The sequence below is a fragment of the Rissa tridactyla genome, chromosome 9 (assembly GCF_028500815.1).
Source record: "Rissa tridactyla isolate bRisTri1 chromosome 9, bRisTri1.patW.cur.20221130, whole genome shotgun sequence".
In the NCBI taxonomy this organism is placed as follows: Eukaryota; Metazoa; Chordata; class Aves; order Charadriiformes; family Laridae; genus Rissa; species Rissa tridactyla.
In genome coordinates this window covers 15,794,659-16,034,249 of record NC_071474.1, presented here as the reverse complement: position 1 = coordinate 16,034,249, position 239,591 = coordinate 15,794,659, and the positions used below count along the sequence as shown (strand labels likewise).

Here is a 239,591-nt window from a genome sequence, read left to right as displayed (position 1 = left end):
TGGCTATAAGCGTCTCACAGGAACTGGGCCTCAGTTAATTTCTTCCACCCTCAGAAATTTGTTCTCAAGATTCGAACCACCTAGAACAAGCAGCATTGGCAGGAAAAAAAAGGTTATAGTGAATATACAGGGGAAAAAAACACAACAAAATACGATAGTTGCACGTCTAGAATAAAGAAATGCAGGGCAGTGAACACACAAAGGAAAAAAATAGTATACAAGCCATGTAAGCCAGTTACAGAGCTGTTTTACAGGAGGACTATGGATAGGCACACAACCTCTTTTCAAATCCAGCTGTGCTGGAGGTCACGGCTCCTCAAATTCCTGTGAGAGCTGCTCTGCTACCTGTTACACATCTGTCAAAACAAGCCTAGTTAGCAAACACTGTTGTATGGAGTTGTATTGTGTTTAACTCTACAGATTTTCTGTAGAGAATGCCGCCGTCTTAATTAGGATGCATAAACAGAAGAGGTTCAACCAGAAAACTAACTGTTCCCAATACAACATCAATATTGACACTTCTGGGGCACTGTATCCAGTTTTAGGTTCCCTGTTGGGGAAAAAAACCCAAGTTAACATTCACACGAATCTACTGTACGTCAGAAAATTAAGCACATTCTTAGAATTTTAAAAAGTATGTATTTCTGTAGTATTCTAAGTCAGTATTCCATCATAAGGATCTATTGACAGCTGCAGGAAACAGTCAAAAGCAAAACAAGGAGACAGAAGTAGTGACTGACAGCAGTAGCTTGTGATAAAATACTATACTGATGGTTAATCAGTAGAAAGAATTGTAAACTGCAGAAACTGGACAAATTATAAGCAGTTCTGTAAAGCCAGATAGTGAGGTGTTTTCAGACATCTAACAATGTTTTCCTTTGCTGAAAGGATGGAAGTGTTAGGTGTGACAGGGGCTATAAAGTCTTCTGTTGTGGACAAATGCACCTCTACATAATGTACTAAATTCATTCTCCCTCAAAATGGTTGTTGAGAGGAAAGTCATACATGCATAGATTTTTCTGCTCTTGGTATTAAATTGACTTGTCAGAAAAATGGTCATGAGACAGAACAGCTCGAAATTGTGTTGCCATCTTGATCTTTTACATATTTTGCCATTTAACATTTGGTTTTCATATACTTTTTTTTTTTTCACATAACCAGAGGCCATGACTAATCTTGGAGCTGTTTAACTAAAAGATTTATATAGTTTGCTTAGCTCCTTTCACTGTAGTTTTCAGAAAGCACATGAAATTTACTCCCCACCCCCTCTAACTGGTAAAACTGAGAAACAAGGATTGGAAAAGAAACAAAGTAATTGAACTATTATTCTCTCAGAGTTACATGTGCTACGTGGCAAAGTTTTCAGTTGAACTCACAGACATGCATATATGTGGCTGTATTTTATTGCAATTAAAGTGTGAAGAAATATGCTGATAGTTTGTTCAGCCTCATACTGCAGTTTTGTAATGTGAAGGAATTGAACTTAATAGGAAACAAAATGCTTCATTAAAGAGGTGTATACACCTATAATTTTCAGGTTATTGTTAGAAGTTAATTAAGACAGGTGTTAATCAATGATGTTATACAATAATACATTTCCATTGCATTTAGAAGCAAACCAGAAAAAAACCATGAGAGATTCATTTCTTGCTAAAACAACCAGCCTATGATGACTAGTAGTCATTATTATATAGTCTATAATGAAGTTTTTTCATGATGTGTTACCTATCAGGTAACAGCTCAGGAGACAATTCAATTGATATCTGGCATGCTCAGCATTAAACTTCTTAGAAAACTATTCACTTGTTCTTTATTGAGTTTCAGAAAAATTGTTTCATATGATAATTAGGACAAGGCATTTTTCTTTCTTTTTTTTTCTTTTATTTTTTTTGTATTAAAGAAAAAAAAAGAAAGCCAGGTGAGAAAAAGGTGGGACCAGCACAATTGCTAAAACTCTTGTATTGGCTGTGAGCATCCCAGACTGAAAAGGAGAGCTTTGACTAGATTTTGACTCAAAGTTCTATCCTACACTTCATGATCCTTTGAGGAAAGTTTAATTTGAGCCTTTAAATTTTCATGAAAACTGTAGTTTAAATCAAACATTTTGTCAAACAGTTTCTTACAGATCTTTGGCATATTCTGAACATGAGTTTTAGAAGTACTTGGTATAATAATGCTACGAACATCAAGACTTTGTTCACTAAGACCCATAGTCCGGCTGGAATACTGCAAAAATACAAAGCTGACCAGTGAGGTAAGAATTTTTTGAAGGAATGCATACAAACACAGCAATAAGCTAAAATTGCACTGAGGGCAGAATTAGGTCATACACAGAATATCATCTCAGTGCAGGCTACCATTTCCTTTCCCACCCCATATCCACCTACTTTTCTCTTCCTCTCCTTTAAATGAAGGCTTTGGTCCTTGTTTACAAAACTGGCTCGACACTATGATTAATGTCTCTCTGTCCAGGCAAGGTATTATAAGGCAGTTGTGAAATACAATACAAAATGGAGTATGCAGCTAATGCAAAAGCAAACAGTAATGCCCTAGCAGTTTGTGCTGTAGATTAATTCCAGCTGCTAGCTACTCCAGCACACCTCGGGTACTGAATAGCACTCTCTAAATTCCTCTCTCCTTTTGCATTGAGTCAGACTGTATTGAAAGTTTGGTTTATTAGTGCTATGCTTGGCTCCTAGCAAGATTCATCTCTATCTATTCAACTGCACATTGAACTGAATTTTGACACTTTATTATAGTCTTCTGATTTCCTTACAGGAAAGGATGTGATCCAATAATCAGTGGGGAAAAAAAAAATCTTTCTCACAGTATAAAATTACTTTGAAACACTGTTTCTGACTCCTCTTTTACAATATATATTGCAAATTTTCTCAAATTATTATAAAGACTAGATGATTTACTTAAGATATAACAAAATTATCCCTGTTATTACTGTATTCAGTAAGGTATTGAATGGACATTTTTATCTATTTCTTACTTCAAGAAACATAATCTTCAAAATTCAGGTCTTCTTTCTAATCTCTACTGTTATTTTCACTGACTTGTTTTCTCAAAACATTTTATCTTAAGCAGAATGTTTACAGATTTGATTCTAAAATTGTATCTGTATCTCAACCATTTTAAGAAACTTAACAAGGCACTTTTGATTTATATTAGCATGAGAAAGTACCCTTTTATTAAAATCGGGCCATTTTGGTTATCATAGAACACCAAGGAATAGTTCTTTTATAAATATTACCTTTACTGTGGTGTAAATTTTCTCTTTGAGGAGGATGTGGGTTATTTGTTGAAATTTAATTTTACACTCTTACCAGATTTACCAGATGCTTTTTTAGGTAGGACCTCTGTTTTTTCCTCAAAAGACAGCTAACCAGAAAGGGAGACCCTTCATTTTCCACCTTTCTTATTTTTTCCCCCTCTTTTCGCAGTGGCCTTTCTGCCTTTCTTCCTTTCTTCCTTTTCCTCTCTCTCTCTCCTTTTTTCTTTTTGGGGGTAGCCCCTGTCTTTTACATTTGTCATCTCTTCTTCTCCCCTTTCTCTCTTCTCCCATATACAGCTGTCAAACACACAGGGTACTGCTGATAGAACCCAGAGCACTGGGTTCCCTCTATCTCTAACTCAGGCATGCAATGTAGAGCGGTGTGTAACAGTATTCTAAAAAAGCCTGAATAATCCCAGCCATTAGGGTGGCTATTCAAGAACATATTTATATTGCAGGAGAATAAGATGTGGTAAATGAAAAGTATAAAATGACAGACAAAATTGTAGAACAAGAGATTAATGTTTTCAGATGTCTTCAACAGGGGAGAATACCTGTTTTTGCTCTATGTTAGCTAATCCATGGTAAGGAAAAAGTTAGGTGGTGAAGATTTAAAATGTAGCTTTTCTTCTATAGAATTTAATTTTAGTTAGCTCAAGTTTACAAATACTCTTTCTACTGAATGTAAGACCGTACAATTATTAATCTAACTTACGTACATAGAAATCAAGAGTGAGATACAATATTCAGAGGTGCAAGGTGAGATGAAGAGTAGATACCATTGACTTTAAAAGCTGTTAAGGGGAAAATACACACAACACAAAGTTTGATCACACACAATATGATAGCTTCAATATTAATTTAACAAATAATGTATAGTCTAGTAATTAAGTGAATAATCAGTACTGATATTAACTTAGTTGAAGATTTTGGACACTGTTCTATATCTAGCCACCATAAGACTTTCTGACCTCCCATTCTTCTCCTTGGACAACTTTTGGCTATATCCACATTTCTTGCTTCACCTTTACAACACAGTCTTGGCTCCTACTAGCCTTATTCAAGTAATCCTAGCAATGACAAAAGAAGTTTTTCCAAGAGCCTACAGAAATCCGAGGTACTATGAAGTGCATCTACATTGAAGTGCCAGAAACCATTGTAACTATTATCTGCTCTGCTGTGGTCTGTGTAGCTTCTCATGGTCAAGGCCGGTCTGCTGGGATTCAGCAGTGCCCATGCTGCAGGAAAAAACTGTTTTTTTGGGAGTAACATAGACTGAGTCTCTATTTTGCACAAGTATGTAAAGTTAGTAATTTGTTGGCGTTGTCAATATATTTACTTGAAGAAACCTTAAAGGGTCCATTGTTTCAGTCACTGTGAATGTAAACATTGATGAATTTATCACAGAAATGGTAAGGAAGTTAAATGGCTCCTGTGCTTTTTAAGCATGTAACTTAAGAACTATTGCTCTTATCTATTTTCCAATAACACCCTCAGTATTAGGACATTGTACTAGGCATTGTAGAGCTCCATGCAGAGAGAGATCCATACCAAAAAATGCTTTACCATCTAAGCAGACAAAAGATTTAATCACAAAAAAGAATACAGAATGTGCTATGCTGAAACCAAAACATATATTTTGTCAAGATAATGCAGAAACTTTCTGAGTCACTTAACAATTCTGCCTCTCATCCTGAAATAACGTGCAGATGTGTGATGTTAAGCAAATGTAAGCATTTTTTATGTATTTAAAGTTTAGCCTAACACATAAATATTTGCATAATTAAGGTCTAAATTCTTAAAATTGGCATCCAAAGGTTACATCCTGGAGACAGAATATATTCTGTCTGCCTCAGAAATATTAATTTCAAATCGTGTTTTACCTTTATTTAAGTAGCTTTCTTTTGTTTAGAATGTATATCAAATATTATCTTGGTTTAGTGTACGCAGGCATTTTAACACATATCTAGTGTACCAAGGAAGACAGCACATAAGAACAAAATTAATATTTTCATGTTTTAAAATGTACTGTTGATCAAAAATAGAAGAAAAAGTTTTATTTAGTTTAATGTATCAATTAATCCTTCTAGTCATGTGAGGATTTGCAGACATTGCATCTTTTATTTAGTTTTCTTAAAAATATGTGTGTGTCTTATGAGAATTAAGGCCAATATCCAGTAAAGAATTTAGGCTATTAAATCCCACCAAAATAAAATTATCTCAATTCAGAGGTGAAATGTTAAATATATTCTTGGGTTTAGACCCAGGTAACTTTTGGAACACAGATAAAATCATCAGTATCCCATGTAAAAATTAACTTTTTTTTTTCTTCACATAGGCATGTATGGATATCTTAATTATTGGTTGGTCGGGGTTTTTCTTCCTGCTTTTGGACAGCGATAAGGGAACTTTTCCAAGCTTATGGAAGTTTAAAGCAGTATCTGATCCAAAACCTTTCTCCTAACTTAATGTTGGTAGCCAGTATACTTTTATGATGTTGTGCAATAGCACCACCTGGTGGCTCCACTCATTTTAACCGTTCTGATCCTTTGACAAACATACCTGAGTAGCTTGAAAATAAGACCGGGAAAAAAGGATTATGTTTAATATTCTTAGGATTGCTTTTATCTTTAGCCACTTTTCTTAATAAGGTGAGTCAATATAACTTAAATAGTTTTGTGAAGGAATATTTTAGAAGAGATACAAACATTTAAGTATTGTCCCATATAAGAAACTTTAAGGATTGACTTAAAAAGTTATTAATCCTTCCGCTTTAAAGGCAAGGCATCACTCCTGATTCACCGGCAGTATCGTATCTACTGATGCACTAAAGACTTAAGAAAATATCTATATCTTTGCAAATCTAGGCAAGACCCAGTAGGACAGGTTTTAGAGAATTGGAATTTCCAATCTTTATAGGTTTGGTTTGTCAGGACTGATGCAGAAAACTGCTTAAGCATGTGCTTAACTTAAAATGTCTTCTTCAATTCTACTCATTTCAATGTGACATAAACAGTTATTCAAAATTAAACATGGAAAAATATTCAAGGCTGAACATAACACTTGGAGACCAAAGCAGGGAAAAGGGAAGGAAAATGAAGAGTCATCTGGAAATCCTTTGCTTTATATTTTTCAAAGGCGGGGGGGGGGAAGGTAGCAGACAGACATGCAACTTTTTTTTACTCATTTGAAAGGGTGGAAACCATAGCAGAATAAAGTCAACTCTTTCCTAACTGAAAAAAATATATCCAGTATATATTTTAAAAAATAAATGACCTGTAAAAAAAGTTACACTGCAATAACAACAAATTATGCTACCATACTGTCAGATTCACCGGGTCAGGAGCGAGTAGAAGAGTCTGCATGAAACTGAGAGGTTGCTGAAAAGAAGTAGTGCATGAAGATCTCAGAGGCACCTACCCTGTCTCTCCTCACTTTGAAGCTCCAGGAAGGAATTGTCATTTGCTTTATGGGAACTGCTAACCAAAACTCAAAATCAATCAAGACATAAGCGTTTACATTGTAGAATGTACATACGTATAATAAGCATTTCATGGAGAATTAAATTTTTTAAAATTTTTCATCTCCACTTGTGAACTAAGTACTTATTTTGCACAGCTCTTACAAAAAGTATTCTGAGAACTAAAACCAAGAACAAACAAACAAAAAAAATGAACTAATGGAAACTAGTTTATCCTGGCGTTTACCGTGGTTTATTTCTTTCTTTTGAAAATAACAAACACTGTCTTGTCCTGGGTTTCCATTCAGATCCCACAACCATCCATTGTCTTAAGAGAAGTAGTTTACAGCCCAATTATGAGTCAGCCCAGAATAATTAAGATATTTTAAATCCTCAAATATGGAGGCTTCAGTGATGAAATAGGATCTGTCTTTGGCACTCACACGAAGTCTGCTCATCTTTACTGGGGCTTAAAGCACTCACAGAGATATGTTCATACAGATTTTACACTATCCTGGCAAACTAAACTGATACTCAATTTTCAGTTAATGCTGTTTTCTTTAGGTAGAAGAGTTTTTCTTGGTTAGATAGTGTTTTGTGACTGTAGAGGGTGCTCTTAAAATACTGGTGGTGGGAGTAATACATGACTGTTTCTGTAAAGCCTATCAGTGTTAGGATGTTTATATTTAGAAAAGAAAGTTGTTGTACAGCTAGTGTGTTTTATTTTGGATGTGGGCAAGAATCACTATCCACATTTGTATCGAAGTACATCACTGGAAACTTTTCTGGATCTAGTTTATTTTTGCAAGTATGTTTCTGCCAAACAGCGATAGTATCTTCTGAGAAAACTATTGATGCTGTCTAAAACAAGTTGAAAGAAATACTAAATAGAGTGTATTTTTAGTCACAAGGCCATTCAGAGTTGGATAAGAGCTTATTGTTCTAAAGAAGTCATTTGAATATTCACAAAAATTCTTTAGTTACATGAAGTTGATGCTCCCACATTGTGCTATCTGGAATTCTGTTGGGAAGGATTTAACTTTATTTTACTTTGGTTTGTCTGTAGTCTGATTGCTCTGCCATACTCCCAAACTATCTGTTTTTTTACACTTTTCTAACTGAATTAGATCCTAGATACAATAGATTAAATCAAACTTTGTCCAGCTATGGTTTTGCCTCAACCACACAATATATTTTTTTTTTTTTAATATAAAATTATGTGTTCCCCTCAGTACAGCCAAGAAGTGATTGAGTTAATTCTGTATGCTTGAGAAATATTACCTCTTTCCAGACAGGGTAGAGCCTCTAAGCCTCAAAAAGATAAGAATTTTATTTTAATAATCAGAACTGCAATAAGCCCATTTTAGAGCAGTGTGAAGAGAGTTAACATTTCTGAGGTCAGGACATTTCCTGTGAGACCACAACTAGGCTACAGGCTTCTGCCAGCACTGCTCTGTCAGTCCTGGATGTGATGAGGTGTGATCTTTGACATAACTGTGTCAAAAAAAGCCTATACCGTAGCATACACTTAAACCAGCAAAACTACACTTTCTCTTGAATAGGTTGTTATGCTGGGAGGAGATGTAAACTTTTCCTAACAATGATTACTCTGCTTCTTATACTGGGTTTGGATACTTATTATGAGAAGGTACTCTTAGACGTGAACTCAAATAATAAGAACTTTCACCAGTCATCAGTCATTTGAGATCCAGACATCATATAAAATTACCCCTATTTCAGACCAGGTCTACAAAAGGTGTTTATTATATATTAGAGCATCACAAAGGCAGTGACTCTTTGCCACACTTTTGTAACAGCTCTACTGTAGGCCCAGTTTAGAGCATAGAAGTCAGTGCAGCTTGCTTTGTCTGGGGAAGCCCTCGGAGCTTTTTTGGCTAACTTCAGCAGCACCTATTCTAAGGAGACTTTCTTCAGTCTTTAATAGTGGCCAATCTGGGTATAATCTATCAACTTTGGTCATTTCTGTGGTGGACCCTCTTTCGCCCAAGTATGGAAAGAGGCGATGTGCTTCATTCTGGGTTGAAGATTCCACTATGCAGCAAAACATCACAGTACCAAAGCCTCTAACCTGTAGCCACTAACAAAAATTCCCCAACACATTCTAAATTGAATCCACCTTTACTGGTTCACTTTTTAAAACATACTCTACAATTCTAGAAAGTCCTAAAAGCTCAGAAAAAAAATAATCTCGCATTGTACAGTACTTGCATATTTCAAGCAGTGAAAGCTGTAAATGATGCACATGTTGAAATGACAATAAGACAAATGGAAGCTTTCATTGGGAAAATGCAAACCAGGAGACAGATAGCTTGTTTTGCTTTAGGCAAAGCATGAATGCAAACATTTAAACTGGAGAAACTCCCCTTTCCTTCTGTGGCCCCTCTGAGCCATTACATTAATTACTTGGAACTATTTACCTACTTCCCTTCATTTAGGCCCCAGGTGCAGACACTCTGGAAACTGAAAATTATTTTCATTCTTTTCACTAGAGTGAAACAACAATATATGGAAACATTCATCTTTTCCTCTCTGAAATCCAGGAATGTGAGGAGAGATGGCATTCTAAAATATATTTTGGGCTTGCTTGGTTTTTAACACCCCATAATAAAACGTGAGTGTGGTAGGGGGGTCAGTGATGTTTCTTTTTCAGAATACAATGAAAATATTTGTTTAGTTTTGTTGCAATAGCAGGGGCAGCTGGCAGTGTTTGCACTTATGTGCCTTCTAACACTTCACTGAAGAGATACCCCTAATCTTTGAAGAAAGACAAATATCTCATTTTGCAAATGTGCTGACCTTTGCTTATGCAGTGGCTCTGACAGCCTTCTTTTGTGATCAGAATGTTAGCCTGTCTTTGAACTGTGTCCTTAAATTATGACCGGCCAGATCCAGGCATGCACTTTTTCATATGTGAAGCTAGAGAATTAACGGAGGTATTAAATGGTTAGAAAATAAACAATCAATCACATTAGAAAATAAAAAAATTTAAAAAAAAAATCATAGCAGAGGCTCAAAACCTGAATTTCTAAATTGGCAGCAAAGAGGATCAGTCTCTATATCTGCAATTCTTTTTGGCGAGATAACCATGTCTCAAAGCTCTTGCTTAGAGTTTCATTTCCAGTTTTCCTCTTGGGGAAAAATGAATTAAACCTTTTCTTGTGCTCTTACTGAGAGGTTCTTCTGCTCTTGATTATTTTGGAATACAAACAGTAGACTGTGGAACACTAACTGTATAGATACCTTTAAATAATGATTAACAAAATCTATGGCTATTTGCACAAAGTGCGTTCAACTTCTCCCTTCCCAATAAAGAGTATCAGGCAATCCCAGGGTAGCCCAGGTCATCAAATGGGTGGCTACTGAGTCTGGCTCCCCCTGTTACAGCTGCCTGGCAGTGGTCCCACCCTCAGGAACAGCCAGCTGGGTCTGCTGTGCATTTCAGCTTCCTCCAAGTTTGCATGTGAACCTGTGAAGCAGCTGAGTTTATTTTGCCTGATTATCTTATTTGTTGTCAATCCAGAGAGTTTTTCCATTGCCATGACTGCTGATGATGCAGTCAGTTTGCACTTGGAGTTTTCAGCATGGCCTCTCTGCTCTGTCATTTCTGCTGGTCTGCACTGGCTCTTCAAAAGATCAGATCTGTTTCACAGATTTTGTTAGTTTTCAAGTCAGTTCAGCACTTCACTGTTCTGATCCTATTGCATGTCTGGATGCACAAGTTTCTTTTTGCAGTCTGCTAGCTTGTGGCCCCTAGCAGACTCAGTCTATGAGAAAGGTGAATCCTTCCTCTACTTTCTTTTATATTCCAACTGTATACCTGTGAAACTATACAAGCTATTAGGGTGACTCTTCATTTAGAAGATCTTGTTAGGGCATAGACACCTATGTTCATCATAAATAATATATATTTACGGCACAAGTTTGATATAACTCCCTCATACTGTGACCAATAACAATGCAAACAAAAGCAACCTGTCTACGTTCATCTTCTGATGTCAAAAGAAGGGTATGAGTAGAATCTGCCATAAAAACAAACAAAAAAAGGTCTTTGAATTCTAGGGTGTAAATCCGTGCATTCAAGGATTTTCAGAGGCAATCTTAGAAGTAATTCACTGTTAAAAGTAGGAGAGAATAAAAATAAAGAATAAAAAAAAAATAAAGATAAATAAAATCAAAATAAAAAGATTATTTCCCAGAACATTTATCTGTCTTTAAATTAAAAATATGATGTATGCAGAAACTTTCTTTCTGTTCCCAACTAATAATCAAGTATTTTTCTGGGAAAAAAGTTATTAGGCCTGGTGAATATAAGAAGAAGATATTGTAATTCATTTAACTATTTAGTGATATTTTTAATTTCATTAGATTAATTAATATCCAGTTGCATTTAGTTACCTAAATGAGGGAAGGAGATATTTTGTAAACCCCTATTTTATTATCTGATCTTTTTTATTCTATGCTGTTTTCTTATTCAATAGCACAGCACTAAAACATTTGTAGTGATATTCATTGCTTTACATGAGCTCATAATCTTAGTTACTTACAGTCTCAGCTCAGTAGCACGAGTTTTCACAAATCTGTCATATGAAAGTCTCTCCAAATTGTTTTTAATCACTCTCGACTTCTGGACCTTTTCTGTGATTGCAGTATCCTTACTGAGATGTGAATTTGAATGAGGAAAAATGGTCCATTCCCAGACTTCCATATTCAGGAGAGATGAATTTAAGACCTTATCATGAGTCAGTGGGGGCCTCTCTAATCTGGGTTAGTGGTAAATGCAAGGGAGATCATTACTCCAGCTTCAACCACTCCTCTCAGATTTAAGCAATGGTACTCACAGGCATAGGAAGAGACATTCAGCTGTTTGAACAGCTATTTCTGTTCACTGCTGAAAGAATCAGGTGCAATCACTCCTACTGGCTAGGTGGTATAGCCACCACTTAGTCACACAAGCCATTGCCATCATCACATTTTTACATTGCATACTTGCTTGAAAAGCACTAGCAAATTTCATTCCAATGCTCTTCCAAACCACACTAGTTAAGAGAGTCATCTCATTCAGTATGAATTATTTTGTATTCAGCTGGACTCAAATTCATCAGCTTTAATATGTTCTTTGTGACCTTCACAAATCCTGTTGCAGCTTGTCAGGAACTTCTTCGATGAGCATAGTCCATGTCAGCAGTTAGCACACTAAAATTTGCTGGCAGGTAAATTTATTATGACTGAAGCCTAGTTGGGATGGCATCTGAGCTCATGTCCAACTTAGGTGGGAAGAATTACTCACATATTTGAAGCTGCTGATACTATTCCTGCATTAGTACCTTCTTGAAATAGGGCCTCTATCACCTGTAAGGACGAGCAGCTGCTGAGTTGAAAAAAACGTAAACAAATCTTCTGGTATGGAAATCCATTTTACATTCCCTACTCAATGTCTAATACTCAACTGATTCTACCTGTACTGCACTCACACATTCTGATTCTAATTCTTGTTAAATATGGTGTCTAAAAACTCGGTCAGAATTAGTATGGAAGTATATAAAGTAAATATCTCTGGGAAAGAGAAATAATTTTAAATTGTAATGCTGTGCTTGAGAATTATGATTACATTAAGCATGAATTCTGTGTGATTCATGATTATTCCAGCTATTTCTGATTTTTCCTTCAAATGGAATTGAGCTGATTGTGAAGTATGTTACTGAATTCTTCTGTTTGTTTAAAAAGGAAGTTGGAATTTTTGAGGGACATAGTGTTATCACTGTCATAGTATTTGAGGGCGGGGAGCTAAAGAGCCTGAGAGACGCTTTCCCATAAATACAGTATTCTTCAGGCACAAAGACTTGGGAAGGAAACAATTCCTTCTAATTAGGAAAGTAATTTTAAGCAGAAAAAGATGTAAAAGCTTAAGGACTGTTCTTGTCAGAGAGATGTTTCTGAGAAGAATTAGGGCAATAGAGGATTATTGTTTTGTTAAGCCTTTGATTGAGATCTCAGACTTTCATCAGTTCTGTAGCAATGCAAGCAAGAGATCTAAGGCTCAAACACCACTCCAGAAAAGAGATCTTGGAGAAATAAAATAAAATAAAAAAACCAACCCAGACAAGGTTTTAGCTTTTGGGTATTTATAACTCCCAGTTGAGAGCCAAGGGGAAGTTTTTCTGTCATCACCCTGTTTCTTTTAAAAACAGAGGCGAAAAAATTTTGCTTTTGATTTCTCAAAAAAATAGTGTTATTTGAAAAATTCCAGACCAGAGCATGAAAGATCCTTTAGAGGAAAACTCCAGAGTTGTTGTTTAGAGGCTGCCCCGAGTATAATCAAGATTAAAGCCTTTAATGAAGGCAAAGCTTACTTATCTGATCAGATCCTAGCATAATGGTCTAGCATGTGATATTATTCTGTGTAAGTTACATAACTTTTTGTTTAAGAGCATACTTTACCTTCAGCAGCACAAACATTTTTAACCTGTTCAGATCCTGGAGAAATGCAGATTTGACAAAATAAAAAAAAAAAAAAAGAATATTTGTTAGCAGAAGAAAATCAAACCTTTCTGTGACTTGGTTAAGATGAAAGCAAGACAGGAAACTAATAAAGAGGATCAGAGAACCTGGAAATAAATGTTGACAGGCTTGTGCACTGGCAGTTTAAAATCACATACTATTAAGCATTAGCTTTCTGCTTAAGTGTTTGCCCACAAGATTGCCTTTCCCTGGTAAAGGCTAGAGATTACCCACAACTCATTTGTGTTTGCAGGTTTTCTGTGAGCATGTGTGGGTACATTCTACCATTTATCAGCCACAATGCACTGAGGTCACAAGTCCCCTGCCTCATTAAAAGACAGTGAGCCAATTGAAAAACAACTCCCTTCTCCCTTCGCGCATCTGAACATATGGTGCAGCAGTAGTATGCTTAATTTTGGAACAGTCAGATCTGGGAAGAAGCTAAGCAGTTAGGCAAAAAGTAGTTAATAAAACTTTGGATATACAGAGTCATATAGTTTTCCTGTTTTGACAATAGAATTGGTGGACTACAGCTTCAAGCTTTTTAGGGTTTCTCACACACTGAGAAATAAATATTAAAAGTCACAATATTAAACATTTTACTGGAACAACTAAAACAGAAGCCTGAGCCTATTCCATTGTGGAAATATCTCAGAGCTTCACAAAATCATGAACTTAATATTGGGTGTTGGTGTACTTGGCGTACCATCATGTAGGAGCATTGTATCATCAGGGTGTTTGTTACTGTCAGAAAACATAATGACAAAAGAGAAGGTGGTTGCTTGACTCCTTATGTGTCTAATATAGTGTGATCTAATATGTCACAGTAAACAGTTGTTTATAAGTTTCACAATCAGGCTTTTAACATTTGCTATTCCACAGACATACTCTGAGTATGGGTGGTGCTGGTTGGTGTCATGCAATCAGTTGCATCTTTTGCACTGACACAAAAATATGGTGCTAATTCCTGCAGTTCAGACTGCTTTTTGCTAAGACAGGCTTTTTATATATATATATATTTACATATAAGAATTAAACTTCTCACTAATCTCTGTGCATCCTTTTGCACAGGGAAGCTGCTACTTTATCTTGAGCAAATTATCATTCTGTACAGCCTTTTCCAGGCTAAGGAACTTTCATTCAGCTTTAAAAAGAAAATAGTCACTAAAAATTTTATACGTGAATGAGACCTTAAGAGTTGTGTTCAAAATGGTCCTCCAGAGAACACAGTGAAAACAATCTCTTGGGGCAGCAATGGAGAAGCTTCCATCAGCATTGAGCATGGAAATATTCATTGCTTCTGTAGCCAAGTAAATGCTCACTACACCATATAGACAACCAAAATAAAATTACTTTTGGTTTTCTTTATTATCCACACACCTCCCCCCGCCAAGATGTCACATAGCCTCTGAATATTAAATTGATTCTGGTTAACCAGAATACAGTAAAGTTAGCCAACATGGAATGCAACTTCATTGCCAAAAGAAAGGACACTCTTCTACTGCGTAATGCCATGGTCTTATACTGATGTAAGTAATATAGTAGAATGGATAGCAGCACTTTTCTCTCTGCTGTGAGTTCAAACTTTTGCATGAGAAAAAGGCCAGAGGAGAACATTTAAACAGTACTCCTTGAAACTAACCTCCCTTTCTGTGTCAGATATATAAGCTAATTACTTTTTTTGTGATATTCTTAACTAACAAGCTGTAACGAGGCTTCGGAAAGCTCTTCCTATCATATTTGCACAATGAAACCATAATACCCAACAAGGAAGTGTTTCTGCAGTCAGAAGGAGGGAGGAAAAAAAAAAAAAAGACAACATTGAGGTAGAATAAAGGAAATAGATCTTTTTCTCCCTCTTTAGCAGCTGTATGGATTGCTGGTATGGAAAGAGAGTGACACATTCAGTTACTTCCTTCCACAACACAAGAAGAAGCAGAGTAAGTCGATTTTGTTGTCCAACTCCAGAAACAGATATGATTGGAACTTCTATGCACACAGGCATGAGTGCATATGCAGACATGTTGCTTATTTCCACATGCTCATACCCACCACTGCTTAAACTGTAAGCAGTTCAAGCACACCTCCAGAGCCAGGGTTATGCTTTGTCACCAGAAGGGCTGTGATAATGCATGATTAGCCCAAATCCCTGAGAAGAGGCAAGACAGCGGGGACTACTAAGTTTGGCACCACTGGATTGTAGTGATCAAGTAGTGCACTGGAATAGGGAGACACCTGGAAGCCATTTCCTGCTTGTGAACTGATCTCCCTCCCCCTTCCTCTCAAAGATAAGTATACGCAATGTGGCATAAAAAACAGAGTTTTTTCAGATTTGTAATGTCAGGAAGGTTTGCTTTAAAGGCACAAATCCAGGTCTTTCCTTACATATAAAACTTCAAAAGACCAATTTTTTCCCTCTGATGCTTTCCCCCCACCCCTCCCCCCCAATCTCTTCTAACTTCAAATTTTTCCAACTCTGAAAAAGTCTTTGCAATTTTATTTTGAAACTGGCAAATGAACTTTAACAGACTAGAGACTGCTTAGGTACTGGCCTGAGCTTTCACGCTGCCAATGCCAAAAGCCACTGATTGTTGCTTTCTAGCCACGCCTCACTAACATACAACAGGTTAAGATTTCCACACCCTCCCACTCTTAAATACTTGAAGTTTTCTTGGCTGTGCAAAGTAGGCGCATATTTTATCCATGAGAATGCCTTTTAGCAGCATCTCTTTTGTTAGTTAGGTTTCTCTTGTGCATTGTAATTCTTGCCAGGAGACATCTCCTGACTGTTTTTTGTTGTCTCTGGAAGCATTTAGTTTGTCAGAATGGTCTCTATGTTTTAAGCTATTGGGTAAGGTGTCGGTCCCCCCAAAATCAACAGGAGTCACCAAATTCTAAGATGCCAGAATTTTTCACCTCCTGTCATTAAAAACACTTAAGACTAGAAGCATACAATGCTTTGTCAATTTGAAAATGCTCCAGCCTTTCTTGATATTTTGTATGGAACTGTTGGTCTTAGAAATAGTAATAGCAGAGGTGGAACACTCTTATATTTGAATCAAGTTTACATACAACCTCCAAATAATTAATTTTCTTTTTGCTGAAAGAAATCTCAGTTATCATAACTGAGGTCTAGAATTTTTTTAAAATAAATTTTAAAAAAAAGAGATAGCCAAATGTTAGGAGGCCAATAAAAATGATTTTATGAAGTCTTACACAAGATGTCACTCATAAATAGTCTTCAAGGTTTTGAGAAAGTTCCTTTTTACCTAAAGGCATTTGTTTTAACATACAATTCATTAGCATTATGGTATCATATTGTTGAAGGAGTTGTAAGATTTTAATAACTGATTTTCATCTTTTAACCAGTGATCTATAACTGCAAAGTCTGAATGCAGGCTTAGCCTCCAAGTCTTGCTGGGGAAGGTAGGAATTTATAGAAGAGTCACACTCTCACTCTTTAGAAAATAAATGGTAACATGAAGTATAAGTGGTCAGAGTACAAAAAGAAAAGGAGGCAAACATGATACTACAACCAGCACGGCAGAGACCTCACCAGCCAGGGCCCTGTCCCACAATACCAGAGCAAGAGAGCCAGGAAGGCTCAGGGAAGGCAGCAGGGGTTAAGGAAAAGCCCAAACACCAGGCAAGTTTGCAGTGGTAAGGCAGGTCCAACATCAAGGCAGGTAGGCAGTCTGCAGGTCAGGAATCATCAGGCAGGACCATAGCACAGGCAGAGCTAAGGTGAAGCTGAGAAGTCAGCCCAGCTCAGGATCTGATCAGTAAGGTCCATAGCTAGGCAGAGACACACCTAAGGCATAGCTCAGCCAGGAGCTGAATGCCTAGGGCTGAGCTTAAATGAAGCCCCCACACCCACGGTCAGGGGTGGGGGTGGAGGTCCCAGGTGAGGCTGGTCAGGGCCATTAAATCCTGTTGGTGCACTCAGGCCTGCTAACATACACCAGTAGAACATCCAATCTTGTATTTTCATGTATAAGCAAGAAGAGAAGAGAATTATGATTGTGGTTTGACCTGTGCTGCATTTTCTGACCCCTGAGTGCCTGATTTCTCAACCACAATATTACAGTAATGCTATGTCTGCCCATAGTTTATATAAACACAGAGTATGTTAAACAACTGACTTATGATGTGATACTTTTGTTTCCACTGAATTCTAGACCATCTGTGTACTAAAACATTTTTAGACTTGGAAAGATCTGATCTATTCAGTTCCTTCACTAAGTAGTTACAGATACTCATGGAGTATTCTTATGTATGTACTTTGACATTTATATTTCATTCATTTTTTCACTGCAGTTAAGCATCTGTTGGATCCCAAGGCTTGGTTGATACTTCTGTACTTTTGAAATGTCTTCTTTGCTCACCTTAAACCTTTAAAATTCTCTATTTATGTGCTTTAATTTATGAAAATTAATGCAAGCTTTTTTCCCATGGCTTAGAGTTGCTGTAGCAGTTTCAGGTGATTTCTGAGAAACAGTTTGGTCCATGTCTGTTGATAAACAATGTTTTCTTTTTTATCTGTCCTAGCTGAGGTAATACATACTGCTATCTCATATTCTGTGACACAGAGCAGGAGGTCAGCAGCATTGCTGATACAATTGGAAGATACAATTCTAACAGGCACTTTGTACTTCTTGGAATAACTCCTGATCAGTGTGTAAAGTGTCCAGTTGGCTAACTCTATCCCTCACTTGATAATTAACAAAATGCCTGATTCTCCTGTTGGCAGAGAGAAGATTCAAAGCATACCAACTTCTACCAAGCTCTCTTTGGGGAAGTTCAGGCAGAAAGGATCCATTTCAGTGCCTCACATAAAGGGATTTGATCCCAGCAGATTGTTTCAGTAGCTACTGAAACTGCATCACAGTCATTTGCTTCTCTAGTTCTTGCTGGCCAGGACTAGAAGCAGGAGAGAAACCACAGGTTTTGTTCCAGGTGAAAAGAGTGAATATGTGAGAAGTTAAGAGCACCTGTGCTGGGTCAATCCAAAAGCCCATCTAGCTCAGTATCCTATTTTGAACAATGGTCAAGGGTGGGTGCCTTGCAAGAGGGAAATGCTTTTCAACTTTTCCTTGCAAAAATTATTTCCTCCACGCCTCTTCTTCAGAGGATCACAGTGGGCAGGGCAACTGCATAAAAGCTAGTAATTCATGTTTTATGCAAGATAAAAGGAATCCAGATCTTGCTGATAATAAACAAACAGTGGTGTCGGCTTCAGTGCCAGTTATCTTTGCTGAGGATATTACCTAAAATCTTTACACAGAAAGAATAGCCTAAATTTAGACGTTACTCCAGTAGCCATATCAGACTTCATAATCTGTCTACTTTTGATGTCTTCTAGCAGATCATAGCACTGCTCTGTTTCTAGTCTGATGCTTTGTTTTGATTTTAATAACCTAATATGAATTAAAATAGCAGGTGCACAGCAACACCTTTTTAGAATGAGGTGTGCTTGATGCTAATAAGCACGTTTAGCCAAGACTTTGCTGAGCCATGGCTTTCATCTCAGTCCATGCAATACACATATAATAAAAAACAATTAACCCCTTAGCTTCTTGCTAAAGGATTGTGAAAAACATGTATAAAATATCAACACAAAAATTATAAGTCAGTGAAGTTATGGGAGATCATTGGGAAAAGAAAAGATTCAGTGTGGTCACTTGAATAATATCACTATACTTTGTATTTTTAATAATAAAGCTAGACATGGTCTGATAATAGACTGTTGCATCAAAAAAGAACCAGACACTACAGAGAAGGATTTCTGCACAACATAAAAATGAAAGAAATATGAGAGCATGGACACAAGCAAACTGCAGTTTGCATCTAGTGGGAAATTGAGGGCTCATTGAATGAAAGGGTTAATGAAGGGATTACAGGAATGAACTCCAGGCATCCAGTGGATTCAATTCCTCTAGATTGTTGGGACAACGAGAAAAAACTGTATATCTTTGTCTCTTGTAATTGCTTTGTTCATTACCCTCCTAAATCCCCAAAACAAACAACAAACAAGCCAAGCCCTCCTGTCACACAGACATAGTCTTGCTATTACAAAGATACCACTTGTAAATAACACTCTTGTCTATTTCTCTGCTTTTTAACATTTTATCCTCTTACCAGGTTGAAGGTCAACAGAACTCACAATGAAAATATTGTAATTTGTTTCCCTAGCAAACTAATACTTCACTGGAGACACATACTGTATAAGACTGTGATAGTGCAGTCTTCATATTTAACCTGAGTCCAATTTAGAATTCTGCAAAGACAGCTCAGTTGGACCCAATGATCTTAAGGGTCTTTTCCAACCTAAATGATTCTATGATTCTGTTATAGGTTTCTGCTACAATAGGTTCAATGTATCATTTAGTTTCTCTTCTGGCTTCTGGGGCAAACACTATACACTCCAAATTTCTCTCACGCTATCAAATTGGGGAAATCTTTTTGCATTCCTCTCCAGAAGTTCACCAGTACCAGCTACCAGCCATTTCAGAGATTAGTAGCCAAGTTCCTAATTTATTCTTCAGCTTGTTCCTGTCTACAGGCCTAAGGATCCTCCCACAGAACCATTACAGTTAGACAAGCAAAGCAAGCTGATAATCAGAACATGAAGTGGAGCACAAAGAAAAAATGCTGTGTGGACCTTAGCCACTGGGACCTCTTTCTGGAAAGTGAGTCCAGCATGGGGAGTTGTGCTGTATAGATTGCGTCCAGCAATGCAGACATATTGTGTACAGTGGCAAGATTGCAACTTGTCGAACTACTGCCACAGGAGAAGTGTCCCAGGTCCTTTGTGATGGAGATGTTTTCTGGAGATTAGTCAGATGTCTGTTAATTTTCAAACATCTCAGAAAACCATCTCAACAAAGGAAGGAATGATTTAACGTCTAGGAATGGAGCAGGAAAGAGTGTTAATTATCCTTGATAAAGTATAATTCCACTACAGGAAGAATATATAGGAGTATTTTTGCTATTATCTTAAATTAGACAATACAAAATATAAATTCCCTGCATCATTGAAGTTTCCAATCTCTCCATGGCTTCAGTACTTGAACAATATTCTGAATCATCAGACTCTGCACCTTCTGATAGAAAACACCAGCAAAATGGTAGAGCTTAAAGAGAAAGCCAACCCAGATGAGAGACTGACAGGGATTTCTAGAAGATTTCTAGAAGATGCTTATTAAATTCTATTTTTTTTAAATATTGTTGATCTTGAATATGACTTAGTGTTAGCGGTATAATTGCATTCATTCCCAGCAAGGAAAAATAATTGCTTAAGTGAACACTTCCCCAAGAGTTTTCTTCTTTGGCAATAAGATGTCTTGATTTAGTTTCAGTTTGGACGAAGCTGTTAATAGGCTGCATACTACAGAAGCGTCTATGAATCTAGTAAATTCAGATGCACTGCATGCATATTTTACATGGGTAAACTCATGTATTTGAAGTCAGTGAGCTTAAACTGTGCACCATAATTAGAGGAATGAGCCTCAGGTTGCTTTGTCAAAACATTCTTTAATTGCTGGATTTTAGGATTATTGGATTAGAAGATTAGATAGGATGCCTGGACATCTTAATTTGGAGCATCTAGTAAAGTAAGGCTCCTCATGAATCAGAGTTACAATGTATCTATAAACATCACAGTTTATATAAATTGCTGTACTGTTCAAAAAAATTTTCATGCTAGTACAATAGCATACTAACTATGTTTTCTCTGATCTCCTTTTCTAAAACATTTTTTAATTTTAAGGAATTTATTAACTTTTCTCCATGAGAATCAATTGCCAATATTCATGTAGCCATGGGTGCTATAGTCACTCTGAACATGGTCTGTGAATCACTAAGCTTCCTTGCCCATATGTTACTAAAGGAATCCTGATACCGACCAGACACTGCATGGCATTCACCTTGCAGTGTATGTTTATTACTTAATTACATTATAATCAGTAAGCACAGATACAAATTTTATGTCATTCTTACATTTACAAGACATACTCTGTTGTAAAAGCATTCTGCTTTGGTTAAACAGTGTCTCTGAGTCCCAAAGAACATGATGGACTACAAGCTCTCCTTTTTTTTTCTCAGTGCAATAGCAGATTCATTAGCAAGTGCAGAGTCTTCACACGTGGCACACAGAAAGTTGTTCTGTCATTCTAGCTTATCTCACTTCCAGGGGAGACTTAGTACTTCACTACGAAAAGTTTCTGCAATGAAGATTTCACCAGCTGCTAGTGCTCTCCCTGCTTGGTCCAACATGTCGTATACTGCACATATAGCTATGAAAACGACAAGAAGGATTGTCTATATGCTGCATATGGGCGTGTGTACAAGTAGAGAAGTAATGGCACAATGATAAATAGATTATCAAATAGGGAGGGAAACTTTGGGCCCTGGTTCAAATCCCTCTTAAGAAAAATGCTATGAAGTTGGTCATGTCAATATTGAGCAGAAATGTCTGGTAACTTCTGCTGGGTGTTCTGAAGCTATAGGTTTAGAGTCCAGATTTTCAAATGGGATAGTTAATATAATAGTACTATGTTGCTCTTTGCTGAGATGGTTTCATAAGTATTAGGAAGATGACTTTTAATTCGTATATTAAAGAATTTCAAAAATTATTAATAGTACTCTGCCACCAAGTTTTGTGAAGCAAACAAAAGAGGAATTCTGTTCACAAGCAATACGGAGACAGCTGTGCTAGTCATATTCCCAAGCCGTTAACAGAATAGTTGTCAGCACTTCAAAGGATCATATTCCCATATCACTTAGTATTTGTACTGCTAAAATGACAGCATCCAAAATAAAAGCCAAAACACTGAAGTGTCCTGGTATTATGAAGATCATGACTGTCTGAACAGAAGGATCAATATGGGAAGGTGTAAATCATATTCTTATTTTCTGGAGTAAAATAAAATAAAATAAAAAAACCCAAACAAACAAACAATCCATACCCACACCCACAACACTTTGGTACAATTTTGGCATCTTTTAAAATCGACTGGTATTTTTGTCACTGATTTCCACAAGGCCAGAACCGTGCCTTTTTGGTCTGACAGTCTTGTCAGGGTTTAACATACCTGAATTAGCAGAATTACATGTAGTGATAGCTTTCATATTTTCAAATTGAAACTGTAGGAACAAAAAAGATAACAGGTTATCACTTCCTTCTTTGGTGACAGAGCTCTATCAAAAATACATTTTTTTACTAAATTCTCACTGTTTCAAAAATTTCTGTCTGAGGTAGCACAGAACTCACCATCTTCCTTTAAAATAGTGATCTGTGTTCTGTTTAACAGAGTGACCGATATAAAATTGTTACACTATCAGGTAGCATAAAATAAGGAACTAAATAGCTTAACAGATGATCAGCGGGATACATTTTTTTTCTCTGTTGTGGGTGCCTGCTCACTAGTGGAACTGAAAAGAAAGTGCCTGCAAAAGCCCCTTCCATGCCCAAAGTGAAAAGGCAGTTTGACTAACTCTCGTCTAAGAGTCAGAAGCAGGGGAGTCTCTATCAGTGACAAGAAAGGGAGCTGTAACATAGGGCAGGCCTTTTGCCAGCATGTCCTCTCAACCTGCTAGCAGGGATTGCAATCTTCAGGTTCTATTTTCCCACATTTTACACCAGTGTAACTATATTATCTTTAAAGAATATTCCCCACATGCACCAATTTAAGTTTGAGCAGAGAGTCCAGCCTTTCTTTAACTACACATCCTCCTGAAGCACTTATTTCTGTGAGATGTTGGAGCCAAAAAAGCTAGAACGCATAGCCTGTAAACAGGGAGAGAAGTGGATATGAATCACTTCCCACCCCCGTGCCCACACCGTGTCCTTAAGTATAGCTATAAACTGGAGGCCTTGAAATCAGGAGAATTCTCTGGCCTGTTCTCAATTGCTCTCACAGGTAGTATTATCCCCAAAGAGCACGATACCAACCACACTTGATTTGGGGGTCAGTAGAACCACTGCTAACTTTATGTCAAACCTTTTTGTATGCCACTGACTCTAAAAAGCCAGTTGGCTTTTTTGGCTTCTTTGTCTCTTAAAAGATATACAAGATATAGTTCTAAAGGTTTTTATTTTCTCAGAGATTTACAGAAAGAGAGAAAAGTGTAGAAGGTTACAGTAAGTGTGTGAATCCTGCCATTTAGATTATAGAAAGATTTTTGTAATCAAAAATATCCTTGCCAGAAACAGTTTCAGGTTTCTTTGGCATTTAGAAATCCTTTGCTAAACAAAGTAAAAATGAATGATAAACAAAATCAAGTTTCCTTTGAGCCTGATGTTCTTGCAGCTGCACTCCACTTTTAAGGGTAACCCATTAGCAATTAATTTAGAATGACACTGGCAAGCAGTCCCCAGACTTTAATTAATATCTTTTTGACAAGCTCATAATCTTTCTAGTTAATAAAGTTTCCCTTAAATTAGTTTAACTCTGATTTCACTTATCGTTGTAAGCAATTGGCATCAAATCTAGGATACTTTACAGTACTTTCTCATTTAAAATGCTTTTAAAAAGAGAATTTATAGTTACATTTTACAGAGTAAAAACAGCATTTGATGAAGGTCACCCTCAATCCAGTGGCAGAGCTGGAAAGAAAATCTAGGTTCCTGAATGCCCTTCTATTGTTTGATGGATTAAGCAATGGTGCTGTCTCCTGTCTCAGTATCTTGCAAGGAAAGGATTAAATTCTGATTCCAAGTTACATCATTGATTCTCTTCCTTTATGCCAGTATCAAGATCTTAGAAAGTAATAGTACAATATTGTAACTAGTGTGAATTACTGTGACAGACAGTGAATTACTGTCTGTAAAAGTTACTTAAATAATAAGTGTCAGTACAGGACAACTTAGGGGTCAACTTTCCATTTAAATTTGTGCTCTAAATATATGTGTCTACTTGTGAAAACTTTGCCCTTAAAATGCTGTGTCAGTTTTACCCATATGTCTCAAATACAGAACTAATCCACATGAGGACATTATGCAGCCACATTATTGTGTCCTGGAGACATAACAGGAGATAATACTGTGAATTGGAAAAGATGCTGAGATAAAATCTCCTTTGACCTCTTGGTAAGTCAACAAGTTTTATATGAAAGTTCTGAAATGGGCTATACATGTCCCTGTTGCGTACGTGTATTGTGAGGAAAAAAAATTCTTTACTCACCTGAACCCATTTTCTTATGTAGATGCTGTAATGAGGTAATTTTTTATATGTAAGATCACCTCAACCTTTCTTTCTACTTTGCTTAAAAAATAAACTAAGAGGTGCACAAGAGAGTGTCAGGCTTTGAGTCTGATAGGTTTTCTCAGAATTTAGAAAACTCCAACTACCAGAGTGTAAAGTCTTAAACTGATTATACCTAAAAAGAAAGGTGATCTTTTCATTTTAAAGCTAATCAATGTTTTGTATCTAACAGACAACTGTAAGAAATATGTGTCTAAGCATTGGATGACTCTACTGTGACTTACTGCCAAGGGAGATTGGAGTAGGATCATTTTTGAGGGTAATTTTTGCCAAGTAAAGACATAACAGTTTTTATTTGGTGATTCACGGGGATGGCTCCTTTTAATTTTACTTTTCTTAGTAAAAATTTCTTCTTTAATTTTTACTTATTTCATGTAAGATGAAGAATGAGGTGAAAAACGGGTATGAAAAAAACAGGATTTGCTTATTAGTCTCCTCCATCTCAAATAAATGTAAAAGTCTCATTTACAAATCTGTCTCGTTAACAAGAACTAAGATAATCAAGATGGCTGAGAAAGGTCAGTGATGCTATGCAACTTAATTGGGATACAGAGACCAGAAGACATATCACCATCTCTAGAAGTCATGAGTAGTCTGTCTGTGCACTTTGAAAGTATCTGTCTAGGACATGTAAAACTGAAAAAACCATGTCCCACACACCCTCTAGAACAGTTTTAGCAGCAATAGGCATCAGCTTGTACCATCACCTTAAAATACTAACTTTGCACAAGGGAGTTATTTTAGGTTGCTTCTTTGTTCTTTGTTTTTTCCTCTTAAGTCAACACTGGGGAAAAAAAAAGACATGAGACAGATATTAGCTAGCAAGGAAAAGTGCAAAAAATGTTTTCAGTCAGTAGGATATTCCTCATCTGAATTTCTACAATTTTTCCTTAAGCGCTTGCTGCTGATGTCAGTATCAGCGTGCTGAAGCAGAGGACTTATTGCTCTGACAATTCCTATGTCTCTGTGGCAATGATAATTCCATTCCAGGAGCCACAAATTAGAAAATGGTTTCTTACAATGAAACACCAAATGAAACACAACATGATCTTCCTCCTTTCTCATGCGTGTTAACTGTAAAAAGTCTCTTTGTCCAGAATGTGGCTCTGATTACATTTCTCTATCCAAAAATAAACATGGTGCAAAAGAAAAGGATATAGGGAGGGGGGAAGCCTGTCAATGGGCCACCCTCAGGAAAACCTCACAAGATCTACTGTCTGTCTGTGCAAGCCATGGAAGAGCTAAGGAAGTGATCCCAGCTTGGTGGTCTTATTTTTAATTAAAACAAATGAGGCTCTTTCAGCTGCTGCAGATAAATATTTGATGAAAAAAGACAGGGACAGATGTCAAAAAACTGTAGTAAATAAAGAATAAGACCAGAAGAGCAAATATTACCACAGCATTTTATATACAAAAAAAAAAAAAGGAAAAAAATCATTTTACAGATCTCTGTCAAATGCCTAGTTTTACTAAGATCATTCCAAAAGTGGGAAGATTAATTCTTCATATTCATTTTGACAAAGTAGAATGAAAATACACATGCATATAGGTAAAGAAAAGTTTTTAAGCTGACTTGTTGCACATTAGGTTCTTAAAAGGTTTAGTTCTTGGGCCATTGATGAGACAGAAAACTTCTAAGTCATTTTTATAATTCCATGAGAGTTTATGTTGCTTATAGATTGACTAATAGAGTTTTGCTCCAAAATATATGGTAAGGATGCACAGTGGGAAGGTGCCTAGCAAAACATAATAGCAATATCCCTATTGCAATAATGTGTCATAATGCTCGTAAGTCATGTCCTTTATGAATGGTTAATTTTAAAAGGTGAATGTGGTACCATTCAACCTTTCCCTGAAGTCACAGTTCTGTTTATCAGTACACTTGGATCCAACTTCAAACTTTACCTTGCTCTCAGTGGGGATTTACACAAAATGACCTCCAAAGGTCCCTTCCCACTTCAATTACTCTATGACTTGATGGTATTGGGTCCAAATTTAGTTTACCTTTTATCAAATTCATTTATACCGTTCTATGAAAAAACTGATCTAATGAAATGAACTTAGAAATAGGCCATTAAAGAAAGACGAGTCATGAAACAGAGGAAAAATCTCAGTAGTTCAAGATCAACATCTTCATTGTTAGCATTATATTGGCATTGCCTGCTGGTTTAAGGTCTGATCTTGCCTTTCTTGGGTAAAATGGATATTTCCATTGAGTCCAATATGAATTATACATCTGAGTGTGAAAGAACTGATTTTATAAGTAGGCCTTACAAAATTGTAGAGTGAGTGTAAACCACAGGAGTTTCAATGGAAATATTTAATGTGACACCAAGATTTAAAAATAGCACAGTGATTCAGGTCACTACCAGCTGGATAAATTGGTATCATCCAAATTCTGAAAATATAAACACTAGAGTTATGACTGAATGGAGTTCTGAAATATATATCTGACTCTGAAGATGGTTAAGAAAAAGTAAAAAGTTGATTGACTGCCATGCGTAAGGGTCTACATGGGGATACTATAGAGCTATAGAGTCCAACAACAGACATGGGTGAAAGCAGAGCAACAGAATCACACAGAATCACAGAATGATAGGGGTTGGAAGGGACCTCTGGAGATCATCTAGTCCAACCCCCTGCCAAAGCAGGTTCACCTGGAGCAGGTTGCACAGGAACGCGCCCAGGAGGGTGTGGAATGTCTCCAGAGACAGACTCCACTACCTCTCTGGGCAGCCTGTGCCAGGGCTCTGTCACCCTCAAAGTAAAGTTCCTCCTCGTGTTTACATCTGGTGACATAAAACAAAGTTAAACAAGTTCAGATGAGAGATGAGGAACAAATTTTAAACACTGAGGAAAAGTAACCCTAGACTGCAGTGAACTTTGCAAAATTGGAGGTAATTAACCTAGAATTCTAATGACTATGTATTGGTTAAATTGAGAGGTATGGACCTCTATAAAGACTACAGGAGGTACTTCGTAGCTTGCAGAAAGTCAAAATAAATGATCATAATTGTTTCTTCTGGCCACAGCACCTGTGAATTTGCAGTGTTCAGCATAACATTTTATCCCAAGCCTCTTGGGGTTTTCTGAAGCTGACACAAAACTCCTAATCCATGGATCATGCAAAATACCCATCCTTTCTGTTGTTGCAAGTTTCAGACAAAACCAAAGAGTGATAGTTTCAAGTGCAAAACAATTGGACACGTAAATTTTAATTTGAGGATCAAACATAAAGAACTCAATAGCAACCCTGCTTGGCACAAGTTTACTTGTGATCTGATGGAACCAATCTGAACCCAACAAGCTTCCTTGTCAATTTCCCATTTCAAAGGCAGCGTGATAATTGAAAGCTTCCAGATATGTTACATGGAAATCAAACTTGCAGCAAACAGCAAACTTTCTGATAAAGGCCTAATCCTAATTCCATTGAAGTCAATGACAGACTCCGGCAGCTTTCAATAGAAGTTGAGTGAGGCTCAAGGTGAAAAACAACTCTAAGAGCAGTTGTAATCAACTCAGTCCCCGGTTAGGACAGGAAAAATGTGAGAGGATTCCTTACGAGTGGTGCCTGGGTTGAAAATTCTTAAAGAGTGAGTTTGCAAGGATCCCTGACACTGAGCATTTTAAGGGACCCTTGCAGAAGCTGATAGCATTTGGCAAGGTCAGCACGAGCCCAGTTCGCATGGCATTACCATGCTCAGCTGAGAACTTACACGGAACCTGACAGCAGTTACCCTCTTTATTTAGCCTCAAGCTATCTAGGGGCTGTCAACACAAGCTGCAGCCAAACTGTTGTACTGGAGCGTAAACACACAGTGTGGCTGATGAAGCAATAAATGAAATGAGTAGGCAGAGGCCGGGCAACAAGTTTTCCTCTGTTTTCTAAACAAGTGTAAGGACTACAAAATGTACAATAACAAATCTATGGCATGCCCAGTGCAAGACATGAGAGAGGCAGGGAACTGATATACGTGCTGCTTCTGTATGCCTCTGAAGCAGATGCAGCTAGAATGTGATGCAGCCTCAGATGAACAAAGAATGACTACAGTGGATTCACAGGCACCCATTGCAGATACATACTCAAAATACCCATACACCAGTTCTATGCTTCTGGAGCTATGTCCAAGCAGTATTGTCATTTACACAGGCAGAAATTGAGCAACTTTTCTATTTTTTGGAGTGCAAAGGAAATGGATGGGAGACATATTTGGTGCTCCTAATCATCAGCGAGGTGTTTTATAGAGACCCACTTCTGTAAAGACTTCCGTGCTGGGTGAAATACAAGCAAAGAGGAAAAAACAAATTTTCTCCAATTCCTTGTAAAAAAAGGTAAGGAGAAGTCCCCAGAATAATAATGACTCCTTCCTCTCCTTTACAGATAATGTTAAGGGAGGCAGAAATGAAAGGACTCACCAAGGTTATGCTACACAGTCAGGATTTAAGCTCAGAACTTCTAAATCCAACACCAGTGCCTGAATGACACATTCATTTTCTTCTCTGTGTTCCCCCACAGTCTTAGGCCATGTGGCCACTATTGGTGAAATGAAAAACAGGTGCAGATCTATGAACAGATGGGAGACCAGCCCTGGCTGATCTCTGGAGGATAATACAGGGTTGTTTTCCGGCAAAGAGGATTCCAAAGAACCACAGAGGCAGCACCCCTGCCCTAAAACTGAAGCTGCTCTGCCTCACGCTAAATGTTATCTCCACCAGCCCAGCAAGTGGGATTTTTGAGGCATGGTCTGTTGTCTGTCAGCAAAGGACACTGCCTTACTGACCTCTCAGACTTGCAGTATAGACATCTCTGTTTTTCAGGCATGCCTATAAAGATCGTAGAAGACTAATTGCAATTCCATTCTTTGCAGTAACGAGAGACAATGTTTCTATGTTACTGAAACACGAGATTTCTTCCCTTGAGTAGACAACTTCGGAATTTCTAACCCTCAAAAAATGCCATTAGTCATATGCAGAATCTTTCTCTGGGAAAATCACTAGTGGGATGGGACAAGTCAGCCAGGTAAGGTGAATAATATATTTGTCCTGGATCCATAAGAACAGATCTATTTTTGATTTCCAGTTCATGGGGAGCTGATGGCTTACTCCACAATATGTGGTTAAACAAAGAACTTGGACTGCTTTCTCAGTGGGAGAGTGATAGTGGATAACTAACAGGGCAATTGCTTGCTTCTAAGCACAGGATGGAGTGCTTGGATGCAAAGCACTTCCCTGCCTTGTGTGACCCACAGTTACAGTCCCTGCATGACAAAAGACACATTTTCCCTGCATGTGTCACCTGACACATCAGCCAAAAGTTATTAGAGAAGGCACAGCAATGGCAATCCTCAGTCTCCACAGATCCACAGAGCACATACCAAACCTCAGAGGACAGCACAGGCAAGAGGACGGGGTCGGTTTCATCTTAGATACTATGGGTGTCAGCCTTCTCATAGCTTTCTCTTCCTTCTTCCAAAAGCATTTTTTTAGTGCTGTGTCTGAGAGAGATTAGTTGTCCTTGCTAAAGCTGCTTTTACAGCAAAAAAGCATGTCCACTTGTGCCAAGAAACTCAAATAAGACCTGACTGTTTCCTTAGACTCTATTTAAATTGGGGGCACAAAACCTGTTTTGCAACAGTAGGACAAAAACACACTGCTAACATACATGTATTCTGCTCATATTAAACTGTAAATCAAATTGGTTTAGAAAATCTATCTTGTCCCAGTTTTAGTCAGGTTTTGAAGGAAAACATTCTCCACAGATGACACTAATAGAATTTAACAGCAAAGACCACCCAGCACACTGGGAATCTCAACATGCTCGGCCTCAGGTTCTCTGATTTGTTCCTCTCAACTTCGTGTATGCTCTTTGAGAGGCAAAAAAGAGCATTTCCTTCATTTTCAACTTGGATTTCTCTTCCAGACGAAAATTCGCGAAAGCAGCTGGTCCCAGAGGTGGAATCTTCCAAAACCGCATTTGGAGCCAAGTATGTACATTATGGACTCAGTCATGACACCACTTTATAGAGAACAGACAATGAGTTTTGGATCTTGTAAGTACCTTTCCTCCCTGCAAATAAATTCCCTTCCCCCATTCTTTTGGAAACATCTCAGTCTGTATTGGAAACAGAGGATGTAATTTATTTTTATCGCCTTCCCTGTCAAACTGGCCAACTGCCACAGGGTTCTGCTTTCAGATGTAGCAAGAGGCAGGAGAATCACAATGAAGAACCATTCTTTCCAGTGGCTCCTCCTCTGTTTCCTTATCTTATTTTGAGGCTACCTACTGTGCTATCTTATCACTCTTTCTAATCCTGCAAAACTTCTCTGCAACTTGACCCCTCTGCAGAAAGATCTGACCTGCTTAGACCTCCCTGCTTCTCTACTCCAGCTCCCTTCCTCACAGAGTGAGTTGCTCCTTCCTTTGTTACTTTAGGATTCCTTTTTCACTGCCTATCTTACCCCTCACTCCTCCTTTTCCTAGCTCGTTACATTGCATTACATTTCCTAGCTGAATATACGTTCAGCTGTGTGGCCTCCTTGGGGTATGCTTAATTTCTCACTGTCCAGCCTGCCCTTTGATGTCTGCTGAAGAAGGATACATATTCTTTTCCATCTCTTCACATGTGCCTATTAATTACTCTCTTCAGAGAGACTGTTTACTGACTATCACTCTGTTTACAGTTGAATACAACTAAACATTTGGTCTTCACAGTTCCCCCTCTTCTACACCACCCACCCAGTTTCTTCCCAATTGTTGCAAAATAGATGTCTCCAAATCACTTTATAATGTCACAGATGCAATGTACTGACGTTCCCACACCCAGCCTCCTGCTCTCAAACACTGTTTTTGCTTCACTTACTTACAGAAAAGTAAAGACTTTATATTGGTATTTCTGTCTCCAGTTTTCCAACAAAGAAAGCAGCAGTGAGGCTTAGCAATTCGACCTTTCTGTTGCACACATTCCTACCTGGGTATTGTAGAAAACCCAGAAAGATCTGTAAGGGTCAGACTTCTGACCTGTGAAGAAATAATACGAACTCAGTATGAAGTATGCCCACGGAAATGAGAAGGGCTATCCCATGCATAAACTGTGCCTGTGACTTCACGGGATCAAGGGCCCTTGGGCAGAGGGAATTTTAGTAGGCTAGAGGGGGATAAAAGTTACTCTAGCAAATGTGTAGAAGAGAAGAATTATACGGTTATAATGCAGCACTTCAGATCTAAGATGAAAATTTCTTCAGATGTCCTTCTCATTCCATATGGAGCTTAAAATATTACAAAATAATATGAAATAAATTTAAAACAAATGTGGGCTAAATTATATTTTTTTTCAATGAACAGATTATTGTCAATCTTTTGCCTTAAAACAGTATTTGGGAAAAGGAAGGAAGCAGATACCTCAAAGCGTTTAGGAATTGATTTATTACAAGGTGTATGAAGCCCACTGAGTGTGAGCATGAGCAGGAAAGAGCGAGAGGAAGGCTGTCATGGAGGGGGTCACGCACTTGCACAGTTCAACAGTGGAACAACCCGAATACCCCAAACCGTTTCATCTGGGTTTTGGCATGGCATCCTTATCTCTACAATTAGAGATGGCTACATTTCCCATGAGTAAGGTTGCCTGCTACTTTCCACGTTCATCTCCTGTTTTCAGCGCCTATTACTTTATAGATTTTAACCGTGAGAACAAATTTTGCATCCTGAGAATTTTGACTGAAATCTTCTAAGATTTTCAGCAAAAATAATCCAGCCTTTCCAATACTTTGATTAAGAAGAACTGCATATTCCCTTTTTGTTACTATTACTGGGGAATTTTACTGCCCATAAATTTACTGCTCACGAATTAGAATGATAACAGTCTGATATGTCTTTGTAGGTCCTTGTATCAGGAATGTGCCTTTTCATTGAAAAATTACCTAAATGAGCTACTGGTTTAATAAGCATATGTTCAATGTAGGCTTATTAGGTTTGGGTTGAATGAGACTTCCCGTGTAATTACTCCTTCCAGCCCTCAAGGTGATCGCAACGCTGCATGCTGGAACTGAGAAGATGGACTCGCTCTCTGTTCTCCTGCCCCCGCTGCTCTCTTTTGCACGCTGAGGAGGAAGAGTCAGCTGGTGCTTTACCTAAACACTGGGGCTGGAAGGAACAGAAGCCAGCACGCATCAGGCTGGAAGGGAAGAGAAGGACCGGCCCTAGAGCTGAAAGCCTGAAGGGCCAAATCCTCAAGGATGGGCGAGGGCCCAGGCAAGAAGCGTCAGGGGTAAGGGAGGCTGAAGTGTCTCTGAGGCTTACTTGTGGGTGCTGGAACCAAGCATTGTTGAATCTCACCATTGCTCCCCGCGCTGGAGCACTAAACCTGCGCCACGCTCATCATTGCATTGGTTACTTAGCAGAGGCGTGTACCTGGAAATGAAACGTTTTAAGCTTGCTTATCACCGATACAATTTGGAGGCCCTATCTCATGCAATGGAAACTGGGGGCGGGGTGGGGCAGGGAGGCGGGAGGAAGGAGGCCCGGGAAGGCCCGTGGCAGCTCGTACAGACAGCTGGGTGTACACAGCCTTCCGGCTGAAAAGTCAGCAGTTACAGAAACAGTAGAATTACCCAGTGTGTGGTTGTCGTTGTTTTTCATTCGTTATCCTGGATATGCAAAACAGCCACACCAGAATAATAGACAGCAAAGTTTAACAGCCACATATCGGTTTTGGTTTCATTCACGCTCTTTTCCCTGATACTCCTGTAAATACAGAATCTGTATTTATATCCAAAAAGCTTTATAGTGAGTGCTTTATTGACCCATTTGTTATACTTCTATACAACAGGATAATGATGACCAGCTGCTACAGATAATGACAGCTGCTAATTTATATTGGGTTACTACCTTTATATTCTGTACGCTGTCCTTTTTCTTTTTTTTTTCAATTTTTAGCAATCTTGCCCTCTTGCTGTACGTACATATTATGATGCTTACATTTACTATTCTTGCTTGCTAGGAAAGGAATGAGCATTTAAAAAGCTTTATGTTTAATTACACTTTCAGCTATTAATTAGTCATGTAAACAAATTAAATGGACACTTAATTAAATGTTACCCTTTTAAAAGGGTAAACTGGAAGTAGAGTGCATCAGCTTAAAACTGATATTGCGTGCATTTATTAGTCAGGTAGTGTTAGGGATTAATGTAGTTCAGCTGTTACATTCACAATCAGATGCATTAGCATTTACGTCTTTGTAGCATGCAGAGGATCAGTTAAGATGCGAGCTCCCTTCTGCTAGGTACTGCCCAAACACAACTCGAAGTGGATCTACAAGACTGACTTCCTTTCTTTGTCACCTTTAAAAGAAAATGTTGCGATACCCTCTTCAGCTTTTGCAGGTGTGAACTGAACATTCTGATGATAATTCAAAACATGATCCAAAAATTTCCCCTACCTCATCATTTGATATTTATATATAGGAGATTTCTCTCCTATAGAGCAAGTTTTCAATATTTTGAAAAGGGGACTTTCTGTTCTAGTACATCGAGGTTCTAGTCTGAGTGAACGAGGCTGACACAGTAAATATCAAGCCCACAAACACGCCGAACTCATCAGATTTTGGAAGCAGTTATTTCAGCGGTCAGAGCAAATCATTTGTGAGTAGTCTGGAGCATCTAATCTGGCTGTGCAGCAAACAATTGGCTATTTGGTGTCTTTCCAACAAACACACAAACTAGGGCTAGTGATTAATTCTGCTGCTGTGGTAAGGTAATGCTTCTGATACTGTGCGTCTCTGATCATTTATGGGTGCTGGGGAGCAAAATGGCGAGCGATATGCTACCCCTCAGACAGCTCATTTTACACATACGTTTATAACCTTGTGTCTGGAGAGCTTATTTTTATAATGATTGCTACACGTTTGATTGTTCCTCAAATTTCTTTAGCTGTGTTTAAATATAAAAGACTTAATTTCTACAATTCCACCACAAGTATTTATTTTTTCTTTTTGCATCCTGGATAGAGAGGATGTGCATTTAATGAAACACGGTGTGTCAGAACTACCATGAGCATAAGGAAGCACTTAATTTACTTGTATATAAGTAAGTAATCTATCAAACTAGTAAATCACTCTGTTGTTCTGGCATTTCCAAGAGTCTTCATTAGCCATGAAAATACAGTGGGGGGGGGACAGAAAAAGCCTCAGCACAAAAATAAGAAAGTAGGGCCAAAAATCCATGTTACCAAGTTAGCAAGACACAGTTGTGTTCATTTTGTACAAGAGTTTAATGTCAGCTCCATTTACTTTGAATAATTTCCTCCTGGATTTTTTTTTAAAGAGCTGAATTGCTGAGTTTTTCCAAACCAAATACAACTTATTGCGTTATCCAGAGCTTTGATGGAAAGAGAGAGCTCCAGCTACAGGATCTGCATAGGTTTCTCATGCTTTTCTGAAGTCCAGGACTAGCAGGGGTCTACGTCTAATAGATTGAATTTTGTTATATTGTAAATTATTTTCTCATCTGCTCAATCACATTTGGCGGCAGTTACTGTTCTGACTGATATAGTTTATATTTAATTCCTTTTGTCTCTAAACATTTAGGTGATACATTTAGGTGTTAAAAATACATGGATGTCTCCTGAAAATGAAACAGCCTTGGTATTGTTGTTTCTCTAGTTTACCTGAAAGAACCAGAATTCCACAATACGTAGCTCAGCCACTGGCTTTCCAACAGATCTGCCTCCAGGATCAGTTATGATCAACATTTTGAGAGAGATTTTTATCTCACTTGGAATTTGGTATATTTTTTTTTAAGACCTTTTTTTTTTTGTAAACCAGTTTTTATTTAACAGATGTTGTTAATTGCATCAAAACATTTGGAAAAGTCAGGATTAGGATAGAATTGAAAGGGATTCTGTTTACAACCCAGACGATTTGCAGTTTCAGAGCCTAAGGCCTGGTCTGTGCAGTTTATGACCAATACAAACAGCCCCAGGTGACTGCAATCAAACAGCTCAACTGGCCGCAGTCAGACTGAACGGCTGCTTGCGATAGCAGTTCAACGCTGTAGTCGTGGCTTAACCGGGGAATAAACTCACAGTATTTTGCAGTGGCATCCGGCTTGTCAGTGAGATTAACTTCAGTAAAACCAACGATGTTTAAACAGTCCAAAGCAGCCCCCGCAAACGGCACCTGACTTGTCTGCTCTTTGACAGCAGAGAGCTGAAGGGAAGAGAAGAGGAGTTGTAGCCGTCTCCTATTAGCACCGTTTCCCCACTTTCTGGGCAGCTTTTCTCTTGCTGGATGGGGCAGGGGAGGTGCAGGAAGGCAGGAGCTGGGGCCGGGCCTCTCCCCAGGCTGTGACGGGCATCAACCCTCCCTCCACTGGGTAGTGATGCCCCGCGACCAGGGCAGCCGTCCGGTGGCTTTCAGCCCTGGCCATGTCTTGTCTGCAGGGAGGCAGACAAGGCTTTAAAATTGGGACAAACTACTTCCTTTTACAGGACATTTTAGTGTCCACAGGTTAGGTATATTAGAAAGCACAAGGTATTAGTGTTACGAACAAAAATCAAGGTTTACCATCCAGTATCTAGCTTGTCTTTTACAGACTGGTGCATTTTATTGTTGTTCTGCCACAATTTCCAGATGCTAACGGGGAAAACGTTCATGTTGATTAATTCTTGGAGAAATGTTAACTCTTCTATAAAGAATCTTCTTTTTAACAGCATCCACTTGGTGCCGGAGAAAAAAAAAGATAAAGTCCATTTTAATCTTTTTCCAATGTGTTAGATTTACAGGAAAGCTTTGCTACAGTATTCCAAGTGTTAATTCTTGCAGAATTGTAGTTAACAGACATATCCCAACATGCATCTCTTACACACACACACACGCGCAGCAGTGTGTAAGGGAAAGATGAAGAGGAAAATGCCGTTTCTACTCTCTCTGAAAGAAGGGACAAACTTGTAGTAGGTCTCACTCAGAAAAGCGGGGAGGGAACGATGATGGATGCTGCAAGGCTGGATGTAGAATTATTGTTGGAGGAAGTAAAAATTGAGAATGTTCCCTGCGCTGGGGAAGGTGCCAGGGCCCCTCTTCACAGCTATTCCTGCAGCCGTACCCCGCGACGCACACACAGCCCAGCGTCGCCTCCCCTGTTCGGCCAGACCGAGTTAGAGACCGGCCCCTGGTGAAGGTGCCGGCATCTTAGAAAGACCTGCCTGTATGCGCACCCCGACAAGTCTTTTACAGCGTAAACTACATCTCACCGTAATCGTTAGACTTTCTAAGGTTACAAAGGACAGTATCAAGAGTTGGGAACTCTGCAGTACCCAGGAGCCGTACCCACGCACACCACAGCCAGGTAAACATTGTAACTTACATATAGTATCTCTATTTGCTCTCGTCTTTGATGTGCGTTCCCCAGGAACATTTACCTAGGGAAGAGTTGAAAAGGCTCAAGCGTCTACCAAGTTTGCTCATTACTTGAGGTTTTTGGCTTAAACAGTTGTGGACTAGGAATCGCAGGAAGATTGCACCACTCTCTGTGTATGCCTTGGACATCGTGCACTTCCATTATGCTTTGTTTGCACTTGCAGAAAGAAAAATTGTAGAAAATATGAAAATTTTAATTTCAAGCTTAAGCTACGGACTTCCCCCCCTCCTTTTTTAGATAAAACCTATGTAGATGCATTAATCAACTCAGAATTAACTCAGCACTGAACTTCAATGCACAAAAGGGCCTCAGATCTTGGAAAACTCTGTTAGGGCCAGGCAAAGTAGAGGAACAAGAGGTGGGAGGAGGCACGTCCCTACGGGATGGGCTTGTGCCCGTGCAATCCCCTTCCTGCCCAGCAGCAGGGAGGCGAGGGGCTGTCCCTCCTCTGCCCCCGGAACCTCTGCACCGGCCTCACAGGGAGCAGCGACGGCCCCTCTTGTGCCCAACTCTTGCTGCGTGCCGTGCCTCGAGTCAGCTTTTATTCACACAGCGGCCAAAGCTGCTTTTTGCCGCTATTTTTCAAGCAACACGTTACCTACGAGGAGAGAGAAACTTAAAAAACTCACTGATTTACCATGTTAAAAAAAGATGGCACATTTATTGCTACATAAATGTTATATACATAGTGTTTTCTGTTACATTGACAGAAATTTTTTTTTTTTTTTTGAACTTCTTGCTGCTGGTTGGAAAGGTTTATCAGCAATACCTTGAAATTTGACACAGGGTACAAATCTGCAATAAACCAACAATGGAAACTGGAGAACAAGATGAGAAGCAATTCATCTCGGACAATTAGCTCTTACAATACTCCATAGGTACTACACGGTATGCTAGAACCCTACTATGGTCTTACAATGCTATTGTAAATTTCTGATATTAATGAACAGGTTATGGTAAATAACCCTACATTTTTACTACCTAATATAGTAAAATAAAGTAAGAAACTTTTTACTGAAAACTTTTTCGATTTCAAAAATCTAGAAAGAGTAATATTTAGAATTCAAGAAATTTTCTTACAAGATTATTGTATAAAAGACTAGCTACAGTGAAAAATAAGCCAAATGTTTTTTTCTTTCTATTTTATGAAGGAAAGCTTCTGGGCATACTGCAAAGTCTAATATAGCCAAAAAGACAACAAGCTTAGAAGGAAAAAGGCCAGGCAGTGGCACGTGATCACTTTCACACGTCATAAGCAACAAATTTGTTTAGCTGATAAACACTGAAATGAAGAACAAGGCCACAGATATAATCAGGTGTTACTTGATGATATATGCAAATTAAAGTAATAGAAATGAGTCCACTAATTCCACAGACTGGTTTGTGAGGAACCATCCAAAACATGAGCTTAAATTCATTAGTTTATTTTAACAATCCACCTTTTGTTCTTTCAAATTAAATGACTTGATAAAAATTCTTGGTTTGTTCCTGTTTTGCGTGTGAACCAATTGCCAGTGATGAGAGATGCACTGGATAAACAACAGCTCCGACAGCCTCCGCTTGGGGAATTTCCTCCCATGATCATTGCAGTGGAAGACAGTTTCCATGGAAGTCCAAAGGGATTTTACCATTTCAGCACATCTGGGACAAAGGAATACTTATGGACACCGTTCCGGTGGAGAAACATTTAAAGGTTTAATGCTAATATGGCTTGGGAGGGGGGCATCTGTTTGTTTGCATTTGATTCACGCTATTATTTTTTTCTCCACTGACAAGCCATACGAAAATGACAAGATAATCGATGTATACAGGAAGGAAAAACTGGTGACCGTTGCTCTTAGATTCCATTAGGTAAGGAAGCCCACCTTACTGGTGGTTCTATCATCACACTACCTGCCACGGTGAATTTAGGCTTTTACTATTCACCAAAATTACAGCCTGAAAAAAATCTCCTTTGTATTTTAATGCATTTTGTGCTTACGTACAGCTAACACTTTACATGTACTATATGTAGTACTTACTGCTCGGAAAACAAAGCAACTCTAACAAAGTAGATTCTCCCCACCCAATTTACACTTCACGTTACAAGCTTTACTATGAAGCCTAGAAGCCTAAAAAGGTTTTGTTTATAATTAGAAAAAAAAAAAAGTTTGAGGGAAGTCTGAGGGAAAATAAAAATCACTTTTTAAATCCAAGAAGTGTTATGGTCACAGCGTTGCTCCCGCCCGCAGCCTTCAGGAGGCCTCTTACCGGCGTGAAGCAGGGAGCTCAGCATGGAAGGGGAACTGTGACCATAACTGTTCAGATTACCAGAGACCAAAAATAACATAAAAAAAAGCTATACCAAGGAATAGTTTCCTATTGCATGGAAAACACTAGTCATATGGCAAAAGGAGAGGAAAGGACAACAAAAGACTTTTCCCTTCCTTTTTTAAGACACTAATAGGTATGCTGGGAATGCTACGGGTCGACGGTTGTCACTGCTTTGTTCTCTGAATGTGAACAGCTTTAGTGAATGCTGGCATCCAGCTGAAATTTCATCAGCTTTTAACATGTTAACTTTTCCCTTTATATGTAGACCTTTACAGTTCCATAACAATAAATAAAATTTGTAGTTACAATGCATTTGTCAATTCAGTTTAGGCACAAGGCAACTTCCACAATGAGTGGAGAGATCACAACAGTCTCTGATTGTGCAGAAGCGACACACTGCTTGCAACAGAATGATATGTTCAGAGTATTCCACGGGCTGAAATTCTGTCTGAAGATGTGGTATCTTCAATCCTGATGCAGGTGTTGACCAGTAGCTTTGATCATAAGATTGCATTTGGGTTTCTTGCTTCAAGTGTTTTCTCCTGTCAGGTTTGTGTCTTCGTATAATGTTAGTTGTCTGTGTCCTTGTGAAGAAAGGTCACCTTCTGTGTATCCTACCAATAATTCTGGAATTCTAGAAAGAAATGTGGGAGAAGAAAGGGCTATTAGGAAAAGAATCAATAAGCAGCACAACATCGACACTAGAGAACTAATTTAAACTGTATCTTACGGCATTTTCAGTCAGTTAAGTGCAAAAGAAAATCACATTGAGAGGCCTTGAGAGGCTTCTTCCCAGAGATACCCGTACGGAATGTGGTATGTTCAACAGGTAACTCTCAGGAACATTCTATTTGCGCTCTCGGGATTTAGGAGAAAGAATAACCCACAAATCTCAGACCTTTGATTTGTGTTTCACTTTGCTCTCTCAAATAAGCAGGAGGTAGTTCCTCATTTCATCGCTATGCTGAAGGTACGCACTGCCATGTACCCAATGAGCCTGTGCGGCCTCTTCATGTCAACATCTTATAAAAGTTATTGTTATTAAAAAGCAACGATATAGTGAACTTTAGAAAGCGGCCCACTGAATTAATATGGTAAGAACAGACTATAAATTCTGTTGTAAATCAAGGATTATCTGAAGTAGCCTATTGCTCTGGTATGAAATAAAACAAATTAAAGAAAATCAAAGCATTTTGTTTCCTAAAAAGAAAAAGCCATTTTGCTTATGAAGAAAGAAGCTGCCTGTAAGGGATGGGGAAGAGGTGCTGGCTCGAATCAGGCCTGGTTTAAATGCCATTTTGCTGCTTTCTAAGGAACACCAGGGCAAAATAAACTTCCATGGGATACATTCTGGCAAGAGGCATGCCTTTATCTTAAGCTAAAATAGAAGCAAACCATTCTATATACACAACAAAAAGCCTCACAAACCACAAAATTTAGTAAAGTTACAGATTAAAATAAGGGCACTGAACTCAAATCTTCTATTCTTTTTGAAAGCGGCAACAGTTCTGCTGTTTTAGAAGACAGAATACCCAAACCTTTTTCTTCTCAAAATCAAGTTTTTCCCAATTATTTAAAAAAATCCAACCAACCAACAACACATAATAAACCCAAAAGACAAATATCCCTGTCAGGCCTCCCCATCGGCATGTTTAAAATGAACTATCATGGGATGGACTTCACGGGGCTTTTGGAAACACTGACTTATCTTGCAAAGCTGAAAGCATTACTTTTAAAATCTTAACTATCTTCTCTAACACAGATTGGGAGTGAAGATAGTCGGTGATCTCTCTTGGGCAAATGGCAGGACTCCGAACGGCTGGCCATAAGCCAGCCAGCAAATCTCTGTGAGATGAGAAGCCTCTCTAACTCCTGGGCTGGTATCAGCACTAGGAAACAATACACGGATTTTAAAATGAACTAATGTGATATTTAGACCATTTAAAGATGTATAATTCATCTCTATTATGCTTGGCTTATCTAGCAAGCCGTTAACTATCCCTCTGATGTCATGCCAAGAAGGCCACCTGAGCCAAGAGATGTAGCCATTGGCAACAACGCATGGAAATGAAGAGACTTTAACAGCAATTTCTTGGAGTTTTGTTTAATTATAAACCTAAACAAATCTGCATGCTTTTGCTTATGCTCAGAGATACCAAAGTACTTAGCAGCAGCATAAAGTCTGGTGCTAGTGGCAGCTCAGTAATTAAAAATAAATGTATCTAGATCTCCCAAATGTCAGCCCATCAAAAGCCCCACGAGCCACCCGCTCTGGCCCCGAGACGTACCTGGCTGGTGTTCACATATGACCCATAGGGTTGGTAGTTTCACTCAGGCCAGGGTGGCTTCCTGGGTGCGGTGTTGGTGGCTCTGCCGATACGGCAGAAACTTTTTCTTCTTCCCTTCTCTTAAGGCAGGCTGCTTTAGGGTTTAGGTTTCGTTCTGCAACAGAAAAGCGATTCTTGACATGCCGTGGGCTGACAGCGATGGGAACACCGACACATTACCCCCTGCAGTGGAAATAGCTACGCAGCTGCCCTCTTCTCGCTCCTGTCCCCCGGTGAAAATGCAGTTGGTCTGAAGCTGCAGACCAGCACTACTCAAACTCCCACCAGGCATCTCCTAAACGGCTATTATTTTTTTTTAAAAACGCCAAACTTTACTAGTTGCCTACATACACCTTCAACAAACTTGTAGAAAGCGCCTCCCTTGTCACCAGAAGTTGCTAAAGTGCAAAATGAGAACTGCCTGTAATTTACAATGTAATAAAGCAGAGATTTCTGTGTTTTGTTGGTATGTTGAGGTCATACCAACCTCAGTGACATCACGCTAGTTTTAGTAAGGTTTCCGCTCCTTTCTTCCCCTCGAGTATTAGCCTGCTGGTAGAACAAGGGAGGGGGAATGTTCTGAGTCCATAGTTCTCTTCATACCCTCAAGTCTGAGAAATCACCTTGTGCCCACCTCACTTGAATCGAAGCAATATGATGACAGTCACACACAGCTGAAGGATTATTATTTTTTAAAAATGTATTTCCTCGCATATTAAAGCCAGAACTTTCTAACAGCCCATTGTGGACTAGCTATCAAGGTATTTCCAGCAGTATGTTTCCACTTCCCCAGTTAGCATCAATAGATACAAGGTTTGGATTGAGTTTTCAAATAGTGACCGTTTCTAAGAGTCAGCTGTTTCTGTTCTTCAAAACGGCTTTTCATGAATCGAAATCTAAAAGATGTAAATTGCAATGGCCAGAAAGACACACAAAAGGTACATAATATATTCTACCAGCACACGCTGAATTTAATCACCATTTTAGCTAGCTGTCAGTGAATTCTGTTTTGCTGTTTAAGATTGCAGATAATTTTAACTGCAAGGAGACCGCCAGAACTGACCAGAGAGCACAAGCCCTTCCCTTGCAGCGCGCAGGCACCCCTCCGCATTGCACTGTGCCGACCCCTGTGCATTTCACAGAATCTAGCTGGGCTGACACAGGCAATTTCAGATGGACTCGCTAATTCTGCTTTCACCCAAGTCATCATCAACAGCCTCCTACTGCACTTCCTAAGGATGAGCACTCCCAGAGAGTCTACCGGGAAAAAAAACACGCTAACTTTTCTTAATCACAGTTTTCTTTATTTAAATGTGGCTTGCCTTGAAGTTTTAAAGAAGATTTAATTATGTGGAAACTTTGAAAGGAAGTTAATTTACAGTGATTTAGGAAACGGAGATAAAAATGCTAGCCTACAGTTGGAGCTTAAAATCTGAAATGTTTCATTTTGAATAGCACCAATCACAAAATGAGCAGCTTCATTACCAGCAGAGAGAGGAAATTGTCCACACAATTATACAATGCACTGGCGACAGCTCCTCCGGGCACCGCGCACAGCCCCGGCCGCTCACTTCCAGGAGCGGGTGCAAAGGAAGACGGGCGAGAGAAAAGAGGGAACGGCCTCTGCCCCAGGAGGCCCGGTGTGCTCCTGACAGGCTTCCTCCCACGCACAGCGAGGAACGGTGACATTTAAACTCGAGGAAGGAAAAGCTCTCAATTTACACTGCCTGTAGAACAGGGCCGGTTCAACTGTAAGTGCATCTACAAAAAGATTTCCACCAGAGACATAAGGTCCGGGAGCAACCTCTGACCAAGGCAAAAGTGACTTTATTCACTTTCACACGGGGCTCTCTGTGGATTACAGAATCTGTCAGAGCAGGGAGATGGACTTGATGGGTTTTAAACATTAAAAAACATGCTTGATAATGTTATTCTGACTTCTTTATAATATTCAACCTTAGCCTCCAGACCGTGGCAAACATTTTCAGACCAAAACAATTCCAAAAATCAGAGTCTTAGAGATGGGTTTTCCCACGGCACCTGCTGGTGTCTCATCTGCACAGTAACTGCTTGCTCTATACGTCTTGGAAGACGTTGGGCTGGAGACAGTGCGTTTCTTTATTGAAAACTGGGTCATTAAAACTCTGCCTGAAAACGTAGCATCTCCTCCTTACTGCAAAGCACATAACCTTGCGTTAAGTTATTCACTCTGTCACTTCCAATAAACTTCTAACAACCGCTTTGATCTCCTGCACAAGGTGCAAGCAACAAATTAGAAAATGGAACTAAAAACAAGGTACACAAAAAATAAAACACTACCATCATTCAGTGACATCAGTGATTCCAAGATATAGTGCGTTAAGCAAATATGACCACTGACATCACCCACACCTCAAAGCCCTTTCCAGTCACTCGACGCACTCCATCAGCGAGACACCGGGGAACATGGTCATTCGCTACTCCAGGACAGCAAACCAGAGGACGCTCTCCTGTTCGAGTGCAATGACACAGGACAGACTGGACTCATTTCCGTGGGAAGGGACCTACAACCACCACCTGGTCCAGCCGCCCGACCCGCTCCTCTGAGGGAGGTGCCTCCAACTTCCACACGTCTTCGACATGAGTTTAAAGGGAGACTAAAAGTCAACTGTAACTTCACTAACACACAGGAACAGCACAGTTGTAGAACTAAACATGACTCCTAGAACTCTCTTTCCTTAAGAGAGTGAACTGCACAAAGAATGCTTCCTTCTGCACCTACCAATAGGCCTATTGAAGAAGAGAGAGAAGAAATCAGGGGAAGAAAATACATGCAAAACCAGCATGATCCAATTAAAGTAGAAGTAAGTTTCCTCTCTCCTCCCCAGTATATATTTAGTGTAAAAACCTAAGTAAACATGTTAAATTCACTGCATTTTAATATTTCAATTATGTGGCGTTCATCTTAAAATAGATCTCTTATTTTTGCTAAAGCTTCTGTACTACTAAATACGTGCTTGTTACAATTTAAAGCAAGATGTGCCAATATTTCAATTTATCAATTTACCTTGAAGACTCAGGTGAAGAGACAGCTAATTGCATAGGAAGAAAAAAGAAAGATCAAAGTATAAACCTAATCCCCCCCACTTCTCCTCCCCTCTTTTTTTTTTCTTTTTTTTTTTCTTTTTTTTTTTTAAGTAATTCTTTGCTTTTCCTAAAGAACTCCAACATTGTTACAGAACAGTAAACAAACTTTGAGTAACTCATGCATCCCGTTGTCCTGATTTCAGGAGACTGACCCTGTTCCGTGAGTAAAGCCACCCTGCAAAGTGCCACAGCACAACGACGGGCAACTGACCTCTGACTTGCTGCTCTAGACTGAGGATGACCGCCACAGCCTGGTGAAGAATCAGCAGTTTCGTCTGGGGTTTTTCGCTCTTCAGATGAAGCTGACACATACGGCCAAGTTCTTTAAATGCCTCATTAATATCTCGTACACGCAAACGTTCCCTAGCGTTATTTGCCATTCTCCTCTCCTTTTCTCTTTCTATTTTCTGCTCCGGGTTTAAATCTTCATCTTCATTAGTACTGCTGCGAGAAAGGATAAATAAGAGTATATTGAAATATCACTGGAATTTCAAACAATTGATTCTGCTGCTGGTGCAAAATTTTCAGTTGATGAAATTTAACTTCTTCCCGCTTAATTCATTTCATATTGAGGTATATTTAGATAACTAAGAAAGCATTAGATATCAATGTGTAAATATTCACGGTAATGCTTGCCGGTCCTGCCTTTTCCTAAAAATAAACGTTAAATGGTTTCTGCTTGAAGAATATCCACAGAATATTGTCTACAGATGGTAAATACCTCTAGGAAGAATAGTGGCAACACGCTGCCCCTTGAAGCAAAACATGTCCCCAAACCACCACTTCACTCAATTACTGACAAATGTTCAAATAGTGAGAGAGAGAACCCAGCCGTCTTGTCAGGTGAAGAATAAATCATTTTCAACAAATAGTTTTTACTAGTTTCCAATATGTCAGCTTATATAAAAAGGTATTCAAGTAATTTTCAATTTGATGTGCTTATTAAAAAGTTTTGGTTTTGTTAAAGACCTTCCTGGCCAATTTTAGATCTATTTTTTCTTCTAATACCCAGTGTAGAGCTGAACAGTTATATTTAGAATTCTTGTATCACTTCAAACAGTTATATTAAGTTGCAAAGGCTTTTTTTTAAATACAGGACTGTCCAACTAAGTCTAAAACTGTGCAAAACCTCTGCCCTACCAATATTAATGCTCTAAGATGCCATTAGCCACATGTGATGGTATAGACTCCGCTGCCTGCGGTTGCAAAATGCCGATTGTTTACTGCTATCTCAAATTCCAACGCTTGTGTCAGGCCTATCAGGGAGATCCAGGAGCATTCCACCCACTGTCAACTCCATGTTTTTTTGCCTGTGGCTCAGGAGGCCAAGTAGTGTTTAAGAAGGCTATTTACCCATGGCATCCGGCCCCGCGTTAGCAGGCTGCCGCTCTCCATCCCAGCTGCCTTGCATTTAGAAGCACAGCCCTGGCCCAGGTACAAAGTATCACAAATTTCTACCATTCCATCATCCTCTCTGCTGGGCAGGGCCCTCTCCGTCTTCTACTACTGATCCCTACAGGCAGGCACGAGGGCAGGCACTAATGTAAGGGAACACATACTTTTCAGGTGATTTTTCCAGAAAATGCTCTATCTTGTATTTAAATAGATACAAACACTGTAAACGATTTATCTATTTCAGCTGCCTATAACATATGTACTGACATAATGCAAAAACCTTGAAATCAATTTATCAAACTTAAGGACAACACACTACAGAGCTTTAACGAAGCACAAATTCTCTAGCTCATGTCAGCAACCCACCTTGTTCTGCCTCTAGATGAGACCTTGATGTCCTTCTGGGAGGACTCATCATCCGATTTCATGTCATCCGATGAGGGGGGTTCATGTATATTTTCATCCTTCTCCTTATGTTCGGACTTGATTTCTGTTGGACCGATAGCCACAGACTGGCTCTGTAAGCCACCCGACAACGCTGCAAGCAACCAGAGATCAGTGTGAGCATCACAGCAGTGAAACGTTGAGGGGACTCTCAAGCAGACATTGTCGATGGGAGGCCAGAGCTGAGCAGAAGCCCAGGGAGACAACAGGAGGGAATACGCTCTGGCAGCAGAAACAAGAGCAATCCTGGTAACGCTGCTGTGCTTGGACGCGGGTCACGGGTTGTACAGGGATCATGATTCATACAGCAGCTCCATCAGTAACAGCTTAATCTAAGAAATACACTGCTAGAGACAAGAGGACGCTGAGCGAAGTGAGGAAATTTGCACCTCACGTCTGTGCTGCAAACCTGAGGGCAGAGCCACACGGACATTGAGGCTTGGGCCAAATGTGCAACACACACATCCCTAAATGGTGCAAGCATGCTAGCGAGTAAGCTGAATTCCGTTTTCTATAGCTTACTACTTTAGGCTAAAAATTGAGGGAACTGTAAACAGTTGCGTGGAACAACTTCCTTTTATCGGCCAGGCTGAAATCCAGCCGGAGGTCGCTCTGCAGCCCCCTGGCCAGCTGGGAAACGGCTGTGGCACTGCAAATGGTGTTGTGGCTACTAACGCCAAAGAATGTGGCTGTAACGCAGAGTCTTCTGCTGAAACTATACTGGGACAGATCTGACACAGGGACACCCTCAAAATTGTTGCAGGAATCCCTAACAGTGGTGGTTTATAGGATTTATAATTCATTTTTATTTCTCAACATTATCTACGTCCCTGTCCCGTGTTGATTCAAGTTTATCAAGATCTACAGCCCCGTTGGCTCTGGATCATTGCAGACCCTGCTCAGCGTTTAACACAGCTGGGAAGTTACCTCTGTAGCTTTCTTGTGTTTTATGATTTAGTTCTGTGCTCTGAGCAGAAACCGTACTGGGAAGAACTGAATGGTTGCTGTTGAGGCTGACACTTTCTTCCCGGTGAGTCCCAACCTAAAGCAAAGCAAAGCAAAGATTTCTATTAAAGATGTGATTCAGAGAAATAGTCCAAAAATAGAAATTTAAAAGACTTAAAGTATTTGCTGGATTAGAGACCCGAGTTAAAGTTCTAGCTCAGTAAAGGAAAGATTTAGCTGAAAGATGCTGTTACACTAAACCACTTGATCACACCATCCTGGATTAAGCTGCGTTTCAAGCAGTGACCAACACCTGTTTGGAATAACGTACCAGCCTAGCAACATTCCTCTGCCATACTCTCCCCACAGAACACCACAGGATTTTCTCCTGAGGAGTGTAAGATTTGATTAACCTTTGATTGCTTTGAACTAATACAATTATCATCTCTAGTACTTATAACATTTTGATTCTTAAAAGATAATCATGGGGAAATAATGGTCTTCCCCACATGTGAAAGGTGTGTATACCGCCCTGCCCTCATGTATACAGATGAGTATGTATACACATATATACTTATAAAACATAAATAACATCTCATTTCTTGTTTGCTGAAACAGGATTAAGAAAGAACTGGATCTAATATAAAAATATTTTATTCACTTTAATAATTCTCTCTCGTTTTCTTCCTTTCTCAGCTAAATACATTTAGTTTAGTTCCATTCCAGAACCTTACCATACGAAAACAATCCAGGCATCTAACTATTCTTACCTCCTCTCTCAGCATTTTCTAGTCTGCTCCTTCATAATACACCATGATTAAATTTCTAAGCAGCAAGCACTGAGATAAAGAGTCTAAATAATTCAAGTTTTTGCAAATTTAGAATTTAAGATGTAAGATAGCTATGAGCACACATACCTAAGCTCGAAGAGGCAAATTTGTTAAAAAATCTGCTGCTCAACACAGAATACTGTTATCAATGCAATCCTCCACAAAAAGAAGAACATTCTTTTGTTTGAAAAAGGAAGAGGTAAGGACACAGTGCCTGTATTTAAATAACTTGGAACGCAGACCATTTAAAGCTTTTGATTCCTAAAGACATAAAAGTCCTTTAAATATTTATACTATAACCAACATAATACAATTAAACAGTTAAAAAACTGAACAAAGATGAGGGATTCTACTATTATTTGTATAGTTACAAAAATTGGCTACAGATGAAGCTTTTTATTGGAACAGTAGCAAACATGTCAACTAGAAGATTAAGCCTTTAATTAAATAGGTTTATTGCCTGGAGTTACACATGAGAACCACTGTTTTTCAATAAATCCTTCAATCCTAGTAAACTGCTGAGCTTTGAATCCCTCTTGAGTAATTAATGCAGCTTTTACCTTTCATGTCTTAGTATGGGTTTTACCCAGAGAGAGATAAATACCCTTATGCAAGTTTACCCTTTGTTTAATACACACTTGGTTCCTGAAAGCTAATGCATGGGAACAAGGAAGGGAAGGGGGAACCTCCCCGACAACCCACAACTACGATCAGGTCATTCCGGGCTGCTATTTGTAGCTATTGTTCTGCAGAAAATCTCCTCTTCTATACTGCCGAATATCTGTTGCTATTTAAAGTATATTTTATCTGCCTGTGTGTGTAATAGGCTTTGTTTGTGAGAAGTTCTACTACGGATACAGTCCCCGCTCGGCTCTTGCGAGCGCCACGAATCCACGGGGAGAAAGGAGCGGAACGCGGGTCCTCTGGCCTACGAGACAGAACTCTTTACAACAGGAACGTGAAACTCACTCTCCACACGGAACCTCCCCGAATTCTGCCCCGCAGGTTGTATGGTTTATTTTCTTCTTCTGGTCATGCTTAGTCCTAACACACGAGGGTGCTTTTATTCAAGCTACAGACTATTAATCACTTCAGGGCCAGGTTTGTTCCAAAATCTACTTCTTAAAAAAGGCAAAAGTTTCTTAAAGCTGTGTACAAACGTAGCAGCTGCCAGGACCCTGGCAACTTTCACATCTAGAGATAATCTAAAAGCGACAGATTGGCAAATCAGTTCTGATAAAGGCTGAAAATAGATTGGAGACAAGAACTGAATGTGAGTCCATGCTCCAGTCCTCTGAAACAGGCTTACAAATTCAAAGCATACAATTTAGATTAACAAGATTTATACAGAAATCCTAAGAGCTAGTGTTACAAAACTGACCACAACATGAATTCTTATCTCTGATCTATGATGTACTAGAAAATCCAAAGAGGCAAACAAAAAAAACCCAGAACAACCCAAACCAAAAGACTTGCTCCAAGTCCCTGTATCCCATGGGAAGACCAAGTGCTGTTTCCTATAAGCACCGGTTATCGGTGACTGCTTCGTGGCGCCAAATTAGATCTTTAGTGTCTTGAGCGTGGAGTTTAGAAGATTTATTTTGCTTTTCTTTCCCCTGACGCCCACCCCACAGATGAGGAGGCTCTTCCCCATCCGCATTTCAGCCCAGCCCAACCTTGGGCTTCCCTCAACCCCTCTCTGCGGGCCTTCCAGCCCGGCAGCTCCAACGCCGCCGGCACAAACCAGCCCGTGACATGTTTTATGGCCGTCACCGGCGAGTAGCGCCCAGACACGCGACTCCCTGCCGGCACCAGGGGTGCAGAGCCCTCCGCCCGGCCCCGGGACAAAAACGCCGATTCCCCCCAGAAACGCGTCCGGCCGCGGCGGGGCGCGCCAGCTGCGCGCGACGGGGCGGGGCGTGCATTAGCATACAGCTGGGCGCCCCGCCCCCACCCCGGCGCGCCGTACCGCCCCGCGCGCGCCCGCGCCATCACGGCGGGAGTTAATTAACTGCCCGGCCTCGCTCCCGCGACCCCCGCGCGCACAAAATGGCAGGCAAACGGGCGGGGCGGCGGCGCGGCGCGCGGCCTGAGGCTCGAAGTTCTGAGCCGCAGAGGCAAAGGGGTTTGGGAAAATCCATGGGCGCAGGCACCGCGCCCGGTACACGCGTGTCTCAGCCACTCACCTGTGCGTGTTTGCTCCCTACTGCGACCATCGCATCGATAGTCGGGGCCCTCGGCAAATCAAAGGGGTCAGAGCCCGGCACAAGCACCGCCTGGGAAAAACGGGGGTCTCCCGCTGTAAGACTGGGAGTCACCGGAATTTACCCCAGGAACTCGGCTTGTTTTTGCACATCAAGACTTGTGCATAGGACAGTCTGCAGCCACACTCAGACCGGTGAGTTTTAAAAAAAAAAAAAAAAAAAAAAAAAAAAGAGTGCAGAACTTACTGTAGTTGATTTAAGTGATAACATTTGGGATCTGAAACCAGAAAACCAGTTGAATATTTTTGGCAATGGAATAAAACCCTGGCAAAAGCAGGAGCCGGTGACACAGCACCGTAGGGAGGAGAACCCAGAGCGACGCCGGAGGAAAGGACCACCTTGTCCCGCGACCGCTGGTCCTGCATCCCATGCTGCGGTTTGGCCACTGATTTTGAACTCTGAGCCATAAAAGCTTTTGAGAACTGGAAAAAAAATTAAATCAGGCTTTGTTCATATCCACTTTACGACTTATTCTAAGCATATTTAAAAATACGTGACTAGCTGGTCAGTTTCGCCGTGGTCATTAACATCATTTTAAGTAAGGTGAGCATAATTAAGATGATGAAAAGGGCTTTGGAACCAAGATTTTTACACTTCGGCCAGCTCAAGGCTGTTCAGTGGGAGCATGATCTGGGGAGAAGTACCACCACGGGCAGGGCTCTGAGCAAGAGCAGAGGTTGGTGTTGGCCAAGCAGCTGAAACTGCCCTCTGGGGGACATCACCCATCTTCTTAGATTCCTCTTATACCTGGAAAAAAACCCCTAGGACTTAAGGATTGAGTTTCATCCTTAACTGAGTTTCCAGGCCTTTTATTTATTTATTTTTAATCAATTCAGGCTGTTCTTTTTCCATTGTATTACAATGACAAATAAAAAGCAGCTTGAATAAGAACAAAAAGAGTATTACTTCTTAACTTCTCAATAATACATGAAATAAAATACAAATCAACTTCAAAGGCCACTTAGCAAATATTTGATGAGTTTGAGATATTAAAAATCTATTTGAATAAGTCTAATGGCCAGTCCAGCTAAAAAGAAAACAAGACCATTCAAAGCAAGCAGGAAATGAAGTCAACTAGAGTTTTAAAATAAATCTGGCTCAAAAATTAAGCAAATGTTAAAATAAAACCATGTCTGGTTACACTAATTACATAAAAAGGAGTTAAATTACTCATTTCCTAGCTCCTTCTGCCAACATCATCTTCTTCAAGGGAAATTCAATTTAATTTTTTTTTCTATTTTTTTCCTAAAGAACAAAAATGTTTTGTATAAAGATCCCCCCTCCCTCAACAAGGAAGTTTCATTTAGTGCTAATCCCAATGAACATTTCTTGACCACAAAACCCTACGAGCACGTCAAACAAAAACAGGCAAACACCCTTATCAGTGTTGACGTTTCTCATTATGTTAGCCAACACTCATTATTTTCTTAAAATTTATCGGAGATCCTCTAAAGTAAAGTAGTTTTTAATTCCTGAACAAAGTCTAGATCTTATATCCAGGTTGTGTGTCAAATTCTCTGCTCTCTCCTGCATTTACTATTTCAAGAAAAACAAATAGTAAATCCGCATAGTTTGAAACTGATTATTGAATACTGTAAGAACTGCACCTCATACGGGGGGGGGGGGGGGGGCGTTACCGAAATGCAGCCGTCACTAATAAACTACTCAGTTTCCACTAGGGCCAGATGTGCCAGCCTCTGCTCTGTACATATTTCAGGATCCATCCTAAGTCATGCTGAATTCCCTTGGCTGCAAGCCATGTCAAAGGGCATGCTTTGGGGACTGGGCAAGGCCACGACAGGATGCCTTCTGTTGGAGCCAATTACTCTGATGTAACAAAATTCAAGTATAATCCAAGAAACTCTTTAGCTGACTCACTTTTCAAGCCAAAACTGATCTGCAAGCTTGTTTCACTCAGCCAGGATGAAATATTAAAGCAAATCTTTTTTTCGTTTTCCTAATCTGAGTTTATTTCTAGCAGACAGCAAGCATCCTTCCATCGAATCTGCAGATCAATCATTAGATGATGAATCAAGTCTATAGTACATTTAAGTTACACAACTGCATTAAACTACAGCAGACCAAGGAACCTTTATTCATTTTGGAGAGTCATTTTCCACCATTCCTATTTTAATCAAAACTGAGTTGATAAAATATTTACCATAACTGAGTTTAAAAGAGAAACAGAGGTTTTTATCTACGTTTCAGCACTATCTGCATTTGAGCATATCTGGCTTAGCGGCACCAGAACGTTCACAAGCCAGACAGAGAACAATTTTGTCACTGCAGTTTCGCTCACTCACTCTACCCCACATCATTAAGACAGGGGGGAAGAGAGTTTTCTTTTGTATGACTAAATTTCAGTCTACCCCAGAACACTGTAAAACTTTCCCTTTAGCAGCATTCCTTAAATATTAAATGAGGCCATATTAAAAAAAAATTCTAAAGTATTTATGCATCACTTCCTTCATTACTAAAAGTAACTGTGAACTCGTATAGAAACCTGAAGTTGGGTACACATTTGGAAAGCACCCTCCTCCCCAAAAGCCCCCAGACACACGCAGCTTATAGAAAGTCACCAGTTCTTTTTGATGTTTACTGCAGTGGTTCTGAAATTAATATAAATGGATGTGTGACGCGTGAATGGGAGAGCCTGGAACTAATTCTGTTTTATAGAATACAAACCCTTCAGCAATTGGGGTACCTAATTATTTTGATGATAGGTGAAATTTTGCCTTGATCACACAGTACCCAGCTGTGAATCTGTTTTATAACAGAAAATTTCACAGCATGTAACTGGTCTTTAAAATTACGCTGGAAACATGCAAACACATGGCACCACTAAAATAAGCATGTTTTAAAAAGCTCTTTTTCCTTTAAGCGTTTTTGAGAAGGGAGGAATGAAAAGGAAGAAAAAGGGAAGTGAGCAATGCTACAAATAGACTTCATTTACTGTATAATGCTTTTAACATACTTCTGATCGATGAAAAGCTCGACTACATTTTTTCAGAACAGTTCACATTTTTAAAGAAACTAAAAGAGAGATGGATTGAATTATTTCACTGTTCTTGGGGATTAATCTAAAAGTTGTTTCCTCTTCATTGTTACTTACACTACAGCTGTGCTCAAACTCCTTTTCATTTAGAAAAAAAAAAGTTTAAATTTTGAGCCTGCGCACACTATGGTTCCACATTCCAACAGCTTCCTCCCAGTCCTCTGCCAGCATCTGCTATTGAAGACTAGTTCCAATTTACAATAAACAGCTTTTCCAGACCAGAACACTTGAAATTCAGTCCTTCTTGACTGCTTTTCCCATTCAATCTCCCTATTCACCATTTCAAGGAGAAAACTGTTCTGCCAATTATTACACATCTGGAAAAAATGCATGTATAAGCTGAAATGCTCTCAGCAGAAAGTTTCAGCTTTCTGCATATGGTCACAGCAGGATTTTATGGGCCACTGACCAGGCCAAAATCTAAGTTTTCCCATCTTTCTCCTCCCCCTCCTTTCTGCCCACCCCCACCCCAACCCTCTAATTGGAAACCCATAGCAGGTGCAAGTGCTCTGCCATCTTTTCCTGCACCAGAATCTCCAGTGGTTTCTTCCTGATCAATATGAATCTTACAGTCCGGTTTTAACTCACTAGGCTCTACGATAATTTAAATGCATCAGCTGTAATTGCTTTGCATAAATATATACGCATTTAAAAATATCATTACCATTGATGCTTGTCTGTTGGTTGTTACAAGGCTAGATGCTCCATAATTTGAGTTCAGGCTTCCAATTGGCCCATTGTGGGATGGTCCCAATAAACTATGTATATCTCCATGGCCACCTGATAGGCTTGTTGAAGGCCCCACAGCATGATTTCGTAGTACATGAATGGCATCATCGAGTCTGTCCAAGCGATCCTCCATTCGAGACTGCTGTTGGGATTGAAGAGGGACAGTAACAGCCGTTACCGAGGAAATCTGCAGCCTCATTGCACTGTTAACAGTTTCTACCTCAGAGATATTAAAGATAGAAGATGAGATGCGGTATCAAAAGACTTCGAAAGCACCTACCAGCACTACAAACAAACAGGAAAAAGAAAAGGTATCTGGAGATTTTGCTCAAGATAGCATTCATTCCACAAATAGGTGGCAGCTTTTAAAGTGAAGCTTATTATAAGGTTAATGTTACTTGGCTTCTATTACATGGCATGAACAAGAAAAAAAGGAAGTGCTAGAAAATAAGCTATCTAATACAGGACGAGAAAGAATGATCATAAAATCAGCCTCACCACGTTGGTAACAATTAAGAGAGGCAGTGGCTTTTTGAGAACCTGTATTACAAAAAAGCTGGACAAAACTTAAAGTTATCATTTTCTAAAATGGATCCTTTAAACAGATTAGGTATTTCAGAAACAAAAGCAAGTTCTGTATGTTACTGCAGAAAAGTCTGCCTTAAAATTACTTTCCTTTAAAAAAAACAGAACAAAAAAAAAACCCCAAAGCAAAACCAGTTCTGACACTGCAGCTCTCTAGAAACTGAAACAGCAGAATGTTGGAGTAAAAAGATGGGTCATACGCTATGCTAATTTAAGTTTTTAATGGGGAATCCGAAGGAAGCATTAATTGAAACACAAAAAGGCACCATCTAAAGTGAAATAGTACCTCACAGACATCCTTTAAGAAGGACATTGCATCTTGCAAATGCTCGTGAAGTTGCTGTTCAACTCGATTTTTCTGGCAAAGTCAAGACAGAACAGGAAGCAAAGCACAGGTTAAGATTAATTCAAAAAAAGAGGTGAGGAAACAGCTGATGTGCATGTCAGCAATAAATTGTTAGTCAAGTTAATGCAACAGAGATCTGATTATATTAAGATAAGAAAAGGCTAATATTTAACATTGCAGTTATGTTAGGATTCTAAGTGTAAATATCCATTATATTTAATTGCAAAAATACTGAAGAAAAGAAAACTGATTTAGCTTAAATTTATTCTTGTTAGACAGAAAAAAAGAAGTTACATCTGTGGAAACTAGAAATATTAACAGGTAATCAAAACCTTCCCTCAAATTTCTCCCCTTCCTTCCCAATGCTGTGTCAGAAATTTAAGAAAGAAGTCAGTAACTTAAACCTTCTGTTGAATCTTCAAAACAAGAAAGTTTACAATGCTGTAGATTAATTCCTGTGTGTTTTTCTGTAAAATGCTTCATTAATTAATAAATGAACATTCACCAATAACAAATAATAATTACACATAAAATATATGACTACTTTAATGAGAGTATAATGAAAACAAGCCCAAGAGACTACCATTTCGGGGAGAGAGGGGGAAGGACAAGTAAATGCGAAGGCATGAAGTCTTTATCTTTTCTCCAGACTGAACTTTAGATAAGAATTAGCCATGGATTTGTGAAAAGGTACCAGAATCTCATAACAGCGCTTTAGCACCAGCTGTCCTCAGCACAGAAGCCTGATGCCCAAGGAACAGATGGTGAAAGACACACCCTGCCCGTCTTATATTGTTCAACTGAACAGGCCATTTGTTAGCAAAGAATTCATTTGTAATGCTATCCTACTGTTTCCTTTAATGATATGCAGGATTTATACAAAACCAAGCCTTCAACTCACAAGTAAAAAGTACTATGTTGCTTTCAGCAATTCTTACCAAGGAGTGTAGAGAGTTTTCATAGTTTGGAGATGAGGGGGCTTGTCCTCCACTCCGAGACCACTGACTGGCACCTGTCAAAACGGTCTAGGTTAACACACAGATTCAGGCAGCGTAAGTGGGAAGCAGAGACGCAGTATTTCTCAACGTAATTAAACCCAACATATTCTGCATAAAGGTAAACTAACATATGGGCATACAAAGGAGGACAAATTCCTTCGTTCTGCCTTACCGAGGGATAATTTTAATATCCTGGCATCTGTAGGGTTAGACACATTATTGACGACAAAGCAGTGGTATCTTCAAAGTACTTCAACATTAAAAAAAGTGGACTAAACAGACACACACTGTATCTGAAATACCTGCCTTCTGCCAGTGTCACCATAAAAAGATTGCTGAATTCTTTCTTCTTCAGATTATGTTCAGTATATGTAGGCATATCTTTAATAGTGTTAAAATACAAAACAAACATATTTAAAGAAATCAAAGAGACACTGTATTAAGGGTAACTGGAAAACCATTTTTATGCCGCCTCTACTAAATAAGTAAACTTAAAACTAGATTTAAATGCTTTATCTTGTCTAGTTCTATATTATACCATTTTAGATTATAATGCATTCCAAGTTTAGAAGAGTAAAAATACACCTAAGTCATTCCCATTTGTTATTTCAGATATATTTAAGGTAAATTGGCAACTAAAGAATCATTGACCGTGCAACAAATCGACAATTATAGCTATATTACCTATGCACTGCAAATTCAAATACATATCCACTCTAATCTGACATAAATATACTTAATTACTGCATAAAATGTAGAAATAATTAGATGTGAAATGCAGTAACTAATAAAGCAGTACTTTTAAAGCAAAGCCTGAAGTAGTACAACGTGTATTTTTCTCACCAACTAATAATGCATCTTTTATAAAGATACCACATGAAATTCATGTCCATTAGAGACAGCTTCCTTTCAGCCATACAAATGTAATAATAAAGCAATTACATTAATAAATTATGGACATACAATCCAACGCAGCTCATTAAAGGAAGAGCCTGTGGGCTTGTTCTTTCAATAACGGCCAGAGCTGTACGTCTGGAAAACTGGGAAAAGGTTTAATAACATTACAGTTCCTTTGTTCAGGGAGCTGCAAGTAGTTACCTTTTAAAGAAAGGGTTTTATTTAACAAAAAGAGTACAGCCTACATAGCTATTAAAATACCTAAATATTTCCCTTCTAATTAAAAAAAAATAAACCATCTCCAATTTCATAAGAGCCCAGAGCTGCCATAACTGCTGGAATTCTCTTTTAAAATATAACGACATCAGTGAGTAAGTTTATAATTACCAATTTTCACTTCACACAGCTACTCTGGGTCTGCATCTGTAGTCTCCCTCTGCATTATTGTCATTCCTGAACTTGGGAATAATGCTTGGAGTCCCACTCATTTTTGCAAAGCATTAATGAAACAACTTTAGAATATTTTGGCTAAGGGTAATGTTCAAATTTTTATCTGGTCAAAATTCCACTTTTAGAGACAAGACCATAGTGGAAGCTTTGATGAGTGCTCCCTACTAACAGGGCTGAGTGCACAACTTCCTACAACAAAGCATCAGCTGAATATTAAGCGGAAGGGCAACCAGTTAAAAGAAAGCAAATAGACTCAACACCTGTGCATCTAGTCTGGTAAGTTTGTGAAGGTATTTTTTAATGGAAAAAGGTACTATTTCCTTAATGTAAGCCCAGAACAAAACTCTGAGTGGGACTTCTCACAAAGGAAATAAAAAGAAAAGGAGGGAGGGAATACTCAACTCCTCCTCCTCTCCAACTCCTCAACAACCCAACTGCAACCTGCAGTTTTTAATCACACCTCTAGTACTGCTAGTGCTCTTTCTGAGCCATGGCATATCCGTCTCCATGTCTGCGCAGGTTGCCAGATGGCACCGATTTCCTGCTTTCCTCGTTCCACTCCCCCTCCTAGAAGTTTGTGCATGAAATCCACCAATTATGTTAAAAAGCATCCTGGCACCACAAGCCCTGCAATTAACAACTGCAGCTTTTAGTGCAGCACCAACATAGCAGCATGAAAAACAAATAAGCCAGGCAAGTGTTTGGATTTACAGGGGTCATCGATAGTAATCACTGTGGTATTGTTCTTGCTCTCAGTCTCCCCAACACTAATCCCCCACAGCAGAGGCTGGGTTTGCATCCTCAGAACCCACCAAACCCTTCCGAATACCTCTGATCCCAGGAGAAGGATTCTTAAAATACCAAAGCTCCCACCATTCAGATCCGTATATAAAGTTCAAATACATAAACACAATAATTAAAACTATGCAAGAAGCTTAGCAAGCTTCTGTAAAATCAGAAATTAAACAAGGGCAGGGAAGACAAGACACACACTATTGTCTCCATACTTGGGGAGTTTCATCAGGTTGTTCTCAAAGCTTTTACTTAAATCAGTAAAAAAAAAGTTGTTAGTCCTTATTCAGTAACCTAACAGCCAAATAGTCAAACATGAGCTTGCATACTTAAGTGTCTCATGAAGTTAGTATCTCTCAATGCTTTAAATGGCAAATAGCATGCTCCTACTGTAATTTACAATTAAAGGATAGGTAAATTATGACTTAGTCAAGCATATAATACTTAAAATGCTAAATCAACAAAGAACTAACAACTGCAAAAGAGGAAAACCATGATGAAGGCTAAAATGCTCAAGAATACATTATTTTAGTATACATAAAACATTTGTTTTATCTGCAATAACTTTTTGGGTCAGGACAGAAAATGGCTACCAGGAGTATAAATAGCAATAAATATAGTAGTAATTACTTTACATTGTGCTTCACTGTGTTCTTAGTGACTCATCTGGGAATAAAGATAAAAGTCCAGATTCATAAATGAAGGTAATTAACTACTGGAGCAATTTACCAAAGGCTTGATAAATTCTGTATCCCTGGAATTAAAGGGGGTGGGGTGGGAGGGTATAACTGTAAAGCAGATGCTAAATTTGGGCCTGAGAAAGATTTCAGTATTATTTGCTTGTATCTACTACTGTCTCAGCCATCAGAATCCAGAATACGGGACACATCAAAGCGGAAATTTTGGAGAGTTTTACATTTGATACAGGTTCCAACAAAGGCATCAACAGCAAAGGGAAAACCTGTATTTTGGGGACCTCAAATTCGTATTCTAAAACCAGAAATTAGCTAGTGCTTTCACGCTTAAAAAATTAAGTGTGGTATCTAATCAGGCAACTCCAGTTGGGATCTTCAAAATTTTAAATACTTTGAAATGTCAGAACTTCCTTCTTCCATCCACAGAGCTCTTTTCAATATTTGTTTTGAAGTTTAAAAGAAAATAATAATAATAGTAATCTTCTGGTCTGATCTGCCTTTTCGGTACAATAAGGATACACAAAACATTTTTTGCCAACTGTAATCACTGAATCGAAAATCCCATTAATCCCAACGTTACTCAATTCAACATTGCTTTTTTCAGTTATAGAAAAAAAATGCCCAAAGCAGCTGCTCAGGTATGCCAGGTCAGATATTCAATAATCCACTAAGTCGGCAGAAAACCGGAACAGTGTCCATTAAACAAAAGTGCAGTATGAATGATGAAAGTTTTCTGAGTGACCTTGCATATATAGATATGCATATTCACATATGGATGTATATGACTGCGTTTTGTGTGCAATAGTGTTACGAATTTATTCATCTAGATTACAAAAATGTTCAGCTAAGTTCATTTTGTACACCTTTCACTATAAGTTAATTTTATTTTTTTTATATAAAGCGAAACAGTCTTGCAAAAGAGTGACCAATGGCCAGGACTCTGCAGGGCTACATTAAACAACAGAGAATGGGAAAACAGACTGTTGTATAAATGTTAAATAATTTACCAAATTGCACTATAGGAAAGAACAGGGTTAACGTTACATCATCTTGCTTGTAATTCTAGTTCTTTGTTAAACAACAAATTTAAGTCAATGGAGCTTTCACAGTCCTCTCTATATGGAGAACAGCTGTTCAACTTTTACTAGACAGCTGAGGCCACAGTGTCTGTGAAAGCTGCACTACCCACTAATAGCTGCAGGCAGCTGCCCACAGTTCATCTCCACACTGGAATGCTTCTTCCCACATTCACACTACAAACACACAAAGCACAGGTGACAGAGGTGGCTGCAATACAGAGCATTTATTTTGAAAAATGCCAGAAATTCTTCTCCCATAGAATGAAAGCATTCATGAAAGATATGAATGAAAAGCTATCCTGTGTAAAAATTGGACAGTCTCATAGCCTACTATATTTTAATTAGAGGGAACACACATCTGCTGTGTTTGTCAGTGAAAGCTGACGCACAGTTTTAACATACAGCTTTAGAAAAAAACCTCCAACCAAATCACTCTTATTTCTCTCCAATGGTACAGGTCTGTACAGTTATCTTTATAGCTGTGACATTCAATGTTTTCAAAGATTATTTTAATAAGCTAATTTTCAAAGCCAGTTGCCAGGATTTAAGTGAATGCTCATAACAAAATATTTAAGAATCTGGATTTATAGATCTGGGTTTCCTACAATGGAAAAATAATACTGCTGATTTCACTGTGATTCCGAACAGGATGTTTTCAAAACAACAAACAAGTTATTGACAAATGTCTAGTCTCTACCTGTAAGAGGCGATGGTGATCCAACTGGTGTTGATGGATTCGATGGAAAACTACTGCTGGTATGATCAGGAGAATAAATCTAACAACAGACGAAAGAGACTGTGTATCAATACATGTCATAATACAAAAATAGCTATTAGGATTCCTTTTCATGCTTTAATTGTCACTCTTGCTGCTGGATTGATAAAAAAACCAATTTGATCCTTCAGTGCCAGCTCTGCTTTATTACACTTAAGGCTCTAAAAATGTCCAGAGAACTTTCATTTTCAAGCAGCTGTCAAAATAAGCAGAGCCTGTATTTGATAGCGACACAAGCATAACTCATCTTCCTTCCACTTTAACAGCAGCAGAAATTCCAGCCTTTTTATCACTGAAGGAGAGCAATATACATAAGAGTTAACAGTACACAGATAATTAGAACAAACACAACTTCAGGATAATGGGGAGGAATAATGACTTCCCAAACTTTAGAGAGAGATGTTAGCAGTCAACACATGTTATCTTCTAAAAATTAATCCTTCACAAGAGCAAATACCAACAAAGTATTCAGCTCTAGTTACTACTGGTACCTATCAAATGGAAACCATCTGAAATTTTGTTGCTCTTGCAGCACATACAGTTTTTCTCTCTTATTTCTGTATCAATTGCTCCCTTAAGATACTAAACCTCAACCTGCAACAATTCATTCCTCGCTATTAATGTAATTAAAAAGTCTTGATAAAGCAGAAGACATTAGTGCTTAAAGCTTTAATTAAAACTAAAAATTTCAAGATTCTTGGAAAATTCAATTTGTGAAGGGAAGCGAATAGGTTTAGAGGCTGACTATGGACTTTAGAACATATTTTTATAGGTCATCAGTTCAAACTTGTTTTACTTGAGCAGAGAGCAGGATTTGTTAGTCATCAGATGGCAGTTAAAATAAAATAAGAAAAAAAAAAAATCTTCGCTGGCAGTGTGGCTGATGTCTCTTCACACAGACAATATGACAGTTCAGCATTTAGCTGACAATAAACTGGGACTTGGTTCAGTTGCATATTGTATTTTTTTTGAACTGACAAAACCAGGACCCGATAGACCGCATGCTCCTTCCTGGTCTATCATACTTCTTCATTAGAAAAGACCATCCGTTCCCTAATGGAAATGCCTCCTCCTTTTCATACATGCTAGAAAGCAAATACATTGAAAAGAACCAGCTACCTCAGACCATTGTAGGAAATTCATGCATTGTACGTCAGTATAAAAATAAATCTTGGGTGTCAGTATGGGAACTGTAGAAAGTTCCAGACAGATAAGATACAGAAAATTAAAATGATGTCAGAGCAAAGGCCGTGAAATTTCCTCCGAAACTGGTTGTTTTCCACCGGTCTACCTGCCGATTTTATTTTGCTATATTTTATAAGAGGGAAAACCTCCATTATACCAAAGCCACAAGTAAAAGACGAGGTCAGAATTCATTCTGCATGCAGACCCTGGCCGCTGTGCTGTTAAATGACCAATGATGAACAACCCTGACACCTTCTGCCAGGCTTAAACGGTAACATGACTCATTTTACTGCAACAAATGAGACTCCTCCTCCTATCAGTCATGGTCCATTCCAATCAGCGGGGTGCCAATATGCCAGGGTCTAATGAAAAGGCTCTTAGACAAAAGCTGCACAATTGAGAGCCTGCAGAGCCAAACCTCGGAGCTGTTAGTCCAATTTTTTAAACACTACAGTGTACATTTCAGTTAGGCTTTGTTATGCTAATGTTATTGAGTCTAAAGCAACAAAGAAACTTAATTCATGAATTACTTTCAGAAGTCAACTTCCCTACATTTTCTTTTCTTTTGTGAGGGGACCAGTGGCTATTTAACTACCGAGACCGTACAAAGGCCTTTACCCTAGTTCTGAGGTAGGAATCAAAACATAAGTTATCACAAAGAGGTCTGATATAATCAACAAAGTTAAACAGTCCTCCTGTTTGATCTCCTCTAAATTAAAGACCAAGTGTTTTGATTTGGCATTAGGCAATGAAATAAACCAGATGTTTCTCTTGCCATATAACCCTCCATGGGCACAATCTTAAAGGGTTATTGTTTGGCAAATGTTCAGGGAAACACATTAGAAATGGCACGAATACCCAGATTTTCTTTTCTTTCTATCTATACTAGTTCATTATCCAAACTAATGCATAATCCACAGGGCTTTGGGAACTTTGTGTAAATACTTTCATGTACAATTCTCTTTCTTGCCTACCCTGAGATTAAGACCACAATTATCCAGGCTTAAACCTAAAATAAAAGAACCTTTGCAAATGTATTATCTGGCCTTACATGTTTAATCACATACTATTCTGTATGGTCTTTAATACCTAAACTGAAGAACAAATGTCGTATCCTCTGATGTTTCGCACATGAAAGGCCTATTGTGAGATGTACGTCAACAGAATTTTAGAACTAGAAATTCCTCTCAACAGTTGCAGTGGTAGCATTTAAAATCCTAACAGAAAGGCATAGAGCGTCATCTTGGGCCGGGGGGGGAGGGGGTAGGGGGGCAGGGAGAGAGAGTCAAGACAATCACAGTATTTAAATCAAACTTTGTTCAAACAGAAAAATATTCTTGGTTTAGCAGCCATCAAAATTCATGTGCGCTGGCTTCACCTGCAGGAGACCAGCTCCCTCCGCGAGCGATGCTCCCTGCCCAACAAGCGCAAGGAGTATGCTGGGTGCGCGCGTGTTGCGGGGTGCGGGGGAAGCAGATGGATGAGGCGAGGGATTTGAAGTGTGCAGACTATGGCATGCACTGATAGAGCAGATGGAATGCATCACCATCAGCTATGACAGAAATGATTTATGGAATGACCTGGCTGCTCCTGCCAAGCAACAACACAGGATGACAGAAACAAGTTTCTATGACAACCAGAGCCCACCCACCAGTTAGATTAAACATTTCTGCCCTGACTTCCACTCGCAATATATCTAGTTTTTCCTCAAAACATCAGCCTGGTTTTCTCAGCTAGTGACTTGGGCAAAAATACCTGAAAGGATGAGAAAATAATTTAAAAAAGGAGAGCAGTGGAAAGCATCATGAAGTCCCGCAGGTCGAACTGGCCAGCGTGTCAGACTTAACAGAAATTTTGGTCAGGCTGCAGAACAGCAGACATCCTTATACATCTGCAGAGTAACGAAGAGCCTGAAGTAAGCAAGCATTGCTACTTCTGGGAGTCCAAATGATCCCAGTTCTTTTCTGACAGGTCTCAAACAGACAAAAAGAGAGTGTTAACTGCCCTCTGGACTCTGAATTGTTATCTGCTCACTGAATCCCCAAAAGCAACAGGGACAACATTTTTCTCCTCAAAGCCAGTAGGTCAGAGTTCTCCTACCCAATATGGACATTACAGACATTATCAGATCTGCTAATCTTCTAACATATGACCCTCTGAGGGATGCAAGGGTAACAGGATCTGCACGAATACACACATTTGCATTCACTGGTATGAGGTGAGGGATGCAGAATCCAACCCAGGAACGGTCTTTTTGGGGCTGCAAAGCAGTCATTTTTATCTTTTAAATCAGACTTAGTCTCCCCCTATTTGCTACGTACAAGAAATACAAAGTGGTCCCCCAGCCACCACTCCTACCTCTGAAATTTCTGCTGTACTATATAAGTTACTGTTTTATAAAAAAAACCCAGTTTTATTCTGATGCTATATCAATGACTGTTTTATAAAAAGTACATCTGATTTTACTAATGCAAAAGTAATTGTTGTATGCATACATATGTAAACAGAGCTGTCAGTAGACTGAAGATACTTGCAATGTTTTACATTATCTGCATTACTCCAACAAGAGTTAAGAGTTTAAACTTTGTGCATATACAGCATTTTGAAGGCTGTTCCATAAATTATAGCTATACAACACAGCACTCAAAACCTCTCAGCTTTATAAGGCCACTGAGAAAACATTTTAAACCTCGAGGCAGGATCTGCTCTAAGAGCAACGTTAAAAATATTTTACTTTAACTAGAACACTAGGGGAAAAAAAAAAGTCAAGCCCTACACTTTTTATGATTATCTTTTACTTTGTCTAAACAACTTTCTAAATGTTATCTGCCCTAAATTTTTCCATCACCTGAAAAACGTCAGTCAGAACAAGTCTTCTACAAGTAAAAGCATTTTCCACTTGCTTTTTATAGACATTTGTCTAGTATACAACATCGTATCATAGTACATTATTTTACCCTCATACATGAAAACTCCTGATCTGATGTTATAAAATGAACGAGCACATAAATAATGAATGCAATGATCAAAATAGGTCTCTCGGATCTGAATATTCTAACTGCTACTTACAGATGCCAGTGCCTTTCCAAGCGCATCACCTGTCTGTGAGCTTCCAGCACCATTTCCTCTGTTTCCTGTAATGTGGAAAGCAAACCCAACACTTATTTTTAAAGCTCAAATTTTATTTACTTTTATTATTTTATTCATCACATACAGTTGGGCAACCACTTTTTAAACGGATATTCTAAGGAAGTCAGTGTCAACAAAATCAGTTCTCATTATACTTAAAAATTTAATTAAAACAATTAGATTTAAATTTAGATGCTCTCCTCTTTAAAGTCAAACACAGTATCACCATGATAACTTAAAAGTCCAACAAGTGAAAGCAGTTAGAAAAGACTAAAATTATTTTCTAGAATCACAGGCTAATTTTAATGAACCGTGAAAAGAAAAATCAAAATCAGAAAATTATATTATTGAAGATTATTTCTAAACTGTTATCACTAAAGTGCTGCATGTTTCATTAATTCTTAAAGCCAAATTCACTGAATAGCTCCTTGTGTGTCTCCTGACTCCCCCAGCTCTAATTCCCCTTGTTGTACTCTCGTCTTTATTTTAGAAAATCCCTGAAAAGCTCTTATCCACCAAGCTTTCTGTCACCCCTGCTCTTAGTTGCATGTCAGCAGCTTTACGTGCCCTTTTGCTCCACACACCATCAAGCCAAGAGGAGATCTGAAGCCCTGCCAATTGGAAACACAGAAAGGACCCGAATCCTCTGAAATACCTGCTTTACCATAGAAGATAGACCCTTTAAAAGTGAATCTCCTTTCTCCAATTATCAACTTCTAATGCCAAAGAATTGTATTTAATGTCAATGTCAGACATTTATATCAGAAATCCAAATCATGCAACAATCACCATTTCAAGTTTGTGGCAAACTTGGATTTTTCCAGCCTGAATTTCCCATGCAGATTCATTAACAGGCTGTTTAAAGATCTGTGTGTAAAACATGTTTCCAAATCAAAGCCAATATAGTCACTCTAAATTCTGCTTACTTAAAATGAAGCTAAGTGCAAATCATATCGAACTGACAAGGGGCATCTACAAGCCTTTAATTTCTATGGCTGTACCTTTAGATGTGCAAATACGTGAAAGCAACAGATGATCATGCTGTATTTCATGCTTTCTAGGTACGCACGGAAGAGACTAAACCAGCCACCATACTGGCTACTCAGTAATCTCTAAATCAGTTAAGAGAGGAATTTACGATGCAGTTTATCAGGCTCTCCAAAGAAACAGTCTTCCTGCCTTTCTCCTGCACAGTACCGTGGTGATACAGCAGCTCTGAAAACTGCAACACCAGTACCACCTATATGAACGTGTACATATACTGAACTGTGGAAGGATTATTGCCATTAGGTTAGATGAATACAATCTCCTGAGCATAGGCTTGGCTGTGAAAGCAAATAAACCAGTAAGTCTCAAGCTGACTGCAAAACAATTTGCCTCATCTCAGCCATGCTGAGAACAGAATGTCACAGTGGTGCAGTATTCCTGATCTACAAGCATCCCATGAATTAAATCTTACTAATTTTGTGTGTCATGCAGCCCTAAAGTTCATTTTCTTGTAAAATTTAAAAAAAAAAAGTTCTTTTTACCCAGAATATTATCTGATCCATTGACAGGTGGAGTGTGTGAGGCAGCTACATAAGGTGAACTGCTGGTACTGCCACGATGGAAGCTAGACATTGGAGGAAGACTGGCATTTATATCTGTAGGTGAGACTGAATGTGGGGGATAGCTCTAGAGAGAAGAGAAACAGACATAAGTCATTAAGTAGTCTTTAAATAAATGTTGATATTTTAAGATACCAAATACACAACACCCAGCCCTTTATTAAAGAAAGGGATTCATCCATCCTTTGAATGCAGCACTGTACGGCCACAGATTTTTATTTATACAACAGACATAAATAAAAGGACATACATCTAATGCAGTAAGTTTGTGATTTCCGACAACTGGGTTTTTAACTGACATACATGAGCAGCAAACAAAAAATGCATTCTTCTAAGTCAGTTCTCCATATACAAGTACACATACGTTAACCTGTGCTGCATATCTTACCAAACGGTCATGTGTGTGCAGGCTGCCGTAACTGCTGGACTGGGACATGTGGGAAGAGGAGCCTCCCAGCATCCCACCATAGCCAGGCTGGCTCATGCCATTGGATGAACTCCAGAGGTCAGAAGAATTGTGGGTCCCATCTTTTTGGTTTTTAATTTTTTTAATGAAAAAGAAAACAAGAAAAATACATTTAATGAAGAATAGTACTGAGTTCTACTTTCCTTTACAAAATTATTTTAAAAGAATACAGAATTCAGCTACTCAGACTAAGATCAGCAAGGAAATGGTGAGCAGTTTATACTGCGTCTTCTATTTTCATGCCACCACACTGTTGCTATATTTATTAAAAAAACAAAAAACCAACAGAGGCTTTATAGCTGAAATACAATCCAACCACAGCTGAGAAAATACCAAGTACTTCTGCTAATTACACAGACCTTCAGTAAGGCCAGATTTATATCAAGAGGGTTGATAAAAATTCCAGACTGAAAGAAATAATAAAAAGGGAGGGGGGCGGGGGGAGAAGTTTGGCTAAGCAGAGCTCATCATAAGCACACAGTGCAAAACATCTATTAACCTAAAGTAAGCCATTTATAGTCTAAAATACCTTAGTACCATAAAAATAAAAAACATTTCATAATAGCAGATTTAAGTAGCTGAAATGACTGCATTACATAAGCCTTAAACCCGTGTGTCAATGCAGTTTTCCTTCTGGAGCACAAACTAAAGTGCTCTGTAAATTCCCGTACTGAGAGACTATGCTTTCAATATGCTCCAAAACCTCATCAGGCTACAGTACGAGCTAATTGTATGACGTGAGGCCGAGGAAATGAATTCTGCTCTCGTTTTGTTCGATGGAAACCCCTTTTTTTTTTTCTTTGGCATGCTGGATATACAAGCATTTGAGAACTTAAGACTGTTAGCTGATATTGTACAGTCAAATTCCAGAACAGTCAAGAAGCCCTCACCTCATTTTTCTCTATCACTCCAGTGTGCTGCTCTGAAGCCCCTACAAATCAAAGGATGGGGGATTCTGTCCATCTGGCCTGGTGTATAATCCCCTTAAATTTCAGTCAGCAGTCAATGTCATGAGAAAAACTTTAAATCAACAGACAGCTCCCTTCATCTAACTGTTTTAAAAGTATATAGAACTTAATCAGAGGCTCTCACACAATATGTTACCTTTACGCTTCCTCATTTATTCAGTACAACAGTGGCTGACTGCAGATTTCTGCCTGAAGGACAAGTGACATGTACCCATATATTTAAAGTCATTTTACCTACCTTGCATAAAGAAAGTGCTAGCAAACATACTGCTTGGTGGCTTAGGAGACGGGTAACTTGGAGATTCTCTGTTGAAATCATCAGAACTCGGGGATGGTGCATACACCTAAATATTGGAGAGCAATAAAAGCATGTTAGTAATACTTGGGTGTTGTGCATTAAAAAACCCCATAACAGCACACAGACACAGATAGAAAGCACAAATAAAAAAAAGAACAGTGTAGCAAGCAGCAGCATTTGTTGCCCTTGTTTTATTCACTTTTTAGCAAGTTGCCACAGTACAGAGGAACTACAGTACAATGATCCTAACAACACACTTTCTGGTGTGCCAACTCAGCCAGGTGGCCTGATAAAAGCCTGAATGCTGATTTTGCTTTCTAAGTGCATGACTCGCACAGACTTGTTGCTCAAGATAAAAAAAGCAAGATAAAACAACTGGGCCCCAAACAAATTTTATTTTAAAACAACTGTATGCCTGTTTGAATATTTAATTAGCTGGCATCCCAACAATCAGAGAGAAAAAGAACATCCAGTGACAAATGGCAAGATTTTAATGCAACCATTGTATCATCCATTCAGAAACCTGCACGCCTTTGTACAGTCATCAAAAATACACGTAATGCAAGTTCTGAAGAATAATCTTAAAACTGCAACATCGAGCAAATTATTTTCACACTGGCCTAGCATTAAAGAAAACCAGCATCGTTCTTTTTTCAGTGTAACACCACATTGGAATGACCATTCTCAACTTGCAAGCAACAAATTTTCTTAAGAAATTAAAAATTGTAAGATGCCAAATAAACATAATGATTAGCCATCTTTCACTACAGTGACTCTAAGAAGAAATATAAAGCATATTCAGGAATAAGTAAGTCAAATCAACAAAGCCAGTATTCACAAACTCAGGGACTCTACCCATAACGTTGGCTGTTCTAAGCAATGCTATTTCTTCATAACAGTATTTTGGTCAATAGACTGAATATTGCAATATCACTAGTGTATGTTAAAAGAAAAATCTAAAAAAAAAAAAAGGCAAATTAACAAATATGGCAGCAAAGAATACCAAAGAGTAACACTGAAACCAGAGCATCTTTTTGCTACAAAGTAAAAAATGTGGTATTTTTTATTTTTTAATCGTTCGCCTTACTTGTAAATACATAAGGCTTCATAAACGCATAAATTAAGAATAATTTTAAAACTTAAAGCTTACATAATGCGACTTACAAAGCACACTACGCCCTAAAATTCAAAATTTAATATTTTTATCCCTTCCTATGCAAATAGAGGCACACGCATGTTTCTGCAACATCTCTCCCCTGTCTTTCTGGGATGCTGTTTACCAAGCAAGAGAAGGGCCAGGAAAACCAAGCCGGCCAAGAGAAAAAAAAAAAAAAGCGTAAGTTCCCTAAAAGAGCCCCATTGTTCTCCCGGAGAGTGACTGTTCCGACACGGGTATTTAGAAAGTGAAGTGGGCGAGCCCCGCTCCATTTGCATCCCAATACCCCCCCCCCCCCTCCCCGCTCCCCAGTGCTTTTCCAGCCAAACGGCCGGGGCTGTGCCTGCAGCCAGTGCTCCAGAGCCCAGGGACCAGCGACCACTCTCTTAAGACTCTTTTTACATAACAGAATTTCAATAAAATCTATCCAACTACAGCACGACGGACTCAGGACAGGGGCACAAGGCATGCAGCCAGGGCACAGCTGCCGATACGAGCCACGCAATGAAAACGGCAGCAGGTAAAAAGACACCTGATTAAAAAGGAGTCAAGTGGAAAACTTAGGACTTTTAGTTGCACGCTTATTTTATCACTTTTTAGAAATCAAAATAAAGGAAAAATTTCCCCAAAAGCCTTTTGGGGAGCTTTTGTTCAATATTTTACTTGCAGGTTTTCAATTTATGGAATAAATGTAAAATAGAGATGCTTACCAAATCTGAGTGACAGAATGACAATACATTATAAGCAATGTTAGCAGTACATATGTATTTACTATATATGAGGAATGCATGTATATTCCATGCCTCAGACATATTTTAACAGAAATGTCACTCTGTCAAATTGTAAATACTCACACTCATAAGACTGCAAACGTATTAGGCAAAACTGGGCTTAATTTACAAGTTCTCTGTTGTGCAGAATAACACAGCATATGCTATAGCTGATAGATAATCTATCACTGTCACAGGACAGCAGTGGAAACAAAGCTTTATGACATTTAGCACTGCCATGGAGATGTACACTGATTAATGCGAAATCGCCTACAATGACGAATTATACTACTTTTAAACTGTAACGTTATCAATGAGATTTGTAAATACAAGCTTCAGATTGAAATTTTAACATTTTACATAATTGGGTGATTTATAAAAACTGATTAAACACCATCTCAAAAGGGAAATTAAACTGAAGAACTCCTACAAATGTATCATTTAAAGATACATATGTACAAGCCATTAACATAATAAAAATGTTATGAATTATATTAACGTAAAAGAGGCCCTTCCAAACAGCTACATGAAAGTCCTAGCACAGACACATAACTTTATATAGTTTCTGCTTGTTTTGGTATCTTAACTATAGCTTGCAAAAACATAGCTGCAATGTTATGAAGCTGCACTTGTGCCAGTCTAGATTTTTCAGATCAAAGGGTTCTTGCGGCAAAACACAACTGATGTGGTCTCAAAGACTTCATTAACTCCAGATGTAGGGAAATAGCCAGCCAATTCCACAAAAGGAGCAAGTCTCTTTTAGTTACAATCAGAACTACCCACAAATTAAAACCAGGCCTCTGATGTCATCTGATCACCTGCAGATGAGCGCCAGGTTTTTTTCTGGTTAATGACCTAATCATAATTTTTATGTTGTGTTACTACAAACAAAATTTAAAAGCAAAGGAGAAAATTTACTAAGATCAAGCTGAAGTCCAGGAGACGCAAAATACAAAGGCACTAAATAAAAAAGTTGATTAAAAAAAATGAAATTTTATTTTTATGTCAGGAAGCAATGTATTGGGGCGACTGGTTTGTTGCCTCTGAGCGCCCCGCATGCACTGGATCCCTATCCAGCAGAAGGTAGGCTCTGTGGCTGCTGGCCCGCAGGAGGCTTGCACAATGGCTGCGCAGCAGCTCCTCGGTCTGTGTCCTAGTTAAAGGGCTTTCTCTTCTGCAACAGCTGAGTAAGGCAGTTATAAATATGACGTGGCTGCTCAAGATGGCCTCTTTTAGCTATTAAACTGATAACAGTGACATCCAGGATGCATCAAACCAGTTTTTCCTGGCAGACATTCCCACTAAGACATGGAATACCGTTAAAAGGTCAGCCCGTCTGCAGAGTCTCCTTGAAGAGGGTTGTCTCCAGCAGGTAGAAGAGGAGCCCATCTTCTAATCCCCTTAAACGCACTACGCCCGAAGGCGTCGGATGTGTCTCCATGCTGACAAGCAAAACACTCGCCGATTATGAATGGGAAATTCCCTTCCGATAAACGCATGCCAAAACTAGTTTTTTTACATGACTTACCAAGTGGAGGACTCGACTGTTTTGGAGCTGTGCTAGAATATACATCAATCCTAACGCTGCAGTGCCTCTGAAGGGTGGAGAGCCTCCACAGAGGGAAGTAGGACAAATGAGTTGCAAAGGACATCAAGGCAGAGACCCACATTGGTCTCTTCTGCACCCTGAACCGGTTTGTATCTCTCCAGTGGGAAAGGCAGGATGACAACTAAGTTATTTTTTTGAGGGGTAGTGGCGGAAGCTGACTTCAGAGCTGAGAAGACATTATCTGTACTACATCAGGTTTAAGCAAAACAAACGCATCATCCAGTTCTGAAATCTGCCCTGGTGATTAACATACATAACGATCACTATCATGAAAGTTACACAGACCTGATGTATCTGAAATGTATCAAAGGATTACTCAGGGTGCTTCTGTTTACTAACACAAGTGCCAATAACACGAACATTAATGTGAAGATCCGGGTTTACCAAATTTTATGCTAAGTAAAACTTCCAAGTCTCATTCTATAAACATATTTAATAAATATAACACTTAGAGTCCTCCTGCTGGCATACTTCCTCTCAGGCAATTTTCCCGTAATCTGTTTCAAATTCTTAAATATTTATCAATGTTTAATATTTATGTTAAAAGCAGATTAAAAAATAGCAACAAAGCAACCAAACCTTACTTCCGATGAGCTCATGCTATCTCAAGACTGAGGCTCCCATCACGCATACTGTTTCTGGAATTACGAATTATGTTACTCATTTAAACCTAGTTATGAACAATTCTTGGAAGTTCAGGAAAATATTTATCAAGCTGCTGGAGACAGAGAATTTTTTGAAATCAGTAGAGGTGGATAACCTATTCTGTAGCTTGTAAACTCCGCTAAGTAGCTGATCTACATTCCATCAGCATCAGTCATGCACTAAGCAAGTGCGCACTGATGAACGATTTGTACATGTGGCAAAATTTTAACAGTGTATCATCTGCAGGTTTTGTGGCAAAAGCTAATTCTGCTGAAAGGCAGCTCTGGGAAAAGGAAACTTGGTTTCATGTTTATTGTATTTCTGACAAAATCATGTACTAAAACTTCAGGAATGTAGAATAGTAACTATAGTTTTCCATGCTCCTCTCTACAGCAAGGCAGAAGCTGCCAAAAACACAAACCAAAACCCAACCCACCCTAAATTCTTGTTTAGTTGCTATTTAGGCAAGATGATAAAATGAAGAGCCCTACTATACAAGATCAGCATACCATATCCTCAATCGTACTTTTTGTTTCCAATACCAGGTGTAAAGGTTCATACGTTTTAGAAACTCTTTCTCACCACCCAGAATGAAAATAGAACCTTTAAGAGAACAGAACATCAGTCTTGTCTGCAAATCCAACCATAATTTTTAAGGATGGTATAAAATTCAAACTCCTTGAAGTAGCTAAACTGAATTCCATCTTAAATAAATGTTTATGCAGTTTAGGCATGCTATACATGCCTATTTAGATATTTTTGAAACACAGAATCCCACTGCAATGATACATAGCACAAATACTTCCTAGCTTTTTCCCCAGTAAACAACAATTTTATGTTAAAAATTTCATGTTAAAAAGCAATAGGCAAACTTACCAAAAATTCAGTATATGGAAACCTTTTAGTCTGTTCTCTTGATATTATTTTTTAAATTGTAGTGTGAGGTAGGGAAGGGAGGAGAAAGAAGGTAAGGCAGCAGAAACAACACCAGAAATAAATATATGTATAAAGTGCCTGAGGATTCTTTTTGTATTTTATTTGCTAAGCAAAATCTCTTCCCCACAGTCTTCAAACTACGCTGTAACTAAAGGATGCATAAAACTAAGTCTTGAAAAATTCCTGATTAAATTCATATCTTAAGGAAACAAAAAACTGGAACAGTTGAAAAAATAATCAGCCTGCTTCTGAATTTGCTCCCTGTATTTCAGAAGGCGATTCTGGCTGTGGTAGGAATCCCCATCCCCAGCACTGACCACAGGAAGGTGCAGTATTAGATATAACGCTATCTTTTGCGTTTGTTTATCTCTCCTCTGAACTCACTAGTGCTCTCAGTTTCTGCACCTCCAACACAGACTATTATATTTCTACAAACGGACTCCAACGCGCACGTGATTACGGAAACAAACGGGGGGGTGTTTCTCTTTGGTGCTCACATTTTGAGAAATATAGATCTGTCCAATACAACACCTGATCCCATCCCTCGCCGCTTTCATTTGCCCAAGGAAATGGACATAACCTTCACTTTAAAGCATCAATAAAGCTTGTTGCAGACAAGACACGCTTCTGGCAGGGGACCACTGCTCAGCAGATTGGCAGTTCAGCCCAATGGAGTGGAGCAGGGAAAACTCTCTTGGGCTGATGCTTTGTAAGTCATCGTTTTTAGTGGGATGGGGAGAGGAAAGAGAAGGGCGAGGAACAGGGAAAAAAAAAAAATCCAGCTGACCAGTGTTTACTACCTCTCTTTATTCAATGTCCACAGCCATGTACCCCTAGAGATTTTCCAGATGATCTTATATTTGTCCTGACTTACAAATGTTAGCTTTGACCTTGTCTAAGTTGCTGCGGGCAGCATATGGTACCGCACAGCTTTAATTGTACTTTTCTCCCTGTGTACTAACTGGCCCGATACTAATAAAAGCAGAATTGAATCATTCTTTTTAGCACCTGGTTGCTCCAAAATTTACAAACTGAAAGCATTTTACATTGATGATAAAAGACTTAGTACATTATTTATTGCATAACAGCTACAGAAAGGCGTGCTATCGTGTCATTTAAGCATTATGCAATATTATTAACATGTTTCTCTCTGCTGTAACCCTGAGAGCGATGGCTGCAACACAGGCATTTTCCCCACTAAAAAATACCCAAATATACACATATATACTCACAGCTGTGTGTATTTATTCATTTATACACATGTGCCCATACGTACGTATATACGTATGCACACACAGGGGCACATTGATAAATAGCCTTTTACACTCTCAAAATTCTCAAGAAAAAAATTTTCTCAAAAAAAAAAATCCCAATATAAGCTAGTTCACAAAAAAAACAAATCACAAAGCATTACATATATACAAAAAAATATGTATCTGTTGATTTTTTTTTCTCCCTTTTTAAATAGGCATTTTAGAAATCTACTGTGAAAGATGCAGTAACTCCACCTTGAAAAAGGGCTCAATAAAATCTCAGCCTATGCTGAGAAAAACAAGTATCATTCAATAATAAAAAATATTCATACATAGACTGGTGTATCAAATTCAGCCATACAATGCATGGAATACAACAACGTGTAATATATCCACAAATTTATTCTCATATGAAATAGCAGTCATAGGTGATATAAAATAAAATATAATCAATACTGTTCTTTAAAATAACATATTTTGGTGATAACTGACACATTACTCCATCGCGATCTATATAAAAGTATTTCTGCAATAAACCAACCAGTTTATTTCTAAACTTACAGTGAACTGAAAAAAGTGGAAAACTTTCAAGTCTGTATTTTGTTCTTTATGCATAAAGAAGATATAAAACTTCTATTACTTAAATATTATTTTGGTGCTATTGCATTTCATAAAATTTAACTGAAAAGGCCCTAGAGAATGAAGAAGCTTGCTTAATTTATTTATTAGTTAAAAAAAGAATAAAATAAAAATGTTTTAAAAAGTATAATTTAGATTTGTGCTATTATTTCTACCTAAAGGTTTTTCAGCTTTTTTTTTTTTATTTATTTTAAATGGGGATTAGATGTTTTGAGTTTTTGGGGTCTATAGCACCGCTCTTAAATGAAAGGGAAGAAAAGGTAAAACTTTAAAGATAGATGCAATTTTAACTATAATTTTTTTTCCAAAAAGCTCTATATGAAAATTTTGTAAACTTTCCATAAACTGAGAATATTTTCTATATATCAACAGGTGAAGGACAAAAAAAAGAAAAGAGAAAACAGGCTAAATCTTCTAGTTGAGAGCAAGTGCTTTATTTTCTTTATCGAATAAATTAAGATCTTTTTTCTTTTTAATTTGGCGAGGATTCTTGAAATATATATATATAATTTTTTTTTTTGTAACACTTATTACACATAATGGTAAAATTTTGCTCCTTAGCAAGGGATTTGTATTAAAACACTACTTTTCACTTTCATCTATCCCTCCTAAAATATACAGAAATTACAAAAATTTAACCTCTTCTAATAGTAGAAAATCCTGACTTCATTTTTAAATTATGTGCCAGTGCACACATGACCATCTATTAGGGTGCTCAGATACTTGGTTTTTAGCTTAATGTTAAGCTTTCTTCTGGCTTAGAAATTTAAGAAGTTGAAAAGAACAAAGCATATTTAATAAAAAGTTTAAAATGCACATTTTCTACATGTCATTTCCACCTGCTTTGTGTGTAAATAAATCAGATTTTATATACATCAACATGTATCAAGGAATGTCAATATCCAAAATCTAACACAATAATCTAAATAAAAATCTCAAACAATGAGGTACACACTATCAACTACTAATTGATCAAACAATACAAATAAAGGTAGTAAGACACCAAAATTAGGCTATGTACTGTTCTCTCCTTATGGGAAGGTTCATACAAGATTTGGCATACACACCAAGATGTGTGCTTCAAAAAACTGTTAAGACAAAAACTAACTCCGTAACTTCAGATATCCTCCATCTGTATATTTAAAATAGTAATTTAGTCCAACTTGCAGAATTCCTAGGAGAGAAAATGCTAAAAGCTAGTGAGATGCTAAAAAAAAATAAATTAAATAAAACCTTGGGCAACATGATATAGGATCATCATATGATTTGTCATCTATTTACTAACTCTTCAAGCTCATAAAGGTCACCTCTGACCCATAACAGGCACATGCTATCAATTTTCAAGCCATGCTCTCCTACAGTACCAGCACTTCCATCTACTATATGCCTGGAAATACTTAATAAGATCAAAGCCTTTTTTCCTGCTACAAGAACAAAGAGAAATGTTGTAATAGAGTGATCTGTGCTCTAGAAAGAATAAAATCAAAACTCCATGTAAGTTATATTCCCTTTGCTTCAGGGGTATTGTATAGTTAATTTTACTTAAGTCTTATATATATCTTCACATAAAACTTCAAACAGATTGTTTTAGCCTAGAAGCAGACATGAAAGAAAAATAATTTCATATTTGAGAGACAGCTGGCATTTATACCAAAGGAAATGAAATAGAGACCAAGCAATTTTACTCTTTCCCCTAACCTCTCCTCCAGTATCTTTTCTGTTATTCAAGACGCTCGTATGCAGCGTCTTTAATGAATATAAAGATCCATGGTTTAATTACCACTGAACAGAAATCTTGGCAAAAAGTTTGCTAATGAAGGCAAGGCTCAAATAGGCCCATGAGGGTGCAACAGCAGCAAAAAAAAAAAAAAAAAGGAAAAAAGAAAAAGAAAACACAACACAAAAAAGAGGAATATCAGCATCTCCTTTCTTCCTATTTAACGTTATTTTTATAAGAGAAGCTAAAACCACATACAACAAACAGACTGGGAAAAACATACTGTGTTAAATTTACCATTGTATGTTATTTTTTATACACAAAAATCATAACTGTTGTCAGACGAACTTAAAAACTCCAAGTATCACCCATGAAACAGAAATACCCCATTCAATTTCCCGAAAGTTGAAATACAGAGGGTTGGGTTTGGTGGTTGTTTTTTTTCAGAATCTGCTTCCCCCCACCCCACCCCCGCTCCGGCGGCCGTAGCAATATTTGGACGGTTTGAGAGGACCGAGGCCGAGCGGCCCGCTCCGGGCAGGCCCCGTCCCTGGCCGGCCGGCGGCCGTCGCCTCAGCGGGACGGCGGGGGACCGCCGCCTCAGCGGGGCTGGCAGCCGGCGACCGGCCGGCCAGAGCAGCGGCACCGAGCCGCGCTCCGGGAGGAGCCTTGTGGGGGAGAAGAGGTACAAAAATCCCGCAAGAAGCAGCCCCGCGGGAAAGGCGCGGGCACGCCCGAGCCCGAACTTCGCCTCAGCGGGCCGCCCTGAGGTGCCGGCGACGGCCCCGGCCCCCTCCGGGAGCGCCCCCCGCCGAGGGGGCTGCCATGCCCCGTTCACACAAAGCAGCCCCCGGACGGCTCATTGCACAGACCGCTCGCCCCCCCGGTTGGCTCCGGAGAGGCGACCCCCCGCCCCCCCAGCCCTCTCAGAGGGGCACCCCGGCGCTCGGAACTTGTCTGTGCCCGCGCGGCTCCCGAACAAAGCCGGCCGCCCTTACCGTCTTCCCGTTGTAGTAGTACATGAGGGAGTTGCTGCCCACCCCGGGGACGGGGTACGCGCAGTACATGGCGAGGCTGGCGGCGGGCCGGGCTGAGGTGCGCCGCCTCTCTCCGCCGCATCCAGCCGCCCGCCCGCCGCCCCGCGCACATGGAGCGCCTCGCAGGCGGCTTATGCAAAGCAGGACTGAACCATCTGCGGGCGGGCGCGGGGGTCGGGCCGGGCGCGGGGCCCGGCCGCGGGAGGGGGCAGCCCGGGCCGGGCCGCGCCGCGCCGGGAAATGGACACGTCCCGCGCCAGTTAATGCTTGTGTTTTAATTAAATTACAGCACTCGTGGCAGCGGAGACGCTGCCTGACGCGGCTCCGGCCTCACGGCCATCTGGCCCTTGGCCTGAAGTTGGTCCCAACTTCGGCGAACGGCTCCCAAAGCCCCGGGGAGTGGGGTCCCCCCGGGGAGCCACTGGGAGCAGGGTACCCACTGGGAGCCCCCCGCAGCCCCAGCGCTCGCCCCAGGCCAGGGGGGCCTGCGGGAGGATGCGCCCCTAACACAAAGGCAAGGCACAGGCAAGATGCTTGGCCTAAAGAAGAAATACATAATCACATCAGTATTTTATGGAATCACCCAAAATCCATCTCGCAGTACACAAAGTATGATGGACCCTTGGAAACATGAGCCCAGGCGCCCTTTATGTTGTATAATACATTTTGGTATGAAATAAGCAATTCTGGGCCCATATAAGAAAGGGAAGAAAAGCGGAGGTGAGGGACCCCAACAACTTTGACACATCACAAAAATGTGAATTATACAACAATACAGCAAACAGACTGCAACTTCCAGCACAAAAATTCCCCAATATTTGCACATTATCTATGCCTGGTAAGTCTTTTTGCTTTCTTCACTGAACAGTGGCATTAACTACCATTAACTCCTAATGAGATGCACATTTTTTTTATTTTCTACATACGAATGCAGCTGGTTATTAACTGATTTGGTAAGTCAGATACGGATTTCAATCCAGGAAAAAAAAGGTTAAAGCAAAAACACATTTCTCCACCTCTAACTGTGTCAACTGCCAATGCTGTGAATTCTCCCTGCCTCCCTCCTGACAAAAGCAGGAAAATACTTCAGGATAACAAAAAAAAAAAAAAAAACGGGCAAAGTTCAACTCAGCAATTTACAGGGAAAGAGAGCAAGTTACAGAAATTTCGTTCATTCTCCCAAGCACCTTGTGCATCAGGGAAATCTCAGCTAAAAAGACCCGCTAGGGTGACAAATTGACTACAGTAGAATACCATAGTCAGACAAAAATCTTAGTGCATCTTCTGCATGCTGTCCATTATCTCAGGAGGTAACTACTGTAGTGTCTGTAAACGTACAGAACATACCGACAAGAAATATTCACACCTCCAGCTTCAAATGCTTTTTCAGAGAACTCTTCCAGTCCATTAGGAGACTACTCTGCTCAGAGTACGCTGGCAAACACATCCTGAAGTTTACATCAGCTAAAACACTTGCATTTTTACTGCAAGTCAAACTACATATCCAGAACTATTTAACAACACGGTAAAGCTAACGATATCTGAACTGAACTCTTCTCCAATACAAAAGGCATAACAGCAGCTACAAAAAAGAACATCACTGTACTTAAGACTATTAAATGGCCAGGCCTGCAGAGTGACTTGCGGCTCCCTTCTTCCCCCAGGGACCACACAGACCCATTTCAGTCCCCAGAGAGTCTGTAAGAAGCTTTGATTTGCAGCTAACTGTCATTCCTTAAAGTTTCTCACTAACATTCAGGACTCTACAGATGAGATCTGCTAAAAGATCTTTCCATCTTTGCATGGGCTACTTCTCATGGCACGCTAGATTAAAATCACTAATTCAGACTAATGTACAACTTAGAAAAAATACCCTAAACACTGGAAATAGTGCTTTCAGCTTACAAGAGCTGAAGAAGTAAGAGAACCCTTTTTTTCTGGAATAATTCAAGCACACAAACTTTTAAATCATTAAAAATACTTCCAGGGTAACTGGAGTTGATTCTTTGAAGTAAAGACTATCATCAACATAGTTGTAATAGCTACTGCCCCTCCATGAACACATGACACGCACAACTTTCAAAATAGTTGTATTTGAGATGAAGAGTATGATCAAGCCCCCTCTCAAATAGTAAGCATTATCCAGCCGTAATTAGAAGCAATTGGAGATAATGTTCAAACATACAGGAGAAAAAACTAACTACCACGTAGCATTGGGGGAGAGGGGCTTCCCCACACTACAACTGCCCTATACTTGTACAGAGCAACTGTAAAGAAAAATATATAGGTAATATTTACTAACACAATTAACACTTATCAGGAAATCACTGACGTTGTTCACTATTACATGGGTAAGACAACAGCAACAATCGATCAATAAAACTGAGTAACGCCACTGCAGATGCTGTTTGTAGACAAACTGGTTTAAAGACTGGTACCTCCATAATGAGTCAAACGAATTTGCTCCCGAGTTACTCCCCCACAAATCAAAAGGATAACAATTTCATTTTTACCAAACAGGGAATTAGTTATCCTAGCCTCAGTTACATTGGTGGGAATAAAATCTTAGCGTACAATACTTGAAATTTATCACTATCTGCTCTATGCTTACTGTACAAACCCATTGTTTCTCACAGGACATTTGCTACATGAATTCACCTTACAGGATCAGACCATAATTCCATCAAGCATATCAGACTTTAACCCCACAGAAGTTTACTTTCACCAGAACAGATGAAAAATAAACCTGAAATGGGAGAATTTGAAAGACTGATCAAAAATTTCCAATGATGTTCCCAATAAGTCTGTATTTGCAGGACCTACTCCCAGATAACTATTCCACAAGCTCCTGAGGTCCAAAGTGAGGTTTTGTTTTATGGTTGCAATTTTTATAATCCCTGTTTAAGACAAGCAACAGCTGCTCCGAAATTTGTTTTCTTAAGAGAATCATGTTACAGTGCAATGAATCATAGCTGGATCAGCGATACTGTACCGGGTACAGTTGTTTACTCCATTTTTCCTTGGTGACAAGTCAAGGGTTAATCTTATGACTCAGCCTGACAAAACAAGTCAGCTGGAGACAGGGCCAATTTTTTAAACTTGATTTCAGACAGACATGCCGTCAGCAGAGGAGCACTGAACTGACATGCACTTTGTAGCCCGAATTGTTTCCACTCATGACCCTGTACTGTGTGTCAAAAACAATAAACTGCCTGTTCCTAAAGTATGTAAAGAGATTATGAAAGCTGATGCAGAGTGAAATACTGACCTAATAATAAACCAAGCTACCTGTAGCAGAATATTTTCCAAGACCGTTTTAACACCGAGAGATTTTATGAATGAACCGCATGTTCTCCCGAAAACACACTTTTCTGTGGAATACGTTTTTGTCCGACTTGTCAGAGCCACAGAGCAAAACCACAATAAGCATATGTAACCCATCATTTAAATTTATAAAAAATAAACATAATTTCTCCAGATCACTGCAAATTAGACCATCTGAAAGATAATTATGTAACTGTCTCAAGGGATGGGAGCCATCCTCTGGTCAAATGTATTCCACAAGACAGAAATAGCAAAATACTTTAAAAACGTTATTGCTTTTAATCACAGTTTTATTATTTTAAATGGGTCTATTCAGACAGAACAAGAAACAAAAACTTCTACAATGGATTACGTACCACTAGAAATGAAAGTTCCTTTTTCACCAACAAAAGCACCTGTGAAGGGTAAACCCAAGCATCACAAGTTTCCTTGTGGAGAGTGGGCTTCAATCCTGCTGAAAATATGGTAACTTGGTAAGAGCCCAGGCCTGCTTTTGATAGAAATACCAATTCTATTGTTCTTACTAATTTCCATTTAATTTCTTAGAGGCTAGGTTAGCCTGCTCTCTTTGGAAATAAGGCAAAGACAACTGCCCTAGAGGTCCCTCCCTTCCTCCCCGCTCTGTCCAAGGTCGGAACTTATCAACTTCAACCACATTTGACAGAGGGACAGAAGTTTCACGAGCGATTAAGTTCTTACTAGTTCTAAGAAAACTAGACCCTGAACAGGAGAGACAGACACCAATGGAAATAAAGGCAAGGAATGGGGATGTAGATGATAAAAGACAAATTCATAGAAAGTTAGTCCAATACTGAACAACCTGTTGCTAATTAAGATATACATAGTAACTGCCAGTATAACTTATTTTAAACCCAAACATTTATGGTGATTAACTACAGCAAGGCCAGAGTTAGGATCCTTGATAAAGGATGCCTTGAACGTCACACGTAACGCAGCCGTCAGCATAGGTATGATTTCAAGCCTTAAGAAGCAAACCTGGCTCTTTTAAGGGGAAAACACATCATTTATTATATGTCCTCTATTTATTTCATTAGTTAAATAAATGTTAATTTATTTTAAAATCCCGGAAGTCTAGCCTGTTGTTAACCAACCACCAAGTACGCTGCTCAGCGGAGACAGAGCAGACTATTTGTGTGGAAAACAATTTTAAATAACCCAGTGGACCAAATTTGATAGGCAAAACCCTCTCAATATCCAAAGGAAGATGTTTTAAGCAAATTAATTTACTCATCTACACAAGAGCTAAAATACTTTGCTGTTTTTGCTGTTGAAAAGGTTTGTCTTTAATATCACATTCATATTACTATAAACAGGGAAGAGGGGACAGTTTGAAAGGATAGAAATAGAAAATTGATATTAATTATTATCCATGACTTTTACCTAGCAACATTACAAGGTTTGGGGGAGGGTTGGGGGACAGCTGTTGGGTTTTTTATTGTTGATTGGGGTCTTGGGTTGGTGTTTTTTTTTTTTCTCCATTTGTTTTGCCCCAGGTCCCGTCCCCCCCCCCTCCCCCAAACTACCTCCAGTTACCTATGACAGATATGAGTGAAAAAATAAAATTTTTTTTTATTGGAAACTTCAGCTAGAAAGTTTCCTTTTCAGTAATTTTCCAAATAATATTGAATATCAGATGTTTAAGTTTTTACATAAATACTAAAATGGAAAGAATGAGGAAGAAAGTGCTGTATATCACGTTCTTCAGAATCAAGTACAAAACAATTTGAGGAGGTTTTAAAACTTGTTTCAAAATCTTTCAAATACAACTTTTGATGGGATATTGCTCAATTTCAGCAAGTTTTATTATTTTGCTGAAAATATTAAGCGCTTACGGATTGAAAGGAAAGCCTTTATATGAAGGTCTTCACTACCCATATCTACATTAAAAAGTAAACAAACATGTTTATTATCCTGAGGCAACAAATTATCCCTGCAGAAGCCAGATAATCATCATCCCGAAATGTGCCAAAAACCTACACAATCTAAAAATCTATAGACCTTACAAGACTTTTAAAACCTGAAATGAATTAGCAAGGCTGTGTTACTGAAATTTGCAGAGGACTACCTGCATTACCAATCTTTTCACATCAACTCAATATGGCCAAGAAAATTTATTTGAAAAATTAAAAAGTGATTAAGGGGTCCCTCTGCTGGTCCAACCTTAGTATCATTTAACTTTTATTTCATTACTGAACAACAGTGTATTTTTCACTTTCTCCCCTCACCAAACCAGGCAGCTGCCCCTGCACTGGGGTGATCTCCCTGTAGGTGGCTCCATAGTCAAAACCTGAGCCCAGCCTAGGACAGCCATACACACACACTTTTTGAATGTATTAAATAATTCTGTGTCAGAGACACTTTAGGAGATTGCATGTCAAAATGCAGAGAGCCGGGTGTTCCTCAGCGTACATTCCCTTGCATCTCCCCTCTTCTTCTGTACTCCAACTTGCTGCTTGGAAAAATTCTTTTGGAAATGAAGCCGAGTGAGCTCTCAAAAGCCAAACGAGCAATCCTTCTGTCATCCACCATTAGGAATCCACCTACTACTTCCCTACAGAAAGAAAAAATGCTGACAGCTAATCCTAGCTATCAGTGCAAATGGTATGAAATCCCATAACTAAATCTCCAGAACTGTACAACTTGCTTTCTTTATAAGTCTTGACATCACAAGAGACTCTGTGGCACTAAAACAAGAGACAATTTAATTCCGTCTTTGCTTCAGTGTGTAAATACACGGTCTTCATCTGAAATTTCATTTAAAGGTTATGCTGTGCTTTAATTTCAGTACCATTCTTTTGAAAAAGCAAGCATTTTTGTATTGCCCGTTCCGGACAAACGGTGAAGCGACCTGCCCAAGATCTGGGGAAGGAAACCTCCCGGTCCAAGAGCACACCAAACCCAGCAACACAACGCTGCTCTGCCTTCCCAGCCTACGTTGCGGAGTCCCACAGCCTTCCCACCAAACCCACAAGTATTAGCAAGCAAAAGATATTAAGAAATAGTGTTCAAATTATCTTATTTATTGCTGTAAATCCTTATCTATTGCTGTAAAACACGACACTAATTTATGGTATTGGACACATTAATCTTTGAGGTAAAGCAGGAGTTGCAGCAATTCCATATAACTTCTCCCTAAATTACACAAGTCGTTATTTTTTCAGATTAACAGTTTGAGAACTATGCAGAGATTTAAGGTTCTTTTATGGAGATCCACACTCTAATTTAAGAGCATCTAATACGCTCATTTTGATAGGTTGTGAAAACTTCACAAATAAAGTATCTCCAGTAAATCCAAACACAGAGAAATAGTCTGACATCATTATATATCCCTCATATCTGTATATGCAGGATTTTCAGAGATGATCTCCCAATTAAACAACCTCACAATAGTTCATCAGTCAGATGTCAGGATAGTTTGTTTGGAAAAATGATCTGATTGCAATTAAAAAAACACAACGCTATTAAGGGAGGGTTACTTAAGTACTTTCACCCTAATTCATCCAGAACTCGATGTGAACTCTCACAGCAGGACTTTGCAAGCCACTGCTTAGTTGTTTAGTGACCGCTAAATGTTCTCATATGACAAAGAGCGGTGGGATGCTACTTACCGCTCTTTTCAGACAGATTTCAAATAAAGGCCACTTTTAAAAAAACTGCAATAATCTATCAAGAAAACCACGTCTTTTTCTTAATAAACATAAAATCTCAGAGAAACACTTTTACTTGATTTGTAACATAATTTAGAGTTTGGATGGTTTATATAATTGCATTTTGTTCAAGCTCACAGATGAACGTGGTGCTTAAAAAGGAGTATAGAGCAAGTCCCTGAAAACTCTATCCCTTGGATCAGGTGCCAAAGAATGAGCATAAAGCAGAAGAAAGAAAGATGGAAGATGGAGTCATGAAGAAGAAATTGCAAGTTCTGTGTTGCATTATCTGTAAGGATTTCTTTGGTCGGTTTTGTTATTTAAAATTGAGTTCTGAAACACAGCACAGCATCAGAGGCAAGGGTCAGGCGAGTTACTGCTGTCTTGGAGAGTGTCAGATACTAAAGGCAAGTGACAGTTGAACGTACCACTTGACTGCGCAAGGCAATTCAGAACAGCGCTGAGCAAACTACGTGCTGCTTTTTACATTTTCACACCATTGCTGGCCAGTGGGAACAAATCTCAGCGAAAAAAAGTGTTCCACTAGAAGTTGGTTAAACACAAGTTCAGTCAGTTAAACATCACACAAAATATCTACCCAGGATGCTCTGAAGTTTTTCTTCAGAGCCACAGACTTCCTAAAAGTATTCCAAGGATGGTGCTTTACACCAGGCTACCTCAATGCACACTGAACTTGCCAACATTGAGGAACATTCTCTAAAGGAAATCCACTCAACATGGTGAATGTTATGTTATTCTTAATACAGTTTAAAGTCTCAAAAACTGGGTTTCAGATAAACAGAGGACTGGATCATTTCCACTCCACCATTGCAAATAATCTCCTTTTACCCTTTGGGAGGGGTGGAGGAAGGAGGGAGCACAGAGAGCAGTAAGATCCATTATTTTTCTTGTGGTGCTATTGGTATCTTTACGAGACATCTCTTGAAATATACTTCTCAAGCTCAGTCTTAACATTTTGACTCACATGATATCAAAAAGAAAAGCACCTGAAATGTTTGGGACGTAGTTCTTTGCATGCAAACCAAGTTTTCTCTAGCTTTGTTTCATAAAAAATTCTTGCAATAAATTAGCACCCATGACTATACACATACTATAGAGGGTGATATATGAGGAACCCCTATAATCAAGCTATAAATTGTATTAAATGAAAACATTAATTTCACAATCTCTCACTTAATAAGTGGCAATCTAAAGTTCAGTATTAACTGATAGTCTCAGGTACTGTGGAAAGTCTAAAATACTTAAAATATTTATCAGAAATGGCACTACACAGAAAACAGATATTTGCGTCTGTGTGGCACAGCTGATTTTCTGTTACAAAAAAAATAATCAACAGACATGATGTATTTCAGGTTATTTCTTTGATATGAAACTAATTAAATGGCAAAAGAACGATGACAGATATTCACATTATTTTTCTCAGAATTATGACTGCATGATAACCACTGATTATGGTACTAACCATAAATATTAATTTGAGATCTTTTCTGACTACACGTGTAAACAGTATGTTTCTGCTCATAGCCCATCCATAATTAGATGGTGATCTGCCTGCGTGTTTCCAAGTGAGCCGTACTTTTCTTTTTCTCCCTCTGCGGAATGAAGAGCTCCCTGAAAACCCTGATGCCCTGCTCTTCCCAACGCAGCTCCAGCGATTAGCTACAACTGGTTTCCAGTCACATGATGTTATTAATTTCTTGGCTTAGCTAAGGTAACTCCTACAACCAGAAAAAGTCTCAGAAATACAGCCGTTCTGAATCTCTGAAGATAACGTAACTCACTGAACAGTGTTTTTTCCCCCTGCTGCTATAATATAAACGGCACATCATAATCTTTCTGTTCACTCAAGCCTGGCTTGAGCTAACAGTGAGAAAAAATAAACCACTGTCTTTTTAGTTTTTAATCCTCCCTACAAGGCTTTAAATTTAGTAGTTGTAGTTTAACATAAATGCTTGCGTGTCAACATTCAGAATGTTTTGGGCAATGACTCACCACTTAGCAATTTACAACAGGAAAACTTAAAAATGCATTTGCCTGGTGCATTTAATTTTTACAGTAAAAGGACAAGTTCAGATTGAGGTCCATTCCAGAAAGTAACTAAACAGTTCATTAGCACTTTTCTCTGTAACTATTTTTACTTTAGGCCCTGATAAAAACACATGAAGAAAGATAAACCTCAAAGCAAGTAATTTCAGAAAATACCATAGAAATCCAAGCGAAAAAGAAGATTTTTTTCTTTAATTATTTCTTAAAAAGATTGTTATAAGTTACGGTTATCTAGGAAATTAAATGACTTGAGTATCCATTGACATGGTAGCCCTATACTAACAAAAAAACATCGCAGAAAATCTTTTAGGAACTGAAAAATTTTAAAAAAATCCCCACAGATTTGTAAGATACATTAAGTATCATCTTTCTTGTGACTGTCCATATTGTAATTAAACTTCTCTGCACTACCTATTAGCTAAAACAATTTTTATCTTTCCCACAATACATTCTGACATCTTACCAAGATACATTTAAAGTAAAGACAACACTTGCATAATTATCTACGCATCAATTTAAACTTCCTATGATGCTCAGTGAAATCTAGTTTTGTGTCATCTTCCAAACACAAAGCATCTCATATCACTTTTTTTTCGTAATACATCATTTTACTTCAAGGCTCTATTCAGCACTGAAAGCACTGAAATACAGCGAAATGGTACTTAAAAATTACAGCATCACAATCATTGATTCTTCACAGGAACTGTACTTTATTGCACAGATTGATATAACGTTAATACAAATCCAATTGATCAGCATTTTGTTGTCTCCACTCTTCTCACAGAAGAATTAAATAAAAACCATTTGAAAAATACTGCTTCTTAAAATTAAAGCCTAGTAAGAGAAATGAGAGAAATTTTTCATTCGCTAAAATGATCTCTTTACCTGGCTGACGCTACTAAATATTAAACATGTAATGTAAGCTTTATTACTCGCCTAGAATTACAGTAATAAATTACGTGAAAATTGCACTGCTATGTGTTTTAGCTTCTCTGACATTTTAAATATATTTTTGTTAATCTAGCAGAAATCATCTGCTAGACTGTAAAGCCACCCTACATAACACGCAACTGTTAAAATGTAAATTGCCAAACTATTTTTAGCTGCTGCTGAAGGGGGGAAAAAAAAAGGGGGGAGGGGGGGAAGGAAGAAGAAGAATATTCCTGGCCTCGGGAATAATGATTTGAGGCATTGTGTTCATTTTGTTTATCAAGCAGCTATTCAGCCTCTAGTGGGGCCCAAGTGCTTATGCAAGCAGAAGCTTTTCAGAGTGCCTGCAGCTGCAGCCCTGGCTCCCAGGTAGGTGCAGGTTCAGAGCACAGCTGCCCCGGGCAGCCCGCGCTGTCCCAGCTCCATCTGCACCTACTGCTGGAAAAAGAGCATTTCAGAGCCCGGCTTCTGCGTATAAACATATCTCACCGTGAACAGGGGGAGGGAGAGAGAGGCAGGAGAGAACGGGGGAGATGGGAGGATCAGAAGACACCACCCGTACTTCAGGACTGACTACAAAACAACCAGATCCGACCCATTTTGCTACAGCGATATTCCCGTTGCTTGCGCGGCGTGTTCTATTTAGCTGAGCTGGCCCCGAGTTATGACCAAGCCCCAGCGCACCTGCGCCCGGGGCGGCCACCGAGAGCCCCACACCATTTCCACAACAAAGGGACGGACCCCGCAAGGCGGCGGAGCAACCCCTGAGCCCCCCGCCGGCACGTTTGGCCCAGGGGGAATAATTCCATCCTGTGCTTCACTGGGGATTTTCCCCCTTCACGTGGATTTTCAAATGCAGATTCGTTTACAAACAATTTTCTTCCTTTTAAGAATAAAGCATATTTAATACCACAAAACACCCCTATAGCATTAGATTATCACAGCCATTAATGATTTTTCCACCAAAACCCTTCCAACCTTTTTCATCAAAGCCCTTTATTCTCGAAGGATAAATTTTCAAGCAAAGAGGGATCAACAAACTAGTTGCTTGAAAGCTTTCCTGATGCTAGGCTGAAGTTAGGAAAGGCTTAATGAAGGCTTTAAAATCCACCAGGGCTTCACAATGAACATCTGACTTGGTGATTTATGCATATTAATAACCTCAGTCCTACTGAGGCAAGCTGAGCTGTACATGTCCTCCGAATCTTAATGTCTTCAGCTCCACTGGGATTATTACAAATGTAAATTTCTAAGATTCTCAGCTATTAATCTCTGTCTGTCCTCCTGTTCAGCAACATAATGACTAATTAAACATCAAAAGACCTGTACAGGAGATCTTCTTTGACAGCTCCTGGCCCAGCTCTCTTCCCAAGAGAGGAATTCAAATGACAGGGACAAGTGGGTAGGAGCACATGAGCAAGCTACAAATCACTGCTATGAAACCTAAAAATTCCACATCAAATGTGGATTTAGTCCTCCATACCCACTCCCAATTACCTAGCCTAGCTGTTCACGTCCAACGGGTCGCCTTCCTAATGCTCAAGTTAAGTAATCTGTACGTACGTCAGGTAAAGAGAGTGCAGTTTGAGCTCGATTAGTTTACTACGAGTAAAAAATGTAGTACTTACAGAAGAAGGCAAACCAGGGGGCACCTTTCTTACTTTCTTTGTCTGTAGAGGATCTGTACACAGAAAAACAACATTTCATCAAGTATCTACATTACAGATGAAAAAGAATAAATAGTACGCTATACAGTTTTTTCTTTCCACAATAGATTTCTTATTTTCCAGTTTCATGCATTTTTTATTCTGTGCCAATGAGATTTGTCTTTCACATCAATACAAGAATATGCTTAAATATAAGAAAAGGAGTCATTCCTAAAATGCTCCTATACACTTGCTAAGGAACAAAGTAAGATTTTGAGATATATAAGGAGGAAAATGGGACTGACAAGAGAAATGCTTTCCCTTTCTGCACTTCAGAGTAAAGACAGAACTATCAAAAAGGAATTTATGACATGTCAAAAGTAAGATTTATAGTCTAAAAATACTAACATGATGTAAGTTTCTATTGCTTTTAGACTATACCAAGGTTAGTAAATAAACAGCAAATCTAATGACCTAATTACTTTTCTTAAGGCAACAGAACTCAAATTTCATGTAATAGTAAAGTTGGAGGTATGATACCTGCTTCCTTCCACCAATAACTATTGTAACATCACAAAAGTACCCAGCAATTTCACTACCTAAATCAAGAATCTGAACCAGTTTAGTCAGCTGCTAATAAAATTAATCTCAACAGTATGCATGCAAATTAGAAGTTAACTGATGTTCTGTAAGAGGAGTATCTGGGAAGACTACCAGTTCTATAGTTAACTGATTGAGTCTTCAATTAAAATACAGAATTCCTATTTTTCTATTTTCACTCAGAACTTTTAATCACAATTTTATTATATGATATGACAAGATAAAGGTGAGATAAAGTGAGAATATCTGCTGGATATCTTTACTCTCATCATTCCCCATAGGGCATGTTTGAAAAGAAAATGAAAGGACTTCTGGAAGAGATGTTTACACAGCATTTGAGGTTCCTGGAAAGAAACACTGGTTGGTTTCAAGGAACTTTAGTAGCAGAGTTAAATAGAGTTTGTTAAAATCCTGGTCAGGCAATTCCTTCTTGGGGCTAAAATGGCCATAATTTGACTTTGCTTTAAGTTCGCAGACAGTGGTTTTGTAACATTTAACCAGTCCATTAAAAAAAAATACAAATATTTCAGGCATACTTTCTCAAGCCATTGGAAACAAGAGTCAAGATAAAGGTGAAGGTGAGCTTTTCCTGGCATTTCTGGAAAAAACTTTTCCATAGATTTGTAACCACCACCTGCCCTGTCCCATGTCACAGTCCCCCAGACACAGCCACGACAGAAAGAGGAATATCACACTGTTACCAGTTTGAACAGGTTTATACCCCTTGAACTTCTCTTTCAAAGAAAAAAAATAAACAGTAGCACCACTCAGAAAACACCACACTTAGCTTCACTTTGTTTAAATTAGTAATATCTGGAACTTACCCAACTCTATATAGCTTGCACAAGAAGCTAATTTAATCACATATTCAAGTAAATAATAGAAATTAGACAATCTCATTTAGGACTCTCCCTCAATGACTGTTTCATACCAGAACCTTTCTGCCCATATCAGCATCCCTCTGGCCAGTACCCAAGTCATGCTCTAACAGCCCCCTCTTACTCAAAACCATAGCAGGGAACTATAATAGTAGCTTCTCACTAAAACTGATTCAACTGGGGCTAAAACATCATCATTATTATTTTAAAACCCAACTCTTCTCTATTAAAGTTCAAACACCCTTCCAAGCAGCAAACAGTGTCAACTGAACTTTCCTCAGACTGTTCTTTTTCTGAAACAGATCTGAAGAACTTCTGCATTTAGATTCTCATATTCTGAGGAACACGAATGCTTACAAAAACATTGGTACAGACAGACAACCCCAGATTAAACAGCATTTGTCTTGACAGCAGGTTAAAAAGTTATACAAAAATGGTATTTTAAAATACATACATATATACCCCCACAAACATATAGGTAAAGTTTCAAAGTCGTATTTTTATAATTAAAGATTTAAAAAACAATTTCAAGCACGTTCAGGACTATTTTAATGCCCAAGGAGTTTGCAGTTCTAGTTTATACTAACGTTACTTCAGGAAACAATTTGCATTTGATGAAATCTTTTTTTGGCTAAAGTACAGTTGAAGTTATATGGTTCCAACAAACAAGATTTTATTATGGAATAGAAGTGCTATACAGAATGAGGGGCATTAAAAAAATAAGCATATAACTAGGGTAATCCTGATGACATAACATGTTAACATTGAAATATGGAGCTTTTAAACTAAAATATCAGGTTACAGTCTCTCTTTTTGTATCAAAAAAAAATTTTAAAACTTGCACACCCAATTATTCAGGATGGTCTTATAGCAGAAACGATACAACAGCTGGCTCATTCTCGAGTCCCTAATTCAATAGAAAATCTTTACAGCTATGAAATATTACCACCGCTGCCTACAACAGAGCAGGAAAACTCCATTTATCTCAAAGTATCTCCAGAATAAAATATTAATATTGTCATAGGATTATAACAATTAAGCAAATTCCTGCCTGCATATTTTGCAAGGTAGTTTGATTTTAGGATAAACTACTAGTATCCAATTGCTAAGAACTTTAAAGGCATGTTGAACCAATTACAATGAACTATATATTGCCCTGAATAAAGTTACTTTTAGCATATAAAAGGATAATTGTTTCCCCTTTGTGTCTTTCCCCTTCTAAATAATGGTAATGACCTCAGGGTCAGGCATTTCCAGGAGTTAATGATGGCATGGGTTAAGGGCACTCAGCTGGTCATCAGCTCCTATCCATCTGTCATTATTGCTTTTGCAATTAAGGGGTTTATTGGAGTTTCTTGTTTGTTTTATAAGCAATACTGACCAACATTGAATTCAAACTAGCATCTCAAAGAAAACGTTAGTAATTCCATTTCGTCTCTAACATAGCAGTTTGCTGTAATTTGAATGGCTCAGTACAGTCCAGTCTCCAGTATATAAAATGAACTGTCAAAGAAAATAATAAAGTCTGCAGAAATGCATCATGAACAAAAGTTTAAAAACTGTCTGTATTACTCACCAAGAGCTGGTGAGTCATGAAGTGGTCTTCGGCGCTGATTTGTGCCAGAAAACGGGTAGTAGGGTGTTCCAGGTTTTCCCGAGGATGACAGCTGACCTGGACTTCCAAGCCCCATATCTGACCGAAGCAGACTGGACTGCAAAACATCCAGAGAAAAGTAAAATTAAGCTCTATAGTAAGCCAGCTGTTAATACACCAGGCTAACAAACTATTAACCACACATACTGCTCCTGGCATTTATAGGAATTTACTGAGCTTTCAGTGAAGGTCTTAGAGTTCAGAAAAATGTTGACTTTTTAGAACTAGTATTCAGACACTACACTATAGTATAATTCAGACAGGCAGAGCAAGTTTGTCTGTGAGCCTCCAAAAAACCATGACCATTTCAGTTTAAAACATCTGAAAGAATCAATTCATACTTAATTTCCAAACAAAAGTCATAATACTTTGTTTAGTTTGCAGTGTAACACCTCTTCTATTACACAGTATAAACATAATTGATAAAAACTGCTAAGAGTTTATAGCGTGACATTAGGTTTTAGCACATACTTAGAAATCCAGACTTCTATTACATTCATAAAAACATGGAATAATTATAAAAAAAAATCAGACACAGACAAAAGAGATAACAGATTAGATTAATGCACAGAACATAAAAAATTATGACATTTTAAAAACTTCAAGCCAACAATGTAGTTGAACCCTACCCTTTTTATTCCCTTTCCATGCAGTAAATATAAAAACATTCTAAACACTTAACAAGTGTGTTATATGTTGTTTGGCCTCACGTTACTTGGATTTCTTCTGTGAAACTGAAATGAACGTTGGCGATTTATAAGAACATCATTTTTCCACGGTTGATTCTATGCTGAGCCTTGTTTTAGTCTGCAAATCCCCGGGTGTGGAGTGAAACCCCCAGAACTGTTTGTACAGAAAACACAATGCGAGCAGGCAGGAAAAATGCATTCACCGCCACTTTGCTCCTGGCTTTGCACACAGCTTTCCTCAGACAGCAGCGTCCACTCTGCCTTACACATCGCTAAAGACACTTTGGCTTTTAATATCTGCAAAATCAGACAGTGTTTTAAGGTCACCGTGGAACCAGCAGCCTTCAGAAACAAGTGATGTGATTTCTCCATCCTCGGTCATCACCTAGTGCGGTCTTCCCCTTACAAAGCAGGTAGTGCACGCTGTTGGCTGGCAGGACAGCAGCTCGGTTTTGCCTACATCCAAATGGTGCCAACGTTTCAATGGTCAGATGATGCATTCATAAACAAACGTGTTTTTTGGATTACATTCTATCATTCAAGCTGGTTCTTTTGGTGTGATGACTCGTGAAAGGTGAGGCTAACTCACGTGGCTCTCAGTAAGGCAGTGCATCCCTTCTAACCTGCAATGCACTGGGATTAGCAGAAAATCCAGAGTTCAGAAAAAATTACAGACTATATATAAAATAAGCAACAACCTCAAGTACATTTCTCCAGATAAGTGATTTTGTATCATATCACTCCCGAAATTTCTGTCTTTTACTTGTCTGATGACTAATTTGAGCATGAAAAATCTTGTATTTTAATTGAAAAGAGTGGGATGTGAAAGAGATGCTCCGTTACAAACTAAAGGAGGGTCCAGAAGCGTTAACTATTTCTTACAAATATATCACACAGTCTGAAGAACAAAGTTAATAATGATTAAAAATGTTAAGGCATAAAAATAAAAAGTTTCCCCTCAACTCAATTTCTTCATTCTTCTAATAAAATAGTCTTTAAATTAGAATTGTTAATATAAAATTCATATTGAAATGAGACACCCTCATGATTGAGGTGATCTTTAAAAAAAGCACACAGAAAATACATGAGGGGAAAAAAATCTGCTTGCAGACTGTTTCAAGATTTGCTAATTCTGTCTTTGACAAACAGTTAAGAGTGTATTGTTTTGCAGAAAACGTTGATTATCAGAATATCTGGTTTACTCAATGTAAACCTGAATTTAGCAAAGATGATATTCTAAACATTTATGAGAGTTTTAGTGGTGGATGCTGTGCAGGAACTTGGGCAATGTTTTGTGAAGAGCAGTTCCTCCAAACCAACGCTGTCCAAAAAAAGCAACGAAACCAGTTCTTGCACTCAGCTCAAGACTTGACCTTCAGCCCAAGCATACCCGGGATTTCTTTCCGAACTTCTTTGCACAGCCCATGGGGAAGGGAGGGAGCATTGTGATCATTGTCAGTTCAAGCAGCCAAAGCAAGGTCCCACTCACAGCATCCCAAAAGGACTGAGGCTGGCAGGGAACCTCTGGAGGCCGTCTGCTCCAGTTCCTGCTCGCCCAGAGCAGCTGTCAAACACAATTAGGAACTACCTCCCATTCACCTTAAGGACAACCCCTGCTCCCCCCAGCATCTCCTTCTGATCATTGGCAGTGATTTTGGATATGCTGTGGGATCCATCCAGACACCTCCAGAACAAGGGGTGGGAGGGTTCTTAGTCCCTCTGTTCTTCTAGTCATTAAGGGGGAGGGAGGGCAGATGACAAAAATACCCAACCCACCCAGTAAAACCTCTTAAATTCACTTCTACCAAGCCATTCCAAATGACATGTGGCTACATCTTTTCCAGACTTAACCTCCAACCTCTACCTCATGACATTTGCCACCCCACTTTTGTCCTAAGCATTCCAGTTCTTGACATTTTCATTGGACCCTGAATTTCAAAGCAGCATGGCTACTACAACAACATAACGTAAATGTATAGGTAAAATAACACATCCCCAGTAAGTCTCAAGCTATGCAACACACTCTAAACGTTTCCTGATCTATATTGTGTTTGGGTAAGAATTTTTTAATTAAAAAAAAAAGGGAGAGGGGTGTGGGGTGTGAAACCCCCAAAACACACAACCCTCTTCTACCATTCCCACAATCAAACGAAGCATCTGTTTAAAATTTTAGAATTGTTCCTCAGTCTTCTAAAAACAACAACAAAAAAAGAGATGTCATTAGTTCAGCTTATTGATTTTTCTGCCTGTCTGAACCAATTGAGAAGCAATATTGATTAGGACTGATCCTTTCCTAAGGGCATCTGATAAAGAAAGGAATACAAAAATACCACTGAGGATAGCAAAAAAAGCTTTGTATTATCAGCCCCGAGCTTCTCCTGAGTAAGTGCCCGAGGTCCCTGCACAGAGGCGGATCGCTTACAGACATAGTTTACGGCATTCTCCACAGAGAATGTTCCTGCTCGCTCCGAACCTCATCTGCCAAGCACGGATCCAATTACTAAAGAATAATCAATGACTGGTTATTCTCCTGAACGCTGCCGAGTCCTGTCTGCGTTACTGTTATAAATAAACAGGCATCACCCTTAAAAATTTGCCTCTGTATTTTATAAGGTATATTTCCAGGTTCAAGATAAACAAGAATTTATTTAAAGCAATATTTTCCCTAAAGAGTGTGTGTTCAATAAACAACCTAAAAAAAAAGAAAGAAAACAAAATAAAAAAAGGCTTTTATTACAATCAACTAAGAGCACAGCAAGCCTGATTCCAAAGAGAACGGGGGAAGAAAAAAAAAAAAAAAAAAAAAAAAAAGAGGTAAACATGACTGCTTTACTTTTCAAATATTTCCCCTTCAGCAAAACCAAGAAACAGTTTTGATGGCCCCAGGGGAAATAGTGTGGCCTGACCCAAAAACTAAAGGCTTTTACAAGGGCTGCTATCTAGACAGATGCTTTAAAGGGAGCCTTTCCTTAAAAACTATTCCAATAAAAATGAAGCACAGGGCAGTCATCTATTCAAACACTGCGAGGGTGAGGCGGGGGGAAAAGACTCATATCTACATATGGGGGGGTGTATTTATGCATCTTTGTCACAGAAAACAAATAAGCCTATAGGAGCCGCACTCACGTACACACAAAGTTAGCTTCCCCTCAAACTAACAAGCTAATCAACCATATGCTTATATCAAAACGATATGCCCGAGATAAAAAAAAAAGCCAAAAAGGCTCCTTACTCAACATATTTTAAAATGGTTTTAAAATTGATTCGTTCAAAGAATTTGAGCATAAAGGTAAGAAAGACTTTGACTACTTTGGAAGTTTGCTTTTCCCCAGCCCAACTCTATGAATCTTCAGCATCCCAATTTGATGCCAAAATACTGCTCTGCCATCAATGAACTTCTAGGAGATCGGCCAGCAGAATTCTAATATGTTGGTAAACATGTCTTTGATTTTCTTACTTTGATATAAAAAAAATGAAATGTGGACAAGTAAAGGCCTACAGATGTCCTTCTGTGATATTCCTCGCAGCTCTCCCACATTTAGGCTACATGTAGATAGGAAAGCCAAGATATCCTGCAAAATTCACAGACGTTTTTAACAAACACGCTCCATACACTACACTATCGTATATAAGGTTCTACCTTTTCAAAAATGTATTTGTTACAGGCAATTAGCCTTGTGCTTCTTGATCTAAACTCCGTTCACTTTTTAAATGCAAATGTATTAGCAAACACTTGAAGAAGTCCAATTTTCCTAGTGTAGCCATCGCCAAACTATGCAACAGTTTCATCCAAATACAACTGTGTGCCTTTACATTATTCATTATTTTCTATCAAAAGAATAATATGGTTGAGAATAAAAGCATTAGTCCATTATATGCAACTGATTATGATAGGGCCATTGTGCTGGCATAATAAGGCAGGCTGCTTTGGCAGTAAAACGAGAGCTGCAACCTACCAACTGCAAACTTCAATCTTGAAACCACCCCCCCCAATGAACTAGTCAACTAGATTTTATTTTTCCTTTTATTTTTCCTAGGTTTTTTGCATTAGCTTCCTTTCCAAAAAGTTTATGCTTTGAGTCCCAGTAGTCAGGCTGTCCCTATTTAAGGCAGGAAAACTGTCTACAATTTGTTTATTTTTTTTAAGTACTGAAGTGTTTAGTCAAAAATTGGGAGTTTAGATACATTATTTTATAGGAGTAAAGTAGCGCAATAGCGCTCATCTCAATCATATCCCTCCATTATCCCACCACATAGTCACGGACAAACTGACTCGGCCTTTCTCCATTTCTCAGAACTAGGTAGAGCAGATAGTAAGTGCAGTCCTTCTCCTACTATAAACTTGAAATGCTGCACTGGCAGAGCAACAGTTTCATGTACGTGTCTCTTTATTCAGTGAGCCATCTGGATGACTTAAAGGATGTGTATAATGTGTCTTAGTATTTCACATGTCTCGCCTTCTAGCTAAACCTGACAATTTGCATGAGCTAGTTCAAATGAATGTAACAAAATGGAGAAGTCAAACTCTGCTAAACTTGTAAAACGCCCCGGCCTACACCATGTGTGTCGTTACTGTGACTCCAAAGGAAAACCTAGCACAAAATTAAAACATTCACAAATAATTGCTCTCTGAGATACTAGGACAGTACAGAGGTCTGGGATGCAAAAAGACCATTCACCTGAGTTCCATGTAACGCAGTTTAACCAGAAATATAACCAAGATATAAAGTGTTGAATTTCACTTCACTCAACTCGCTACTCTTTGGAAACTATAATGAATATGCACTCCAAAATAGGAGCTGAATTTGGAAAAACACTGACATATGATGTAAATTCATTTTAAATTTAAATTCTAGAGATATGTTTGCAATTATCAGCATGTTGTTAAAGAATCTCATCCTGAGAATATCATCAAATAGTAATGTGAAATACAGTGTTACCATTTTGAGAACAAAGGGACCCTGAATGAGTAATCAATAGCAACTGGCAGAAAATGAGGCATTAATTATGATCCTCTCTAGTGTTTTGTCTCAAACAAGGTTTCATTAAATATATTGTGCTAACCTGTACATGTTCAAGCCATTACCAATAGATCTGATCAGATACATTTTTGGTCTGTTTCAGGAGGAGGAACGTACCAGAATTAAAAAACCAAAACAACATCTAAAGTGTTATATGATAACTTGAGCATTCTTCCTTGATCAATTTAAAGGAAATCAGGGGTTGCTAATAAAACATCTCAGGAGAGGATCCTCTAACAACATGCTGATAATTGCAAACATATTCCTCATTTAAAAAAAAAAAAAATACTCAGATCTTATAATCTCAATGTAGTCTCTTGAAAATTTAATTATCATCTCCTATACCTAAAGTATCATGCAGGTTTGAGAAGATAATGACAGTCATCCATCAACTGCATCCTGCCAGTGTAATCAGGCTAATCTAGCTCACTGGAGTAAAAAACAGCTACCTAGGGTACTAAATACCAGCGATGAAACATCATAAACAAAATAACAGACATTTACTTTTACTGTCTTCCCAATTAATGTTAATGCTGAAAAATATCAATGTATCAATATATTCTCTTTTTACACCAAAGCTTTTCCGGATCACCATGAGCAGCTTATTCAATGTGTATACCTAAGCAGAATCTGCTACTAGGGATAATTCTGTTTATGTGTAAATAGACTGAGACTGAGCACAGGGACAGAGGAAGGAGAAGGAAGAAGCTTATTCAGAATTCCAGATACATTTTTTTTAAGCAGCGGGAGGAGTAAAGATTAAAGGCGAAGGGAAGGAAACATTTTGTATCTAAATGGCTTTAAAGCACCCGATTAATACGGATATTCTGAACGAGTCCCTTCCTTCTCTTTTGCACTAGTGGTTTCCCTGCACTGATACCGCATATTGGCAAGGCTACAAATTCTCTCTTAGGCTTCTAGAAGCGGCACCCTGCTGATGTTGGTGTCCAATCCCCGGGGTTATGCTGGCTCAGCTTGTCTTTGCTCATCCCCCCGGGCAAGGTATTTTTGCGTTGCTGACTGAATTCTAGGAAGGCATTACTAAGCATTGTGATTACAGGTCAGGCTCCCCTCCCTTTGCCTTTGAATCTTTTCGCTACATTATGAAAACAGTAATTTGAACAGCTTCCTTACTGTGATTATACAAAAGCAGAAGGTTTGTGAAGAACTGCAGAATGTCAGAAGAGAAGCAGCTGAGGGGTTATTCATCTACTTTTTAATTTTTCAGTACCAGCCTTCCTGCTTTTCTCTATGATTACAAGATATGAGCATGAGAAGTCAACATTATAATAAAAGATTTTACGCTGAATCTTATTTACAGAAGTCAGACTATAAAAGATATTATAAAGCTCAAACTATCCTTGCATCTGTTTCCCCCTCTGCGTCTTCAGCAAAATGATTTCGAAAGATTTCAGACCTTTAGTAGAATGCTTCACGTATATGGTACGGAAGCCGTGAATCTCCTCTCTCACACAACCAAGAGAAAAAAATCTAACTCACTTTAAGCACCAAGTCAGAAAATGCATAACATAATGAGGGATCAAAAACTATCATTCATATAGCAACCAGATAACAGTTAGGACTTAATACGGAGGACCGTATGTTTCATATACGGTCAAATGAAAGCTCAGTCCAATACTAGGGTGCCAGTAAATGGGTAGAGAAGCCCAGTAAATATCTAAGGCTACAATCTCCTCCCCTTAATAAATGTTATCCTCCTCTCCCTGCTCTTCAGAAATCTGTGCCATCAGGAGCACAAGCATCTTGAAAAGCACTCCACAACACAACTGAAACCAATGCATGTCAGATGGTTTAGCTCCATGGAAGAGGAATGAAAATAGCAAATCTGCCTTGTGCCTCTCTCCGTCCACTGCCCGCCTGCTCAGGCTACAGACCCTCCTGCCCCACCCCAGGCAGCAAACATGAGGTAACAGGCTGCTTCCACCACTCTCATTTCCCCCTTCCCAAGTCCACTCAGGGCCCGTACTCATCTTGAGAGCAGTAATCACGGTAGAGTTTGGGAAGGGCCTTTCTCTCCCTGTGAAGTACGAAAGGAAGGTAAATGGGGGCTCAACACACTAGACTAGTTCTAGACAAAAGGAATAAACACTTCATGAAAACCCACAGGGCAATCCAGCTCATTCAGACAGGTATGGCTGGGAGAAGAGAACTGAGGTAATCTTTTTCCCATCCTCCAACAATACCATAAATTCATAACTGAGAAGCACCCCTCTCTGAAGCAGTATGATTAGCTGGAGACAAACAGTAATTGGCCAAAGAAACTGTATCTGCACTCCATGGTGTAAGAGATGCTTTTTACTTCCTTATGCAGCAACATGTTAAGATACTATATATATATATTGATTTACAAGATATTCATTATCTTAACTACAATCAAACACAAAAATTAAAAGGAGGCAAGAAAATTTACCAACCCTAAATAGCGTGAGAAATAGAAGGGCAAAGACAAGTAACAGTTCGTCTGCTTAAGACATTCAAAACGATTCCTTGCAGAACTGCTCCCCTTTTATAAATAGCATCCCTCCCCCAACTATAACTAATTCCTAACACCTGCTACCCGCTTCATTCCGGGGGGAATGTCTTCCCTGATTAACTTCAGGTGGTCACCTCCAGCTCTGGAAAAAGAAATCTTGCCTATGCTCAGTGCATTTTTACTTTCTAAAAAGGTTCTGCAGAATCCTTATCTGCTGAGAGACAGGAGATATTTTTCCCAATAGCACAAGAAGTAATTCACTTCTAATAAATCATAATCAAGAGAAAGTTAGTAGTGCTTGATTTTACTTGAAAAGTAAAATGAAGCAAAATAAACTCAAATTTGGACATTCCATCTGCCCTTAAACTATACATCCCTCTCACCATCTCGACCTTTTAAGATGGCATCAGCTGGCAGGATCCAGAGTCACTGCTTCAGTTAACATTGTGTCAGCCCTTTCCTTCAGAAACCGCCTTTCTTAGAGATTGATAGCTCAGCTGTAAAAATCTGCTTTGGGGAGACACCTGATATCAAAGGTGTCACAGAAGAGGAGATTAAAAAGAGAAAATTTACAAAATAAAATCAGTTTATCAGCTTTAAAGTTATATTGGTATTAAAACCCCCACACATGTACAAGCTTTAAAATTTTTTATACTTCCATAAGTCAGTATTACTTGGATTTGAACAGACATGATGTTCTTTATATTGTTACTAAAACTATGTGACGAAGGAAGACAAGCAACTGGTGCCACTGCTCGTAGTCTTTTCTAAGGATCCACAGGTAAGAAAGGTCCAGAATATAAAGTATTTTTCTTTCATTGGAAAAATCCATCTAAAGCATCTTCAAACACACTGCCAGCAACGAGCAGGAAGAGCTTGCTTGTTGCTGTTTAATAGATACATTAGTTAAAACAAACGACAAAAAAAAAAAAACCCCACCCACGTGGGTCCATGACTGATGTAATCTGACATCTTTTATTAGCACCAACATAGATTCTAAATTTTTTCTAAAAACTACAAAATGGTAGCCCCTCTATAGCACCTATGCTCTTTTATAATCGTCATGTTTAAAGTATGCATATTTTTCCTTATTGTACACAATTACATTGAAGTGTATATTCTGTATCTATGTACTTTTTATTATTATTTTTTAAAAGATCCAATTTCAGAACCTGGAAGTTTAATCAAACAAAGCAAGCCTGAAGGGATGTGAGACGCGCTAGATACAAGGTTTAGCCTAACATTCTTCAGAGAGAATTATCACACTCTGCCACCCCTTTTGCCACAATATTATTTCCTCTACTGTCTACCACCTAGGTGTGGTCTAAATATGCCTATTTCCAGTCATTCCTGAGACAAGCTATTTACATATTTCCATTAATTTAAAACCTTTCATTGGTTGCCTTTTTTAAATAAAAAAAAAATATCTTTTCAATAACACTACAATATCATAGGAGCAGATGGCACATCCTCAACACAGAATAACTGTCTAATTATTTCTCTCAAGGAAGGCAAGTAGGGATAGACGTCTTAAGAGACAAGCAATGAAAAAAAGTTTCAGGATACGAACAGAATTCCTAGAGGAAGAAATGAAAACTGCAGAACGCTGAATGTGTGCAAGAGGGCTTGCAAATGCAAACCTCAGGCAGACTTCAGGTTACCCAAGAAGAAACTACGAAGTAGTCAGTGGCCCTGCAAAGAAACACCAAATATCTTTGCTCGACACAGTTGTCCATTACTTCTTTCATCTTCCAGCAAGATGTCTAGTGCTCACTGTTCTTTGACATATAATGCCATAGTAAAGGAGTGTCTAGTAGTAACGTAACGAATTGTTAAAAACTTTGCATAGCATCCTAGCAGCAACTGCTGAGCCATGCTGCCACGCTGCTATTCGGGGGCTACGCCTGCAGATCGACAAAGGCTTGTTTGGAAGCTTTCATACACATTTAGAGAACAACCAAGTTTTAAATTGTGATGTGCTACAAATACCTTTTTCTTTTTTGACTCACGCATTTTAAGTAACATCTCAGCTGTCAGACACCACTAAAACACTACTCCATCCCACTATTCACAATCACTCATTTCTTTCATGCTTGCCACTTACAAAACATGTATTTCAAACTTCATTTTTCATACTGTTCTTTGCTTTTCCATTTTTGTCAGTAAATCTCATTTCTGCTTCCCACATACATTTTTACACACTCTTACCTCCTAACATTCACATTTTTGTCTGTATGCTTATTCTTCCAGCTTTCTAATGTTACCTGATGCTTTACTAAAAAAATAAAATCAGTTAGTCTTCCCCATTATACTACACACACATCTTACGATTATACAGTTTATGAACATATTAAAAATAATTTTAAGTTGGTGCTATTCAGTTCTATTAATTTTTCTCTATTCAGCACTACTATGGATACATGTTTTCACTCTTGCTTGCACATTCCTCACCACCTCACCAGGAACACAAAGTAGTTGCCATTTTTGCCTATGCACGATACGAGCAAGCTTTTATATTCTCCCCAGACAACTCAAATTTCTGGAGTTCTACTCTTATTAGGCTTCTCCAACCTGCAAGACAGCTGTTAGAGAGAGCACGCTCCGAGATACCACTTTCCCCAGCACTGCAGGATTGTTCTTTAGGTTTGCCTTCTGCTCAAACTGCTTCTAAGTCTTTTTAAATTTGAAAGAGGCAAATTACTGACTATGCAAAGGCAAAGTAACATACACTTGCAAACACTTCTTTTGCCCAAGTGATCACCTGTCAAATTGGCAAGAAATTGGTGCTAAAGGCATTTTTGGGGTTTGTTAAGAAGCGACTTAAAATTTTTTTTGCACAAAAAAATAAAACAAACGTTTTAGTCTGTGAAGGATGTAACAGCTAATAAATACAGTTTTTCATGCTTATAAGTTTTCTTTAATACATTGGTAAATTTGCAGACAACAAGATGCAAACCTCTAAAGTTCCACATTAAATTGTGAAGACATTTTTTTCTTAAGTCAATAAACAAAGAAAGGTCACAAAATTTTGCTAAAAGGCCAAGAGCATGAATTCCAGTTGTGCAATACCTATACTGAATCAAATCCTGTAATATTTTTCAGCACAAGTGAGTCAGGCATATAGAAATCTAGCTTTCTGTGACTGGCATCCAGATGAGGGGAATGTTTCTGTGTTGAATCATAGCAAAGGCGGAAGATGGATGGATGAGTTTGTTCCAACTTACTGTAACAAACAGTGAGAAGTCAGCTCATTTTTTCTCCAAGGTACTACCCAAGTAACAGCATACATTTAAGAATTTAAGTAAACATTAAGGAATTTAAGAAACATAAAACATGCTCTGAAGATGCACAAAGGCAAGTACATCTGTCTTGATATTCCAGTGAAGCTTTTATGTTTCCTGATAAAGAAGAAATTGGTAAATCCTGAGAAGTTGTCTGAAATTATATCTTAAGATGTTTACTTGAAGTATATTCCCATAAGGAGCACTAAGTATGGTGCTAATGTGCATAAAATGTTACTGTCATACTGCAAAATGCAGTCTAATTCAATAAAGCCTGATGTGCCTTACATCATGCTGCAATGATGCAATAATATGTTGCTAAACGAGTCACCTCATATTAGCTTCACAGCAATAGCAGAGCTGATGGCCAGCAAAGGGCAATTGGGGTAGCAATATTACTGGAAACATTGATGGACCAGCTTTCTATTGGATTTTTTTTCTTCATCCAAAAAATAAAGATTGTGAAGCAGCTGTATTTATTACCAACAGGCATAAAACTTATAATAACAGCAGCAGAAATGAGTTAAAAATCCATCTGCCACTACTAAATAAAATATATCTAGTATACACAGTATCATATAAATTCTTCATATGCTCTGTGTAGTACTATACATTTCATGCTGCATGCAATATATAGTAGCATATGTATATATATTATGTACTATATAGAGTAGTATATATTTTATGCAGTATTATATAGTTTTACACAGACTAAGTTAAATGTATTTAATAAATATAATCCATAGCTCCTTCCAGCATTCACATATTCTACAGATTTATCATCAATTAAACTTTTTTCTAAGTGTGTTTTATACCATTTAAAGTGTCCCATCATCATATAGAACATACAGATTAGAGAATTAGAAAAATAAAGTAAATTAAGATACGTTTGTTTATAGAAAGGTTACACTTTACACAAAAACTGGTGAACGCCTGTTTAGTTCTTGCCTAACATCCATTACATTTAGCACTTGATTTTATCTCCTCTCGCACATGGGATAGCATGCGGACTTGAAATTATTATGAAGGGAGGGTACACGTGTTATCTCCGCATGTCAAAAAATCCATAATGTCTCTTTTTCATGGATGATTGTTTAGAATTAACAGAACATTAAGGGGACAGTGACAAATAACGTACAAGCTTCAGCCTAGCGCTGGCAGTGGGGAGAGAGAGACCTTGCCGGGCACATGGGAACAGGCACTTGCATCCCCGCTCTGTCGCCAACTAGCCGGGGCACTTACAGGCTCACCGGGAGAAAGTTAGCTTCTGCGAAGACCCACTGAAACCATTAGAAGAATTAGTCTAACAGCTACACGCATATTGCACATTTATCTCCATTTCACTTTGAAAATAGTGTGGATTCCTGGCTTTCTTCAAGCTCAGACGTGTCAAAACAACGTGCAGTGACAGCTGGGCACCTTTTTGATGACATTGGAAATGGGAGTCACACATTCAATATCTGAAGTCTAATCTCATTTCTTTTACATAAACTCCAGATTTCAGTATTAAATTACACGAATGTAAATAAAACCTTTTTTATTACAAGAAGCTTTCTGAAAACTTAATCTAAATCTAATTTAAGATTTGTGAAAAGATGCCCTTCACAAATCTGCAATTATGCAGCCAACAGAAATGGTGAAATCCTCCACAAAAATCACAAACCACCCCCCTCCTCCAATTCAAAAACAGAAATAGAGACGTTGTGTCAAGCCATGCAGCATTGCATTGCAGTCTGATAGCAAAATATAGTTTTTGCATTTCTTCTAAAAGCTGTGAATTCTTTGTCCGGGTAAAAGTTTTAGGTGTTCATCTAAAACAGCTCTGCATAAACCTCCATTGGTCACCTTCCCCCCTCCCACCTCCTCTGCAAGTCTCTATACCCTATGGAACATGGGGGAGAAGAAAAGGCAGTAGGAGTTGGAAAGGTGCAGAATGAAGTGCAGAAAGGAGTGAAGATCTGTCAGAATGAGAAAGCGCATGCAGTAAAAAGTACAAATAAAGCAAAAAATGGAAGAGGATTCAGAACTTGATTCAGAACTAGACAAGCAGAGGTTTTAATGTAGCACACAAACATACACCATGACCCTTATTAACACTAAACAACATAAAAAGCACAGCTTAAGACAAACGCAACTACCTTGTTCAACACTTATTTGCATGGATGGACCCAGCACAAAGTGCTATACTCTAGGATGCTCCTTCTTGGCTTGCTTAAAATGCCTGAATAAAACCTGAAAGTATGCACTTGTTTGGTAAAATATTTGTGAACTGGCCATATTTACATTCTTGTGGCTAGATGTTATCTCTGAATCACATTCCTTTACCTAAAGTTGCTTAGATTTTTAAGCTACATGAAAATCAATCACATTTTAACTCCTACAGCCTAAATATAAAGCCTGTAGGTAGCTGACAGTCCATACAAATCAGCGCTTAAGATCCTTTTCAGTAACAGGTGAGAAGCGACAGTAAGAGTCTGAAGCATTTTGGTTTACAGAGGTCTTGAAAATTTTCATTCCAGCCCTCTGTAAACTTAATAGGAAGTAAAAATTAAAACTCATCACACATCCACACCAGGTTATTAACACCATTTACACCAATGGCACATGGAAAGAACTTTGGTAAGAGAAGAACAGGTTAGAGAGTATTTGGAGAAGTTGGGTATTTTCAATTCATCTGTACCCACTAAGATAGTCAGAAGACTGGCTCTTCATCCTCACAGTTTCAGAAACCTTAGCCACTCTCTCTGAAAACTCACGGTGCGGAGAGAGTGAAGCGGCTGAAAAACAATGGGGTGGGTTCGTTTGTTTCAGGGAGGAACAAAAGCAGGGGCTTTTAATTCCTCAACAATTAAAATTTCATTTTTTGGAAGAATATGGGAAAAAATACACTGCAAATGCCAGAAGATAATGAATAAGTGATATGGATTCAGCTGGAATAAACTATTTAAAACCCATCTCACTTCCTTCTCAGACAGCATAAGAGGTGTTTTAATAAGGCTTTTACTACTTTCGCATTTCACAGGTGAACTAAGGAACCAAGGACAACTAAAACTACTGCTGAAAGAAGAGCGTAGCTCTTTAAAAAACAGCAGCTAGGAGCTCATGATCAACCCCGGCTGAATGTATTAACCAAGACTCTGCAGGCATCTGTTTTGGGCATCATTCCACCTCTTAATTAGTGACTTGGATGAAAAATGAAGACCGCATTTACTAAATTCACAAAGCAAATAACCTAGAAGGATCTACAAATGCAGCACAAGCCTGGAATTCAAAACCCCACTGACAAATTTAGAGAAGGTAGAAGCAATGTGTTATAAAGTAAATGCATTTTTGCATATGGAACCTGTAAAATGAAAAATATAGGCTGAGGAATGACAAGATGTCCAGCATTATCGTAAGAAAGTATTGGGAAAATTTAGACCATCACCAATCAAACAAGTATCAAAGACTGGATATTTGTTATGAAAAAGGCAAATACCACATGGCAAAAATGTAACAGTACTGTCAGAAAGATCCAGGAAATTTCTTTTTGCCATAACGGTAAGGCCTTAGATGAGGTACTTGAAGTAGTTTAACACACTGGAATTCCCTAGGGCTGTGAACCTACTGGAGAACATCTAGAGCAGAGCCTAAGCTTTTCTACCAATATTTCAATCTGAGAGAGGCCCTGTTACATATCCACTATTAAAAATATACATGCACTATATTCTGCACTATACACACCAAAGTAAAAATTAACTCTGTTTATGTCTTATCTTTTCTAAGGACTCCTTATCATCTTAATCATCTACTGGATTCCTAGCTTCTACAGACTTAAAAGAGTATAGATTCTTTCTGTCCACTATCTGCAAGACAAGAGTTAGATGCTTTAATTACAATGATATTTAGACAAGGCATCAGAGAAACTTTTTGTGAGTAAGCACGTTTAAGTAATGGAAAACAAAACACAGCATGGTCATGCAGTCTCCTCCATCTCTAGAGGTTTTTAAGAGCCGACTATATGAGCATCTGTCAGGGACAACGCAGCTGATTCTTCATTCGTATTGTCAAAATGACCTCTCGGGATCACTTTCGACCTTCTCTTGATAGCTTTCAAACATTGTAGCTACAATGAGAGCTGTATTTCAGGCATTGCCATGGATTTATGAAAAGTATAAAAAACCCCAAAAGATTCAGAAATACCACCGTGTTCCAATTTAGCGAATAGATTTAATGGATTTTAAACAGTCAGATTTAACTGATAAGGCCAAATTAAAGTACAATCTGTAACTTACCACATAAATTGAAACTGATTTAAAATTTAATCGAAAGTTAACTCCATGATCATTTTCTATTATCCTGAATATAAAAAGAAACCAGATTTACCTACAACAACATTTCCCCCATATAACAAAATGCTTAAGAAAGAAGAAATTGTGGGAGAGGAAATAGTAGGAAGCATATCAAAGGAATAAACGGTATTAAAAGTAAAGTTAATAGAAAAAAATATGTATAAGATTTTGGCTTTAAAATAGCTACATGTAAAAAATTAATATTAAATTGTACTAGATATAAACAATTAAGAGATATAAAAGCATTTTCCTCAGAAGCCAAACAGAAATTACACTCATTACTGCAAAGCAAACAAGAATTTTATGCAAAGTTAACATAAACCCATTTTCAAATACAGAACATTAACATAACAAAAGAGTAACGTGGAAATTAATTTGCTTCCAAACTAATGTGAAGTTATTATATTTTAAATACAGTACATACAGAGTTATTTGAACAATAGTAATAACACTAATACAATGTTTTACTGTCTGGGCTGGCAATAATGTGAAGCCCATAACTTGAACTTAGAGTTATATTGCTTTTTGTGAGAATGGTACTGAAAGCTCACCCATAAAGTTACAAAGGGGTCTTTGTTCGTCACATCTGTGTTGCAGAGAAGTAGTAAAGGCTGTAAGAATGACCCTTTCTTAATAGGGGAAGCGATATTAGGCCTGATTTGCCACATGGTGCTGCCCATTCACACTTCCCAAACTACTAGTTAAAAGACTCAAAACCAAGATGTCAAACTCGGATGCTAAGTTTTATCCTCCAGAAGAAAGATGTTCCTGAAAATATCAGTTCAAAGCAAATAGTCTACTTAGAGTAAAAATAAGAGACTCCTCTTTGAGAAAACAAACAAAACAAATGAATATCTTAGAATTAAAGCCATAATATATTAGTTATTTAAATCTTTGTCAACAAATACCGAGTGTAATCAAACACTGATTATACTTTTTAAACATTCAAACTTCCTGTGCATTCAAAACAGACTTTTAAACAATGATCAACAGAGTATTCTTAATGCAGCTCATTAGAAATAACATGGAAGAAATCTTCACTCTAAAATGAAGACTTAGAGCTACAAAAACAAAGTTTTCTTAATTAAGAAAACACATCATCAAACCCACAAAATAATACAGCATTACACTGGGTAACTTAATTGTTAAAAATTGAAAGCCTAGTAACACTGTTTTCCTTAAAAAATGCACATGATCTCCACTAGGAATAACAGTTAACTAATAAACTATATTCGGCAGTTACTGGTATTTTTTGACAAATTATATGTGAAATATCCGGGTATCACAGACTAATCAGGATGCGGAAACAGTACCGGTCTGCAATTCTGTTTGCAGACTTGGAGAGAGGAACAAGTAACTGCAAAAGGGTAAGAAAACTCATTTCACGATGATATGTGGGAAAGATGCGATACACACAACTGAAGCACATTGCTCGGTATGTTCAGACTAGTAACAATCTCCCTTTTACTAAAAACATAGCACTTCATGCTCATGAGCTACAGAATCAATTCCACTTGCACATAGCAAAAGTATCTCCTCTAAGTGGATGTATGTAAGCGCAAGGCAAATTGACCACACAGAACCCAGAAAATTTATTCTGCAAATTGTGGAAGTCATTTTTGTTTATTATGTTTGGTAGCCTGACACATCTGAGTAACTTAAACTAAATTTTAGTTCAGATTATTCCATTTGCTTTCAATCATCATTGTACTTACTTGACAGCCTGGTAACCCCGTATCTCTACCATACAATGGAAACGGACCTCTATCTGAGGTTTTTCCTATTAAAAAAAGAAAAAAAAAGACATTTGAAATTAGGTTTTCCTATAAAAGACATACATTTGAAATTAGGTTCTTTTAAAAATCTGCTAGGTATCTGCATCAGTTGTCCTTATGTATGCAATTCAGAAAATCTGTTAGCATCATAGTACATTTACAAAAATTAAGTTGCATGAATAAAAATATGCTTTTGTACATCTGCATTTAACAGACTCAAAAAGCATTGCTGTAATAGATAACACACTTACCTAACCCCATTTCTTCTGTAATCGCTCAGTAAAAAAACTACTGCAATTTTTTATTGTTATAAAATACCCCCCATCAGTGTGTTTAAATAAAAAGGGCAAAGGTCCAGCTTCACTTCCAGTATCAATGAGCAAAGGTAGAGACACTTTTAGACACTTCTCCTTCCTACACGCTAGTAACACATAGCTGGTATCATCTTAGGTAAAGAATAAACCAAGCAGTAAAATAAAACCAACAAAACTACATGAAAAGTGAACAAAAACTTCAATTCAGAACAACAAGAAAACCCACACCAAACTTAAACCATGTCTGAACCATTCAGCTCTTGACACTCATCCCTTAAATCCTTAAAAATCCCTTTGTTTCACATACATTCCAGTCGGGTACAAAACTCAAGCGATACAACTGGTCAGGACAGCAAAACGGACTCTTCTCTTTGCTGTATATGCACTATTTGCCTGTAGGTAGCACACAGCAGATACAGCACCTCGTGCAGAGTACCTGCACTCTCATCTTGCTGTCTGTGGTCGCAAGACATTAGCAATATATTTGTCAACTCTGGAAAAACTATTTAGTGCCATGTTTGTTGGTTATTCCACCAAACTGATTTGCATGTTAAAACGCAGTGCAAAAGTTCCCCAGTAGGGCTCAGAATTTTATCAATCAACACTTTTCAAAAACATTTTGACTAGAAGTCTCTGCTGAACAATGTCAAGAATGAGACAGTCATCAAGCGCACACACAACAGAAAACACCAAGTGCATATGCCTGCCCTAGTTATGACACAGAACTAAGAAACACCCCGTAACACCACTCAGAGTCTTAGCCAAAGGTAAGTATTAATAAATCATGATACCTATCTATTTGAAAATAAAGTCATCTTACCCAACCAGGCACTTCCTTTTCTAAACAATGCGTGTGACATCCAGTTCTCGTAAGATAAAGAAGCCTTTCTTACCCATTCCCATTGCAGTGATCGATAGCTCCCATGCTATTGCAACTGCACTTCTAGAACAGGACCTCCTTTGTTTTTTCTGATTTTCTCTCTTACTACCAAAAATCTCTAAGCTTCATTTTGTAAGCGACGTCATTTTATAAGAGATGTCATTTCTATTTCATATGTCATTTTCATAACTAAAGTATGCTTATTATTCATTTTAAAAGTGCATCTTGTGTAGACAGAGAGGAATTTTGACTCTCTCGGAACAACATCTCTGTGAGATCATCATCTTGATAACTACAAGTGGTCTGGTCAACCACAGTTTGCTGAAAACAGTTTCTTGAAAAATGGCATCTCTGCTGTAACAAAGGGAGGAAAAAAGTTAACATTTTTCTGCTGAAGCAATTTGCCTCTAACAACTATCAGGCACCAAGCAACTAAAATACCTAGCATGCAAAATTATATGAAGTAGGATGAATCATGCTGTTCACATTAAACCAGACTCAGCATTTTCTTTCCAGAAAATGAGAATCTTATACCACATGATAAACAACTTCCACTGAACTATGCAGTATTCCAGACAGGCTTTAAAACAAACATTTGTACAAGAGTCAGAGGCTAGAAAAATTATGATTTAAATTATGGTTTGTGTAGCAAGCAAGAAATTATTAGATAAGAATGCATAAGATCATGTTATTTAAATGTTATCACTTAAAAAGTTTGGCAGGTTCATACTAAAGGAAAAAAGCTGACTAGTATAGCCCAATCTATACTAAATTTGGTTCTAAGATATGATCGAGAAAAGTCAAGACCGCCTGTTCTTGCACTGCCTACATATTTATCAAGAATTAGAGCTGAAGCAAATTAACATTTAACCTGTGTTCAAACAGCTAAGCTTTCCAGCGAAGGGTTTGGAAAGTGACCTAGGATCAAGTACAGATGTTGCCTTTCATAGGGAGTCTCCCAAACGCATCCCAGTGCAAGCACTTTGGTATGACTCTCCAACCTGCCATAGCACCACAATGTTAAAGGCACAGGTTTTTAAACAACAACAAAAATGAACAGGCACATGCTACAGAAACACGCTGAGCCCATGCTCCAGTCCTGTTCCTGGTTCTCTTGTTGTGTGGAACTGCTTGCTCCCTGCTGTCTCTTTTGCAGGACCAGAGTACTGTGCTAGCAGCAGCACCTTCACACAGAAGGACGCACAGCAGAAGGATGGGGGAGAGGTGGAGTCGTCCCTGGCATTGCCACAACACATCTGCTGCACTGCTCATGAGAGAAGAGGAAGGACTCATCCACAGCCCCTGAAGCTTCACTGACACGACATCAAAAAGGTTTCCCAGCATGGTGCTGTCTGGCAGTGTCCCAGGGTGGTTTCCCTACCAACACAACGGGAAGGTGAAAGAGAAGCGACTGCACATTGCCTGTTGGCATTTCAACACACTTCAGCTGCTCCAGTCTAGGCACAATGCTATTCTCACTACTTAAAGCCTTGTAAGCAAACTGTCACAGGTAGTGTTTATTTACCAATAGAAAGAGAAAATACTTAGCATCTACTCCAAGTAGTAAGTGAGTCAAGTACTTGAAAGGTGGGTAATGTCAAGTTTGAGAAGATGACACTTCCTCACTGCTTTAACAAATAGGTAGGTCCCACACATAATGTCTTGTCAATTCATGGGCAGTCTCTGGCAAACACACAGTCAAATACATCAGAGCAGAATCCCTTTGGTGGTTTTTATCTTAGCAAATACTTTTCTTATTCAAATTCTCTACAGATTGACAGAAGAGTGTAAAAATGTAGAGGTTACTGTAAAAACAAAACTTAATGGAATACCAGCGTTTATGAGCACGCACACTTTAAAAATACAGTGACACTAAAAGCCAAAGCTGACCCAAAAATGTCTTGCAGGTTTATGCACCCCAGATTTGCTATTGAGTTCGTTATACCCTCTGTCATATCCTCTGCACCCTCTCTCAAGAGGGTCCCGTCTCAGTCAGTGCTCACTACGCAGGTGGCAATAGTATCTTTTTTTTATAGCTGGAAGTTCAGAAACATTAATGCTCAGCATTAGGGGCACACAAGGAAACTCATTACGGCACCTGACATTAATTGGAAGAAGGAGTGAGGCATGCCAAAACACTATTAAATGACAAAACCCTCACATTTGCACAGGTTTGTGTAAACACGGCTGTAAGGTAGCGTGTAGACATACCAGCTGGGATGGTGAAGTAATGCCCAAATGAAATTTATTTCCTCTTCAGATCCTATTTTGTTTTCACAAAATATTCATGACAAATATAAAGCAACTTTGGCCAGTTTTCTCAAGCCCAACCCTTTCCATCAGACCTATGCAGTAGGGCTTCTTACACAGGGCTACCGTGAATCATCAGCTCCATCACCTTTATAAGGTACCTCTTAACTCACGTTTCAAGTTATGAGCTGTCATTTTAGAAGCATAATCCATGCCTTGCTTACAAAGCAGCATCATGGTAACCTTTTCTTCAGGTTACAGATCAGTGGCTCTACATCCCAGAGATTTGTCTTCCAACCAGATTTGAACTAAAGCAACACTTAAAAATAATTGCATTGGTTACATACAGAAATCTTAAATCTGCACAGATCAACTCACAAGGCATTTGAATCTTTCAATAACCTGGAATGAGTTTGTGTTTTATTTTAATTTTCGTAAGTTTCATGTGTTTTCATCAACAAAAACCTCAATGACCTAATCACTCCCTAACAGGCTTAAAGCCCAAGGACTATGGAGTTAAAAGAAACACAACCAAGAAAATCCCGCTAAGCATTTTGAACCACAAGTATTTCCTAAACTTAAAACCTTGACACATTCTGTACCAATTCAAACACATTTAGTAAATAATTCTTTTTCTCTTGTAATTGCTTGTCTAAATGTGATATGCTCACAACTTTATATAGCTTTCGAATACCGCACAAGGAATTGTATTCCATAATAAATCTATCTGTACAACAGCTGCGCAGCCTAAATACTCTTCACACAGAATGAACTGAAACAGCAAGATGCAAGGCAAGAGGGAGCTGAAAAGAGCACTGCGTTGGCTCAGCTGAGGACCACTCCAGTGAACGTGCTACAAATGCCTGCCAGGACCAAACCAGCCTCTCCCACTGCTGCTAGATGCTGCTTGGTTCATAGGAGGATGACAGAACACAACCCTGCAAAAAATTACCTCAATTCCCACAGGATTAACCCTTTACAGACTAAAGATCTTCCTGTGCATTGCTAGGAGCATATCTGGTTGGCAATAGGGAAAGCACCAAGACGTTACTGAAGTGATGCTTCTCCAGCACGCAGACCCCAGTGACTGGGGCTGGCGGCAGCTCGGTGCGTCGGGCATGAAGCCCGTCTGCCCTGTTTGTGCAGAGAGTCGTCTTTCTGTGGATGCTGACACACACGTTTACAGTTCCTAATCACCATTTCATCACTGGTAACACTGTTAACCAGTCACAACAGACAGCCTCCCCAAAAGTCAGTTTGCAACAAAACTTCGTGGATACCTTAGAGGTTTTGGTTTGGTTGAGGGTTTTTTTATTATTATTTTTTTAAGTTATTAAACTGGTGTTGGTAGTTTTGGCTAGAAATCAATTTTTATACTGCTCTCTCTCCCTCCACAACCAGCAACAAAATATCCAGCAACAAAGTACATGCCTCTGTTACCCACAGAATACATTCAAATAATTCTTCATATGCAGATCCAATATAACAAGGAACAAGCTGCACAAGCTATACTGACAGATGCATACAGACAATGCAAGGAAAACATCCAAAGTAAGCGCTTTTCTTCAACCCTTAGTATCACTTCCCAATTTATCACAAAGTAGAAAGAAAGTATACAAAGTTTATAGAATAAGATCCTTGCTGCGTCCAGTACAGGTCCATTCTTTATTTTTCTAAAATTTATTCTTATTCAGCAATTATTCAGTATGGGAAAAAAATATTTACATTTGATTAAAAAATGAAACCAGCCCTGCTCCTAGGATTTTGTGTGCTGCCGCCTTCTTTGAGGCAAGACTTACGCATGCAGCCATAAAAGCCTTACTACGTACCTACACATTTCCCACCGCACCGGAGGAATCATTTCTTCCTCTTCTACTGCTATATAGGCCTCATCATTAATAGAGGCTGTCATAGTTTTAATATCTGTCTTATACCTACAATCTTATCTCTAATGTTTTAAACGTGTACAATACACACATGTAAATGTTGCAAATACATATAAGAATATTACACACATTTTTCCTTATAATGCTTGTGATCAAAACTCATGGAAATGAAACAGGTCTGAAGCAACATGATTTGCAGAAAGTGCTTAAAACAAATGACCGCCTATTTTCTTCACCAGCATTTGTTTAAGCGCTATTGGCTCCCGTGTGCCAAGCACGCTGTTGGCCGCGCTGGGGCTGTTCAACTCGCCAGTGCCAACAAGTGCAGCTGCTGGCCTCGCCGCCCCCGCCTTCTGCCTGTCCGAAGCCAAAGCACTAGCCCACTACCAACAACGAGGCAGCGACAGAGGAAAACACCAAGTGCAAGTGAGATTAGTGATAAACTACTGGATCCCTACAGAGGTCAGTGATTAGCAGGTCCCCAGCCATAATCACTTCCCTAACCCAGCCTTTATCTCATCACCCGCTCCCTCTCAGCTCTGTCTTCTCCTGACTGCTAGCACCTTCCCGATCAATAACCCCTGAAGTCTTGCAAACTCCTCCACCTGTCTTACCATCTTTTAATAAAGCAGTCAAACCTACCTAATATGAACTGTCTGCAAACTCCTAATACAAATTTTAAAATTAAAAAACAATGCATACATAACAAAATCATGTTACCAGAAAAATTTGTAATAAAATAATGGAACAGAAGAAAAAATACAAATATATTTTACCAGGAATGCCATGCTGAAGTGATGATCAGCAATGCAGTCTGCACAGAATTACCTGGAATCGACCTCCCATTATAACTGTTGCGATTTAGAAACAATGCTTTAGACAGCAAATACTAAATTATTGCTTTTGTTTACATTTGGACAAGATCATCTGGGGAAAAAAAAACCTATTTTGTTTGTCATTTTATTTTTTTGTTTTTCATTTCTTTGCTTTCCAAAGATGAGAAAGTTCAGAAGTTCTTTTATACTTACAGTTGTGTGGGCATTTGCAGATGTCTCTCACTGTAAGAATTCTACTGTTTGAACTGGCCAGGCAATGAATCTCAGAGCACACTTATTAAGACGTTAAACACGTAAGTCAAAGGATTTCTCACAACTTCTTTAACGCAATATTTTAAAAAGAAATAATGTCAGTGTATGAAGCGGTATTAAAGAACCTGCTTCCCAAAGACATGCCTTTGACACTTTCATCCCATTGATTTGTACATACTTCTAAGAAAAGATGGACTATTTTGTCAGTTTGCAGAGCACTGCACAGATCTTGTGCTATAAAAACAAATCATTAATGTTCTTACGTACTTCAAATACACAGAAGGTAAGGGTGGACTAAATTCCACATTATATTTGGATTGACCCCATGAACTTGTAATTTATACGCTCATGTCAAACAGAGGATTTCTATTCCACCCGTGGCTGATCCATGGAGGCTCCTTCCTCAGTTCCTATTCCTGTCCCTCCACTTACCAGGCTTATACGGTGCTAAGTAACAAATCTAATGTTTGCAAGGCTGAAAGGGAGTAAAGCCTCCGGCAGGAAGATGCACAGGATTAACTGACAGCAAGCGGAAAAGAGGGAATACTAACCTCTTAAAAGAAGACAGAACTTGCTTTTTCTCCTCCTCCCCCAAACGTATGTGGGCAAGTTTCTGTGAACCAAATAATTCCTGAATAGCTGTTTAGTGTATTCAGTTTCAACTCTCTACTACTATGTCTACCCCAGGCAAACCTTACCATAAATAATGTTACTGCTCTATTAACCTGTGAATGTGTGCTATGCATAGACAGATCATCCAGTGGAAAAAAAAAATTACAATTACTAAACTCAAAATTTACCTAAATGAGGGAAATCAGGGATGTATAATATCCAGAAGACAGTAACCAAACTGAGTATGCATACGAATACACACATGTTCCACACTGGTGACAAGAAGGCATTTTATCACATGCATGCACCCACATCACCTATCCACCCCCTGTATTTCTAGAGTATCCAAGTGTCTTCACTTTGTCTATTAAAAATATTCTTCCCTTCGCCATCTTTGTCATCTCATCTCCAAGGGATTTAGTTAAAATTTTCAAGCAACTAAGGAAGTTGCTACTTACAACTAACTTGAAAAGCATCCCTTGCTCTCCTGGTGTGGAATTTGTCCCAGATCTAAGGACAAAAATTACTCAGCTTTTATCAGTAACTTCGAACATCAAGTAGATTCTTCAGTCTAAAGTCAAGAGGATTTTATAATTGGAAAGAAATAGAGAATCCACACTTCACAACAAAATACTACACCTGTTTCTGATTAAAAGATTCTTTTGGTGACACTACTTGCTACAAATTGCTAAATTATATATATAAAATTATATAAAAATTTAAAAATAGTTACTTCTGTAAGTATGCACAGCTCCTCTCACCAGCCAAGATCTATGAATTCTCATTAAACTTGAAAAGCCACCTTTGCCAACAAAGAAAGATTCCCCCCTCACCCCTCCTCTATATAAACACAGGGACAAACATGGCAAGCATTTCTAACTGTCTTCCATCAGGCAACTGGCAAACATATACAGTAGTACTCTCTTGTACAAAAGTTTTGACAGTTCTTTCTGGGATGACTTGCATGACTTGGTCAAGCTTCCCCCATCCCAGGCAATGCAGCCACCCCGATCCCACAGGGAGAGAAGTTTGTAAATCAGGTGGTTCCCAAACTGTATCTCCAGACTACCCAGAGCTGCTAGACTGAAAAAAAAAAAAAAAAAAACAAAGCAAACCCACAAAACAACCAACAACAAAAAAACCAAACACAACAACCAACAAACAAAGAAAACCAAACCCCAAACACCCATTAGATGTTAAAATAAATTTCAGAAGAAAACAAAACGACACGGTAAGTGTTTTCCCAGCATTGCTGCTTCAAGAGAACAATTTCTGCAGGCGCCGCAGAGGAACCAGATGATCTGTTAAAGCAGGAGGGGAAATCCCCACCGGACAGTGCCTGAGAGGAGCCAGCTCCTGTTCAGGGCTGGAAACTCCCGGCTATGCACATGCACTGCATGCAAGCGCACCAAGCCAAAAGAAGGTGAAACAAAAACCCCAGAAAGAATAGTTACATAGTCTAAATTAATACAAAGCACCTAAGATACAAAGAGTTTAAAATAGGGGCTCTTATTTCAGTACAAACCCAGTATTTACAGTAAGGGACTTCAGACTGTCCAGAAATGGAAAGCAATCCCAGCAAGCCCCAAAACGTTGAAGACAACTGCACAAGAGAACATCACTGTGTCACAGAAAGGAAAACGCACTGGAGATACACTGAGAACAAACTTTTAACTATTTACTACCACTCAAATGTTATAGATCTCTCTAAACCGTCCCCTCGTCTGTAGGCACCTCATGCCTCCATACATTTATGAAAACACTGACACCTTACTGCCAGCACCTGAAGGATGAATACTGTTTTCTAAGTCATACCCAAAAAAAAAAGTTGCAAAGGAAAACACGTGTTCCTGTTTATTTTGTGAGGTGAGACAAGTGGCATTCTTGATAAAGAAAGAAAAAAATAGTCTTCATAAGAGATCATAACAGTCGTGGGAATGGGACTGAAGAAACGCTAACAATAATATCCCAGATCCGGACATAGTCAAGGTGAACATTGTCTCAGATTCAAAAACACCAAGGAACATGGTGTGCTGTTCAATAGCAATAAAACTTCATATATCAATAAATACTACCACTCTGTTTGGCTACCCATGCTTTACAGAGTTATCACCATGCCGCTTTCAATGACCTAAAGCAGATAAGGAAAACACTTTTCCTCAGCGTGTTAAGAACAAAAGGAATACTCCTGGCAATACTGGTAATTATTTTATAGAAACGATAACATGAATAAGAATGATGACATATTTTCTACTTCAACGGCAAGGAGATGTAAAAGCAATTGCTAACTAACGTTCTGCACTTTTGTATCAGCAGGTCTAGAAAACGTGACTCCAAAAGGACTAAAAAAATGTTTTAAAATACGTATAAACCAAGGAGTTGTCTCAAATATTAACATCGGGTTTTACTTAGTCTCAGAATACTCAGGAAGTGCAAGATCTCTGGAAGAAAGCTCATATTGTACATTTAAAATAAGCAAATAGGATTACCCAAATAATTTATTCCTCTGATAGCAAATCATAAATAATGAAATCACCAAAATGGAATTTTATTAATAAAGGATTAGGTAGGTTAATTATAATGCTAGTCAACCTGAATTTGTGTGAAAGGTGTCCTTTCACACCATAAGCTAGCAGGGTACACTATCAACATAGCTGATTTTTGTAAAGTGTGTGCCTTGATATGATAAAAACATTTTGACAAAAAAACTGGGTTACTTTTAAAAGAATAATTTAAAGGAATAATCTAATCACTCTTTTAAAATAATAATGCATTAAGGGAGTAAAAGACAGGCACCAGACAAGGTTTTAAAATGCAACTGTAAACAGAGATCTTCACTGAATATTTTTCATTCATCAACATGACTCAACCTCATGCCTAGATTTAGTCTTTTTTCTTGGTTGTTTTTTTTTTTTTTTTTTTTTTTTAATCATCAACTTGACAATCTAAATGTGTTACTGGAAATCCAGAGCTTGTTGGCAGGTTGAAACAGCTGAAGACAGGTCATTGACCTGGAGCGCTCTGAACTGCATGTAAGGAAGCAAACTGCCGCCTTCTCCAGCCAAGTGCAAAAAGCTGCCTGCAGGGCTGAGAGGAGGCCCTACAGCCACCTGCTCTTTAACTGGGTTTATCCTGGGGTGGAGGGTGGCAGCTATGGAAACTTCCTGGGCCCCACCATTATCCTCGCCTGTGCTGTTGGCCAGCCTCAGCAGCTCTGCCAGAGGCACCCCGGCCTTTGCAAACGCCAGAGGGCATCTCCCCAGGCATCGCACAGGGAAGACCAAGCATCTACCTTAGGGTTAGGAACGTGCGGTTACGGGACCTGACTGTGGTACAAAATGAGAATCTTCCTTCTAAGCCTAAATGGTAATAAACAGTGAAAGTAAAAACCACATGGGTTTTCTATCTTTTTATCTATTTTACTTGCTTGTGCTTCAGTTCCCTGCACTACAGAAGGGGAATTGCAGAGCTTGCATATTATTATAGAAGCCTTTTATAGACAAACTAGGATTAATTTCAGAGACACTTTGCCATTTCATATCTAGCCCTTATCTCTGCTGTAAGCTCTCAACTACACATTACTCCTTGATATTAAACAGTCATAAACACTTATAAAAAAGGCTTTTCTTGATCCTGCTCTCTCTTGAGTTACTCATCTAAGTCTCAGCATCTCAAGCACCTATTTTACTTCTCATGCAGTTGCTTTTCAACATAAATTTATGTTTTTATCCATCTCCCTGCATCTATAATTCTGTCATTACCAACTACACAGAGTATATGGAACCTGTCCTGCTCAATGTCTTCATCAGGAGCCTGGAGGAGAAAACAGAGCATGCCCTAAAAAAGTTTGCAAAAGACTCCAATTTGGCAGACACAGTTAGTACACTTGACGGCAGGACCACCACTCAGGAATTTAGACAACCTAGAGGACTGGGCCAACGGGAACCTCATAATATTCAACCATAACAAACGTAAAGTCCTGTACCGGGGACAGATTAGCCCCTGTGAGGGCAGCAGGCTGCTGAGAAGGACCAGTGGCCTTGAAAGGCAAGCTGCATGTGAGACAGCAGGTGGGAGTGAGTGATCATCCACCTCTACTCAGCACTCCTTACACCATAGCCAAAATATCCCATCCAATTTTGGATCCCCCAATAAAAACAAACAAACAAAAAAAAAACAACCCACAAAGAAAACCCAAGCAACCAAACAAAACTAAGCCTGAGAGCAACATGAAGATTCCCACTGCTTTCACTGGACATTGAAGGAGACCTCACAACGATGCAGCCCTTCTTTGAATTGGTATCACATCCATCCCAGAATCCTGGATTTTGAAATCCTGTAACTGCCAATTTTCCCTCCAACTTCCTATCACTCAGGTCAAATCCCTTCTGCTCCTCCAATTTCTTTTCTCAGCTTCCTTTCTTCCCCGCAGTGGGGCAATGACTCTATATATCTATTCCTGTATTGGTTTCTCTTTACCTCTTACACTCAGATCTCAGACTTATTTTTCCCCCCCAACACCAAAATTTAAGCAAATCAAACACATTTAAGCTTTCCAATTCAACTGAATTAAATCCCTTAATTAATTATTCTTTACATACTGGCTCTGCAAAAATGCTCATGCATTTAAAAAACCCACACGCTATTTTATTGCACACCATCTTTCCTTCTCTGCCCGTGAGAGCACTCTCTTGGATACCCAGTCTCTGCAGTGAGTTTTAGGATTTTCGCTATGCGGTATGAAACAGTAAATGATACTGAATGATGACAAAAACTATTCTGCTTTGAGCAAACCATTTGAGGAAAGGTAATAAAAAGGATTAAGTCTACTATTGAAATGTCTGGACCTCTCCATTTTTAGATATAACAATTGCATAGTAAAGTACAACATCGAATCATTGTAGGAGTTCTACGCTACTGTTGCATCTTAAAACTCTCACTACCTCTAAGTTAATTTAATTCACAAATGTATTCTAATAGAAAAACAAAGTAGTACTGAGGTGATTTAAGTTGTTGCACTTTTACTTTTAGGGTTATACTCACAAAGTCTATTTTAAGAACTGCTTTGGAAGAAACTGATGTTTTATGCAGTGAACTGCTATTTTCCCAGATGAATAGAATATCCATTCTTTGGCTCACAGTTTCCATGACACTAAAAACAAAACATTCATCGGCAGCAGCTCCGTGTTTGATGGTAAATGCAGCTGCAGCTCTCACCAGCTCCCAGGGTACCTCTGCGGAACAGAGGCACTGTATTTCCCCAACGCAACTTCATTGTTTTACAGACAAGCCCTTTCTTGCCAAATTCAAACATTTCAAATCCTGCTGGTGCTCCGTCTTGAAATGAAAAGTTACTCAGTTCTGCAAGTAATGATACTAATAAGAAGTCTTCCAAGTTACTGAACAAAAGTGCACAACCAGAAACAAGACTTCGGTAACGGTAGCATTTGCTCCTACAGTTACAAAGTGATTTTTGGCCAAGGAATTTCAGACACTGCTCCCTATTACAATTCCAACTCACTTGCTTCAAGTGAGCTGTTGAAGAAAAATATTACAGGGACCATTTTAAAACTGGTAAACGGAGAAAATCACGTGGCAATGCTGAGACAAGGAACAGCACTCAGCTCCCAGCGCTGCTCCTTTCCCCAAAAGGAGCACTAAAGTGCACACCTCTCTTCAGAACGAAAGGTTTCATGAGACACAGCCTTCTGCTTTAGGGGAACATGCAAGACTCCAATTAGCTAATAATGTAATCCTGCCTCACGCTAGCTAGCTTTTCATCTGTCTGAGATTCAGTGTAAGCACACAGTCGCTCACCCTTTCCCGCCGCTCAGCACACTGCTGTGACACACACCTTGACTTAATTGCATCGCTCTGATTCTAAAAGCCACATTGAGAACGGAACCAAAACAATACTCTGCAGTTATTAGAAGCATTTTTAGACACCAATTCAGTAAAGCAACTAAGCACATATGTACTTACAAGTATACAAATGAGCCAAATCCAGCAGAGACTGCTCATACAATTTAAACTATACACTTAGGAGAATACTGGTGGCCTATAGACCAATTACAGAGAAATCTGACCAAGAAGGACGTGTCATCTCAATTAGTCTACTCTCAATGCAGCTTTTAAGAAATTCAGTCAAAACGTCCGAAAATATTGAAAATGGAACGTGTCAATAATAACCAATTTGCAACTTAAAGGAAGTTTACTTCTAATTTCTTTAAATTACATGACTGAAATCCATTCCCAGTTTTGCCATAAAATATAGTAATAATACAATATCTTCACGCAAAGAGACAAAGCCCTGGCTCACAGCAATCAGGTGTTTAAGGACAAGAAAGGAGACGTAAACATCACATTTAACTGCTGAAATATTGTGAAAATTGCTTTCCCAGAGGAGTTTGAAAAGGAGAGGGGGTGCTCCTCTGCCCTTCTGCGCCTGTGCCCACAGCTCCCCCTCCTGTCTTCAGCTGCTCTAATCACCCTACCCACATAGATAGCAACCAAACAGATCTAAGAAATGTCTATGTAATTGCCAAAGTAATCAGATGGGAAATATAACATAAAGGCATTTCCTTATACTGAAATGGAACAAGACTCCACTTCCTTTAAAGACTCCAAGTTCCTTTAAAATACAGCTCAATAAAGAAAAACATTAATCCAAAGACTGCAGCAATATTTATTAATAAATCATTAGAAAAACAAAAATAGAAAATTCATTGCTCTTTACACCCAAACCACTGACTTCCACTTGAGATTCAGCAGACCCTTCAGGATCAAAGACCGTTACAGCGGCTTACTGTCAGAGGCCAGTGGAATTTGCTTTCAAGCATTACTCTTCATAAATTTCTATTGATGGCCTTTCTACTGACAACTTACTGGACTTTTACAACATCCTTACACTAAGCCATTAACAAGACCGGATCATCAGTGCACTCCCCACAGGCCACTACAGATTACAAGATCAGAAAAAAGTGAAGCCTACTTTTGTAGCTTGTCCAGGAGTGGAATGAAAACACACGCACGAGCAGCTTTCTTACTGCCAATGCAGTGCTTACACATTCACACAATACCTATGTCACAGGTAGTCATTTCTGTAATCTAGGAAGAGTATTCATGTTATTTTGCAAATACAGTCCTGCAGAAGTTCCTTAGTGGGGCAGTAAATGCTGAGACACAAACGTTATCTTCAACATTTCAATTTTATTAAGTGTTTTCTGAGATTTTGACTCTTACTTCTGAAGCCAAAAAGGAGACAAGTTGTCCAGAAGCTGGCAGAAATAGTCAACTCCCCTTACAGTTCCTGGAAAGAATTTTCTTATCTACAGATTTAAATTCTTCAAGCTTATTGCAACACTGGTGCACATTTCCCTGTCCTAGTGTTTCCCAAACGGCGCACCGTAAATTAGAGAGATCCACCAGCTGACTCGCATACTAGATATGATGTTGTTCTTCCTCTACTTCAAATACAGAGCAAGTTTTATTAAAAATGTTAAAGATGTATCACGTATTTTCCTGAGACTGTCTTTTTGCAACTGCAGTGACAGTAGCAAATACGGAACTTCGTAGTAAGAACATAAACAACAACATTCTTAAGTCCACAGTAAATTCCCACCTGGCTGTGATTATCACACATACAGCCTGGTATGCGAGGGGAAGATGAATGAACCCAGAGAAGCTTCCTGAAGTATAGTTTGCAGCATGAAAACCTGAAAGAAATCCCGTATCTTAAGCTAACACAGATTCTTCATAGGTCAATTGTTGGCGATCCTTTTTATTTGCCCTTTCTCAAAAGGAGATGCTTTCTAGCTGTTTACTTTCTGAAAGTTTGGATAACGATTAGAGATGCTAAATTGGGATGTCAGCCTATCAAGTCAGCAATGGGGGAGGGAGACCCAACAGACAAACAGTATTGTTATAATCACGACCAGTATCCCTCTTCCCCAACCATGAACCGTGTCTTCTCCATCTGTTCAGGTACTTACCTCAAAAGCTAATTAAAAAAATTAACAAATTCACAGCCATGGGATAGTGGTTCAAAGGAAAAAAAAAAGATACGGCAGTTATTTTGGATAAGAAAGGTCAAGATTTCCAGAGTCTCAAAAAACTAGTGTTTTAAATGAATCTCCAAAACTGCTATATAAAAGATATCTGCTTTTCAGATAGTAAAGCACCCAATTTTATCTGCTGTATAACTCAATCACAAGTGCACAGGAATGCTGAAGCCATCTCATGTAGCTCCATTTGAAATCCTAAATATGGATTTATGGCCCTGATCCTTCAAACAGCTACATACGTGCTTAACAGGATTATGCCTGCTCAAAGTCTCTTAGATGTAGAAGTATTTGCAAAGTTAGGACTTACCTGGGGCACACGGATCATTCAGTAGGAAGCACTAGATTTATACCAAGTTCTGCTACACTCTAAGACATTTGGACACTTCCCATAATATCAGGCAACCACTGAAGTAAACAAATTAAACTGTTTCAGCAGTATTTTACTTCATTACAAAAAGCTTATAGGAATTTTTTCCCCCCCAAAAAAGTAAACAGGGTACCGTCAGTGCGTTACCAAAGCTTCAGAATGCTAATTAAGTGGTTGCTTTGCTTATGATTTTAAAAGAAGTCATTACAATTAAGTAAAAATCACAGATTTGTTTCAAATACCTTTTTTCACACTCTCCTAGAACATTTATGTGTTTCTAGAACTGGAAGTATGCTGAAATAGTTTGAAAAGTGAAACCACTTGAGATATTATTTGAAAAATTTTGTGCATGTATGTAAGTAACAACACTTCACCTACATTTCAGTGTATCCAAAACAGTTCAGCCACATATCTACACAGTTTTTCTTCCCCGAATAAGACCCATTCTTTGTTTACTACTTTTTAATTCTTTTTTTAAAAGTCTTTTTTTTCCAATTACAGGCAGGAAATAAAAAGAAATGCAACTCTTTTATGTAAAGTAAATCCATCTGGATGTTTGCTGCATCCTATATTATAAACTTGTGATCCCCAACCAGAATGAGTTATAGTGAAGCTGCAGGCAAAATTGTCTCCATATACCACAATCCATTATCCCTGTCAAGTTAATGTTCCATGTTGAGCCATATGGCGTGGGTACACACTCAACAAAGGAAATTCCTTAAACTTGTTATAATCAGCACTTACAGTCATCCAAAAAAACCTGACATAAACAGCTTTATTGTGTTTTGTGCATTTCAGTTGATATCCATGACAAAAAGAGGAAGCTGGGGGGGGGGGGGGGGGGGAAGAGGGAGGGGGGAGTAAACTAGCAATAATAAAAAGGAGGGGGGGAGACAGAGAGAGAGACTGTACATTTCATAATTACACAACATTTTCCTTAGCAAGTGATTTTCAGTTACAATAAAGCTCAAGCCTCCTGACACTGATACACTGTGCAAGATTAACAAGAAACAAAAAACCCACCAAAACCCCCTACATCAATACCTCATTTTCAATGCAAATAAGAAATCCTATAGTTTCAAAGTCCTGACTCATGTAAAAGATTCTCAATTGAAAAAAAAAAAAAAAAAAAGAACCATTTTTTAGTTTTTCTGACTTTGGAGAGAAGGTTTGCCTTCAGTTGTTGTATAATTACCAAGAATTTACCAGTCCTTCATTAACAATATGGCAATTTAAGTAAAATATCTTTCTATGCATTAAGTGTAGGTCCCAGCTGAATTCAGAGCTCCCAGAAGCCTCTGCTACCTGGCACAACCCATCACATCAAGCCTGAGTCAAGGTACAAGTAGAGCAGAACTTCATTCCAGCCCCCGCAGTGACAACAATAAAACGCTGAGAAAACACACTATCAAATACTGAACTCAGCATCAATTTCTGTTAATTACAGCCTTGTCAGCAACGTGATTATTCAAACAGCTCATGCAAATGTTAATGAGTCCTTATTTGCATATTTATTTTTTCCTTTGTTGAAATGTCATTGATTATTACATTCTACAATGATGAATGCTGCTGATGATGTGCTCTGATATGTAATTAGTCATTAAGTGGAATGAATAGATCAATTATGAAAAAGGAGTGAGATTAAGAAATATCAAACAAGACCGCCCAATGTAACTATAGAAATTTTTTTAAAGGAACTAAAATAATTTCTTGGCATTTAAAGTGCAACATCAGTAGTTTTCAATAAATAAACTACTACTTTTCTGAGGTTAAATAAGATCTTCCACATGCACTGCTACTTGGGTAATCTAATTACAATAGCAGAGCGCTTTTGTAAAAACAGTAAGAAATCTGCAGAGTAACACGCAGGTTTCGGGGTTTGGTTGTCGTATCCCGGCCCTCCCCCAGTTTAAAAAAAAAAAAAAAAAGAAAAAAAAAAAAGAATTATAGCTGTCCTAAGGCTGCTCCTGAGCACACCAGAGATGATGGGTGCCTCTCGCAGCAACAAGAGCAGCACTTGCAGCAGCCCCACTTTGTTTTCCAGGCAAAGACTTGTGCTGCCTCTGCGACTGCCTGCTCTGGCCGCCCGCAGACGAAGGGAAACAGGAGAGAAGAGGAAGGAAGGGAAGGGAAAGAAAAAAAAAAAAACCAACAAAAAGCACCAAAAAATAAAACCCAACAACAACAAAAAACCCCACATTACTGCAGACCAGATGGGAACATTCCACATGACCAAACCAATCAATCACCTCGGTGGGGCGCAGGTGCAGCACAGCCGTGTAGCAACACACCATTTCACAGTCTATCGGGCACAAACACATGGTCACCAATCAATGGCACCCCCAGGACCTGGGGGGGAGGCTCTCTCGAGCCTTACTGGTCCATGCCTGATGACTTCATAATCACACATCATTTCATTCACTGGAGGATACAAACCAGCATTCTAATAACCTTCCCCCGAAACCGGTCATGTTGTGCATATTAATGGAGTGCTGGGTAGCGCTGAGCCACCGGCTCCACGTCGCAATCTGAGCAGAGCCTGCCAGAAGGAACAACCTGAAGCTACGAACTTCTGCCCCAGGAAGGGCAGTGGGCTCAGACCCAGATCAACGGCAATGTTCTTCATTTTGCCAAAATAAATTGCACGCAATGCTCGCACCTTTCGCAAAGCAACCCTCGAACAATAGCAAGCAAGCAGAGATAAAGGACAAAGCGGGATGAAAAATCAATGGAAGAACGTGCTTCTGTACTCAAAGTGTTAAACAAAATTCTGAAACAAACAGGACCACTGCTAATGGAAAAAAAACAAAATTAAAACTATAAAAAAATTGTCTATATGCTTGCCAATGCTCTCAGTGAAAGAAATTATTTTATTTCTTTTAAAGCAAGTATCACAGATTCGTTTTAAAACAAGCAGATAAATAATGACACAATGTGATGTGATCACGCCACACCAAGGCTTGAATCACAGCACTAGCTGCTTTTGACTACAGTTTGCAAAAAAGGCCAATTACAAATGTTAATTTATGTTTGTGTTATTGATGATTTAGGAGTATAATAAACACTATGGACGGAAGGATATAGGGACATTTTGGCCAGAGCTTATCACACTATACTGTTAAGTATTTGCACTGTTAAAAAGACACTCAGAAAACAAATGTGACAAGGAGTGCATCTTCTCTTGAAATTACGTTATGCCTTGGGGCTAAAAGTCAAATGAGTTGCAACTGAAATGGAAAAGATTAAACAAACAATTACTATGCACTTTTCAGGTTTAGAATGCCGTAAGTGCCCAGGTAGGCAGGACTTCCCCCTTTGGTATCAAAGCCAAGAGCTGTGTTTCACTTTTGTTCTTCTTACGTTAATTGTATGAAGAGCAGACGCACCTGAGTGATACAGTTAAATCAGGCAAGTCTAGCATCTGCTGAACCACCTCAGCTTTGCTTTCAGGCATGAATTGCTGAGAAGTACTTGGAGAAATAAGTTTAGTGGCACGATAAGAACATAGTTGTTAGGTGGGAGCAACACTCTGTAGTGTTGCTTCAGGCCAATGGCAATTCCTCCCTTCCCATCCAGGAGGCTACACAAAGGGACTACAGCATACTTCAATACAAGGAAGGGAAAAAAAATCATGTCAGAAGCAGAAAGCACATTTTTTTTTATAGTTAGAATCCAAATCATTTGGTGATTTGTACCGCTGCAGGCCCTTTTATCTTCTTTCCCTGGCTTCCTCTCTTCCCAATCTCAAAGATCTCAGAGAAATACAGAAAACCTTTTGTATTTGCTCTCAATTCAGTTTTGGTACGATTCACCTTTTCACAGAGCCAAATCCGAGTCCTGTATTCCAAAAGCTTCACACAACAAGAAGCTGTCAGACTTGGCGTTGTTAGACAGAAGAGCACAGAAGGGTTAAAGAACAAATACGAGTAATATCAAAGGAATATTCACATCCTTTTGCAGAATTATGTTGACCAGCAGCAGATCAGGAAGTGTTCTCCCTCACTAGAATACAAAAATCATTAATCAATAAATCATTAAATTAAGGGCCTGATGACCAGTTCTATTCCGGGCACTTACAGAATGCTAATCACTGTAGTATCTGGGGAACTTACAGTGTTAAGATCAGAATATCTTCTTTAATAAGATCAATTTTTTAGATTAAGTTCAGCTTCTTTTATTCTGAAAGCTCTTGAAAAGAAGTGAAAAGTGTCATGTAATGAATTAAGCACTAATATTAGTCACACTTCATATGCAACACAGGGCAAGCTGATGGCTATGCTACAGACTTGATATCTCTTAAGAGGCAAAAACCTAACAGCTGGTGACATTCACAATGGAAAGGGCTGGGAGGAGTTGGACAAAGAATCTCATCCAAAATCAAAGTGCCTCAGTAAAGCTTACCCTTACCTGGAAACATCAGGAAAAAGGGAGAACAAGAGCCCAGGCCAGCCTGAGCACCTCACCTCCCATCCCTGTGCTGAATTGCTGCACACATGAAGCCAAGGACACACGTGTCTCCGGCAGGAGGCACCAAACCTCTTATGGGCCAGACAAAGCTGAGCCTCTCTTCCCATTGACTAAGGTGGGAAAGGATTGGGGTTTGCTTGCTTGAGACATAATTATACCTAAAAGACCTAATACATAGAAAGTGAGGGTTCAGCTCAACGCATGGAAACAAGCACACAAAAGGGCAAGATTTATCAGAGAAACTTCAAAAGAAAGGGTATTCCAGGATGGCAAAAGGTGGCACTGCTTGTGAGCAAGGGGAATTCCGCATAGACAGCAAGAAATGCACCAGCAACAAACGTTAGTGAACTTCTGAAAACAAGTTCTAAAAAGTGCATGGCACAGGCATCGGGGATCCAGTTGTTATTTCAACTATATAGGCTATAAGGACATCAAGAGAAGAGTAACAGATTTTAATCAGTTTGTTCAAATCAATGAAGGAGTCATGACAACACGAATTTTAATCCATAAACAGAACAACACATAACTCCCGAGACATTTCCTATAGCAAAGGACTCCAGTGAAGATTAGCTCATACTACGACTCTTACCCCTGAAATACACAGAAGCAAAGTCATCAATAAAACATATATAATTCACAAGTATATAGTGCATAGATTAGTAAAATTTATTCTGTAAGAAGCAGCTTTGATTTATTCATTCACTAAAAATTAGACAAGCACCACTATTTGGAAAGAGGGAGCTAGAAGTCAATCAACAAAACAGTTATAAAAAAAAATAACAACCCTCTTGTCAGCGCAATGATAACTGGCTGCAAGGCTACCCTGAAGTGGATTTCTGCAAGAAGCACTCACAGTATTGCAAATATAGCAAAATTAGTACTTACAATAGAGAGAGGTAAAAATGTGATGGAACTTCACAGTCAATAGTTAAGACTGAAAGAGTTTTGCGATTTCCTGAGTAAAAATGGTTCAATAAGACGCAGTCAATGCAAATGTTATCCTAACAAGCAAAAGATGCACATTTGCTAAATATTTAAAAAAGCTTTACAAAATGCATTCAACAAATAAAACTGCAAACTGAAAACATAGCTAAAATTAGGGTATACTTTCCTTAGAAAATGCAATTCTTTTAAGCATTCAGATCCAAAGAAAATTTGTAACTCCACTAAGAATGTTCTTTAACTACTAGAGAAACATACAAACCCAGCTAAATTGAATGCATTGAAGTTTAGATACAAGCTACTGCTGAACTGGTCCCTTTTAACTCATCATCTATACTGGCGTTACGCAGCTTTACCCAGGGTCAACAAAATCTATTCGTTTTATGTTTTGCCTAACTGGATTCCTTATGATCAGCTGTTAGCATCAAGCTGTCTGATTTCCATTCAGGCTTCACAGCTGGATTCATTATAAAAAAAGAACATTAAACCTTGGGCAAGCATAACTGGCTTTGACTTCAAAATAAGCATTTTTATAAGTAATCATGCTATACTTTCAGGTATTAAATAAAATTTTCATTCCAATACTTTTTTTTTTCCAATGTGACATAGACTGCATATATTTAAGAATTTCCAGTAGCTGTCAAAGTTGCAGATGTAAAAAAGCTAAAAGAACTAAAATTTTAAATCAGAAATAAAATAAAAATTAAAAAAAAAATCAGGAAAAGGACCAAGAATTTATCTTCTATCAGTAAAAGTCTCATTGCAAAGAAGAGCTGGAATTACATTGAGGCTAAGGGTTTGGTTTTTTTAAAATTTATTTTGATAATGAAAATATTTTCTGCAAGATGGATAGTTATTCCAAAAAAAGAAAATCAATATCCTTGGGGAAAAAAGGGCAAATTTTTTATTTGGATTTGTCTTCCAAAACAGAAAATAGATAGATGAGCAGCTCCCCCAACAAAGCTTATTCAAGCAAGTATTTGAAAAGGGTCAACAGGAGAGAAAGGAGAAAGGCAGCATTAAGTTAGAAAAGGTAGTTCTGTGTAGAAAGGCAAAAGATGAAATATGGCCACCTAATAATTTGCAGTTACATTTCCACCCCCTTTTTGAATCACTGCAAAAGCCTGCTTGCAAAGAACAGGTGGATTTTCTCGGGGGGGGGGGGGGGCGCGGGGAGTAGGGAAGGCGAAAGGCCACCTCCTCCTCACAACACCAGAGCTTGACCAGGCAACACAGAGCATTGGGGACTCCACTGATCACATGGGAAGGGCACAAAACAGGAATATGTATTGGCAAAAAGTAAAATGGCAGGAAGGGCAAGAATGTGAATAATTAAGAACAAAAAAAAGAGAAAGCTCAAAACAAAGTTTACTTCCTGGAGTTTGTCAATTCCTATGTCTTATTTGCTGACATACTACTACTATAAATTTGCAAAAATATGTAAGACACCTCATGCTACAACAAAAGAGTCAATGCGTACTGGTTTAGACCGCTGAATCTGAAAACTGAACAACCAGATGTGAATTTAAGTTTACCTGCTACAAATTTTGAGCTACTTAAAAAGCATGAATTGCATTAAATCCTAAAAACATGAAGATATATTTTTAAAATGTCGCCCAGGCTCCCCACAGGAGATTTATAGACCCCTGAAAGGAGAGAGTTGACCAGGTATCTATTCAGTATCTTGGAACTTCAGGTTTTATTACCAGCTGCCACTAATCCTGCCTCACAGGCCAATGCAACCAAAGAGTATATCCAAAGAGAGACACAATGAGGAAACCTATGAAACTCATTACACATGTTGGCTTATTAGCAATAAGCCAATAAAAAGAAGGAAAATAAAGAGAAAAAAACAGGATAACACATTTGGAACAGTATCCTGATGTTACAATCACTTGACATGATTCTCGTAACAGATTAAATTAAAAAAACCAAACCACTTCAAACAAAAGAAGTTTAAAGTGATATTGTCTTTTTAAAGCCCAACTAGTTCTTTTTTGTGCCTTATTTCTGATTTTGGTCAGCAGTGTCCTCTGCATATGTATTTATATGATATGACCCCTTTTGTTATTTACAAGCAGAAATAAAATGTGAAAAAGTTTAGATTTAGTACTTTCTAAGCTGGTCAGAGGAGAGCAAGCTCAGACGGCTACTCAAACAGAACATCCTTAGGGAGACAGAGCCACCCCAGAGGCTTTGTGGGCAGAAAATCTTTAGGCAAAGTGATTCATCACGTGTGGCAAGATGACTGTGACATCCAAAGATTCTTGCCTTGAGCAGCATGGTACATGCTACAAGGGATCAAGCATTCTGAAAAGCAGCCACGCACATCTCAGAAGCTTCAGTAAAAAGGACATGTTTTAAATAACAAAATACTGGACACTAAAATGCATATGTGAATTTGCTTTTTGCAGTGGAGAACTATGAAGTTTCCCTGTTGACCTAACATAGGAATAAGCAAATATTTACCAATTTTGCATTCAAACTCACTCTTTCAGAGTCTAACCAAAGGATATTTTAACATCTGGCTCATATTCCTTCCTCCAACACATCTAAGCCGTAGCCTTGCAGGTTTGTTTAGAAGTTGGCCAGCAATATAGGATTATTTTTCCCCTTTAAAACATATTTTCCTATAGTGGCTTTTATTATCCTCTTGTCCATTCACCACAACTTCTGTGTCTTCTAGCAGAGGATCAGAGAATGCATTACTACACCTCCACCGCAATATAAGAACAAACGGTTTTGATATTCCACATCTACTGCACAGTAATCCATCCTGGGAAGAAGAATATTTACTATGCTACACAGCATCCGGGTCAGAATCTGCACTTAAAGACCATTTAGAAGATACCAGTTTTGAATGTACAAACATCTCACGAACAAGCAAAAAGCCCCACAATGGAAGAGAAGACAGACTCCTCTGCCATGGTATCCCACCCACAGCACTGGCCAGTAATAGGCGCACAGAGAAAGAACCACAAAACCCCTGAGCAAAGGCAAAGGAGACACTATGAATTTCAACAGTCAGGTGCTAGAACCAAAGAAGTACCATACTGTAAGTAACAACAGAGCATAACAAGAATTAAAAACTTAATTTTCTTTATATTTAAGAAGAAGGAAATAAAAAGAAAAATATATCTACAAGGAGCAACACATCTGCACAAAACCACAAAAAATTGCCTTTCCTAAAACAGTCAAAAAAGCCAACAGACCAAGGCAGACAGACAAGCCAGGTAAAGATGGGAAAAATCCCAAAGTGCAGCTGAGTGGGAGCCTGATGGAAGTGCTCAGGTGGAACCGTGGACTGATCCAGATGGGTGTGTTCAAGGGACAAAAATGCAGGTTTAACCGCCCAGTAAAACTACAGTAAAATTATTCTCTATAGATTTGAAGACAGAGGACTCTGTGGACAATTTTAGTGTAAATTACAGTTTACACTATTTTCTACCTCTGATGTTTTGGCATTTTTGGAAGGAAATAAATTGGACCAACGACACATAATTGTGTTGCATTAACAACCAAGAAAGCAACATAAAAGTACCATCAAGAAAATAAGAGAGATCTGATAGAAGGGCAGCGGCAACTTTAAAAACATAGCTTTCGGTTCAATAGCGGTGCTGAAATTGCTTATCAAGGGAATAAGGATGCTTTAGAGCACAGCTTAAAAGAAGGAAAAAAAAGTTACTGGGGCCTGGATAACATTTTCTCCCGATGAATCACTGCCTTTCAATTTGGTGTTTTATTTCACATCGGTTTGCTGGCATTCGCACTATGTCTGTCTCACGAGCCCCGGCAGTGTCAGCGCTGGGGAGGAGGCAGAGCCTGGGAGGGGTACAGCTTCCCTCCCGCCTGCTGCAGCACGTCAGCCCAGCACCACAGAGCCAGCTGAAGTCACTGTCTTGATTCAAGACATTTGTGCTCCAAATTTTCTTCTATGTAGGTAAAATGGATAAAGCAATACTGAAAATCCTCTATATTTAAAAAAAAAGTGTTCTTTACCTTTACTCTGTTCTAAATATATTGCTGAAAGCCCACTGCTTATTGTGCATACACAAGCAAACTACCCTACGTAAAATGGTTCCCAACTGGAGAAACACATGGACTTTTTCCTTCACAAATCATGTTCCTTTTCATAGTTTGCAACTGTGCCACTGAACCAATGAAAGCCAGCAGTATTTCTCTTCTGGCTCCTCTCCCTTTACTGTATCCTGGTAGGAATGGGTTTACACTCAATTTGTTTAACAGCTTTATAAAGTTGTTGGGTTTTTTACCATGTACCTTTCAAACCACATTTCTAGGAAGATAAATTTCTAATGTAATAGCAAAAATATAAATGAGATAAAGAATATACACATATACTGGACAAAAATAGTCACTACAATGGTGCATGTGGCTTAGTGCCAGATAGCGGTCAAACAAAGGAAGAAAATCATACAGTTGTTTGGCTCTCGAGGCTGAAATCATTGTGAAACACTCACTGTTTATAAATTGTCATCGATGAATAAAAGCAGCGAACAAAAAAATTAAAGGAAATGCAGCCAAGCACCAGGAAGAGAAGCCAATCATGGCTCCTCCTCCCACCACTCAGTCACCAAATAGAAGCGAATGACCCCCGAGCACCCGGCACGCCGGGCAAGAACAATGCAGCATGGCATGGTGAGCAAGTCCTTCAGCTTCTGCTCTCACAGCTCAACCCAAAGTACCCCCAAAAAGTCATAGATTCAGACACCTGAAAAAAGTGGCATGTGGATTTCTCAGCTTTGTTATTTATAAAGTAGTATTTTAAACACTAGCAATGACAGTGACATTTATCTTAAGCTTAAAAATATCAGTCCCAGAAGATGTAAAGAAAAATTGTTTCAGTGATGGCAAAATACATTGGCAGATCTTTCTCCTCAGAACACAGCACTGCTGAAAAAAAATATCCCCTCACCTATCACTGAGAAGAAAGATCTAATTCACAGCAGGTGAAGGGATTTCTCCAAGCCCAAAGACAGACAGAATTGTATCCCAGAAAATAAGCAAGAGCTCGGTTTCTGATCTTGCATATCTGTACCAATTTCTGTATCTTTCAAACTCAAAGCTGTATAATAATGCAACACACCAACATGGAAACAAATTCTCCTCTAAATTAAAGAAAAATAACTTAAGAAAATATGCAAAAAAACCTACCATTTTTTGACTAAGTAAAATACTAAGGTGTGTTAAATGCTTTCTGTAGTATAACACACATGAGCTTCTGCGAACTCCTTTGAAATTAGGGTGATGTGATCAGAAGATTCCCTACAGTATTTCATAAGGCAATGTGACTTTTAAGATAGGTAAGGCATATTTAAGATATATGGTTGTGTAAGGAATTATTTTTTGTAAATCTCTATTCAAGTAGGTCAATCAGCCTGTAGTTTTTAAGTTGGAAAGTACCTCAAGACTGCAAATAAAGATATAAATAAATTAAATCCGAGGTGACAGCTTGTAATGGACTAGCAATATGTGAAACAAATAAATGATGTCATAAGAAAGAAGTGAATCAAAGCAGAAACGGAAGTGTTATTTATCACAGCAAAATAGTAAGGCAAACTTCACTTTGCTCCTACGATGGAGCAAATGTACTTAAAACCACAGTACCCCTGTAAAGACTGTACACACATGCTCTTTCCTATCTCTGCAGAACTTTTTAAAAACATGATAGGGATTTATTTGATGCAGTCATGCACTTAGGTATGCAATGCAGACCCCAGGGATCAGCCCTGAAGCTTACGAGACTGTTAACAAGTCACACATTACTCTCACGACTTCTGCTTTCTACGTCCCATTGTATAAGAGGAAGAAATTGCAATACGCCTTACTCGTTCTGACTGCACTTGGTGCCCAGAGTATCAGGCTTGTTTTACAGGTCACTATTGCACTGGGAAGGCAACTAAAATTCATTACAGTTCTTGTAATGATAGTACTGGTTTTGCACATGGCTGTACAATCCCAATTTGAATTTATACGTTTTACATTTACACATTACACATTTTAGTGTGCTTGGTTCCCAACCACCTGTAAGGCTTACGGCCAGACCTCAGCAGTTTTAGGAAAAACTGTAAAATCAGTCCCAACTTATTTTAGTTGCTGTGTTTCTTCCCCATTCCCAGTTCAATGAACCTTTTTTATTTCATCACTGAACTTAAGGCTGCTGCTTTCTTTAAAGGAATCAGTAGCAGTAATCCCAAATACCATCAGTTTCTTTAATACTGTATATAACACAACATCCCATAAAATGATGTATCAACTCTCTCCTATTTCATCTTCGGATAGGGGGCCCCTGCAGGCATCTTCCAAAAAAACCCCAACCAACCAGCACCCTCCCTCCACCAAATGCCATCCTGGTGAAGCTTCCACATGTACAGATAATAAGGTTTCTCTTTCTCAAAGTGACCCTCCACCTGGCTGCCCAAGAAATAACTCCACAGAATTTTCAGCCAACATTCCAACATACATATATGCATTAGAGCGACAGAAGCCGAACACCTGTCTGAAAGCCACAGCACTGGTAGCCTTCAGCAAAGCATCAGAAGATGGCAACCAAGAAAGCCTCGCAAATAAAGCAAGATAATGCCATCGCTTAACAGATTGAGTTGTCATTTCTCTGGTCTCCTGCACATTTCCATCACACCAAAATCCTTCACCCACTTTTCAGAAACAAAACTTCGGTGCAATATTGGGCTGAAGTGAAAGTGTCCAAACATTATTTTCAAAAGCAAATAAAAAAACCTGTGTTTTCTTTTCATGATACTCGTTCCATTAATCCACTATATAGGTGATACATTGCACACCCACAGCAGCTTACAACTCTAGGGAAAATGCAGTGGCCAATCAGACAACTCACAAAACCAACAGTATTAGAGATCCAACACCTTCATGCACCTAAAAACTAAATTTACATCTTTTATAGGCTTGTTCAATTTCTTCTCTTTTCTGTTCTGAGGTGTTTGTCTATGTATCTAAACAAAGTCAGGTTTCCAGCAGGAACAAACATTTGACTCCCTAAAACACAGTCTCTAAATAAAACTATTAAACAACTTCAAATCATATTAATGCAAATACTATATGGCCCCAAATCACAAAAGCCACTGTTTTGGCACAAGCAGCCTAGTTACACCATTTTGGCTGATCAGTTCAGAATTTAATCGCTGGCTACAGGCTGCTGCATTTATTAAAAATTGGACTGCTAGCAATTGACAGGCTACAGCTACATGCACCAAGAATGAAAAAAAATTAATGGAATGAAATAGAGATTAAGTAAATGATTTTTATGCACCTGGCGATAAGCAAACATCTTTATTGCAAAACAAAGACAAGCCATGAAAAATTACAAAATTATCTTTTAATCACCAGTGAGCTTTCTACAGCCTCCTATTTGAACAGGATAATAGTTATTATGTAGATCCCTGAGCAACTGTCTCATGGGGAAGTTATGTCCCCAGCATGGGAAAGCGTCACCCCCTCCTCCTTTTCCCTGGAAAGGAGCTTGGCGCCTTCAGACAGACTGAAATTTAAAATCCTCCAGTTTCACCCAGCTGATCCCATCCACTGGAACACATCTACAAGTGCCCAGGGATGGCAGGAACCACAGGAGAGAAATATGCCCTTTCAGCATTTCACGCACTGATGAGCCTTGTAACAGATAAACATACCCTACAGCAGCTAAACTGACATGTTGTAACAAAGAGGAAATGCAAGACTTAAAAATTTCATCAGATTACTATTTAGTCTCCTTTTCAGAGGCAGAGTACACTGTGAATAAATCAACACTCATATGTATCAGTCTGCATTAACTAAAAAACAAGCTTTTCGGAACAAATTTTATCAGAACTAAAATACTTCAGAATGTAAAAGCCGCAGACTTGCATATTTAAATTCCCAGACTGGCAATTCAGAAGTACTTAATACAACAAAAGTTCTGGGCTTAGGCGTAAATGAGACCTTTTTGAAGAACGCAACATTTCATCTTCCACTCACACGATTAACACCAGGTCCCATTTTTTCTCCCATTAGCACACAGTGCAATCAATGCTACTGCCCAGGGCCACCAGAAGTGCAAGTTCAGCTTGTGGGACACGCTGCGGAGACCCCTGAGAAGGCACCGGTGGCACCCCGTGAAAAGGCATCAGTGACTCTTCCTAGCACCGTGTTTAATTGCATCGTCTGATGGATTTTTCAAGGCCAGATTTCTTCACTTACTTGCCAGAAAGAAAAAAATTTCTTTTTTTTTTTTTTTCTTTTTCTTGAACCACAGCACTGCAGACTAAGCCTGACAAGGGCTCCAACAGCAATTTGGAGATGTGCATCTTCCCCTTCCTGCACTAGGGGCTGCTGAGGGCAGGCAGGGAGCAGGCAGCACCTACCTGGCCGAGCCCCAGCTGAGGAGAGTCAGTGGGGGACCCTCTGCCATAGCTGCCAACTAGGAGGAGGGTGAAGGTCTCCATGGGGAGCAGGCACCAGTGGATGGACACCTGCTACAGCACAGCATTACAGGGGATGCCAGCTCCCTGATGCATTTGTAGGAAGCCTTGACTTATTACTGTGTTTAAAGAAATGTTAGCAAAGCTATTTGATTGAAATATCACTGTAAACAGAAGGGAAAACTAAGCTTAACACACACTCTTGTGAGCAAAAACCCAAGAGTAAAAATGCCCCGCACTTAGCACTGTCACTAAATGACTGTGTAATTTAATTTCCCAGAAACCCATTAGCTTTCACAAAAGGAAAATGAAGAGCAGATGAAAGCAATTCTTTGGTGTGAGCTGAATTTATTTAATGTAATACCTGGGGGAAAAAAAAAAAAAGAAAAAAGAAAAAAGATAAATCTGAAACTGTACCAACAGATAGAAAACATTGCGACTCTGGAAAGCATCAGCAGCCAGCAGCAGGTCAGGGCCCAGGTTTGACAGGTTCAGCTGCTGAGAACCTGCCTCTGCCCACTGGAGCCACCACACAGCCAGATCCAGAAACAGCCCAGAACAAAAGATCACGTGTACTGTCAGCATAAGAAGAAAAAAAAAAAAAAAAAAAAAAAAGAGAGGGGGCAGGGGTGGGCCTCAACTTATGGAGATTTTATACATTCACACATGAAGCAAATGATACATGTAATTATCTGGAAGAGAGGAACAAATCATCAAAATTTAAACTTAAAACATTACTCTGGGTTTGAAATTTTCATTATAAACAACAAAATAGTATAAAATTCACATTAGGCTTTTAGCCAAACTATAATATTTGATAAAAAGTGTCAATCAAGCAATTAAGCACAGTGACATGCCCCAAAAGGAAAATAAGAATTCTTAGAAGGAAATTTAAATGTAAATATTCTATTTGCTAGATTTCTAATACGCCATGATTTGGAAAAAAACTATTTCTTAGAAACAACATAAGCCTACCTGAAGCAACAAAATATGAAGCTTTACTGGGGTGAAACAATGTCAATGCTAACTTTGGGAAAAGTAGCCATTATGTCTTACATACATATGAGTTGGCATCTTGATACTTTTAGCCTCAATAATCAAAACAATAAGTGATTCGATAAAACGTAAACACGATGCTGCTGAAAGATGCCAGTTACTGAAAAGGGAAAACAGCATGGGAAGTTTATAATCTATGGCTTGTGGTGGACCCGCGTCTCAGAGCAGGAGACTTGTACCCCTAAGTATTGTAACTGTGGATGATCTTATGCTTGTGTCTTTTTTACTAACAAAAGGTTTTCTGAACTTAGTCTACAACAATATTCAACAGATAATTATACACTATGTGAAGCTTATTAGCTAACCTTTTACAATTTTCTTTCAACTTACTGCCCCACTCCTGTAAAATGAGATGAACTGAAGCACTTGTCATAATCTTTTATTGTGCCCCTACTTTTTCCTTTTCTTCTGTTAACATTTTCCTCTTTCTTCCTAAAGAATTCTCTGAAGGATTCGAAATACTCTGTCCCCACCATTCTCCGAGTTAATACTGATGTAACCGCATATAAATTATTTCAGATCAATCTTGCCATTAGTCATGTCTCTGGAGATAATTTCCATTGTGATGCCTATTTTATTCCATGTGTTAAATTAGTAGTGATTACAGAAGGCAATTCAAGGAAATCTAACTATTATTTTGGACAAACGCAAGGTCTGCCAACTCACTACTCGCATCTGCCCTCTCCCTTCCTAAAAGGTAAAAGATTCCTAGCAAAAAATATAATGGCATTATTATTAACATTTGCCATTTTAATAACTCTTTACCCTTGCTTACTTCCTATTGTTGCCTTCACCATCATAAAGTCATTTGATAATAAGCTCTACCTCTTTGATTCCAAAATTCTTTTACTGAAGTACTAGTGAGGAAGAAAACTAGCAGTTTGCCTGAAGATTATTTAGATTCTTAACTGAGGAACAATTCAGATGCATGCCTTCTTTTAACTGTATTTTAAAGTTCAAAAGCCTCTCCTTTTACTGAGAATAACCTTTCCCAAATTAAGGTTGAAAAGATTTATATTACCTGTTCAAAAGCAATATCTATACTGGCAAGCTTACAGAGGCTTCAGCCATCTACCACGTTCCTTCAAAAAATGCCCCTAATGTTCATCTTTAAAAATCCTTACCACTCTATCCAAGCCAACTGGAACATTTAACTTACAAGGCAAACCATACATTTTACGATAAAAATGAGACACAGTAATTTCAAAAGTTTGAAAGACACACTGGCAGAAGCACAGCCACTCTTACAAACCTACAGCATCAGGCAATCAAGTCAATTAAAAGAACAGTAACTCTAAACTCAGAAGGCATCCCAGTCCAGATCTTGATCTCTCATTTGCATGACAAATCCACAAAACGAGTCTTTAGTTTCACAGTAACTGGGAAGACTACCTTTGAAAATTCATGGAATGTGGCCTCAACCCATCAAGCACCTCTCCGTTCCTGCCGCCCTGAGCTCCACACGGCTGTTTCTACCCAGCATATACTTATTAACCACCTGCTAACGTTGGTACAAGACCGTTAAACACTAACGGAGGGTAAAATAAATGGTGTATATATGTAAAATTTACTTGCATGCCCAGTTTTGTGAAGCCTGATGACAAACCACCCACATGATTCAAGTGTATTAAAGGAAGCCGCACTGCAAAAAAACCAAAATGTATTCTCTTCTTCCATAAGCATATACTATGTTTGGTTCTTTCACCTATTTATTTCAATCAGGACAAGAATCAATCTTACCCTTTATATTCACAGCATAAATTGTTACAGTATACGAAATTATATTTTCATAAACAATCTGCTTCGTTTATAGCTCTAATTACTGTAACAAGCTTCTACTCCCTCCCTCGTAAATACTGACTGATGTGTCTTGACTTCCCTGCACTGTCAGGCCCTCCATACTCTTAATGCTGGCCATAAGAAAGTATCCTGACTGGACCTAGCATGAAGCAAAAGTTAGTTAGGAAGAAGAGCACAGTCACCACCTCACTAGGATACTAACAGAGGTGAGTGTTACAACATCAACAGATGACATAAAATAATCTAGTAACTACAACCCTGCAGCTGGGCCACTAGAGTCAGCGAGGTCGGGAAGATGTAAATGATCTAAAATCTTCCATTCCTACACATTCAGAGTTTCAGGTTATGACAGTTTCCAGTTATCCTGGTTGACAGATCTTCAAACCCTCTGGCTAGCTCAGGAACACCCAGAGGTCTAAAATTTAACCCAATTAAACTGTAAAGCAACGAGTTACAGAAAACAAGGAAGTGTAGTTGAAAGAAAACTTGGAAGAATGATCTCTCTCTCTAATTCAAGGGACTGATTTCAACATGCCAAGCTTATGTTCAACCACTAAATTGTTTAATGACTTTTTATCACATGGAACTGCGTAGTACACAGACAACGAACACGGAGCACAAAAGTTTGGCCTTTATCCTTTCTACCTCTCGTGGACAGACAGACACACAAAAGAAATGAAGCCACCCACTTCAAGTTTTCAAGAAGGATCAACAAAAACCCCTTTAAGCTATATTCAAGAATGATCTCCTTCCTTTCTGCCCAATAAGCAGAAGTAGAAAAGCTCAGTAAAATAAAGTCCAGGGAACAGTACAAGAGATACCACATACTTGAAGGGTCCTAGCAAAAACTGACCTCTCCTTGCAAGTGCCGACTACTAAAAGGCAACATAACTACAGAGAAAGGGATCTGGTATCTTTGTGAATAGTTTTCTAGAATGTAATTAAAACAGAAAATGTTGAATAAGCAAAGATTATCCAGTCTAAACAGAGCTACAACAATACCACCAATATATCTTAGCCTGATTTTCTACCTATCTCTATGGATACTAACCGACTATGCTGGTGCCAAGAGGATTCAGTGGTTTTACTTAAAATACAAGCAACGGCCCTTCTTTTTTTATACTAACAAATCAACAGGATAATTCTGGAATTCATTAGTGAAGAACACTAACCAATCCAACATAATAGCTTTACTTCCTCTGCAAAACACTTCAAAAATATCTAAATGAATATGGAAATGCATCTTTCTGTGGCAAATTGTTCATTATTGAATCATTATCAACTCTTGTTAGACAAAATTTCTCTCTTTTGCAATGTACAAGATCATTAAAGTGTTTGAGAGCTCCATCATGAAAGACAGTGGCACTTTATAATCCGCTATCTCTTCAGGCAAATATGCTTACGGCTGAACATAATACACAAAATAACAACATCCCCTTGACACACAATTCTTTCTTTTAATGGTGCTCTTAAGAGTTGACAGCAATGGTGAAATATGTTGTTGCTCTTTTTTTTTTTTTTAAATAGTTTTTAACTATTTCAGAGATGTACTTCAGTCATGATACAATGTTGGGAAGGGATGTGTTTTTCAGCTCTTCAGCGTCGAACTCTAGATGCTCCGTCGCTCCTATTAGCCTAATGAGATATTTCCTATAAACTCCTCGAGTTCGTGTTCTGAGCCTCCATCTCCTTTTAACCTCTGAAGATCACAGAATAATGAATCAATGCATTAAATAGCCTCTACAGTAACTAATAAAATGTATGCTTTCATTCTGTTTACGGTAACATGTCCATAATTTGATATTAATAAACTGTATATTTTTTGCCTAAAAAACTTAAGAAATTTAATTTTGCTTTTCAATAAGAGACAAAAAACCCAAACACAGATAGTGGTACTACACAGAAAACTACTACTCCACGTTTTTATGTAGCTTTTATCATTCTTCTCTCCAAACTTTCAGCATCAACTTAAGATATGCTGCAAAAATTCATGATGTGAAACTGTGTTACACAAAGCTGCATCCTATACTGTAATGTAAGTAAAATGAATATAATTTGTTATGACAAGCCAAGAACCATAGGTGGGATACTTTTAGAAGCATGCTTCTACAGTTTTGAGGTCTACATTTCTTTAAGATATACACTGGAAGCTGTCTATACATCTTTGCTGCATATAGAAGGAAATTAAGTACTATTGCTCTAAGAAAATAAAATCCAGAAGAACTGTTAGCCATAAAGTCTTACAAAACTATTTCGGCTCACAGCTTCTTCGGGTTAGTGATTGACCATACGCATCTTGTAATTCATTAATTCTCTCTACAAAACAATCTCAACACAGGCATCTTTTCAAATCTGAATTAATGACGTAATTCTATTATGTCTAATGGAATCACCTAGCCATCTCTTCAATAAAACTGAAAAACTAAGGAGATATAGTTGCACCAATTATTTTCTTCATATATTTAAAGGCACATATTGTTTAGAAATTGGATGGCTCCAAATAAAAGCATGACCAAATAGTTTGTCTTTGATAATATAAATTAAAAAAAATATAAAATATATATAAAAATATATAAATATATATATCTCAATCAAACTTTGCTATATATTTTTGTAAAGTTAAATCAGAATCAGCTACAAAGCCTAGAACCATTCCATACGTGTTACTGATCAAAATACTGGAAAAGCAATTGAAGTAACTTGAAGTCTTTTTAGTCTCCTGTATTTAAAAAAGACAACATATTTGAAACAGTATCGAGGGAAGCTCTACTCTATCAAAATAACTAAGGGAAACTACATTTTAGCTTTACTATTTTCAGATATAAGTATCATTAATTGACATGTACTCTCTCTAAACAAAGACTACAGAGACAGTCAATTTAAAATTATATATTTTCAGGTTCATATATGAAGGTTTAAACAAAATTTGGTTTCAGCAATAGCTGTGCTTTGTCCGCCTCCGTTTCAGAGAAAATTAGAGTAGTAAACAAAGACTGAGCAAAGTAGAAAGATTTCCAAAAGAAATTGCAGACCACCAGGATTTGGATTTAGGTAATCCACTTAGATTACCATGGCTATGTCTTAAAAGGACAATACTGAGATCACAAAATAGGTCATGTCTACAACACACAGAATACATAAGTGAAACAATGTCAATTGTATGAATTCAGAACAAACATTCAGAGTCATCCCTAAGTTTAAGACACAAGAAAAAAATTGTCCTAAGACCATGCATTGCCAATCAATAAATAAATATTTTGAAATCAACATTTTTATGCTCCAAAATGGAATAGGGAGAAGAGTTTCAAACAATACCATCAATAAATGAACACATTTCAGGCAACATGAAAGTTCAGGCCATGAAGAAAAAGCTTTGAATACCTAAACCCACAATATAATACACATTTTGCTTGCTTTTTTTGCAGTTTCAAAAGCAGAAAGTGTTGGACACCCACAGGCCTGGAAGAACTAACAACAACTGCCTAGCAAAATAGGAGTTTGCATCTATTTCTTAGAAGGAACAGCGTTTCTAATACAACAAATATCAAAGAAATTAAAAAATTAAAAATAAGAGGCAAGGCCCTTAAATTACTAACTGAGGAAAAGCCTAAAGTAAATTGGTAGGTAGTTCAGGAATCCACAGTGTTAAAAAAATAGTAATTTATTTTTTTTAAATGCACAAATTAAGAATTGCTATAGATGTCTTTTCAGAAAAATTAAGGGGGATTCTGCTTTAAAATAATTTAGAATTTTCAAGAGAAACATAAAAATCAAATCAACATTTATCAGCTTTCTAGGTTCCTCCTTCTAAAAAGTCCTGGACAATGGCATTTATGAGGAATTTGCTCAACATAAAAAGATTTCAGTAGGAAAGTCAGCATTGCTATAAGAAACAGAGCAACTTCCAGATGCTTGACATATCAGGCCTAGACAAGGGAATGAAAAATGTCTCTTTCTGACCAAAGAGGCTTTGAGGGGATACTCGTAAAGAATTACCTACTTACCCATCAGATTTGAGTTCATGAAAGGTGTCGGGGACAATCCTTCATGGGGCCCTAATCGACTGTCATTCAAGTGATCACTGTAATGAGGACTGTCTGCAAAACCCTAGAGAAAAAAAGACCAGAGTATTAAACAGATTATTTGGCAGCCCTGCTAATTGAGTGTAATGACACTTTCCTAATTAAATGTGCAGAGTCACAATTGGTCATTAATCACAAAAGTTGGCTTTCGGGTCTATCTCACAGAAATTACTCCCTGCCCACATTTTACTTTCTCCCCCCCTCCTTTTTTTTTTTTTTTTCCCTCTCTTCTTTACCCCTCATCGAAAAGAAACCACATATTTCTTTATAAGCTGTGTCCTCATGGACAATATTTCTAAAAAATCGAATAATGCTGAGATATTTTGATATTTGAATCCTCTTAGTGTTAAGTCACTAACCAGAGAGTAAAATTAGTCTGAAGAAGTCACAACTGATTTTTTTTTCCTAAGGTTTCTGTTTGCATTAATAAAACAACGCAGTAAAAAGGCCAGGAAGAGCCACTGACATTAGGAAAAAAATGTTAGTGCAAATGAGAAGAATAAATTCCATTTCCCCTTGCAGCCTGCTATTAATGTTACAGATTAATAGGCATTTTGACACTATCACATTACTAAACTGCATAGCTGACGAAAGGTTTACTTCCAAATAGCGATTAAATAAACAACTTCGTCACCCGATTTGCAAACAAGCACTCAAACTGAAATACTGGTTTGTGCTTTTCCAGCATTAGTAGAGCTAACGTAGCAGGCTTGGAGTGACCCTTATGAAATGGGGAAATCCTGCCTCGTTGAAAGCTTGAGCCAAAGGTACAGAGACAGAAAAACACAGAAGCCCTACGATGCACATATTTAATTAACCCAATTACTTAAAATTATCTTTTGTACATTTCAAAATGTATGAAAAAGTATGAATGTGGTATTTGCCATTCAGACTGATGAAATGTGCACTGAATCACTTCTTCTGTACCAAAACATGACAGACCTGGCACTCAAAATTGCACCTCCTTTGTAGCCAAAGTTTTAAAAAGCATTTTGTAAACCTTACAGTTCCTACTTCCTCACTTCTCTCAGCCTGCTAGAGAGAGCCCTAAAGCTCAGGCCTAATTAAGGGAGGGGGGGAAATTGTTCACAGCTACCAGAAACAATCCCAACTCCCCTGGGACTTTAAAATCATCAATCACTGAACATTTATCATTTTTTCAGACCGTAGGCTCGCATTCAAAACAACATTAATGGGGCTGAAACAGGCCTGACGATCTTTGCAGGCGTGCTGTCACTTCTACCAAAGGGCTAAAGAACTGTCAAATCACTGCCGCTGCTTATGGATGCATGTCACAACTCTTGCTGTTATTCAGCTTTAAAAGTAGTCTGCTGGGAGTCCCAACTCCCACATGAATCTTTGGCTGACTTTATCTACTTCAGAATCAGTGATACACATGTGATAGGCATCCAGAAGCAATCTTAGTGACATTTACAACTTGGTTATGACCACAAGGGTGTCCTCTGGTAACCATGACCTAGCCCCGTCTGTCAGAAAAGCAGCGTGTAGCAGCAGCTGCCGAGGAAACAGTGGCTCCCAGCTAAGGTCACCACATGTGGTTTATTTTTATGCTGAAATGAAACAAAAAAATATATTAAATCTGCTGAATAGAGAAACAAAAATTTTCAAATAGAGGACCAAAAAAATAGAGTTCCTAAGTAGGTAGCTTCTTATTTGGCTCTTGGCTTGTACTTCATTATTGTGGGGTTTTTTTTAAAACCTAAGACAATACTTCAACTATATTTTATTTTTAAAAGAAAGAAACTAAGATGGACTCTATCAGTAACAAAAGAGAATTCATATCTCAGACATTCAGAAAGTGGTGCCTAAATGACCCCCAGAAACTAAAATCTTCAGGAGATCTTTATTTACAAAGTAAATAATAAAACTCCTGAAAACATAACAGGGGTAAGACTCATTTCATACACGGTTACACATCATACAACACAATCTACCTAGTGCACAGGACTAACAAGGTTTCTCCTCAAGTTATTATTGCATATTCCCCCCCAAAACAGAAGAACCAGAGACCTGGGTGGGTAGTTTACACAGAAAGGAATCTTCTCCCTTCTGCTGTCAGAATGTTTTCGAATAATCCTTTACATCAGCTTCTTTTCACATACCCTCTCAGTTTCACAGAACACACTTGCATCCAATTACCACAGCAAAGTTGTATTTCTACGCTACTAGACAAATCAACTAATTCATCTACCTGAAAAATGTTCCAAGAAGTCCTTCACAACACTAAAGCCATAGAAAACAGAACATTTACTATATGGGGGTGAAATGTACTAAAGTCATATGCAAGCACTTTAAATAGAATTGTTTTTTCCATACTTGAATTCAATTCCTAAGTAAAATTAATTGCATCAGGCATTTCATTCTTTGTCACACATTACAGACTTTACCCTTGTGCAAAGTGTAACCTCTCTCAGCCTTCATCTACAGTGGACCTACGCAAAGAGGTCTTAACTTGGCCACCGTCCTTGACACCAGTTATTCAGGGTCTTAGTAATGAGTTATGGATTATCAACTCAAGCAGCAGAGTTTGGGATTAGAAACCCTGGGCTGATTCGTACATATAACTCACCCACACTAAATGAATACAAAATAACCACAAACACACACAGTGTTGATTTAACAAACTTCTTTTGCACTTCACAAAAGCAAATAAAGCAAAATCGGAAGAGCTCTAAGGACAATGATTTAAATTACACAAAGTTATTTCAGAGCACTCTTCACATTTAAGCTGTACTTCAAATAAAATTGCATTTCTGATACCATTCTTTGCTTTTACATCTGTATTGTTAACTTACGTAATAAACAGCATAAAGTTCTATTGGGAAGAGCTGTAATCAATCATAGATGAAAACTTTAAAAGCTTCCAATAGCTTCTAGTCATACTATCAAGGCTTAAAAAAAAAGTAAAATGTATTTTACAAATATGATAGTGCAAATTGACAACATACGCTTACTCCTTAAAGAAGAATGCAGTTGAGAGCCTTAAAAAGTCTGTCTGTAACACCACTAAAGAACAGCAGTTTATTAAAAGGTACATCCCACCTGCGTGACTCAGTAACAAAGAGAAAATACCATCAGTTGGCATCTGAACTCATCCCTCACAGCAACGGCAACAGAAGGTGGGGAGAGGGGGGATATATAAAAATTTCCATCAGAACCCATTTTCAAATCTATGTTCTAAAGAAGACTCAATAATATATACTGCCAAATTTCATTCTTTCTTTTTGAGAAAGGAAGGAAATTTCAGTTCACGGCAATTTTGAAGACAAGTCTCTGAAAGGGGCCTCACTTGACGGCAGTGATTGATACAGGCTGCAAGCAGCAACAGGAGCTAATTAGTTATGCCAAAAGCTATTCTCCCTCTTGGGAAGAGCTAGTCGATGATACATACTCTGACCTGACTCTACTGGAGCAGGCCGGCCATGTCATTCTTTGGACCACAGGTGGGCTTCCACAGCCCTTTGGGGGACTGCTACTTACTGTCACCTGTGAGGCAGGCTTGACACAGCCGGGCTGGAAGGAGACACTCCGTACCGAGTCCACATCCCCACTTCTGCCCCCTTCACTCCCCAGCAAATGTGCCAATAGATTAGCATGCAGAGTGCACCGCCTGAGTATTTCACAAATAACTGGCAAAATGTCTGCAGAACAGGAGTCACTGGACAAATTTATTTTCTGTTCTGAGCACCCTTATTCTGAAGGGACTGCAAACAGCTCAGGGCATTTTTCTGTTTACAGAAAGAAAACTGGTTTTGAAGATGATTAGATGCCATAACTGTAAACTCAAAACACACTTCTTTGTTCCGACCTTTTATATAGCTACTACAAAAGCAAGCTTTAATCTTCCCAAAGGAAGACAAAAACTTTTATTTCTGTATTGTTATAGGCCCAATAAAGGCTAATGGGGGCTAACCGGTCCCTTACAGAATTCTCTAACATTGACACTTTCATTTTGCAAGAGGTCTCTCCCTGGATTTCAGTCTCACTGCATGTTTGTGATCAGAAAGACAGATACATCTACAAATAAAAACAACAAGTATTGTCTACCAATAATACCTGTCATGAAACGCAGCTGAAAGACTACTACTAATTAGCACTGCAATTTAACTGAGTAGGCAAAGGAACTCTCAAAATTGAATGCTCTAACACTTTCTTCATTTTTCAGGTATTTCATTGGAGTGATGTTCTCTAATAATTCCAATAAATTGAGTCCATCAACAAAAAAAAAAATCAAAATCAACAGTTCAACAGTTTTAATTCCCCCCTCTTTTGGGTAAAATGCTCCAAGTGTTCAAGTGATTTAAGCTTTATCTGTATCAAGAGGATCTTCCATGCACAGGTACGCTAACACAGCCAAACCAATTAAAAATCTGAGACTATTTACAATATCATAAATAGTTGTACACAGGACACCTGAAAATTATCTTACAGAATGTATTATTCTAGAAGTCACAGAAGAAGAAAAGAAAAAACACCCAGAGAAGAAGCACTCCTTACTAGGCATGTTTATAAGGGAAGGCCTGACATGAGTCTGTGCCCCATTTTACAAAATAAAATGGTAATTAACCTCCTAAAATTCAATGTCTTTCGATCACCATTAAAGTGCTGACATTTTGATTTAAGTCAATCACAGAACTCACATAAGAGCAAGCCAAAAAGGCGCCCCACACTCCCCCCCGCCACCGCACTGTTCCTACCCCTTTTCATTGCACTGATTCCAGGGCTTCTGTAGGATTCATCCTCTCCCTTTTGCTTCCACTTTGAATATATAAAAGTACTGTCCCTTAGTAATTATTTTCGGAAGTCACACCAGGATTTGTCCATGCATAAGCAAAACTACTTCTGACCCAATCAAGTTGTGGGTTTTTTGGTTTTGTTTTTACACAAGCACAGCATCCTATTTCCACTTCAGTGTAAAATTGGAAAAATGAGGGAGATAGTGTAACTACATGGCACACGATGTTCCCACGCATTTATTGACTTCATGGAATAACTTCTTCCTGTACAGTTAACTACTCCATAGCATTTTATTTGCTCAAGTCCACTAAACTAGAGAGCCTCTTCTTTTTTTCCTTTGTTTCTCCTCCCTTATCCTCAAGCCCTCTCCTACACAAGTCCCCGAGACTAGACGAAAATCAGACCCAGTTGTGGCTGCCAGATCAGTAAGTGGGTATTTGCATTTCAGCAACTTACAATATAGCTCAATTATCTGCTTTAAACGTAAGGCATTCAAATTCCACTAAAATGAATGGTTGGCTTCACAGTTTGGTGTGGCTACAGACCAAAAGATTAAATTTGATGAATGCTGCTTCCAATTCCTTGAGTTTTATAGTTTGTCTAACCTTAGCTAACAAATATTAATTGTTTAAAACTCAGGAATACTGAGGTCCCTTCCAAGCTAAATTTGGCTATGATCCTATGATTCAGGCAACAGTCATGTAAATGACTAATGTGTAAGTGAACAACAGTGGATCTACTGATGAAATCCACTTTATTTTGGATTATCTGCCTCTCCAAACTAATCTGAGAGTCCTAAAGACAATCAAGAAGGAGGAAAAAACTCAAGGGTGTGGAAGGGGGAAGGGCAAGATGCAGAGCCAGGGAGAGACAGACAGACCAACCCAGAGAGACCAACTTCACCCAGAAACATGGTGGTGACTCACTGACTGAGATTAGACAAGAGACTCTGGGCAGTAGTTATACCAAGGTGTCCTAGCTAATTTAAAAGATTATGGATTATGTCATCACATATGTTTCCAGAAATAAACAAGCATTTTGTTTTGGAAAGAGTATTTTCAGTCATTGAATCTGTTTGTCAACGGCTCCTAGAGGAAAGACTACAGAGCTAAAACCTGTCTGGGTCTACTGAACACAAGGATCAGGAAAAGCTTTTCAAAAATGAAGGTAAGAGAAAAATAAATCTAGAGGAGAGTACTCTTCCTTTTTGCCTTGAGGATTACCTGCACTATCTTTGTTTATCTTAAACGATCTCCAAGAAACACCCCATTGTCACAGAGATCATGGTACAACTCCATTTAAAATCACTAACAGTCTTGCCGCAAACAGTTAGGAACAATGTTGCTTCCAAATAGCGACCAAAATGATCTTACAAAGTATTCACCCGAGAAGAACAGGGAAAGACACGGCAAGACAGCAAAATGTATACATTCCCAAGCATGCTTCTGACAAACAGGTACTGAAGAAACACAAAGATCCACGTGGCTGTATTTTAAGAATTCAGTCTATCATTTTTAAATTAAGTACTTCATACAGGTTGGATAATTTTAAGTCTGCAAATACAGAACTTCCACTCAACTCTACAAGACCAAAACAAGTTAAAATTTACTTTCAAGTTATTTATACATAGGCTATTAGCTTGGATATTGCAATTGCAGCTACACTTAGACCATATTTTGTAATTGTACAGACCAGGGAGATGTGTACAGAGACTTTTCTGTGAGGGAATGGGGAATTACAGGATAAGTTAGTTTGTGGCTGAACATAATTAACCGACAATGTATAAGCCTCCTATGCAACCAAAAAAAAAAAAATCCAACCAACTGGCATTATGGTTAAAAACTAAAATGAAAAGCAGCTTCTTCAACAACTGAATCTTTTCTAACACAACCAATAATAAATGCATCCAGCAACCTGCTTTCCTCTGGTGTAACAGCACCAACATTCTCCATAAGGACAAGATTCAGGTCTGTCACAGGTCAAACAGAAAGTTACCGTAACTTTCTAAACACAGAAAAACAGAGGTGGGCGGGGGGGGACACGACACGGACAGACAGACAGGGGACAGCACAGATAGGACAATGATGGGAGACTGCCCACACTCCTCAGACCATTTTATCCATATTACTGTCCATTGCCTACTACAGTCCAAAAGCTAAGAGACCGAGCTGAAGACCTGTATTTCAACCCCATCTCGCTTTATTGTGCGAGAAACTTGTGTAATACCTATTAAACAGAAGAATGAATGCCATTGGCTGATGGAGAACACCCAACCACACCAGAAACAAGGAGATGTACACTTTCTACTTTTAGTTCTGATTCCCTTTCTCTATCAGCAAGTTTTAACCTTCTACTACAATATCCTAAAAACAGAAACGTAGCTTAAGTCGTTACTTGGTCACCTGCTACACAGGGGGAAAAAAGCAGATAGCACTACCCAGATTTCAGGTATTATTGGGAAAAGCCAAGAGAGTTTTCACAAGTACCCTCTAAGTGTCACCATAAGTTATGTGCTTTGTAACAGAGCTCTAAAAATATTCACTAGCTTATTTCCTCATATCAAGTTGAAACAGATGGAAACTATGTGTGCAGAAATGGAATATGAGAACAACTGAAGACATGGTTTGTTTATTTATTTTTTAACCTGGTAGAGCTTTGGAAGGGGAAGGGGGACATAACACATTGAACGAGGAATCTATTTTGAAATAATCTAAATCTTTTCCAGTTCTAAATCCATTTCCAGGAAGTTAACTTAGTGAATGATGGATCTGATTTTAAACAGCTAAACTCAATGGCCAATTACACCTCTCCAAACTCTTGTGAGGCAAATATCAACATGATGTCTAATGGGACAGTTCCCTGGCAGCACGGAAAACTAATTTGCAAACAGATTCCAATGCTAATTTCAATATGATACGTAGTTGCAATAAAACAAAACAAAGAAAAACCAACATCAAAAAAACCCACTTCTCCAATATAGCTCATGTGACTGAAACCAGATTTTTCTAGGTCTTATCTAAGCTATAAGCCATGAAATAAAATAATACAAGTATAGCCAACACACTAACAATAAATGCTTGAAGACAATACTTAAAAACCTAACTAAACCATTCATAACTTAAATATCAGAACTTGCTTCAAAAAGTGCTGCCTATAAATCAAGTTACAAATCAAGCTCCATTTACGAAAGTGTCCTGTGCACTGAATATGGAATGTTTAATTTTGGCTTTGGTTTCACACTGAATCATCTGCTTACTTATAGAATACATCAGGAAAAGCAAATAACCAGCAGAAGAACCACCAAACAACCTCCCTCCCCCGCAAAAAATACAACAGAGGACAAAAAGGACACAAATACAACAGACTTGATAACACTTACTGTATTTCTGTGTCCCTCTTGTCTTGTTTTGCTATTTAACAGCTTCCTTTCTTGTTATGTACCTGAGATTGAGAGGTATAAAATACTATTTCAAAACCTGCTATCTCATTACTATTTTTTGACTTCTTTGCAAATTAAAAGTACCGCTGCTGGTGAGGGAGGGGGGAAGAACAGTTTGGGCGTATAGTATTTCAGGTTCCAATTCATGTCTGCGTATTTTACATACAATAGAGGGCACAACCTGTTGGTTGATGCTACTAAACCATCTAAATCTAGTAGTGCTATCCTTATCAGTTCAACTCTGGCTTCAAGTAGATATTATAGCAGAGTTATGTAAAGGAAAAGGAGGATAAACTGCACACTCAGTACTAAAGCTAGATTCTATGTTAAATCAGGTCAAAATGTACACTCACAGCTTTTGGTGCAAGATACTTAAAAAGCACCCACAGTTCAGATTTTGGAAGAAAAATACCTCAGCTAACTCATGCTAAATTTTTAACAGTTAAAATTATTACATATGTATATATAAAAAGGCTATCCAGCAAGGAAATGTCTTATGGAAAATATTTTTAGATTTGCTTGATCTGCAGACAGCAATCTAAACAGATGAAAAACTAACTTGCTCCTTTTATTGCAAAGACATGTTAGAACAAAATCAAAACGATGAAAGAAAACCTCACAGAGCGTTACTCTTCATGAAATAAAAGCAATCCTTATCCACGCCGCAATAAAAACTATGGTAGAAAAATGTTTAATTAAAAGACAATGTTAAACACACACACCCCCCCCAAAGTGATTATACCAATTTGTTGCTAAATTATGAGTATGAATTACAACTCCAAATAAAGTGGGAAAGCTAGGAATTTCAGAAGCATCTCACAACAGGAAGACAAAACTTTCATGTGCCATAGGGCAATGTATTACTGTGCAGCAATCATGCTACTCTGTTCAACTACCTCAGAATTTCCTCCAAAGGGCTCAGTAAAGCAAAGCTTTCAAAAAGCAGCTTTACACTCCTCCACAACACACCCCAGGAGTCAGCTACCCTTGTAATGCAAGGGATTTGGAACACATGCAAAAATATCTCTAGATCACTCGGATAAGAGAGGGACTTGCATACGTTAACCCAAAGATATTCACAGAAAAAACCCTTCTGTTGCACACACAGAAGTAAAAGCAAGATTGGAGGGTTGGAAGAAAAACGAGCACCACAACAGACGGAAAATTTTGACACAGTATTGTATACGGACTTCAGTATAATCATTCAAGGATAAGGGCGAACATCACTTCCTAGAATTCCACTGATTTGCTGATTACCATTCCTGAATTATTCCTCTTAAGAATAAGGCTTTCCTACTTTTTCCTTCCTTTCCCCCACAACAGATGTATTTTCAAATGATTCATTTTTCTAACAAAACATTCAGCTTATGCAAAAGAGATTTTGCACACAGAAGTCATTCATGTCTCAATTTGTACCTTCGCACAAATTTAAGATCATTGCAGCCAATTATAACACAAGTACTCACTGCTCTTTCAATGTCAGAACACTATTTAACATTATTAGGTAATGAAAAAACAAAGCTCATAAGATTTTGTCAAGCCTGCAGTGATTCTCGGCCTTCAACGTTAGTTCAAAACACTACTGAAATAAGAATATGTTAGCTTTTAATAAGGTATTTCCAGAGACTCTTAAACTAAACTACTATGGGATATGAAAAAACATTCTTTTGTGAATTAATTATTGATCAAAAGATAAAAATATATAAAGAAACACCTCTCCCCAAGCACTGGAATATTCATTCCGTTTTCACAGTGAAAAACGTTACCAATGTGTTCTCCCCACTTGCCCAAAAAGAACTGTACTTAGACCAATGTTTTTCAACAATGCCATGAATAAGTCAAAAACAGTAGGTGAACAAAAACATAGTAAAGTTTGCTGATAACAAAAAACATTTAAAAATAATGCTAACTAGTGAGGTTTCAAAGCAAGTTCTCCAGGAAATTGGCAATAAAACAGCAGATAAAATTTGGTGTAAATAAATACAGAAGAAGCATGTTAAAACTAAGTCATTGTCCTAACTATGTGTTAACCGCTGTACAGTGTAAGAAAAAAATAATCTTATTTTTCTACACAGTTTTCAAAACAATATCACTTAAGAGTTCAGTGACAGTCAAAAAATGCAAGACAGTAATGAGTAAGAAAGGAACAGAGAATGGAAGTATCATTATGCCATGCAGAAATTGATGGTATACCCTCATCTTGACTAGTGCATGCAGCCATAATCACCCTAACTCTTAAGTTATACAGAAGAAGCAGAAAAATTCTGAGAATGGCACCAAGAACAAACCACAGGTTAGAAGAAGTTACTATACAAGCAGAGACCAATAGATAACAATTCTTCAGTTTGGTTGAGAAGACGACAGACAGACAAGTGGCATATAAATAAAGATGTTTGTGAAAAAAAATAATAAAATCATGTATCGCATCAGTAACAACCAAGCATTACTATTCAGAACATGGTGGGAATCAGTTAAATCACTTAAGACAAAAACATCAATATTTTTGCCACAAAATACTTGTAATTATGGCCAAAACTGTAATCAAAGAAAAATTCACAACTCGCAGAGAACAAGCCCACCAACAGCTATAAGAACAATGTCCAAAAGGTCATCTCTGTCCAGGAAATCTCCTAAGCCCCTAAGTGCTGGGCTTTGCCAGGAGAGTACGACAGTACAGGTGGCAAAATATTTGCCCTATACTTACATTCTTTGCTTAAGCATCATTGCTGGACACAATCAGACCATCTATACTGACCTGAACAGACCTTCGGCAGGAGTTGGGAAAGGAAGATCTCCTTTAGCCAGTCTTCCACCATCTTATTTAATTATCCTTTAACAAGTATGTAACTTAACTATCACAAAATTCCATTTCTATTTAGAAAATTACTTATCTTTAAGTGCTTTCAGAAATTCCAGCCAATACTGGGCCAACAGTTTAAATTCCTAATTTGGTCACTGTATCGTGACCTTTAAAGAAAAACTCCAGTAATAGGCTGCACGCAGACTTAAAAAAAAAAATAACAAAAAAAAAAATCACACACAAAAGAAAGAGTGAGTGGTACCTCTTGAGGTTTCAACTTTTCAATGTCCGTGGAGAGGTCTGAGCTTTTTCCATGAAGACTGCCATTCTCCTGTAAACAGGCAAGTAGTAAGAACAATCAGGATAAAAACATTCTATATTGAAGTTACAGGGGAAAAGCACTGGATTTTGAAGTTAAAGTTGAACATGTAAAACAATTATAACCTATTTAAACTCTGTACGTTAATTACCACAAGGAATAACCTAGGAATGTAAAAGGCTAACTGTATAATTTGCCCTGCCTCTTGAGAAACTCTGATCTATAGTCTTATGATACAGACCCACACTGTCATTTTAGGTCTTCCTCAGAATGATCTGATCTGGCAGCGTATGAAGTAGTAATCAGAACTTATCTTTATTCAAAACTCAACCACTAGTGTAATGTGTCTAATTAGTTAAAAAAAAAAAAAAGACTATACATCTTACCCCAAATTTATGCATGCAGACTTCATTTAGACTGGTAAATGAAGTCCAGTGCTTTTTCAGTGGCTTCAATGCAGAAGAACTTCCTTTGTTCTACTTTTTTGCAGAAGAACATGGCCATGGGATGAATTAATTTGTGCCTCTTAACCATTACTAATTCTACCTACACACAGTATATATTCCTAGTGTTCGTCACTTTTTTGAGGAAAACACAGGAATGGAGTCTTCCTGTAAAAGGAATTCAGTTTTCTTTAAAAGAAAACTGTTGTCATTTAAATGACATCCCAGACAACCATTCTTTATTGCCTCATGCAAGGCCTCTACAGAAAGTTCAGGGTTTTTTCCCCTCCCACTGTCAAATTTTTTAGGTGTATTGAAGGCCTGCGCAAAGCTCTACACTCATCAGCCAAGCCCTCTGAATTCCTTTGGACAGCCACCTCACATCGATTCTGCATAAAATCCTGACCCTGTGGGACAGGCCTTCCTTATTCCTCAGTGCATGAAGATGATATACTCCATAAAACCAAGGAGATGAACATTTTTTGTAATCTTTCAAAGCCTAGCACCAGAGGCTGACGTCTCCCCTAAGGCAACCCAAATACACCAGGCTCTTGGGAAAATCTACACCTACCAGCATCCACGGCCTGATCACTGATCCTTTCAGGAGCCGCTGCTGTACTGATGCTTCAGGACTGCAGAGCCAATGGTCACAGCCAACCTGACCCCATGGACAGATTTTATGGACAGTCTAATGTCACGTTCTGTGCTAACATGAGACTTGCTTTTAAACTATATCATTTAGCAGGTTTTCGAAAAGAAAGTTAGTGTAGGAAGACATTTGTAAAAATATTCAGCTTACAATAATCTTTCACTAGAATTTAGTACTATTGGGTTTTCACACACACACACACATTGTTTCTGCTGCCTTTAGACAAAAAAAAAAAATCCCCTATCAAAGGGAAGAAAACTACTACCTCAACACTACAGGAACAAATGAATTTATTTTTTTTTTTTAAGAGAAGGCAAAACATACAAAACATTGTTTTGGGAGACAGAGAGAAGAGGTGAACCTGATTATTTCATTTTTAGTTTATAAATCAAGAAAGTTTTTATGCAAGTATTCAGTCTTCTGTTCTAAATTTTATAGTGATGCACACAATGCCATACTATAAAATCATTAAATTCATCCACAAATACAAGTAAGGAAATAAATCTAAACGTCAGTGTTTTCAAAGTCTCTAACTTTTTGAAAAAATCAGACAGTATTAACTGACAGTTCTCTACTTAAACATACTTTATAATGCATTTAAGTTGAATTAAGAAAGAGCTGCATATTGAAAACATTGAAACAGTATGCTCCAGTTTTAACAAAGATGAACATATTTTCTTTAAAAAAAAAAAAAAAACAAACAAAAAACCCGACCAAATCCAAAACATCAACAAAGAACCCATCACAAGCTGTAAATAACTGGTGCTTCAGAATGAACTCTCGGTATCATCTCAAATTGCTAGCATGCAAGAGAAAAATCCTCTGCACTTAGCCAGCAGAGGAATAAATACTTCAATAACATTCTGGGGATAGATTCCATCAACTCTTTGCAATATATTCAGTTTGGCTAGAGCCCAACTGGCTTTAGCTGAAACTTTCCTAGTATAAATTATGATTCAGCAAGAATTGTTTGCTGGGAGGATAAATTTCTTTTTTTTCTGTCTCAATCTGGTTTTTCCCTTCTTAAATATAAACTAATTTAAGTCCAAGTTACAATAGCTGGGGGGAGAGGGACACCTGACATGTATAAGAATTTAACATCTCTCTTTTCCTGAAGACTTCCATAGGGCTCAAGACAAACCTACATTTACATTTGCTTTACTTAATGTTGCACCCAAATAGCACCAACCTCTTCCCATGATTGTAAATTCCGGTATACCTCTGTTAGAGCACTAACATCTGCCTTTATTATCAACTTCAGGGTATCATTTGTGGAGGGAATGATTCTTGACTGGTGTTTAGATTTCCTAGTCATGATCTTCAGTTATAATAAATAAACAAACAAACAAAATCAAACAAAAAGATCAACACACCAGGCACCTTGACTTTACACTACTGTAATGTTAGCTGGCTGATCCTCTAACATAAAAAAAAAATAAATATGTGATTAACATAGCCACATAGCCAATCACAAGCTCAAATTCCAGCTAGGTCAGCTTTACTCATGATGGATTAAAATTGATCAGCAACATCATACATGAGTGTTGAAACGCCAAACACATACAATAAGAACACAAGTTACCAAAGCTGTGCAATAAGATTCCATTTCAAATGTAGAAAAGGCACCTAAAGGCTGGGTTCCATGCCTCAAATTATGCAAAATGTTTAAAAAGAATGCCTAATTTCTGTGTTGCACAGGATTACTACTGCAACCCATAAAGTTCTTCTGTCTTTTTTTTTTTATCATTTACTTACCAAAGATCAATAGAAAAATTAGGACTTCATGATAAATCTTTCTAATGCTCTCCTCTTAAGTCAGACAGAGGCTTTAACACTACCCAGCGAGCTGGACAAGACCTTGCAGCCTACCCACCTCATTCCACAGGAAGAGAAAGCTGCAAAGGTGCAAGAGCTAACACAGCACTCTGGCTCAAGGACACTGAAACCACAACAGATTATTTAGGCTAGGCCCATCAGTTATGCTATGTATTTCCAATAACTAATTCATTAGGTACCTGTCTCATTAGCTTTTTAGGGAGTAGATATTCATAAAGAGAAAACTGAGTAGATGAAAGGGAATGTGATTTACTAAGCCTGCTTTTGACCACCGAGTTAGGATTTAAAAAGACAATGTTATTTTAGGATACCAGATACTATCAAAAACCTTTAGCTCTATAAGCAGGATGAATGAAGCTGCAATGGGAACAGGAGAAAGGTATTTAAAGAGAAGCCTCTCTCCAACATCATATCACAGCACATACCATAGCTGGCTAATGTCAACAGAGAGGCAAGCATTCCCTACACTTTACCAATAAATCTGCTCCTGAATAAGTAACATGACTTCATTTTCTGACCATAAGATAAACAAAACGCATGTTCATCATTCAAGTATACAGTTATGTACAGTGTGCTTTCATAAATTCTTAACCTATATATTTTTTAGCTGTAGAAATCGGAATTGCTATTGCAGCATATCAAAGTCATTAAAGTCTCTAAAAGATGCTAATCTGAGCATTTAAAGGAGCTTACCCTTCAAAAACATTGCCAAATCATCTGCTGATTTTCATTTTATGTTCCCATAAACTTTCACTATGAATTATTATGTGGGAACCTTACCCTTGAAGATTCATAGGAAGGACTTGGCTGACCGCTTGTTCCCCAGGATGTGGCACCTGTTCGCTCATCCATACCTAGCAATAAAAAGAAAAATACAGACCTATAAGAAAAGATAGCACAAGCACAATGTTCTCTGATGCGACCTGAAAGCAAATTCCTCCGCTTCCACACACTTCAAGCAAATTAATCCGCTTCTGTATACTTAAAGCAGCATTTCTAAAAACAAAACTTAAGATGAACAGTTTCCGTGTTAATGAAGCTGGCTACAAAGCAACCTAGTCATTTGGACACCTGCAGCTGCTGAAAACAGGAGCATAAAAAGTCACAAAGATTTGCCAATCTGCAGTGTCTGCCCTACCCAATCCATCAGAAATTAGCATGAGTAACAAAACAAGCACAAACGACATTAGCCAGGCTTTTTGCACAGCCTGATTTATCCTGCATCTTAAGCACCGAATATTGCAGCACATACTGTGAAATGTATACTTGTTATCTACCCTTTGCTCTCATGTCTTGCTTAAGTATTGTAAAATGTGCAAAATTATTTCCCCTACTTGGTCTTTACATGACATGCCAGATATTTTAGCATAAGGGGGGAAAAAGGCAAGACAGACTGGTTCTATTTCAATGGCTTAAAAAAACCCCACAGAGACCCATGGTGTCTGCCCTGCTAAAACAGGAATCTTTAACTCTGTAACGGTTCTTTTAGAATCGGTTCCCTTTATGCAAATCTATGTTACAGCTCAAAAGAGAAAGAGGAAGGAAAAAATAAGGAGATCTTTAAACTTAGTATCAGAATATATATCCCATGTATTATCTAGCTAACAATTAGAAATACTGTTGCCAAAACTTTCTCCAATTACTTTCTATTCAAAGTTAATTGGTCAAGCCAGCTTTAAACCACATTCCAAAACAACTAATTGCAGAAGTACCTGAATTCCTATAGCCAATTCATTCACACAGGATAAGGTTACTATCTTAGTAATTAGGTTCCTGATTATCCGCATTGCAAGATTTTTTTTTTATTATTATTATTATTTTTAGTGGGTGGAACACTTCCATCCTAAATTGCAGACTTCCACACACTTTGTCCTACAAAACACAACTCATTAGTTCCCTGTCACCCAAACTTCTCTCATAAAGAGTTTTGATACAGAACATAAATTCTTTATGTGATGCATAGTATAAACTATTTATGAAGCTTTGTACGTCATCATTTATAAATAAGAGCTAAGTGTCACAATTTATAAATAAGAGCTGAGTGCAAGTTACTCCATGCAATCATCCCTAAACCCCAACTTATACTGCAACTATAAAATTGTCATGCATTGATCTCAGAATGGCCACACTACAAAATAAAATGCAAGGAAATACTGTAAACAACTGCCTATGGAGTAATAGTATTCTCATCATGATTTCCTTAAGAAATGTGTTTTATGAAGGTACAAAATACCGTTTTGACCAAGACAGCCTGCAAAAGGCATGTTAAACTGGAAGTACGGTTCAATCACCCAGATAAAAATCTATAGACACCTTTTGCGTAGTGCAGGAAAGATCCTGAAGGCTGGAGAACGCCCTGAAAACGCAAACCCACCACTGCATTGAGCCAGCAGGTTGTGGAAGTTTGCTGGGTTCTGCAGCTGACGGCGTTGTTGTTGTTTCCTTGTAACTGATCCAGGAGCTGAGTTAAAAATCGTGGCTGGCACTGACAAAGGCAAAAGTAATCTTTTGGCACAACTGACTCTTTTCTGCCAGAAACAACAGCCCTAGTAATCCAGTGATTATCATAACAAGTCTTCCATTGCCTTAGTTTCAAAAGAGACTGGCGGGGGGTGGGAAGAAAAATATCTTACCGCAAGACAAAGTCTAAGACACAGTACATTATATCAGCCCATTTAGGAAATATGCCAGTAGATAATGGTTATGCATAGAGCGTTTGGATGCATGACCCCTCATCAGTAAAACATGTTACTCGTTTAAAAATTTGAGTCAGTGGGACATAAGGGCTCATGTTAAGGTTCTGCTAAATCAGCGCATATATAGCTAAAAATTCTCATATTTTAAGTCTACCACTTGAATTATGCAAATAAATTGTTTAAAGAAACTGCTCTAAACCAAAATGCAGCAGTTTAAGATCATGAGGAAAACCAATTTCTAAATGGTTCCCAGAATTCTTTCTCTAAAAAAGCCCAGTACAGTTAAGCTAGAGTAGTCAGGAGTAACAACACGCTTCCTTTTTCTGCCAAGTGTCTTCTTCCTCCTTTTTATGTAGCCTTTTTTCTATTCTTACAAGCCCAAAACAGGCTAGACCTACCCTTTACTCAGAACTTGCACCTGAGGCACATGCATTCACACTTGAGAAGCTCCTTGCGGGCTGCGAGGAAGAATGTCATACACTGCATACAGAACCCTGGCACTCTGACTTGCTGCTGGACCTCTGGGTTTGTCTTGGATCGACAGCCCTGTTGCCCTCTGTCCCATCAAGAGCGGAGAACCACCTGGCAAACAACGCTCAGCCAGGAAATCGGACATGTGTCTACAGTGGTGCTCGAGGAATCTGCTCTGTTTTGTACACTCATGTTTTTTCCACCCATAACAGATGAAAAACAACCAAATGCTACAAGAGAGAAGGACCCAGACAAACTCTAGCAGGCTGGGCACAATCAACCAACATGTACTTTAATATAGCCTGAGGTCGCTCCATGTGAATGAGCCAGGGGCATAAGACTGACCTTCCAGATGGGAGGAGAGCTTGAAGCAGGGAACACGCAGGAAGGAAGAACGCAGGGATCATCTCTGGTGATAAATTCAATAGTCTCCAAGCCACTGTGTCATCAAAAGGGTTCAAGTGTTTTCTTGGGAAACGCAAAACAGAATGGAGGAACTAGGGGAATCATCACCTCTGTACAACCCCTTCCCTGAGGAAACTCAATGTCCAATTCTAGTACTCACGAATTCATCATGGATGTTAAAGAGCACAGGAAAGCTGTGACAGTTAGCAGAGCACTGAAAAACAAGCTGCACCGGGAAAGGCCGCAGCATCTCAATCTGTTTAGGCAACGCCAAAAAAGGGGGAAATTCAACAAATGTGTGTTAAAAAGGTCTAGTAACAGACACACGCAGTCAGGCAGACAGAACTATAATGAGGTTCTACCCCCATTGCCTTTTTTTAGTAGGCATTGAAGATGGAAAGTAATTGAAATGACTTGTGAGTTGATTTCATAGTTCTCAATCAAAATCTGCTACTTCTATAGTAGATACACTACAGTTTAGCCAGGAAATAATTGGTAAGTTTGATCTTTGTTCTCATGGATGGAGCTGGCAGCCTGTGGCTGGTGCGGCTCCCACGGCAGCCCCAGGCACTCCCCTCTGCTGTTCTGGGCCGCCCCTACCCTCCTCGGCCACCCAGCCGGGCCATGGGTGAGGCTGGGGGTCCCCACTTGCCAAGCAGGCACAAGGATGCTTTCTGCCTTTAATGCACTGAATTCTAAAAAGGGCTTTGCTTAACATCACTTTTAAGATGGCACTGTGAGCATTTCGAGCTCTTCTGGAAGAAGAGCTGAAGAAAGCTGTCGCCTAGTGAGGCAACTTCAACATACGTATTCATTCTGAAGAAACAGGTCCAAACATTCATCTAATAAAAAAATTGGATCTTACAATCAAACTGAAATGAAAATTGTTGTTCTTGCTGGTATAAGATGAAGACAACCATATTTAAAACTTATTTCAAGAGACACAGGCTCTAATGTTCGTGTAAACAAGATAATACACTTTATAGGGTTACCATCTGCTATGATGTTGATCAAATAAATGATTTGACAAAAAAAAAATCACATTGTAGATTGTTATACTAGGTACTCAAGGTATGAGTTTCTATCTTTTATCGCTTCTTTATCCAATTTTGTTTCAGAGTAATGATATTCCTTCAGATAACATTCAACAACCGAAATCAATTTCAAAAAAAAAAAAACCTAGAGCACAAATCATAAGTGTTGATTTTATTTTGCATCTTAGACACCCAAACAAATCAATCTACCATTAGACCCTATATTGCAAAGGTCTATTATGAAGTATGATACAAATTATTACCTAAAATGATATTTTAGGTCTAGACTTTCTAGTAAGGGGACACAAAGAAAAATATTATCTGATGGAGAAATACTACCTCAATTAAAAAAATTTAAATTTCAATAGGTTAAGACTAGTTCTCAGCCTCGTCTTGTCAATTCCAAATAGAAGATATTTTGCATTTCACAGTAGATTTAATATTTTTAATAACATAATAAAATAATTCATATTCTAACAAAGTACCTGAAATTGCAAGTCAGATAAACAAGTAAAGACAAGATACAGTTCCACACATTTATTACTGGGGAGGGGCGGGGGGGAAACACTCAAAACCAAAAGCAGCTTTTACAATAGATGTCATGTGGCTTAAAATGGCTTAAAATATACAAAGCTAAGGGCATTAATCAAATTGAGAAGAGAAATGAAACCCAGGCAACCTATCAACAGTCTAACCACTTATGTGCCACTGGGATAAATTCAGATGCAACATTATAAATAGGTAAAAGACAAACCACTTTCATTTCAATCTACATAGAGGGCTTTCTCTCCACCCACCCCTGCCCCCAAAGGAAAGGCAAGGGGAAGTACTTTAAGCATGGAAAAAAAAATAAAATCATGAGAAGCTTCAAATCTCAATTCATAGCGTTTCTTGGAGAACGCACCAATTGCGTTACAGCATATGGATACCAAGTTCCTCCCCAACCTTCTGGATCAAAAAGGAAAGTTCTTCCCCAGTAACAGAATTGCTTATTGGAGGCACCAGTGGGAGAAGCAGAGCAGTATCCCTTTTTGTACCTTTTGCTCCAGGGAAGATTAATGGAAGTGCTCTGGATATGGCACCAAAACACCATCTTGAGCCAGAGTTGTCCAGTACAAACTCTGGACTCCACAATTCCTTCAGGAAACTTCCCAAGATAATTTTATTAAATTGCATAATGCTGCTCACGCTCTCCTCCCTGTACTGAGCCACTGAGTCGCAGATTGAACACTTAATCCATCGTGTGGTCCAGAAGTGAGGTTTCTCCTGGCCTTAAATGTTATTTTCAATATCATATTTATAACCATGACAGTCGAGGTTGATAACTATCAGCCTCTAATGGCAGACAACGAGGGGCTGCGGGGATTGAAGCAACCCTGGGAGGCATCGGTTGTCTCAATTATTACCCATAGAACACTAGCTTCCCCTTGAATATCTTTCTTTCCAAAGATCAGTTTGTAAGAGCTGTTTGAAATATCAACAGTGATTATTAATAGTAGTAAATAAATTAATTTGCATTTTTGAAACACTGTTTATCCTGGAGAATTCCAGAGCGTGGTTATCTGACATAGCAAAGAATAAACACCTGCTATGCCAGTTATTGTGGAAATTATTTTAAGAATAGGCAATAAGATATGCTATACAAAGTTAATTTCTATCCCCAGAATAAGCAATCACAATTAAAACTTCAATAGAACTAAATTATTCAAATGGGAGGAATGTACAGCAAGTACATAACTTGCCTGGGCAATAACCAAAGCTTTGACCAAAATTAGCATTGACAGGTGTTAAAAATTGGTTGTAACCTAAAACATATCAGCAAATTGAATCCTCTCTTAATGGAAAACTGTTTAAAACCTATACTGTCATACAGAAAATTATTTGCAAGAACAGTATTTTCTCAGGTCAGAATATAACTGCAGGGTTATACACTTCAACTTTTTCTACTACAACAAGATACTTGCATTGTATAAAGTCAGAAGAAAATGGGAAAAAATCATGATGGTTCAGGAAAATTGATGAAAAGGTCTAATTTGTTTTAACAGTGTCTATTAACATCAGAAGTCAGTACCAGTAATACAGTTCCTGTATAACTATCAAGTATGTTTTAGATTTGTTTCCACTCATTACCTAAATACAATTTGCTATTAAAAAAAAAGGCAATTACTACTTTTAACCTAATTTTACAAACAATCCTATTCATTTCTTGTAATAAGGCCCATGTATTCCCTAAGAAGAACAACACTAGGTTATTAATTCCTGTAATAGCAGCTCTCTTACAGAAAAGTCAGAAGTTACCTGCTTTTCTCTCTTCATATTCCCTACTTCCTAGACTCTAAATCACATCACCAAACACACCAAATGACCTAGCACGACCTGGACACTTTAAATACAATACAACCTACTCAAAATAAAATTGGAAATGGCATTTCCCACCCAAACTGTACTAAACCAGAAAACTGAACATTGCTACACCCATCTTGCCAGAAAAAGTACATCAGGAACAGTTCAAAGAGGAGACTATATTTACCATACTGCATGTAATATGCTGTATGCAATACATTTGTTATTTATGTGTGCTTATTCAGCCAGTTCAAACATAAGCTAATGACAAAAGCTATAAAAATTAGCATTTTAAATGTTTTGTTTTGTTTTTAAAAAGAAAAAAGAAAAAAGGAATTTCCTTACAAATCCAGAGAGATGCTCAGAGCACTACACAGTAAAACTATTCTTCACCCCTGAAAAAATATTTCCCTTTATTAATACAAGCTTTAATATTATTCTTCCATCCAATTAAAGGTTAAAATTCTAAAAGAAAAATGTAAATGGTAATCTTCATTGATTATATTATATCCTGTATATAAATAATATTTACATGTGTGCACACACACTATATTTTGATACTTTCCTTGTTACAAATATGAATAAAGTAAACCAGTTTAGAGATCAAGCCTTTAGCAGGGATATAACCCAGAGCTTTTATTCACATGCAAACACACACATGGCTAAACTGCTACTAAATTGCATCATGCTGCTTATTTTCCTCTCTGTATTGAACCATGAAGTATCAGCCTGAACAGCTCTAGCTAGCAAGTCTCACCCCTATGACATTAGCTATCATAATAATCCATTCTACTGGCAAATTTTCCTGTGGTTACTTCAGTTATGACTCAACAGCTTTATATAACCACACACTTTAAAAATATATATTTATATATACACCAAATCAAGGCCAGAGTCACAAGACTGCACACACCAGGCCAAAAATATTCAAATATAGCCTCATGGTCAACAGCTACTGTTACCAACTGTATTACAACAGTGCAGAAATCAGCCAAGTCAGGCACCAGAACACAATACAATTGGAGTTACAGGCACTAACTCTCATGAGCAAAGAAACCACTGCAAGTGTGACAGCTTTTCTAACAATCTGTTGAAAAATGTTAAGAAAAAGCACTTTCAGTCGTTTACTGTATCACAAGGTGTCCAGCAAACGTCTTGAAAACAAACTTCAAGATCAAGCTGAGGTCAATATCTTTTCATGGTGGTGATGATTTTCATGCATCTTTATACGCGTACAATTAAAATTATCCAATTGCAACAAATTAAAAGCACTTTGTTGGTATTTAGAAGATCATTAATGCATTAATTAACACCCAGACCTCTTAGGGAAAAAGAGACCCTCTGACATACCAATGAGTTTGAGCAGAGGGAAAAAAAAAAAAGAGCCGAAAAAATACATTTGTGAGAAACATCATATACTTTGAATTTCCAAGTTCATGTAGGTGAATCACAGGAGAAATAAAGAATGAGACAAAAACCTTGCATCTTAGTGAGACAGGATCTTGAGCTTTAAGTAAAACAGCAAGTATAATATACAGTATAGCCAAGAAAATGCCAATGCAATTCCACGTTTACATGACTGGAAACAAAGATATTTACAGATAGGTACTCAAGATGACAGAAATTTGAGTCTGATCTTCAGATGATCTAGACCAAGCCGTTTCCTAAAAGCATATGGAAGAAAACCTGTACTTTGCTAAGGTACACAGTATCTATATCAGATTTTTGGCTACCCTACACTACTGAAATCTGAAGTCTATCTATTAACAGCAGCATGGCATCTCACGTTAAAACAACAAAATGCTAGCATCGTATGCTTTTCATAAAACAAAGTATATAGAATACAAAGAAGTTTGAAAGGTTTTCAGGTTTACCTCTAAACAGGCATATCTTCAAAAAGAAGAGTTCTTACCACTGCTTGTTCTAAAGAGCACATCTAACAGGACTGAACTCTCATTACTGAACAAAGCAGAAGTTACACATCAGGGGCTGTGTGAACATAACTTCTTCATAAGAGAATTCTGGCTCTTTCAATTCAGGTGGGGAAAAGTGTCTATTATATGAACATGTTAGCATTAAACATCATCTTTTAACTCTAAAAACAAAGTTCATCTATTCAGTATTCAAACAGGGGAGAATGCTTAACGGATAAATGCAAGCACTGCATATCCGTTCATCTGAGCCAGGGATGTGGCAGGCTAGCTCTAAGTTACATGTGAAAAAACAATAGAATAAATACAGCAAGTGTTGACTTAGGCAATTATTACAACCTGGCTCACTTATCTCTCTCCTCTTTTGCCAAAAATAAAGAAGAAACCCTCCATACTTCTTCATTTTCACCCAAGAAAGAATATTTTGCAAGGTTAGGGCTTCATCGCTTGCCCTGCAGCACAATAAAGTGCCCTGTTGGTTTGTCCAAGGGAAAGATAGCACCTATTCCCTCAGTAAAACAGATGCCTAGAGCAAAATGCGTTCTCTTTTAGTCAGATTTTAGGAAAGAGAAAAAAAAGGGTTAAAGTAAACAATTAAAAACTTTCAAGAAGCTTCTCTACCTGCATTTATACAGTCGAGAATTTGAGCTAATGGAAGTTAGCATTAGCCTGCAGTATCAAAGATTACTTTTTCCAGTCTGCATTTTGCAGTAACTAGTGCTTCCCCCTCCATAAGCTGCCTGGAATGTAGTAAAGCTCTTGCCAGATGTTCTCCTTTTGCGGAGGCCCAAAACCAACAGTTCTCAATAATTCCATTACTTCCAAAGTCATAGCCAGAACCCAGTCTGAACAACCAACGGAGATCTGGCACAGCCTGTGCTGCCAGCAGGGCCCTCAGACACCTTTAAAAAAAAAAAAAAAAAAAAAGGAAAAGGAAAGAAAAAAAAGACAAGAAAAGGAGAGAAACACCTAACAAACAAACACACACCCAAGAAACCTTTATTTCCTCAACATCGAGACATTTCTTCCAATCACTTTGACAGAGATTTTATTGGTATTTTTGAGCCCCATTGTCTAAGTAAGAAAACATGACATTCTCTGTCAAAGGGGAGAAATCTGTTTTTAAATTTCCCAGATATCATTAAGTCTGCCCAAATATTTGCTGACTGTAGCTCCTTGCTGGCTAGGCTGTTAGCTGCCTGCTGAGTCAGGCAGGCAGGCTTTGTGTTGACAGCTCGCTGGGCATGAGTGGCAGTAAGTGACGGTGTGCCCGCAATGCTGGGAAGCTGATATGATACAGCTCTGTCTCCTACATCAACAAACGAGGCAGAAGGAGGATCGCTGCCTGATGTTAACAGGCCTTGCACTAATGCATAGCAGTACTGCAGCAACTGTGATGCCTGAGGGAGTCTACTTTACCTTCAATCCCCAAAACCACTTGTTTCTGTTCATTAGGTGTTCCCACTTTCCCTTTATTCAAGAGGAAAGCTGTTCCTCCCACTGAACCAAGCTGCCTCACCACAGTTCACTGAAGGAGTAAGTTGCCTGACACTTGTCTTCACTAGTTTCTTCCTTCACAAGCAGAAGTTATTAGCTGACCTACTAATTGCTGCTGCACTTCAGGATCATCCACATTTTAACACTATTCTGCTACTATATCCACGTTGTTACAGCTTATGAGCCTGGAAAGATTACCTTCCAACGACAAAAATTATACCTTTAGAGGATCAGTAACACAGAAGTAACAACTCTGGAGTAGTCACAACTCCCTACTATGCCCTATGATATTTAAATGCTGAAGAACAACAGTTTAACATTGCTAATTTTGCAGAAACATCCAACTATTCTGAAAAGTTTATTAGTATCACACTAACTAAAAAAATAACTTATTTTTCTATTCCAGAAAGTAACTACTAAATCTGGCAAGATCTGGGTCTGGTGGAAATGAGTCCAAAAACACCTACATTTGCTAGCAAAGATGTCAAGGTTTCTCCAACTTTAGTTCTTAACCAAAGACTTTTTTTTTTTTCTTCCTGTTTGAAGACTTCACTGCTCTTCCTTCTACTACTTCTGTTGGCTTTTCATTTAATACTCCATAGTCTGGTTGGACTGCATAACATTTCTCCTTGGCTTAAATCCTAGATATCACACTTTTTATAGAAATGTGAGTTTTCAATGCTTTTCTTGTAAGAAGTGTTACATGAGCTAAAACACTCTTAATAAAATGCACTTAGAAACCATACACACTTCAGAAGCAGAACTTTGATGGAAAAGTTAGAACTGGAATTTATATTCAAGTAACCCCATTTTAAATTGCCTTCATTCTGTAACAGCATTACAGCTGGAGCTGACATACCTGTTGCTGTTAAAGTACACTCATGCCTGCCTTTTTTTTTTTTTCCTTCTTTTTTTAAATGAGGAAAAGTTGCACATTGAATAAACAAAAAATTTTGCTGCTGCTTCTCAAAGCATGCTGTTACAGCAGTTCTGTAGGTTATAGCTAGAAAATGCTGAAAGCCAATAAAATGTGGTAGACAACCTTTCTGTGGTGAAAAGCACCCTTGCCTGGTAATTAGCCTTCCTACAATAATAATACAGTATTAAACACTTCCAAACATTAACTTGAAGAGTCTGTAGTCAAAAAACAAACAGCAATCAATAACTAATTATTTAATTATTTTTTTAAATTCCTCCTCCCGGGATGTTTTAAAAGTCTCTCCTTCTACAAAAGCATGAAATAGCCTCGCAACTTGCATTCCTATAAAACTTACACCTTAAAATGAAGAACACATTTCTAGGGATAGTTAATGAGAACACAGAGGCTAATGATTTTACATTAAAATTAGGACAAATAGCATAAGATTAGTATTACAGGTGCGTGTAAGAATAAGTAGAAGGACCCTAAAGCCCTTCAGTCCCCAGGAGAGCAGAGCAGGTCCCTGCTGCCAGCAGAGCCCTCAGCCAAGGCGCAGCTGCAGCACAGCCATGTCTCCTCACACAGAGTCAGCCTGCAAACAGGCAAGCAGCATTCACTGACTCCTTGCAAGGGATTTTGATGTGGGAACCAGAGCAAGACAACAGCTTATGAGTCAAGTTTTCTGTATGCAAACACAAGCCTGTCTTCCTAACAGCTAAGGGCTGGCTGCCACCCAAAGGTGGCCATCCTGCTTCCCTTGGCAACTTGGCTCTCCCCACTGCCCAAAGCCCAGCTTTGCACTCTCCTCCTCCCCCAGACTAGCACCAGTGATTTCTAGGACCAGTGCAGGAAGAAACTAGTAGAAAACAGAACCATAAAAAAAAAAACCCTCGTTGGTTTGTGGGCAGATTAACTCACAGAAGTATTTCACCACCGGGCCAGGGCACCACCAGTGTTGGCAGAAAGGAAGGGGAGAGCACGAGAATCACACAAGGCCAAAGTCAGGGTTGTGTGAAGGGCCAGAGAAGTAGCCCATCACTTCCCAAGCATTCACTAGCTCTATATTTTAAAATGGCTACATTTAAAAAAAAAAAAAGAGAGAGAGATAAAAGAAAAAGAAAAAAGGAGAGTGAGGAAATGAAAAGGGAGAGAGAAGAAAGGAAAAAAAGACACCACTGTGATGATGCATAAAATCCTGCAGTCTTTTTTGGGACTACTGGCTTTATTGGATCATTGATACTATGCCAGTGTGTGAGAAAAATAACTGAGTAAATGCATGTTTGAATTACATCAAACACCAATAAGCTTCATAAAATCTTAAAAATATCAAATACGCTCAGTGTCAGGGCAGAAACAGGTTACCAGGAAGTTCACCACTGCCAGAACACTCTCACACATACTTTATCCTTCGCTTACTAGAATTTTAGCCAAAATTTAGAGGAAGAGTAAATTACTTCAAAGTAAATTGCAACAAAACCCAAGAAATTTCCTTCCCTCTATTTCTGCTGTCATTAAAAAGACAAAAAGTAAGAATCTTTATTTAAAAATTTTTAAGTACACTTTGAATTTTAGACAAAAAAAATCTTGGGTTCCATATGCCAAATAAGTTCCTTCTATAAACAACTATTGCCCACTTGCTCTTTTGTATTTTAGAATTCTAAGCCTTGCCAGAACAAGCCAATTTAAACACATTGCCTCTCTGGGTGGTGAATTTAAGTTTTGTTGGCCTTAAATCCTGCATTCGGTTCTCTTTATGTTACTGCTTTTAGCTTTGGCAACAGCTTCCAGACTTTGCTTCTCTTTGTACTTTACTTTTTCTTACTCCAACACTGCAATACGATGAAGTTTGTATAAGTGCCCAGCTTTGCTCAGCCACTAAAAATAAAATGTTACCATTTATAAGGATTATCAAATAATTTTAACAGGAGACAGACTCTTCACATTCTGTTAAATACATAAAGAAATTAAAAAACTGGGTTTGCCTTTTTGAAAGAGACAATCGTGATTCAGTATTTGGAAACAAATTTCTTATATTCCAATCACAAAAATATTATTACCCTTCCACATACTATCACTTAAGTGATTTGCAGATCACACTTGGCGAAAGCTAATAAGGTGTCAGATGTCTCTTCGCATCCCAATTTATATGTGAAGGACTATTGACATCAGTTCAGAAGAAAACCATGGACCTTCCCTCCCTGATGTAAGAGAGCACTCTGAAGGTTCTTGTAATGTAATATGTATTATTACATATTGTAATATGTACATGTAATACAACATGTAATAGGGCAATTCAGAATAAACATCACATACAGCTCCACAACACGTGTTCACGTGGGCTAAGAATGCAGAGCATATTCCTTTAGAAAAGGCTAGCCCACATACTTTTAAGAAAATTAAGAAATACTTGAAGTGAATTCATAATTAAACACTCTTCACCTGAATTCAAATGAATGTACTATGCTCACATAACTGAAGGGCTATACTAGACGACATTCGTGTCCTTTTGTGCCCATTCCAGATGCATGTGGGATTTCCCTGACACCCAAACCAACACAAACACTTTATTGAATTTTCACAAGTGATATGAAAGCTCAGTGAATTAAACAAATACACACTAAGGCACCTTGCAGGATGCACATGAAATAAATGTAAAAATTCAAGTACAAAGAGCTCCAGTACCAATTCTGTTCTACTTCATTGTATATTTCTTAAGGTGTAAAGCTTATATTTAAAAGGTCACACAAAGAAAGTAAGCATGCACATCACAGGTATATGTATGCAATTTGGACTTTAAAAAAAATTTTGTATACATCACTGATTCCGATATCAATTTTACATTAGAGAATATGAATTGTCATTAGGATTTTATTCCTTGCTTGGCTTTTCTTTTAAAAAAGCAAGAAATAAATCTGAAGCCACTTCCTTTTACATTTTCAAGTTCACTGCTGAATTTTTAAACATCAGGGCATAACTTGCCTTGAGTAAGATATATATTCTCAACCAATTATCAAGAAACCGTAACATTGTACGCACTTCAGCCCCTAAGATCTCTTTAGCCTAGTTTTCATTTTCCTAAAGGACTCAGAGTATATCATTACCTTAATGCTGAACCTATTATGGGAGAAACAAGAGAAAATAAAAAAACAAAACTATGAAATATTACACTAAAAAGAAGACAGAATAATAGATTAAAAAAAGCATGCAGAAACAATCTATACCTGCTTTTATGAAAAAAAGGTTCAAAATGAACAAAAAACTTCACATATTATGGGACCTTTTAAGATCTGTGAAGCCTCCAAGTTATCCAAGAACTAATTTAAGAAGTCTTAAAAATCTAATGCCTCCTATTCATACAGAATTTCAGCTGAATAAAGGTTCTTAACTCTTTCATTATAAAACCAGAGTTTACTACTTTACAAAACATTCTAAAAATACAGATGAAACTAAGCCACTTCATCTTATTTTCCATTAAGAATGAAGTACATTTGAAGCCAAAATTCTGTACTCACTGCACTCAATTAAATCCAGAGTAATGCCATCTATAATGCTAGTTACAGACCAGTAACAGAGAATCTGATGTGTCGCCTATATTGATCTATTGTGGTACTTAGCGCTTTTTCCTGTTGAGAGTCAATTACACCTCTTTCACACCCACATCCCTCACTCTAACACAAGGTTCACAAGATTTTGTTAAGTTTTCTGCTGAACAGAAAATACAGAAATTATAGAAGGGAACATCTGTATTTCAAATAGGTCTATCAAACTCGACATTTGCCTAAGAAAAATACTGACTACAATTACAACAGTGTCATTATTATGTGCATGCCATCTTTTACACAAGAAAATCCACTCAAAGCCATTTTTAAGACAGCTCCAAAATTAGAAGTCTGTAACTGCAGCAATCTTTAGGCTGTTAAGCTTCCAGACCACAGCCAGTTCATAGCAGGGCTGATTAGCTCAATCACAGCACCTTGTTAACAGCAGCTGAGAGCTCCAAACTGCATCTAAATCACATCAAGGAACTCAAAGCACAGGCAAAAGTACTTTGTCCTCAAAGTATCAAGGATACTAAATAAAAAAGGATGAATATCCTACATAAGTTTGTGAGTTAGCTAAAACCCTATAATATATGTTTCCACAGACGGCACATATTTCAACAACAAAAAAAAAGTATTTAAAACAAGTCTAGAAATCAACTTCATGAACGCTCTTAAATTATGGAGCACTTTTAACTTCAATGTTCTGACTGAACTTTGTGATTGCAAAAATGGCTACGGCACAAAAAAAAAAAACCTTATGGGGGGTGGGAGGCAATATGCTATTGATGAGAGATAGGGGGAAATAAGAGCTAACTGCTTTAGCTAGGTTTTTACTGGTTTTTTTCTTTGTCCCCTGATGTTGCTAGCCTCATTGGAAAGCAAAAATCTCTCTGTAGGATTTGTTTACTTTTCAAAAGCAATAGAAGTAATTCAAGGCCACTAGCAGTGTAAGAAGGAAGAATGAACCACCTGTAGAGGTCACTATTCTAAAAGTGTCAAATGCTCTATTATATAATTTTTCTCTGATTAATCCAATGTGGAAGCAGATGAAAACAAACAAAATTCCTGAAGTGGTTCATCACAGGAGTAATACTTGAATAAAACCAGTTCTCTATGGCAGAAGAGAGCCACCGCTGTGAATAACTGTTTAATGAATTTAGTGTCAAGAATTTATATAGACAATTGCTTAGGAAAATGAATGCATAGATGGCAGAGTCTACTTTCAAATTTACTTATGAAGTTTTCCATATTAAATCAAATGGTAAAATTACTTCCCAGACCACCAAGTTTTGCTCAACTCATATCATGAAATGTATATGCTACAGTAAAACGTCTTTGCGGAAGACTGAGAAATACCTGCTCAAACACAACTAGAAAATTTAAAATACATACTGTACAACAAGTAAAATCTCTTTTACTAGATAGTGAAAATGAGTTAGATATAAAATACTACATGCATTATTAATACGCTATAAGGTGGGAACGATCATGAGAATTCCAACCATCGCACCTTTTCTCTGAAACTGTATGAGACACACAACTTTCTATTGATTTCAGCAGCAAACTAGCACGGAGAACACCTGCTACATAAAATGGCTGATTTGTTTCTTTTGGTTACATGCAATTCTTCTATGTTGATCCAGGCATTTCAGATACAGTTGCTCCTTGCATGAAGGAGAGAGAAGCAATTTCATTTTTAAGTTATGAGACCGAAAAGGAAAGGCTCACAGTTATTAGTCTTTTCCACAAAAAGATAGTTGCAAAAAAACCAATAACAACAACAAAATCTAACAAGCCTCCAACAATAACATTTGGGAATGCCTATTTCATCTATGAAATTTCGGTTTGGAATTCCAAAGTATTTTCAACAAATAGTCAGTCAGGCACCAACACTATGAGGCAAGATAAAGTTGCCATATCTACTAACCCAGCAGGACACAGAAACCATATTTTAGCTCTGAAATGGGTCAATACGAACAGAGCAGATTTAAACAAAATTGTGTTTCACCCTGGAGGACTAACTCACACTGTTTTTTAAATACTTTAACCTCATTCTCTTATGTTTGTTTACCATTGATTGTATTTGGTCTTTAGGACACGCTACAGATCATCATTTATTTCCTGACTGCCAATCCTTCCCTTTGGGAAATAGTTTTTCTCCAAGGTTCTCCCAAGTTTCCATCCTCTTCAACACACATCCAGTTACTGTATTTGGATCTGGCTGTCTCCAGACAATCCCTTATGCGACAGAGGCTAGCAGCAGTGGTCGACAGGTTGATCTCACAAAGCATTTGTTTAGGAACCTGCTTCTGCCAAGTCAGGGTCTTGGCTGTTGGAAATTTTTTTGCATTAAAACCAAGGAATCCACCTGCTAATCCAGAACACTCATGTTATCCAACTATGCAGACAAAGCAAGCAAAAAGTTCTCTGAATAACACGACCTTTGAGAAATCCCATCAGCAGAATTCCCTGCATCAAGGAGCTCTGCACTCTTCAGCCTATTTAAGCAGCCAGAGTGTGAAGGAATTACTTGAGTGCGTGATCAGAATATTAAATAACTCATGCTGTCCAGATTCACAGTGAAGCTATCAAATAACAGAGTAACTACTTCAGAGCAAAACTTTTTTGCTGACTACCACCATCAGTAGTACCAATAACAGCAGCATCCTCAGTTTTGCACCAGGCTATGCACTACTCTGAATTGTCTACCACAGTTCAGAAAAAACACCATTCTAGCTGGCAAACGTGATCTTTCACTAACATTGCCAGAACCGCTGCACGCGGTGACAGAGACTGTCTCCCTACAACTTCAGTATCACCTAATTTTAGGAAGCACTGAAGTACTCTGCCATTTCTGAGAGCCTTAAGTGGATTAGCATTTATTAAAAAACTTACTTGAAATCCTATCTCATAAAGGATGTCTTCTGCAAGTTTTCAACCGAAAAATACTTGAAATCACTGTGCTAGAAAGACCACAAACCTCAGACAGAAGGTGCAATTTCCTTGTCAACAGATTTCCACTGCATACCCACATCTGTAATATGTGGTAGCAAAAACAGACAAGAAAAAGCATTGAAAAAATATAAAAGTCTGGAATGGTTCCACAGTCTAGAAAATAAATAAATATGTAAATACATGTGTGTGTACGCATATATTTATATATAAACTATCATCCAAATAAATCACTACTTCCTTTAGTCATTCCAGTTACAGAATCCAGGTTAAAACCAGAAAGAAAAAGAAAAATCCCTGAAATTCACAAATCATTTTAAAAATGCAAAGAAGGTGTTTTTCTATTGCAACTACCCCACAAAAAATATTTTAAAATATGAGCTAAACAGAGAGAGTTTCAGCAAATTTGATGTCCCTGGTGACAAACTTGCAGAGTTAACCATGGGGATTCATCTTAGTTTAAAGTCACTAATTTCTCTGAGAATACTGTGCCAACATAAACTTCCAATGCTATGTCTGTCTTAGCACTTCAAAAGAGTGAATCTGACCAAGCAGCCTCTTTACAGAAATTAAGCAGCTATATATCGATACAAAAAAAGTACATTTTGCAGAAACCCCTGAAACTGACAGCATATCCCTCTCTAGAAAAGGTCACTCTCTTCCCAATAGAGTAAAATTTTCTATCAGGCTTTTTTCTGTCAAGTTCCCAAATCCATATTTCAGCAAATTCAGCAAAAGATTTTCTGACTCAATTGTAAACAAAATCCATCTGAAAGGAATTAAGAGTAAAAATAATTTGATCTAAAGCTGGAGAAAGTTCACTAACTGTAAAGACGACCCAGAATCTTTGAAATACTTTCAAATGATTGAGCTATAATACAGAAGTATCCTCTCTCTTTCTTATAAGACTGCATCTCACCATTTAAGCAAAGTTTCTTAAGATGCAGTCCAAAGCTGTACCTGAAAAAAAAAAAAAAAAACCCCGCACCTCAAAGTATCTGTACAATTTTTTAATCAGACATTATTATCTGGTACACTGCCAAAATCCTCACTGGAGAAATCAATAGCTGCATCCCTGCAAACAGCATTTCTTCTGACTTCTTAGTAGAGAGTTGGATTCAGGAGAAGCAATTTAACCACAGCAGAAGTCAGAAACTAGCTCTGTCACCAAAAGTTAGAAGATTTTAGCAGGCTTTTTTAAAAAAGGGAGACACTTTAACAAAGTAAAAAGAAAAGAAGAAAAAGAAGAAAAAGAACCCTGCAACAGGACTGCTCTTCTCTAATGAGTGATTTGAGAATGCAAGAGGCAGACATTAAACCTAGAAAAGAGCTATATTTCTTTAGAACTATTCTCTACAGATGTTAGCATACGGGCAACAGAATCCGCAAAATAAGTACTCATAAAATGACTGTCCAGATAAATAAAGCTATGCGTAATTTAGGAATACAAACCAGAACTGTAAATTTTCATGATCTGCTACAGCTGTGTATTAGTGTTTAATTAAGCACAATATTGCATATGTTCTACTGAATGATTTATTATAATATATAGACACAAAATACTACGTTAGAATGTTGAAGATGTGTAAGAATAAGGGAGATAAAATGGAAGAGAACTATTCATCCAACATTAGATGCCAGACACCAACATCCAAACTTTTAAAAGGAGCCACAAGGAAAGTACAACTTTGTTTTTACTGCAAATTTGACCTATTTGTGTCTGTGATGACTCACACATAGAGGAATTTCTCATTTATTCCAGAAATTGTTTAATTTAAAACAACAGTACTACTTAAGACTCAGCCAAAGATGTGAACTCATTAATTCTGTGTGCTGAACACTACACTTACTTCATTATCACAGGGAAGTGCCTTCACTTACAGTTGTTTCACCAGCCTAAACATTTTCTCAAGTACTGTATTTGATGTTCTCTACTGTCAGTATCAGAAAGGAAAATTTAAAAAACAAACAAACAAAAACCAAACGGCTACGAGAACAGCCACTTTGTCTGGAAGCCGCCTCTTGGAAGGCATGCTTTCACTGCCAATCATTCATGATGGGAGTTGGAGTTTTCCCCCCCCACCACCACCTTAATGCTGCACCCAGCATTGGGTTGGGTCAATCCAGTGTTCCACTGCTGTTAATCTCTTCTGCCTTGATCAACAGTATAAACTACGACATGGCTGGCAACCACAGCGAAATTCAAGTTTAACCAGGTAGATATCCATCAGGAATTCAGTTTAGGCACTGTGGCCAGCAAGTCAAGGGAGGTGATTCTCCCCCTCTACTCCACTCTCATGAGACCCCACCTGGAGTACTGCATCCAGTTCTAGAGCCCCTACTACAAGACAGACATGGACGTGCTGGAACGTGTCCAGAGAAGGGCCACGAGGATGATCAAAGGGCTGGAGCACCTCTCCTATGAGGACAGACTGAGAGAGCCAGGGTTGTTCAGTCTGGAGAAAAGAAGGCTCTGAGGAGACCTTATAGTGGCCTACCAGTACCTTAAGGGGGCCTACAAGAAAGCTGGCGAGGGACTTTTTAGGATGTCGGTTAATAGTAGGACTAGAGGTAGATATAAACAAAGTGAAAACATTTGAAAAGCACCAAAGAAAATATTTTCTAATCAGCATATGTGCAACACTTGCACACAGAGCACTCCACAGAAACCCCTCAGAGGAGGGGTGTGCAGGCACGTGGCCCACACCCATCTCCCAGAAGGCAGGGCTCCCTGCATGCTCTGCACCTCCAGTGGTGCCACCAGGCCAGAGCTGGGCACCAGGGCTGGCCTTCCTCCCCGCTGGAGTACGGGAAAGTCACCCTCTCCATGTTCTTACCTAAGCAAGACTCTATTCTTTTGGATGGCAAACAGGGAGGGTGGTCTACATTACAACCCTGGATAGATTTGTCTTCAAAAACAAACAAAAAAGAAAACCAAGACCTCCCCACAACCTCGGCCTACATTTTAATCAAGATCAGAAAGAAAGAAAAAATAGAGCAGACATTATCTGGATAGATTTAAATAAAAAGGACAATTCTTTTCAATAGCGGGCTCCATTCTATCATCCAGGTGCCACAATAATATCCATTTTCCAACTTAAAAGGAGTTGGATCGTGTTACAAAAGATCAGATAACACTAACAGGCAACATCAGACTGTTAATGCCACAACCTCACAGAACGGAGAAAAGTATTTAAGCATGATATTGACTTTGTAAGATTTAAGATACCAGCACACATGCAACAGCCCATTCTTTAAGACATGAATATATTCATATTAAATAATTGGATTAATAGATTATAAAGGAGCAATACCATAACTTAATTCTGACACATCTCAGCAAAGTTGCTGAAAAAGAAGAGAAAGAAAAAAAAGAAAAAAAAAAAAAAAAGAAGATCAGCATTCTAGAAGTATCCTCAGGGGAAAGCAGCAGCCGATCATGGCACGCATTACCTCTGCCCCTTGTTCATCCATCTGCTGCACCCCAAGGAATGCCACGGGGGAAGCAAACATGTGGAGCACAGCTAATAACAGCAATTCTGTCCGTATTAGAAACTAATTATCACCCTTCCCTATCAGGATCAGTGCTTCCAGAATTATAAGCAATTTACCCTACTAAATGCAGTCTAGGATTTAACACTCAATAATTTTTTTTTTTTTTAAATGCCAATTTGGACCTGTATATAATACAAATTATATTCCTTGTCCTTACTATACAACCTGCTCTCTTGCATCTGAAGATTTAAATATTTTTTTTTTAGTGAAAGGATGAAGAGAAAGGAACTCTGCTTAAACCCAACCCTGTGCATTTTAACTCTCTTCTCAAAACTGCACAATAGCTGTGATTAAGTCTATGTAAACCTAACAAAAAAAGAGACAAACATTGGTTTTGTATTGTATTAGCAATCTCCTGGAAATAACAGCATGAAATCTCATTGCTTCCTACCAAATATATTACTTTTCATTAGATACACAGACCATAAAGCTACAAAATGAGATAAAAAGCTGTGAATAGCATTTTATATACTGACCTTGCAAACAGAAATCAGAGTTTTTCCTTGGTCTATTTTCATTCTACCAAACTAAAAATTAACAACTTAGATAACTGCTGAGATGATCCCTCCACATTAGGCTGCTTTAAAATAATCAAGTTAACGTTGTTTTGTTTTAATTAACATCACCTATTTGAGACACTACTTCTACATACAAAGTGGTCCAAATGTTCTGCAGCACCCTCCAAAGAAACAAGCAACAGGGACCACCAAGGAAAACCATACTACAACTGCCAAGACCTGAATTAAAGAGTATCAAGTATAGATTAAAACAGTGCTTCCCTCCCAAGGTTCTTAGTTTATATTTTTTTCTATCCATCCACTCCTTGAGCCAAGTACTTCTTTAGCCCTCACAACCCCAAGTTTCATATCACAGCCTACCCAAGACCAGAGTACCCTCTTCTGAATTCCCTCAAAGTCCCTCCTGGTTAACCAGCAGGTGCCACTTCTTTAAGAAAGACAAGGTCAATATTCCCCTAAGGATTTGAGCAAAATGCATCCTCGAGCAAGCAGGCTGGGATTCGAACTTGAGTCTGCTCGCTCGAGACTCCACATGCTGACTCCACGCCTTGAGGGACCCATGTCAAGAACAGTTAAAGAGGGATTTACAGAAAAGTCTCAAGGATGCAAGTGAAAAGCCTTATAACAAAAAATCACCAAACTACTTTGTCTGTACCTTTGAAGAACAGACATTGATATTACTGTAGAAAATGTTTTTAGATGTAAATGAAACATTCCCCAAAATAATTCAAAAGTAAATCGAACTTAGAGTCAAATGCTGGAGAACTGTAAATACATAGCAGAGTACTACTGTTTGTACACAACCAAATGTAATACTGGTATACATTCAAAGTACTTTTAAAGCTATGATCTCTCTTTTTTTTTTTTTTTTTTTTTTTTTTTTTTTTTTTTACATCAAGAATCATCAAGACTATATTTATGATCAGCTATAACCTTCAGCATCAAGGGATACAAAGAACAAAGCTAACGCAAAACACCAGCGACTAGGCTTAATAAGATTACAGTACATTAAAAGGTGCTCATAAGCATTTTCTATAAATGAAATGTAAAGCCTGATGACTACATACGATCCGGAAGACCAACCTAAGCTCATAATGAAGGTATTGTGACAAAGCTTAGTACCTAAAACACCAACAGAATGGTGCATTTGTGATGTAGCCGAAAATTTTACAGCAATTATAGAACAGCCATGGTCAAGTGACTAGTTTTAGGGTAGTAGTGTTCTGGTTTCTATGATCATTGTAACAGTTATAAGGCAGAAAATACTGAGTTTATCTAGCAAATAATATTTTTCCTTCTTGCAAATCTCACTTCTCAAAATGACAGCATTTTTACAGTGTAATAGCACATGGCTGGAAAATTTAAGCTACACGTCAAGTCCCCTTAAAGAAATCAGTAATGATACATGCATATTTAACTCAGTAAAAAACAGTTTATTTTTCTTGAATGCAATGAAAAAGGGACATTATGATCTTCCATGGGAAAAGCAAACTGACAGACTAAATACCAAGAACTGTATCCATTAATTCATTAAGTAATGACAATAAAGAGTGGAAAACCAAAACCCAGCACCCCTGCACTCCAATCACACATGCCCTCTACCAGCATACAGCAGTATCACAGACAATCAGTAATTATCAGGAAAATTAAGTTTTGCTTCCTCACCTTTGCAGTTTTGACTATGTTTAACCCCATGCCCACCACATACATACACAGCTATTCTCATACCATCATCTGCATCCCTCCAGAAAACAAAACAATCCTACAGAAAATAATCTAGACTAGCAACGATACCAATTTTCCAAAACAGATTTGTCAGCAGCAACAAGAAATAGCATCTAGGCTGTTCTCCTGACATCGTACTTACTTATCTTATTACTCTTAGTTAGATTCAGTAACTAAATTTACATTAAAATAATTGTACAACTGTACTTCAGCATACAATAAATACTCTGTTCCTTAATATCTCAGCATGAATCACCCCCAGGCTTAGGGAAAAAAAAGAAAAAATATTTAAAAAGCATAAAACATAAAAGCCAACATCATTTGACTTCACACCTGGTTGTTTGTCCAATCAAAACATCAATTAAGTCAACACCAGTTGAGGTCTTTATTTCTCTAAATGACATCTCAAACCATAGATAAACAGACAAATTCCATTTTATTTATAAGAGTAACCAGGAGGTCATCGTGCATGCACAATGCATATAGCGTGCCGAGGAGGAAGAATTAAAATAGGGATACTCTTATACGAGCTAGTCACCCATTCTTGCCACCATCTACTTAAAAAAAAAATCTCTTCTATAAACTGAAGTATAAACTGAAACGAGGACATACCTAGAAGTTTTTTTCTGTTTGTTCAATTTAAAGAAAAATTCGATTCTGCAAAAAATATACTAATTCTTTTAATTTAAAGACAAAAGACACATAGACCTTTCTGTAGATTACAAACCTATGGCCAGGTGTCCATTTCTTATAATTCTTGTAATAGAAGCAGTGTTTTAAGTACAGCTCCTTTCTGAGAGAAGATTTTTTTTTTTTCTAAAACACTAGCAACTTGTCCCAGGCCACAATATAAAACCAAAGGGCAACCTTCTTAATCAACTTGTCACTCCTAAAAAGCACAGATCTAACTACAGACATCCAGATATATCATGTAGAATCAGAAGTTGCATAAGGAAAAAGGTTTTTTGTTGTTGTTGTTGTTTTTAATAATAAGCAGCAACTTACTACATGGAAGTATCTTCAAAGTCAGCACTGACAACACAAAAGGGAAGCCACATTGACAGAAATGCAGGCACGTTCAGCAAGCTTCTACTTCACGGTATCAACTCTCACCAAGATGCTTCCTTCACTGCAGTGCACCCTGTGTTACCATGACATTTATTTTAAAGTTTTCCATTCTCAGCTCCAGACATATTCTATAGAAAATATTTTCTATGGACTTGCAATTTTATTAATTTTTTTTTTTTTTTTTTTGAAACAAACACAAACACCTTCCGAGGACTACTTTGCCTAGCTCTAGCATTAAGGAGGGGAACACTAAAAGAAGTCATCAAAATCCCCAAACAGAAAGTCAAAATAGAAATGACAAAGGCAAAAAGGCCAAAATGTGTTACATCCAGCACAGGAATACTTGAACAGCCATATTAAAACAGAACCCCAACTTGAAGAAGCATATTACAGCCATACTGAAAAGGGTGTACTTGAAGGACGGAGCCTGCTCTCACCTCCCACCCTACTGAGGCACAGGCACTTCCAGTATCAGTGCATGTCCAAAAAGCAACAGAGCAGCATTTATGGGCTATGAAAGCACACCTCACTTGGACTTCTATTTCCCTACAAATAACCTTGTAAGAGAGTGAATGACCATGAAACAAACATAAAAGTTCATAGGCAACAACTTCCAAACAACTGGCCTTGCCCCAAGTCGTTAGAACAGAATTACAGATAGGCAGATGACAAAGGTCCTAAACCCATGTTTCCACACCCCAAAAACCTTAGCATCCTGGTTGACCTCTTTCCCTCCGGACAGCCAAACCAGAACAGCACCTTTCCACTGTCAGAGCCAGGCTGGCAGCAGAAGGAAGTTGTTCGCTGTGGAAAGTAAAGTAGGACCAAGCTCAGGCAGTGTTAGCTGTACAGCGAGCAGCCAGCCTGACATCCACCTGGCACAAGCCAGGAGAAAACCAGAAAGCCCGCTTCAGCAAAGGATTCTGCGCTGTGGGACACCAGCGGAAGATTGGTTTGCACAATTGGAGCCATTATGCCAACAACGTCTCTTCGCTGACACCCATTACAGAAATCCATAGTTGCCTTCCCTCAAAGGAAAAAGTTACAGCACAGAGATAATTAGAATACACAGCAATAGTCCCAAAATGGCTGAGATTGTGTGAATTTAGATGTAAACGTAAAAGTAAAAATTGCCAACATGCAAGTGGCTTCGATACAGACATAATATAGGATTGTTAATCCAGCATCTAAACCAAATTCCAACAGTAATATCTTGTCCTATAAAGGTAATGCCACTACTTTAAGTGTATTATATTAGGTATAAAATTCTTAGTCTTGTAGGAACTTTACAATACCAATACTTCTTTTACAGTCCAGGCATGATTCAAATGAAACCCCCCAACTAAACCAGGTATATAAATAAGTGTGGACTTTTAACAACACAAATAATATCACTGACATGTTCACTGGTCTAAAGTTACATCTTTTACTGAACTGAGACAATTGTAAATTAATCTAAAGTCTGGGAAAACAAACAAAGGAAATACTAGCTGAACATACTCTAACAATTCATTTAAGGTCAGGGAAAAAAATAATCAAGAACAAAGAATTCTAAGAGTGTGTAAGAATAAATGTCAGAAGACTACCAAAGTAAAAAGTGACCAACAAGAAAAAGCAAGCTTCTAAAATTATTAAGAAGCTGTGATACATTGGAGTAAATTTATGTGGAAACAGAAATACTAACACTAGATTACCTAGCAGAACTTAAAAGAAGATAAAAGCCCCAAAAAATATATAAGCAGAAAGTGACAAAGTTGACAAAAATTAACAAATTTCACTGAATTAGCAAACGCTCACTGAATTTCCACATGTGTTTAGGGATAACAATCAAAACACAAGGACTAAAAGCATTTTGTGTAAAGGACCAGGAGAGATTCTTTCCCCTGAGAAATGAGATTATAACAGAATTAAAGATTCATCAACCCGCATCATGGCCTCAGCCCATTCGCATTCAAAGATAGAGCAGGATCGAGGAGGAGAGGCGCCCAGCACTTCAGTCCTGGCAGAAACGAGACACCAGACACCTCCACTGCTTTTTCATTTCCACTTTGTTCATTACTACAGCTGTTACAGAACACAGCACGGTATTTCACAAGTGTAAGCATGCTTTACAGTAAGCTTTTTTTTTTTTAAAAAAAAAAAAGGAAAACAAAAAAGGCACAGTCCTTACACAACAGATACAGATACCAAACTTGCATTTCATCATAAAGGTGCCCATGATTTTCAAAGAAAAGGTATCAGGCTTCTGAAAAATGAAGTCATTCCCTATCTTATTAAATTTTATCTAAGTTCAACAAACTTCCTAAGAAGAAATAATAATATCATTCTCAATAGTGTAATTCTGGATACGTGCCAATTAGTTCTATATATCATATATCAAAGATCATTTCCAAAAGGGATGGAAAGAAATGTTTTTAGTTTTTTTTTTTTTTTTTTTAATCTGTCTGCATTTAGGCTTCAGAACAAAAAGCAGGCTAAAATCATATTTAAAAGCCTATTCCTAGCACCATGAGAATGAAAAGTCTCAAAACACTAAATCTGCCACTGGTTCAGGGGTGGTGGCTGCAGACACTGCTGTGCCTCCCAATTACATTTTCAGTTGTACATTTCCAGAAATATCCATGTAAGAAGAAACTTTAAGACAAGTGATTTTTAAAAGGAAAAAGATTTGAAACTGCTCAAAGGCGATTCTGACAACCTTCATTTGAGTCATTTGGAAGAAGACACATACCGTAAAAGTGAATCAAAATACAATTCAGAACACAGTCACTATTCTTGATACTTATATCCACATGACACCACGTATCATGTATTCTTTTTTGTACCCACACAAAAAACATCATTTCTGCAAGTTACCACTGTATCAAAAAGAAAAAAAAAATCACAGCACCAGGAACAGCAATGAAAGAGAAAATTACTGGGCATTTTGTCTATCAAGACATGTTAGAAAGATTAACTGAAATGCACAACACAGAATACAGCGTTCAGGACTTGGCTCTCACATGGTTCATATTGTACAAATGCCTGGAGGAATCACATGCTCGTAGAATCAGTTAACTATATTAATGACATGGATGAAAGCAAGTCTAGGACAATGCAAATGACCAAATAAAATTAAAAAAAAAAATTAAACATCAGCTGAACATCCAGACAAACTGAAATCTACCCTGTGCAAAAAGTTAACTTTACTGTTTTTCTTTCTACCCAACGGCAATTATATAAGGAAGTTTTAATTATGACATTAACACTTACTACTAAAAGCAGCACCACTAACAAACTGTTACAAAAAACAATCATTCTTTAACAGCCCATCTTTATTTTTCCTTGGAATTGAGAACTAAGTTCATATTAAGAAGAACTAATTCAAAAAAATCAAGAAGTACTCCAGATCAAGGCCAGAACAAAGACATCCCCAACCACCAAAACCAGGAACAGAAACGTGGTAGTATGGACGTGGCCACCTGCATGAAGAATGCCAAGGGCAGAGTAGTACAGTTCTTTATTTCCCAGCTTCAAAGTTGAACTTACTCTTTACAATTGTTGATGCTTTTAAGCTTTGTTCTGAGTTTTTGGATAACACAAACCTGCCAAAATAAATATGAAAGTTGCTTTCATATTCTGTGTCATTACCACTTAACTCAGACAAATATTCTTCAACAAGTTGGAGAAAACATCTACCTACAGTAACAAAACAGCGAAAGCTCAAACACATACCTTGCACATTAACAACAAATAAAGTGGTAAGTATCCCTAAAGTTTCTAGCACATCAGGCATGTGGAAAAGCAAATAACCTTCCCACACTAACAGTTTCAACTGGATCAATCTCCTGAGCTCCCCTGGAAGATACTTCTGCCTCCCAATTTCCCCAGCTTTCTGGGTCTGCCCAAATGCAAGCTTCAGTGCAAACATCCTACTTCTCATAAAAGCTGTTGTGAGGTTTAAAAATAAGGACCTCAAACCAGTTGAGCTACAAAAAAAAAAAAAAAGAGAAAATAGACATGATTTTTACAAAGAAAAAAAAAGAAAAAAACAGAAAAGAGCCTCACAACAAGCATCACGTTCAGAAGTTGCCGAAATGTAACCTATAAATTGGGGTGAACAGGTAAGTCACCTTCCTAAAGGAATGTTTAATTCCTTAAACTGGTTCACACACACTCCCCCCTCTTCAGTGTTTTCTAAAACATTGTTCCTGCTAGCTCTATCAGAAATTCTATTTAAAGTAACAGAAGAGAGAACAAAGTTACAATTTTTGGAATACTTGGTTTTTTTTATCCTAACCTGGTTGATTTTACAGAGGTTTACAGAATGTAAAGCAGCTTCCCGCGCGCCCCCCCCCCCCCCCCCAAAAAGCCAGTACCAAATATAAAACAACAGTCATAACATGCTAATTGGGCAAAATACACTAGTTTAATTTCACATTACAAAGAACTGTTTGAGCGTCAAGGCATTGTTTTTCTCTTAAAGGATATTTATGTACAATGTAGGTTTTACTAGTCAAACCCAATTGAGACCAAAGCACACTGTTAGCATGTAATATAGAGTTTGTTTTCAAAATATCTGTAGTGCTTGAAGTCTTCCCCTTTGACATGTATTTACTCATCAGTACTTCTTAAACTTCCCCTCGCATACCAGAACTATGATATAAGAATAATGTATTTCACAAAAGGCTTTGTTTAATGGTATACAACTATTTTTATGACAGAAGAAACAAACAAGTTAGAAAGCACTTCAGGGAAAGAGAAATTAATGTTTTGAAACTAAGTTCTTCATGATCATTAGGTTAGATCAAATTTGTTTCATAACTTTAAAACACACGCTGCTGTAGCACAATTAGCTTTTCCATCGTTGTTAAAGCATAGGTTCTGTCTATGACATCCCAAAGGGTATTTATTAAGTATTCAGAATACAAGCACAGTAGCAAACGCAGTCACATTTAACACAGACTCATTTCTTCTTTCAGTCAGAGTAGGTTTTGTCAAAAAACCCACTTGATTACTGAATCTTTTTAGACGACTTGTTACCATATCCATGATTATTAGATCATGGCCATAGGCTAGACACTGGTACATATATCCAGCTGTCAAAGTGAATTTAATCCATTAAATACAAAGGATAGCTATGGACAGGGCTGTTTTCTGTTTATGTATTAGTCAACCTTTTCAGACTAGTAATTCTTTCTTGAAGAAATTTAGGCAAATGTATTTATCTGCGCTTTCATATTTGGATTAGATTCAAATAAAATTTACAGAAATGAGAAGCATATGTAATCTGTGAAGGTTTCCTGAAACATTTTCTAGCACATTGCTGAGTCCTAGACTCAAATCTGCATTTCCACATTTTTAAATAGCAGAACTCACATTTAAAAAGCTGAATAGCAGATACAGTAAGAACTGAATTGAAAAATAAAAACCCGAAAACTTTATCAATGTAAGTAAAACATTGAATTACATGAGCAGAGACACAGAAATTATATACAAAAAGGAGTGGATATTAACACTGAAAATATGTGCAAGCTAATTTAACTCTGCTTAGGTCATATGAAGTTGTTTCTATTAATCCATTCCAAGTCCACCATTTCCCTGAATTGAGGAAGTTAATAAACACTGTCTCTTCTACAGTGTGAACATTAGTCCTCATTTTACAGCTGAGGAAATGGGAAAATAGAAAAAAAGCCAAACAAGCCAAACAAAAACACCCACCAGTTCCTCAAAGGGACGCAGGAACTATGCATCAAGATATGGACAGAAATTTTGCCTCTTAGCTATGTCCTTTAAAACTCAAGATTATCCTCTCTTTATTGTGCAATAATACAATCTTGGCAAAATTTTTTGATGGAGATATTAATGCCTGCTTTAGCTTATTTAAATTACAAAAATAACAGCACTAAGAATCAAGTGATTAATAGTATGTCCCAGGAATTTGCTGTTCCTAGTGAATTTCTAGATATGAATTTTCAGGAAAAAAATCATTAAGACAGAAGAAAAACTCACATTTTGAGAATTCTGCATTTCGTTCATAATTCAGTATTCCATACCCCTATAATTTAATGGATCTGATAAAACAGTAGCACAGATGGAAACAAAACCAGAGGATATTTAAAAATATTGAATATCTCAAGAAGGAAGCTTGCTACATGAATTACGTGAGCTGCTCATTTCATTTTAGAATCAGTCCTCCAAGTATAAAGTTCTTTCAAAATTAGAATTTCAGAAGATAAATACCTAACTTCTCATACTAAACTCATTTTAAATGTTATCTTTGCTAAGCCTGACAAAATCAGGCCAGTATTAACACATACTTACATATTCAGAAGACAATGAGCTTATCTCAATGTATTTCAGTGAACCTATTGCCACAATCCCAAAAACAGTGCCTATTCAATCGGTATTAATTGACTCAAAGGCTAAAAGGACACAAAAACAGAACTTTTGTTGGAGCTGTGAAAGACCTTTTTTCCCCAAACGTGACTTGAGACCAACTGGCAAAACAGTTAGAGGAAACTTGGGTTATTAATGTTGTGTTCAATCCCAAGGATAGGTAGAGAGCTTCAGTACACATGTCCGCTGATACAGCATTAAATTTGCTTAAAAAGGGAAAACAACAACAAACAGACACCTTGCAGCATCTAATTCCCTTGGTTCATGCTCTCCGTGGAATCAATGCTGACCTCTCCTTGGTACAGGATCTGCTCACCATGCCAAGGTCACTTACACCACGACTTGTCTACCCAGGTTAGACCAACATATGTAGGAACCATAAGTAACAAGTCCTGTCGAAACTGCTTAGAGCAGCAGCTCAGTAACGCTTCCCAAGGACAAGGCAACCTGAAGCTCTGCTGCTTCCCTACACTGACCAAGGGGCACGAGGGGGCAGGGATTAAAAAACAAACCCAAACCAACGATCACTAGGATGGCACATGCACACATCTGCTACAGCAGGCAGAAAGTTCTTTTCGAGTACCAGTAAAGTAATAATTATTTCACTCTTCCTTCACTGGGAAAGAGAAAAAAGAAGAATGAAGTGTTTTTTTAATTCTCATCTATATCTACAGCTTCAGAGAAAGTGATAAACCTGAAGACTATGTTACATAAAAAGCTGTGAAGGATGGAGCAAGCTATACAGATAACTTCAACATTCTTCTCTTCTACAGGCTCTTTCAGTAATAAAGGAACTCTCAAACATGGAAATCCCAGTCCACATGAAAGAATATGCTGTACAGTGTTAGTCACATTAATTGTCTCCTGGAGACTTAGAAAATTTTTCACTTTTTCCTTATATTCATCAGCTTAAAAATTGTTTGATCTTTTTAAATAAGGAAAAAATTGATCAACTCCATACTCACAGCAGACATAGAAATGAATGTTACTGCTGTCCAAAGCATCTGTGCTAAACAAGTTGCCTCTGAACTCCTACACTTCATCTTGGGGAAGAAAACATGACTCATCAAAAAAAATTATATACCTGATGGGACACAAGAAATTCACAGCCTTTTCTTAATTTGATAACAAAACCACACTCTGAGGAGGAAATATCTGTACACAAAGACCTATCCGTGTTTGCTGACAAAGGGATCCTAGATAAGGTACATTTTCCAAATAAATACAGAGCCACACAACTCTACACAAGCGATTCTCCCCCATTAGTGTCGCATTTAGGGTTCTGTAATATAAATAATATGGGAGCAAGGCAACCATTTCACTTAGAAAAAAGGAAAACTATCAAGTTGAAAAGCATTACAAATACAGCAGTGTATTTTCACAACTGTTTTGCGGTAACCAGAATCATGGAGGAAAGTCAAATGTATTTTGAAAATGTATTTTCCAAGTACTAGAAGGGACAAGTACTGTAGGAAACTATGAAAGTCATACAGTGATACTTTTGCAATAAACACTAGTTAGCTGTTATGACAGCTCAATCTATATAGGCTTTCAAGCTAAGTATGTTAAATATAAGAATCATTCACAGCTTAAGATTTTAAAAAGCTGTAGCTTTATGAACAGGGGGTTCAACCAACAATTAGCTGTGAAAAAAAGAAAACAATGTATTTTAAAGAAATCTATACTTCCCGCTCTTTTCTCTACAGCTATGTGCTAATACTGACAAGGTACTTTCAGATCAATGCACCGAATGCTTCAGGAGATGCAACAGCTCTGCCAAGAATCCTGCCTTCAAAAGGACTTCCATTGCTATGGCAACAGCATGTTCTCCAGTATCCAATTCAGAGACAACCTATGACACACACATGAGAGATGGCCAAACTCCGACTGAGTCCTCACTGCAGCACCAGTCACATTGTTATGTACATACCAGTTTTCACTTGCAGAAATATAAAGTACAAAACAGGTTTTTTTATAATGGTTCACAAGGCATTTAGATTACCTACAAATAAAGACCTGCATCTAGGAGAAAAAAAATGCCATCCACTTTATAAAACATAGACTATTTAAAAGCCGAAAGGAATATAACCATTAGCCTAGAATATAAATTGCATGACACAGCATCTCTCATATGTAGGCATTTACCCCTTCTCTGATCCCAATTTCCCCTGACAGGATGGGGGAGAAGGAAAAAGGAAGCACTAGTTCATAGTAAATAAGTAGATTGAAGCCAAGTATCAAGTATATTGAAAATTAAGTGGGTTTCATGAGTATAACAGACCCGGATAAATATAAACTCTGGGTTTACTGCATCACTCAAAAAAAATAATAATAAATAGTGCAATCTCTTGTAATGTTTCACCTTCTACCCAGAAACGTACTCACAAATGCACAGCCTTGACATGTCTTGAAATGTATTCACCTAACATGTAGATTTTTAAGCATCCATGCCGTATACATCACTCTTACACCTGTAAGAGTTTGTATACTACTACATAGGGACTAGCGAGTAATGGAAGCCATTAAAAAAAGATAAAAAGGAAATTTAAGGTACATATCCATTTATGTACTTTTATGACAAGACAGTTTTCAAGAGGTAGACAAAAACCAGCCAGTTGTTCCTCGCTTAAGTTCATTCACCCCAGATGGTCAGATATATCTTTCCTGTAACACAACGAGAAATGCAGCAATGCAGTTGCATTCTTTATGTTCCTGGCAACCCTAAAACAGTTTAGCAACCTTTAAGATCACTTCTGGTTGTACTGTACGGTGCTTATATACTTAAGACTAACATACAAGTAGGAACTTCTTGTAAATAATCACAGCCACCTTTAAAATCTTGGTGGAAGAAAAAAAAAAAAGATTAAATTAACTTTTATAGAAGTTGACTACTTCCCACTTTACAGGGGTTGACTTACAAAGAGGAGAAAATAAAAAGCCCTTTTGCCGATTTATGAAGTCCTGTAAGTCTGTTGGGAGACCATGTTCTGGAGAATATATGGTCTCCCATCCCTTAAAGCCACTCTCTGCTGCCTTTTGAAGTATCAGTCATTATCTAGGTTGGTTTGCAAGTAGCAAAATCACAGATTATTAAAAAAATATTTCAAATAAACTAATGAACAACTTAAAGGGAAAAAAAATAGGGCTTTGGTTTATTTGGGTTTTTATTGGGGTTTGGGGCTTTGGGAGGTTTTTTGTTTGGGTTTTGGGTTTTCTGTTTGGGTTTCTTGAGTTTGGGGTTTTTTTTGTTGAAAAGCTTTTTAAATTCAGCATCTCATGAGTACTTGCAAGAAAAATATCTAATTCAGATGTTCCTGTCATAAGTAATATTGACAAAGTTCATGCTCTGATTTTTTGTGTGCTTATTACTGTCCTCTGGCAAGGGAATATGATATCAGAGATATTTTCAAGGTTACCAAAATAAAAGCATTACACAGAGCAGAGAACACATGTCAGACATTACACACATTCATACACATAAAGTGGCAGAGATGTGCATTTCTTCTATAAAATCAAACTTAAGAGAAAAATTTTTGCTTTACCATACCATTCAATCACCTTACCTCTAAGCATCACAAGCACTAATCTTGCAAAGACACACTACAAAATACAGCCATTTGAACTCCGCAGTAGTAAGCACCATGCATCATTTTTTATAAATATACAAAAGCTTTTCATTACTCCAAAACTCGGTCATCTTCATTAAATCACCATCTCTTCATAAAAGCCTCAGCTTCGTTTAGCATGCAGGAAGATGAAAGAGCAGCTACCCTCCTTATGGATTACTTCTCTATTACAAGAGAATGTTTTGCACGTCAAAAGCAAACATTAAAGGATTAAATGATATTGTCGTTGCTGCTCTTGTTTATTTGCAGTGGGCAGTGAATAGAATTGCAAAGAAACAATCAGTGATTATTTTAAGCTGTGTTCTTTTGCTAGGATTATGACTCATGAAGTTGCTGCATAAAGAAACTGGAACAGGATAGGTGTCGCATTGAAAATCATCGAAACATCACAATGTAAAAAAAAAAGTGTTTGTCCTACAAGCAAAGCTGTCTGGTTTAATCACTTCACAGAGTAGCCACAATAGCTCTTGGGATAACACCAAGACAATAGTATCTTGCATTCAAATAAACAAAAAATAAAAATATAAACAATTAATTCCATTCTTCTACAGAAGACTAAAAATAAATATACTTCAGAAAATCCTAATGTATCTCCAACAGCATCCCACTAACACTAATGTACTGCGGTAGAAAATTCAAGAGCTACTTGGTTTCAAGACATCCCTGCAGCACGCAAAATGCAAAACTCAACGTCTTTATCATGGATTTATCTACTTCTTTTAGGCTTTAAATATGTTTTCCAACAGAACTAGAGAAACCAAGTTTGCAAATCAATGTTATTTTAAACTAAAGTCTTTACATTTTACTTATACATTATATGCTAATAGGTATGAATCACACTCAGTTTCATGTTTCGCTAATTTTTCTGTCTGGTTCCCTTCTTACTGCCTCATTCAAGTAAAAAAAAACAAACAGTTTATTTTGGACTTTTAAATAGATGTTAAAAATGCAGCTAGTACATACAAAAACCACCAATGTGCATTTAGTTTTTATTTTAGGTAAGACTTGGAATCATTCAATACACTAAAGATTTTGTCTGTAAAACCTGAATATGGAAGAAGACAGTAGGACTGTAAATCAATTTCCTCTCCAAAGACAATGATACACATATTTAAATTAGCAATATATTTTGGTCATGCTCTAAACAGAATAAATACAGATACCAGGTAATGCTACAGACCAAGTTCTTGTTTATATTGAATTAAGGGTAAACTTTGGTTTAAACTCAACTCCATTTAACACACAGAACATACACATTCATAGTCTGATATTCATTGGTATTTTACTCACAAAATGTACACAACTAGAAATGACCAAATTTGTACTTTGTTTTACTAGGTATGTTTTTCTAACAATTAGTTCTGCCTATTCACCTTTGTACTTAAGAAGGGGAAAAAAATACACCATCAAAAATGTAATTTTCACAAATCAAGGCTTAGGATACACTTCTATATAAAACTCTAACTTAAGTTTCTCCATGTTACCACTGCTTCATCTTCAGCAGCAGCAAAGAGCTCTTCCAGAAACAAGGCACAAACAAAATGTGTCCTGCCGTTTTGTTCATGCAAAGGAAAGGAGAAAAGCAAAAGTAAGTGGTTCAACTTATTACTAGAACTCCATGTAACTAACAACCTGATAAAGACACAGAGATACCACCGCTCCTGCAGCTACAACTGCTACAGAAAAAAACGAGTCTGCAATACCAAAGAAAGCAGACTTGAAAAGCATAATATAAATATCTCACATGCTTACAAAAAACAATATAGGCAATGTCTGTAGAACTTCAGGAGCAAGAAGTCAGGTCCACCACAATAAACAGGATTTACTTCAGAAAAAAAATTATTACTTCAAAGGTGTCAGCTATACGTAAAAAATATCTACTTATTTTCCACTTACCAATAAAGAGAAATTGTATGCAATACCAGAAATATACATTTTTAACCTTCTTTTTAAAATGCAGTTCTATAGCATTAGCAGTTTTTGAAGTTTTCTGTAGCACTAATATGGAAGTGTACAACTTCCCTGTCCAAGACAAACCTTACTTAGTTTTATACTAAGATTTTACTAGCATTCCTAGAGAGTATTACCCTACTAACAGGGCTGGAAAGTAAGCCCTTTTTATCAAGTCTTCCTCTTCTATACGCCATCCCAAGGTACTTCTTTAAAACACCAGCAACAATTATTTTGATGTGACCAAGCAAGATTTTTCTGCATTACATCAGTAAGAACATGAAGTTTATTTAATTTAAAGCAATTTAAGCTTTTTCTTAACCAAATAAAAAAAATAATCACATCCCTAGCATACAAGAAGAATCTAACAAAGTCCTAAAGATTGATTTGGTACATTTTAGCCTGATTATCCTCTGAAGACAGTGAGATATTATTAAATATAACAAAAGCTGTTCTTTCTGATCATTCTTGGTATTCAGTTAACATCTTCACCAAAAAAGTATGTCCTTTATGTTTTTGAATGTTGTGTTTACAAACACAGCTTTGTCTTACAATTGAAAAAAACAAGGCATTCATTCAATACTTTAAAAAAAAAATCATTATCTCATCTTAGTCTCATAATAGAAAAAAACCTTGCCCCTACAACCACTAGTAAATAATAGATTGTAGTATTTAAAAAGGCCACAAGTACTTCCAAATCATCAGGTTGAGGTATACAATAGAACTGGAGACTTCTAGACTTTCATATTAATAAAAAAAACCACAAATTGAAGGAGTGGCCATCACTACTTAAGACAGAAAAAAAAAAAAGAGATTAAAAATACATTTCCTGTCCTTAGAATGATAATTATGCACTGAAATAATACTTTCCCCCCTTTTTTTACAATGCTTAATAATAAAAAAAAGTTAGTAAGGTGTATACACAATTTAAAACTAGTTGTGAGTGTTCAATAACAACCTCCATCTATTAATTCACATGCAGAAGAAAACAGGGCCTTTTCTTATTTCCTTATTTACTATTTAAATTTAGTGATTTGTTCACAGAACATACAAAACTAATCAAGTTTTGCTATATACTTCTGAAGAAGTGTGAACACACTAAATTAGACAATGCCTCTAAAAAAACTTTTTAGAGAACATACTTTAATTCAGTGAAGTCATTTATTTAAACTGAATTTTCAAATATTATAGACTAATATTTATTTTGAATTTAAGATAGAAGGCTTATTTATTATATCACACAGATACATCTGGCTCTACAGGTAATTTAAGAAATTTTATAGAGCTTCTAAAAAAGCTCAATGCTATTCCCAAAAAACATAATCCTTCAACATTGGAGTACCAAAAAAAAAAAAAAAAAAAAAACCACACCTGCCTCTCCATGGTCAAGGTCTAGTAAACTACTCAAGTTTATGCACATCTTTCAATTTTAAAAATAGTCTCCACAAACTCCAATCTTACTAAGTGATATGATACTATGTTAGTGCCTTAGACATCCTTGTGTTCATAATAAATGCACACAGTTTTCAACCATTAGAAATTACACCACACCTTTAGCAACTTAAAGAAAGTACAGTTTACCAAGTTTATAGTACAGTATACAGTAGATTAATGGAAATTCATATAACAGTATCTATAGGCTCAACTATGGATAAAGTAGAATTATCTGAGACAAACAGCTGTCATACCAACTTGACAGCAAAATGACTAAGGGGTTAAGTCCTCTTTGTGTGACAGCTGGAAAGAAGCAGGGGGAAGGGGAACTTTGGCACGTATGTCTAAATGACAAGCTTTTAACATAAAATCCCCTTCCCAAAGACCAAAGAGAGACCACAAACAAATAAAACAAAAAAACAAAAAAACCTTAGCAAAAGCTACAGACATAATAAAAGTTCTACAGTAATTAAGGGACCGAGTACAAGTTCAGCTGCCATTAAAGAAAATACAAATATGCAAGAATCTCATTTATACTTCTCTTTAAAGAAAAGGAATTCCTCAGAAAACATGCAATTTCTCAGTTTTTTTTCAGGATTTATCCTCTACTTCACCCAAAACTTTAGTCCTTGTGTTTACATTGATATCAACACTGCTTTCTGGGCAAATCCAGAAATACAGCAACAGGCAATTCCAAAACATATTCCTTCCCATGTGCCATTACGACCACTCTCCAAAGCATGTGGATACTGTTCAGCACTTAGAGTAGCTCAGAAAAATCTGGCAGATCAAAGAGCTACTGGCTGGGGTGGAGGGTGATGGTGAGAGGTACCCACCCCAGGTAGCTCCACATCAGAAAAGGACAAGGCACTACTGCCACCCCAGACCCTCTGAAGCCAACCACAAATACCATTGCAAAGATCCCCCTTGCGAGACAGTAATGTTTATGCAGGGATGGGAGGTTAGATGCTGTGCTTGTCACCACAGTGATCACATCACTGCTCTCAACCAGGGAAAACTAATTGCTGGAAATAAGAGATTAACTTTTTGAAAGAATGCTTTCTAGATGCCAATACAGCAAAAGTCATTTTCCCTTATTAACAGTGTCAAGTGTATCTCTAAACAAAAGACAGGCCAAACACTACTAAAAATTCTAAAATTAGTTATTTGGAAGACAGCAAGGAATTTCTGACCAATTGACATGTGGTTCATACCATCATTTTCAGTGATAACAGCCATTTCAAAACCATAGTCCACAGCAAGAAATGATGGACAAACACCTACTTATCTGCTCACCAAGCTAGATTCAGAATAGCTAGCTGTTCCAGTAACTTTTCCTTCCTTTTTTTAAAAAACCAAAAAACCTCAATATCCACATGATCACAAACACTTTGCGAGAGACTGTCTGCTTTAAAGTTGGGTTATCAGTGCCCTCCATTTATCCAACACTTTTCCCCCCCCCCCCTCTTTCTTACACAGGAATATGGAAGCATTACCCTGTCTACACGCTGTACTTTTCAAGACTGTTCATGGAGAAAGTGTCTGATAATTTATCTTTCCAAAGGCAAAGGAAGGGGAGGAGGAAAAGGGATGGCAATAGTGAGACAGCGGCTGCCAACAGGGAAGCTGCAGAGTCGTGTATTTACTGGCGCTGTATCACCCTTCCAGGTTTCTAAATGCCATCAGTGAGGAACCCAGACTGAAATCTTCAGCTCACTTGGGTTTGGCCCATTTGAAGGGTAATTCACGGGTCCCCCCTACAAACAACTAGCAGGGAAAGAAGCTATGGATACCTGTCCGCTTTCAAGCATGAGGCTTCTACAACTCTTCCCAGGCGCATCAGAAAAAGCACTGAATTTAGCACCCCTCACATCCAAGATGAAATACCAGGTTACTGGGTCTGCTGGTTCACTTTTAATGGAGCTAAAGGACAAACTAGATATTAAAAATAAAAATAATAAAGAAGCCACATAGCTGCATGACCTAATGTTTATTTTAATAGGCCACCCTAGATTTCTAGCACTTAACACACAATAAGCTTATCTTCTTTTGAACAGCAAACAAAAACACACATCTTGGATGACAAAACCAGAATTACGGATCAAATCCCTGAAACATAGGCCTTCCACTTTTTTCTTTTTTAAATTTAAAAGAGTCTGTCATGACCTAACACCAAGCTATGTGACTACATGAGATCATTCATCAGCTCCTCAATTTAGGGACTAGGAGCAGGCACTAGGAATTTCCTGCACCTCAATAGGAGACTGCACCAGAAACACGTGAAGAATGATATCAGAGAACTGATTCTTCTTAGAAATCACAGTTCTGGTTAAAAAAAAAAAAAAAAAAAAAGTATTTTGAAAGGTTGGGAGCACTAATTTGCATACCTAAAAAGTCTCATCTTTCTGCAGTTTTCTCCAAGGTTGTGATTTGGCTGTCAGAGTTAACAGTGCCTTTTCTCTTCAACACTTTTAGATTAATGCACACAGCATTTAAAACATTGCCCATCCAGGTAACTCCCAAGTTTTTTTGTCGGGGTTTTTTTGTTCGTTTGCTTTTACAAGGAACTGCTGATGCAAAACTAAAAAGGAAATAAGAGTTCACAGGACTGACAAATAGTAATCAAGTCAGGTTTTGCTAATTTTGGAAACACTGTTTGGAAACTTAATAGACCTGCTAAAGAATTGCCATTGTGTCCAGTCTCAAGACACATGGCCCTAATTTAGGGACACTCAGGTTAATGGCAGGCTATCAATTTAAACGGTCTTTGCATCAGGCCACTAATTAGTGGCCTATCCCAATCCATTCCTTACAAAGGCAGTATATTAGCAGACAGAAGTGGAAAGGGCACCCTCTTGAATTTGCATAAAAAGGGTCAAACGGACAGATACATTCAGAAGTTTTTTTGCATGTAGGTCTAGTATGAGGAATGTCAGGGCACACACAAGAGCTGTGCCTAAAGCTGTCCATACACAAACGTGTGCACTCATTTTTCATGAGCTTCAGAAGAATCTTACAGGCAAGAGAAGTGTCAGAAGTTTTGATGATGTAGCTCCTGAACTGTACCTCTTACTTTTAATTCTTACCACTTTGTTATCTCGTAGACATCCACGCTACCTCACTGTAGCTTTTTGACTTATACCTCGCACGTGTACGTGCACAGCCACACACAAAAATAATGCTATTGGTACAATGAGGAGGCTACAGAAACTGAAGCTAGTAAGCCACATAGGAAAATGTAGTCTCAGATATGTTCTTCTTTAACATGTAAGAAGTTCTTTGCAAAAGTAAAAAAAAAAAAAAAAGTTTTTATTTCAGGGTACCGCACCTGAGATTAAAAAAATTTCAATCCTAGGAAACCTAGGGGGAACCCTAGGAAAATTGCACTATTGTTGCCTATGGCAGGCATTTGAATATTGTGACTGGATTTTAATGGAGTTACTGTAATAAATAAAGGGCATTGGGCACAACTGGTAATCATGCGGGTTTGTATTGGCATATATTTTGTGTTTTTGACAAAAGGAAAGCAAAGCAAGATTTCACTGCAATTCGTAAACACTGCTATTAACCATAGGAGTAACACAGAAAATTGTAATTTCAAATAAAGTCTTAAAAAAAGCTTGATTAAAAAGTCCAACAGAGCATATCTCTAACCTTTGCCTTCTCCCTCAACAATTTCTAAGACAGAAACGACTTATCTTCACAAGTTGGTTTTGGAGGAGAAAAGAATGGGAAGTTCCATTTTAAACAAGAGGTAATTACAACAGGAATGACAAGGAATATTTTGTGGCTTAACTCACTGACTTACATATCAGGTTACCTTTCCAATATGTTTATTTTCACCAGTAGTCTGACCAAGTTATTTGACTTTATCAGCAGCTTACACAACTTACTGTCATAAGATACTAGGATATATCAGATTAGTTCACTTATTTCATCTGCAGCTTTCATTCATAACTGATTGACCCGTAGAAAGCAAGCCTGCCCCAACACCAGACTTTAGCTATCTTTTAAGAAAAACACAATGTTCACACGTTAATCCATGAGAGTATTTTCTCACAAATTACAGATATCAGCCACATTAGCTGTTTTATTTATTTAGCCCAATTAAACATATATTTTTACAGCATAATCAACAGAAATATTAAAGAATTATATCAGGTCAAGCTTGTTACATCAGAATTAATAACATACACCCCAGTATTTCCAGCACTTCACGAAGCCACACCTGAAAAACAAACAAACTCAACCATTCTTGAACAGCAACTAATTTGTCCTTTTAAACTGGGGGCAGCAAGGAAAAGGCATCATGAGCCTTCCAAATCAGACTTCACAGAAACACAGTCTTAAGAGCCACACAGACAAGCAACTGATTTTCAGCTACTTAATGGGGGTCATTAGGCTGCATCTCGAACCACTGATAGATTGGGGAGGGCAGGGAAGGTGTTTTCAGATTTGTTTTTTTATTTAAAGTTTACACGAGAAAAAGGGGGCTCTATAATAACAAACAATAAACACATTCCAACTAAGGAAAACACTTTCCTTTAGTATGTTTATAAAGACTTCAGAAAAATAAAACAACTGAGTTTAATGGGAAAGATACTGAAAAGAGCTTCACTTCTGTAATTGCCATCAAAATCACAGCAAGTCTCTGTAAGAGGTAGCATCATTCCATATTTAAAGAAAAAAATTTTAAAAGTACTTTTTAGGAATTTGTGCATACTGTGCTTCTCAGTACTACATAGCTCAAAGGAATAAATACGTCCTGTCATGTTTCTCTTTAAAGAATGGCCTCTAGCCAAGAAATTGAACACGAAGTTTCTAGAAATCAAATGCCTATACTTCATCAATGGTCTTAACATGTCTTTCTACAACACTTAACACTGACTCAGAACACAGCTAATATAGAAATTTGTCACCTCTCACTCCTGCAGAGTAATCCCCCTAGGTCAAGCCTTAGGTCATAACATTACAAGAATTAGGGCATATAATCCCACTAACCAGTAAATCTCCAAAACTAGAAATGTTCTGAATTAAAACCCAGAACTATACACCATTCTCTTCTCCAAGGGGAATTCAGCTGAGGTTGTAGCTTATTTGACGCTGCAGGGTATTACTCATGATCGCTATCTATGTGACGATATACCGTATTGGTAAAGAAATTCAAGGAGTCAATAACACTGTCCCAAAAAGCTAAGTATTCTGGCATCCTCCCCTTTTTTTGAGCCATCCAAGGAAAAAAGGGGAAACAGTACCTACAAATACAGCAAGCTGCATTACCTAAGACTGATCTAAGAGCTAAACTAAAAATGAAAGCTTTATTATTCAACTGAAAATTATTCTATTCCTTCAAGAAAAGCAAGGGGAAAGGGGAATGAGATGCTCAGATTGTGCTTCCCACAATAAGTTTTAGCTGCCTGAATATCTTTTAAAACAAGCTTTTGAGAAGCAACTGTCTTGAATATTTTTGTTAGAAAAAAAGAAAAATATTAACTCCGTTGTACACAGATTTGATGTCTTACTGTTGCCAATAATTTAAACTTGAAAGAGCAAGACAAAACCACTTATATATTTTAGGAGAGAAAAAGTAAAACGCTTCTTCAAGTATGTTACAACTACAAGATTGCTACATATTTTCATTAAATTAAATGTGGGAGATCATCTCCGAAGAGTTTGCAAAACTACACAATTCAGAAGTTTTAAGATGCTTTTAAAAACAAAAATTCTAAAGTGTCACTAAAACACAAGGTGTCATTTGGAGTCTCAAAGTAAGAGCTGTGACAATAAGAGACAGTCGATGTTACTGCACAACTTCAAGCAACTACTTCACTCCTCTACAGGCATTCTAAAATTTATTTTCATTAACCTTAACTAAGAACACAAACATCACTTTGTTGTATTCATAAAACCAAAAATAACGCTTCATTGTATTCATAGAAAATAAACATACATAAAAACCAAAACACATTATTAAAGAGTTACTTTAGTTTCTCTTTTGTAAGTAGTAATAAATACACCCTTTACAAGAATGATTAAAAGTATCTTAAAAAATTGCACTTTCCTATTACAGGCTCATCTTAAAAAGTCTCTGAAAACAGGCATTAGTTGGACCTCAATGAAAAGCCATTGAAACCACAAAACACATGCAACGTGTAAATACAGTTCCAGATGCACTGATAAAGGTCCAACATGGGAGTCTATTTGTCAAGACTTTGAGAACCACATAGTACTAGAAAATTGTATTAGCCTTACATTTTCCTTAAGAACTGCATTTTAAAATATATCCTTGAGTCAGGAGTATTGAATTATTTGGCATATTATTTAAATGTTTTCGCCTTTCATACAGGGTCTAGGAAATACTTCGGTTGAACAGGTAGGTTTGATTTTATCAAACAAAAACACCATTCATTTTTAACATAATAGATAAACAGACAACTTGCATGTCAGTCTGACTAGAGATACTTAACACTTCACTGTACTGGAACAAGTAGTCTAAGGCATATAGAGAAAAACTGTGGTTAAAGTTAACAAAATGTGTTACAAAGTCAGATCAAAACAGCACATCTCTAATTAATCTGAATGTCTCATGAGAATACGTACAAACGAAAGATTACCACACTTCAAGCACATGGAGACTAAGCTAAAATATCAAGACCTAGTTACATGAAATTTACGTATCTCATATGCATCCTACCTGATCCACTGAACTGGCTGCTTCCTAGCGTAGTTGGTCTGGTTTTCCCACTATTAACAGGTGGGGAAAACATCTGCAAAACAAGAAAAAAATATGTATTTAAGTTGACTTTGAAACTCCATGCAAAATTACTAATGAAAACTTAAAACAAAAAGTTAATAGGAAAAAATTCTTTGATTCATTTTTCTGCTAGAAAATAAAAAGAATGTGATGTGCACGTTTAGACCACAAAACCAATAAGCTAAAGTACTCCTTGTGATTTATTAATACCACTAAAATACCACTTTTCTACATGAACACAAACAACTTCAAAAAAAAAATTTCAAGGAGACCTACTACTACTAGGGCAATTTAAAATGGTCATACATCTTAAATTTTGCTACTTAAAATATATTTCTTGCTGATCTGTGAGTTTAAAGCCACTGGATAAAGACAGTTTCTGAGAGGCAGTAGTTTTCTATTATGTTTATAAGTCAAACACCTTTCTGAAATCTGTTAGAAGTATCATATAGGAAAAAAACCTATAATTTTCTAAGCCAAAATTACTGTATAAACTATCAATTAATAGTCTCTGTTATTTACAGGCAATAAATTTTCATAGAATGGTTTGGATTGGAAGGGACCTTAAAGATCATCTAGTCCCAACCCCTCTGCCATGGGCAGGGACACCTCCCACAATTTTCTTTTAGTTTGTTTAAAAAAAAAAAAAAAAAAAAAAAACAGAAAGAAAATAAAAAAGCCAAAGTACCGGTGCCACACTCCAGCTTAACAAACGTTAATTATTAGATTATGCCATCACTGGGTCAGCCTGATTTTAACCAGTTAAACCAATTGACCCAGCTGGCATTACGGTATTAAATCTGGCAGTCTAGACATTACATCAAAGTTCAGGTGTCCGACTCGGCGGAGCGGGCCCCGCCGGGCCGCCCCCGCCGCCGTGAGGGGAGCCGGGGAGGACCCTACCGCGCTGAAGTCCAGGAGGTCGCTCAGCTCCTTGTCCGTCCCGATCGCGGCCATTCTCTGCTGCTGGGAATTCATTTTCCTCCGCTCCTCCGATCACCTCCTAGGGCACAGAGAGAGGGAGAGGCAGCACTTCACCGCGGGACGCCGGCGAAGGGCCCCCGGCCCCCGCGCCCCTCAGGCGGGGGATCCCGGGGGTGGGGGAGCCGCTTTACCGGGCGGGCTGCCGGAACCGGCAGCTTCCCCAAAGTAGCCAACTCTCCCCAAGTTTCCTCTTCTCCCTCACTCCACTTCTCCCCCACCTCCGGCGAGGCACGGTCGCGCCGCTGCCAGGAATGAGGCGCCCCCCCCACCCCACCCCCGCTTCCCCTCAGGCGAACAACCCGCCGCGGCCCCGCGCCGTCCGGAGAATTACCGGGAGATTAACCGACGCGCTGCCTCCGCAACAATGGGGCCGGACCGGCCGTGCCTCAGCGGGGCCATCCCTGCCCCACCATGACCGCCTTCCCCAGCGCTGGCGGCAGCTTCTCCGCGCTCGGGACCGCGGCGGGGCGGGGGAGCCGCCCCCGCGCACCGCACGCGCACACGCGGCCGGGCGCGCGCCCCCGTCGGGCGGAGGGGGGTTGGGGAGGGGGGGCGGAATGCGCGCGCGCGCACGACGGGAGGGGCGGCGGGGCCCGCGCCTTCCCTTGTGCCCGGCGGGGGAGCGGCGGGGCCGGTGCCGCAGCCCCGCTCCCCCGCCAAGTTTGGGAGCCGCCCGGCGCGGCGGGGCTGCGGCCGACTGCGATCCTTTATGAGCGGCCGGTAACGCGCGTCCCCAACGCCGCCCGCGGGGTACTCGCTCCTGACCGGGGCCGGGCGCCGCAGCCCGCCCGGAGACCCCCCCCGGCCCCCGCTACCGCCCCTCGGGCTCCCCGGCGGCGCCTCCTCCTCCTCGGTGGCCTCCTCCGGGCAGCCCCGCTCCCGCCCGGCCGCGGCCCCCTGCCCCTGCGAGCTCCCGGCCGCCGCTTCCCTCCCCCCCGCCGCTCTCTCCCAACTTCTCCCGGCCCCTCACCACCCGCGCTTACCTCCTGCCCCCCGAACGCTCCCGGTGACCGGGGCCGGGCCGGCGGCGGCGGGCGGGCCGCGGGCTGGGTGGGAGGCGACGAGCCGAGCGCTCCCCCCCCGCTGGAAGGAACTTGTGGGTTTCCCTCAGGCAGACATTTTTTTGCTTACGGAGCCTCAGCACCACGTTCACGGCTCCGGCTCCGTATCCCTCCGCGCCGAGCGCCGCCACGGCCTTAACCCTTGAGGCGCCGCGCCGCTACCGGCCGGGGGCGGGTGGGAGGCGCCGCCGCGCTGGCGGGGGCCCCAGGGAGCGGCCACTGCCAGACGAGGGGACACACACACCCGCGGCCCGCTTAGGGACACTGCAACGGGCACCCGCCGGCACAGGCACCGCGGGGGAACGGAGCCCTCCCCGCCGCTCTCCGGCTCGTCCCGGCCCCCAGCGCAAACCTCGGCAATGCGCGGGCCCCAAAGGACATTATCACGCCCACCCTGAATCCAGACACCCTAAAATACGCCTCAATGCTTTTAATAGATCAACGTACAGACTTACTTTGCAAAATAAAATTGCATATGAATTACATGAAGCTTTAAACGTTCATTAGCAGCTTCCTCTCAGATAGATAAAATTAAAACCATGACACGTCAAAGCATAACGGTAGGTATGTTAAGGCCAGGACACCCCCCCCGAGAGAACTCCGCGGGTCCCCGGAACGGGCGATGCTGGGGGCGAGCCCGCCCCGCGCTGCCCGTGCGGGAACGGGAGCCAGCGAGAGCCGGGGCCCCGCCACCGCTGCCGGCAAACGGCAGTTCCGCGCTCCGTCTCCTTCCCCGGCGGCAGCACTCCCAGCCCGTCCCGCCGGGAAGTTCGTTCCATGTTTGGAAGCACGGTGAGGGCACGGCGCCGGAGCGCGGTGCCGGTGCCCGGCCCGGCGCTCAGTGGCACACACCTCTCCCGAGCCTGCAGAGCCCCCAGGTGGCACCTACTCGCCACCACCTGGCTCTCGGCCTGCTCCTCTCTGACCCTAGCTCCCCAGGGCTGCCCGCCCTTCTCCCTGAAAGTGAGAACTGAACAATAATCATCTCTGCAGCTACTGGCGTGTTATTTTTTTGGATCAAGGGAACTTAGGAAACACAAGGACAATGAAAAAGGATACTGAAAATCCTGGAGAACCTAACGCGCTCCAGGGAGACAGAGGGCAGGCGGCGTGGGGGAGCGCTCATCCCTCACAGGCTGCTGCTTGGCAGTGCCCCAGGTCTGGGAAACAGCAGGCTGTACAGAGGGCTCTCCAGCCCCACGCCTGTCTCTTCCAACCCCCAGATTCCGACCATGACATCTTCCGGAGGAAGGGGAGGGTGAGAACAAACTTACCACCCCCGTGCAGAGACAAACTGGAAATTCTGCGGCCTTAAAACATTCTCCTCCGGTTTTCTCCCGTATATGCCGTGTACTGGATCATCATCTGGCCTTGTGATTCTATGAATATTCATATATTCGCCACTTAGAAATGCAGGAAGCAATTTGTATTAAAATATCAACACAATGACTTCCATTCTCTGTGCCCCTGAGGGACATAAATATGTACTTTTTCCCTTTGATGTACAAGTAATACTTCACTTTAGAGGAAAACACCAAGTGACAGAGATCATTATACATTTCACGAGGAAAGGCCTTTAACAAGTTTTAGTTACAAGGAAGGTCCCCTACCTACATACTGCGAAAATATTGTTGTTTTCCTTGAAGTGTTACTTTGTAACCGGTATTGGGACTCAGTACAGCTGCAACAATGATAAACGTTGACTAGAAAACTGACTAAAGCTAAAGAAGGTGGAAGCAATAACGCTTACAATTATTTCTACTGATGTGTAATTGTATTAAAATTAAAAATTAATTTCAAATACAATACTTTTTATTTGCCTTACGGCCTAAGGTTTTAAGGTTCATATTCTTAGGCTTTTATTTGCAGCTAGAAACTTTGAGTGGAAGATGATAGATCCGCATAATCCATGACATAGGGTTTAAAGACACACAAAATACCATAAAATCTTCCATTTGGTCCACAATGACATGTCCCTTTCTCATGCGGAAGCTGGCAGTAAGCACGCTCATTACCAAAAGTCACATCGCAGCAGCCACTCTTCTGTGTTACATCCCTGCGGGGTGACAGTCCTCTTTGAAAAATTTCACTTTCAGGCACCTGTAGAAAAATGACCAGAACATAGATGATGCTTACAGGAATTATGCCAGATTACTTAGCTAGTACCCAAGGTCTCAGGGGAGGTGTGCTTTGGCCCAAAACATACGGTGAGTCTGACCTAAAGAAGATTTCTCTGGGGAGCCAAAATTGTTATGAGTTGGACAATTTGGAACTTTCAGGAGAAACTCACACAGGTAGCTCGATTAAAACTGTTGTGAAAGAGACCAATAACTATCACATCCTGTATTACAATAAAATTCTAAAAACGGATTTAACCTAATGTTTCCTGGGTACATCATCTGCCACATTGGTCAGATCTGGAATCTTTAACCTATTCAGTTTTCAACCCCTCTTCATTTAACACTGACCAGAGTTAACATGTACACTCAAAACATTGAGACACAATATTCTACGTCCATAAAACATTGTCTTTCATCTGTTCTCAGAATGTCCAACCCCTTTCTGAAGCTGCAACTTACTTAGTACCCTTTCGTCTCTGCCCCTCCTTATAAATTCTTCCTGTTCACTGCAAAGATAGGAGTTTAAAAAAAAAAAAGCAGCATTGCATATCCTTATCCTCTCACAGTCATACACAGAAAATGAAACAGAAAACAATGTGGTGAACAGTAAAAAAAGAAAACACCATCAAAAAACCCCAAAACAAACAAACTCTGTTTTCAGCTATTTAGAAATCTTTACAAGAAAAGATGACTGAGTAAGACTTTATAAACAATTTTAAAGGATATGAATAAATAGGTGTCTGAAACCTGGTTTGGACAATTACAACAGTTTTCCATTTGCGACAAAGAAAATGCTTGCAAGTTTATTCCTGCTTCAATCCCTAGTTACAGTACTTTCCTTACAAATATGCAAATGTGGCAAACATAATACACAGCTCATACAGAATGAAAAACTTCCAGCTTTGCTGTGACACGGTACCTTCCTTGTACTTTACATAGAAGGCTGCAATACTACTGTCTTCTGTTACTGTTACACCTGTTTTTCTATCACTTCTTTAAAAATAAAGGTCTGCACTACCTAGGGAGCAATGGATCAGGTGGATAGCACAGGAATATAGGAGCAATCATAAGCACCAATCAATTTGCTAGCGATTTCGTGAGCAAGGACTCCAGCAACCAGGGCTGAAGTCCCAAAGACGCTTTCCCAATCATATCCCACATATGCCATCAAGATAAGTTAATTTATTTGTCTTGTGGATAAACACCCTTTCCTTAGAGAAGTCTTAGGTCCATCGTGGAGTAGTGCAAGTAAACCCATGCACACAAAGCCAGCAGTGAACTCCAGACTCTGACAGAGTGTACAACACAACTGTAAATCTTTATGGTAACAGCCCTGACAGCTGATCTACCAACATCAATATGGTCAGCTACCAACCACAGCAATCAGGGAATTGCTAGTTGCCAGATGGCAACGGCAACATTCTTCCGCACGCTTCAACATGACCATGAAAATGAAGAATTACATACAGGACATAAAAAAATTAAGAGGAATATAAAACCTAAAACACTTGAGCACAAACCCCTGAAAATAATCACACTCATACGCTGCTTCCACAGCCTTCATGAATTGCTTTCCACCCACTCCTTAAAGGAAAAATATTTGATACAGCAGGCAGCTGTTGTGCGTTCAGGGATGTGAGAAAATGTATTCCATATTACTATTTAATGTATCATGCCTGTGTGAATAAAATCATTAAGCCTGCATATCTCCTTTTGGTTTATTTATTCTTAAATTTACACCCACTGAATTAATTCACCACCACCACCCAAACCATATGAGCTCCCAGGGTGTTCCCCAACAGAGCATTTGACCCAGGATGGAGTTTTCACTGAAACGGCTCCTTTAAATCAACATGTATGTGCTCAGCCTGCATCCACAGCCAGCAATTTATCCATGATAAATGCCATTGCTCAGCAAATCCATAGCCCTGGAGAGAAGTCAGCAAACCTCCTTTCCTGTTCCAGCTTTTTTTTTTTTCCCCACGATAAATTTCTACCCTCACCTAAGCCACTGAGTCCTTTGTACTGCTTCCAGTAGACTTCCCAGTACAGACAGCAATGCTCATTTGGAGTCAGCAATGAGGAGAACGCAACTTGTTTTCCTGCAGCTGACATGGACAAGGCAATTCCATTTTCACTGACTTGTTCCTGGGGTCTGTACCTGGAATTTGATCCAAGCCAATAAAAATTAATTAAAATACTTCTGTTGTCATGTGTGAAACTTTTGGATGAAGCTCTTGGGGAAGACACTGTGTTCTTCCTACAGCTCTTCCTTCCAGAGCAGACTTTGGAAGAGTATCCTACAAGTGAGCTTACAGCTATGTTCCTATGGGCAAGCCTCACGATTGCGCAGTGCTTGCTGTTATCAGTACAGCCCATCTCACAGATAACTGAATTTGCTGCCTCACTCGCTGCCTGCTATATTTACCTCCTGGTAATTAAAATTATATAACATATACGTTACGTAACATGTATCTTACAAGAGGGAAGATTTAGAACATTTGCGGTAGGCTGCCATGGTGAAACCTCTCACCAAACAGCGTTACTTACAAGGGAACCACAGAGAGCCTGCAGGCTGACTCCCGTCAAGTCAGACCCTGTTTCTGCGGGAGCACTGGCAGCTATACCAAATTTGTTACTGCTGCGGACAAAGTGTTCGCCGACGACTTCTGGCTAAGCGGGAAATAGCGAAAAACTTTGGCTTGCCGTAAGGGCCGATCTCCGCAAGAGGAATTCTTACAAAAGCAGAAAGTTGAACCGGGGGGGAGGGTGGAAAAAAAGCGATTAAACAGAGAAATCGCGGCGGGAGCCGGGCTCCCCCGTCCCCGCTCTCGGCAGCGGGGCCTGGCCCTGCACAGCGCGGCCTTCCCCGGCCGCGACCGCAGCAACGCCGCTCGGCGGGCTGGCTGCCGGGCGGGGCGGGGCGGGCGGCGGCCGCCCGAGAGCCGCAGAAAGCGACGCCCGCCCCGCCGCCGGGTCCCTGGGGCGGAGCGGAGCCGGCCTATCGGCCAAGCCCTGCGAGCAAGGCGGCAGCGCCGTGGGACGCACAGAGCGGAGCCGGAGCCGGAGCCAGAGCCCGGCCCCGGCAGCCGCAGCGCGGCCGGCGGAGGGGCGGCCGCCTCCGCCCGAGGGCGTCCGAAAGTTGCGCGTGGCCGAACAATGCGGAGAGGACTATTTGTCCTTCCGCCGGCCGGCTGTGACGGGAGGGGGCGGCGCGGGCCGCCGCCGAGCGGGCGGGAGGGGCCGGGGACGGCTCCTGGCTTCAGGCCCCCGGGGCCGAGCCCTCCCCGGAGCCGGTTATGAGAGCCGGGGGAGCCGCCGGGGGCCGTCCCGAGCGGCGGGGCGGCAGCACCCGGCACGGCTCCTCCCTGCGCGGGGGGAAGGTCTCACGTCCCCCCTTCCCTGGTGCTGTCCTGCCGCCGGAGGGGCAGGCCCGCTCCCGCACCGGGCCCTCGGGCCCCCCGCTCCATGCCGGGGGTGGCTCGGCGGCCGTGTGGGCCCGGGAAACTCCCCTTTTCCCGCTGGGAGTCCAAGAAACGAACCTGAACGCTACCAGCGGCAAAGTGAACAGTTTAAATCAAAAAGTGACTTTAAATTCACACAGGAGGTGGTTTGGGTACTTACTCTGTTTAAGCCAACCTTTTTAAATTAACTAAAACCAGTTAACAAGTTGAAGTTAACAGCGACATGTTTTCTTGCTTTTACAGTGGCTTACTACTTTAAGAGAAATAAGCAGTCACAGGAGATTTACGCTAGCTTTATAAAATTAATCTGAAATGATACTGTCTTCAAAGGTGACTTAAAAAAAATTCAGTATGATATAAAGCTTAATTTAAATAAACACCTAAACACATTCCTAAGCAAAACATCCATTAAATCAAAAGCAGATTGATATCCCTGGAGGAAAAAGTACCTCTTTGCAGTGAATCTTGACCTTTCCAGGCAGCAGCCCCGGGCACGGGCGCACCAGGCTCCTGGTGGGACAGGCTGCAGGCGCTCTGCCACTGCACCACCTCAGAGCACTTCATTTTGAGAAAACTCATTTAGAAACTCAGAAAACACAGATTACATCCAAGAATCGTGTAACTGAGATCATAAAAGGGTGTTCTTTTCAGTGGGAAAATGAATATAAAGTTTTAAGTTTCCTATGTAAACTATATTCACCACAAATTTGTATGATGGATTGCATCATGCAGTTCAACGTGAGCAGTTTTGAAATATCCCCTGGATACACATTACTGCTGAAAGCAACTCGGGCAAAGCATCTTTCAGCAAGAAGGTCACTCGCACTGCGAGACGTTGGCTGGGTAGTCAGAACGGAGCTCACTTGCAGAGAGGATAAAGCAGAGATATCACCATTTTTAGCCTGGTTTCCGCAGGAAATCACTTGTAGACAACTACCCTGTGTTCATGTGGATGGATGCGTTTCCTTAATAAATCGTGAACTTATTTGCTAATTTCAACCAAGCAAAATGAGGAGATCATATCACACACAGTTAATGGAAACGGATTAAAGCAGAAAAGAGGAGACTGTGTTGGTGCACCCACTGAGGGGAAGGCTAGTTGAGGTCAATCCTTGTCAGCGACCAAAGAACCCAGGCAGAGGATGCAAAGCTAGGGGAAGGGAACTTGAGGTAGTTTCCCTTCTGGCAGAATGATTTCTGGTATTCCGCCTGTCACCGGGAGCTGGAACCCACAATCTGTTTTACACAGACTTTTTTGAACATTTCCCCATCTCCAAAGTTTCAGAGGAGCCAGGAAATAATTGTTTTAATGTAATCAAAAGCCATATAACCCACAGACAATGTTTTCCATTCTAAAATTGCTTGAAAGAATGTAACTGAAGTCTGACTACAACCATTCATCAGCCAATCCCAGATGGGCCTCTCATGCATGAGATTCCCACTGAACACCAGTTCCCTCCTCGGCACTGAAGGGAACAGGTTGTCTCCCTCACACAACTAATGGACCGTCAGATTACGCATTCTGGGGAACCAAGGGATGACAGAGAAGGCCAAATTTACAGAGGAAAATCACAGCTTTGAAGAATAATAGGAACTCTTTATACCAAGCACATAGAACTACACCTTGAATTGCAACGGAAAAATTTAATTTCTTAAATCAGTGGAGTGGTAATGCATGGGGTTAGTATTGTTTTCTGTCATTGATTTGGGGTTTCTTTAAGGTTTTAGGAAGAAAAAAAATATCTTAAAGTTCTATTTAAAGGCTGCGGCAGCCTCATCTTAGGTGGACTCTCATATAAAGAATATGAATATTCAAGTATTTTCCTCCTCATACATTATCATGATTATTTTGTCAAATATCTGCATATCAATTTTCATTTGGGAATACAATTGTGGGCAGTCTTCTTGTCATATGTATTTATAATGTCACTCTAATTAATATAAATATTTCTGTTAGAAATAAGGGAGAGTCTTGCAAGTGCTCTGTTCATAGAACTATTGACTGACTACATTTAATGTTCTTTTTACATGAATCATTTAGGATTGAGCTCCACAAAATACGTCTCATCCCCCATAATTTAAACTTATGTGGCACTTAACATAGTAAAATCTGGGGGCGCTGACACAGTTACTGAAAATACTTGATTATCTAAAATCCAGGAAATACTGGTTCTCTGTCTCAGAGTGGGGAAAAAAAACAGTTTCAGAAATAATAATGTGATAGAATTGCTGTGTATAGCATATTGCTATTTTGACCATAAAGTGTTTCCATGACAGACATGCAAATATTCAAGGCCAAATGACTTCAACAATGGTACCCATGCTTTTGATGAACTAGTTTGCATTGTCCCATCTGATCCCCTCTTTTACCGTATGTAGATGAGACATTTTATGCATTCACATGGTTTTGACGTTGTCACATGCAGATACTTACTGAACTACATAGTTTCCAGATGCTATAGAATAGTACAGCATCCAACTCAACAATGTGTCCAACTGGAATTTTATGAGTTTGCACTCAGACTAGAAACTAATGTAGAAAATTATGCATCTTATACCACATAGTAGGTAGTTCCATACAGGTCTCAAGCCTAGAGGTAAAGTACACTTCAAAGAAAGCAAATTTTTTAGGTTTTAGTTTTACCTTTCTTTTTTTTTTGAGAGGGGTTTACTTTCTAAACAGCATATTTATGTTTTCAGTTCTTCTGTGCTTATACAGCATTAGTTATAACTTCCAGAGCCATCATAAATCACCAGTAATCCTATCCTAGCTGCAGGTCCTGGAGACCTGGCATGTGTCAAACAGAGGCTTCCGAATGAAATATGACCCTTAATCAAGTTTCAACAGCTTATAAGAAGAGAGAACACAAGAAAGGCCATGCTGCTCAAACCAAAGGTCCACCTAGCCCAGCAGCCTATCTCCAAAATAACAACCCATTATGATGTCCATTCTTTTCAGTTTAATCTCTTCTCTCTTATGTTCTCATTGTTAACTATTCAGTGGGATTCTGGAGAGTGGAAATGGGTTTGGCCCTGTGCCTGTTCCCAGTATTGCATTGTTTCCAGAGTAATGAGAAAGAACAATCATTAGAAAGTACAGGACACGCAGGGAAGTAGGTAAGAACCAGGCACGAGCAGGGTCGTCCTGTATCTGGCACATTCCCCCTTCTGCCAATAAGAAATTTAAGAGTTTCTCAAGCAAGAAGTTGCATTTGATTATTGTTCTTAATGGCTATTGAGGGCTTATCCTTCATGAATTTATTTGGTTCATATTGAACTGTTTTAACTACTCAGCAGTTGTACATGTGGAGATCATGAAAAAAGAGTCAGCAAGTAATGACGCTTTTTAATACTGTCAATGGGGCAAACATATTCCATGAGGTCAACTCTTTCAAAGTCAGTAGGGGAGATCCAAGCCTTGAGGGGGAAGACTTGTATTTGTTCTCCGTCAAATACGGGATAAATATATTGCCACTGAAAGCTCTAAGGGCCAAGTTTTCTGATACAATCTGAGATTTTAGACAGTCATTTTACATTCTTTACATCACCTTATCTCTAGTTGTAAAATTAAGGTTTTACAATACAGAACATACTGTGATTTGCCCAGGGTTTCATGCTTAGTTTGCTACTATATGCAAACTGTTGGGGTGACCAAGCAGAATGGGTAAAGGTCAGTCTCTCTCTGCATTTGCCTTCGTAGGACTCAGTGTCTTCTACCCAGATTCTTACTTTCATGACACTTGTAGGGATTTAGTATCTTTGAGTCAATCACCCTCTGTTAACTTGGATAATACATTTAAAGGTTATTGGAAAGACAAATAGAAGAACTGGTCTTATGGAAGATAAGCGTGTCTTCCATAAAGAAAAGAACAGAATAAAAGCAGTTATAAAAGGTACTTGCCACAATATTGTTCTGATTAAAGTCGATGGATATGAAGCTATTGGCTTCAAAGGAGGACCGACGTATAGCCCATCTAGTGTCCCTTCGGTAATATTTCCAGCACAAACATCACAGCCTGTCAAAATAATTCATATTACATGTGGAAATTTTTCATTAAGTTCCATAAGAAAAATCGTTATTTCAAAGTCGAGAGATTTTTCTAACATTGTTTAGTATTAATCCACTCTTTTTCAAACTGCACAAAAAATTCAAATTAGTTGTATAGCTCAAGGCAATTCCAAAGTTTACGTTCATTGTTGATGGTGATTGAAGTGATGGTTATTAGAGACCTGAGCAGCTGCATTGCCATCAGGGTCCTGGCTCAGAACTGAAAATTGAGGGGTTGCTGAGCCCAAGCTGAAGTTCAGAACATACTTTTATCTCTGGGAGGCAAGAATTATGGTACAGTTTGCAAATTTTTTTGCATGTCAGACTCAGTTTAAGGTTTTTGAAAGGCTACTGTTGCATAAATAAATTTGAATGCTGTCTTCCACTTCACCGGTTTAAATATTACAATTCTGGCTCTTATTTTTAAGGAAAATATTTTAGCAGCACAAATAGAAGACTTGCAGCAGAATCCTGTCCCCTTGAACCACCTCAAAGTTTTAGATTTCTCTTCAGCAGAGCTATGATTTTCTCTCTGGGCTTTCAACTCTGCCAATAATGGAGTAACTTTGCATAGGTCAGTTTCATTTTCTTTATCTCTGTTGCCTCACATGTAAAATGAGAGTAGACAATAACCTCTCTTAAAGGGTTGCCAAGAGGAACTAAACTATAAGATCTTCAAATGAAACACATAGTAAAAAAAGGTTTTAAGTTATTTAACATTTAAAACTAGAAGTGGGTAATATTCTGCATACCTATATGACTGCATTTTAATCTTGGATTATAGGATAGATGTATGTAGAAAAAAACCTTTGGTAATTTATACCAGTTACCACTAGGGTTATACTACATTAATTTGAAAAAGCTAATAATGTTCATCTAAAAAACCCCTCATTATTGCTATTTCATACACAAAGATTTAAAGAGACACTGTCTAACAACTTCTTTAAATATCTTTTCAAACTTCATGAGAAATATATTTTAAAATTACCACCTGTAGAAGTATTACTAGAATGTATAAATATGACCTGCATTTCCTAACAGCTGTAGAATATCTAAAAAGTATCTTAAGATTCTATTACCTGTGAAAGCAGGGATTTTCGAGATAATTTTTTTGTATGCAGAGACCATAAATTTAACTTTCTATGTAAAATCCCACTCACCCAATTCCTCTGTTTCTCTGATCATGTTTTAAAATATGTATTAATTTCGATAGGAAACAGTTTCTATGGTTACACCTTCTACCTGATATTATAAAAACACTGTGAAACATATGTTGAAACTCAGTATCAATATAGCCTTTAAACTCTCCTTAAATCAAATAATGAAACAGGAACTATTAGAATATCAGTTAAGTGAGACCTGCTTGTTGGGGGGAGGTGCTGTTTGTTGGTTTTTTTTAGTTTTATGCTGCAGCTGTGTATTTGTATATTGCATTTATGGTGGTTAAGCTGGAATGGTAAAATACGATGAGGTATGTATATCTAAAAATGAAAATGTTTTACTCAGTCAGTGAGACGAGGCCATTTCTCGGACAACTCCAAACAAGCAGGAAAATTTCTTTGTAGTAAATTTTACGGCTATTTGGGCATCTGTAGCTTATAAATAAAATAAAACATTATAGATTATTACTATGAATTATCACTTATTTGCATTTCACATTTTCAGAACGTATTTTTCACCCCTTCGTTATAGGATACACAATATCCAAACAGGATGGTATTAGGTTAAGAGGTCCAGAACTGTAATATCCAGTGTAGATGCAAGTCTGGAAAGAAGGCCATAGAACAGGTAAAGCTTAACTTTGAAAAAGAGGTCTCCAGCTTTTATTTTGCATAGGAGAGGCTCTATTTTGACTGATAAGAAAACAGTTTTAAGAAGCCTATAAGAGCTTTCTTGAGACAAGAAAAGTTTCCTGTGGGATTGCTTTTCAGACTACCAGTTAATGATAAACAGTGACACTGTAGTATGTAAGCAACTCTAACTAGCATGACACAAGAGAATACCATTATATCATGACATTCATGATACTGGTCTTGTGACCTGCTCAGTGCCACCTTCTTGGTCTGACTTAGCTCTGCTGTACCTAGGATAGCTGGTCATCCCCACGTAGCATTTGATTTGTTGATCTTCTGAGGTCCCTTCCAACGTGAGTTATCCTATGATCTTGTGATCCTACAGTTCTTCATATTATTTGGTTTAACGTTTCTTTTAAGCCCTCACACCAGCAGAGAAATTGCACATGAAGAACTGCTGTTGGTACCTATAACTTCCTTACAGAGGATGGAATGGTGATGCGTCTGGTCTACAGTCAGCCTTTAGAAAGGTTAGCAATGAAATATCAGATAGTCTCTCAAATGTAGAAAAAATCAAAACAATTCGTTTAGCATGATGTAAAGCCAAATTAGAACTAGGACAGAAAGCTTTTGGGGGAATAGGCACATGGTAAATAAAAGTGGCTGCTGCCACTGCCACCCTGCAGGGCCTTACAAGATATCATGGAATGTGTCAATGTGATTTATTTTTATGAATTATTCCTATGGGCATTATGTATGTATTCTGTGAAGATTAAAAGGAGTTGTTTCTTTAGAGATACTACATTAAGAATCACCATAATGTTATAATTTAATTTTATAAAATAAAAGATCCCACTCACTGAAAATAAATCAGTATAACAGAATAAATATTGTATACAAATTCCACCACAGAACAATCTACAAGGCTGAATACATTTTTAAAAGCCAACGAAGTTAGAAATGAAAGAGATGAGGCAATGACCAAAAACATTTTCCAATTTTGAAGCCATATAGTCAGAGACATTTTTCATGTATGGTAGGATTTAATTCTCTTCATTATATCTGTTAGCCTTTCAAGAACTTCCAAAGTGGTTCCCACTGTTACTCACTTTTTTTTTTTAAAGAGGTTACTAGTCTGTCAAGTCTGTCAATTGCCCATAGAGGCACCAGTTTCAGAAAAATCTGATTTCAATCCATATTGAGTAAGACTATGATTACCTCAAAAAATTATTTCCAGTGGGTTTTATGTATTTCTAATAATCCATACTGAGGGTCACACTACACTTTATTAGGACTGCTAACTATAAGTTTCTATAATAATTAATCACAATAAAATAGAATTTTTTTCTACGCAGTGCAGAAGCTTTGAGAAACGCACAGCCTATTTGTTTCAACATCAGAAAGCATTTAATGAATGACCTCCGGAGCCTGCACTGATTACCTACTTGGTTCTGACCATAGTTATGAAGTTTCCACCGGAATACACTTGTTCCTAACGGGTGCCAACTTTGATGTAGACAGTACTCCCTACACTTGTAGTCCCTGCTGTCCGGTAAAGCTATCACTGTGTGCAGGAAGACTGTCAGAATTCTCTTTCGCTAAAGCCTTCTAGGACTAGACTTGGCTGTTGAATATGGCTGATGTCCATGCTGCAGGGCTCAACTCTGAACTGCGCCCACTTTGTCAGATACAACCTGAACACGTTTAGAGCTTTAGGCAATATAGAAGGTTTCACTCCTGCGCATGACAGGACATGAAAATAATCCATGTTTCCACTTTATACATAAAGCAAATACCTACTTCTAAATAAAAAATATCTCATATCATTAATTTTGAAGATTATCAGTTAATTTAATTTCGTGTATATGTAGATAACTACTGTCATCTTTTCATACTTCTTTATTCCTTTTTTTTTTTTGCTTACTGTCTCGTAGTGTGTTGTGATTAGGGTAGGCTCTTGGTTCTTAGAATTGTTTTGTCTTCACCATTAAATGCAAATTTTTGTGGCAGACCACTTATGCATGAGAATGTAACTATATTTGTGCATTAGTTATATACATGTATATCTACATACATATTTATATGTACATATGTTAAGTATAGCACAAGGTACTTGAAACATATTATAAAATAATTGCTAAAAACATTATTTATTAAATTAAAATTTGTTTTTAACAGATGCTCCAGGTACTTATTTGAGTATAGAATCTCTTTAATATAGATTTACGTCTAGTTAAATGAGCTTCTTAAAAACACCCATAGATACAAAAGGAAGAGAAATCAGGAAAATTGATTCTGTCACATTCTGGAGGTAGTTATAAAGCAATTTATTGCTTATGAAAGGACTTCAAAAGCTAATGAGCATTTGGGGCACCATGTATCAGAAAGGAAGTCAAGTTCATAAAAGACACCAAACATTACAGAAGGAGGAGAAGGATGCTGGGTATTTTAGAGAACAGTGATATATGTGCAAAGGCTGTTCCAGAGTAACAAGAAAACTGGGGAATAGAAAACATATGTAAATGTTCTCCTGCTTTCTCTACATGTGTATTCTTTTTATGTTGCTAATGGTAAAAAGACACTGGCTTAAAAATCACATCACAAAATCTAGTGTTCTGTGTCAGGTGCAGTAATAAGTTTTCTCAGTAATTGCTCTGACGAGCCTCACCTGAGGTCTCCCACACCTTGGACTAGGGACTCCATTTAAGCTCAGGCTGGGCCTTTCAGTCTCTTCCGAGCTGTATCTTGGATGTGCCTGTTGTTGATCTTGTTCCTGAAGTGCTGTCATGCATCCCCTGATAGACCTTGAATTTTCTCTTGCCTGATAATCACTGGACCACTGATAGGATCTGTTGCTGTTATCATCCTGCTCTGCTTGCCTGTCTCCAGTGCTGTGGGAGTGTGTCCTGAGGTGATGTCTTTGCCTAGCCTGTGCTGCCAGCACTGCTAGCTCAACTTCCCTTTGGGAGCAACCTGCTCTTGCTGTTCCCTGATATTGTGCTTGAACTGCATTCCTATAGAGAGGCACCATGAGAAGAATTCCTGTAGTGTTAGAAATGTGGAAACTTTGTAAGTAGTAACAGAAGTCTTCATTCATCTTACAATGGAAGGTAAGCTGCAGCTGGACTGATGGGCCCTTTCTGAGCTTGGAGTTTGTATGCAGTTCCTCAGGAACTCGGAGACCGTTGGAGTCTACACAGACCAGTGCAAAAGTACACAGTATGTGATACCACCCAGGTAGTTACTGTTGTAGTAAATACTGAGATATGACTTAAAACTGTTATAATAAACACACGCATATCTATTTTGTAATGTTACTTGCATACAAGTAATGGGGCTATTACTGGAAAACAATTACTGCAAGAAGTGTGTTGCATGACTGAGGTCCATCTTGGCCATTGACTAAGTCTTGACCATTACATTTCCATTTTGTTGTGAGAGGACAGAACAAATCTGTGGGTTTTTTTATAAAGCACAAAGGTCTCTGTACTACCTTTCAGAGATTTTTTTAAGTAGGATGGCAGCTTACCTCATCCATCCACTGTCCCACTTCAACTCCCAAAACATGTTTTAAAGAGTTAAGTACTAATCAAAAGTAGTCTCACTGAGTCATCTATCAGTGAAGTGTTAGGAATAAGTCATAATTTTATGAGGTGCCATTTTTCTATAGTATATTAAATGCAAAAGCATATCAAACATATTGCCACTAAGGGTTTGTTGTTAAGTCTGCCAAAAGCATTTTGTTCAAAACAATGTTTGCTGTATCTCATATAGCTTGAAGTCTAAATTAAATGAGCTTCTTTGCTGCAGTCAACAGGAGAAAGAATTCTTTCCCTGCTTCAACTCTCTGCCACAAGCAGCAATGGTGTCAGTATGCAACTATGCTACAAACATTAACAATGCTAATTTGCAACTATGCCTTGAGCAACTGTGGAGTTTCTTTGCCACTACCTTTATCCCTAATGCAGGATCGATGAACGATGATGCTACGTAGTTGGCCCTTCTCTAATGGCTCTAATCTCAGTCTCTCATTTACTGTATGTTAGAGCAACTGCATTCTCTTCTACAGGCTAAAAGGTTTAGACGTCTACCTGAATTTGTAGCCTATTCCAGGTACATATATTTTGCATTAGGCAAGTGAGTGCCATATCTCACATATGCATGGTTGTGTATAGAATTAGTCACTAACTGAAGTGTTACCAGGGGAAAAAAAAAATCACAGCAGCTGACACGGACATGAAAATATGACTAATCTGTGTTGGGGTTCAGTCAGTTTAGTGCAGAAGGCTCTGTGAGGCTGTGTGTATCATTAAGATCCTACTGTATAATTCAAACTCTTTCATCTAGAGAATAGCCTAAATAAGCAGTACAAGAGCACAAGGACCCTCTAATTTATATACGTGGTGACAATACTATAAGGTATTCCTTTAGTTCTGACCTTCGTGCTCTGAAGTATGTAGTAAAAGTGGTGATTCAACCATTACTTTTTCAGGCTTAATTTGAAATTACACACTACCCAGATCACATTGGAAGATCCTGAGAGTCTGTATGCGAATATTATTGACAACCACTCAACTACAATCTTTTCATGCACCCTTCTGCAGCTCTCCCCAGTTGTGATTCCTGAGAAATCAATATAAGTTGTGCTTTCTAGAAAAGAGGACTCAAATCTAAATGCGGTGTATATTTCTCTAAGCCATAAAAATACTATGGAAGGAGAGGCCCAAGGCTAAAATAGCAGGTGTTTTTCAAGCTAGAATTGAAATCAATTGGCAGCACTGCATGGGGGAAGCTTGCACAGTATCTTCCTGAACTCTGTTTGATTTAAGCAAGTGTTTGCAATCTTCCTTTTCATGAAGTTAAGATTATCTATTCTTTTTTATTTTCAATAAATTATAAAACATTATCACTTCTAATCAGGCCTTTTCATGTTGAAAAAATTTGCTGAGCTTCCTGACAGAAAAATTTGATAATTTCTTGGATACAAGCAAGACTTAATATAAAATTGCAGGTCTTCTCTAATTGTTTTGAGCAGTGGCTTTATGATTGTGAAGTCTGTCAGGTTTTTTTAATGGCTCACATTTCAGTATCAGAACTATGTGTGGCATCAGGTGTTTAAGTTTTTCACCATTTAAACCTGGCAGCTGTTTAATTTACCCTTGTTGCATAATAAAACCTTCTTGGAATAAAAAGGGAAATTTTCAATAAGACTAGTCAGAGCAAGATCACTAGATGCCACTTTAACTGCATTACACAGCTCTTCATAGCATTTCACTGAGTATAGGTACAATTTCAAAGGGACAGATTCTCTAGGTTTCTGAATTCTTTGTGCTCCTTAGCCAGTAAGGAAAGACCGGAAAGAGGGCTGACAGTGCGCATAAAATGAATGAAACAGGATTCAACAGCTCACTGCCTATAACTGCCAATCTTAATGGGGGAAGGGACTACAGCACCCTAGGGTAGGGTGGGGAGGGTGACCCTAGTCCTGTGGATCACTGTTAAGTAGGACGGATTAGAGCATTCCCCAGGTTGCCGGCATCTGTTATAGCCAAAGTGTAACTACAGCAGCAGATAATTTGTAGTACTCTTCCAATTCCTCTTGTCTCCCTACCTAGCAGAAATTTGCTACAGCAAAGAATAACATGCTCATTTGAACAAGATTTCTTGCAGTTCTTCCACTAAGGAATGCCTTTGTCCTGGCTACAAGGAAGATTACTGTCTGGACTGATTGCTGTCTTTCATGCTACTCTTCATCAGCTATTCATTTACTACAGGCACTGCTAAACAGTGCCGAGGATGGCCAGCATGAAGATTCTTCCTGTAATGACTGAAGGTCTACCCCATCATTTCTTACCCATGTTTATGTCATTCTGGAGGTAGACTGTATTTCCAGGTGCTACTAAACAATTACATTTCAAAAGGATCAGGAATGTATCTTTCCTTTTTTTAAGCAGAGCATGCCCAGACTCTTCTCAGTGGTGCTCAGTGACAGGACAATAGGCAATGGGTACAACCTGAAACACATTACATTCCATCTAAATGTAAGAAAACACTTCACTGTGCGGGTGACTGGATGCTGGAATAGGTTGTTGAGAGTGATTGTGGAGCCTTCGTTCTTGGAGACGCAGCCCTGGGCATCCTGCTCTAGCTGACCCTGCTTGAGCAGGGGTGTTGAACTATATATAATTCAGGTGTCTTCCAACCTCAACTATTCTGCGATTCTGTAATTAGACCACCTTCTTTAATGCAGCCATCATATAATTTATGCCTTTTACTTTGAGATTGGATAGCTGTAATTGATTCAACAGGGCAAAGCCTCATGACCACTGAGAGTATGAAGCTGTTAGAGATTCATAGCCTAATGGTGAAAATGAGATACTTAAACTCAAGCAAATCACATTAGTTTTTAATGTCTATCCTGGCTTGGGTGCGTTTGAGGAGGAATCGGAAAGAGCTGGGCTGACTACATGTTACCATCCTGGAATTGCCCTAAATGAGAGACCGCGCCTCTCCCTCTCTGTTCCGCACAGTGAGCAGCAAAGGTGGCTAAGCTAGCTGACGTGCCACTGGCAGGACTGTCTGCCAGCAACTCTCCCCACTGCCACATTTTCACCTCCGGTCTTGAATAGGCGGGTGGTGTTAACTCAAGCTAGTCTATAAAGCTGCAGGGGTTTCACAGGAGAGAGATGCTGCTGAGAAGATTGTCTTTGGAATTAGTAGGGTGTTTTTACTCTTTCAAATGGTCTGAGGACAACCACTATCTGCTGCTTGCTGCACAGCGTTTGTAGGCATTACTGATTTACAAAAGGGTAATTTTAAAGACTGAGAAAGATCACAAGTATTCTGGTTGAAAACATTCTTTGTACATTCCAAATAAACACAGTTTAAAATTCAGCTTTCTTAGACTCTGTTTTGTCCCCGTAAATGTTAGAGATTGTCATTCAGATGCGTCGGAATATTCCCCCTTTTCAAAAGCTACCCATACAGAAATGTTTGGCTTCCCTTCAAAGGGAACAGTATAAAAAGGAGAAAGAACTGCTGAGCACACAGGTTAGCAACAGTTGCGCTTTAAAATGATTGATACTTTAAAATCACTAGAGAACTGAATTTATACTTGTGAAAATGGAGTAACAGGTACAGCAGAAAGGCCATGAAAATCAGGTTTATATTATGACTAGTTGGACTTATGAAATGTGATTAGATTATTAGCAATAAAACTTGCACAGATCATGGAGCTAAACATATTTATACAGAGAGGCCCCAGCTGTACTGGCTCTGAGGAGTGCGCTTGTTTAACAAAGAATTTGCAAACAAAATGGCTCACTTAAAAAGGTAGATGCAGAAAACTAGAGATTTTGATGTTACGCTTCCAAATATGAGCAGAAAGTGACTTTTTTAACTTTTAAATATTATTTTTAAATTATTTTCAGTGGATAGTAGTTCTAAAAAAAAAAAAAAACAAAACACAAGAACTAAAAACCCCGAACAATTTTTAAGCAAACAATTGATCAGTATTTTTTAATGTTATTCCTATGATGTTGGAACTAATTGTACATATTACCCATTTCAAATGTTAGAGCCTTAATAAAAACTGAGTATGTATTTAGCCAGCCCTATCAGTATAAAGTCACATGAGGTATTAATACACCAAGAGCCCCCCCTTCCCTATACCACCAGAAAAATGATCCCTTTTTTATCTTTTCAGTATAGGAAGCTCTTTTATCCATTTCTTTTACAAGCTGCTGTTGCCACTATTCCCCTTCACAAGTCTTGACAGCTGACTCAAGTTGATGGCCACGCTTCCACTGACTGCTGTAGAGTAACTGCCAAACCTGTTTCATACGGTAAGACTGGTGCTATCTGTAAATCCCCATTTCTGAATTTTCTCCAAATATGTATACAATTTCCTTATGTTATCATGGAAACGATACATGTGTGAAGCCTGGAGAGAAAAAAAAGCTTTGTTTTCTTTTTTGCTGAAATAGTCAAATCTTTAGGAGCTAATGCACAGCAGAACTCCCTTGCACAGCATGGCTAAAAGCAAGGCTAAAACAGGTCAAAAGGACTATGTTTTAAAAGTAAACTTTTCTCCTACAAAAAAGGAGGGGACAAAATGAGTTGAGGATGCTAATCAAACAGTAGGAAGTATCATGGTGCTGAATGTGTGATAAAAGCCAGTTTTTGACTAAGGAAAAAATGGTTGTGTTAGTTAAAACACACAAGGTGTGGGCCTAGAAGCAGAGATTATTGGCAATAGTTATTGTGTTTTGCAGACAATAGGAAGCAGGGTTTTGACTGGCCATCTGGTCTGCACTCTATAACTACAGCTGTGTTAGCTAGCTTAGAGGAGGAGCAGCAGCTGTGTAATGAATATATACAGTGTAGGAGGGTGTGATATTTACGGCAAAGATAAGAATTGATGAAAAAGTAGGACTGGACATGCTTTAGGTTGAAGATGTCATTTCAAATCCTGTTGTCTATGATTCAATGCTGGACATTTCCTTTAAATATTCAGAGACCTGAAATAAGAGATTTGATTCATAACTTTGCTGTAGCGTGCACAAATATAAATGTTAGGAAATAATACACAGTTGCCCAGGTCCAATTGTTCTAAACAGTTATATAAGCACAGAATTTTTCTGCTGAGCAGAATGATCAGATGTCTTCAGTTTCATAGCTTAGTAGCTAAGAATTAGGAAATACTTTTAGATAGCTGGGAACTCTAAACACCTTGAGCACAATTCATTTTATATTATTCACAGCAATGAATCAGACTCAGAATTAGAGATGGTCTGGGTAGAACAGCAAATTGTCATCATAAGACATCTTCACTGATGTAACTTGTTGGTAATTATACTTTAGTAGAAAAAATACCATTTTTTTTAATGGGACTTTTTTACTTTCACAGAAATATATATACAGCAGATGTTTAACACATTCTACCTACTGTCCCTTCTACAGAGATGGTGAATAAATAATTAGAATATAATTGCTTAAAGATATACCTTTCCCTAGAGGACACTACTTAGCTGCCACAGGTAAAGCTATTCACAATGGCTCATATGCTGGTAGAGAAGTATTAACCTGCCCACCAGTCATGAGCAGACAGGAGCTAACATGCAGTTGCCACAGGACACGGTGTGAGAAAGAAGCGAGCCTGTAATTGGGTGGAAAAAGAAATGCCAGCAAGATTTCCTCATTTTTGCCTTGCAAAAGAAATGTGTGTTGCATGGTAGGTACTGCCTTGGAAAAAATATTCAGCTAGAAGCCCTTGAACAGGGAATTAGTCACATTCCTGGTTGCTTTTCTTGTGCCCAGGAGAGTTTGTGACAAGCACAGACAAGTGTGAAAAAAGCTTTGATAATAAATCCAGAGATAACATTCATCTGAAGAGTTGGTGTCCCTGGAGCACTGAAGGAAAGTGTTATTCTCTAGCATTCCTTAAAACACTCAAACCAAATGGGTATTATTCTGTCTATTAAGACATACTCAGAAATTTAATTCTATTAAGTGCTACTGCCTTAAGAAGCACTATAAGAGAGTTAACACCCTACACCTTCAAGAAAAAAATGGGCCACAGTATATTGTTAGATATAAGGGTGGATGTAAGTAGCTGGCATTTGTTTCTAATTTGCGTTTATCCTACTTCATTGCAAATTTTAATTCATCTCTTCCAAATGAATATGGAACATTTCATTTGCTGATCTTTTGCATTAATGTGGTCAATATAATTGGAGATGAAGTGAGCTGTTTGCCAGACTTTCTAACTGCTGCCAAGAAAAACTTGGGTGTCATTTTAGAAAAATCCATGGGTGGAGGAGGAGGAGATCATGACCATCTGTCTGTGCATCAAAGGCTAAATCATTATAGGGGAAAAATAACTTCTCTGTTGTGTTTGCCAGCCGTGTTCCCTTTTAAAGTAAGTTCAGTTAGTAACTTTCGAAGATAAACATTTTCAAAACTGTCCTGTGGGCTCAAATATTTCTTGGAAGGAAGCTGGGGAAAAATTTAAAGGATAAAACTGCACAATTTGGAAGTGAATGAGATAGCAGGAGGATAACATTGCAGGAAAAGTATACAGTCTCCTTGGAATGTTCCCAAACACTTACTGCTGCATCCTTTTCAGTTCCAGGATCTAACAAGTATATAGAAAAGGAAGCACATCATCTCTTGCTTGTCCTGCAGACAAGCTATACACATTCCATGCCCCATAGCATTTACAGACATCTTGGCTTAACATTTAACAAAGGGACAATAGACTAACAGCATTTGAGAGACGTGACTGTAAATATGCACCTGGACCTACTTGAGCCTTAGAACTTCTGTTGTCAGTCAGGATAGTAGTCTGAAAATTAAACATTCTGCAAAAAAAAATCACATAGAGAAGAAGGGCATTATCTGTAGTATAGCTAATACTTTGCTCTTTTTATTTGGTTGGTCTTTTATTTAACACCCTGCAAAATTAAAATCTTGGCATCGTGCTGAAATCCATCATAAGAAGCTAAACTATGAACGTCTCTGAAAAGCCATCAGTCCTTCAAACCAGGAGTCACTATTGCAGGAGTGCTGTGGGTTCCTTTATCAGTAGTCACTGTGACATAAAGGTCTCTATGATGAGAGTGAAATGACAACAAATTGAAAATGCCAGTAACCATGGGAGTTCTGTTTAGACTGACACTTCCAGCATTGCTACTGCTCGAGTTGAATCTGCTATAGTAACCACTTTAGTTCCCATAACTTCTACCTTCTAGCATACTCTCTCATCAAAATATTTGCATTTTGTAGGGTATGACATCTAAGTCCAGACATTGTTACTTAAAAATATTGCTCTGGCTTCTCTGAGCAGGAATCCTTCATAGTGTCAGTCTTCAAAGGAAAGATTTACAGTTCTTATCAGGTGTATGGGGTTTTTCTTTGTATTGAGATTCTGAATTCTCTCCTCCTTTGAAGATAAGAAATCCCTGCTATCACAGAGTTTATCTGAATACGAATGGGTCCCTGGATTTGATAAACTGTTTAGGACTACTAGGATCAAATCCTAAATACGTGCACATTGAGAGTTCAAAAGGTGAATTAATTTCACCTTTGTATGCTTGCTATTCTTGATTCCTATCTTTCCTGATAATAAGTAGTGAAATTCAAAAATGCAATTTAAAAAATTTATGGCTTTTTGGAGTTATACTTCATGTTCTGCTCCAACATTTTAAAATACAAAAAAATATTTTACAGGCAGACCAAGGTGTGACTTTTGGAAAAATAATCTATTGCTCATTTTTAATAAATGCAAAACCAAACGTAAGTGAATATTTATATGAATCAAACGTCGACAGCATGCTTCACATACTTGAAATGGAACAAACACTATTTTAATTTGCAGTACTTTCTGAACAGGGAGCCACAGCATTCCACCACATCTGGAATCTTTGAAGATATACATACACATATATGTATATATATATTACAAGTTTCTTTCTAACAGTAACTACAAAGTACTACCTCAGTCTCGGGTAATAAAATGCCAGCATGAAGATAAATGGAAAAATAGAACTGCCTAAGATTTTTAAGAGGTATTGACAATTCAGACAAATTATCCTTTTACATTATTGAATCTGAATGATATCTTGAAAAAGAACTCAAAATCTGCAAGTTCTCTATGAAATCCAAATTACTGCACTGCAATGATATAGCTGAGTTCACTAAAATGTTTGTTTGCATCAGGCTTCTTGTTTGAATTGTACATTAATTACCTTTTTAAGCCTCTAGTCTTTAATTTTAAGTTAACAGTGCAACAGGATTTATGTATTTAAAAAAAAATAAAATCAAAGGTTAAAAGAGTAAAACCTAGTAATTATGCACTCCTGTAACACTTGCACAAACCTGGTGGTAAAAAATGAACTTGTTTCATTATAATGAAAAATATAATAAAGTATATACACTGTTTCAGAACATTCTCCTAAGGTTTTTAAAAAAAAAAACAAGAGTAGATACTTTTCTGCCCTGCCACTGTGTCAAAGTCCATGTGGTCAACAAATAGTTGACTGTGAATAGTAAAATTTACTGTCTGAGCTGCATAATAGGATATCCTGTAAAGCAGGAGTGTTAGAGATCTGCATGGAGGATTGAATTGGAAAATTGCCAGAAGTTCAAGGGCCACATCTATTTTGCATAAAATGGAGCAGATGGTAGCTGACTTCATCTTTGATACCATGGTACAGTCCACAGAGATTATGAATCCCAGCATGAACCACTCTATTTCTTTCTTGCATTGAGCAGGTGATAAAGGAAGATACAACATATCTTGCAGATATTTTGAAACACCTACTTTGAAAATAGGTTTTGTGTTGCATTATTGTTTCTCACCTAGATTTTTCTAGCAAGAGTTCTGTTTTTAGCACCTACAACTAATAGCATACAGTTGATTAGTAACTACAACTAACTGGCAGCTTCTTGGCCATATTACTGGAGCTTTGCCTATGCTGGCCCAGAGATTTACCCTGTTCCTTAGGAAGTCTTTTTGCTATGTTACACAATGATTTATAAATCTTCTGTTGTTACATTTGATCTATCTGATGCCATTCACAGACATAACCAGATCAGCCAATAGATCAAATGCTGAGAGTCAGTATTTGAAATTCTTATACTACTCAAAAAGCTTGTGCACCATTAACATATTGCTAAGGAGAGGATGTCTTAGATTGTCCCTGAGGACCATCATTTAATAGCTATTTAACATGCCATGAGTGTCTAAGACTACTGGCTTTTTTGGTTGAGAGTGTAAGAGATTTAGAGCCTAATTCAGCAAATCTTAAATTTAAGAATAGTTCATATTAAGCAAAGCAAGTAAACGTAATGTGTACATCAAAACTCCAGGAAATCCACACCATCTACATATGCAGACTAAGGAGGCGTAAAACAGAAAAATGCGTAATGGATAGTATTGAATCTATCACTACTTGTAGACATCTCCTGTACTGCACTATATCAAATTAACAGTGGGTATGATTTGTGATTCAATATAAAGGATCTCAACTGGTTTTAGTTGTATTGCTAAAGCTCAGATACAAAATACTAATCTGAAAATACTGGTATCCCAGATTGAAGAAGGCTTAAGTCTGAAGTCAAAAGAAGTAAAGTATAGAATGATTTTTGTCAACTGTCCACAACTTGTTCATACAGCGTAAAATCCACTGGATATCTAGTAATAAAAATTGTGTTATTTTGGAAATACTTACGCATTTTCTGTCAAAAGATTTAAAATATAGGTGCAAGACTATTCCTAAACTTCTGGAATCTCCAACTACTATACTATATTTGGGGATATTTTACTTTCATCTACTTTGTAGACCCCCTACAAAGGTATATGTGGGTTATGACAGAGTTTTGGTGCAACAGTAGTTGTAAGAAAACAGTAGTTTGTAAGAAAATAGTTCAGATTTGATTACTGATAACTGATCTTTTAGTAGAAAGATGGCCTAGAAAGTAGTTATAACTTGTAATTACTAGTGCTTCTATACCTATTTCCTTCAAAAAAGGAAAATGGGCAATGTTTTCTCATCCAAAGTTAAAACCAGTATTATTCAACACTTGTGAAGCCCAGCCTTAGCCTGCCTGCTTTGCTCTGATCTGACCGCACAGAGCAAACAGAGATCTGGGTGGCTTAAATGGTGGAGATTTCACTAGCATTCTTGCATGTCTTTCAGATCCTGCTCCCCTTCTCCCATGTAGGTGCTGCCGAACAGTGGACATAGCTTTGTAGCTCTGTATTGCTTGTCAGGATCTCTAGCTAAACCTTTTAAAACTGTCTGAGAGCTGAGGGAAGCTCAAACACATTCTTTATTGGAGCCTGCTGGGGCTGTAGCTCTCACTGTTAGTACTATCCAATATGTCATGAATAGTTCCAATCTCGTGAAGTGGTAACAGCTACAGAGTCAGAGTTGTATCCATTGCTTCAACTGGAATAGCATTAGAGCGGCTATTATTTGTGTCAGGCTGACTCAGCGCAAAATCTACAGGGCATCACTGAAAACTAAGGGGTAGTGCTACGGTTTACCACTACTGACGAGAACTGCCCTGAGCCTATACAAGCAGTAATATCTCGGTTTTGTAGGTGAGAGATATCAAACTATTCTTCAATATTACAGGCAGTTTAGCATTCAGGAATTTCTGCTCTTTCCCTAGTACTGCAATAGGAAAGCAAAATCAAGGTGGGGGGGGTAGGGAAACATTTAGAAATTATTGCAACTGCATCTTTTCTCTCCCTTTGAGGATTTTGTTTTTAAGCAATGGCTTCCTCTCCCAGCTTTTAATACTTAATTAGTCATTTTCATCAGCATGGAGTTGTTCTAATTTGTTACTTCTATGTTCCGATTATGAAATATGACAGAATTCTAAATATTTAATGGGAATGTGATTATTAGCAGCGTGCCCTTGTTGCATGCTGCATTGTTATCCTCTTTAGTATCATAAAATATATAATGTACCTGTAGCAAAAAGACCTTAGTAGAGCATACAGATGGAACTGAATTCCTAAAGCAGTCATAGGTCTGCAAGTGTTATTCTCAAGATCTCAATACAGTCTTTTTAGATTATTATACATGAACACCAGTGAAAAAATTCTTTTTAATACAGTAAGTCCACGTATTATTCAAAGATACACTGGTACAAAATGATCAGTTTAATTACACCTTAAAATTGAAAAGACCATCCGTTTTGGGTTGGTCTTCATCAACAGAAAGTAAGTTTATGATTTAATATTTTACTGTATGGAATAATTTTCTTGCAGATTATAATGCCTCTCAGAGTATTCTGGGTTCTTTCCTCACCATTTAAAACCAATTTTTCTAATATTCTTAGAGAACGGTCAGACTCTGCCAAAGGTGTAGAGAGAAATATTCTCATTTGAAATGGAATAGTACAAAACATTATGATTTAAGACTTTGAGACTCATGTAGTGAGATCTTTTGTTTATGTGTTAAGACACCGAATGAAGATTATTATAATATCTGGTAGTCAGTGCAAGAACACAGGGATGGAAAGCCTCCTAGATTATTTACTTGGTACTGGTGGGTTTTGATCCACAGTATAAGGAAAATATAGATTTTTGTTTACAAGGTGATGGAAGGAAAAAGAAACACAAGTACATTATGGCTCCTAAGGTAAGCTTTTCTTACTCAAAGAGCTAATTCTATGTTGGCAGTATATTTGCAATTGTTGAAATCAAAACTTTATTGCTCACTTCAAAAATGTAGCAAATCAGTGTGGGGTTTTGATATAAGCAAGATACAAAAATAGAACAGCAGCTGAAAACATTCACTGCTCATAGGCAGATATGCAGAGAAAAGCTTGCAACGTACTTAGGGCTGTGTTACAGATCAAGCTCTACCAATGTATAACCAGCTGTGGGAAGGGGAAGATCATGATAAAGTCAGATTTTCTTTATAGAACAGCTGGTGAGATCAACAAAGTTACTCATATGATGGAAGTAAATTAGCAGCAACCATAGAGGTAGGCTCCATTTAGAATAAGTAGAATTTATTATATAGTGGTCAAGAACATGAAATGAAGTTATTTGTGAGTTGCTGAAGCAAAGTGAAACACATGTTTCACCTTGTGTACTAAAAGCAAGTGCACTGCCTTATCAGCAATAAACTACTCACCTTTTCTGCTGCTAGTTGTTCTCAGCTCCACCAGAGACAAAGATCAGGTCAGTTGCAGGGTGTCAGTCACTGGTACCTACAGTCTTGATTGCTCTGTACATCACAACAGCCCACCTGGGACTGCTGCTGCAGAAGCTGATTTTCATCTCACATGTATCTTCTCTCCCAGAAGGCTCTGTCACAGCCCAGCTATCTGCTGTGCTCTAGCTTCCATTCAGCCATCTCCTATTCTCCTGTATCTTGACCACTGCAGATATAAAGCACATCAAAGGTGTTTTTAAAGCTTTTTTCCTCATTAACTGAGTCCCTTCAGCCTCATTTTGAGGCTGTGTCTAGCTGACAGCTACACATCCAGGATAGCACCTAAGCCTTTCCACTAGCCAAAAAGACAACTAATTTCAAAGAATATTCCTTAAAATTCTCATAACGTACACTTTCTCAATAAACCTTATAAAAAAGTCCAACACGAGTAAACCAGAAATCAAGCATAATGTCCGCATTGGAGAGGTGGTTTCCTTGAAAACAATGAAAGAGTTAAAGTATTTCTCAAATGGTGCGCATGAAGTCTAATTAAGTTCTTGTTTTTCACAAAAACATGGAAATCAAGTGTAGGGTGTTCTTAGCATTGACTGTAACCACTGGGAATTAGGAAATGGAATTAAGTTGCAATCTGCTAAATATGGATGATTGACTTCTTCAGGACTGATGAAAAGAAAAAAGTACTTAGCCAGAAAGAGAACTAAATAAATTGCGTTTTTCACTATGAAAAAAATGCTGAAGATGCTTTGCCCTACATCTATAGGGAATAGTTCATAAAAGAAAACCATAACTCAACACAGATGTCATTAAAACTATTGCTATTCTGAACCTGCCTTAATTTCTAGTTGCTTAATTTTGTTGTTTCACTCACTTCTCTTTAAACAGGATTTCAATTTATGGCGTCTGATATCATTTTCTTGGTATCCTCTAAAATTCAAGTTTGGAGGAAAAATGAGATTGTTGATTTGGAAATTTCTGCAATAAATCTCCTCTATTTTATAATAGAGTTTATGTTATCATGTGGCTCTTAAATTTGCAGGTACTAGGAATATAAATTTCAAGCTGTGAATACTTAGGAGTGTAATTCTTTTTACTCAATATTAGGAAACCAGATATAGCCAGTCTGTCCCTCTGCCTGGAAAACTTCTTGTCAGAAGCTCTATGGTAAGGAGATGCCTAACCATGGACGGTTAGGCTTTGAAAAGTTTTCAGTCAGATCAAGATCTGATCTAAAAACCATCTATTCACATTCTCCTTTATTGTCAAGTGTAGATTTTCATTAATACTATACAATCTTTAGATTTTTTTAAATTGCTGAGAGAGAAGCCATTAAAATAGAAATTATTATCAATCTCAAGACTTTTTTTTTTCCTTTCAACCTATGTTTTTTCAGCCTTGAACACCCCCTGAAGCTATAGAACTGGAGTAGAACTGTTTTACTCTTGGGCAAACCCCGAGATTCTTACTTTCTCAGAAATAAATAGTCACCTTTTACATTTGCCTCCCATTCTAGTTCCCAATTTTCCCACAAAAAGAACCAGGACTGCATTCTAGCAAACTAGGATTTCTATAGTTTTAAGTAGCTAATGTAAAAAGAATTGAATGCTATGCTTTGCTATTCTATTCTGCTCTGAGCACTACATTCAGTCAATCAGAGCCTTACCCTACCCACTCCAGAAAAAAACCCACATCTGAAAAAGTAAAGGAATGAAAAAAGCTTCCCTAGTACTTTTACATTATCTTTGGTTTTTTCCTAGGTCTGGACACACATGCATTGCACTTTCGTAGCTGTCAACTGTTTCATTTCAAAGTGTTTTCCACTCCTGAAAAGTACAAAATTATGAAGATCCTGATTAGTGACACAGATATTAAGGATTACTGATACTATTACTGTTTCAGTAAATATTGTGTATCCCATTAATATTCAGCTTTATACCCAAAGAGAACTGATCAGTGCAAAAGAGTACCTAGAGCTGATCAGTTCATCATAATGTCTTTCAAAGTACCATTCTGGAAACTCTAAAAATATGCAAGAAAATAGATGCTATCCCAAGGAGATTGCAAGGGTCCCAATCCTGGCACTGGATCCACATGGAAGCAATTCTTGTCCAACAAACATCCTTTTGTGTAATTCAATTTATTTATAGAAAATACATTTCTGACATCTAAGGCATCAAGTTTCTGCTTTTTCTGTAACGCTGTTCAGTAAGTTTAGCTGTCCTCTGATTTACAGTGCTATTCAAGGTTTTACAGTAACATTAGCCATCTATCTTCAGTGTTAAACAGTTTTCAAGAATAATGCTTGAGTAGATATGCAACCAAAACAGTAAATATCTGAGAAAACACACTGCAGAAACCCTTCTAACTTAGATACATTTTATTTTAATATGCTAGAGTAGAAATTAGTAAAATTAAATATTTTTTTACTCCAGTTAGCACAATATTGGATTTATATACAGTGAGGAAGCTATGTTCTGTTAACAGACACGAGATTATCTGGTTTGGACTCGAAGTATATTGCTATAAGCATAAGTTTATAAGGTGGATACACTTTATTCCTCTCCAAAATAATATCAAATTGAAAATACTGTAAATGAATTAGATGGCTATATGATTCCATGGGAGTAGGATCTCTTTCCCTGTTATAGATCATTAAGTGGTTAATGAGGTGAATGAACATGGCTGCTTCTGCAAATTCTTTTCAATTAGCTGGTGAAATAGAAAACTCATCTGAGAAACTGCTCTAAAATTATATCACAAGTTTCCCAAGTGAATACTTTGCTACTGAACTAAAACAGCAGTCCTGTAGCTCAAGCCACCAGAGATTGTTTATAACTAACGCGTAATTTTTCACAGGTGCATTTTTTATATATTTTGTCAGGGTATTGGCATTTTATAGCTAACTCGGATTGTGTCAAACTGGAAGTTGCAGTTTTTGTCCACACAGCATATACTGATGGAAGCAAAGTGTGTTTTTAAATTCGTAAGTCAATTCCACTTGGTTAACTTCCAGAAGATTATTTTATTTTAAAATTAACTCTTTGTCAATGCCAGTAACCTAAGTTGCAGCCCTATGTGAAAGTCTTCTCTAGAATAATAATTTTGAACAGAAGGCTGCCTTTAAGTATCACTTCTCCATATATACCACTGCTTTCTGATATTTCATCCTTATCTTTCCTGAAAAGGAGAATATTAGCCTGTCTCAAACCTTCAAAGGGATGAGCTGTTTTTTACTGACTTGCACATGGCCTTTTAAAAAAGTAATTTTGGGGATTGGCAGATCTGGTGAGTAATCCTGGCTTGTAGTAAAGGATATGCACAGTGTTCACATTCGCTTAGAAAACATGAAAAAACACCATTTTTAAAATTTCTGTCAAATTCAGATAGGCATCTGTTTGTTGTGGAAGTTTAATATCTGTATTCCACCTGTCTAAATAAAAGCAGAGCAGTTGACTGATTCATTGTTAATGCTTCCCGGTGAAACCATATACTAGAAGTGGGGCACTAGAGAAAACTACTAATCTGACATATTTTGTTCGTGACAATGAAACTAAATACAAACCACAAATTGTTTAGGGCTTCAGTGTTTTGCTAGATACTTAAGATCTAGAAAAATTATTTTTTACTGCGCATAGATTTGTACTAATACATTAGCACAATTAAGGAAATCGCCCTGCAAGTGTTTGCTGCAGGCATATAAAATAACTTGTTAGAGAAATCTGTGGGCTGCAGAATGTTATGATCAAGATCCCTTAATGAATTCTGTTTAGCCGCCTCTTACCTGTATTGTTTGTTAGGATGGATTTTATTGCCATAGCATTGTTATTTGTGATTTAATACTTCTTGTCCATATAATTAAAAGTTCATTTTTTAGCTGTTGTGTCACCAGAATGGCATTTCTATTCGTCCTAGGCCAGAAGAATTTTCAGCCGGTACTAATGCAATGCTATTAATCGCAATGTCATATGAAAATTACAATTTCTCTCTATAAGTTATCACTCAAAGATCTTAAGAGCATCCATCAAACTTCACTCATCTACAACTCTCTGTTTAAGGTTTAGCTCTACAATCCTTCATTGCTACAGGCTCTGATGCTATGTTGGTCTCCATTGCTACCAGCCCGTTATGTGTGCCTACAACACAGAACTATCATCTCTACTGTAGTTGGCATGGAAAGTAACACTGGATAGACACAGAATTTGGAGAGAAATTAAAGGATATTTTCACTAGTTTTATGCACTTACGCAAAACCGGAAGCTGGGATAATAATAGGGCTTATTGGGAGGAAATGGAGCACTATGGGGTGTTGAGAAAAAGGAAAGAGAACAAAGATAATCAACTCGAAGCGAGGTTAGCACAGAAATGGTGTCTTCCCTCC

At 38.4% G+C, this 239,591-nt stretch overlaps 1 protein-coding gene across 15 annotated transcripts; it reads right to left on the bottom strand.

The window, feature by feature from the left end:
• Window positions 1-37,575: 37,575 nt before the first annotated feature.
• Window positions 37,576-212,505, bottom strand: TCF12 (transcription factor 12). 15 transcript variants are annotated; one of them, XM_054215476.1, is made up of 24 exons: window positions 212,217-212,505; window positions 210,034-210,193; window positions 209,368-209,472; window positions 206,952-207,051; window positions 205,989-206,061; window positions 162,031-162,104; window positions 158,266-158,334; window positions 146,929-147,031; window positions 110,693-110,757; window positions 93,084-93,219; window positions 90,012-90,064; window positions 68,573-68,678; window positions 67,289-67,428; window positions 66,823-66,967; window positions 65,234-65,298; window positions 60,902-60,980; window positions 56,232-56,305; window positions 55,234-55,305; window positions 54,298-54,504; window positions 47,467-47,581; window positions 46,462-46,633; window positions 44,912-45,144; window positions 41,536-41,689; window positions 37,576-39,881 (listed from the first exon to the last, which is right to left on the bottom strand). In XM_054215476.1, the coding sequence occupies exons 4-23, from the start codon at window positions 207,024-207,026 to the stop codon at window positions 41,547-41,549; spliced, it is 2,199 nt and encodes a 732-aa protein (XP_054071451.1). In that variant the 5' UTR covers window positions 207,027-207,051; window positions 209,368-209,472; window positions 210,034-210,193; window positions 212,217-212,505; the 3' UTR covers window positions 37,576-39,881; window positions 41,536-41,546. The 15 variants fall into 15 exon arrangements, with proteins under 15 accessions (XP_054071451.1, XP_054071453.1, XP_054071452.1 ...); XM_054215478.1 differs by lacking the exons at window positions 209,368-209,472; window positions 210,034-210,193; window positions 212,217-212,505 and adding an exon at window positions 208,016-208,236 and having other exon boundaries at window positions 44,912-45,141; XM_054215477.1 differs by lacking the exons at window positions 209,368-209,472; window positions 210,034-210,193; window positions 212,217-212,505 and adding an exon at window positions 208,016-208,233 and having other exon boundaries at window positions 54,298-54,501.
• Window positions 212,506-239,591: the final 27,086 nt, after the last annotated feature.

Coding starts and splice junctions, on each gene's coding strand:
- TCF12 (XM_054215476.1), bottom strand. CDS start 207,026: ATGAATTCCCAGCAGCAGAGAATGGCCGCGATCGGGACGGACAAGGAG. Junction 68,679..90,011: donor CCCCTGGTTTGCCTTCTTCT/GTAAGTACTACA, acceptor TCCAATATTTAG/GTGTATGCACCATCCCCGAG. Junction 56,306..60,901: donor ATCACCATCGCCTCTTACAG/GTAGAGACTAGA, acceptor CCGTTTTGACAG/GTGCCAGTCAGTGGTCTCGG.